This window comes from Armigeres subalbatus, chromosome 1 (genome assembly GCF_024139115.2).
Source record: "Armigeres subalbatus isolate Guangzhou_Male chromosome 1, GZ_Asu_2, whole genome shotgun sequence".
NCBI lineage: Eukaryota > Metazoa > Arthropoda > Insecta > Diptera > Culicidae > Armigeres > Armigeres subalbatus.
In genome coordinates this window covers 219,220,712-219,464,504 of record NC_085139.1, presented here as the reverse complement: position 1 = coordinate 219,464,504, position 243,793 = coordinate 219,220,712, and the positions used below count along the sequence as shown (strand labels likewise).

Below are 243,793 nucleotides of genomic sequence, written 5' to 3'. Positions count from 1 at the left end.
CTACTCCTTCTTGTCATCTTTGATTTAACCCAAACATACTCAAAGTTTTAATATTTTTTGGTAGTTATTATTTTTTGAATCAAAATTTGTAGACATTGCGATTAGAACTCCACCGCCAGACTTTTTTTTAGAGCCATAGGGATGACGTTGGCTTACATTACATAAGAAAGGTAGTGCTACCGCCTAAGAGCAATTTGGAATGAACACTAACGCTAAAAAGAAAAACACGGCAAATTTTCACTGTATTTATCAGCATACTAGCACCGCGCAAAGGGGGATCATATATTTCGTTGTGACCAGTATAAACTTTTACATAAACGCACGAATGAAGATGAACATCTGTTCTCTGTGGTGCCACTACGAACAATAAAGAACACTATTTTTCTTAAGAATTCATACTTGAGCTTAGTTTATTCAAAACTTATTAGGGAAATAACATTTTTATTATTTTATAAATGCACTTCTTGCGATCCTGAAATCCTGTATGTCGCAGTATATAAAATATCAAGATTATGAATTAATTGGCGTATCCTTGGAAATTATTGTTGGAAGATGAAGATACCTAGAAATAAAAATTCAAATATTGTTAAAATAATAAAGTGAACAAAAAACAAACCTAGAACAAAAATTGCAATTCACATTAGAGATTCTTATTTAAAGTCAATTTGCCAAAAGAACCCATAGTTTCTTAAGGTGGTTATACAACAAAGCCACAAATCAGCCATCTTGGAAACCACGTGCTTTTTCTAGTGATTTTTCAAGAGCACGAATTGAAAGAACAACAACGCCCATGGGGATCGCAACATCTGTAGATCGTTTGATTACTCATATTAAGCAATCGACTTTAATTTCAGCATTGTACAACAAATATTACGCTGGTTTTAAACTTTTGACAATAGGATTAGAAAAACGTGTGGTGAATTTGATATTCACCACATGGCTTGATTGTATAATCACCTTAAGCCTCTTGGATTTTAGTCAATTTGTACACTCAGAAATTAATTTATACTATATAGTTTAAAAGTCATTCTAAATGGCTATTCGCCTGGTTGACCCCAAATTCGTATTCCATCCAACAATACCGGGATAGTATAACTTTTAGAAAATGTTTTCTAGTATAAATAAGATTTATTACCATTTAGTTTATTTTGGATTTGGTTATGTTTTCTAGGTTATGTTTGTTGTTTTCATTTTTTCTTCTAATGATTGAAAAACAAAGACAAAAATTTTCAAAACGACTTATCTGCTTTTGTAAACAAGATTCAAACGACGGTTTGACGATCGATAGCTCTCCACGCAAACCAACACCATCAACAGGTAGCGGAAACCTTCACCTACCTTATGATGGTGTTGGTTTGCGGGAGAGCTATTAGATTCGTCAAATCGTCGTTTAAATCTTTTGTTTACAAAAGCAGATAAGTCGTTTTGAAAAATTTTGTCTTGAAACATAAGTAGAAAGGGAACCACAGTTTATATTTTTTTTTTATTAAAAATCATGCGATAATAAATGTTTGTCAATATCATGTGATCAATCTGAGCACCACCTGGAGATACGGAACCGGGCCTTAGTTGACTAGATAATAGATACATGTATGTGACTGGTCATATTCTTGTGTCACCGAAGATGCTTTCTCCTGCACCAGATAGCGTGTCATTTTACTGGGGCGAGACTTTTGTTTTCGGCTCAATGATCTGGAAATATATAAATAATTAGTTGTATATAAACATCCTCCTAAAATATATACTGGCTTACCAAAATAACATTTAACTTCCGATATAACCGGATCATATGACAGCAGGTTCTTTTGGTCCGATGATCCGTGTCGTAGCTGGCAGGTGTTGGATCGTCTTCTCGCGCGTTATGTGAATATGTTCCGCGCGTAAGCACGGATTCAGTACAGGAACCATCAACATGGTGGGAATTCCGTTGATGTTGTAGTTATCGTTCTTGAGGTCCTAGAGCATCAGTTTTGTTTTAAAATCGCCCAAATGGGCCAACGATCGCCCGTAAATCGAATGCTCTATTCTTTATGCAGGACACGGGGAATAATCAGAACACTCGCGACAGAAGTACCGGTATATTCGACTGAAATAAAATCACCGATGATATCCGCGAAATGTCACTCAAATGGACTTTGTTACAGACTTTCCATAATAACTAATTAGTTTTTGTGCATGCGGAATTTCACTGGAAAATAAATTAAAATTCAGCGGTAATCAAAGCGGTGACTTGGCAGGATTAATAAAGTGAATGGAGAAGAAATCCAAAGACATTATGCTAAGGAACAATATTTCCGCGTTATTCCGGCTTAGAATAAATTGAAATGCATCACAGTATACTCTTTATACTATGTAAGGTATAAAAGTCAAAAATAAATAAAATGATTTATTTCAAACCTTTCAAGGGTTTATTTTATTTCTGAGTGTACGATGCATTCTTTTCATTTTGAATATAGAACCAAAACAAGCATCTTTCCAGCAAGTCCGTATACTTTTATAGCACTATTCGAGTACTGTAAGTAAGAGTACCGACAAGTATTACACCCACTGTACCCACTATTTTGTATCCAGTTTTCCGCGAGCGATAATGGCCGCCAGCTTGCCTGGGGGCTAGTCTCTGATTTGACGTAATGAAATGAAAATGAACATGTTTAAAAAATTTCATTGGCCACCACTTTGTGTGGAGCCGTCCCATAGTACATCATTCGATAAATTGATAATTGACGCGTTCTATGCACTGTTTCTTGTATAGTCCAATCGTGTACAGAACAGCCCCCCTGAAACGGCTGTCATCTGCATACAATATGATTGAAGCCGAAAACTTGGTGCTAAATAGAAATACTACAATAAGAGATCGGCGAAGACGCCATCTTGTTTCCAATCGAACCGTCAAAAGCGGTTCCATTTCGACTTGTTTACTTTTTGCATCCATGAGAATCAAGCAAAAAGTTCAAGTGATGCCAGTATTATTTTCACGATTTCATGCATTTTCATACGTTGCCATGTCGACAGTTTTTCAGTCCGCCAGTCTCTGGTTATAGGGTGGCTAGTGCTAAACTTGGTGCTAGCTGTCAAGCTGTGGCTTTAAGCACGGAACACAGTGACGCATGCGACAATATCGCTCGAGGAGAGATTTAATTCGAATAAAAAATAAATAAACAGTATTTTTTTTTATTTTGGGCTCGATTTTAGGCTGTTGTTAAAAGTAAAAGCGCACCATCTAAAATATGTAATTTATTACAATTATCTCTATAGCTGAATCGTTCATTTCAGATACACATGTTTCGCTATAGTGCAAAAGTTATCAGCACTGTATTTGTCACAATAACAAATACCAAATTTGTCAAGCCTGTCTGATACCCATGTCGATATTTAAACAGTTTTGATAGATGTCAAAAGGAATTTGACAAATATTTGGCATTGTGGTAAAGAGTGGGCCTTCACGGATACAAATTTCATCCATTTGCTTCAAAAATATACATGTTTATTTCAAAATGGTAATATGTTTGAATCAAACATATTTATTTTAAAAACCAAATTAAATCCCTGTTTGTTTTATACATGCACTAGTGAGCAGCCCTCGCTCGCTGTTATAAAAGTAAAAAAATCGACTTCGGATCGCATCCGATCGGAAGTCAGCAGAGGATCAGGAGCAAGAGAAACATATGTTTTCTTGCTTCCAAGTTGATAATAAGGATGTTTTTCAGGTACAGAAAGGTAAGTAAATGAAATGTGAACGTTTGAATTGTGAAATCTGGTAGTCAAATGATACCAGAATATGAAAATTGGTAGAATTGATAAGAAAATATAATGAGTGGTCAAACCAAAACAATAATATCCATGTTTGCTTCAAACATTTAGCTAGTTGAAACAACTTGAGAAGCACATTTGATTCAAGTCTTCGATCGCTTCAAATGCAACAATATGTTTGATCCAAACATATTTATTTTTGATGCCAGAACAAACTGAATTTATGTTTGGATTTACCTAGAATATGTTTGTTTTAGCGTAGTTTTTGTCTGCGTGTTTAATTTCTAATGCACCGTTCTGTTAAAAACCCATTTTTTTTTCAAGTAGGAAAAAAAAATAAACCTGCAAACCAATTAACTGATTGATCAGCAGTGATTTATTTTTCCTCCAAATTTTAGAACACTATTCTCGTTGGAATCTCAAGCAAAATGAAACAAAAACGCTAGTATCTCCAGCAGTGTGCTGTTCATGTTTGAATTTTGTTTGAATAAATAAAATAATTATTTATTTTGCTGCTCAGAAATGCGGCGTAGCTGCAAAGTACATTGATCCGAATTCCGTAGTTAAAATAACGCGTTCAATCGCCAAAGCATACAACATTTGAATTTCGTGATTCAATCTGCAGAAAATAGAACAAAGCTGTGCAACAGTTTTGAGCTTTTGAATCTGAACTTAAATTAATCTAGGGCAGCTGCTGGGAGAATGCATGTTTCACATTCATATTAAAATTAAATGCAGCATATAATTTGAATCACTATTAACTTTAAATTAACTATAAATCGACAAAAATTCAAATGTTACACATTTACGACATGAGCAGTATGGTTAGGTTTCTCGTCAGCTAAAATGGTTCAGTTTAAAGCAAAATTTTATCCAATATCCGCTTATATCTTTCAAATGAGACGTGTGATACAAGCCAAAATCACATAATTTCATATATGAAAGTCTTATTTATGGGAAGGAAGTTTGAAATGGGCATCGGATGTCTATAAATAGCTAAGATTTTCAACTATCTGAAATGAAAATATTCTTCGTTTTGGACAGTGCAACATATTTTATACCCCCAAATATACACATTTTGGAAACCCCCTTTTAGTCTGTTCAAAAATGAATTTTCAATTTGCACAGGTCATTTGAGCTGAAAGCAAAGTCTTATCTTTCGATTGACATGCATCAATAAGAAGATTGTAGCAATTTAAATTTGCAATGTCAACATGAACTAATTGTGTTTGTTCTGAGATATTCAATGATGTAGGGTAAATGATATATTTTGGACATGTACATATTTTGGATAAGCCTGAGCTTCTTCGATCAATTTTAGATAATGTGTAGGAAAATTTTTATCGGAAGTATGATCATTGCATACTTTTACCTCAACTCTAGCGGCTCCTGATGAGAATTCACAAATCAACTATTATTTATCTTTAAAATTATCTAAAATGTAAAGCTTTCTACCAAAGTGCCTGCTAGACGCCAGTATGCAGGAGAACATGCATTATAGGACTCTTCGTAACATGCACCTGAAACACGTTTAAATTGGTTCAAACGGCAATCTCGAGGTCCTGCGGCCAAAGTTTAATTGTAATTGAGATACTAACATATTCCAATCGCTTAACATGAACTTGAGACGGATGAAAAAGGAGTGACCAAAATGAAGTACTGTTTTTATGCATCAGACATTTATTGGTCACCCCATGTACAGTACATGGATGAACCATTAATTGCCAACTTTCAGGCTGTTTTCAATGATATCGATTAGATTGCGCAACAATGGTAATTTCTGGTTTAATCTATGTCAGTTAAGCAAATAAATGCATTTAAATGAATGTGGATACGTGTAGGTAAGTCATACCATTGAGATCTGTAGGTGGCCATTTTTAAATTAGGAGATGATAATTGACAAAGTTGAAATATATTTATTTAATTTCTCTCAAAATTTGCTTCACCCAGTTAATGTGGTCATGTACAGCGCTAATAAGCGGCCAGCTCTGTTAGTGGAATGTCTAGAAATAATTTGATTAAAAACGGAAAGCAGTACGGGGTTGGACTTTTCTCATGCTGTGTATCTAGTGTGATATCACAAAATAAAATTTGAAATCAAAAAATTGCGTTTATTATGCAGTAGAAGGAAAGTCTAGCCCCGTACTGCTAACTGTTTTTAATAAAATTGCTCCTAAAGTTTTTGGGAAGAGTTTTAAAAAACTTCCCGTATGTTTCCCCGCGCAATTATTTTCAAATATTATCCTTCGACTTATTTTTCTTCGTGCAACCTTTATTCGCCAATAATGATAAATTCATAAGGATGATGATGATCGCTGCGATGACAAACGACACAAGACAAACGTCAAATAGATTGCACCTTACCAGAACATGTTAAATTGTGGCGGCTATCGAAATTATTTTTTTTGGTGATAATTTCGGCTGATTTTGATGATAATTATATTGTGGCAGCTATTACCGCACGTAGAATGCTGAATAAATGACGAAAACAGACCAATATAACTTAAGTTATTGAAATTTAAAATTTTCAGACCGAAAATCATTTTGCGATATATAAATACCCGCGCGAAATGTACGGTACAATATGAACGGAGCTTTAAATTTCAAGAACAGCACTAGCGCCACACCAACAAACGGTGGCTTCAAGAACTAGTGCTTGTTTCACGGGGTTGGTACAGAAGCCCAAACTCATTCGATGATAAAACTTTTTTCTAGTTGGTGCTCGAAGGGTTTGTAACATACAAACTATATTCAGCCTCCGATAGCTATATTTCCTATTAGGTAAATAAATCATTTAAAATAAAGACCGGAAATACAACAAAAAATGTTCCAGGTCGGCAGTTGTTGGCTCCCTTAATCTTCTTCTTCTTCTTCTTATTGCTTAGTGTTTCTCGCAGTCTCGCAGCTTAGTGTTCATTAAGCACTTCCTCAGTTATTAACTGCAAGGTTTCTAAGCCAGGTTACCATTTTTTGCATTCGTATATCATGAGCAGGGAATCAATATTCGGGCAACGCCTAACAATATACTCTTTGTCATCAACAGAATCATTTGCCTTGCATCATGCTCTTATATTTCCGAGAATACGATGCTAATTTTGTAATCATTGTTCGATTCTCGAATATTTCCATAAAAGCAGAAACTATGATAGCATAAAACCAAAATTTGCTCTAGAAATAATGCAAAATAACGGGTTGAAAAGTTAGCAACAAGATTGTCTTCTTTTTTGTTGCTGACAATTTTTTTCGGATCTTTGTCATTGTTATCTCCGACAAAAACTCGCTTTTGTCGCTTGTTTCGCACGCGCATTCCAGAAAAAATGATTCCCTGATCATGAGGCTAACACGATGATACTTTTATGCCCAGGGAAGTCGAGACAATTTCCGATCCAAAAATTGCCTAGACCGGCACCGGGAATCAAACCCAGCCACCCTCAGCATGGTCTTGCTTGTAGCCGCGCGTCTTACCGCACGGCTAAGGAGGGCCCCTAATACTTCCATGGAACTCTGGCAAAAAATTAAAATCATATTATCCTGTTTAAAAATAATATTGAAACTAAATTACCTAATATGTTTGAATATTTTCATAGAAAACCATTCGAATTGGAAAAAGAAAAACTATTTTATTCAAAATATTACGATATTTAAAATTTAAAAAAAATCTCTTGTTGAATCAACCATATTATTTTCATTGATCAAAGCTTACAAAAAAACATTTTTCTATTATTGGTAAGCTTCCTAAGCTCGTACAAAACTTCTTCTTTCTTATTTCTTCCTTCTTTCTGAGGCTTACCAGATGATTTTTTTCTGAAAGGAGGACATTTGGTTCTACGGGTGGTTAAAAGGAGGACATATGAAATAGTATGATTTTTACTGTATGTACTCAACATTATATTTTCATTTTCCCATTTCTTACAATATTTGTCTGATTTTCTGAAAGCATTCTACAATAGCGGTATACATTACCCAACTTTTTTCATGTCGAATGCTGATTGAAAACAAAACTGAACAAAATATCGATATATTTTTGAGCAACGCAAGGACCATTCTTTGACCCTACTAACTGAAACTCAGTGGAGACGAGCCAGCCTCGGGCTGAAAGTCTCCTAAACAAAGACAAAAAAAAAAAAAAAGAAACTGAAACTCGGGAATGGAAGTGGGGCTAGGTCAGCAACACCTGTATCTGTAAATATATTTTGGATTGTCATCCCCCATACACGCAGTCAAGCATGTCTGTCAAACATTGACTTCGCCCCCATTAAAATAGCCAAGATGGTGCAACATTTGACCATGTTTAGAGCTGTTCCTCCGGAAGTCCGGAAGCTCCTGAACATCAATAAAAGTGTTTTTTTTTTATTTGTCCTAGAAAGCTACCTTTTCTTAACCATTGGTACAGAAATCTAAAAGCTAGATCAGAGCCTGTAAAGTGACTAGAAATTAGCTCCGGAAGGTCACCAAGTGTCCCTCCGAAAGATGTAAATAACCTGGATAAAGACGTAAGTCTCTAGGACGAATTCAAAAGCTTTAATGGACGAAAAAATTAGTCAAAGCATGGTGCTGTACTGGGTTTGCTTTTACAATGCTGCAGAGATCGATTTCAATATAATCTAACTAATGTACAATTGCAATGAATCGCCTGCTTTGAGCGTAATTACAGCGGCACACTAGGAGTTATCTTTCTGAAATCAGTATGGCGAAAGGCATCTAAGGTTCGATTTCTCAAAATTAAGCACCTTCATCGAAAAAATATTTGGTAGGCGTAGTAGCGGACATCTTCCTACATAACCGGTACCAATTAGTTTTTCATGAAAAGTTTCTAATTTTGAGAAAACCCGCGTTAGATGTCTTTCGCCATACAAATTTCTTGCGGTTAACTTACGCTGGCTATTTGCGCATATACGATAGCGCCTGGAAGTGGAAGCGGCGAGTAGCAAATCAGCCACTGCCAATAATTCATTGGAACCATTCAGACGACCAATTGGAGTAACGGCTAAGCTAAAATTTACTTCGAAACTCCGTGGATTGTCGTTTTGTTTCATTTTTAAACTCATCAAAACGAAACAAAATAATAAAAATAATAAACTCTGTGAAATTCTGGCGAATTTCGTTTCAATTCACCTCAATTTTTGCCTTTCTCGTGCAACAAAGTTGTACCGAAAGGCTATCATTTCACTACGAACGAAAACGAACTTTTTACAAAAGCCTCGGAGACCCATAGTATTATATACCAATCAACTCAGCTTGGCGAGCTGAGCAAATGTCTGTCTGTCCGTGCGTATGTATGTGTGTGTGTAAGTGTTTGGTATGTGTGTGTACAGAAGCAAATAAAAATATTAGACAACTTTTTATAGCAATCATCAACCAATTTCTCGCAACAAGTTTCATTCCACAGTGGGCAAAGCTTAGTTGATCACTATTGAATTTGATAACGATCGGCCGTTGCGTTTAAAAGTTTAAGTTGGGTTTTTTTATTCACTTAAATAAAGAAAAAAAACCTCAAGTTTTTAGCAATCTTGCTGTCCTGAAATAAATGTCTCGACAATGCAACTGAGCAATCCATTGACTTGTAGGACATGGTTTTCAGAATGCCTCAAGCATCTAAAGTAGGATAGATGCGTTCACTCTGAAGATTGTTAATGTCTTGCAAAATGTCGTGACCATCACCAGATGATCAGATATGAAAACAAAAACCACCACGCTTTTAAACGATGTTCTTTACTGACAATCACTGCAAGCGCTTCGTGACATGTAGAAGCTGACACGTGAGTACCTTCGGTAAGCGTGACACCCAGATTGACAACCACAAGCTGAGAGCCATAAAGAGCATCAGGTCGGTCAGCTGTCAAAAGTGCAGGTGAGCACCGTTATTGATTGATTTTGTTGTCGTTTGATTGGACTGACGTCGTTTTTAATTGATAAATTGGATAAATCAATAGTTAAATTAAGGGCTCATTCACAAATTACATAACGCTAAAATGGACCTGGGGGCTGAAAGCCCCCACCCACCCTCTCGTAACGTATTTTGTATGGGAGGGTTCTGAAATTTGTATGGGCCGTATTTGTGAATGGCTCTAACTAAGTTTTTACGAATTTGATCCAGAATATCTTTTGAAAAAGGCCAAATTTTTTTTATTGTTTTTTCAAATGGATACAAACAAAAAACGACGCATCCTACAAAAAAATGTTATATGGGTGACTATCGCAAAATCAGTCAAAGTTTCTAATAAAGATATCGGAAACAATTCAAATTGAGCCCTACACTGAAAAAATCAGTTTCAAAAATTAAAACTCGATTTGCGAAAAAACGCTTTTTTTGATTTGTATGAAATTGTGTCTCAAGATAGGTGATTATGTTCCCTACCAACCGTCCATACATCGCAAACTTGGCACTTTGAAGGAAAAAAGTTTTCTAACAAAAAAATTTTCTTGTCGAAATTATTTTCAGTGTATTTTTATCCGTTGCGATTAGTTACGACCTAAATATTGCACTCTGCTTGACTGTACAGGAATATTTTAATATATGTATGTATATGTTAAATCCACTGACACTCCTTGACACTGAAAAAAAATCAATTCCGACAAGAAAAATTTTATGTTAGAAAAACTTTTTCCCTTAAAAGTGTCAAGCTTGCGATGTATGGACGGTTGGTAGGGAACATAATCACCTTTCTTGAGACACAATTTCATACAAATCAAAAAAAGCGTTTTTTCGCAAATCGAGTTTTAATTTTTAAATCTAATTTTTTTCAGTGTAGGGCTCAATTTGAATTGTTTCCGATATCTTTATTAGAAACTTTGACTGATTTTGCGATAGTCACCCATACAACAATTTTTTGTAGGATGCGTCGTTTTTTAATTGTATCCATTTGAAAAAATCAATAAAAAAAAATTGGCCTTTTTCAAAAGATAGTCTGGATCAAATTTGGAAAAACTATGCATGTACTTTTCTTTTAACAGCACCTCTTAAAATATTGCACAAAAAGTCAATATAAACAATAAGAACACTTAAATGTTCCCAAAAGTTCTATTTTGGCTTCATGCATTTTTATCACAGCAAAAATCCATTAATTCCGCTGTCCATTGCTGTCGAGCGTTGATTTCGAACCAAACACCGCATAGGTCAAGTGATCATCACGATAGTCAAGATGACATGGATATGACAACCACAACATCAGGAAAGTTTTCCTATCATTCATGCTGGTGATCACAGGCGCAGAAGAAGTGAAGACATGGTGAGTGACCAAGCGCTAGTTGCTAAAATGTCACTTTCATGGTGATCGTTACACCAAGCATGTGAGATCCACATTGAGCATCACAATTGAGTACTTGACACATGACCTGGATTTTGGTATTGTCACGCTTTGCGTGACTTGTACGGTGATACTTTGCAGCACTGATTGTTATGCGGCAGCCGTTTGTGAAACATAATAAATGAGGTCCTTTCGTCAAAAGGAGGACATTTTTGGCTCAACGGAGGACGGGAGGACATTATCTGAAAATGACATGTCCTCCCAAAGGACACCATCTGGTAAGCCTATACTTATTTCTTCTTATTTTTTTCTTCCTCCTTCTCCCCTCTCCCTTCTTCCTTCAATTTTTCCTTCTTTCTTTGTTCTTCTACCTCTTTCCTTCTTTCTTTGTTCTTCTTTCTCTTTCCTTCTTTCTTCTTTCTTATTTCAAGTTTTTCTTCCTTTCTCCTTTTCGCTGATTTCTTCCTTCTTCTACTCCACAACTCATTTCTCGTTTGTCACTTCTCACTGCTTTCCACTACAAAGATTTCTTACCTCTCATTAATCACTACTTACTTCTCACTTAACACACTTAATAAGGAAACGTATTTCAACTGTTCGGTCAAATGGCATTCGACCAAACGACATTCGGCCAACCGGCATTCGGCCAAATGACCCTAAACCGTTGAAACAACAATCATTCTTATTACCGCCAAAAGCAATGAGAAATTCTGTTTGATTTTATGTTCATGTTTTTTTAAATAGTTTTTTCTGCGTGTAGTAGACCTTTCCAAAGGCATCTAGGGCTGTTCAAAAAGTTTATGTGCGGCATTTCCTTAAGAAATGGTAGTAGCGTCACTATTGAATAAACCGAGTTTTACAATCTTTCGATTGTCAGCGTCCTTACTCACGGCATTCCAGGGGAAAACTGAGCAAGAAACACAAAGCACCTTTTAGATCAATAAAATAATTTTGAAATCGATCAACGGGCTGCTGAGATATAGCGATTAAAATTTTAGGTTTCCTTTTTCTCGAAGAAGTTCATACTTAGGGTTAGAGGCGTTAAAACATGTTTTTTTTTTGAAAAATTGACTTTAAATAAGACAAAGAAAAGATTTAGGGAATAACATTTTATGTCGGAAAAGATCAAATTGCAGATACATGCATAATGCCAAGTTTCGACAGTGCAAGTGAATTGATTATCTCGGTTGAATTCAATTAACTTTCCAAAAGTTGAACGTCATCAGCTTTCTGTTATTGAAGTGTGTTGAACAAATGTGTTTAGACGTCTAATTTGCGTATTAGTCAAGCAACTTACTCAATTCACTTGCCTTATCTAAATTTGGCATGAGAGCGAAAATAGGAATGTCTCCCTTTGGATTCAACACTGCTAAAAAAGTTTACACACAGGACTTTGAAGAATGCTCTTTTGAATATAAAGTACACCCGATTCTGTTTTTACACGGATTTTTTTTACACGGCCGTGTAAAAAAAATCACATACAAAATTTTTGCAAAGTTGCTCCATTTTGCATGATTTGTCGAAAAATCAAAAAACTTTTTTTACACGGATTTTCAAATTTTGAACTTAAAACTTTTTTTACGCGGAACGCATCCCCCGTGTAAAAAAAGAATCGGGTGTATTCAAATATGACTTCATAGTGCGCTCTTTCGTGGGAGAATGCACAATTATGACTAACTTTTATTCACAAATGATTAAGTTTTACCATGGAATGGAGGCACCATATTTGACGCAATTAAGAAAATTTTAACAAGAATCATTATTTCAAAAATAATTGCAAAATGGATTCGTTCAATATTCTGCATAACGAGCTTTCTACTACAGGCATACCTTGATAGAACGTACCCTCGATAGTGCGTACCCTCGATTGTACGTACATTTTACCTCGATAGATACGTAATACTTTCACAACAGATTTAAACACCATCGTGAGCTTATAACGAATTTAGTAACAAAACTTCGAAAAAGCAGCGTTTCATGAATGTTTGCCAGTCTTACGTAACACATATTATACTATCATTTTAAACAATTGAAGGAACATCTTAGGGTGCGGCCAGAGTAGACGCGAAATGCGATGCGAAGCGATTTGACAGCTCCTTATTTTTGATTGTTATTCCCTTGCGTGCAATCTTCGCGCAGCGTCGCGTAGACGCGTCTACTCTGAGAGCAGGGATGCCAGATGATATTATCAAATGTCTTCACAGTCGTTTAAAAATGTCTTCAAATGTCTTCAATATTAAAATTATGATTATTGTCAAAAAGAAACTTCGGGCGAGAGGTGAGCCAGCCAAGGGCTGAAAACCTCTTTAATAAAGACGATAATAATAATAAGAAACTTCCAAATCCAATTGGTTTGTAAATTTAATCATCTCCTTGTTTATGTATATGTGTATAACGAGTTTCCACTGAATTTTCTACTAAGTATTTGGTTAAAACTCCACTGGATTTTTTAACTGAATTTCCAGGTGGGATTCTTCCAAATTTCGTTTTAAAGAATATCCTGTAGAGATTCAAAACTTATTGTGAAATACTTGAAGAAACATCCAGAGAATTTTCTGAATTAACTTACGGATAAAATTGTGGAGCGATTTCTGGATAAATTCCTGATGGAGCTTCTTTCTACTTTTACTAATTTCTTCTTGATGGTGCTCAATGAAGAAATTTCCCGAGGAATTCCTTTTGGAACGGAGAAATTGGAGGATTTTCAGGAAGGACTTTCCGGAGGTTTTTTTTTACTTTATTTGAGTGCTTTTCTTAACTGTTAGAGTCCATCACTGAAAAATTCCGAAGGGATTTTCTGGATAAATTCCTGAAGGATTTTCCTGATGAATTTCTGAAGGATATTACTGAAAGAATTTCCGGTAGTATTCCTGAAGAAACTTCCGGAAGAATTCTTGGAGGTAGTTCTGGATGAATTCTTGGAGAAGCTTCTTGAGGTATTAGTGTATAAGTTTCCGAAAAGAATTCTGGAGAAAATACCAGATAAATTCCATAGCATACTTCCGGAGTCATTCTTGGATAATCTTTCGGCAACATTCTTGGGAACTTTCGGAAGAATTTCTGGAAGACTTGCTGGAGGAATTCGTGAAGGAACTACCGGAGGAGTTCTGGAGGATGTACTTTGGCAGGAATTTCTGGACGAATTTACGGAGGAGCTCCTAGAAAAAATTGCAAAGGAATTCCTGGAGGATTTTTCGGAGAAATCCCTGAAACTTCCGGACAAATTCCTGGAGGAACTACAGAAAGAATAGAAGAACAATTTTTTGGAGAAATTCATAGAGGAATTCTCTGAGAAAATACTGGAAGAATGCCCAAAGATATTTCTAGAAGAATTGCCAAGGAATTTGAGGAAGAATTTAACGAAAGAGTGTAACAAGTTTCTTATGAATTTTATACTGAGTCTTTTATTAAAATTCCACCGCTTTTTTTGTGGAACTTCTCTGAATTTCTTTTAAGAAGATTTTTCTGTCGAAATTTACCATGGAAATTCTGTGAAATATACATTTGACAGAAGAACAATTTAAATTTTTTTTCGACATTCGGAAGAATTTTCTATGGAAATTAATTGAGACAAATTTCTTGTGGAAATTAAAAGAGATTTATTGTGGGAGTTCAGAAAAACTTGTGGAAATTAGGCAGAACTTCCCGTTTAAATTTATAAGGATTTACTTCATTTTTTCACGGAAATTATTAATTAACTATACACACTTAAAATAAATCGCAGATTTCTGTGAAATTTCACTGGATTCTCAACAGCAAAACTGTTCGGCAAATAATTTACAGATTTTTGGTGGGTTTGACAGTTGAACAACGGAAAATACCGCAGAAAATCGGTGAAATAATTACTGAACAAATCTGCTGTTGAGATTTCGGTGAATTGAAGCAAAATTCACCGAAATCTGTGAAATGATTTAAGTGTGTACTGAATTTAGACAAGAAATTTCCCATAATTTTTTTCGGAAATTCTCCTTATTTTGCACGAAAAAATCTTTTTAATTTTCATTGAAAATTCTGTTAAAAAATCCACGGAAAATTCTAAGAGTTTCCCGACGGATATTCAGAGGAATGTCACATGGAAATGCCGAAAAGATCAGATGAATTCAAAAGGAATTTAAAAAAAAAATCTGGTTCTAGCTCAACGGTTGAATAAATTAAAACCGTTTTTGCCGTAAATTAGATCGGTGATTATGTTCCGATATAATGATCGAAATACCTTTTTACAGACACGTCAAAAACGCTGCCACCGCTAAAGAAAATTCAAACTAATGCTACTATTCACAGTTTTTTTATGTGCGTATGAAGTCTAAAATGCATTGCAGCTATTAATCGGCTAGTGTGAATGTTTTTGTACTAGATTTTTTTAAATGTTATTAACATTTTAAGCCCGAGACAAACACTATTATAACTTTTGAAATATTTACATAATTTGCATATTGAAGTCGCAGAATTTATAAGTAAATAATAAAATTGTATTTTCTATTCGCTGGCTTATTGATTGTCTTCAAGTGTCTTCAAATAAGTAGATAAGTCTTCAAATATTTTGAAAAGTCTTCAAAATGTCTTCACGAAATAAATGTCTTCACAGAGATTCAAATGTCTTCAAATTGAAGCCATGTCTTCAAATCTGGCATCCCTGTCTGAGAGGCACCTTAAACAGCTGAGCGATGCGGAGCGCGTCCAAGCCCTCATAAAGCAGAATACATATCAGCAACAGCAAGAGGAATTCTCGCTTAACTTTTCAAAAGGACCTAAGTAACATTTTTTTCATGTAATTTGAATGCAGCAAACAATAGCTTTCATGTTGTTCTGTTGATTGCGTTATTAAAATTAATTCATGAGAAAAATGTTACTTAGGTCCTTTTGAAAAGTTAAGCGAGAATTCTTTTGTCTTGGACGCGTTCGCACACGCACTCGCGTGAGTATGTCCCGGCAGTGGCGCCGGGAGTGGGTGGGACAAGTAGGACATGTCCTACGCATGAAAATATCTGGGTAGGACAGTCGAAGCATTGTCCTGCCCATGATTATGGTAAAAACATACCAATGGATACTTGAAAGATAAAATTCTATCAATACTGTTTCAATTTCTGATTCTAAAAAATATCATTAAAAAGTTTCAAAGTGAATCAGAGGCTTGAAAGCTTATCAGAAGTTAAACTGACAATCGTAGAAGCACAGACAAACAGACGTAACAGTTTGAACATTTTTCAAAAAAATCCATCGTCCAACTTCTCTACCACCATCTTGCGAGCATGTTGCATGAAACAATGTTTCGTATGACATTGTCACCAGAAGGCGCTATATCCCCTATTTATATCCACCCAAAAGTAAATTCCACTATCCGTAAAAATCAGATCACGCACTTAAACATATTTATTTATCATGATCTGATGAGTCAAGACCAACGCACTGCCAGTGCACTGGATGTCCTGGATCATATGTTTCGAATCAAAACAAACACGAATTCGACATTAGAAAGCAGATAGACACTACAAGCACCTACAAGCACAGAGAACAGACATGCAGGCTCGAACAAAATTTCTTGCAAAACATGTGTAAACAAACTATCCGAACCGCAACGCTAAAGGTAGCCTTACACCTCGGGAAAATTGTCCGCCGGAATTTGGTCCCCGTGTATTTTAAAGGGGGCCGGAATTTTTATTTTCCGTGCCCAAATTCCGAAAACATCGCATATGCAAAAATACATGGGGAAAAAATCCGCGGACCAAATTCCCGAGGTGTGAGGCTACCTTTACACCTCGGGAATTTGGTCCGCGGATTTTTTCCCCATGCATTTTTGCATATGCGATGTTTTCGGGATTTGGGCACGGAAAATCAAAATCCCGGCCCCATTTAAAATGCACGGGGACCAAAATCCGGAGGAAAATTTTCCCGAGGTGTAAAGGCTGCCTTAACGACCGTCGACATTGCAACACACAATCTCATTTTGACAACACGATGGCACTGCTATGCTCTTGCATGCATAAGGACACTAGCGCACAGTGGCATTTTTTGATGACGCTAGCGCTGATTATGCGCGGGATAACGGCGACATTCCAAAGTTATTTCAAAATGAACAGTAAAAACACAGACAAACAGACATAACACATTGAACATTCACTCATCAAATTCATCGTCGTTCAAACACTAACGACATCTGTTGATTTTAGTTAGTTGGGCAAACCACGAACCAGATGGCGGTAGTGTGCTAACGACAAACACGAGTAAATCCGATGCGCGCGCCACGAGTGGTCGATTGGCCAACTAGTGATTATTTGAATTGACCAGTAAATCAGTGAACGATGGATATTTGTCGAGTGTTATGTCTGTTTGTCTGTGGTAAAAAGTTATGACAACATAGCGAGTGCAGCTTCAACGTCTGTTCTCTGTGCTACAAGGTGTACCGTGACCTGCCCTAATTCCGCGCATCGCCTAATACCGTGGTTTTCATAAAAAATCAGAACCTGGCCATCATGGGACATCACATTATTTTGTGAAATGTTCCAACATAATATGTTTGCACATTTCACCAAATAATACGATGTCCATGATAGCCAGGTTCTGATTTTTGATGAAAACCACGGTATTAGGCGATGCGCGGAATTAGGGCAGGTCACGGTACTACATGTTATGTAATTATACTGTAAATGCGCCTCCTCAATTACTTTTACGCTTTTTAGTGTAAGACAATCCTTTCTCCGAATATTGATAAGTCAACTCTAGCAGCACAATTTAGGTCAATTTGGTTGCAGCAAGTCTCAATGAATGGAATCAGTCCTATGTGAGTCATATGACAAGTGTGTTCCTCGGGAACTATATATGTTGAGCAAATGTTTGAGATTACATAGCAATGTTGCCCAAGATTTCAGTTAGTAATTTAGTATACTATGTTTCCTCATTCCACTGTATATTTTATGCTCGAAGTATCAATTCTTTTATTAAATTCTTATATTTTAATATTTATTATACCCATTATTATCATTCAATAAATTCATATGAATGTTATCAACAGTTTCCTTTTTGTTCATTTAATCAACAGCATTCAACAATCACTGAAAAGGAAACAATCTTTGCCAACCCACCCCTATTAGCACAGAATGTCTGTCTACAAAGATGATTACATGTGTTTGTTACACTAATAGATATTAATCATTATTTACTTTTTCGAGGCATGAAAAACACTATTATACTAAAAAACCCGAAAGGTTAGTAGATAAATTATTATTATACATGTAAGAAATTTTAATTTCAGCTTATTAATCGAATGTGCGTGCATCATAAATAGATAATACGCAACAAGCAATTACGAAGTATATCTATTAATAATAGATTCCAGTATTATTATTCTTCATTTATCACTAATTCACATTCTACATTATATTTACATGTTCATGATAGAATTGTTAGCATATAGTAGTGACAGCCCCCTGGTATGATGAAGTAACTGTGTTATGAATGTACTTATTAATGTATGCGTGTAGAATAATATCATTTGACTGACGATGTATAATTGTTAATGTATAGTTTTTTGTAAATAGTCCGTACCGTATAGAAAGTTAATAGATGTCGAAAAACGAATTCCGCATTTAAGTATTTTTCTTCGTATCACGCGAATTTCGGAACAGGTCTGTCCGGGCGGTTGTTTGAGTGTGAAACCGGTCCGTTGCGCTATCGTTTCCAACAAGAATTAGAGGCGAAAGTATAATTTTGATAGTTCCGTTACGATACGACAGGCATGAACAATGTTTTATAGAAGTCGATTTGAAAGCGAGCGAAGGGCAACATTTGTGATGGTATAAATCTCACGACCTTCCTTTTGCAAAGCTCCCGTATGAATTCAGTTTAGTGAAAATATAAAATAATAAATAAAAAACTATCTCCGAGCTGAACTATATTCATTATATTAACTATATTAACTATATTCATTGTTTTTATCGTATCCATCGAATTCATCATATTCTTAGCATTAAATTCTTGGAATTATGTATTTACAGTTACACTACGGGTTTGGTTACGTGATACGGTTTTGATATGAAAGATCAAAATTGTCCACATCAATTTATAATAGCTTTACTATGTTTTTTATTCCAGGCACAATTATATGCGACATTTTCAGAATGTCCTTCTTACAGTCGATTTTCAACAAAATCAAACTCATTATCATCACGGATTGGCAAAGGACTTTGCTTGTAAGGCTATTGGAGAGAATTTAGTCATTACATTTTTTAACTATCATATTCTTATGTTCAAAATATTCATAACATTTATCACGATCGATTCTAGTTTCCTGGAGAACAAACCCACATTTTCAGAAAAAAATATCTTTATGTTTGGCCTAGAATGTGTTGAATAGTGGCCATGTTGCCAAAAATTATCCCACGTCGACCTTTTTGCCAGAGATCCACGCTAGTTGCAGTTTGTGAGTAGATCAACATCCAATGATTTAGATTTAAATACTTTATCGAGAGACACCACCTCAGTTCATCAAGCTGATACCGATCAAGTATATAAAAGTCGGCCCTCCAGGCCTCCTATCAAAAAATCATTTTTGGAGTTTATAGCCTTTTCGTTACACATTGTTGTACGAGAAAGGCATAAACGATTCTATAGACGAGAAAATTAAAATAACTTAGAAAGTTAGAAATCTGTTTTTTAACTCATCTTAGTGTAATGTACTTACAGTCACTCTCAAAATTGAGCGTACAGCATGGATAAGATAAATATATTTGAAAATTCCAAAGGAAATTTAATTGTTGGCTCGGTTGTTTTTAATGCATTTCAATATTCATCTTTTCCTTCAATGTATGCGTACATAAAATGGTTGAAAATTTTCCTCTAAAGTTTATTTGTTTGAAAATAATCTCAAAATACACCTGTTACAGGTGACAAAATTGAGCGTACAGCGAATGTTTTTCTAAAAAATTCCTTATTATAAAAGCGATTAATGTAATTTAATGTTATTTTTTCATGGTTATATTTATAATAACGAATATCCGCTACTTTAACATTCAATGTTTTGAGATTAAACTATGTTTTGGTCAAAATGGCAAACAAGTAAGATGTATAAACAATGCTATTTAACAATTATTCAATGCTGCTGGGCAAAATAGATGCCTCAAGATGTGGATTTCACCGGCATCGGGTCTCATATATGATAGATAATCGAAATCGAGCGAGACATACGATAAATTTGATAAAAAGATATCATTAAAAAAGCTGCCGAACTCTTAAAAACTCTTACTCGCCAAATGGAAATCATTCAATTAATCCCTTATGGTAACAGATCGTGGAGTTTAATCCAAATTTAATTATGAAATTACGATTTTGAGCTATCTTTTCAATATTAAATCAAAAGTGCTGTACGGGATTGAAAAGCTGTTATGTTCGGTACCTTTAGATACACCTTGTACTTCTATAATTCGACTGTGAATGATTGGATTCAATAATATTACACCTAATGAAAGACCTGAGACACTACTCGAGCTTCAACACAAATTTAACTTAAAGACATACTTAATTTGAATTAAGGTACAGTGGGGCAAGTGGGTAAAGGAAATCGTATATTTCATGTTCATCAAGTCATAAAAGTTGAAGATAATATTGAAATTGATCATATTTATGACATAACGAATCATCTATCCAATCTTTATATGCTTGCGAACAAGATCTTTGAAAAATACTTTTAGGATACAAAATATTTGGAAAACAAAAAAATCGGTTTCAATTTTTCACTTGCCCCACATGTTCACTACCGCCATCTGGTTCGTGATTTGCCCAACTAACTGAAATCAACAGATGTCGTTAGTGTTTGAATGACGATAAATTTGATGGGTAAATGTTCAATGTGTTATGTCTGTTTGTCTGTGCATATAGTGTTTCATTAACAATCCACTTATGATTTCAGTAGAAAGAGTCTACATTACCAAATAAGTAAATTTTATAAATTTCAACTAAATAAATCATAATTGTTGATATATTTGCAATAGTAGTGATTCTTGTATTTAAGCTATATAAATAATATTTTTTCACGAATTATTTATCAAACATGGATTATTTAAAACACTGACACGCTTGGCAGTTGGGTTCCTGATTTTGTATTACCACGTATCACTGTAATAACCAAAAGTCTTCGAATGAGTTCGAATTGGTATCATTTGTTTATATACGCTTAATAGAAATTATTTGTGCCTGGAAAAATTGAGAAATGCATTCAGTGTCGGAAAATTTTCACTTGCTTATGATGTTCATATCAATATTTTTGTGGCTGGAATTCAAAACTACAAAGAAAACCAATTTATCAATGCACTAATTGAATGTGTTATGGAAACCAACATAAAAAAATATTTGTATTTTTTGACGCGCAAAACAACTTGTGCAAAAGATAAACTTGAAAGGTTAATAAACTTTTACTCTCGCATGTTGAAATGGTTCATTATTTCATGTTTCACTTATTCAACGCATTGATTTGAATGGCCTTGTATGATTGTGAAGTGAAATTGAATAATTCTGTGCTTCATCAGTGAAATACTTGCGTTTTTTTCACTTACCCCATTTACCCACTTACCCCACTGTACCTTATGCCATTTCCAACATTTGTCGTTTTCTCTGTATGTTCACATCTGTTTTCATCATTTACCGACTGAGTTTTCCCAAATGAATCGTATGTCTCGCTCGGTTTCGATTATCTATCATATATAACAGTGATCCCCAAAGTGCGGCTCGAAGCCTTTTGCTGCGGCCCGCGAAGGATTTCAGAATATACACTACATGTGGCCCGTTGATACGCGTTGTCACGAAATGCCCAGTTGTTTGTGATACTCAAGGAATCTGTCAAGTTCACGTCATTATGATGTTTAAGCACCATCATGATTAATTAAATTCATCAATTCATAGATGCTACGCAAGACAACAACAAATAACTGTGATGGTGTTTTCTCGGACTCTGACAATAGAAAATTCGTCCATTTTTTATCCACAGATTCAAACGAACTAAATGTTGAACTTGAGGCTCTGAAATAAGAAATCCATTATGTGTGGCACACATACATTTTGACTATAGCATTTCCCACATAACGGCTTGTGAATTCGCATAGCGTATATGTGGAAACACACATAACCGTTATTAACTAATAACCTTTATGTGGATTCTCCTATAGCGGGGGTGGTTATTAACGCACACATAAAATTTATTTGTAAATTTCTTTAGATTTTTGCCAATAAAAATGTGTGGAATTTTATTAGTGTGACAAGTTCACCTTGTTAAATTCCTCAGGCGCAGCAGACACGGTTCGCTTCAGATCGACCGGACAATATCTTTCCCGGAATCGCGTGATTGCAGAAGAAAGAATAGCCAAACCAACAAATAGTTTTCACAACGGACTCTCTATATTTACGGACTAGTACGGACTGAATGTAAACATAAACAAATACATTACAAATATATATCATCACTTATGATTTGTCAGTTTCAATTACACACACGTTTAACGCTACCCACATTCAATAAAGTTTACACTACTGTGTCATTGTCGTCTTTACCAGGGGGCTGTCACTACCTTATTTCAACACTCCTCCTTAGTGAAGCCACCACTCTTATGTATTATCTGTGCCTCTCATTTTTCTACTCCTCCTATCTCGGAGCTAATCAAATTCTATTGTTTTAGGTAGTACAAACCTCCTTTTTCCCCCACAGCAATCACGTTACTACCATCCATGATCCGACAATCATCAGGTCCAAAAACTACACTATAGCCTTCGTCAGTCATCCGGCTAACCGACAACACACATCCGGATAACCCAGGGACATACAGCAACTCCTCCAGCTTGATTTCGACGAATTCTCCTCTCATTCCACGACCTATAATTCTCCCACGACCATTAGCCGTTGCCATAACTGTTTTTCCGTCTGCTAACAGTATATTCTCTTTCCCCAGTGTTCTGCTCATCAGACTTTCTGCTGAATTCGTCATATGCTCCGTACAACCTGTATCGATGACCCATCTTTTCGTTGCGAACTATTTTCCTTTCAGTTGTTGTCGTGAAACACACTCCACGGCTGCTACTTCCGCTACCTGAATTCTGGTACACTGCAGAGTTCATCGTCACGCCATTGCCTCGCTCTTTTGCTCCACCTTCTTTGTTCCTATGCAAAACAGGGCAATACCACTGGATATGACCTTCCTGATTACAATGGTAACATATTCTCAATTTCCTCCGGTCAGCTATCCGCACAGAAGATTTCATAGCCTTTTCGCTTTCATCCACCCGACTTTCATCCTTCCTTCGCCATTCATCCAGTAGTTTCCCTTTGACGTAGTCCAACTTCAAGTCTTCTTCGGGCCTTCTAAAGCAGTAACAAGCGGGTTGTACGATTCCGGAAGGCTGGACAACAGAATCGCAACAACCAGATGCTCCTTCAACGCCTCTCCCATTCTAGCCAAGCGATGCACTAACTCCGAAGCCTCCACCAAATGATTAGACATGTTTCCACTCTCATTCAGGCGCATTGAGCAAAGTTTCCGCAAAACATGAATTTTGTTAGACAAAGATCCACGCTCGTGATTACTTTTAAGTTTATCCCACATTTCCTTGGCAGTAGCAGTATCCATGATGTGACTCAACTGGCTGTCCTCCAACGACAACCAACTGTCTCCGAAAACATGTTTGACGTTATTTGACAGTCCAAGTTACGATCAGTAGAGTCTCGAAATCTTTATTCAATTACACATAATTAGTAGATTTCAATATTTTGACTGCCCAAATAGGAAATCAAATGATCAGAGGTAAATCAAAGCTTATTAAAATCACTTTATTCCTTACATTTACTCGCACAAATTTAGCATATTTAAAGTCCTTGAACCGAGGTTATGGAATCGATACTTATATTTATTGAACGGCTACGTAGTTTTATAATTTTTACAACGAGTTTGTTATTTACCCGACGTTTTGACACGGGAATGATGTTTTTTTCAAAGAGAAAATATTATTTTTTCCCCTTGAAAAGACACAATCCACGTGTCAAAACGTCGGGTAAATTAATAACTTATTGTAAAAAGTGTAAGACTGAGTAGCCGTTCAATAAACATAATTAAAACTTACAGTCGATCCATAATCAAGAATCGTTACTGTTTTGTAGTGAACAATAATCAACTCAAAAGCACAATGAAGGGAAGTATTAGTCGTTCGCGTCTATCACTTTTATCTCCAACAGTTGTTAACCAGTTGACGCGCCCTTCTAGAAAAAATAAACCATGCCGTGGAAAGCTTGACAAGTATTGCAAATTTCTGCTTACAGTTCCATCACCCCCATTTTTAGCCCTTCATACAGCAGTTTGTTGAATTTAAAATAATATTGAAATTTGAACATATTGTTTAGTGTAACCGCATGCAGAGCACGACTCCAGCTAGGATGGTGGCTAACTACATACATATATACAACAATAATCAACTAGAAATCTTAGAATCGGACGACATTATGATCATTTGGAAAAATAGCGTAATATGTGTTCTGCAAACTATGTATGCTGAAAACATGTTGTTTCTAAAAGATGTTTCTCGTGTCAAGTCCGCTACCCCAAAAGTATCTGTTAGTATCGGCTGAAAGTCAGTTACAGCAATAAAACCTGTAGAATAAAATGTGCTTACAAATATGTTATTTGAAGAAGATTCATCGCAACAAATTTTATTCAAATGTGAAATAGATATGTATTGAAAATAATTTTGATTAAGCTTTAAAATTCTACGTGAAATAAAAACAAATGTTGCAAATGTACTGCGGCCCGCTTCAATAGTTCAAAATTGCTATGCGGCCCTTGATAGTAAGCATGCTGGGGACCACTGATATATAAGATACGATGCCGGTTAAACATACAAATTAAAGCATCTATTTTGCCCAGCAGCAATGAATTGTTAAATAACAATGTTCTTACTTGTTCGCCATTTGGACCAAAACATGGTTTAATTTCAAAACATTGAATGTTTAAGTAGCGGATGTTTATTATTATAAATATAATCATGAAAAAACAATATTAAAATACATTATTCTTGTTTATAATAATGCTGTCCAATGAGAGCTTGAAGTAGCTCGAAGTTTCTCCCTGTCCTGCTCATGCCCATTTGTTGACAAAAAAGAACGAGCAGGACGGGAACAACTTCGAGCTGCTCATTGGACAGCACTAATAAGAAATTTTATAGAAAAAAAAATCGCTGTGCGCTCAATTTTGTCACATCTAATAGACATATTTTGAGATTATTTTCAAATAAATAAACTTTAGAGAAAGAATTTCAACAATTTTATGTACGCATACATTGAAGGAAGGGTTGAATATTGAAATGCATTGAAAACAACCGAGGGTCTGTTCAAATATTACGTAACGCGAAAAACGTCATTTTTGAGAACCCCCCACCCCCTCGTAACAATCTGTAACAATTTTCCGAACTACCCCCACCCCTATGCGTAACGCGTAACAAATTGATTTTGGAAAAAAAAAAGATTTTTGGTAGGATTTAAAACACGTTACAATAAATTATTATATGCATTGTATATTTTATTCTACTTTAAAGAAAATATACATTTTTTAACATTTTTATTATTTTTTTCTATGCAATTAATTTGTTACGTAACAATATTTCGAAGGACACCCACCCCCCATATTTTGTGTAACAAATCGTAACAAAAATCAAACAACCCCCCCCCCCCCCCCTACTGCGTTACGTAATATTTGAACAGACCCCGAGCCAACCATTTGATTTCCTTTCCAACTAATCCATACTGTACGCTCAATTTTGAGAGTGACTGTATGTAAGGTACCCCGGGGCAAGTGAAAATACGGGGTAAGTGTGTACTATGCTGCCGTGAATCGCATATTTGTCCCATATGAATAGGAAACCCAACAAAGATGGGACAGATATGCGATTCACGGCAGTATGGCTGCCGACTAATCGGTAAACGTTTTTAAAGGTAACAATGTTCTAGAAAAATGAAACAGAACTATCAACGAATTCATCTGACACAAAAATATATGGAATCAAAACCATTTGCGGCACCATACTAATGGTATTGCTTAATCATAGCTTTAAATTATCGAGAAAAGCAATTACTTTTATTTTATTTCAACGGATTTCTAACAGAATAGGGTTTCCAATCATGGTTTGAACCAAATGGCAGGTATCAGATGAGCTGTTAAAACAAAATTTATTTATTTCATTATAGAGACAAGTTACAACTGCGAACTCTTGTTTATATGAAAGCTTAGTTCATTATCTTTCAAAAAACACCCTGGGTTCACATATTTATGCTTAGTTTCATTGAAAAAAACTTAACATTTGCATAACTTAGCAGTAGCTCCTGAATATAAGACGAATTACATGCATGAAGATGAAATATAGACCTATAGAAAAGCAAATTTGTTTTAGTATTCATCTTCTTGCATTAGATTGGTAACTCGAAACATGTGGAAATCGTCTAAATTATCGATACAAAATATATGAGTTTTGCCTTTCTCGTACAACAAAGTTGTACCTGAAAGGCTTTCATTTCACTCCCAAAACGTACTTTTTATAGAGCGCTTGTAGACCCATAGTATTATATACCATTCGATTCAGCTCGACAAACTGAGCAAATGTCTGTCTGTCCGTGTGTGTGTCCGTGTGTGTGTGTGTGCGTATGTGTGTGCACATTGAAACATTAGACAATTTTTCTAGTACTAAACCTGAATCGATTTTGCTACAACAAGTTGCATTCGATGGGGAATGTTTTCTTCTTGTTCGCTATTGAATTTCATAATGATGGCACGGCTCAAAAAATAGTAAATATTCAAAGAGTTATGAGACATCATTATTTCGTAACAAATAAGCTATCGATTTTCTAGGTTATGTTCTCCCAAGACACAATTTATTCGAAGCCGGCACACTGACAGCATAGAATACACAGCTTACACGGAAGAAACAAAAACTTCACAAAGAAACATAGAAACCCATTAATGAGTTAAAAAGTACCTATTTTAAGATTTCATGTATACACTGAAAATTCTAGTTTATTTTTTCAAAATGACCTAAGAAACATATTTTCATTAATGAATTTTAATATTGCGATCAGCAGACCAACTTTTGATTGCGGTACACAAATTAATTCATGAAAAAAAGGTGACATATGTTCTTAGTTAAGTTAAGCGTCATTTCTGCCATTTCTTTCCCCTTATGGGCCGATGTGAGCAGTGAGAAGTGAAAAGTGAGACGTGAGAAGTGCGAAGTGAGGAGTGAAAAGTAAGAAGTAAGAAATGAAAAATGAGAAATGAAAAATCACCAGATGATCCGAAATGAAAACAAAAATGTTTTTCCAAATTTAATCTAGACTATCCTTTGAAAAGAGCTGAAATTTGTTTTGCTAATATTTTCAAATGGATATAATAGAAAAACGACGCATCCCACAAAAAGTGTTGTATGGGTGACCATCGCAAAATCAGTCAAAATTTCTAGTGAAAATATCGGAAACAATCCAAATTGAGCCCTACACTGAAAAAAATCAGTTTAAAAATTTTAAAGTCGATTTGCGAAAAAATGTTTTTTTTTATTTAAATGAAATTTTGTCTCAAGAAAGGTGATTATGTTCCCTACCAACCGTCCATACATCGCAAGCTGGGCACTCTTAAGGAAAAAATGTTTTTCTAACAAAAACTTTTTCTTGTCGGAATTATTTTCAGTGTATTTTCATCTGAAACCAAACCAATGAAAGCCATCGTTATAGAACCCCAAGCAAATCTATTTTTATGATACATTGTCTAATTTAGTCACTAAATATAGTTTGTTTTAAATTAAGAGTAATATTAAAAAGGGGTTTATATCTTCAAAAAATATTATATTCCATTATTAGCTTCTTTAGTTGCGACCAGTTACGACCAAAACATTGTACTCTGCCTTACTGTACAGGAATACTTAATATGAGTATATATGTATACATATGTTAAATCCACCCTTAAAGACACTGAAAAATCAATTCCGTCAAGAAAAAGTTTTTGTTAGAAAAACTTTTTCCCTTAAAAGTGGCCGGCTTGCGATGTATGGACGGTTGGTAGGGAATATAATCACCTATCTTGAGACAAAATTTCTTCCAAATCAAAAGAGCGTTTTTTTGCAAATTGACTTTTATTTTTTGAAATTGATTTTTTAGTGTAGGGTTCTATTTAGAGTTTTTCAAAAGTTTTATTAGAAAGTTTGAATGATTTTGCGACAGTCACCCATACAACACTTTTTGTAGGAAGCGTCGTTTATCGATTATATCCATTTGAAAAATCAGTAAAAACAAGTTTGACCCTTTTCAAAAGATAGTCTGCATCAGATTTGGAAAACCTAAGTATGCACTTTTCTTTTTACAGCACCTTTTAAGTATTGACCAATAAATTGACAAAAGTCAACTTAACAATAAGAACACTTGCAAGTTCCCAAAAGTCCTATTTGGCTTCATGCATTTCTATTACATTTCTCGCATAACTTTTCAAAAGGACCTAAGTAACATTTTTTCATGAATTCTCCTTAACTTTTCAAAAGCACCTAAATAATATTTTTTCATGAATTAATTTGAATAGTGCAATCAAGCTTTCATGTTGTTCTATTGATTGCAGTACTCAAATTATTTCATGAAAACAAATTTACTTAGGTCCTTTTGAAAAGTTATGCGAGATTTATAGTACAGCAAAAAGCCATCTAGTAGAAAATCTAGATGGATTATTCCATTGCTGACAAACGTTCATTTCGAACCAAAACCTGGTTGATTTTTTGTCATATACTCTGTCTCGCTCAAACCAACAGCGAATAATCTAACGACTACTTTCACGAACACTTTATTGTCAGATTTTCTGGATATGATACACTGCGCGGCGTTTGTAATGTTCCCAAATGGGTACTTGCACAAAACTTCACGCGGCGAATGACTGTCGAGAGGTACGGCCGCGACAAACGATACACCGCAATGCTATTCATCCATAAGAATCAAGTAAACGGGGTGCAGAAAGCGCGGCGGTACCTTTCATGAAAGGTTCGCCGCGTGCAATTTTGAGAAACCAGCCACTTTAACCGACCGTGTCCATTTAGCAAGTATGGTGTTGAATATAATCTGTAGATTAAAAAACAGTTTAATAAAGTAAAAAAACTCAGCAAGTAACCGCACAATATTGAGTAAAACAAATTAAGTGTGTAGCATTTTCACATTCAATGAATAAATTTCGCACCGTGTATACTGACAGCATTAAAGTTTGTGTTGCTTTTTTCGTGCTTTATTGATGATGCTAACCTCTCAAGCAAAGCTTTCCAAAGCTTCAAATGTGGAACACGAAAACTAACACACGCGCTATAGAGACCGAAGCCGATGACTTTCTCCGCACGCATCAACACAGTTGTAAAAATTTCATCGTTGGAAATAAAATCGCATTCGTACATGCTTTCTCGTGCGCTCGTTACGTTTGCTGCCATTTTTTCCTGCTTTGGAAGGAAAGAAGAGGCGTGTCATTGAGGTTAACTGCTTATTGGGTTGGGTGGTTTGGGTGGAATGATGGTGTAGTTTGGGCATTTGGGTGATTTGAACATAACGTTCGTTTTCATACACCTCATTATTTCCATATTATGCGGCTTTTTTCCATTGATATTTATGTGAATTGTGTTGTTAATTTTCACAAATGTACTTGTACAATTATTACACAAAGGCATGCAAAATCAATGTATGACATACAACTAGTTTTATTGAACTTTAATATTACATTGGTGACTACGTGGGAATCGGCCCTAAAACAATTGTAGACGCGCTGTCTGGACAGTTAATCCATATTGTATTTTATAATGTATTTTTTAAAACGTGCCGCTGCGCTAATTATTGTACTATTTACTCACGATAGCATATTTGTAACATATGCATTTTTTACTTTCTCGTACAACAAAGTTTTACCGAAAGGCTAGATGATTGCTCCAAAAAAGAACTTTTGATAGAAGGCCCGGAGACCCATAGTGTTATATACCGATCTACTCAGCTCGACAAACTGAGGTGACGTCTGTTTTTTTTGTGTATGTATGTGTATGTGTACAAATTTTGTAGACACACGTTTTAGAACTTAGAATTATCCGATTTACTCGCAACAAGGAATTCGACAGGGAATTGTTTGCTATTGAAAATGGGCCCGATCATTGCTTTTCGGAATTATTGAAAAATCATTGTTTTTTCCCACAGGTCCCCCTTGGAAAAAACAATTGTTTTTGAATGGTGGCAAGGCAAAAATATTAAAAATGATCGAAAAAATGTGATCTATTCACCCAAAGAGCTTTTTTGACCTTTTTAAAGTGATTTTTTCAATATATTTTATAATGCATGAGAAAGGCATCATCACTGCTAGGTGGATTAATCTGGGTTTTTCACTTTGGAAATGTGAACAAAATAATCCAGCTAGGCGCATGCAGCGCTCCTAGCGGACAGCAGTAGAACACGACTGCATTTACAAGTTCAAACCACGATCAGGGAATCAATATTCGAGCAATGCCTAACAATTATACCCTTTGTCATCAACAGAGTTCGTTACTGACAAACGCACCTTGCACAGGGAATCAATTTTTTTGAAATACGCTTGCGAAACAAGCGACAAAAGAGAACCGACGACAAAGCTTTGTTTTTGTCGGAGATAATAATGACAAAGATCCGAAAATTTTTGTCAGCAACAAAAAAGACAATCTTGTTGCTAACTTTTCATCCCGTTATTTTGCGTTATTTCGAGAGAAAATTTCGGTTTTATGCTATCATAGTTTCTGCTTTTATGGAAATATTCGAGAATCCAACAATGATTACAATATTAGCATCATATTCTCGGAATTATCAGAGCATGCAAGGCAAATGATTCTTGTCATATTGTGTTCGGGTTCTGATAAAGGTTTGTCGCTAGGTGCGTTTGTCAGTAACAAACACAGTTGACGACAAAGGGTATATTGTTAGGCGTTGCTTGAACATTGATTCCCTGACCTTGCAACAAGCCTTTGTCAGAACCTGAACATAATATGACAAGAATCATTTGCCTTGCATGCTCTGATATTTCCGAGAATACGAGGCTATTTTTTGTAATCGGCGTTAGATTCTCGAATATTTCCATGAAAGTAGAAACTACGATAGCATAAAACCGAAATTTGCTCTAGAGAGATTGCAAAATAACGGAATGAAAAGTTAGCAACAAAATTGTCTTCTTTTTTGTCGTGGACAAAATTTTTCGGATCTTTGTCATTATTTTCTCCGACAAAAACAAAGCCTTGTCGTTGGTTTTCTTTTGTCGCTTGTTTCGTATGCGCATCGAAGAAAAACTGATTCCCTGACCATTTTAGTTCAAACCATGATCAGTTTTAAACTTGTATTAATGTTGGTATTTCAACTATTTAAAACTGTTTCTCAATTGTACGATGATGTCAATCGATTACAGATGAAAATGGCTTTCTTTTGATATATTGATCTCACTCCTGTGTCATGAAATTGTGCCACGGTGGGAGATTTTAACGCAAATTTAGGACGTTTTTAAATCGCTCAATTTTTCTACTTAAACAATATACACTAGAGTGGGGCGCAGTTGTATGGGAAAACGCAAACTTCGTCCGATCAAGTGAGATCAAGGTTTTTCTGAATCGTTTTGGGACCCCAATCAACTGTGCAAAATATGGGCTCAATTGGTTGCGACCTCGCATGCCGCATCGCGTTTTAAATTTACATGGAGATTAGTATGGGAAAATGTACTTTTTTACATTTTTGCTCCTAGCGGCTTCAATTTATCATCAATCACGTGACTGAATACGTTAGCAATACAATAAAGTAATTTACTGTACCGTGCACGCACCATACTTTGCGCAGTTAAGGAAATTCAAAACTTTATCAACTCGTACAACTTACAAAAAGTTGCTATCCGCCTGAAATAGTTTCCATGCTGTAGTATTATTATCATATTATTGTTTGAGAACTAAATTTGGTACAAAAAATTCGAAATAAATAGTAAATTGAATCTCAAAGCAGATCCCTCATTATATGCCTAACTTTGCGCACATAACTTGGAAACTTTCTAACACGAAGCAAGCGCCTATCATACAATTTTTCATCCAAATTTTATTTTTTCAGCTAATACTACTATTACAATTCATGTTCATTCCATTTGTAGGCATATTTGAGCATATTTGAGAATATGAGGATGCCCGGCATTATTTTCTTATGATTCGACATACTTAGTATGTTTTCACGTCTGTTGGTGTATGTACAGCCTCATCTATGTAGGGTTAGGCGGGGCAAGATGGGTCACGGGGTAAGATGGGTCAGGGCCGTTTTTGAGCATCGTGTACATTTTAATGTGGAGATTATGACTTTGTAGGAGGAATAATTTGGTTCTACTTTATTATCACTCGATTTGATGATAAAATTTTGGTAGGGTATGGTAAGGTAAAATATTTTGCAGCATTGTTTCTTATGCGAGACACACTTTCTATAAAACATGTAATCTCGTCGAGCAATGTAAAATTTAAACATTTTTAGTAACTTAGTGAACGTATTATGAGTAATGTAGGTGATGTTATACTAACTGCGTTGAAATAAATAAATTTGATCGAAAATTAGACATTCTAACATGAACTTACAAATGGGGCAAGATGGGTCAGCACATACTGAAGGGCATAGTTCGTATTCAAAACATATTTTCCATTGCTGGTTTAATCATTTGAAGGTTACTTTTGACATAATGATGTTAATTTGTTTATTGAAAATGTCTATTTTTTGTTTTTAAGAAAGCAATACTTAGACGGTTTGTTTTCATAAGAATTTGCAGACATTTTTAAATGTAGAGCCATTTCTTCATCCAAGGCTTAAAAATTATTTTTTATTCAATATAATCATTGGCAATAAAGCTATCTATCTGTGTGTAATTCAATATTGGAAATAAAAACAATATTAATTGCAGTATTTAAAGGTGACCCATCTTGCCCTGCTGTTTGACCCATCTTACCCCACCATTTTTGATTGACAGAAAAATAGACTTCTACTTTAATGACTTGAAATGGAATAAAAAGTGGAGTTTTGTTACTTCATACCCTTGGATTACAGATTATGACCTATTTTTATAGATCCATGTTGAAAAGTTGAATTAAAATGTTTCTGCCTTGTGATATTCAAGGTTCGCCTTAGGCGACCCATCTTGCCCCATCATACCCTACATTGGCCACAGCTAACAAAAGTTCTTTTTGCGTAAACCCTATTCCGACGAGGTATATCATAAATGTTGAAAATATCGAAGAAATACGAGTTGTGCGCAAATTTAGGTACACTGTATCGAAAAATTGTTCCTAACATTGCGCATCATATTTTTTAACGAAAAATGTAAATAACAAACCAAATTCTCATGAGATGGCTTCAACAATATTATAATTATTGGGTCCATGTGTAATCAGTTGTCAGCGAATGTAATAATTTACAAAAAATACAGTTTTTCGGGTAGACCGTCACTTGTCATTCGTGCTAAGAACACGCCATTTTGGTCATTTTCACTGTTTTCAGTACAAGTTTAGGCTATTAAAATGAAAAATGTGTCATTTAACAGCGAAAAAATGCATGCACTGTTATGATAACATGTATATTGTGCTGACAAGTTATAATTATATTTCGAAATTCAATTTAAACGCATTCTATTACAAAAATAACCGCAAAATGCGCAAAGTTAGGAGCTGCGCAAAGTTGGGTGCGTGCACGGTATAGGTAAATAAAGTAGGCAAATAAGATTAGATTAGGTACCTAGCGTAGTATAAATAGTGTAAGTTGCGATTGTTTTCTTCAAGTCGAGTCAAGTACAAGACACTGAAGACGACCACACAGTTGTGGTCGAAATACGTATCTGCAAAGATAACGAAAATTAACTGGTGGAATTAAATGGACAGTACTTAATTCGTCTTAGACGGTTTAATACATTCCACTAAACGAGCTTAATATATTTTTCTGACTCAGTTAAATTATTGCTCCACGTAGTTCGGCAGTGCTGGCAGAATAAATGATTTTTTGCATATGGTTTGAACACTCAATCTTCGAAGCGTTATAACTTTTTTCGTGGACGTTCCAGCAACGTGCCTTCTTTAGCAAAGTTTTTCGGCATCCTTTGGGTTATCCATCCTTTAACGTAATGTGCCACTTGGTTTAAGATGAACTGAAACCTCTAGTAGTAGAAATGCAAAAATATACGTTCTCCCATACTAATTTCCATACAAACTTCAAACGCAATGCGGAAAGCGAGGAAGCAACCAATCGGTCCCAAATTCTGCACAGTTGTTCAGGACCCAGAATGGCTTCGAAAAACCATTGATTTGAAAAAATGACCATGACGCCCCACTCTAATATACACGAAAGTTTAAATGAACTTCATCACTTCCAGTATACCTAAATGTGCCATTCATATTGTTTCAGGCTCATTTCCTGCCAATAAGATGGTAATTTCGACTGATTTCAAAATGGTTCAAACCATGATAGGCTTTTCACTAGTTCAAACCATAAATGAATACCCTTGTCGTTTCTAAATTCATCATTGATGTGGAAAGCACAGACAAACAGACATAACACATTGAACATTCACTCATCAAATTCATCGTCGTTTAAACACTAACGACATCTATTGATTTTAGGAAAAATATATTAATTAGCATTAGCATTGTTACGGTGTAATTCGTAGATTGGACACTAGTGATACTCATGTTTTACTTTTGAGATCCTTATCTAGAATGCTATCAGAAATCAAGAAGGGGAGTGGTCCTTGATTCCAGTCTTAAACAAAAATAACAAAAGCATGAGGATTACTACTCCTGGCCACGCCCATCTTCACCGTAACTAGGGAGAGGAAGGAAGTGTTGATGTAGTACTTACTTAACGAGAGGCCACCGACTTAGCGACACCCTCATAAGTACCACGGAGTTGGATAACCGTGGTAGATCTTACCCCGTAACACACCACGTAGAGGTATCTACCCAGCATTACGGGTAATTGATTTTAGGAAAAATATATTATGCTCTTTTAGTGGAATGTATTAAACCGTCTAAGACGAATTAAGTACTGTCCATTTAATTCCACCAGTTAATTTTCGTTATCTTTGCAGATACATTTCACAAAGATGCAAAGATAACGAAAATTAACTGGTGGAATTAACCCTTAAATGCGCAATGTTGTTTTAAAACAACAAACCGAAAATACGTTTAATGTTAATAATTTCCATGGTTGTTTACGTTAAAAATATTTCCGACGATTTCTAAAAAAGTCGCCTTGCGCCTTTAAGGGTTAAATGGACAGTACTTAATTCGTCTTAGACGGTTTTATTGATTTTAGTTAATCGGGCAAACCACGAACCAGATGGCGGTAATGTGCAAACGTCAAACTGGAGCAAATCCGATGCGCACGCCACGTGTGATTGATTGGCCAACCAATGATTATTTGAATTGACCAGTAAATCAATGAACGATGGAAATTTGTCAAGTGTTATATCTGTTTGTCTGTGTGGAAAGTGAATATTTTGAACAATTAAATAATTGTGTGATATCCGAAAACGATTTCAAAGTTTTGATTAAAGCCAAAATCTGGAATTTTTACTTGCCCTTGAGTTTTAACATACACGGGGCATATTTGAATAACATTTTCGATAGAGCCATTTTTCCTGTTTTTAGATTGTTGTCTAGTGAAAAATAGCTTCGACACTCATATACCGTGACATGCCCTATTACCGTGGGGTTAAGGACGGGTCCACAATAAATTCGCTATAAAAAATTCAATTTGTAACAATCACCCTTGAAAACTATGTCGCTTTAATAAATATTAAATACATTTGAAGGGAAAAATATGTTTTGTACTTCAACTCATAAAAAAATGAAGAAAATAGTGTTCGACATTTGACTTATGAATATGCCTAATACCGCGTACATTTCGAAGAAGATTCCAAATACCGCGCAGAAAATTGCCTAATACCGTGCCCTATTAAACAAGCTCAAATGATGAACTTAAGACCACATTTACAATAAAATATGTAAGTAATCGAATCATGTACAAATTTCAATTAAATTTTTAGGTCACACTAAAAAACGTCATAAAAAAATTACTGTTTTACACAGATACTGGAAAAATAATCATTTCCTTGGGAAGTTAGCAACTTCTCAATATTGACGATTTAAAAGCGTTTATTAATTTTTCAAATAATTTACTTCACATTAATTTAGCTTTTAGATAGGTGATATCCAATCGAGTGTCTAAGTAGATTTGAAGACAATGGGAGGATTTGTATTCAGATGAAAAATACTCTACCTACATTTCTAATGGAAACTGTACAGGAAAAATATTGATGTCTATTGTCTGTGGTAAATATCGCATAAATGATATCGTATTCGCATGTGCTGAATGACACAATAAAGACCATTTGTATGTTCATTAGATGTAGGGGGAAAGACGGCTTTGGCAGGTTTTGTTCTATTATTGGCAGGGGGGTTTTTGTCGACCAAATTTTATGAAATTTGGCCACAATATTCTTTGATATGCGAAGAATGTTTAGGCCAAATTTGAGCCTAGTCAGTCATAAAAAACCCCCTGCCAATAATAGAACAAAACCTGCCAAAGCCGTCATTCCCCCTATATCATCTTCAAGTCTTCCAACAGAAGTTTCTCTTTGGGGAAGTATGTACTGGAATAATACATATCGCAATGTGTAATTCATCTGAATGATGCTCCCCTAGTAATCCTACGCATAAAATGCCGTAGATATCTAACATGAATGTTTCAATACCTATATGATACTGTCTAGTGGTCTATGTATCCAATGTGAGGGTTTTGTTTTATTTTTCTGAGTATCAACTTCACGGTATAGCCTAGTCACGGTATTAGGCACTACTGGCAAAGAAGATGGCCTAATACCGCGACAATGGTTTTGATCAATAAAAATGCAAAAACAAGAATATTAAATACCATTCCAGTATCCAGCTCATATTTTATAGCTGTAAAAATGGGCTCAATGAGATATTGGAAGTAAATATCATTAAAAAATTAGGTTACAAGACTTAGAAATATAACCATAATTTTAAGCGTTTTGCTAAGCGGATGAAAATTTTGACTGGTCGAGCCATACATTTTCCCATTTATTTTTTAGCGCCTAATTTACGTCACAAATACCCACAATAATAATTTGCTAACATTTTCTGATATATATTTGTGCATTTCACCAAATAATGTGATGTGTATGACAGACAGTACCTCTATATTCATCAATTTGGATAAAATCCACGGTATTAGGCAATGCGCGGAATTAGGGCAGGTCACGGTACCATGTGGATCTGACTCAAATGCAGTTAATATCGTTGGTTTCGTTGTTAAGAAGTACTGTACAGTTGATTTCCAAATGTGTATTTTACTATCTGAAAATTATTTCCCGCATAAAAAGAGCAATGGTTATAACTATGCGAAATTTTCCGTTCACAGTGCAAATAATTAGCAACCCTATAACCAGAGACCGGCGGAGTGAAAAACTGTTGAAATGGCAACGTATGAAAATGCATGAAATCGTGAAAATATGACTGGCAGCACTTGAACTTTTTGCTTGCTTCTTATGGATGCAAAATGTAAAGTCGAATTGGAACCGCTTTTGACGGTTCGATTGTAAACAAGATGGCGTCTTCGCCGATCTCTTATTGTAGTAATTCTACAAATAATCTATTTGTTCTACAATGGATCAACAGGTTTTATTTTCAAACTTCGCATCAGGTTTACAGATTTTCAGATAAATGAAGTGCTTAAGAAATAATTGGCCATTTTGTTCTATTACAAATTTACAACACTGCGCATCGCCTGAATAAAGACGTTCCGAAGTTCTAATATATGTAATAATTTGTGTTCTAACAGAGAAACGTGGAGAAACATTCATTCGAAAAGTGAACCAAGATTTGCTTATCCTTTCCATCTGACACATTTAGTATTAAAAAAGTAAGCTAATAGAAATCCAGGCAATAGCTAATTAAACAGTTGTCTTGTTTTTATATCTGCTAACATTGTAATCCCTTTCTTGTCAAAACAAATGTCTGACAAGCAATGAACCTACATCCATGATCTGCAATAGTACGACTCGTATTCGCCGTACTAGGCTTCATGCGCCGGAACGCTGCTGATTTTGATGACGTTTACACCCTGAAAAGCCTGTATTGCTGCCTCGTGCGAAGCATACTCGAATATGCTGTGCAGGTGTGGGCACCCTATCACGAAATCCAGATGACGCGAATCGAAAGGGTCCAACGCAGTTTTGTTCGTTTTGCCCTCAGGCGATTGACGTAGAATAATCCTTTGAGGTTACCGCACCACGAAAAGCAACGCCAACTGATTCGACTCGAAACCCTTCGACAACGACGACATTATAAACAACCACGTGGACTGCCCTGAGCTCTTGCAGCAAGTTAACTTTCATGTCCCAGCCCGTCGCTCCCGCCAACGTCAGCTCTTCCAGTCTGTCCGACACTCCACAATGTTTGGGCAAAACCACCCGCTGGAACGTTGCTTCAACCTCCTCAACGACATTGATTGGTTCGATTTTAATTGTAGCAGAACGATATTCAAAACTAGATTAAGGCAAATTTTAAGTTAGCATATAAGTTTTAAACCAGTCTGTACAGTTAACACTGAAGATGAAGATAATAAATAAATAGACTCGACAAAAGATATTTTAGTTACTAGATAAAGATTGTCGCTGTCGTCGCTGTCCGGAACATCTTTTGCTGGCGAGGATAGGGGAGCTAAATGTCAAAGAAGGAAAATCCATACGATTTGACAGGTATGTACCACACATGTTTCGGACAGCAGAACAAAGGGAACAGTAGCGACAATCTTTATCTAGTAACTAAAATATCTTTTACTCGACAGTATAAAGCAGCATAGGTCCCACGTGCCCCATTTGAGGGGGTAAGCGAGTCCCACAGGTAAATTCATGTCTGTCACTACCAATATGTTTTGTAACTAAAAAATGGCTTGCAACACAACGGAAGCATATAATGATGTATCCGAGGTTATTGTCCTGAAATAACCTGTTTCCTAAGTTACTCGTGACGCTGGGTAGACACCTTTACGTGGTGTGTTACGGGGTAAGATCTACCACGGTTACATTGCCAATTTCAGGCAAATCCTGACCCAACGAATACCTTCTTAATTATCCAACTCCATTGTACTTATGAGGGTGTCGCTAAGTCGGTGGCCTCTTGTGAAGCAAGTACCACATCAACACTTCCTTCCTTTCTCTAGTTACGGTGAAGATGGCCGTGGCCAGGAGTAGTAATCCTCATGCTTTTGTTATTTTTGTTTAAGACTGGAATCAGGAACCACTCCCCTTCTTGATTTCTGATAGCATTCTAGAAAAGGATCTCAAAAGTAAAACATGAGTATCACTCAGAGGCGTCGCGTCCGCATGTGCAACCTGTGCACTGCACAGGTAGCAATTTTGTCCCTAACATTTAAACTCTCTCTAAAATTTCTTGTCATTCTTATACAAATACTTGGATTATGTGCATTTGTCATATGTTTAGTACACATCATTTAACGATTGAGTATAAATACATAATCGTAAAATATGCAAGGAATTTCTACAGGCGACATGTGATATGAGGCAACCGAAATGCTACGATGGGGGCGCGTCATATTTTATTCCACGATACCGAAACGACGACGCACCGCCACATGTTGTCCAACACGTGCACTATCAGCAGAGAACGGTTTGCCATGCATCATACACTAGAGATGGGCAAAACAGTTCATTGCAGTGAGCGGATCTGATCCGTTCAGCTCATTGAAAAGAGTCAGCTCCTTAGATCAGCTCTTCAGTTCTTTAATGCTACATATATTAAAAAATAATTGTTAATATTATTATTTTAATTTTAATTATTGTTCAAAAATTTTAAAAATTTATGTCATTCATTTATTTATTCATTCATTCATCATTCATCTATTTACCTCACTTTGAAATTTTTAAAATGTTGTGCTATAGTGAAGCAATAATTTGTATTGTAAAACCGACAATTTCAAACTAATAACATTCATTACGCTTTTTCTGACCATCTAGTTTTGAAGTCTAGGAGTTTATTTATTTCTATACAAAAACTAATTCAAAATTATTTTCTAATCATAATTCTAAGTTACATTTTGTTGTCAACGTTTCTCAAATCGTTAATTTGAATAATTCAGACCCTAGTCTCTGATATGTATATTCACCAAATCACGTGTCATAAGTTTTCTCTTCATACTGGGTGTAGTGAATCAATGCCTTGTTTGCGCGCGCTTCTAGCCATGCGTATTTTCATACAAGCGAGCCCATTCATCTATTTTAGTTCCCGAAATGCGAGAGAACTAAAAACAAGAGAGTAAAAAATACAAAGCACGGTGCAGCTACAAACAAACAGAGAGCACATGTAGCAGTATGCTGGCGAGAAAACCCGTCGCAAGCAAAAGATCCGCTCCGCGCAAGACACAGCTCCCAGTTCGGTTCGTTTGAACCACACGGTTCCCCAGAATCGGTCGCGACCGATCCGAATCGAGATCCGTGTCGCACGGATCTGAGCTGATAGCACAGCTCTCGCTTCCATGTCACCAGCAATTCCGAGCTGGACGACGACATGAGCGGAACTGAGAGAGGTTCGGATCTTCGGATCTTTTGCTTGGTACGGTTTGTTCGCCACCGCACAACTAGGTATCCTTTGTGTGTCGTTCGTAGCGCCGAGTATGTGGGTATGGGTTTAGAAATAGATGGCAAGATAGATTATTTTTGCTTGTGTGTTTCTTATTCCTGTCTGCAGCAGAAATGATTTCTGTTGCTTTGCTAGATGGTGCTGTCGCTTGGCTTGCGGGTGCTTGAGGTGCAAATAATAAACGATCAGCACGTGCGCAGTACTGGACTGGAATGCTCATACAAGCTCGCTTGTGTTGTGTACTGCGAGCGTGGTATTTTCGATTGTGTTGTACAAAATACAACAGCGCGCGTGCGTACGCGTACGAGTGCGTACGCTCGAGGGAGTTTTTCTAGGCGCGTGTTTGACAATGATTTCATCAATTTAAAGTGAGCTGCTGAGCTGGGGTTCTTTAAAAAAGATCCATGGTTCATCAGCTCAATGTAAGGAAGCGAATGTAAACAGCTCCTGAGCGGAGCGCCCATCTCTATCATACACGCATTATTTTGTATGTGAAGGCAGGGTATTAATTATTCTTCGATGCACATACGAAACAAGCCACAAAAGCGAACCAACGACAGCTTTGTTTTTGTCGGAGATAATAATGACAAAGATCCGAAAATTTTTGTCCGCAACAAAAAACAACCAATTTTGTTGCTAGCTTTTCATTTCGTTATTTTGCATTTCCTCTACAGCAAATTTCGGTTTTATGCTATCGTAGTTTCTGCTTTCATGGAAATATTCGAGAATCTAACTGTGATTACAAAAAAGCGTCGTATTCTCGGAAATATCATAGCATGCAAGGCAAATGATTCTTGTCATATTATGTTCAGTTTCTGACAAAGGCTTGTTACAAGGTGCGTTTGTCAGTAACAAACTCTGTTGATGACAAAGGGTATCGGGTATGTCGTTAGGCGTTGCTCGAATATTGATTCCCTGTGTGTAGGTCATCCGCTTTAACCGCAATCGGCGATGTATAGGTAGGCAAAGCCCTCATCGCGATGTGCTTTACTACAGGTTTGGGCCAAAACCTAAAGTAGTATTTGTTCAACGAAAATTCTCTCTTTTGAGAGAGAAAGTCTCTGGGTTGCCGAAGGTGACCGAATGTGACGTCACGTCTGGCATACTCAGTACAATTTTTATAACAGACGTGAAGTTTCACTCCGCCCGCCCCCTGTGAATGGCAATGTTTACATTATTTTTCCGACTAATACAGACTTACAGGACTTTGGCCCACACCTTTACTGAAGCACATCGCGTTCATCGTTTGCAGTGCGGTTTGGTGCCGATACAGAAAAGCACATCGGTTTGGTGCCTACCGAGTAGTGGGCCGTCCAGAAACCACGTGGTCATATATGGGGGGAGGGGGGGTTTGGAAAATGACCACGATAAGCCACATGGGGGGAGGGGGGTGTTGCTCTCGAACCACGTGGTTTTTTTACACGAAAAACTTTTGGTGAATAACAATAGCGGTGAAAAAAAATACAAATCATTAAAATTTAATGATTTAATTAATAAACGCAAAGCGCATCTTAGGGCCGATGCCCACGTAGCGTCTTTTCAACTCAGCGTTGAAAAGACGTAGGTGTACATCGAGAAAAACCGGTAACGCAGCGTCAGTCGTAACGCCTTAGATCCTTTTCCGATAAAAAAAATTAACGAAAAACCAGGTTGCGATTCAGTCTCAACTCCCACAAAAAAAATTGGAAAGGAAAAATGAAAAAATATTTTTAAAAAATTCCGCCGCGGATGGTTTTTGGCATCACGCCGCCGACACTTTTGCATCAGCGTACGCAGCTACAATTTTGAAAAATGTTCATGTTTTTACAATAATCCAAGAAAAAAACTTTCAAAAGAATTTCTTGTGGATAATCAGTAAAAATCCAGTAAAGAAATTTCATGTAAAAACTTTGACTTAATTCATATAATCCTGATAAAATTCTGACATTCAGAATGATTTTTGAACAATTCTCTCTGAAAAATTTTGCTTGGAAATTTTGCTACTGAGGAAATTCTAATAGAATATACTAAGTTGAAAAGCAGACCAACTTTCGGTTGGAATATGGAGCCGTAGAAGAGAAGAAGACTTTTAAATTTTTCAAGAAAAAATCTTCTGAATTTCCGAAAGATATTAAACAGCAACAACTTTTTCTGTTGATTTTTTGTTTTTGGATTTTTTCAAATTTGAAAAAAATTTGAAATTGAAGTTTGAAATGAAATTTTTTCGGAATACTTGTTTACGCTCATTGTGAATTCTACACATTTTTTTTAATTACTATGTCTGAAACTTGATTATGCATATGTACAACATGTGATAGATTTAGTTCGGAAAAGGTATTGGAGGGTAACCGCCCCTTCGGTGGGGTTTGATCCCACCGATCAAACCCCACCGAAGGGGCGGTTACCCTCCAATACCTTTTCCGAACTAAATCTATCACATGTTGTACATATTGTGGATTTAAATAAAAATTGGCAACGGGTCGCTGGTACACTGGCAACCTTGTTGACTTCCGATGCAAATTTCCAGTAAAATAATTCATTCTCGCAACACTGTACTGATCAAAACAAACAAGATTCATTTTCAAAAACAACAACAAGTGTTCGTACCCAAAGTTTATTTTTGCATAAAAATCAAAGGAACTATGCAGTAAGTATAGTGGTTTTTCTTGCAAAGTGGGGTTAAACTTAAAGTTGAATTTATTTCAGGGTTCAAGACGAGAATCAAGATGAATTTTCATATACCGATTATGAAGAACTCATCAACCCCGACACCGTCGAAGAGGGTGAAGCTGATAACGTCGGGGAAGCCGATCCGCAACAAGCGACGACGTATTTTCATTTACGGGAATCTTTTTTCAACGGTTCTACAAGAGCCAACTGCGTCCCAAGGAATGGACCAGGATGGTTGTGCATGGGGACACCGCCACTGAAATCATCGACTGTATGTGGGACATAGCTTTGGCAAAAATTGAACGACAGGTGCTATTCGACGACGAAACCCCCAGATGGTCGGAAAACGCTCATCCTACGGTGAACGATGCCAACGATTTTATTACACTGCAAGACACTACCAAAAAAAAGTTTTACTCAATTGATGCCATTACTGCCAGAATTTTGAGGGGTTGGAAGGACAAACCTGTGAGAATATATGTGTACGTTTGGTCCACGAATGTGCAAACCAATGCTCAACATCAAGCAATATTGCGTAAGTTGCTTTCCCCTCAACATGCTGATCGTGCTGGTGCACACTCCGTCAGAGATGATGCAGCTTTAGCGGACGAACTAAAAAGCAAACACATACACCTTGAGGGCCATTACAGCTCATGGCTGCTTTGGGCAAATTTCATTCATTCGTCACCGGCGCACAAGCAGGACGAAATGAAACACTCCTCCACGCTCCCAATGCAGCTATCGAAGTACTTCCGATGGGTTCCCACATCCGAGCCGAGTAGGTTGGAGGCAGTTCATAAGGGATTAATTGTTGCACAACATAATAACAGTGGCTGGTTGCGAGAAATGGGAAATGTGAAACGAACATTGATCGAGTGCAGGAAAGCGCTGGATGGAGCAATATCGATGGTTGAGAACTTGGAGCATCGAGGGTTAGTTGGCACCGAACTGTTCACTTCCATGGAGCAGGCTGTTCGTCCAGATGAAATGGAACTGAGCCAACACCTAGCGGGCAGTGTAGCTGATTGCGAAGACCTTGATCACCAGTAAATTCAATCTTCATTCCGTGGTTTAAAATCACAAAATCTTTATAACGAATGTTTATAATGTTGTTTTTAAAAGTCGTTCTTTCGAATTAAAGAATGTGAAATAAAATGCGACTTCCTGTATTTTATATATTCTTTTTATTTTATACTAGCAGACCCGACGAACTTCGTTTCGCCTAAAATTGATTAGTTCTCGAGTTATGCAGAAATTTCGGTTTCATTTGTATGGGAGCCCCCCTTTCTAAAGGAGGGAGGGGTCTCGAACCATCTTAAGAACCTTCCCCGACCCCAAAAACCTCTGAATATAAATTTTCACGCCGATCGGTTCAGTAGTTTCGGAGTCTATAAGGTTCAGACAGACAGAAATTCATTTTTATGTATATAGATTGCTTGAAGGAGAACCCATCGTTTATTATCGGGTTGTAATATTCAAACCAATGTTCTTAACATCTTGCTGAAGACCTTTCTCTGGCAGAAATGTACCACCGGGAAAGTAACCATAATGCTCAAAGATCTTTGCACATGGATAGACTTTGAATCGATTCATAGCATCACAAATATCTGCCAGAATAGGAGCTCCTTCAAGATGTGCTATTTTCAAATTTCGTTTGATCAATCCAAAGATTATCTCAATTGGGTTAAAGAATGGACAATATGGTGGCAGAAAGATAGGGATTATCCCAATAGATCGAAGATATCGTATAATATTAACATCACAGTGGATCCTTGCCCCGTCTAGGATCCAGACTGACAGTAATCCTGGATACTTCCGAACTTCTTTGTTGTTGAGAGCAAACTTTCTACAGCATTCGAAAAACTTTCTCCGGTTAAAAGTACCCTCCGTCCAGAAACTGTCTGCCATTCCCCCTACACCAAGGAAGCATAAAAACGATACTCGAGGTTTTCTGCAAAACTCCCCTCGGTACAGAATTTTCTTCCCAACTATCCCGTAACCTTTCTTACGCAACATTTCACGGTTACCAAAACTAACTTCGTCCAGAAAAACAAGATTGCTGAGATCCCATGGAATGGCCAACATATCACGAACAAACCGGGTTATTTCTGTCCTCCCGAATTTGTATTGCTCTTCGTTCAATACATTTCCATGTCATTCCTGCACCATGCAGTATAATGCATACAGATGAGACGCTTATTGTGACATAAAAATGTTTTTGAAACCGGTCCCTTGCTTCCTCGAGCAGCAGTACAGGTTCACGACGGTAAAGATCGACCAGCCATTCCCTCATGCTAGCGCTAAATTTTTTGTATACCTGAAGTCGCTGTTTTCGTTTGAAAACTCCGTTTTCCTCATATTTAAGAATCCAATAGCCTATGGTGGATGTTGACTTCCCGTAAATCCTGGAGAGCTCCTTCCTGGGAATTCCCAGGAAGTAATAGCCATAGAGCGCATGGTAAACGGTACTTGGAGCCGCGTGTTGATGTCGTACCGTTTGAATAATTATATTGCTCATAACTGCTCGTTACATAAACAGCACTATAATTTACAAAAAGTGGAACAACAAGTGAAGAATTTGCAACTCTGTTTACAAATCCATAAACAAAAAGTTATCCGTCAAACAAGTGACACAAAAAGTTCGGAAGAAAGGTCGGAAGTCGGAAGTCCCGACTTCCGAAGTTCAATTTAGTGCTGGCGACACAATATGCATAATCAAGTTTCAGACATAGTAATTAATTTCCACTCCGGATGGCTTCATACCCGGCATATAGGCAATTAACTTTGAATGTACTTTTTTTTTTAATTTTCCAAGTATTTTTTTTATTCGAGGCATTATTTAGATTTTCCACGGAAGAGTCTATGGATTATCTTCAAACAATTCTTTGGATTTTCAAAGAATAAATCTTTAGAATTCTCAAGGTTAATGTTTTTAATTTGCACCATAAATTTTCCAAAATATCATCGGGAATTCATTCTTCTTCAGAAGTCATTTTGATTTCTTTGTAGGTTCAGCTAAACATTGCTTTAAATCTTTACCATGCAAAGATGCACAGGAAATGATTTAGAAATTTTAAGGAATTTTCACATCAGAAAATCTTTAAAATTTTGATTTTATTTTTTAAGGAATTCCTACTGGAAATGCTTCAAAAGTACAACCTTTACAAGTACTACAAAAGTACAATTTTTTCGTTATTTCCACTTGTAAAAACATCGGAATTTCGTCGGGAAATTCATTATTGGTATTTCAGATGAACTTTTTTCGATTTTCTACTGGAAAATCTTAGGAATTTCCATCGGAAATATTTTGGCATATTCCGAATAATTTCTTTTGGAAATTAAAAAAACTGCTGAAAATGTCTAAGAATTTCTTTTAGAAAACGAAAAAAAATTCCATTGGAAATTTAGAAGAATTTTCTTTGAAGATTCATTAAAGTTGCCCAGGATTTTGAAGGAAATCTTTAGAGATTCTGTATAAAAAGCAGTGGATTAAAATGTACTGTCTTGAACTGTAAATCTGTTGATGGTCACGTGTTGCATGTGTGACGGTCATGTAACACAAATTAATGTAGCATGACAGAAAAAAAAGTCATGAGCTACCGTGACATTTTTCTATGCGACACAATATGTGTCACAAACGAATCGAATGGAATATAATTTTGAAGGTGATGAATGCATCACTAATGGAGCTAAATATTTGTAAATAATACAGTTAATTAAACGCTGAGCTCGCTTTTTGTGCTTTCTTTACGCGGATTTTGGGAGTTATAAGTTTAATTTCCTATTTTCCGGGTATTGGCCACCCAAAATGAACAATAATTACAATATTATGAAAACTCGATTTGCACATACACAGGATGTGAAAGATTTAAGAAAGATGAACGGTTTACGCTAATTTATACAAAATATTTTTTTCTTTCACGCGAGTAAAAACCACTAGAAATCGATTTCGCTGAGCCGTTTCTTACATTTATTTTAAAATTCACGTTCACGGATTATCGATATTGATTTATAAGCTTTTTTCGGTGTGCATCTTTTCAAAATCAATTAGGACCATTTGAAAAAAATTCCAAGAAATATGACCATAACATGTGTCCTTGAAAGTGTTTATGCTGATATTTATTCAAGAAGTATGCTGTTTGTGCTGACGACGTTCGTTCTCACATTAAAAATACTAAGCTAACATCTAGCGTTGACTACGACTTCAGCATATGTGACTACCATATTATCAATAAACGGATCGCTATCCTAAACTGCAATCAGGTTACGAATTATGCCTCTATCAATCATTTCGTTACCACGATCTATAGTGCCGTGAAGCGGGGGAAAATTGATCATTTTTTTAATTGTTTTGTACATATTTCCTCCGTAAGTGGCTTTTCTCATATTTTTAAAACGAGTACTGCTACATGTATAACGTATTAGGCAATTGTTCTTGATTGTTTGATAATTTTAAACTTGTTTTAAAAATTCTTTTGACGTAAACTACGTCTAAGGGGAAGACTCGGATACAGGGTGACAAATGAAAATTTCCAAATTTGAGACCGTCACGAAATCAAGTAAGATTTGTAACATTAATAAGTCTTATAACTTTCAATGGATTTTAAACATTTATATATCAATCGATTCGCAAACTCTCTACCAATTTGCCAGTAGTATTGAAACGTTTGATTATCAATGCTAAACTATTGAAAATTTTAGTTCTTTCATACATCATGCATCCCCTATACAGCATGTTCCAATCCTTGGTAATTGCCTACTGTTAGGGTATTATCAATTATTGAACTGGTGTGTACGAATTTGGTGGCCCAGCTGCTAGTCAGTGGGGTCCCTACTCCCTCACAGAGTGGGAGATGCTGCTAAAGCTGGGTAGTGGTTTTGGTGGAATGTTTCCTTCTCTTCTATATAGAGAGGAATAACTGGTTCAGCATTGTACTATATTTGGTTTTACGTCGAGCGGTCGTGTCTTGTATACAACCCCAACATTTTTGTGGAGTTTTTTGACTCTTCAATTTGGGATAACTTTGATCATCAAAAGTTTCAATCATTTATCTATGTATGAAGCAAGCGTCGGTAAACGCCTTAAGGTAGGCAATTATAGCTGGAATGCATCAATTCGGGACTGATTTGCGATTTGGGCGTAACTTATTTTGTAAACAAACATTGCTTCATGAATTCCGGAGAATGCAAGCGTTTTCATCCTAAACTAATTCCCTTATCTGGTAGAGGAAAGCTTAATCTATCGGATCCATACCGTGGTTTCCTCATGAAATGCTTGTTTTAGCAGAAATTCGCCTTCCAATGTTTGTGTACAAAATAAGTTACGCCCAAATCGCAAAGCGGTCCCGAATTGTTTGGACGCATCATCACCGCTAGTGGAATTAGGGGTAACTGGGGTAATATGCATCCCCGGGGCAAAACGACTTTTTGGCATATTCGGCGATGTTCCAGGAATATTTTCATTAATGTTTACTACTGGATCGCTAGTTATAGATCCGAACTACATGCGCTGTAGTAAATACTCTGGAAAAACTGTTGAAAATGTATTAAAAAATGCAAATAGGTCGTTTTGCCCCGAGGGTGCATATTGCCCCAATTTCCCCAACCTGGGTTTTCAACAATAAAAATCAAAATTTTGAAATGTGGTTCAACCAAGCAAATAAGATTACTTATCATACAATTATAGGTACGAGCCTAATTTTTTGACGTAGAACTACGTCTGTCTTTTCTATATTGGGGTACACTTTACGATTGCAAAAAATCGAAAAACGTCACGAAAATATGATAGACTTTGATCGTTAATATCTCAGCCGTTTCTCGATGGATTTTCAATTTTCTTGGACCATCCGATCAAGGAAGAGTCAACACTTCATTCCCAAAGTACACTGAAGTCGTTTTTTACGCGTTTTATTTTTACACGAATCGCTTTTTATGCAATTTGTTTTTCACTAAAATTTCGGGATTAACGCGATTCATTTAGACATATTTTGGAATTTATGCGGTTTTTTACGTTGTTTTAATTTACGCGACCCATATCCTCCGCGTAAAAGCTGACTCCAGTGTGTTACAATATTTATGTATGATTATTTACTACTGAACACTTGCTAACAGTTTAGCAATCGGTTTTGGTGAATCAGTCAAACTCGTAAGTGCATCGCAAGCTTCTTCTTCCATAGCACTACATTCCAACTGGAACTTTGCCTGCTTTTCAACCTCCTAATCTATTAGTAATAAGGTAATCTATTAGAATAAGGAAAATAAGTTCAAAAGTAGCATTTACCAATGCTTCGAATCGAGCTATACAATTACTCTAGCGAGTTTTTATCAATTGTCAATTTGGGTATGTAATCGCTTGAGAGTGTTGTTCATCCTCGATTATTTGAAAATTTTATTTGTATCATCCTTTTCAAATATTGGTCTAAAAATTATATACATCACCAGTGTTTATAAAGCTCACTCAATCTCAGCAGACAATCACGAAAACTACCAGTACTGCCACGTAGTTCAACGTCACCTTTGCGTACAACCCGATTGGGCTGCACCTTTGAGTTTTGATATTATATTGGTTTTTAGTGCTTTTTTGAAATATACCTATCTAGAAATATCATTTTTATTTAGATTATATAATCAAAAACAGGTTAAAATAAATCTGGTTTGAATAGTTGAAATATTAAATTATTTAAATGATTTTAAGCCTGTAAAAACGTTCTTTAAAATATATAAAGTGTCTCCTCCCCTATGAAAAATAGTTTCATTATAAATTATTTTTTGTTCTTACCCCACCCGCCATAAGCGTTTACGCAATAAGTGTGCGGCCCCAAAGCAGCTAAACGAAACAAATTGTTTATTAATATACTTTTTCTATCAGCATCATAGCTTTTATGACTGCTCAGAACATTCATTTTGCACTACCATCATAATAGATAGCGATACATTCACAGGCGGCACGAATATTGTCACATGATACGAACCACTCGCGGGTAATACATTCATTGCCATGAATGGCATGTGTCTACAACACTATAATTGTCACAAGAGAATGTTGTGCAACATTCTGTCCGGTACAAACAATGTGACATGATAATAGCAACAAAAATGTACTGTACGAATCACTGAAAAAGTAAGCTGGATTTTTTTTCTAATTTATATTGGAAATTCTTCGGAATTTGATGTTTATTGGAATTTTCATCGTAAATATGCATTTCGGATCCTTCTACGGATTCTTATAGTTCTTTAAAATTTCTACCGAACGTTTTCGGAACTCTTCCACAGAATTTCGGAAAAGAATGTCGTTGAAATTCTAAAGATTTTTCCGTGGAGACTCCGAAGAACTTCTTGTCAATATTCCGAAGGGTTTCCCTTGCAACTCCAGAATAATTATTCTTTATAATTGAGTAGATCTTGGAATTTAAAACTAATCCAAGCAATAAATATAGGCAATAGTTTAGGGTTAAGAAGCTCAGTTTTTATTATATTGAATAATTAGGATAATTGATTGAAAAATTTAATAATGCACCTAAATGTTCTAAATGCACAAAATTCTAGTAGTGCGTATGAAAAAGGTTATGACATAGAGAAACTTGCATTTTAAAAATCAACATGATATTCTAAATAAAATGCTTTTTAATAAAAAAATGTTTTCATAAAAGGGTCTTAGAACTTAGGAGATTCCTGCGATATGAAAAAAAGCGGCAGTGTTCCAGAAAAAATCCCTCCAATTCCTTAAACAATCTAGGTTAAAAAATTGTGTTATAATAACGATTGAAATTGAATTCCAAAACAAATCTCAACCCTTTCAGGACGGATGGGTCATATATGCCCAGCGTTTTAGAATGTCTATAAAATCACAAAAGAGAGCTAGGCCACCATTTTCTTCAGTAAAATTGTTCATCAAGATATTGGCTTTACAGAAAAAATATGGGAGCCTAAACCTTGGGAAGATTTCGATTCTAAGAGCATACAATTGAAATTGAAATGTTTGAATCATTCTGAACACTCAGATAAGATGGGTCATCCTGAACGTTAAGCCAGTGATTAATATTCAGGAATACGAGATGCTCAAGGTACTCCAAAATGCTCTCAAGTTCAGCCCACGATACTGGTAGATATTTTGCAATGTCCTCATCATCGGTATATACCCAATCCGATGCAATAAGCATATGATCCTAATTTCCATTAACATGAGATCCAAGAGACAAGGTACCCAAAATTATCTTGAGTCAACATCAAGTTGCAAACATTACGACTTCCAGGACGTTTTGTATAACCTAAAAGGTCTGTAGTAGCTTGTATAAATAATAATTGAAGTCATATCAACCCAATGAACCTACTGGGATATTATATAATACATCATTCATAAGTTGGTTAATTGGATAAATCGAATGATCCGAACTCCAAAATAATAATTGGTCTATAATACATCCATTCCTATATGAGTCGCTTATGAAAGGACCATTGACTGAAGCATATTCGAGATGTGGAATAGAAGTTCCCTGGAAAATTTTTCGAAAGAGCCATCTGAGTGACCGAGAAAATATTTTTAGTAAATTTTTAAAAATTTCTAATATTGATTTATTTATGGAATGTTTGTATTTTTTCCGTGGAAAATTTTGATTTCTTTAAGAAAAATTCTTTTTTTATATTTGCAATTTTTGGTTTTTAAAGTGTTAATAATTGTTTATGGAAATTTTGCATTATTTGTAGAAAATTTGATATTTTTTTATTGCTCATACCATAATTTCTTTATTGGAAATTTCCTAATTGTTATGGAAAACTTTTAAAAATGTTCAGGCTGCTTTTTTACTTCTGTCGATATCGTATCTTAAAACATCGACTCATGGAAGGCCTGTTGTAGCTTGTGAAAGTAATAAATGAAATCGCATCGGCTCAATAGACCTGCTTGGATGCTTAGCGATACACGGATACATCAAAATTTTTGAATTCATGAATATTTATAATTTCCATGCTGGGTTTAGCTTGATTTTGAATCAGTTGAAATTGTCCATCTTCAAAATTGATCGGATTAACCATATGTTTTAGTTACATAAGGTTTTTTTCTTAAATTTTTGTACTTGAAAAAAAAACACGTGGTCATAGGGGGGGAGGCGGGGGTCTGCCAAATGACCACGATAAGCCACATTGGGGGAGGGGAGGTTGGAAATCTTCAAAAATATGACCACGTGGTTTCTGGATGGCCCCTAGGTACCTACCCATACCGCTTCAAACAGCGCATGCGCGTTTGGTTGTAGAGCGCGCAATCGGAACAAAATAGAAAAAGAAAAGAGGCGGTGATTTAATGAATTTTCTGCTCTCTCAAAGCGTTCCATGGCGAAAGTCCGGTTTTGAATAAGCACATTGGATCACAAGCGTTTTAATATTTCATATTGATTGGGATTATGGTTTATGATGATTTTTTTTTGTCAAATCCAATATCCAAAAGCTATTTGTACCATGTGGACAAATTAGCGGGTAGAGGGGTAGGAAAAATGTTCATGGTTATCAAAAAATAATGAAAAATTGCATGATCAGATGTGTACGCTGATGGAGGTACGTACACATCTAAAATTGTTCGACATCTGTCCACGTGGTATGAAAACAGCCCTTCGGAAAAAAAAAAGATTCATCAAAAGAATAAACTAAAATACAGTAATATCCCGATATTATCACCCCTGGTGAATTTTGGGGTGATAAAACAGGAAATATGACTAAATCGGAAATGAAAATATTTTCATTTTTTAAATTTGTTTCGCAAATATGAATCAGTTTATGTCCTGGAAAGGCAAAATCCATGAACAGTAGGTTTACGTTATTTCTTGTCGAAATTGCTTACAGAATATTTCCCAGGTACTCAGAAGCCGTTCGTAATAAACTACAGGCAGTGGAAATTATTTCATGAAAATCAATGTTATTTTTGGTATTATTTACGAAAATAAAAAGAACGACAAATTTTTTTGGGGTGACAAAATCGGGTCGAAAACGTGACAAAATCGGGTCGAAAACGTGATAAAATCGGGGTAGACAAAATCGGGGAGTGACAAAATCGGGTCAACACTGTAGAATAATTAATAATTGAGTAACGTTTAGATTACAGATATGTTCCGATTTTGTCACGCTCCGATTTCGTCAACAAAATTATTCCGTCAACAAAATTCAATCATTGTTTTTAAGAGATTTAGCCTTTAACATAAACTAACTTGGGTTAGTTTTTGATTAAATGTTGTATTTATACCGTCTAAGACGAATTAAGTACTGTCCATTTAATTCCACCAGTTAATTTTCGTTATCTTTGCAGATACGTATTTCGACCACAACTGTGTGGTCGAAATACGTATCTGCAAAGATAACGAAAATTAACTGGTGGAATTAAATGGACAGTACTTAATTCGTCTTAGACGGTTTAATACGTTCCACTAAAAGCTTAATATATTTTTCTGGAAGTTGTATTTATAATATTTCAAGCACTAACGGTAATAATACCGTATATATCCTCGAATGCATCAAGAAATATGTCTTCAAAATAATTGTCCTAAGCTGAGATATATCCCCAAAAATATTGATGTGATCATAATGAATCGCCTGCGTGTTTACAGCGGCACACTAGGAGTTAACTTTCTCAAATCAGTATGGCGGAAGACTTATTCCGATTGTGTCACTGTTCCGATTTTATCAACTGAAACTCACGGACCGTGTTGATAAAAACGGATCATATCTGTATAAGTTTCATTGTAGAGACCTAATTTTTCTGATATGTATGACATGCTAATTACAAATGTATATTACCTGTCTAATCGTTCTTAATATATTTCAATTTTATGAATACATAATTATTAAGACTTGTCTCATTCTACGAAATAACTTGAATTAAAATTAAAAGATACCGTTTTATTGAATAGCTGTCTTATACTGCCGTCATAAGCATATTTGTCCCATGTTTGCTGGGATTCCTTATATACATGGGACAATTATGCGTATAACGGCAGTATATGTCATATTAAAAAGCATTATGATTCCCCAGATCAAGGATGTTAACGATCATTCAGTAATTTGCGTTCGATCATTTAGTAGTTTGTCAATAACACATTCCAGAAGCTGAATTTCAAAATATGTTGTATGGTGGACTTCTAGTGCGAAGGTTTTTCTACAACTCTGCCTAATGGTTCGTTGTTCGAATTCCACTAGTAACGGAGTTATAGCTATAGTTTCAGTAACTTAGACTAAATGATAACAAAATTCCAAGCACTCTAACTCCGTTATTAGTTGAATTCTAATAACGAACCACTAGGCAAAGTTGTAGAAAAACCTTCGCACTAGAAGTCCACCATACAACATATTTTGAAATTCAGCTTCTGGAATGTGTTATTGACAAACTACTAAATGATCGAACGCAAATTACTGAATGATCGTTAACATCCTTGCCCCAGATTAGTTTGTTTTTCAATTAAACCCACTTTCACTTTAAGTTTAGTTTGAGTTTAATTCGATAAATTAGATGTAGCTCAGAAGCAGATAGACGAAACATATGGGACACACGGTTGAAGATAGATCGTTCATATTGGATGTGTCATTTCAGGTCCCTTTTTCAGGTCAGGTTTTTCTCAAAATATTTTACTTTGATACGGGAAGAGTGCGTGATCTCTCTTGTTTCGGACAGCAGAACGATCGCGCGGTCGGCCGAATTATTGTGTTCTGCATTGCGCGCCCGGTAATAAAATAATCAGTTCAGTGCGTGATCTCTCTTGTTTCGAATCGGGCTTGGTAGTCATATGGCTACTGCTTCTGCCTCATACGCAGGAGGTCGTGGGTTCAATCCCAGGTCCGTTCCATTCTCCTACTTTACATCTTTCTCTTTATTTCTCATGTTCTAGCAATCGCTAGAACTGGAAATGGATTTCCATACCGTTTCCATCACTATTCCTATACCTTCAACTTGAGTAGTCTAACAGTAATCTGCTAGAATTGGAAATGAACTACAGAGCTCGTTTCCTACATCCAATTAGAAATTCCATCAGTTACCTTCTCCTATCTATCACATTGGCAGCTCGTTAACCAAGACGGACCTCTGCCTCTCCAAACTAACCCAGAAATTCCAACAAATTCCGCATGAACTCGTGGCAAGTGCAGAGGTATATTCGGCTTGCAGTGGGCGAGTGATTGCATCATCATTTCCTCCCCCTTCCCTACATTGACTCGCATTCTGACGTGGCCGGCGCCAGTATGACCTAACAAATGAGATTACCAGTACTTGTACACTGAAGATGTGTGCTTGTCCCAAGCAAACATCTGTTGGTTCGCTGTGCAAGAACAGCTGATCTGGTCATAATGGAGTAGCAACTACTAGCAGTCAATCAAGCTCAAGCTCAAATATTTTACTTTGATACGGGAAGCACGATTATCAACTCGTCATAATTTACATCATTGAATGCCTAACTTTTTTTCTAAAACAAATATAATTAAAAAAATAACACCGGCGCGTGCTTCACGGCGTGTTCAGTAGAACAATATTATCACAAAAAAATGAGCATCACTAAAACCTTCACCACATGAAAATATAGCTTTCTATTTTTCATTTCCTGGCTGTTTCAAAAATCTACCAAGGGTCCCGAACAACTTTTTTCTTTTTTTTGTCCTCCATACTTCATAATAACACATATTCAGCGCCGTAGCGTGTGGTTGGCCAGGTTGGCCCCCGCCAAGGGCGCCATGCTTCAGGGGGCGCCGAAAACCAGAATTGTACTATGGAAAATGATGACAAATCGCATCAACGTTTTTTACGCGGTTGGATACCACTTGAATTTTATTTGACTCTTTGTTTATTTATGCTGAAGATCTCAACCAGCTAACATCAAACCATGCAAAGAAACTATTTACTCAAAGCTATTCTGAAATTCACCGGTTCAAAGATTTTCAGATTAATTTCCGTTATTAACTGAAATAATAGATATCAGAACGTTGGATCAGGAAGCATCCTCACTGATGGAAAAGGAAGTGAAAAAAAAGGAACAGGAAATAGAGAAAAGAAGAATGGAACAAGCTTCTGGGAAAGAAGCCCTAGATAAGAACTTCAATACGCCAAAGGCGAAACACAGTGCAGACTGTAAAAAACGCGTATATTTTTTGTTGGTGACTAGGAAATCTAAGACGTTTTCAATACTAGATACTACGAAGTAGTGATAGGGAGTTTGAATGAATGTGAGATACATTATCTCATTGTATGCAGGCAAACTATTTGAGGTTCTAACACGGACCTCAACGATGGCATGTGATCCAGTGACATATGCGATACCTTCAAACTATACACAAGAAAAGCCGTTGAAAATTCGATGAAATTTTGAATTTATTTTTTATGTCTATAAAATCCCATGCCGAGCTTCAAACGAGGCACTTATTTAAAAACAAACTGTATATGAGAATCTGCATCAAGGTATTTCAGTAATGATAGCAACTGATCAACTTCAAAGTTGAAATTTATTGACCTTACCACGTCAACCAATGCACCAAGTTACCGATAGCCCAGGAATTAATATATCTTGATCCGAATAAGTCCGGCGTTTTCTTGATAGAACTTGTTCCAATCACGCCTTTCAAACCACCACCGACCAAGTCACTGTAGATTTGGTTTTTTCTTCATTAATAATGACGATTCATGGTCTAATGGTGATTCCAAAGATTATTCAATGCACTCCAAAGTTGGGTTCTTCTTGATACAACTACGTCCGATAGTGACCCATCCACTGACCGGCAACTTAAGCGATGGAGGTTAATTGGCCTAGCTTGATCCACTAATGCATGAATTCACAATAAGTATAAGTAGATTTTTTTGTCGGCGACACACGCACTATTGGATATATTTTTTGTATTTGCGTAGGTTTATTCAATCTTTCACAAAATCGTCAAAATTTTTAGAAAAAGAATTTTTAATAATCCTTACTTCTTTTTTATTGGAATATATGCGTCTTAAGGAATTCATAAAGCAAACATTTAGCAAATGCACCACGCAAAAAAAGTTCAAAAATTTCAAAAATATCCCATGCATAAAAGTAAGGGGCGCTCAATAACGAATTCGCCAAGGGCGCTGGGAGTCCACGCTACAGCTCTGCACATATTACTACTTTGATTTCGGCAAACCGTATGGTAATTTATTTGAAATTAAATGCAAAATGAAACAAAAACGCCTTTACTAGCTTTAATTAGTATTCAGAAATCAGAAGTGAAATTCAATTTATATACTCAAATTGATACTTATTTTATTTTTTTCTTTCTATTTTCTATATAGCTTCCGTTTGAATTCAACAACTGATACCTTATCATTATTACTAGTTACCTCATCATTATTACTAGGCATTCAAATATGTGAGCTATTATATAATACTACAGAGTGCAGTAATGCATTAGAATAATTATTTGATGATTCCGGCACTTTAACTCTATCCCACGTTGCAGAAAAATCGAAATGAACTGTTTCGGTTGCTTGTTCACTGAACTTCTCTAATGCAAGTTTCATAGTTCGGCAAAACTGTGGAACATGAAAGCGCAAAATGTGAAACTTGGAGCTATTAGGAAGTTCAGCTTCTCTCTAGGTTTGCGCAAAACGTTCAATATGATGCTCGTATTGTGGGTGTAGTATATTCTTGAAGCAAGATTCGTAGACCTGGTGAAACTGTTCAACGGCCTGCAAATTCCACACAAATATTTATATATTTTTATATATTTTTATATAAATGCATTTCAACTTAAGGTTTTACCCTTCGAAGCAATCCTAGCGGCCCAGTCTCACTGAGGATCTAACGATGTCCAATCAATTTATGACAATTCCTGCCAGTGAAACCATATTGACTGTGCCTCGTACTTTTTTTTTTCAACTAATTTTATTTGCTAATTATCTAATACATGCATTCATCTCTTAGACTAGGTGTTCCGTGTTTTCTTAACACTATCATCCTTATTTGCTATGTTATATTTTTAGTTATTATTATTACATTTCAATTGCCTCTGGCAGTTAGGATATTTCCTCTGGTTGAATTGAACCATGTAGAAATTACAATGTTTTCAACTTAAACTAAACTTAACCTAATTTATACTAAGAGTACAAGGAGTTAATCGTTGCAATAGAAGAAAATTGGAAATTATTTTGTTGGAAATTGTTTGCAATGTCTCAATATTAGAAATATTAGTCTCAATATTAGAAATTGGTATCTATACCACGGAGGCAACTTCAGAATCATTTTCAAAATTTTATTTTAAATCCTCTGAAGTGCATTTTTATGGTATTACAGCAACTAGTCCACATTGCACAGCATACAGCATGGCTGGTCTAAACATTTGATTGTAAATCAAAAATTTGTTCTTAGGACAAAGGTTTGATTTTCTGTTTATAAGGGGGTATAAACACTTAATATATTTATTACATTTGGCTTGAATGCTTTCAAACTAATTTTTTAAAGGTAATTTGTGATCTAGCAGAAGTCCTCAATATTTAGCTTCGCTAGACCAATTAATTGGAACCCACTCATAGTGACAATATGTCTGCTAGAAAGTTTCAAATAAGAAGCTCTCGGCTTATGTGGGAAAATTATAAGCTGAGTTTTGGAAGCATTCGGGAAAATTTTCAATTTTTTCAAGTAAGTGGAGAAAATATCCAAACTTTTTTGCAATCTACTACAAATGACACGAAGGCTACGCCCTTTGGCTGAGAGACCTGTGATTTTTGACACCCTGGTGGTAAATCAGATAAGTCAGAAGTAAAAATCAGAGTCTATCCAGCTTTTTACGCTAGCCAGCGCTAGCCATAAACTTACTGAGGGGTGATTCGAAAATGACATAAGCTGTGTACAGAAATTTTTATCTGCATCGCAGTAGCCTTGGATTTTAGATTGTTTTGTTATCTGTTAAAAAAAATTCACTAATGGATGAATGTTTACAAATCACGCTAAAGTAATTTGGGTAGGTATATGATTATTTGATAAATATGTTACATTCTAGCAGACTGGCGACACCAGAAAGGACCATTTACAAGGCCGGAAGGCTTCAATTTTCGCAATGAAGTGTTCGGTGCAACAGTAATCCAGGGAAAAAAGAAAGCTTAGCAAGAATCAGCAAGAACTATCTATAACCTTCGCTGTCAACAATTGTGAATTTGGAAACCTTCGAGTAGTGATTTTATGTTGGGCCAAGTTGGACTTTATTCTACATGCGTTAACGCACTGCAAATAGCTACGCGAATCTTCGTCTGTTGGTTCAACCATTGCGTTAAAGGAGACAGTCAAGTTATAGACCTCTGTTTTGCAAGTTTCCTCGAGTAGGGAAAGAGTTTGGCAGGTTTGTTCTATTATTGGCAGGGGGTTTTGTCGACCAAATTTTATGAAATTTGGCCACAATGTTCTTTGATATGCAAAAGAATGTTTAGGCCAAATTTGAGCATAGTCAGACATAAATAGAACCAATAAAACCAGCCAATAATAGAACAAAACCTGCCAAAGCCGTCATTCCCCCTATATGTATAATTGATTTTGAACATCTCGTAGATGCTGTGCCCCATCATAATCATCCGTACTTGTTTACGAACATGTTTTAATTCGACGATAATGCGCAACGACTTTCGTTCGAATGAGCATATGTGTGATTTGCTCTGCTGATATTTCTGAGAAGTAGAAAAACACTAGTTTTTAATGGCAACATTGATTCTGAGTCTGATATGAAGGCAGATTACACTAATATCCTAATATTATCAATCTTCTTGACTCTTTCGATTGGCACCATGAAAATGGTACTAGGTGGAATGGAAAGAAAAACGTTTATCTGCTCAATTTGGTGAGGTTACCAAGGGCCATCCAGAAACCACGTGGTCATATTTTTGATGATTTTCAACCTCCCTCCCCCATGTGGTCTATCGTGGTCATTTGGCAGACCCCCTCTCCCCTTTGACCACGTGGTTTTTTCAAGTACAAAATTTTAGAAAAAACCCTATGTAATTAAAACATATGGTTAATCCGATCAATTTTGAAGATTGATAATTTCAACTGATTCAAAATCAAACTAAGCCCAGCATGGAAATTATAAATTTTCATTAATTCGAAAATGTTGATGATATTATCATGTTGTAATGTGTATCAGGTATTAGGATATCTAGAACTCGCATACCTTCGATGCATCAGGAGGATACAAAAAAATGCGGACTCGCGAATATGTTATAAAAATTTCGAGAAAAATTTGTAATGGTTTAGAAATTTTCCAAAATATCCCTATATTTTTTTTATTTCTTTATTGGTGATTTTTTTAAATACATAATTGCATTTTTTACTTTTACAAGAGCTAATTTATTATTGTTTTGTGGGAAATTTTTAACTGTTTATGGAAATTTTGCATTATTTGTAGTAATTCTATGTTTATTTAATACTCATACCCATACTCATGGCAATTTCCTATTCTATTATGGAAAATTTCTATTTTTCAATCTAGAGCAGGCTCATCTCTCAAAATTTCTAATTCTCCATTGAAATTTTATTTTGATATTGACTCGTGGAATCCAATGATGCCATACTAAAAATATTTTCTCTGTCACTATGATGTCTTTCGAATAATTTCCCAAGGAACTTCTATTCCACATCTCGAATATGCTTCAGTCAATGGTCCTTTCATAAGCGACTCATAGAGGAATGAATGTATTATAGATCAATTATCATTTTGGAGTTCGGATCATTCGATTTATCCAATTAACCAAATTATGAATGATGTATGATATAATATCCCATTAGGTCCATTGGGTTGATATGACAATTATTATTTATACAAGCTACTACAGACTTTTTAGTTAAGAAAATTATTTTGAGCTTTTTAATGGAATGTCTTTACTTGTCATAAGACGAGTTTGTACCTTCCCATTTAATTCCACCACTTGATTGTACCTTGATAGATACGTATTTCGACCTCAACAGTAAGGTCGTCTTCAGTGTTTCGTACTTGACTCGACTTAGGTTATACAAAACTTTTAGGTTTTAAAAAACGTCCTGGAAGTCGTAATGTTTGAACTACTTAATCATTCAAGTCCGTGAACCCAGTGCTTCTAAGGCCCTACAGAAAATAAAATCAAAATTTTAAAGATTTTCTGATGTGAAAATTCCTTTAAATTTCTAAATCATTTCTTGTGCTTCTTTGCATGGTAAAGATTAAAAGCAATGTTTAGCTGAACCTACAAAGAAATCGAAATGAATTTCCGAAGAAGAATGAATTTCCCATGAAATTTTGGAAGAATTTATGGTGCAAATTCAAAAAAAAACATGAACCTTGAGAATTCTAGAGATTTATTCTTTGAAAATCCAAAGTATTTTTTGAAGATAATCCATAGACTCTTCCGTTGAAATTCTAAATAATAGGAAAATAAAATTAAATTAAATAATAGGAAAATAATAGGAAAACGAAATTTTGAAACTTACATTTTTATTTTCTACAATTGGATCAATTAGGAGTAAAATAAGTGATTGAAAAATATTGAGAATAATAAATGAATGGCTTTTGAAAAATTATCAATCATGAACCTACGGCTTCCAAACAGTATAAATCGTTAGTTTTCTGTGCAGTGAGCCGGGAACCGGGTCCATAGGCCCAAGTAGTGATTACCTACCTCGAATAAAAAAATACTTGGAAAATTTAAAAAAAATTGATAGAATTCACAAAGAGCATAAAAATTTTCATTTCAAAATTCCAAATTTGAAAAAAAATCCAAAAACAAAAAATCAACGGTAATATCAAAGTGCTTCTTGTGACATTGGCTATTTAATTTCTCATGAAAATTCAGAAGATTTTTTCTTGAAAAATTTAGAAGACTTCTTCTTCTTCTATGGCTTCATGTTCCAACTGGAAGTCAGTCTGCTTTTCAACTTAGTTTATTCTATCAGCATTTCCTCAGTTATAAATTGAAAGTTTTAAATGCCAGCCATTGCACGATTATATATCTTGTGTAGCAAGTACGATGGATACATTATTCCTAGGGTGTCGACAATGTTTCCCACCTGAAAACATCCTAGACAGGAACGAGAATCGAACTCGTCATCTCCGGATTGGCAATCCTACGCCTTTGCTCGTAAGGCTAACTGGAGACTGAACATTTTGAAGTGCACTCCCTAGAATGTTCGAAAAACTTATTTTGGAAATGAAAAAGAATTTCTGGTGAAGATTTTGAAGAACTTGTCGAATAAATTCATTGGAATGTAAAAAAATATATGAAAATATGAACATTTTTTTCCACCGAAAATTATATGTATCTCCCACGAGACTGTTTTGAATTTTCAGACAGAATTCACATGAATTTTTTTTCGGAATTTACACTGGAGATGTTTTGTTTTTTTTATGATCAATTTGTAGCAAAATTTCCAGGCAAAATTTTCCAGAGAGAATTGTTCAAAAAACATTCTAAATGCTAGCACTTTATCAGGATTGTATGAAGTAAGGTCAAAGTTTTTACAAAGAATTTCTTTACTGGATTTTTCCTGAATATCCACGAGAAATTCTTTTGAAGATTTTACTTGAATTATTGTAAAAACATGAACAGTTTTTAAAATTGTAGCTGCAGTCCGCTGATGCAAAAGTGTCGGCGGCGTGATGCCAAAAACCATCTCCGGCGGAATTTAAAAAATAATTTTTAAATTTTTCTATCCCAAATTTTTTTTTGTGGAAATTGAGACTGAATCGCAACCTGTTTTTTCGTTTATTTTTTATGGAAATAGGATCTAAGACTAAGATGGTCAAATAACGCAGATATGCATCGGCGTTGCGACCGACGCTGCGTTACCGGTTTTTCTCGATGCACACCTACGTCTTTTTAACGCTGAGTTGAAAAGACGCTACGTGGGCATCGGCCCTAAGATGCGCTTTGCGTTTAATGATTAAATCATTAAATTTTAATGATTTGTATTTTTACACCGCTATTGTTATTCACCAAAAGTTTTACGTGTAAAAAAAACCACGTGGTTCGAGAGCAACACCCCCCTCCCCCCATGTGGCTTATCGTGGTCATTTTCCAAACCCCCCTCCCCCCATATATGACCACGTGGTTTCTGGACGGCCCCAACTGTAACCTAAACCTGCTCCAATCTTTGAAAAAATCGAAGACGAAGAGCCGCCCAGGGATAACAAAGCTATACTGCTTTTGCTAACATCCCAACTTTTTGCTCTAGATATCCACTACTCGCCATCCTTTCGTTCCATGTGGACGAACAAAATTTTAATTAGCACGTGCGTTCTGGTTGTGATTCACATACAAACCATTTTTCGAGAGCTTTTTCAACCGAGCATGAAATGATAGAAAATATGATGTAGAAAAAAATATTGGATTGAGAGGTACAAATTGAGAATAAAATATTGGAACTTAAGAAGCGTGGAAAGAAACTTTTGAAGTTTGATAATAAACAAAAGTTTTTCATCATATTACAGCATACTTCGATCTAAACCGAAAAAAATTATAGTGGACAACGCAAGTGTTAATAGGGCACTGCACGGACTGCTTTGTCTCTTTTTCGCTGCAAAGAAATTAGAAAACAACAAGGCCAGTAAACGTCAAAACTCATGAGGAATTAATGAATTAATCTTTCATCTCACTTGTTCGCCATTTTGACCAAAACATGGTTTAATTTCAAAACATTGAATGTTTAATTAGCGGATGTTTATTATTATAAATATAATCATGAAAAAACAATATTAAAATACATTAATCATGTTTATAATAAGAAACTTTATTGAAAAAAAATCGCTGTACGCTCAATTTTGTCACATCTAAAAGGCGTATTTTGTGATTATTTTTAAATAAATAAACTTTAGAGACAAAATTTCAACAATTTTATGTACACATACATTGAAGAAAGGGATGAATATTGAAATGCATTAAAAACAACCGAGCCAACCATTTAATTTCCTTTGAAATTTTCGAATGTAATCAACTAATCTATACTGTACGCTCAATTTTGAGAGTGACTGTATCTTCATTATCCTACTTTGGGACGCCTTGAAAAATCAAAAAGAAAACGCAGTAAATTTCAATTATGCTATTTGTGTAGTTGAACAGCTGGCAACAATGTCGCAAGATGTAAACATAAACAACTAGCATGATGAAAAAATAATACATAAATATCGTCGTAAATCAAAGCAAATCTGTTGATTTTCGGACACATTTCGTTAGTTTATGCCATCTTCTTCTTCTTTATGCCATAGTCAAACAGTATTGAGTATTCCTGTGTTAAACTCGGACTGAAATCGTTCACATTAATGTAATGTTTACGATAATCGGAAGAAGAATTTGTGTACTTGGGCTCACTGGTGACTGCCGAAAATGACACCAGCAGAGAAATTCGGAGACGCATAGTGGTTGGAAATCGTACGTACTTTGGACTCCGCAAGACGCTCCGATCGAATAGAGTTCGCCGCCGTACCAAACTGACAATCTACAAAACGCTAATTAGACCGGTAGTCCTCTATGCACACGAGACCTGGACGATGCTCGTGGAGGACCAACGCGCACTTGGAGTTTTCGAAAGGAAAGTGCTGCGTACCATCTATGGTGGGGTGCAGATGGCGGACAGTACGTGGAGGAGGCGAATGAACCACGAATTGCATCAGCTGTTGGGAGAACCATCCATCGTTCACACCGCGAAAATCGGACGACTGCGATGGGCCGGGCACGTAGCCAGAATGTCGGACAGTAACCCGGTGAAAATGGTTCTCGACAACGATCCGACGGGCACAAGAAGGCGAGGTGCGCAGCGGGCAAGGTGGATCGATCAGGTGGAAGATGACTTGCGGACCCTCCGTAGACTGCGTGGTTGGCGACGTGTAGCCATGGACCGAGCCGAATGGAGAAGACTCTTATATACCGCACAGGCCACTTCGGCCTTAGTCTGATTAAATAATAATAATAATTACGATAATCGGATGTTAACAAAAAAGGGGTTATGCCCTGCCTTGCAGATTGGTATAGTCAAGTTTCTCAAGTTTCATCTTGAGTTGATGATTTTTATGGTACACACACAAAGATATTGGAGTGCCACCGCAAGTCACCTTAATTATCTGCAGCGCTTTTTCGGAAATTGGTCTTAAATTCACCTTTTGAAGACACAATACACACACTTTACTTCTATTTTCTTCATGCGTTTTAGGCTTCATTTTAAAAATTATTTTCAAAGATGCGCACGTCGAGCTGATTACACCTCACGTTCCACGTGTACTCAGGTATGCAACTGATTTTACCACTGAAAGGCTACTACGATGTAAAACCTCTGCGTACGTAATCACACATCGTAGCAACCTATATATTAAATTTGATATTTTATTCAATTCAAATGTAACGGATGCAATGGAATATGAATATGAAAATTACTTCTATGTATATTATAATTGAATAGAATTCGATTATTACGGCTCTGTTTTACTCTATGGTTTTTGAGCCCATACAAAATATTGATAGCATAGCAAAATATTGATAGCACACTTAAAAAGCATTGTTCGTACCAGTATTTCCTAATAATAGATATGTTTTGTTGGTTTGTATCGGTTTGTATAGCTTCCGTTGGTTATGATAGAGAGCTCATTATCAAAAAGTTTCAAATTGGAAGGAAAAAAAAAGTTGTTCGAGGCCCCTCGGTAAATTTTCTTGAAACAGCCAGGAAATGAAAGGTAGAAAGCTATATTTTCATGTGGTGAAGGTTTTAGCCATGCTCATTTTTTTGTCATAAAAGGTTCCCCATACACACGTCGTGGCTTCCTCGTAATTTTAATGCTGATACCCTGACAGCTACATCAAACAACTGAAAGTCGAAACACACCGCTCGGTGCACAGGTTGAAGAATTGACCACGCGACGCCTCTGGTATCACTAGTGTCCAATCTACGAATTACACCGTAACAATGCTAATGCTAATGAAATAACCTGTTTTCTAAGTATGCGTTAACAATTTGGCTGAACTAGCGTTTTTTAGGTCCCACTTGCCCCGGGGTACCTTATATAATTACGAATCATAATGAAGGTTCCTCCAAATCAACGCGATGCGTTTGTTGCTATAGCTGACAGTTTGTCGCTTTGGTAAGCCAATGGAGCCAATATAATCGCAACGCCAGTGACAGTTCAGGACAACCTTAAAGCTTTTCATTTACATAAAATCTATAGGTGGAATCCATAAAATACGTCACGTAAAAATGTTGTGATCCACCCCCAATCGTCACTTTTTGAAGTAACATGCATAATTATGCATGATGTGTAACATATCTTTAAAACGCCACGAATACCACGTAATCTATGGATGTTCCGAAGAATTAACATACAATATTTCTCGGGTACTTATTCAAAAGGACGTATTAGATTTTGTAAACAAAGATTCAAACTTCGATTTGTCCAAACTGATGGTACTCCCACGCAAACCAACTTTACCAACAGGTAGCCAAGGGCTTCCCCTACCTGTCTGTGGTGATGGTTTGCATGGGAGTGCCATCAGATTGGACAAATCGACGTTTTAATATTTGTTTACAAAATCACATACGTCCTTTTGAATAAGTCTCGCATGATTTTTGAAAACGTCGTAAGTCCAAAAGAGAGGCTCTCTTTGTTTACTTTCTCTTTCGATTATTACAAAGCCCTACTAACATTTACATTGGATTTTCCAGTACCGATCTGAAGATAATAGCTTTGTCTAGTGTGCTGAGGTGAAAATATTGCAACAAATTTTAAACTAGCCTAGATATTAGCAAAAGAGAGCGTAATGAAAGAGAGTCTCTCATTTGGACTTACGACGTTTTCAAAAATCACGCGAGAAGTAACCTAGATTTCATAAAAACAATAGCCTCACATTTACAAGGACGATAATTTGCGGAATGCCACATGTAGGCATTTTGGCTTCCGAGCGGTGTTATGAACATTACACCACTCCCAAATAAATGGAAAGGCAAACAATTTTTTTGTTCGGTATTTTTTTTTGCTTCGATAATACGTAGGGTAGGATGGGGCAAGATGGGTCACCTAAGGCGAACCCTCAATGCCTCAAAATAGAAACATTTTAATTTAGCATTTCAACGTTGATCTATAAAAATAGCTCATAATCTGCAAGCTAGGGGTATGAAATAACAAAAACCCAGATTAATCCACCTACAGTGAGATTTTGACCCTTCCTTAAGCCCCAAACGCAATACAACGGAACGCCGACGGAAACGGCAAATTTGACAGAAAATATATGAGCTAACTGTCAAATTTTCCGTTTCCGTCGCCGTTCCGTTGTATTGCGTTTGGGGCTTTAGTTATAAGGATTTTTTCCAGACTCCAGTATTTAAACCGAGATAAAACTACTCAGCTTCCCACGGTGATTTACCGTGAAGCTGACAAAATAATTGCCTACCCAAAGGCGGATGTCATGGGTTGAATGACAACTTAACGAATGATAACGTACTGTCCTTCATGCTGCCTATCTATAAGGCGCTCGTCGGATTGAATAACTATTGTGACATGGTTAGTAACTATCGTAACGGTGGTTTAATATATTGTACTCGTAATTTCCAGAGACCTCGATATTAATTAATCCAGAACTAACTATATCAGTCATTGATCTGAGCGAAACTCAATAGCGTTCAATAATAACATATATTTCGCCTTATGGATGCCTAATTTGGTAAAACTAAACTTGTTCAATACCTTAAAAATGAGCGAGATTTTTATGGTAGTAAATTTCAGAATTTGCACACATACGCACACATACATGCATACAAGTGATCTATTAGTGTCTCAAAACATGCTCACATTTGCTATCTAGCTTCCACTGAAGAAATTTTTGAAATCCCTTTCAATTTTTACGTTTTTTGCTTTTCTGAGAAGATTTTCTTGTACATGCTTCTATATGTTCCTAAATTAAAATCATTTGTTTCTTTGAAACAAATCAGAAAAATAGGCATAATTCCATGTCATATTATTTGTTATAATTATATTTTCAATGTCAAAGTGTATTTCTTTAAAATACCATACATTTTATTTAATAATTCACGAGATTTCTTGATAGATCAATACGTAACACACCTGCGTAACGCATACAAAGTGAAATTATAGACACTTCCGAAGGAAGGGTCAAAAATCTATTATTTATTTTATTTTAAGTCATTTTAGTAGAAGTCTATTTTTCTGTCAATCAAAAAATGCCGGGGCAAGATGGGTAAAACAGCGGGGCAAGATGGGTCACCTTTCAATTCTGCAATTAATATTGTTTTTATTCACAATATTAAATTACACACAAATAGATAAGTTTATTACCAATGATTCTATTGAATAAAAGAGGATTTTAAAGCTTTGGGTTGCTTTTCTAAAGACAAAAAAACATTTTTAGTTAAATAATTAACATCATTATGCAGTAAGTAACCTTAAAATGATTAAATCAGCAATGAAAAATATGTTTTGAATACGAACTATGCTCTTCAGTATCTGCTGACCCATCTTACCCCATTTACAAGTTCATGCTAGAATGTCTAATTTTCAATCAAATTTATTTAGTTCAACGCAGTTAGTACAACGTCGCCTACATTACTTATGATATTTTCACTATATTACTAAAATTGTTTGAATTTTAGATTGCTAGACGAGATTACACGTTTTATAGAAAGTGTGTTTCGCATAAGAAACAATGCTGAAAAATCTTTTTCCTTGCCATACTCTACCGAAATGAAATTTTATCATCAAATCGAGTGACAATAAAGTAGAACCAAATTATTCCTCCTACGAAGTCATAATCTTCACATTAAAATGTATACAATGCCCAAAAAGGGCCCTGACCCATCTTACCCCGTGACCCATCTTGCCCCGCGTAACCCTACACTAAAATTACGGAGGTGTACATACTATCGAGGTATGCCTTATTTTATTCGGGTACGTTGATTCTTCATCAATAATATGCTTTTTATGCCACATAGGGGTGATCGGAGCAATATGGGCCACCTAAGGAAATCGTTCCGAAAAGCGCTGAAAAGCTCAAAAAACATCATTCAAATGTAGTTGATTTATACTAGAGAATGTTACCTTTCATATTACATCGATAAATGACGAAAAATGCGTTTGGAAATTGTATTGATTTCAATGTGTGTTCCCGCCTATACGGGGCAATATGAGCCACCATTTGGGGCAGTATGGGCCACCCATCCAAAACGTTTATTTAGGCCGAAAAATTATCGTAATATGGAAGAATATGATATTTCTACAACAGTTTGGAGTATTCCATACAAAATAAAATGTATAAACCGCACAACAGCAGACTGAACCGATTTGCCACAGGTAGACCGCATCGTGCTTTCGTGCTGTGCGGTTCTTTCTCTCTTTGCGGAAGGAAGTTTTTAATACTACCCGAAGCTATTTTAATTTCAACGGTGCTTCTTAGCGCTATTTGTACCCACTGATCCCGTTACGATCTTTGCAAGGACCCGTGCCTTCGTTTTACGTTGGACCCGTTTGCGGAAGTAAAATTCCGACAAGTGGTGGTAATCCTGCAGGGACACCGTTCTGGGAAAAAACCTCTTAGAAGGTCACGTCTCCACGCTCAGCCATGAGCATTAATAAAAACAAGAGGAAGGAAATTCTCCACTTCCTTCAAAGAAACAAGGTTTCAAGACCGTCCTGCCAAAGCGCGGAAAAAATAGAAGGAAGCTGGAGAATTCAGATATTCCTTCTAACTCTAATATCGGAAATAATTCTTCTCCAATCGAACTGAGCAATCAGTTCGATTTGATTATTGATGAAATTGAGCAAATCGAATATACCTCTAGCCCAGGTGATTCGATTCATGCGAAAAAGCAAAGGATTCCGCCAATTGTGGTATCTGTTGCCGAGTTTACTGGCTTCCGGAATGAGATTTTGAGTAACCTTCAGGGGATCAAGGTTTCATTTCAGATTGCTAGGAAGGGTGACTGCCGCATTTTGCCGGGATCCTTTGACGATCGCAAACGTCTTCTTCAGTATTTAACTGAGAAGCGCCATAAATTCTTCACATACGACGACAAACTGAGCGATTGTTCAAAGTCGTCTTGAAAGGTCTCCCAGTGATGATAAATCACTGGATGAGATTAAATTGAAATTTCTCAATTACTCGGATTTTCACCAGTCCAAGTAATTAAGATGAAAAGAAATCCCACTCTGGTACTTCCCAGAGGGCATTTCGCAAGAATTTTATTTAGTTCATTTTAACAAAAGTGAACTAAATAATATGAAAAGTTGGAAAAGGCCTGTATTATGTCCCATGTCCGTGTTACATGGAACATTTCCGCAGGCCTGGGGAAATTTCAAAACCCCACCCAGTGCCGTAAGTGCCAAAAGTGGGGTCATGGAACCAAACATTGTCACATGGATGCAAAATGCATGATTTGTGGTGGAACCTCTCACGCCAAGGACGCATGTCCTGCGACAGAAGATTCCAATAAATTTAAATGTGCAAATTGTGGGGGCAATCATAAATCCAATTTCTGGGAATGCCCTTCACGCAAAAAAGTTTTGAATTCCCGTGCAAAATTGATGACGGGAAATTCCAATCGGATCCCAGATTCGACGGGTAGAAATTTTTCAAACGCTCAAATTTCGAAACCGGTTACCGGTCGAGCAATTCATACCCACCACAATTCACCAACAAATTTTGCCGCTCGTCAACGGGTAGCAAGCACTTCAGTAAATTCCAATTTTTCCAATGTACCTACGTATGCAAACATCGCTGCTGGTAGACAAAATTTCTCTTCTCAAAATGAGGTTTATACCCATGTCCCAACGGAAAATAACGGTCATGTTGCCGATTCAGGTAGCATGACTGCTTCCGATTTTGATTTTTTAACTAAACAATTGCATCACATGATTGATGCAATGTTCAATGCAAATACCATACCAGAAGCTGTTCAGGTTGGTATAAAGTACACACAAAAAATTGTTATCGGACTCCGTTTTAATGGATCTAAATAATTGTGTGAAAGTTCTAAATTGGAATGCCCGCTCTCTAAAGGGTAAGGAAGATGAATTATTCAACTTCCTTTCAGTTCATAATGTGCATATTGCCATTATAACTGAAACGTATTTAAAACCAGGACTCTCCATTAAAAGAGATCCAAATTATTTTATGTACAGAAATGATCGTCTTGACAGCGCCTGTGGTGGGGTCGCCATCGTCATTAATAGACGTATCAAACATAAATTATTTTCTTCGTTTGAAACCAAAGTTTTTGAAACCTTGGGAGTTTCTGTTGAAACAAATTTTGGTCAATTTTCCTTCATTGCAGCCTATTTGCCTTTTCAATGCAATGGGCAGCAAAAGAATTTGTTGAAAGCTGATCTTCAAATTCTGACTCGCAACAAATCAAAATTCTTCGTAATTGGTGACTTCAATGCCAAACACCGTTCATGGAATAATGCTCAAAGCAATTCCAACGGCAAAATTTTATTTGAAGATTGTTCTGCGGGATATTATACTATTCAATATCCCAATGGCCCTACTTGTTTTTCTTCCAGTCGAAATCCTTCTACAATTGATTTAGTTTTAACGGATTCAAGTCAGCTGTGTGGCCAATTGGTAACTCATGCTGACTTTGACTCTGATCACCTTCCTGTGACATTTGAAATCTCACAAGAAACCATTTACAATCCAATCAGCTCTACTTTTAATTATCATAGAGCTGATTGGGATTTATATAAAACATATATCGATAGGAATTTTGATGTTAATATTCCTTTGGATACCAAAAGTGATATTGACAATGCGCTCGTATCTTTGACAAATTTAATTGTCGAAGCCAGAGGCATTGCAATTCCTAAATGTGAAATTAAATTCAACTCCATTATTATTGACGACGATCTTCAGCTACTGATCAGCTACTGAACTCGCGATCCCGCGTTGAAAGTTATTTGGCGAGATTTGCAAAATGAAATTAAAAAACGTTTCGCTATTCTGAGAAATACCAACTTTGAGAATAATGTCTCGAAGTTGGATCCCAGTTCGAAACCCTTTTGGAAATTAACGAAAATTATTAAAAAACCTCAAAAGCCAATTCCAGCGCTTAAAGAGGGAAATAAAATTTTATTAACAAATGGCGAAAAGGCTCAAAAACTTGCTCAGCAGTTCGAGAGTGCCCATAATTTTAGTCTAGGTCTCACTAGTCCAATTGAGGATCAGGTTACACGAAGCTTCGAAGACATTCTCAACCAAGATAATGTTTTTGACCCTTCGTTGGGAACTAATTTGGATGAAGTGAGATCTATTACTAGAAAATTTAAAAATATGAAAGCCCCAGGTGATGATGGTATTTTCTACATACTTATCAAAAACTTCCTGAGAGCTCTTAATCCTTTTTGGTTAATTTATTTAACAAATGTTTTCAATTGGCATACTTTCCAGATAAATGGAAAAACGCCAAAGTTGTTCCAATTTTGAAGCCGGACAAAAATCCAGCTGAGGCTTCTAGTTATCGCCCAATCAGCTTGCTTTCTTCAATAAGCAAACTGTTTGAAAAGATTATTTTAAATAGAATGATGGTTCATATTAATGACAATTCTATTTTTGCTGATGAGCAATTTGGTTTTCGCCATGGGCATTCAACCACTCATCAGTTATTAAGAGTTACGAACTTAATTCGGCTCAACAAATCTGAAGGATATTCGACTGGAGTTGCTCTTCTTGATATAGAGAAAGCATTTGACAGTGTTTGGCATGAAGGTTTGATTGTAAAATTGATGAATTTTAATTTTCCTCTGTACATTATTAAACTGATCCAAAATTATTTATCAGATCGCTCACTGCAGGTAAACTATCAGAATTCTAAATCTGATAGATTACCTGTAAGAGCTGGTGTTCCCCAAGGCAGTATACTGGGGCCCATTTTGTATAACATTTTTACTTCTGACTTACCTGATTTACCACCAGGGTGTCAAAAATCTTTGTTTGCAGATGACACAGGTCTCTCAGCCAAAGGGCGTAGCCTTCGTGTCATTTGTAGTAGATTGCAAAAAAGTTTGGATATTTTCTCCACTTACTTGCAAAAATGGAAAATTTCCCCGAATGCTTCCAAAACTCAGCTTATAATTTTCCCACATAAGCCGAGAGCTTCTTATTTGAAACCTTCTAGCAGACATATTGTCACTATGAATGGGGTTCCTATTAATTGGTCTAGCGAAGCTAAATATTTAGGACTTCTGCTAGATCAAAAATTAACTTTTAAAAATCACATTGAAGGCCTTCAAGCCAAATGTAACAAATATATTAAGTGTCTATATCCACTTATAAACAGAAAATCAAAACTTTGTCTTAAGAACAAACTTTTGATTTACAAACAAATTTTTAGACCTGCCATGTTGTATGGGGCATTACATCCCCACACTGGGACAGAGCCGCCTCGCAGCTTAGTGTTCATTAAGCACTTCCACAGTTATTAACTGCGAGGTTTCTAAGCCAGGTTACCATTTTTTGCATTCGTATATCATGAGGCTAGCACGATGATACTTTTATGCCCAGGGAAGTCGAGACAATTTCCAATCCGAAAATTGCCTAGACCGGCACCGGGAATCGAACCCAGCCACCCTCAGCATGGTCTTGCTTTGTAGGCGCGCGTCTTACCGCACGGCTAAGGAGGGCCCCATAATATATTTTTTGATTGCTGTGTAATTTTGACCTGTATTTTAATCAGTTTTGTGTCAAAACCTTATTTATAAACTTCAAATCTTATAATAATTTTGCCTATGCAACGAAAATTTACATTTTCAAGTGTATTTTCATGTTTGAATTGAATTTTAATGCGGTTTCCACGTTGAGGCATATGTGGAGCATCCTCTTACAGATCATATAACTTTTACACGATAAAACATGTCAAAAAGCTCAAAATGAGGGTGGCTCATATTGCCCCTACTACCCCTATGCAAGAAGAAGAGCAAATAAAGCCATCTAACTTGATGCATTGATATATTTTTGGTAGAGATAAGTTTTATGAATCATTTGATATGAAAGTGGGCCAAGTTTGGACCTGCGTCAAATGTAGTGCTTCCACGGTATACCGTGCTGTGCCCTTATTCCGTTCACCTAAGACAATGCGCTATGTCTAAAAGCTCTAAAAAATAGCCGTTTAGTATTTTGAAGCTGCAATTTCGCTACATAGTGGCATTTGCTATATACAATTGAAAATAAAATATGTTGGGATGCATTCATAGACTTAGGCTCCACAAGTGAAAAAAACATTGACAAATTATGTGGTCCTAACTCCAATCATCTGAAATGGCATTGTTCCTAATTCCGTTCATTCGTGTTCCTAATTCCAATCACCCGAAAAACATTTGATTTCTTGAAGATGCTGATACCAGGCATCATTTTTCTCACAAATCCATCTTTTCATTTATTATAATATTGCAAATAAAAAGCTTAAAATGTAATTTCCTTCCAAATGTAAAATACAATGAATGATATTTCCTTAGTATAGCCAAGTTGACTGTTTTTTCGTTTCTTTCACTTACCATTCGAGATATATTCAACATGAACATTGATGCTAGCTGCCCAGTTGCATCAGGTACCACAGAGAAGGCCAGATACTATTCCTTATCAAAGTTTTACACCTTATCCTCAACGTAATTTTGACTAGAGCCTGGATACTAGGCCTTTAATTCTGACCTGAACCTTTCAAAACAATGTCTCTGTTTGTTTGGAATTGTTCGTACCACTGTTTCGTTGAAATTGAATATTCTTTAAAGTTCCGGTTCTTTATAGTACCGGATAACCCTACTTCTACGAAGTATTCACGAATTTCGGTAAAACATAACTTTATTTGCAGCTCAGAGAGGGCAGTGTTTTTTTTATAGAAATTCGCCAAGAAATTTCCGGATAAAGCTTTTAAACAAGACCGCCACAATTATGGATTGTGCTGTTTAAAACTGTCCGTATTCTCCGGAAACCCTTTCTTAACATTGTCCAGCATTCACTTTATAAATCATCATTAAATCATTAACTGAAAAAACTGTATTTTCCCGGCACGAGTTGAAAAAGGTCCCATAACCTGTCGTTAACGGAATTCCTTTCGGTCTGCCTGCTTGCGGGATAGAATTTCAAATGTTCACCATTCACCACTCATATGGCTTCATGTACGATGTACCTTTTCTTGCTCATAGATTAGATTCTCAAACACAAAACTTTCGGAATCCATCCTCCAAACCCAATGAACGGAATAAGGAACAAGTAGATTTAGATGTACCCTTATTCCGGTCAAGATATTTTTCACTTTTCAGCATTTTCTATCGGGAAAATACAGGCAACAATTTGGTAATACGCTATAATGTTACCTGTTTTGTCTTGTTATGTTGCTGTGTTTGAAATCCAGGACAAATTTTCACTTAAAAATGCTTAAATATTATGACAGACGTTCTTAGCAAGTGGGTTAATGAAAACAGTCAAAATGGCGCTCGTAGTGACAACCAACAAATTTTGTTTAAATTTTCACTATTAATCGCTAAAAATGACGCTGGTTTTCATTTCATTTCATGCATACATAACCATAGAAAAGTATAAGGATATTTTTCTGCTGTTTGTAGACAAAAACTCTTTATTATTTATCATTTTGTCTTGCGTGAACGGAATTAGGCGCTGATTGGAATAAGGGCACAGCACGGTACATAAACAGGAAAAATGTGTAAAACTTGTACATTTTATGCATAAAATTTTACTCCTTTTGTGGGTAGTCCCATTCTCCCGCAAAAGAGCATACTCTCAGTTTTGCGTGAATAACAAAATATTTTATACCAATACCTGTCATGAATGTTTTTGTTGTCCTGCATGTTTGAACTTCCATTCTGGGGATTACTTAACCTGCAAATTGCCATTGTCTACGAGCCGCTTGATGCACTCCTTCAGCTGGCTTGCGTTATACATTTCCGCCAAGGGTAGCAATTCCTTGGCCTTCTCTGTAGTCAAATTGTCACTAAGTGCTTGTTCGCACATAGCCTTGAGACCATCCATCGCATATTTGTCGGCTACTATCAGCAATCGTTCGGCCATTGATTTCAATTTTGGCACTTTGGTAGTGTACACATAGAGAAGCATTTGCTCTATAACTTCTTCCTCCACATCGACAATTGTGATACGATTCTGCTGCTTTTCTGCCATTTCTGAGTCAAGCATAGCTTCAAAAACTGTGCTTTGCGAAGCCAGCATGAATTTGTGAGCCTTTATCTCACGATTGTTCACGTTAATAACGACATCGGTGTACTTCTCGCTTTGCAGCAAACTCCCGAATCGTTCATCCAGCGAGAAAGTTTTTGTTTGGACTCCTTGTCCCGAAACGTTAAATCTTTTCACCATTTTCTCAAGCTTAACGTGAAGCGTCAATGTATCATTTGCATACAGCTTTCCATCCTTCTTTATTTGAGGCAAACTGAAGTATTTCTCGAATATAAAAGGTTGATGGTGATTGAGCATGGCAATCTTACGACTCGTTTGCCTCTTTCCACCAGATGAGTCGAGTAGCGAAACGCATGTTTTGACTGGAAGTTGTTTGACGTTGGTTCCAACTCGTAAAACAACGTCATAAAAACCACAAGGTAAGTCCGAATGAGGCTGAACCGACAAAAACCACCCCTCCTGTGAAGCGGCATTTTGCAAAAGCTTGGTCGTAATACCACCTAAAGAAGGCGACCCCAACTGAAACGAGACGTGCTCGATGGTCCATAAGTGGTAGGTGATCTCAACGGTAGCCGAACTGGTGCACCACTGTTTGACCACAGAACTCATCCTCACAGCAACTGGAAAATAAAGAAAACAATTATGAAAGAACGCGAGAGAGAGAGAGAGAGAGAGAGAGAGAGAGAGAGAGAGAGAGAGAGAGAGAGAGAGAGAGAGAGAGAGAGAGAGAGAGAGAGAGAGAGAGAGAGAGAGAGAGAGAGAGAGAGAGAGAGAGAGAGAGAGAGGGAGAGAGAGAGAGAGAGAGAGAGAGAGAGAGAGAGAGAGAGAGAGAGAGAGAGAGAGAGAGAGAGAGAGAGAGAGAGAGAGAGAGAGAGAGAGAGAGAGAGAGGGAGAGAGAGAGAGAGAGAGAGAGAGAGAGAGAGAGAGAGAGAGAGAGAGAGAGAGAGAGAGAGAGAGAGAGAGAGAGAGAGAGAGAGAGAGAGAGAGAGAGAGAGAGAGAGAGAGAGAGAGAGAGAGAGAGAGAGAGAGAGAGAGAGAGAGAGAGAGAGAGAGAGAGAGAGAGAGAGAGAGAGAGAGAGAGAGAGAGAGAGAGAGAGAGAGAGAGAGAGAGAGAGAGAAAGAACGAGAGAGAAAGAACGAGAGAGAGAAAGAACGAGAGAGAACCATCATCAAACTTACCGTACAAGTACAACTGCAAACGATTATGGAATAAAAAATAAATATGGCGTCGTCGGTTTCTCCGCACAAATCAGACACACAGGATGGCCACTGAACCGGGAAAACCAGGAGAACCTGGAATTAAACGGGAATCCTTTAGAACCGGGAAATAACCGGGAATTTGATTGATGTTGACAAATTTTCAATTTATTTTTTCGACAGACTAACTTCTAACCAATTTTTTTTCCCAAAAATCAATCTTTCTCAAAGCAAGATTTCCTTAGGAATTTTTTGAATTCCAGAATTACAATCCTAAATGTAAATATTGAAAATCATCAAAAAACAAATTTCGAAAAATAAAAAATAAAAACTATGCTCAAATGTCAGAGATTTAAAGATTTTTCAATGGATTTGTTAATTTGAAGATTTAAGAAACCATAACCGATAACCCTTTTATTTCTAAAATTCGTTCGCGAATCCCAGCTTTCTTCTCGAAATACAACCACATTAGCTCTGGAACCTGCAGAGAAACGTTTAGTTTTATATGTTTTATATGTTTCTTTGTCAAAATTAAATAAAATGGTGCGGTTAGCGACGACAATCGTCTAGCCACATGTGCTATGGAATATGGGTTCGATTCCCATCCCGATAAGAAGGAAACTTGTCGTAATCGAGAAATTCTCTAATGATTCACTATGGGCGTTGTGTAATGTGTAACATTCGCAAAACAGGCAATTTGCGTGTTTTGTTGTTATCCAAAAATGAGATGATAAAACAATTTGCGCACCAATTCTTGTGTTTTCGAATGGTATTGTTTTGAGTATATGGAGTGAATTCAAGGAGCAGTTCCTCTCTCATAAAAAATTCTGAAGTTTAGATATCTGACTGGGATATTGCAGTGTATCTGAGTTGAAGAATGCTTTTCGGAAACATAATGTTTTCAATACTCAATTTCTTAAAAATTTGTTTTTTTTAAACATCAAGCACCCTTAAAAATGTTGGTTCCGATTTCAAGTATGAACATTTAGAAATCGTTAAAAATTTAAAAAATGTTCCATCCTGCCTCAAGTTCCTAAATCATTTCTAAAGTGAAGCCTTTGAAACATGTTGTCAGTTGTTTTATTAAAGCCTTTTTAAATTGACAGAGCTTCATTTTAAACTAGTTCATAACATGTATTATCATTCTATTCAATTAGTTTTAACCAGGCATCGCACAAGCATATGTTTTTCGTTGAATGTTGATAAATAACGCTAATTTTTTTGTTCAACTTCAGGAAGAACATTTAATGCTAGAATGGGTAAGTTGAAAGCATAGGATAAAGATGGAAACGGTCTGGAACTGAACCCATAGCCTCCTGCGTATATAGTAAGAGCGGTAGCCAGTGTTGGTAAAATCACTCATAAATCTCAATCAACGAGCGCTCCCGTGCGATTGAAATCGTCTGCGATTTTAAAGGAATGCATCACGCTTGAATTTTTCATGCTAAAACGCAGCATTTCACTCATTTGCCAAAAATCATTTTGGTTTAAAAATGCATTTGAAATCAAATTGGGGGCAATAATATTTTATGCGACAAACGTCAATTCACCGTTTTTAACGAAGGAGAACAAAAAACCTACGATGATTTAAATGGATGATTCAACTCATCCATGAATTTTTAGGTGCTGAGTTGGGCGCGTTTCAACTCACGCTTGATTTGAATCATCCATGAGTTTGGAGATTTTGAGTTTTTACCAACACTGGCGGTAGCACACAACATATATGTATCATTGCTTTGAAATGTGGTTCATCTTCGATTTTGGAACACTAGCGTACCTACTGGTGGACGTCAAGCTTTACTGAAAAACGAGCATGAGACAGAACAGCAGCGCATGCTTTTCTGTCGTTTTCTTTCACCTTGAGTAATACGGGCCTTCTCGTTCGTCGGTTGTTTGTACTGTTGATGCACAGTGAGTTGATTTTGAAAACGGTAATTTGTTCTATGTTGTCTATCTGTTTTATGGCGGTAGCCTTATGACCCCCAAGCCTGTGTTACTTAAGTCCGCAGTCCACTGTTTGTCATATTGACAAATCTCGGGAACTTTTTCAAATCGGCGTATGTAACATTTTGATCAAGCTGAGAAAATGAAGAAGTTGGAAAATGAGAAGCTTGGAAGTTTTCAGATTTCATTTTTATTCCTATTTAGAAACTAATCATTTTTATTGCAATTGAATACACCTCAACGATACATTATGAAAAGGTTCATCGTCACTGACTCTGAAACCTGCACTGCGTGTGAACATTCCAGTTATTTTGATAAAAATATATGTTACAACGTTCTGCAACAGATAAATCACATACGTCGTTTTGATACGTCAGCATGACCGAGGTCATGCTACTTTCGTCGAAATGTTACGCTGCTCCGTACGCTGCATTGTTGATACGTCGAAATGTTGCGTCAAGTTGAAACGTTTCACGCACATGCGACAAAAAAATTGCAACACTTACAACACGACGTAACAACATTTGCTGCAGAAAAACAACGTAAAATGTTTTTCTTAACGAAAATCAGAATATTCAAGCAACATGCTTAATTTTGAAATCAGTGATGAAAAAGTACAAGCAGACGCACGTTTTAAACTATTCAGTTGTTTGAAAAAACTTTTTAAAGTACATTTTCTGCTAAGCGGTGTTTGTGCAATATTTTCAACAATGATGTTACACCGTTTTGCAAAAAATTGATTTACATTTTTAATAACACATTTTCATGTAGCTTTGAAGATATACACATTTTTAGATGAATTTTATACCATATGCTGTTGAAAACGGGTTTGTTTACAATTTGCGACATACGCCGTTTTGAAAAAGTACCCGAGAAATATTTGTCAACTTTATCCGGACATCTATCAGACTGATTAGACATCGACATGGATTTCAGGCTGACTTGACAAATATTTGTCATCATGACAAACAGTGTACTGAGGGCTTTAGAAAAGTGTCACTACGAAATTTGCTCATTAAGTGTCTTATTAACACATTACCATATTATTTTCCTTTGATTTATTTAGATTATATTGGAATATATTCTATAGATTTTGATAGTAAATTTAAGTCACTAAGCTAAGAGGGAAGCTGATAAGGGATTAAATTATGAATTTAGGTCTAAGGTAGCTGAACATGTATATCAGGAAAATCATTCAATTACGACATCAAACATTTAAATTTTAAGAAATGTCTCTTCTCCGTGGAAACTTGATGTTGCTGAGAGCTTGGAAATCTACCGACAGGTACAAACGCGGTTGTTGAATAAAGATCAAGGAAATGGTAGCTCCTGGCTCTTCAAGTTTATACCTAAGCATTAAGCGCAACAAGCGAGTAGAAGTAAGCACCGTAGTAAATGTAACTAGATAAGTACCTAGATAAATTATTATACCTACGCATAGTATAAATAGTGTAAGCTGCGATCATTTTCTTCAAGTCGAGTCAAGTACGAGACACAGAAGACGGCCTTACTGTTGAGGTCGCAATACGTATCTGTTCAGATACAATTAAGTGGTGGAATTCAATGGGATTGTATAAACTCGTCTTATGACAAGTGAAGACATTCCACTAAAAAGCTCAAAATAATTGTCTTATTTCTTCCGAAGTTTTATCTGTCAAACTAATTGATAGCGCATCTTTAGGCGAATCTAGCGCACTATTTCCGAAGTTGTAAAAGTTGCCTGTATCTGGAGAAAAATCCAACATCGGTATAAAAATCGGTCCAATTTTTGTCCGGATGGACAATACTAAATTAGGTAAATATTGGGTATTTACCTGAAAATCAAAAATAGATCGCGTTTCGGAAAGCCACTCACTCATACGCGACTACTAAATAGAAACATATCAATTCAATGTAAAAGGAAAAATGTGTTGATTTGCGGACCCTCCTATCAGCAGCCTATTAAACCACATTAATCGTTGTTTTGTTTTGTTATTTAACGTAAGTTACATTAGCTCTTTATTTAGGAAGAAGAATCATTTCCTGCATAAAAATGCAAATTTATAATTCTTTTTATTCATTTCAATGGAATGGGTTAATTTTCGGTCAAGTTGATTAACGTCTACGTTGTCGTGTTCGTGTATTGGATTATGTTGATGCCGATGCTAAGATAAAGATTGTCGCCAGGGGTCTGCGAAGCGGCCATGTTTCTGATGCCAGCATCAAAATCATCGATTAATTTAATACGAAGGCGTAATCATAATCGTTGAAACCTGCCATTAAAAATATATTTTAAATATCGTGATATTTTGGCGAAGTAGAGCGCTTAGTGCCGATTGAAATATGTAAACTTTTTAAAGACATCAATATTCTTGTTGAAATCTGGGTGCTGCGGATAGAGCCGTTTTTCTGCGCTCAAGCGAGTAGAGGGATATTTTGAAATCACTACCATAAACAAAATTATATTGCAAGTTCTTGGCTGTCAATCATTTCCCGCTCTTCGAATTTCTCTTTGCATGCTGCATGAGGGCGCACAAATGCTCTAGACTCTACATGACTTTACGATTGTTTACATACATTCCTGCTCCAATCAGCTGCTGAATCTCGTGAAATTTCGTATCGAGTGCTTTTTAGATGCATTCCTACTAATTTTCCACTCGAAATATAATGTGAAAATATTTTTTACTAAAAATACAAAACTCAAACAAAGTTATTTTAACTTTTTCCCCAAATAATAACAGTACTTCTCAATAAAAGATCAGAAACGAACTTAACCACAATCTTCAATGTTTGGCTCCGGCACAATAGAAAAGTTTGGCTTCAGTTTGACAACCAAATCGATTCTATTCGCACCACCCAGGTTGAAATACACCTCTCATTCATACTTTCGCACAATTTCTTGAAAAATGATGAAAAATAATTACGTCTATTTGGAAAAAATCACTTCGGATTAGTGGTTTGTTTACAAAATAGAATTGTCAGTGGGAAACCCAATTTCAATAGAACAATGGGAAACTCAAAGATGTTGGCTATTGTCAAACGTAGTGGGTAGGATTCCCTTTGTTCTGCTGTCCCTTTGTTATGCTGTCCGAAACATGTGTGGTACATACCTGTCAAATCGTATGGATTTTCCTTCTTTGACATTAAGCTCACCTATCCTCGCCAGCAAAAGATGTTCCGGACAGCGACGACAGCGACAATCTTTATCTAGTAACTAAATTATCTTTTTCGATGCTCATCAGAAAATTTCAATTCTCTCAGGAGAGCTGAGTGAATAAATAATTCGTTTTATTCACGAATTCACAAATTTGCCACCTTAAATCGATTTCATCTTGCAGTTTGAACGAGTAATAAATAAGCTTTTTTGAATCAGATGAGTCTTATAATATTGTGAACAGTAATCTCACTATCAAGACTCATCAACAAAACTAATAACGAAAATGTCAACTGTCATTCTGACAAATAATTCGGGTGTCAGCCTCACGTCGCACACGCGCGTTCCGATTTGGTGGACGCGCTACAATATCCTATTTTTTCATTAAACATGCATAAAATATACAACTATCCAACATGCGGGGGAGGAGGGACGCTAAAACTAAACCGAAGCGACAACATGTAGGGCAAATAGTTTAATAAAACAACATTGATAATCAGATTGTGTTAAGGCAGATCAGGGTGTCTACTCATCTGTAAAAATAAAATTCCCTGATTTTTCCAGGTGTTTTACATTAATTTCCAGGCAAAAACAAACGTGCCATATATAGATTTTAGCAGCAAAAGATCAATTTAAAAAAAAATAAATATTGCAAAAAATATGATTTTAAAGAATATTTTGGTGGCTTCACAAAACAATGTTGTAAATTACTTAAGAAATTCCTCCAGGAATTCCTTCGCAAGTTCACCCAGAAATTGCTTAAGCCATTCAATCAAAATTCCTTCAGGAATCACATAGGAAATTCCTCCTGGTATTTCTCCATAGATTCCATCGGAAAATCCTCCGGATTTAATTTGAAAATTTCTTTGCTAAAACTTTAATAATGTTAATGTTTCGGAAATTCCTTTAAAGATGCATTTGGCGATTCCTTTACGATTTTTTTTAAGTTCCTTTAGGTGTTTGTTCGAAAATGTCTTGTGAAAATCCCTCGGAAATACCTGTATAAAATAATTTGCAGATTTCTTCAGATATTGGTTAAGTTTTCTATCGGAAATCTCTTTGAATTTTATTTCAGCTGTTTTTTTAACCCTTATGCGGCCAACAAAAAAAACACACGTCGATGGCCGACAGGGTACCCGTGTTCCACTAAATTGATATTCTCATAACATCAACAATTTTCAACCGATTTGGATAATTTTGACAGTTTTGGAAACAGAAAATCATATACTTTTAGCCTATTGTCAAGGTTTACAGCTTATGCCCATGGTTATACAGTGAAACCTCCATGAGTCGATATTGAAGGGACCATCGACTGATGGAAATATCGAGATGTGGAATATAAACCCCTTGGAAAGCTGTTTGAAGGGACCATCATAGTAGCCCAAAAAATATTTTTGACTATGGAATAATTTGCTTCCATGAGTCGATATCGAGTCATAGAACATCGACACATGGAGGTTTGACTGTACAAGAAATTTTTGAAGTAAGGCTTAAGAGTCTACACGCGTAACCAAAGGCCATTCAGCCAGTTTCAAATATGTTACAAGCTCTTTGCGCTTCTTAGAATTGAAGGTGTTTACAGTATATGCTTCGGGTAATGCAAAAATCCCTGAAATGAAGTCTTAGTCATCCGAGAAATCCCTGGAGTAAAGCTTAAAGATCTACTCGCGTAACCAAAGGCCTATTATGCAAATTCAAACACGGTACATGCTCTTTGTGGTACTTAGCATAGAATGCGTTCACAGTATATGTTCCGAGTCATCCAAGAAATCTCTGGAGTAAGGCCTTAAGGTCTACACTCGTAACCATGGGTCTATGGACTTGTCTCAAAAGTGGTACATGCTCTTTGCGCATCTTGAAATCAAATGTGATCACTACATATGTTCTGCGCTATCGAAGAAATCCCTCGGATAAGTCCTCTGGCGCCTTCATTGCATATGTTCATGGTCATCCAAGAAAACCCCTGGAAAAAGGCCTTCAGGTCTACACGCGTATCCAGAGATCTTTTAGATTGTTTCAAAACTGGTACATGCCCTTTGTGGTGCATAGAATAGAACGCCTTTATTGCATATGTTCATGGTCATCCAAGAAAACCCTGGAAAAGGCCTTAAGATCTATACGCGTAACTAAAGATGTTTCAGATTTTTTCAAAAGTGTTACATGCCCTTTGTGGTACATAGAATAGATTGCGTCCATTGCATAGGTTCATGGTCATCCAAGAAAACCCTGGAATAGGACTTTAAATCTGCATGGGTACCCAGAGATCTTTTGGCTTGTTTCGAAAGTGGTACATACCCTTTGTGGTACATAGAAAAGAATACGTCCATTGCATATGTTTATGGTCTTCCAAGAAAATGCTAAAATAGGCCTCAGGATCTTCACACGTAACCTTTCGGATTGTTTCAAAAGTGGCATATGCCCTTTTTAGTACATTGAATATACCTTTCATTGCATATGTTCATGGGTATCCAAGAGAACACTTGAACAATCAGCAAGAACTTCACGCGTAACCAGAGTTCCTTCGGCCTAGTTAAATAGTTATACATGCCTTTTATAGTACGTAGAATAGAATGCACCCATTTTAAATGTTCATGGTCATCCAAGATACGGAGGCCACCGAGATCTACACCAGAGATATATCAGCCTGTTTTAAATTTGGTACATGCCTTTGGGCCCATGAATAAAATGCGTTCATGGCATATGCTAATGGTCATCTTAGAAATTAATGGAGTAAGACTTCAGGCTTACACGAATATCTAGAGGGTCTTTAAGGTCACTTCTTACGTAATCCAAGTTTCTAAAGTTCTCGCATTCAGGGCACACCACTCGATACGGAAGCAACGCACAACTGTCATTTTTATTGTTCCACGCATGCTGCGACGCAGCAAAGCTAAATCAACAAAAATGACAGTTGTGCGCCACCTCCGTATCAATTGGTGTGCCCCCGAAAACGCGAGCACTTTGAAACTTGGATTCCGTGAGGAGTGCCCTTAATCTAATTTTAATATGGTACATGATCTTTGCGATATTAGCCCGTTTTTTCCCTCACGTTCTCGGCGTGAAGTTGTATCGTCCTAATTTATTTACATTTTGCATTTCCAAAGCATAGACTTCATATTAGTGATATCAATGAAGTTTGTATACTACCTGGAACCAACAACAACAAGACAACAATAACTACTTGGAATGCTAATGTATCAAGATGAGGTTTCACATCTTGTTTATTCTTCAATAACTGCCCAGAGCTAATGACAACAACTTGAACTACTTGAAATGCAAACATATATCAATAGCCTTCCGTTCGTGGGTTGATCTACAGATCATTCCTATATGGAGTTCATAGACTACCTAGTACCATGGCAAAAACAAAAACTACAGCAGACGTTCGATAACTGCAAGTCATTTAACTGCAATTCGATAGTTGCAACAGTTTTACATTTATCGGACCGCTAAACTTCAAACCGATGTCAGACTCACTGACAGCTGCATTGCGCTGCACATTTAGATGCACTTTTCTTGTATTTGACGTTCGATTGACAACCGTTTGACGTCTAGAAGGCGTTGCAGTTATCGAACGGCTACTGTACTAGGAATGCGTATATTTACTCAGATGAGGTTGACCCGATTTTGTCACTCCCAGATTTTGTCTACCCCTGATTTTGCCTAACCCGATTTTATCACGTTTTCGATCCAATTTGCCGCAAACAATAAAGATTTTCATGAAATAACTTTCACTGCCTGTAGCTTATTATAAATCATTTATGAGTACCTGTTGATAAGTTTGTACGTCTCTTCGACAAAAAAATACGGATTCCATTCACGTATTTTGCCTTGCCTTCATTACGGAGCCCACGACAATGAAAATAACTACATAAAATACAAACATATACCAAGAAGGAGTCTCACAACTTGCTTATTTTCAAATAACTGCCTCTATTCAGGAGGTTGATCCATCGACCTTGACTCTATTTCATAGAGTGGAGCTCAAGACAACAACAAGAACAACTTGGAATACAACCATATACCAAGATGGGGTCACAAAACTTGTTTATTCTTCGACAACTGCCTCCATTACGGAGATTGATCTAGAGAACTTCGGTGGGGTTTGATCCAACGAAACCAGTACGCTAGACAGGTGTTTTCCCTACTAAGCTACGAAGGACCTCCGTCGTCCTCCGCAGCTTAGCGGGTACTGTTGAAACCAAATTCACAGCACCGGGCATGTAGCCGAACTCTCGCAATACATTCTCAGAACTAACTCTCTCATATATGTTTTTGTACAATGCCAACCAAGTAGGATGAGTATTTAGTGTTATCTGGCTCCTACACACTTGCTTCATCACCAACGGCGCTCGATGAAGTAGGGTTGTGTGAGATTGGGCCAGTTGGTCGTCAGATCCCAACTCGACCACATAAGCCAAGAAAGATCGCCTTTCGAGTTCAGTACATTCAAAGTTAATTAATTAATGTTCCGGGTATTGAGCCACCCGGAGTGGAAATTAATTACTATGTCTGAAACTCGATTATGCATATGCACAACATGTAATAGATTAAGTTCGGAAAAGGTATTGGAGGAAAATCGCTACCTTCCGTCCCTCCCAGTTGTTCTTCAATAACTGCATCCATTACGGAGGTTGATCTACCGACCTTGACTCTATGGAGTTCGTAGACTACCTGGAGCCCACGACAACAACAAGAGCTACATGGAATACAAACATATACCAAGAAAGGGTCACGCTACTTGTTTATTCTTCGATAACTGCCTCCATTACGGAGATTGATCCGAAGATCTTGACTGTATGGAGTTCGTAGACTACCTGGAACTCACGACAACAACAAGAACTACATGAAATACAAACATATACCAAGAAGGGGTCACACAACTTGTTTTTTCTTCAATAACTGCCTCCATTACGGAGGTTGATCCACCGACCTTGAATCTATGGAGTTCGTAGACTACCTGGAGCCAACGACAACAACAAGAACTACTTGGAATACAAACATATATCAAAAAGGGGTCACAAAACTTTTTTATTCTTCAAACGCTGCCTTCGTTACCGAGGTCGATCCCCAGACCTTGACTCTATGGAGTTCGTAGACTACCTGGAGTCCTCGACAACAACAAGAACAACTTGGAATATACACATATACCAAGAAGGGGTCACGCAACTTGTTTATTCATCGATAACTGCCTCCATTACGGAGATTGATCCGAAGACCTTGACTGTATGGAGTTCGTAGACTACCTGGAACTGACGACAACAACAAGAACTGCATTAAAAACAAACATATGCCAAGAAGGGGTCACAAAACATGTTTATTCTTCAATAACTGCCTCCATTACGGAGGTTGATCCATCGACCTTGAATCTATGAAGTTCGTAGACTACCTAGAGCCCACGACAACAACCAGAACTACTTCGAATACAAAAATATGCCAAGAAGGGGTCACACAACTTGTTTATTCTTCGATAACTGCCTCCATTACGGAGATTGATCCACAGATCTTGACTCTATGGAGTTCGTAGACTACCTGGAGCCCACGACAACAACAAGAACTACTTTGAATACAAACATATACCAAGAAGGGGTCACGCAACTGGTTTATTCTTCGTTAACTGCCTCCATTACGGAGATTGATCCGAAGACCTTGACTGTATGGAGTTCGTAGACTACCTGGAATCAATGACAGCAACAAGAACTACTTGGAATGCAAGCATGTTTTAAGAAAAGGTCATTGGATGACCTGAACATATACTGCTTTCACAGCTAAGCACCATAAAGAGCATGTACCGTTTTTGAATTTACACGATAGACCTTTGGTTACGTTAGCAGACCATAAGATCTTATTCCAGGGATTTTTGGGTGACTTAGGCCTTACTCCAGGGGTTTTTGGAGACCCAGAATGTATACTGTGAACACCGACTATTCTAAGAAGCGCAATGAGCATGATATATATTCGAAACTGGTTGATAGTCCTTCGGTTACGTGTGTAGACTCTTAAGTCTTACTTCAAAGATTTCTTGTATAACCATGGACAAAAGCTGTAAACCTTGAATATGGGCAAAAAGTATATGAGTTTCTGTTTCCAAAACTGTCAAAGTTATCTAAATCGGTTGAAAATTGTTAAAGTTATGAAAATATCAATTTAGTGGAACACGGGTACCCTGTCGGCCATCCACGTGGTAAAAAAAATCAGATGCCCCTCCCCACGTCCCTCCTCACTGTATCAACGTGATTTTCTCACAGATGCTACATTTTATGGAGTTCTTAGATGTCACCGAGTTTCAGCTTTCAGCTATAAAAATTCATTGAAATATCACCACTTGAATTTGAAAAAGGAACACGGGTACCCCGTCGGCCGCATAAGGGTTAAAGAAACTTAAGAAAACTACTTGAGAAAATGTTCTGGAAATTTGTTTGGGAATTTCTTTCAGGAAATGTGTTGATGCAAAAATAAGGTACCCCGGGGCAAGTGAAAATTCGGGGTATTAAGTGGGTACTATAGAGATATATTACCTCTAATTATTTTTTTGGTATAATATCATTCTGAAATGTCATAACATAAATATTAACAGATACTATAGAGGAAAAATCAGTTGGCATCCCTGCCACCAGGAGCGATACAGTGTAACGTCATCTGCACTGTAAAACAAGTTAAGCACTTGCAGTTTCAGTCACTCCGTTTTCACCGGCACAATTGGTTCTCTGTTTGTTTTATCAGTTCCAGGTAACTATTGTGAATGTTTTAGAGATTATATGTGATAATAGTAGTATTACCACTCCGTTTTGCAATAAAACTACCATGTTTTCACTTGCCCCTGTATTTTCTCATATATGGGGTAAGTGGGATATATGAAAACAAATAAAGGAATAATGTTCTATTCAGCGGATTCGCGTGAAAATGGTTCGTCATTATGTCAAAAAAAGACTTCCTGTTACTTACTCCAATGAAGCATTGCTGGAAGCAATAGACGCCGTCAAATCAAACCGTTTAGACGATCCCCACCGATGTGTATCCAAATGAGTGTCTAGTATAGGAAAGAAATGCGTTCATATTTTATTTATGCACTTGTTCTCGCACCGGTTGTTTCTATCAAGGTTGTTGAAGTGCAATCATGCTTCGCACCGGTGGTGAATATCCGGTTGCTATTAAGACAAACACGGAAATAAATAAAATCAGGAAAAAATTATTATTTATTTTCAAATCTTTTAGAGCGCGCTCCAACTTTTGTAATATAAATATGTACGTAATGCATTTTGTGATTATCAGATTAGCTAGACACACATCTGCTAGGTGGCGCTAGCTTATATGCAATAATTTAGTAAGGTGGATATCTCGAGATCTATAAGACTTAGAAAGATTTTGTCTTCTACAAAGTTGTTCGGGTAGCCATAACATTTATGATGGAGACTAGTTTAGTTTGGAATTCATACGCATAGCGGCGCTAGTGTATGAGAAATAACCTGTTAGGTTAAATATTTCTAAATCCGTTAGAGTTAGAAAGTGGCCATCTTCTACAAAGTTATCCAAATTATCTGTTAGGTTGGTTATTATGTAAAATTTAAAAGGGTAGTCAAAACCAGAAGTTTAGTTTGAAACCGCAATACTCGTTGGCGCTCGAGTTGAATCGAATCTAGTCAAGTACGAGATACTGAAGATGGCCTTACTGTAGAAGTCGAAATAAGTATCTGTCAAAGGTACAACCAAGTGGTGGAATTAAATGGAATTGTACGAACTTGTCTTATGCCAAGTAACTTTGTAGAATCCGGCAATATTCTGAAAATTCCAGATTTTGAGATATTTAACCTATCAGTTTATTTCTTATACACTAGCGCCGCTAAGCGATTGTGTTTAAAACTAAACTTGCTTGCATCATGACGGTTTTCACCACCCGAACAACTTTGTGGAAAACGGCAATATTCTAAAAATTTCAGTTTTCGAAATATCTAACCTAGCAGGTTATTTCTTATACACTAGCGCCACCAAGCGGTTATATCCTGCGTTGGTCGTAATGGTTTTGACCACCAGAACAACTTTGTAGAAGGCGGCAATATTCTAAAAATTACATATTTTGAGATACTTGACCTATCAGGTTATTTCCAATACACTAGCGCCGCCAAGCGGTTGTATTATTAACTAAACTTGCTTTCGTCATGATGGTTTTAATCATCCGAACAACTTTGTAGAAAAGGGCAATATTCTTAAGATTTCAACTATCGAAATATCTAACCTTTTAGGTTATTTCCAATTCACTAGCGCCGCCAAGCGGTTGTATTTCAAATTAAACTTATTTTCATCATGATGGTTTTGACCACCCGAACAACTTTGTAGAAGACGCCAATATTCTAAAATTTCCAGATTTCGAGATATCTAACCTATCAGGTTATTTCATATGCACTAGCGCCGCCAATCAGTTGAAATCCAAACTAAACTGACCTCCATCACAATGGTTTTGATGATGAATAACCGAACAATTTTTCAGAAGGCGGCACATTTTTTATTTATGCGTTACTCTATATTTCCGTGTGATGGTTTGGCAACGGTTGGAGCGGGTCGCCAAATTTGCCAACTCGCTAAATATTCACCGAAGGTTGCGTTTACATTTCCCAAACCCGTTTACCAACGACCGGTGCGAGTTCGCGTCATGATAGAGGTTGCTATTTTGGCTTTATTTACGCACTGGTGGGGATCGTCTTATCGCTATACAGTGCGGCAAAATATTACCACATCCCCAAAAGTACGTTGTGTAACAGAATCCACGGGAGACGAGGAGAAAAAAGTGTGACCGGCGGAAGACCTACAGTACTGCTCTATCTCCAGATACGGAAGCAAGGATGGCATCACATATAAAGACAATGGAGAAATGGGGCTTTGGACTATCGCTTTGGAAATGAATGTCCCACCTGAACAGATCTACAACTTGGACGAAACAAGTTTTTGTTTGGAGCCGGATGAAAGTAGTTGGAGAAAAAGGGAAGGCAGCATAGAGTAACAGCCGGCCCAGGGCGGGAAAACTTCACAGTATTGATGGGTGCAAATGCAACTGGCGACAAACTACCGCCGCTCATCATTTTCAAGGCAAAGAATGTGTGGAACTCGTGGTTGGCAAATAAAAATCAAGAATACTGTGGGATGCTGCAACAACTAATGGCTGGATGGACACGGATACCTTCACCAACTACTTCTGTAACACGTTCTTGAAGAGCATTCCGAAACAGCGACCGGTCGTTTTGATTTACGATGGACATAACTCACATACCTCTCTTGCGCTTGTTGAAAAAGCTTCACAGGAAAACGTTGTGATATTGAAGCTTCCTCCTCACACAAGCCATCTCTTGCAACCGATGGATTTGTCCGTTTTCAAGCCTCTCAAGCAGAAATATGATGAAACTGTCATTAAATGGCAAAGGAATAACTACGGGACTAAGTTACCAAAGTCCACTTTCTCCAACATCATTTCCAAAATTTGGTTACAGTTTGATCCTTCAAATATCAAAAGTGGCTTTCGCAAAGCTGGCATCCATCCGTTTTGTGCCAACGTAATTTCTAACGATAAGTATAACCCACTGGCGCTGAAACGTTTTGATATCAGTCGCAAAACCCAAAAAGCACCTATCACGAATGAGCACCAAGATACCAACATTTGCAACGATTCCTCTGACAAGGAGAATCAACCAGCTACAGTTCCAACCATGAGCGAAAATTATGCTCCATATCTGCCGGATGGTGGTTCTGATCAAGGTGTCAACGAGTCCACAAATAAGCCCGGAGATAATTCGTTCGAGCAAATCCTCTTGGAGCACGTCAAGCAGAGTGGATCTTTGCAAAAGATTAAGAAACGAAAAATTTGTGCGGGTGCTGAGGTGATCACTTCGGTCGAAGCTGTTCAGCGATTGAAATCTAAGGAGGGGCAAGTGACAAAAAAAGCGTCATCAAAAGTAAAAAAGGAGGAAATGGAGGAAGCTGGAAAAAATGATTCAGACAAGAAAAAAAGTTTAAACGGTCTGCGGAGAAAACAGGATCAAGTAACCATTGTAAAAGAGCTAGGTTTGAAGACACTTTGCCAACGATCGGTATTTTAGTACAAAAATACCCGAAGGAGCATATCCGTCTTCGATAAGTCCCTTGATAAGCCCAATTGATAATAATAAGGAATTAAATTTGTTCAAATGAATTGATTATTTGCTGAATAAAATTATGATTTATGTTTCAACATTATTGACTTCTTTTACTACCTCCCAATCTACATAATGTTACTACAGACGTAACACGTTTCTTTAGTGTGACTATGAGCTCAACATATCTCGGGTAGCCTACACAGAGTGTACATATGTATTTACAAATACACCACACCCCCTCCCTCACTTTCTGATACCCTATCTCGGTCTGAAAACACTAAGGCTTTGTCTCATTTGGAGAATTAAACTGAAATTAAACTTAAAAGTGAAATTTCAATAATTATCAAATAACCCTGCTCGCAGAGCAAGATTACTTTTGACAGATATCGAATCATTTTGCATCGATGTCTTATTGGAATTGCTGGGTAGCACCAGCTATTCTTATGACTGGGTTATTTGGTTATTTTCGAACTGTCACTTTTAAGTTTAATTCTCCAAATGAGACAGAGCCTAACATTCGATACTATATTGGTATTATATATACCTTCCTCAAATTTGTTCTTTTAATATAAAAAAATCGTAGGTTCCACTTGAGTGGGTTTCTAGGTCCCACTTGCCCCGTTTAATGGGGTAAGTGGGTCCTACAGTAACATTTCTTTCTATCACATTTAAATATTTCTGTGAATCAATCAATGGCTTTTATTGTGTGTACACATCAACAATGAAGGTATACAACGATGTATACGTTGTTAAACCATCGAAATAAATTATTTTTTAAGTATGCGGTACCAGTTTTCCCAAACTTGCATTTTTTTAGGTCCCACTTACCCCGGTGTACCTTATGAGATTGCTGGGTCCAAGACATTAGGCATAAGGACGTTAGGCATAATACCTTCCTTATGTCGAGGGCTGTTTTTGGGGCATGTTATGCTGTTTTGCTATGCTTTATGCCTAACGTACTCATGCCTATGCCTAACGTCCTTATACCTGTTCGGGTGACCAACATCTAGTTTGTTCTAGTGTTTGACCAAAATCTAGTTTGCTTGGACCTAGCAGCCAAGGTACCGGTACTATAAGTGTTAAACGGCCAAGTTATAGCCTATTCAGATTACGCCATTTAGGCTCTGTCTCATTTGGAGAATTAAACTGAAATTAAACTTAAAAGTGATATTTCAATAATTATCAAATAACCCTGCTCGCAGAGCAAGATTACTTTTGACAGATATCGAATCATTTTGCATCGATGTCTTATTGGAATTGCTGGGTAGCACCAGCTATTCTTATGACTGGGTTATTTGGTTATTTTCGAACTGTCACTTTTAAGTTTAATTCTCCAAATGAGACAGAGCCTTAGGATCATAAATATCATGATAAACAACAACCTGATGCCATCTCCATACATTCAATTTTCCGTTTTAACGCGATATTTATTACGATAAATAATAATCTAATCGTAATCTGAATTTTCTGAAATTTTGCCAGAATAATTTCAATGGTTACAGCGCCACTAGCATTCTATTACTGCTTTACTGTAAAAACCTTCGGAAAATGCTGCAGATATTTTTTTGAAATTCCTTGGGATTTTTTAGAAACTCATTCAGAAGTATCTTAGGGAAAACACTTGGAGGAGTTTTCCGGATATTTTGCTTTTAAGAATTCTTTGGAAATATTTCGAGAATACCTTTAGAAACTCCTTTGAAAAATCCATTCGGGAATCCTATTCTTTCGGCTATTTCCTATTCGGCTATTCTTTAAAGAATTCCTTTAGCAAAAATCCTTCACAAATGATCACAAACTTTTTTTTTAAGTCCCTTCAGGTTAGGCACATTTCGGGAATTTCTTAAAGAAACCATACGAAAAATCGTCCGGAAATTTGTTTTGAAATTCCTCCGGGTATTCTTTTTGATTTTATCTTGGAAATTCCTCCAGAAATAATGTAAATAATTGCTAAAAATTCTTATGGACACTCTTTTAGTGTTTTCTTTGAATAATTCCTTGGAAAACTGATCCCGAAATTCCTTCGGGAATTCCTCCAGGAATTGCTTTAAAAAATGCTAACTAATTTAGTTTTCTTAAATATTCCTCAAGAAAATTCCGAGGGGATACTCAAAAGAATTTACAAAGCAATACCTAATTGATTTCCCGAATAAATTCCTAGATTTCACCAAGAATAGCTTCGGAAATTATCCAGGAATTCTTTGAAAAATGGCAAAACGTTTTTTGCGGAACAACGATCCATTAACGTTCACTACATTTTCAGTAGATTTATTCAAATATTTTAAAGGATTTTTTCATCTTTTGAGAGAATTTCACTCATGATCACCGGGTATTGAAATTTCCCTGATTATGTCAGGAATTCCCTGATAATTCCAGGTTTTCTACAGGTGGAGAGAAATTCCCTGATAATTCCAGGTTTTCCAGGTTTTTCCAGGTAGTAGACCATCTGCAGATTATTTCCAGCAGAAAAATAAATAAAAAATATTCTACTGTAAAATCAATGGACTTAACCACGAGCGTCTTCTTTTTTCACGATTCTTCTTCATTTCGCTCGAAAAAATGACATCCGCTGCGGGCCGATGAACATTTGAGGGAATTCGGAGCTTTTAGTTCACTGGATGTTCACGTTGATGTTCATTTTTTGTAAACTTTGCCCTCAGATGCGGTTTTCTTCTTACTGAAAATCGACTCGTGACATCATCGTGGTTTAGTCCATAATGCTATTAGGTTCTGCAGCGTCTATATCTAACCTCAAACTGATGACAGATTAGTAGTACTTCGCGTTGGACTCGGGAGCAGCCAACCAATCACCAATCAATTCATATTGAATGAACTCTATGTATGAAAGAGTGTTCATTTTTAGTAAACAGCGCACCGCTCAAACATCATTGTGTTCATTCGATGCACCTCCCCAAATTAGGTTCTGCAGCATGACGTCACGAATGAATTCGGTCCTCGTCAAATGAACTTTTTTGACAGTTCAGTAGTACTTTCCACTGACTCCGACGAGGACTCCGACAAAGTTCGAGTTCGTGATTGGTTGGCTGCCCCCGAGTCTAACGCGAAGTACTACTAATCTGTCATCAGTTTGAGGTTAGATACAGACCCTGCAGAACCTAATGGGTTTAATTTCAATCCGAATTGTAAGAAGAAGAAGAAATAAACAACACGCTTACCTTAGTTTACCCATAAATATGTAATCCTTTCACCCATATATGCGTAAATGCAAATTTACTGATATTATGAGTAAAATTCACTTATCAAATCGGTGAATTTCACTCATATTATTATAAAGTCTGTATTACCCATATTTGGGTGATCAGGTTTACCAATTTTTGGGTGAAAAAATAATCTTGTTGACAATTCCGCACAACATGAAGGTTCGGATCTCCCGGAAATTTTTTCCTGCTAAATTCAACGTTGCCGCTAAACAATAAATCAAGCATATATGATTTTATACGTTAATATAGATTGGTATTTTTTTTTTCCAGTTTCGTTTATTTGGTAGGCTCAGGCGTCTATAACACTTTACGAAGCCATGGTTCTTTAAGATATGTACAATAAATATCATCTTATGATTATGTTAGTAAGAGAAGGGTTGAAGCAAACGTTCTCGTGGTAAGTCGGAGTTAGGTTTACAATGTTTAAGGATGGACAGGGCTTAGGATTCGGAAATCAGGGAATCATCATAATCAAAGAATGTCAGCTGCTCATCCGGTTATTTGGTGTCAGTTACGATGTGGTGTGTCGTCTTGCTCGAAGAATGGTTCAACTGGGAGCTTCTTCTGTATGGCCAGAACTAAGGAGCTCTACGGATCAGAAAGGCAGAGATATAAAAAAACTTTGAAGAAAGAAAAAAAACAAAGTATTAGATTTTGATGTCAGAAGAACAAAGAAAACCATAAATGGCCTGCATATAGACTACATCAAGACCTCCCAAAACACCTCGAACTTCCCTGAAGGGGTTGTTTATCTCGGGCCACAAGGGTATCCAATAGTTGCTCTCTGGAGGCGTAATTTTCCGAGCATAACCAAACTACGTGATCGATGTCATCATAATCGGCTCCGCACCTACATAAGTTGCTATCGACAAGGTTTATTCTGTACAGATGTGCGTTTAGTGAATAGTGATTGGACATAAGCCTCGACATCGTGCGAATGAAGCCTCGACTTAAGTCCTCACCTCTGAACCACGCTCGCCCAGAAACTTTAGGAACTATATAAAATAGCCACCGTCCAAGTTCGTTGTGTGTCCAATTCCTTTGCCAGCTCTGAAGAGTATTCTGACGGACTAATGGGAAAAACTCGTTGTTCGAGAGTTGTCTATTATAAACCTCACCTTCCTGTGCGCCCACCTTTGCTAGCGAGTCCGCCTTCTCATTGCCGTAGATTGCGCAGTGAGATGGGACCCAAACAAAGGTAATCTTGAATGATCTTTCGACCAAAACACACATCTGCTCTCTTATGTTTGTAAGAAAGTAAGATGCGTACGCTTAACAGGTTTCATCGACCGGAGTGCCTCGATAGAACTAAGACTATCCGAGAAGATGAAATAATGGTCTACGGGCTGATTGGAAATTATCCCCAAAGCGAAGTTAATTGCTGCCAGCTCAGCAACATAAACCGAACACGGTTCCTGAAGTTTTCGGAAGGTGGTTGAAGTCACATTGAAAACACCGAAGCCAGTGGATCCGTTAATGCGAGTTAATCAGTGAAGTATCTGTTGTTGCAATTGACATGTTCATATTTTTCGGAAAAGAGAGGGAATGGATATTTTCGAAGATGATCTGGTATTCCTTGAATGGCATGTTTCATGGATAGATCGAATTCAATGGAGGAACTGTCGTTGGTGAAGTGAACTCGAGGATGGATTATAACACGGAAGACAAAGATCTGTTGATATGTAGTTGAGATAAACTCTAAGGAATCTTGAGCGGCAAGTCAGTTCAAGCATTTTTTTCGAAGTTATCTAGGACAAGTTCCACATTTGATGAGTATTCTTAGTGAGAGCTCCCAGTAACGGTGCTTTAAAGGAGTGACTCCAGCAAGCACCTCCAGGCTCATGTTATGCGTTGAATGCATGCAGCCAAGGGCAATACGCAAACAACGATACTGAATTCGTTCCAATTTGATCAGGTGGCAATCAGCTGCTGAGAGGAAGCAGAAAGAGCCATACTCTAAAACAGAGAGAATAGTCGTTCTATAGAGTTTGATGAGGTCTTCCGGGTGAGCACCCCACCATGTTCCGGAGATAGAACGTAAAAATTTGATCCTTTTCCGGCATTTTTCTATCAAATACTCAAAATGGAGTTTCCAGGTACATTTGGAATCAAACACGACCCCAAGGTATTTAGAAGATAAAGATTGGTTAATGTCATCATTCAACAGTTTTAGTTTCAGTTGAGCTGGGTACCGCTTCCTAGTAAGCACAACAAACTGAGTTTTTTGCGGTGAAAACTGGATCCCTAGATGTCTGGCCCAAACAGTCAGATTATCCAGGGTACTTTGCAATGGTCCTTGCAAGACATCTGCACATGGACCTCTTAGAGAGACCACGGCATCATCTGCAAGTTGTCTCAGCGTGCATTGTTCTTCCATACAATTGTCAATATCTTTAACATAGAAATTATAAAGCAAGGGACTTAAACATGAACCTTGGGGAAGGCCCATGTAACTAGTTCTGGAAGTTGTCAGGAGTGCCGAGTGTGAAGTTCATTTGTTTTATGACAACAAATTGTACAAGAAATTATTCAAAATAACGGGTAATCCATTACTGTGCAGATTGTCTGACAGTACTTCTATGGAAACTGAATCAAAAGCGCCCTTAATATCCAAGAATACTGAAGCCAATTGCTCCTTGTGCGCAAAGGCCAGCTGAATATCTGAAGAGAGCAACGCTAGACAATCGTTTGTTCCTTTCCCTTTTCTAAATCCAAACTGAGTATTTGAAAGCAATGCATTTTGTTCGGCCCAATGGTCGACTCTTGAAAGGATCATTTTTTCCAATAATTTTCTCATGCATGATAGCATGGCAATCGGTCGGTATGTATTGTGATTAGACGCTGGTTTCCCAGGCTTTTGAATAGCTATTACTTTGACCTGTCGCCATTCAGGTGGCACAATGTTGTACTCCATGAAACAGTTGTACAGGTCAAGTAATCGTCTTTTTGCGATATCTGGGAGGTTTTAAGAAGATTGAATTTGATGTTATCGCATCCCGGAGCAGAGTTATTCGATGAAAGAAGAGACATAGAAAGTTCCAGCATTGAGAATGGTCCACCTAAAGAACCGGGATCAGTTACTGATTCTCGAAATAGCGGTTCTGCTGGTACGGAATCTGGGCAGACCTTTTTGCGAAGTTGAATATCCATCGATTGGAGTATTCTTCACTCTCATTGGTGGAAATGCGGTTCCGCATGTTGCGAGCCGTTTTCCAAAGTGTTGTCATTGAGGTTTCTCGTGATAGTCCCTCAACAAAACGTCGCCAGTAGCTACGTTTTTTTGCCTTGAGAAGATTTTTGAGTTTTCTTTCGAGCCTCAAATACTCTTCAAAAAGCTCGGACCTTCATGTTTACGGAAGGCCTTGAAGGCATCAGATTTCTCAGAATACAACTTAGTACATTCATCATCCCATCCAGGAGTGGCTGGTCTTCTGATGACAGATGCACTTGGAACGGGTCGTTTCTGAGCTTCTAGTGCGCTTTTTTGAATCAACTCAATAAGGAATCGATATTCATCCAAAGGAGGATACGGGGCAAATTCTTCAATTACAGCCTAATCAACGTTCACGCACCGACAAACGATAAATCCGACGACGTGAAGGACACGTTTTATGAATGTCTTGATAAAGCCTATGGAGAGTGCCCAAAGCATGACGTGAAAATTGTTATCGGAGGCGCTAAAGCTCAAGTCGGTAGATAGGACTTTTCCATCCTATAATAGGTAGGGAGAGCCTTCACTTCGCTACAAATGACAACGGCCTACGGCTAGTAAATTTTGCTGCTACCAGAGGGATGGCCATCAGTAGCACCTACTTTGCACGAAAGAACATCCGAAAGCACACCTGGAGACACCCAAATGGTGAAACTTGCAACCAGATAGACCATGTTCTGGTGGATGGGCGCTATTTCTCGGATGTTATCGATGTGCGGACATTCAGAGGTCCGAACATTGACTTTGATCACTACCTCGTTGTCAGTAAAATTCGATCACGGTTGTCAACTGTATCGAACGAAAGATCACGATGCGTTCTAATATCCAGCGAATGTCGGTAGAAAGATTATCGGCTGAGTACCGGCAGAAGCTCGACGAACGGATAAGTGCAATCAACGTTAGCGACAACATCAACGATCTATGGGAGTCGATCCATGGAGCGGTGAGCACAACAGCACGAGAAGTGGTAGGCACTGCACAGAGGCGACCCAGGACGGGTTGGTTCGATGTGGAGTGCCAGAGAGTGACAGACGAGAAGAACGTTGCCAGAAGCCGGATGTTGGTGTTAGGTACCCGATCGAATAGAGATCGGTACAAGGAAGCAAGAGCAGCCGAAAAACGAACCCACCGCAGGAAGAAAAAAGAGTACGAAGAACAAGTGATTAGTGAGGCGCAGGAAAAAATGGAGCAGAACGATATGCGGAGGTTTTATGAGTCTGTCAATGGCGTGCGGATATAGATAGTAGAATCTATAGATGAGCGAAAGCATGGCTGAGTCGATTTTTTTGCCCGTGCACACGCGCATATGACGTCACAGCCCTTAACGTTTCCATTGAAATCGTGACGTCATGCTCGTTTGGAGACACGTTTGACAGTTCGTTTGGAGACAGAGGATTTATCTTCGCTCATCTATATATCCCACTATCTATACGTGCGGAGAAAGACAGCGCCATCTCCCGTCAGGTGGAAGCAACACTTCGAGGCTTTGTTGAATGGAGGAAGTGACGGTGCATCGGAGAACAGAATAAATATTAGCGACGATGGACAAGCTGTGGAATCACCTACACTAGATGAGGTTAAAAAAGCTGTCAAAGAGCTGAAAAACAATAAGGCTGCGGGGAAGGACCAGCTCCCGGCTGAACTTCTCAAACATGGCAGTGAGCAGCTTTACGAAGTTCTGACCATATTATGTCGAAAATGGGAAGACGAGGAATGACTGCTAGCTGGTTGGACAGCCTCATTTGCCCTCTCTCTTTAAGAAAGGGCACAGACTGGAGTGCGCCAATTACCGAGGAATAACCCTCCTTAATTCGGCGTACAAAATTATGTCCCGTATTCTGTTCAACAGATTGAGACCGCTTGAAGAGTCCTTCGTCGGCGAATACCAAGCAGGTTTTCGTGAGGGCCGATCAACGACGGATCAAATGTTTACCCTGAGACAAATCCTTGATAAATTCCGGGAGTACAACTTGCAGACACATCATCTGTTTATTGATTTCAAGGCGGCGTACGATTCAGTGAAACGGAATGAATTATGGCAAATTATGCTTGAACATGGTTTTCCGGCGAAACTGATACGGCTGATTCGTATAACGTTGGACGGATCGAAATCAAGTGTAAGGGTTGCGGATGAAATTTCGACGTCATTTGTTACCTTAGATGGATTAAAGCAGGGTGATGCACTCTCGAACCTACTGTTCAATATAGCGCTCGAGGGAGCGATTAGGAGAGCTGGTGTGCAAAGAAGCGGTACCATTATCACGAAATCGCATATGCTCCTGGGATTTGCGGACGATATCGATATTATCGGAATTGATCGCCGTGCCGTGGACGAGGCTTTTGCGCCTTTTAAGAGGAGACAGCGAGGATTGGACTCACGATCAATACCAGCAAAACGAAGCACAGGGTCGCCCGCAATCAACGTGGGTTCATTAGTGGTGGTGGTAGAAATAGTGCTGGATGGTGAAAAATTTGAAGTGGTAGAAGAATTTGTGTATCTTGGAACATTAGTGACGTGCGATAATGATGTTACCCGCGAGGTGAAAAGGCGTATTGCAGCTGCAAATAGGGCTTATTACGGACTTCGTAACCAGCTTAAGTCTCGTAGTCTGCAAACGAAAACAAAACTCGCGCTGTATACTACTCTGATTCTTCCGGTGGCTTTATACGGCCATGAGACATGGACGTTAAAGGAGGCTGATCGGAGAGCTCTCGGAGTGTTTGAGCGTAAGGTGCTGCGGACAATACTCGGCGGTAAACAGGAGAACGGTATCTGGCGGCGTCGCATGAATCACGAATTGTACCAGGTGTATAAAGGGCTGGATATTATTAAGCTTTTACAACACGGCAGACTACGGTGGGCTGGTCACGTTGTTCGTATGCCGGAAGAACGACAAGCGAAGATAATATTTAGTAGAGAACCCGGAAGAGGCCGCAGGCTTCGTGGAAGGCCGCGTACACGATGGCTTTTTGCAGTTGAAGAGGACCTGAGGGCGCTCAATGTTCAGGGCGACTGGAAGCGATTGGCCCAGGATCGAGTCCAGTGGAGAAGGATACTCCATTCGGCGTAGGTTCATCGAAGAGCTGTAGCCCATCAAGTATCAAGTAAGTATTCATCCAAAGGTGGAAGAGTATCAGTTGAGTCAATACCAATTTTTACCGCCGATGCAAATTTTTGCCAGTCAATGTTCTTCGTGAGATCGAAAGGAACATTAACTGGCTCAGATTGTTGATAGCCACTGTTAATTGTGGTGACTATCGGCATATGGTCACTACCATGGGGATCTTGAATTACCTTCCACGTGCAATCTAATGATAGTGAATTTGAACATAAAGACAGATCAATACGGCTTTGTTGACCATTTGGTCCTATTCGAGTTACTTCACCAGTGTTCAAAATATTCAAATTGAAATCGTCACAGAAAATAGGCGCTCTATAATCGTCATACGTTTCGCCCCATCCAATACCATGTGCGTTCATATCACCCAATATCAATACTGGGGATGATAGGAGGAGACTGCGCTCCAAAAATGTCGACGATTAATAGAGGCATTTGGAGGAATGTACACTGAAGCTATGCAAAGATCTTTATTCTTCACATTTACTTGGCATGCGACAATTTCTAAGCCGGGAACAGTCGGAATGGGAATTCTGTAGAAGGAGTAGCATTTTTGATCCCCAAAGAACGCCACCATAGTGGTCATCCCGATCTTGGCGAATAATGTTAAAATCGTGGAAGTTGATTTCATCTTCAGAAGAAAGCCATGTTTCACAGAGTGCAAATATATCGCAATCGGAATTGCGAATCAAAAACTTGAACACGTCTAATTTATTTTTAAGACTATGACAGTTCCACTGCAGCACAGTGATTGTATCTTGTGTAGTAGCCGTATTATCCATCGAAAGATACAATTCCTGCAAGAAGGGGCCATGAAACAGTCAATTGCTTCAGATAACTTTCCACTGTTGGTATAAAGAGGTCAATGATTGGCCTCAATGAAATCGGAATATTGAATAAATTCAAAAAACGGTCCACAAGGTCCTTAAAGGAGATCAACCCTCGCTTGGACGGAATTCTTTTTCTAGAAGTGCGAGTAACATTCTTTTTTTCGTTGATAGTCCTAATCGGATGTTTCTTTGGAACATCCGTTTTTGGCAATGGCGGGAATGTCTTGCTGCAACTAGGATCTAAAGGAGCAGTGAAGACAGGTTGCTTCGGGATTTTAAATAATCCCCCATTGCCTTCAGATTTTGGCAAGCTTTATGGATGACTTTTGATTTCTTACGGCGCGATCCCGGGGAAGACGGTTGCTTCCTCTTTTCGGGCACGTGTACCTCCGCAGAATTATCCATGTCGGCTACATCAGAGTCCAATTCGTCAATGGAAATGGAATCGTAGTAATCACTTACTTGAACGGTAGCTGAAATAGCAGCCTTTGCAGTGGTATCGGCGGATGAGTCTTGCGCTTTAACCATCTCCGCATAAGTCTGCTTGGAGCGCTGTACCAACGAGCGCTTCACTTTTTGGGGTACACCGGGCAATCTTGCAAACCATGGGCTGGAGCCATACCACAATAAGCACATTTTGTGGCTTGTTGCTGACAGGACTCCTCCCGATGACTTTCGAAGCATTTAGCACAACGTGGTTTGTTGTCACAAAACTCGGCAGTGTGACCAAGTTGTTTGCAATTGGTACAATTAAATACCCTTGGCACAAAAAGACGCACCGGAAACAACATATTTTCTATATCGACATATTTTGGGAGCATCGAACCGGCGAATGTCACCCGAAGAGAGCCTGACTTAGAATATACCTTTTTACCATCTACCGTGGTTGCAATTCCTTGCAGTCCAGAATATCCACGGTAGATTGCAGGGCATTCTTTAGGCGACCTTTCCCTGCAAGCACATCCTTACAAGTCAGGCTCGCTGCGTTGATTACACCTTCTATCTCGACCTCCCGCGAGGGCACATAAACTAAATATTCAATATTGTACGCCTTGTCTTTCGCAATTTCATTCGCCACCTGGTATGTAGGTGCGGTGATGCGTAATTTGTTTCTGTTGATTTGACTGAATTCAAGCTTCGTAAAACGACGCGTCAAATCTCGTTTTATGCCCAGGAAATCTAGGCTCTTCACTTTCTGCCGAAAGTAAACAACCCAAGGCCCAGGCGAAGCCGCATGGTACAATCGTGTGCGAGTACTATCTTTTGGAGGCCCAACCCTACTGTCTCTGCCTCCATTCTCACCTCGCAAGGTGGAAGGATGATTATTGCTTATGCTAACTTATAACTTAATAGCTAAATAGAAAAAATATCAAGAATAAAAATTAATTCAATTTATTTCTATTAGTTCCGCTCTGTAACGGGAGAACAAAAAGCAATCTCTTCCACTTATCTGCGCCTGCTGCTGTAGGTAGCAGCAGTAACAATAGCCCGCTTCACCGGCGTCGCCAATATAGATTGGTATTGCTATATTTTTATAAACAATGTAAGTACACAGCACAAAGAAATGTAATATGCATCAACGTAATTGGGGCGACGTACCTAAATACAGATGTAAAGCCGAATTTTGGATGTATTATGATTCCAGTCGAAAACCGCTTTTATTCGGGTTCAACTTATAGCGCATCATTGCGCAACTGGTGCACATTGTTCGCAACCAGATGCGCTATACAGCGCACCAGATGCGCAGTAATGAAACTTGCGACTAATAGGAGAAAAACGAGCAATGGGTAATGTTTTCAACATAACCGCGAGTAGACGTAGAGACTTGTATAAACGTAACGTATTTACATTTAACTTTTAACTTTTGGATCTATAGAGTTTGATTATAGGTATTGATATAGGAAAGACAACTTCCATGCTGTGTAGAATTACAGTAGTCAACAGTGTTTTACTCCCTTCAACCATTCTCAGTGTACTTGAAAGATTTTTCTTCGCTGAATTCAGTCATGTATTCAGATTTTTTGTAACACGTCCAGTTTTTGAGAAAAACGGGTTTAAATTCACAAAACTACGTATTCTTATGGGAATTTGGTTTCTCTGTTCTGTAAAGCTGGTTTTCGGTTTATAACTTTAAGAAAGAGGTTTGAATTATATAGAAGACATCGTACAAGATCTAAGTAAGTTGTTGAATCTTATTTGACACGTTCATTTGTTGTGAAAAACGGAGTTTATTTCACAAAAGTACGTCTTTTCAAAGAAATTTGGTTACTCTCCTCTGCAATGCTGAATTTCGGCTCCTTACTTTTAGAATAAAGTTTGAATTTTGTAAAATGGTTCTTGTAAAATGCATATGGGTTGTTGGATTTCATTTGGCACTTTCAATTGTTGTGAAAAACGGAATTGCATTCACAAAAATACGTATTTTCATAGAAGTTTGTTTTTCTCCTCTGCAAAGCTGAATTTCGGCTCCTCACTTTTAGAATAAAGTTTGAATTTTGTAGAATGGGCCTTGTAGAATGCATGTGGATTTCATTTGGCACGTACATTTGTTGTGAAAAACGAAATTTAATTCCCAACCCAAAAGTACGTATTTTCAAAGAAATTTGATTTCTCTCCCCTGCAAAGCTGAATTTTGGCTCCTCATTTTAAGAATTAAATTTGAATTTTGTAGAATGGGCCTTGTAGAATGCATGTGGGTTGTTGGATTTCATTTGGCACGTACATTTGTTGTGAAAAACGGAATTTCATTCACAAAAGTACGTATTTTCATAGATATTTGTTTTTCTCCTCTGCAAAGCTGAATTTCGGCTCCTCACTTTTAGAATAAAGTTTAAATTTTGTAGAATGGGCCTTGTAGAATGCATATGGGTTGTTGGATTTCATTTGGCACGTTCATTTGTTGTGAAAAACGGAATTGAATTGAATTCAATTCAATTCAAAAGTACGTATTTTCATAGACATTTGTTTTCTCTTCTCTGCAAAGCTGAATTTCGGCTCCTCACTTTTAGAATAAAGTTTAAATTTTGTAGAATGGGCATTGTAGAATGCATGTGGGTTGTTGGATTTCATTTGGCACGTTCATTTGTTGTGAAAAACGGAATTTAATTAACATAAGTACGTATTTTCATAGACATTTGGTTTCTCTCTTCTTTGCAAAGCTGAATTTCGGCTCTTCACTTTTAGAATCAAGTTTGAATTTGGTAAAATGGGTCTTGTAGAATGCATCTATTGATTCCAAAACTAACCAATTCCACCAACTTATTCTAAGGAAGTCAGTCCACATGATTAACATCCTTAAAATCTCTATAATCATCGTCTTGAACAATGACTTTCCATGATTTCAATTATCAATTCGTTCATATTCCCGGAAACGACCATATATCTGAGAATTCCTGGCGGATTATCGACATATAGCCCGCATTGGACTAGTGCTATTTCCTGAGGAAGACAATAACAATATTCAAAGCTCAAATAATGAAAAGCATCAGTGGAAGAAAAACATTTTCCACCAACCTTGGAATTCTGGAATATCTGGAATATCTTCAGACCGATGTGAAATTCAATCTGAGGTAAAACCTAGAAAACATTTAGCATTCAATGGTTTCATGTTTATCAAAAGTGAATTATTTTACGAAAAGTTATGCTAATTTGAATTTCGACAATTTTTCCTATCTCAACCTTTATATCCAACCCCCGCAAAATCTTGAAATCTAATTTTCTTAAATTTTCACCGATAGAATATTTTGATCGCATGCTTTCCTGAAAGGGGATGATTAGTACTAGAACCCTGTGAAAACAGATCGGAGGTTCATCTTAGTTTCATAATATTGTCATTCCTGGTATGCGTGCGCCACTGTCACTAGATGAAAATGATTTATCACGCCTCACCGTCGATAAAATTTCAAACGGCGCGCAGGTCTATATTGAGTTAAATCATGTATAGAATTTTCGACCAAACTACCAAGGTATCCCAGGAAGAACCCTTGGGAGGAACTACTGTTTCAGGATAAACTTCTTCCGAAATCCCAGTAAGACGTCTCAGAGGAAATTTTCGACCAACCTTTTTCCTCATTTAGTAACGCTGCTAATTTGTTTCTCAAGAAGAAAATTTGGAGCTAAAGCTTACTAATAAACTTAATTAAACAGTAAAATATCTTGCCGAAAATTCAATTTTATGAATCACCATTCCCATGATGGAATTAATTTACTCCTCGGGGAAATATTTTCTGGTCTTTCAGCAGATGAACTAATGCTTGGGGTAGGGTTCTAGAACTGGAACTAATTTCCTTGATAGATAAAATAATTCATAAACATAATAATTGAACCGTTTGTTTGAGAAACTGCATATGTAACATTTTTGGCCAAAATGAGATTTTTATATATTCTGAATCCTCGTCCAAAAATACGTATTCTGGCAAAAAATACGAAAAAAAAAATTTTGTTCAGGAATGTATGAAATTTTTTTCGTTTGTTTGAGAAACTACATATGTCCACGTACTTTGAAGAGCAATTGTGGAGTAATGCTTATATTTTTTGCACTAAAAATGCCCCAGGGTGTTGAGTTTTGCCAAAAACTATTGATCTGTATCGAAGAAATCAAAAGATTCGGTGCAAATTTGTTCAAAAACAGTTTTTTGTTGTTTTCGCGATATAGTGTAAAATGGACTTATGCAGTTTCTCAAACAAATGATTTAATTGTTCAATTAAATTAAGTGGATAGCTAATATGCTTTCTAAGAAAATCATACCCATCAAATTTCAATTATTGCTCATAACACTCTTATGCCGGTGACAAATTCACGCGAATGCGTATGCAAACGCGTCCAAGACAAAAGAATTCCTCTTGCTCTTCCTCTTGATATTCTGCTTTATGAGGGCTTGGACGCGCTCGGCATCGCTCAGCTGTTTCAGATGTTCCTTCAATTGTTCAAAATAATAGTATAATATGTGTTACGTAAGACTGGCAAACATTTATGACACGCTGCTTTTTTTTTAATTTTGCTACTAAATTCGTTATAACCTCACGATGGTGTTTAAATCAGTTGTGAAATTATTACGTAAAACATGAAGGACCCCGCATGTGCCATGATCAAAAGCATATTCAAATTTTTACTAAAATCGTACAGAAAATCGAACGAAAAAAAAAATTTTTTTTGTACGTACTATCAAGGTAAAATGTACGTACAATCGAGGGTACGTACTATCGAGGGTACGCACTATCGAGGGTACGTACTATCGAGGTATGCCTGTAATGGGAAATATTAATAAGAACCCACTACCTCTCACTACTCAAGGTACGGGTACCCTATGGAAATTACAAACATCCGTTATCCGATATCCGTTCAGTAATTAAAAAACCCTCTCCTATGCTAAACGTCATACATAACTTTTCTCATGTCTTATTGCTATCATGCGCTAAGAAAAACACAAATACCCTATATCACATACTCATGTAGCAATTTCAAAATGCATCGTGCTTTGTTCAACGCTCTCCCGTACGAATGCGCGTGAAAAAAGGAATGGCAATGTGCCGTCGCACAGTGGCGGGCCCCCATATAAATGTCAGACTAAAAGAATTTTTCGAATTTAATTTGCCCATACACATTTGTTTAGGAGATGCTTTACAGCATCAACTTTTTAACCAAGTCACCAAAAATTGAATTTACAAGCTACACTCAGAAATAGAATAAACCCAAGAAAGATTTCAAATTAAGCTTTTGTATCATTTTTTAATGTTATACTGCTTCAGTTTGAAATGTATACTATCTATAGGATTATAATTTAACCTAAGTCAGAATAACTCAAACATATTTTTCATTAGCATTCTGTCTTGAGAAAAAGTTGATTTTTGCTTCACCACGTGATGTTCTTGTAATCTATGTGAAGTGCCGCGATTTTCAATAGTTTTATTATATAAATAAAGTCTAGAACGCATCGCACTACCAACAAACATAACTAACATAATATATTTAAACCAACAAAGGTAAGGACCTGGGAAGACTAATGTAAAATATTTAGGGTATTTTATTTCGATTGTTTTTTTTTTATGTAGACCTGACCTGACGCTGATATCCTATAACATGCACGCCTGGACACAATCTGAGAGACACAATCAAGTGTACATTCAGATATTTACCGCAAGAAAAAAGGATGGCACACCTTATCGGAGGTGAGTCCACGTTTGCGTTCAAACCACGGAAGGGAATTAGGGTCGTTCGTCAGGTAACTGCCCCGTCGACTCCAATCGTACGACTTAAGCTATACTCGGTGTCATCATCCTGGGCAGTGTTCCATAACCAGAGAAAATGTCTGGGGGCAGTCCCGAGGCAGTCAGTTTATATACGGTACGATAATTCTATCGCTTTTATTAGATGAAACTATTATCAATCTATTTCATTTTTATTTCCAGATGAACTGGAAAAAGTATCCTCAAAATGTTTAGTGTTCAACGATTCTTCTGACTGTTCATCGCTGCCACCGAAAAGCACATCTTTGGCAACGCTCTCGGCGGAAAGTTTGGAAGCTACCATTTTAATTGCATTATTGTAAATATAATTTGGAATAAATTATGTTTATGTAGTTTAAAAAGAATCAGGTTTGTTTATTTCTATTTTTTGACAGGCTGAATAGAAGATAATCAAAGCAATGAATCATTTCTTGCAAAGTATTCTATTTGCATATATTTCAAAGTTATACTAAATACAGTATAAACAAAAGTTATACACTAAATTAATGATTTCGTGTGTGTTACTTCTACGTGAAGTTAAACGATTTACAATGATATGGAAATGCTAATATCATCTTCCAAACTTGGACGTACATGTTCATGATAGCATTAGAGGCGAAAGTATAGAATTGATAGTTCCGTTAGGATACGGCAGGCATGAAGAATGTTTTTATAGAAGTCGATTTGAAAGCGAGCGGAGGGCAATATTTGTGATGGCATATATCGCACGACCTTCCTTCTGCCAAGCTCCCGTATGAAGGGGGAGGGAAGAATATCAGTGTGGAAGCTGATATATCTCCACTGGCAAAAGGAAGGTGGTTTGATTTAACTCATATGCCATCGCGTGCGGAAGGATTTGCTATCGACGAGTACTGTCTCCAAATTTCTAATATGACATCAGCATTTTAGTCGAATAGGATTTTTATTGCACAGTTCTGTTTTCTCATTGCGTCCGTCTCGTCGCAACCAACTTGGCTGCCTCGGAGAGAACAAAGCAGAGAAAGGCACTGCTGCTGTACCGTCGACCAATAACAGCTGAATTGATGGATGCCCCCACCGAGGGTAGTACACTAAATTAATGATTTCGTGTGTGTTACTTCTACGTGAAGTTAAACGATTTACAATGATATGGAAATGCTAATATCATCTTCCAAACTTGGACGTACATGTTCATGATAGCATTAGAGGCGAAAGTATAGAATTGATAGTTCCGTTAGGATACGGCAGGCATGAAGAATGTTTTTATAGAAGTCGATTTGAAAGCGAGCGGAGGGCAATATTTGTGATGGCATATATCGCGACCTTCCTTCTACCAAGCTCCCGTATGAAGGGGAGGAAGAATATCAGTGTGGAAGCTGATATATCTCCACTGGCAAAAGGAAGGTGGTTTGATTTGCTCATATGCCATCGCGTGCGGAAGGAATTGCTATCGACGAGTACTGTCTCCAAATTTCTAATATGACATCAGCATTTAGTCGAATAGGATTTTTATTGCACAGTTCTGTTTTCTCATTGCGTCCGTCTCGTCGCAACCAACTTGGCTGCCTCGGAAGAGAACAAAGCAGAGAAAGGCACTGCTGCTGTACCGTCGACCAATAACAGCTGAATTGATGGATGCCCCCACCGGGTAGTACACTAAATTAATGATTTCGTGTGTGTTACTTCTACGTGAAGTTAAACGATTTACAATGATATGGAAATGCTAATATCATCTTCCAAACTTGGACGTACATGTTCATGATAGCATTAGAGGCGAAAGTATAGAATTGATATATTTTAGCACTTTAAATATGGAACATGAAAAGTTATACATTGGCCGTATTTTTGCGAGTTAAACAAGTATGGGGTCAACCAGGCAAATAGTCATTTAGTATGACTTTTAATCTATTTAGTATAGATTTATTTCAGAGTGTACAATCAACAAATTAAGGAATTAGCTCATTCACAATATGTGTGAGCCTTGCGAAAAAAAACGAATCTTTCTTTGTACGGGTTTCCGCCACTGCGCATCGGTCGGCTTAAGCGTCCATCAGGCATCGCATTGTATTGTCTGATTTTGTCAAAATTGCACGCGGCGAACCCTTCAGGAAAGGTACCGCCGCGCTTTCTGCACCCGTTTACTTGATTCTTGTGGGTGTATCGTTTGGCGCGGCCGTACCTTTCGACAGTGATTCCCCGTGTGAAGTTTTGTGCAAGTCCCGATTTAGGAACATTACAAATGCCGCGCAGTGTATCACATCCAGAGAATCTACTGTCAAAACGTACTGATTTTTCTTTCGTTGACATTTAGCGCCCTATCCTCGCCAGCAAAAGATGTTTCGCCAGTGACGACAGCGACAATCGTCCTCTATAGTTTATTACCTCTATTGACAATACACAGCCCGTACGCGCGTACACGGATAACTTCGTAAACTCATTAATGAGTAAAAAAATAACCATTTTTTGATCTCATATAAAGCTGTCAGAAAATGTGGAAAATTTGACAACTTGAAATGGGTGAAAAACCACTCATTTTGAGAATGTTGACCAACTTCAAAAACGTTTATTTTCAAACCCATAAATGGGTGAAAAAAGTCTTTGGCAGTTTTTGTTTAACATGAAGCTGCCAGTTGCGTATTACGGCCTTGCGGAAATTACAAGGTTTATTGTGACCTGATTCTACGCGTGAACCATGGAGCAACTTGAACGTAAGTAATTGAAAATATATTAAACTGAATGTAAATAACCTAACAGTTAGTTTTTTGAATTAACAGGATCGGAACCGATGGACAAAACCAAGATGCGGGCTGCCTAGATTAAAGAAAAAAATATCAATGTATCAGCTCTAACTTTAATAGAATGTAAAATTCATTAATATATTAAATAAACAAATACATGTGAGCATTTTTTTTGTTGTACTTTTCCTTGAATCTGGAATAAATCCCATTTTTATTATTTTTCATTCTATCTCCATTCCCAAAAATGAGAGTTTTTTACCCATTTTCGCCAAAATTCAATTTCCCTAAATGGGTAAAATGCAACATTTTTGACATATATTACGTTTACTCATTTATGAGTAAAACGTGATTTACTCATTATATGAGTAGATCCACTTATACTTCAAAATGAGTGAAAATTTACCCTTTAATGAGTTTACGAGGTTCTCCGTGTACAGCAAGCCGTGCTTCTGTTCTATTTTTAGCACTGATAGAAGTAAATACCTATGAGGCAAGAAAGCACATAGTAGATCATTTTGACGTCTGGCGGTCGTCACAAGAAGCACGAAAAAGTGCTGTTGGCGCCGAAGTGCTTGAGCAGCATAGGGGGGTGTATGTTTCTTGCGTTGTCTGCTTGTAAATTGAATGAATTTCAGGAAATTCAGGAAACATTCGCAAAGTGAGGGGGCAGTTTGGGGCAGCAGGGACTTTGTCCAAGGGCTTGACGATCCCTCCCCAGGCCATCTGCGAGTTGTGGCGCCTGCCTAGGATGTGGTGGGGTTTGACAGTGGGCCCTGTTAAATCTCTATAAAAAGCTGCATGTATCCGCAAGTAGGCTCCGCCAAAGCGACCGTGTGCCGCTCAAAGCGCACAAGCCCAAGTCCTGGTGTTAGGTGGGACGCTAAACAGCCCTGACACGACGGCCCTCCGGCGAGACAGGAGGTTTGCGCAGGCCCAATAAGCCGCCTGGAAAACCAATAATTACGAACAATATAAGAGATAATGCGACTCGATATAATCGGCAAAGACCTAGGCGACGAATAAAGGATCACGATTGGAAGCTTGGAACATGGAACTGCAAGTCGCTAGGTTTCGCAGGTTGCGACAGGATGATCTACGATGAATTACATCCCCGCAACTTCGACGTCGTGGCGCTGCAGGAGATTTGCTGGACAGGACAGAAAGTGTGGAAAAGCGGGCATCGGGCGGCTACCTTCTACCAAAGCTGTGGCACCACCAACGAGCTGGGAACCGGCTTCATAGTGCTGGGAAAGATGCGCCAAAGCGTGATTGGGTGGCAGCCAATCAACGCAAGGATGTGCAAGCTGAGGATTAAAGGCCGTTTCTTCAACTATAGCATCATCAACGTGCACTGCCCACACGAAGGGAGACCCGACGACGAGAAAGAAGCATTCTACGCACAGCTGGAGCAGACATACGATAGATGCCCACTGCGGGACGTCAAAATCGTCATCGGTGGCATGAACGCACAGGTAGGAAGGGAGGAAATGTATATACCGGTCATCGGACCGGATAGTCTGCACACCGTATCGAATGACAACGGCCAACGATGCATAAACTTCGCAGCCTCCCGCGGATCACATGGAGATCACCCAACCAAGAAACGGAAAACCAAATCGACCACGTTCTAATCGACGGTAAATTCTTCTCCGACATCACGAACGTCCGCACTTACCGCAGTGCGAATATTGAATCCGACCACTACCTCGTTGCAGTATGCCTGCGCTCAAAACTCTCGACGGTGTACAACACGCGTCGAAGTCGGACGCCGCGGCTTAATATTGGGCGGCTACAAGACGGTGAACTATCCCAAGAATACGCGCAGTAGCTGGAAGTGACACTCCCAACGGAAGAGCAGCTAGGCGCAGCGTCTCTTGAAGATGGCTGGAGAGATATTCGATCCGCCATTGGTAGCACCGCAACCGCTGCACTTGGCACGGTGCCCCCGGATCGGAGAAACGACTGGTATGACGGCGAATGTGAGCAGTTAATAGAAGAGAAGAATGCAGCATGGGCGAGATTGCTGCAACACCGCACGAGGGCGAATGAGGCACGATATAAACAGGCGCGGAACAGACAAAACTCGATTTTCCGGAGGAAAAAGCGTCAGCAGGAAGATCGAGACCGTGAAGAGACGGAGCAACTGTACCGCACTAATAACACACGAAAGTTCTATGAGAAGTTGAACCGTTCACGTAAAGGGCCACGTGCCACAGCCTGATATGTGCAAGGACATAAACGGGAACCTTCTTACGAACGACCGTGAGGTGATCCAAAGGCAGCACTACGAAGAACACCTGAATGACGATGTGGCAGACGAAGATTGCGAAATGGTGATGAACCTGGGAGAACGCGCGCAGGACATAATTCTACCGGCTCCTGATCTTCAGGAAATCCAGGAGCAGATTGGCCGGCTGAAGAACAACAAAGCCCCTGGGGTTGACTAACTACCATTAGAGCTATTTAAACACGGTGGTGAAGTACTGGCTAGAGCGCTGCACTGGGTCATTACCAAGATTTGGTAGGAAGAAGTTTTGCCGCTGGAGTGAATGGAAGGTGTCGTGTGTCCCATCTACAAAAAGCAAAAAGGGCGATAAGCTGGATTGTAGCAACTACTGCGCAATCATATTGCTGAACGCCGCCTACAAGGTACACTCCCAAATTTTATGCCGTCGACTAGCACCAATTGCAAGGGAGTTCGTGGGGCAGTACCAGGCGGGTTTTATGGGCGAACGCTCCACCACGGACCAGGTGTTCGCCATTCGCCAAGTACTGCAGAAGTGCCGCGAATACAACGTGCCCACACATCATCTATTCATCGACTTCAAAGCCGCATATGATACAATCGATCGGGACCAGCTATGGCAGCTAATGCACGAAAACGGATTTCCGGATAAACTGACACGGTTGATCAAAGCGACGATGGATCGGGTGTGCGTAGTTCGAGTTTCAGGGGCATTCTCGAGTCCCTTCGAAACCCGCAGAGGGTTACGGCAAGGTGATGGTCTTTCGTGTCTGCTATTCAACATCGCTTTGGAAGGGGTAATACGAAGAGCAGGGATTAACACGAGTGGCACAATTTTCAATAAGTCCGTCCAGCTATTTGGCTTCGCCGACGACATAGATATTATGGCACGTAACTTTGAGAAGATGGAGGAAGCCTACATCAGACTGAAAAGCGAAGCCAAGCGGATCGGACTAGTCATCAACACGTCGAAGACGAAGTACATGATAGGAAGAGGTTCAAGAGAAGACAATGTGAGCCACCCACCGCGAGTTGGCATCGGTGGTGATGAAATCGAGGTGGTAGAAGAATTTGTGTACTTGGGCTCACTGGTGACTGCCGAAAATGATACCAGCAGAGAAATTCGGAGGCGTATAGTGGCTGGAAATCGTGCATACTGTTGAATCCGCAAGACGCTTCGATCGAATAGAGTTCGCCGCCGTACCAAACTGACCATTTACAAAACGCTCATTAGACCGGTAGTCCTCTACGGACACGAGACCTGGACGATGCTCGTGGAGGACCAACGCGCACTCGGAGTTTTCGAAAGGAAAGTGCTGCGTACCATCTATGGTGGGGTGCAGATGGCGGACGGTACATGGAGGAGGCGAATGAACCACGAGTTGCATCAGCTGTTGGGAGAACCATCCATCGTTCACACCGCGAAAATCGGACGACTGCGGTGGGCCGGGCACGTAGCCAGAATGTCGGACAATAACCCGGTGAAAATGGTTCTCGACAACGATCCGACGGGCACAAGAAGGCGAGGTGCGCAGCAGGCAAGGTGGATCGATCAGGTGGAAGATGACTTGCGGACCCTCCGTAGACTGCGTGGCTGGCGACGTGTTGCCATGGACCGAGCCGAATGGAGAAGACTCTTACATACCGCACAGGCCACTTCGGCCTTAGTCTGAATAAATAAATAAATAATTCAGCGCAAAGTGATAGAAAATGTTATGATGGTATAAAATTTGATTTTAAATTTTTTAAATGATTTTGAATTTAAACAATCGATTTAACAACTTTATACTTTTTACAACTATATTGCTTTTTGCAGATTCCAAAATAAGAATTCGAGAACGTTTTTGTGGTAGAGTATGCTGTGGGAAATTTGGAGAAAAATTTCCACAGCCTCTACCTTACCACAAAAACGTTCTCGAATTCGTCTTTTGAAATTAGCAAAAAAGCAAATCATAATAATTATGATATTATATTATATTATATTGAAAATTTCTTTATTGCATTTGTACATAATCGCATATTTGTACCATGTCATTGATTACACAATGGAATTATTTTTATTCATACGCCGTAAGGCAGGGCGAATATTTTTTCTGAGTTTTGTCTACCCCTTGGATGTATCAATTTAAAAAAAAAAAAAAAAAAATTTGAAAGAAATACAGCAAAAAGTATTGGTAATTCAACGACATGTGGTCGGGGCTTAGCCAAATCGCACCAAGCGGCTTTTTGACCGACTTGTGGTACTTCGTTCGCAAAAATAAAACGGACATCATTCAATATCAATTTTTAAGTACATTAAATATGGATCTATTCTTATTTCGATTATTACAAAACTATACATAAGTTTACTTCGAATTTCTCGGCAGATATCCAAAGACAATAGCTTTGTCTATCATGCTGAAGTGGAAATGTAGCAAAACATGCAAAACTGGCCTACATATTAGCGAAAGAGAGCGTGATCAAAGAGAATCTCTCGTTTGCACATAAGACGTATTCTCAAAGCAATCTAGATTTTTTATAGGATATCCACAGTTATCAGGTTGAGAGATATCCATACGATTTGTGATTAATTAAATCTACTAATCGAAAATTTGAGTAGAAAAATGGGTTATTTTTTATTGACGCTCAGTGCGATTTGGCAGAACCCCGGCCATGTGAAAACACAAATATTGCCAACAAATGAATATTAATTATTATCGATTAAATTAAATAAATTCTACAAGCGACAAATTTATTCGCATTATAAATAACAGTTAGTTTGATTGAATGTTGCATTTATTCGCATTCCCCAAATATGTGCATAAAATTTATTTAAAATTACAAAACACCTTTATCTGAGGAATTATTTACGAAAACTTATTTCTCGTAGGGCTTGTAGACCAAAAGTGTCATAATACAAGTTCAAACTGGGCTGCAAGTTTTTATAATAAACGCACAAAATGGAAATATGCACATTCCAACACTCGAACCAATTGTATGATCTTCAGATCCAAAGTTCTTATATTTCTGAACTACACCATCATTGCATATGTACATTAGAGTGATTCAAATTTTGACTTGTTTCCCGCCCGATGCGTAAACTATTGCATTTGCTATTTTAATAATCCTCCTACATTTTCAGTCAATTTGGATGTAATTTGAGGGAGCACGCACGGTTTGAAGTTTGTATGAAAATTACTATGAAAACAGAAAATCGACAACAAAGGAAATTTTACAATGAAACTTTGTCTTTGTCTTAGAAGTCTTTGTTGCGAAACGATTCGATGCTCGCTAGAAAAGTTATTAAGGCAATACTGAATCGTGGGAAATTTAATTTAACACGTAAAAAATATATCAATGTTTTGTTTTCTTCATAACTTTGCTTCCGAACGACAAATCGTTTCGCAACAACAACTGCCTTTCAGCTTGATAATAAGTATTCTGTGTAGTCAATGTGTTGATTATATTTAATTAGTTCATGGGTCACCTCACGGCACGGTCTTTCACATATTATGGTCAGTTTTCACAATAATATCCATAAAATGATGTGTGCACAAACAATCAAATTACATCCAAACTTGTTAAAAATTTAGGAGGATTATTAAAATGGCAAATGCAATCGTTTGAGCATCGGGGGACAGAAAAGTCAAAATTTGAATCACTCTAATGTACATTATACGGTACGACGATATTGAAACTGTGAAATTGATGTTGTATATTAGCGATTTTTTTTCTATAACAGAAAAGGAAAGCAAATTAATAATTTGTTTGAAAAACTGCATATATCCATTAAGCACGATTTCGAGAAAACAAGAAAAACTTTTTTAAACAAATTGGTACCGAATATTTCGATTTCTTCGACACATGTCAACAGTTTTTGGCAAATCTCACAACACTGGGGTACTTCCAGTGCGGAAACTGTAAGCAGTACTCCATAAATGCTGTTCAAAGTGCATGCCCATATGTAGTTTCGCAAACAAACGAATTTTTTAATATATTCCTCAACATTTTTTTTCGTATTTTTTGCCAGATTACGTATTTCTGAACGAAAATTCAGAATATATAAAAATCTCATTTTGGCCAAAAATGTTACATATGCAGTTTTTCAAACAAACGGTTCAAATGGAATCCATAGCCTAGCCATACAAAATATTGAATGAGTACTCGAACTTTCTAGCACAGATGATGAATAAATTGACCTCCGTGTTAAACATCATAAAGTTATAGGTTAATTCAAATTTACACTGTAATTTTCAAGTTCATATTATTGATGGAAAATGAAAAAAAATGGATCTGGAGAAGAATCGAATCTTGGTCTCCAGAGTGCGAGCCCATGCCGTACGCCACTCAGCCATTTTCACTTGTTTTAAGCGAGGCGATTAATGTGTAACAGGTTAGGCATTCTGTTGATTCAATTATTTTCAGTAGGTATTTCTCGTCGAAATGTTTGAAAAGATCAAGTTATTGCAATGACATGGCCACTTTGTTGGAAGTTGGAACATTCGAATATATCTATTTGATTAATGTTTATATGAATAAAATAAGCACCACGGTTTGCATAAAATGGAATGGGATTTGTTTTAGCAGCCACGTGCTCGCAGTTATACTGAATCGAAATATCAATGGTTTTATCGTTGAAAATTATGATCTGGTACACATTCTGTTATCACATTTTCGTGGCTTCATAATATTTTACTGTGAGGTTTTCTGAATCGTTTTAGGACCACAATCTGCAAAAGATGGGCTCGATTGGTTGCGTCTTCGCTTTCCGCATGGCATTTTATATTTACATGATGAATAGTGATAGAAATCTGACTTTTATTTTTTTTGCCTTTCTAATTTCCAAACAAACTAAAAACGCGGTGCGAGAAGCAAGGAAGCAAACAACTTTTTTTTTCTTTTGCATTATAAAATGAAATAAGAATAATACATTCAATGCATTGCAGCATTTTCTGAAAAAAATTGTCTTATGTTTATTTTGTATTGTGATGTGTCTTTCTGTGTACTTATTATAATCAAAAGCTTTGTATCTTTTATTTTTCTTTCTTTTTATTTTGTATTATAGGGGAAATGTTCCGATCTCCATCTCACTGTACATATATCCATCTCATCGCTAAACAAAGAAATACGGCACCAAATTCGTCGCTTCTTTTTGTCAACATGCGTGCTCACTGCTGAAAAAAATCACAAAAATAATAAACAAACCAAATTGAAATAGGAGCTATGAGATGAAGTGGCGAACCGTTCCCCTAATACTCATAATTATACAAATCTACGTAGTAATCTACAAGATCCTCCTCATTTTAATCTCTTCCAGCTTATTACCATTTACCAAATTGAAGCAGGTGAACAATGAGAAACGACTATAGTATACAGTTTTGTATAAAAAGAATCGTGAACCATAAACCAGAGAATTCATATAAATCAAATATTACAAGAAAGACAAGATAACAACCTATAAGAAAAATGCCTTCATTGAAACCAGTTGCAGTAGTTCGGTATAAAGAACAAGATTTTTTGGTTTAAAGAATGAAAACTTCGCTTATTTTGGTTCATTCAAAGTTAATTGCCTATGTTCCGGGTATTAAGCCACCCGGAGTGGAAATTAAATTACTATGTCTGAAACTCGATTTATGCATATGCACAAAATGTGATAGATTTAATTTGGAAAAGGTATTGGAGGTATCGGTGTGGTTTTATCCCACGAAACCAGTACGCTAGACAGGTGCTTTCCTAACTAAGCTACGTAGGAGCTAGACAATACTAAATACTCTTCCTACTTGGTTTGCATTGTAAAAATTACATATAAGAGAGTTAGTTCAGAAAATGGATTGCGAGAGTTCGGCTACGTGCCTGGTGCTGGGAATTTGGTTTCATCAGTACTCTCTAAGCTGCCAAGGACGACGGAGGTCTTTCGTAGCTTAGTTGGGACAGCACCAGTTTGGTTACCCAATACCTTTTCTGAGCTAAATCTATCACATGTTGTGCATATGCATAAATCGAGTTTCAGACATAGTAATTCGCTTTTTTTTGTTTTTTTTTTATAAATATAAAAACGATATGATGGAAATAATGGGATCTATCCCAATTAATTGCTGTTCTGACTATATATATCTTTATTAAAGAGGCTTTCAGCCCTTGGCTGGCTTACCTCTGCGTGTTCTGACTTCTCTAACTGTTCGTGATATATTTTATGATGATCGAGAAAGGCGTCATCACCGCTAGGTGGATTAATCTGGGTTTTTTACCCTTCTTACACCCTAAGAAGGGTATAAAGATCGCTTGAAAAACCGACTTTTTATCCGAGGCTCGGAGACCCAAGTCGTATATACCAATCAACTCAGCTCGACGAACTGAGCACATGTATGTGTGTGTGTGTGTGTGCGTGTGTGCGTGTGTGCGTATGTGTGTGCGTTACAAAAATCTCACATCAAGATCTCAGCCGTCCGTGGACCGATTTGCACGATTTTAACACTAAACGAAAGCTATGACTTTGTCATTGTACGAGTTCAATTTTTTTTGCAATCGGACATTTGGTTCCAGAGATATGTGAGAAATACGAACATGAAGTGCATTTTCAGAAAACTAACAAAATACTGTCACATGAATATCTCAGCCGTCTGTAAACCAATTTGCATGATTTTATCTTTAAACGAAAGCTATGACTTTGCCATTGAACCCATTGTATTTTGTTTTTGCAATTAGACATTGGGTTCCGGAGATATCTCTGAAATACGAACATAAAGCATTAGACGTATCAACTTCACACATTGGTAAAATATGTCCCATCAAGATCTCAGTCGTCCTTTGACCGATTTGTGCGATTTTATCTTTAAACGAAAGCTATGTTTTTGTCATTGGACCCATTCATTTTTTTCTGCAATTGGAAATTCGGTTTCAGAGATATCTGTGAAATACGAATATGAGACATATTTTCAGACTACTAATGAAGAATTGTCACACCAATATCTCAGCCGTCTATGACCCGATTTGAACTCTTTTGGGCTTAAACAGAAGCTGTAATATTGCCATTTAAGGCGGCAAATCAAATCTGCAGTCTTTTTGTATTTTTAAAAATTGTTAAATTTCCAGAAATATCCCTTTTTGCCTTTCTCGTACAACAAAGTTGTACCGAAAGGCTATCATTTCACTCCAAATTCGAACTTTTGATAGAAGTCCCGGAGACCCATAGTGTTATATACCATTCGACTCAGCTCGATGAGCTGAACAAATGTCTGTCTGTCCGTGTGTGCGTGTGTGTGTGTGTATGTGTGTGCGTGTGTGTGTGCACAAAATGCCATAAAAAACATTAGCCAAATTTTCACATAGAAACTCTTAACCAATTTTCTTGCAACAAGTTGCATCCGACAGAGACTAAAACGCTGTTGATCACTATTGAATTTCATAATAATTGCAAATTGCAAAAAATAGATAATATTAAAATAGTGATGAGACATAGTCACATAGAACAATAATGTGTTATGAAAATGCCTTGCATCTATGAATATTTTTACAGTTTATCCGTGGCTTGCTCCCATTAAGCGTTTCATCGTACTATAAAGATGCTCGTGTTGCACGCATTTAGGCGTAAGTATGCTCTTCGTTCAGTTTCATAGTACCATGAAATTGTCCGAAAGTCAAAATTCGAACATAGGAAAATCGAGAAACTTTTGGCAGCGCCATCTGTCGTCTACTAGTGTAAATTTTCTATCATAACATTAGACGGTGTAACTGTTTTGCCTTTCTTGTACATCATCGAGGTGTAAGCGTAAAAGCTACATTTATTACCTTTTTACGCGAGAAAGGCGCCATCACCGCTAGGTTGATTAATCTGGGTTTTATTTTGAAATCGATAAAAGCATGATGATATCAGTTATTTTATACTCAATTGAAGGTCATATGCATAGAAATTGTAATATGCACTGGGCACACACAACCATTCAAAAGTGTAAGAAGGGTTGCGTTCACTGTAGGTGGATTAAGTCGAGTTTTTTTTATATGAAACCAGAACTGTTATAGTATAACCATGTTTTAATGTACATGTCGTTTAGTACCAAGCACAACTTAACATCACCTGAATGAGCAGACCAAATCTCTCTAATTTTATTCTTCTTCATCCACCACCGAACTCCGAGCGATGCGATGGGCGATTGCATCCATCGCAACCGACACCATTGCACGCGACCATCATCAAGCACAGAATGACAAAAAAAAATCGCCCACTTCTTTCATGCATATTCGCAGACCCACCGGCAGTTCTACCGCTGGTGACTGCATGCTGTCGCTGTGAAGGTATTGCTAGAAGATTGAAAAGTTCGAACCGGGGCCCGACGCACTGAGGAGTATTTCAGCCCAAATCCTGGCCAAAAGTCAAAAACAAAAATTTTAGATATTTCCATATTATTTTTCGTTTTAACTCTCAAATAGTAATACTAATTTGCCAAGGGATTTTTGAAACAATATTGTTTACTTGTGAGCAATGCTGACTGTCAAAACTTCACCATAATTTCAATGCTAGTTTAATCGCAATTGTGCGTAAAAACGTTTTTTCTTGTTTTTCTTGGTTATTAGTGATTTTGAAGATGAAAATCAATGTAGGTATCAATAATGAGAGTATGTAAAACGTTTTCAAGCATGATTCGATCTGAAACCGTTTTCAGGTGATCCATAATCATGATATCATTTGCTACCTTTTTCCTACCTTTTTTACAATAATATGTTTTACAAAATAAAACTTTTAATTAGGTTCCAAACTCGTCCAAGCAACAAAATTTTCAGCGTTGGAAAGATTGGAGTTTCCTTAAAAAGCTCCACAAAACACATTTCACGCATCCTCACGCAATCGTGATTTATTTGTAATTTAATAATATGAAGTTTGCTAAAAAGCTAGTCAAAAAGATAAATAATCATGGTTTTGAGCCACAAAGCTCACATAAATTATGTTTTGCTTCCAAAAAATAGTGATACCAAAAATTTTGTAATTAATGATAATCAAAGAATGAAAAATAACATAAGAAAGATCATACTCAATGACGGATCCAGAGGTGGGCACCACTCGTCGCAAGCACGTTGTAGTTCTCAAAGGCTCTCAAGTGAAGCTTTATCAAATAACAATAACTGACGTCGCCAGTGGTCATACTGCACTGCTGCGAATGAAAAAATCATAAAAACTAAAAAATACACTTTGCTGTGTATATTGACTGCATTTACAGACAATAAAATGATTGACATAGTTTTGGCCACGCTTTTACTCTGCGTACTCCTATGTGCGACGGTCGACTGTCGGAAAGCTGTTCCGCAAACGTCAAATCACTTGTTGCACGGTAAAAATTTTTGGATTATTTTTTCGGTGTTAATGTTGATTATTAAAATCAACGGGAATATACAACTTTAAACGAGTGTTACATACCGCTATATTTTTGCCTTTCTCGTATACTAAGTATACGGTAAAGGCTATATGATCGCTCCAAAAACAAACTTTTTATAGAAGGCCCGGAGACCCATAGTGTTATATACCAATCGACTCAGTTCGACGAATCGAGGTGATGTCTGTGTGTGTGTGTGTGTGTGTGTGTGTGTATGTGTGTGTGTGTGTGCGCAAAACTACTCAACAAAATGTCACTCATTTTTCGGGCACTTATCCTCAACCGATTTGCTCGCAACAAGTTGCATTCGACGCAGAATCCTGTCCCATTGTTTCCTATTTGAAATTGGCCAGATCGGACTATGGGATCGAGAGTTATGGCCAAAATACAAATTCATTTGAAAAAATCGCGTAAAAAATGTCACTCATTTTTCGGGCACTTATTCTCAACCGATTTGCTCGCAACAAGTTGCATTCGACGCAGAATCCTGTCCCATTGTTTCCTATTTGAAATTGGCCAGATCGGACTATGGGATCTATGGACTATGGCCAAAACACAAAATCATACAAAAAAATCGTGTAAAAAATGTCACTCATTTTTCGGGCACTTATCCTCAACCGATTTGCTCGCAACAAGTTGCATTCGACGCAGAATCCTGTCCCATTATTTCCTATTTGAAATTGGCCCGATCGGACTATGGGATCAAAAGTTATGGCCAAAACACAAAATCATACGAAAAAATCGTGTAAAAAATGTCACTCATTTTTCGGGCACTTATCCTCAACTGATTTGCTCGCAACAAGTTGCATTCGACGCAGAATCCTGTCCCATTGTTTTCTATTTGAAATTGGCCAGATCGGACTATGGGATCGAAAGTTATGGCCAAAATACAAATTCATACAAAAAAATCGCGTAAAAATGTCACTCATTTTCGGACACTTATCCTCAACCGATTTGCTCGCAACAAGTTGCATTCGACGCAGAATCCTGTCCCATTATTTCCTATTTGAAATTGGCCAGATCGGACTATGGGATCGAGAGTTATGGCCAAAATACAAATTCATACGAAAATATTGCGTAAGAAATGTCACTCATTTTTCAGGCATTTATTCTCAACCGATTTGCTCGCAACAAATTGCATTCGACGCAAAATCCTTTCCCATTGTTTCCTATTGAAAATTGGACAGGTCGGACTATGGGATCGGAAGTTATTACCAAAATACCTTTTTTCATAAAAATCACAAAAATGTCACCTATTTTTCGGACACCTAACCTTAATCGATTCACACGAAACAAGTTGCATTCGACGCAGAATCCTGTCCCATTGTTTCCTATTGAAAATTGGCTAGATCGGACTATGGGATCGGAAGTTATGGCCGAAACACCATTTTAGCCTTTTATACGAAAAGGCTGTATGTTCGCTCAAAAACCAAACTTTTACAGAAGGCCTGGAGACCCATAGTGTTATATACCAATCGATTCAGCTCGACGAACTGAGATGATGTCTCTGTCTCTCCCACTTCATACGGGAGTTTGGCAGAAAGACGGTCATGAGATTTATATCATAACAAATATTGCCCTCCGCTCGCGTGATGGGAATGACATTTTCGTTTTCTTTTTGTGTAGTCGGAACTTCAGTTCAACTAACATCCAAAAGTGATATCCTTAAAATATATGACTGGGTGAAATAAAACAGGGTTATGTACGTCAAAAAGATTGGAAAAGGAAACAAAAATGTCGAAATTCTTATTAGCATATTGTAGATCAAGCTGAAAACCGAACCTAGGTCCCGCGAAATCGCATTTTCTCGCATTTCCGGATGTTGCAACTGCATCGCGAGTAGTGTGCAACAATGCCATAGTCTGGCACCACTCGCGATGCAGTTGCGACATCCGGAAATGGGACAAAATATGATTTTCGGTTTTCAACTGGATCTACAATATCTTTGCCATAAATAATCTGATTTTCATAGAACGGACAAAGAAATTTGTCTTTTTTACTCCTAGCCACTAGCTCATCTTTCTTCAAGCACACACATTTTACGAAGGTCGAGAAAGGCACCATCACCGCTAGGTGGATTAATCTGGGTTTTTAAACAAGTTTTATGATACTTTGGAGGCATTTTGTCATATATTTATGTGATTTAGAAACATTCTAGATTTCTCGAATATTCTTAATATCAAGAAATATCAACACTTTTCGTACAGTGCATGTCATTTTGAAGTTTCCGACACTCAGTCTGCTTCTTCTTCTTTGCTCCGCAAAATTAGAATTTTTATCTTTTCTCGCAACAAACACAGCGAACGAACGAACGAAACGAAAAATGCGCGAGCTAAAAGCACGTCAGTACGCGCTGCTGTCACAAATTGTAAAGACTCGCACGCGGCAGGCACTGCTTCTTTTATACACAAAGAAAATCAGCCGACGGACCCGAAAGCCTGTGACATACCGCATTCTGATGTCCGTGTTAGGAATGCACGGGATTGGTTACATATGAAATTTTTGCTGGCTTTGACAACAATTGAAATTTTCAATAGCTTATCGTTAATAATCTTAAGTTTCAGTGAAATAGGCAAAATGCTGGAGAGTGTCCGAGTCGATTGATATATAAATCTTCAAAATCCATCGCAACATAAAGGCGCTAGTAACGTTCAAAATCTTCCCTCCAGCGTAACGCTCTCGATTTCCAAAAATCTAAATGACACCCAGTATAGTAAAGAAAGACGTAAGTCCAACGTCAAAATTGATTGTCGTGAGTTTATTTAAACCGAACACACATTTGAATCTCGCAACACTGCCCAGTTGTGTCCAGGGTGGCCACTCAAATTCCATTTTCGAATCCCCGGTTTTTCCCGGTTCATATCTTAAATCTCTCCCGATAGGAATGTATCGAGAAAAGAAATGATCAAGAAATGGAGTTTTGCATTCATTCGACAAATCCATCTGTAGAACAACCATGCTTGTTTAACGCGACATTTTTTCGGTCGTATTTCTGATCATGTGACTTAAATTTACTATCAAAATTTATAGAATATATTCCAATATAATCTAAATAAATCAAAGGAAAACAATATGGTAATGTGTTAATGAGGCCCTTAATGAGCCAATTTCGTAGTGACACTTTTCTAAAGCCCTCAATACACTGTTTGTCATGATGACAAATATTTGTCAAGTCAGCCTGAAATTCATGTCGATCGGTCTGATAGATGCCCGGATAAACTTGACAAATATTTGTCAATATGACAAACAGTGGACTTCTGACTTAAGGTGAAGTTACAGCGGCGTCCAAAAATGGCAGCCACAATGGCCGTACTATCCCTCACCTCGCGGTTTTGCTCGCACAAATGTGAATATTTAGGCGGTTAGCACATCTGGAAACCATTTTTCGTGTATGCTGCAAGTGAGCAAAGGTGAAAAACTACTTTCCGTTTATGTCTGTCGTTTACTTTTCGAGTTATGTGCCCTTCAAAGCGCTATGTAGAATTTTAATTGGACTCCAACGCGATTCACCTTAAGTAACACAGGCTTGGGGGTCATAAGGCATAAAACAGATAGACAACATAGAACAAATTACCGTTTTCAAAATCAACTCACTGTGCATCAACAGTACAAACAACCGACGAACGAGAAGGCCCGTATTACTCAAGGTGAAAGAAAACGACAGAAAAGCATGCGCTGCTGTTCTGTCTCATGCTCGTTTTTCAGTAAAGCTTGACGTCCACCAGTAGGTTCGCTAGTGTTCCAAAATCGAAGATGAACCACATTTCAAAGCAATGATGCATATATGTTGTGTGCTACCGTACCGCTCTTACTATATACGCAGGAGGCTATGGGTTCAGTTCCAGACCGTTTCCATCTCTATCCTATACTTTCAACTTGCCCATTCTAGCATTAAATGTTCTTCCTAAAGTTGAACAAAAACATTAGCGTTATTTATCAACATTCAACGGAAAACATATGCCTGTGCGATGCCTGGTTAAAACTAATTGAATAGAATGACGATACATGTTATGAACTAGTTTAAAATGAAGCTCTATCAATTTAAAAAGGCTTTAATAAAACAACTGACAACATGTTTCAAAGGCTTCACTTTAGAAATGATTTAGGAACTTGAGGCAGGATGGAACATTTTTTAAATTTTTAACGATTTCTAAATGTTCATACTTGAAATCGGAACCAACATTTTTAAGGGTGCTTGATGTTTAAAAAAATCGAATTTTTAAGAAATTGAGTATTGAAAACATCATGTTTCCGAAAAGCATTCTTCAACTCAGATACACTGCAAGATTCCAGTCAGATATCTAAACTTCAGAATTTTTTATGAGAGAGGAACTGCTCCTTGAATTCATTCCATATACCCAAAACAATACCATTCGAAAACACAAGAATTGGTGCGCAAATTGTTTTATCATCTCATTTTTGGATAACAACAAAACACGCAAATTGCCTGTTTTGCGAATGTTACACATTACACAACCCGGATAAAAATGTACTATTGGTTCAATAGTTTAAACAATTGAATTACCATACAATGTACGGTATACAATAGGATACACTGTTTCTTGATGGTTGCACAGATTGTATCAATACTGAGGATACAATACATCAACATATTTCTTCAATGTAACAATACTTGCAATTGTTTCTGAAACGTTTTCGTACATAAGATTCATACATAGATAACTTTTGAAACGTTTCTTTACATTGCATATAAACTATATAACAATATTTGCCTCATAGCGCCAAATATGCATTTTTTCCCTTTAAATTGCATTGTTGAACTGTAAAGCTGTCACAACTGAGAAATCAAAAATCGTATAGTTTTGCTATACAAATACAATACAATCCATTGTATTTTGAACAGTTTTGTTCGGATATTTCAACAATATATTAACCATACACTCTATTGTGCGACGAAAAAAATGTATGGAAAAATATCAGATTTTGTATAGTTACGATACTTAACAACCCGTACATTCTATTGTGAAAACTTCATTTACATTTGAGTAAATGGTTCATAACAATGCATTCTAATGTATTTCTATGGTTTCATTTACAATATAATCTATTGCCAATTTAATGTTATTAATAGTAGTGTTACAATAAATTGTATTGTTATTCTACTGTATTTTTTATTCGGGAACGCCCATAGTGAATCATTGGAGAATTTCTAGATTACGACAAGTTTCCTTCTTATCGGAATGGGAGTCGAACCCATATTCCATAGCACATGTGGCTAGATGATTGTCGTCGCTAACCGCACAATTTTATTCAATTTTGACAAAGAAACATATAAAACTAAACGTTTCTCTGCAGGTTTCAAAGCTAATGTGTTTGTATTTCGAGAAGAAAGCTGGGTTTCGCGAGCGAATTTTAGAAATAAAAGGGTTACGGGTTATGGTTTCTTAAATCTTCAAAATTAACAAATCCATTCAAAAAATCTTGAAATCTCTGTCGTTTGAGAATAGTTTTTATTTTTCGAAATATGTTTTTTGAGGATTTTCAATATTTACATTTAGGATTGTAATTAAAAATTCGAACAGTTTCGTCGGGACATTTATAACTGGAATACTGCTCAGTTGTATTTTTGCACGAATTTGCAACAGAATTTACTCGAGTTTTATTTCGTTCAAAACAATAGAAGATGATGTCATCAGCTACAAAAAATACTATTTCATCGACATCATAACAGTTTGACATTTGAATTGGCCTCGGAAGATTATTTTTTCGTTTTCCAGTATAAAACATATGCAGCTTATAACTGCTACTGAAGATGCATTTCTTGTTTTATATCTTTGACAATTATAAAATGTAAAACTCGGGAAATAAATATAACTATAACTGTAATATTACTAAAGATGCCCTTAGAGTAAAATCAGCAGTGATTCAAATCGTTCGGGGCTGTCAGTTTGAATATGAATCTGAAACATTGAATTTCCCAGCAGCTGTTCTAGATTCAGTTTTTATACCAGTCAACTGTCAAAAAAATAAAACTGGTATAACGCTCCGTTCTATTTTCTGCAGATTTGAACCACGATTGAATCACGAGATTCAAATATTTTTCAATTGTTTTGGTGTATGGATGCGTCATTTTAGCTACGGATCAATCCACTTTGCAATTCCGGTGCATTTCTTGGCAGTAACATAATGATTTCAATTAATTGAAAATTTGAAAAACATGAATAGAACACTGCTGGGGAAACCAGCGAGTTTGTTCTATTTTGCTCCAGATGCAAACTAGAATAGTGGTCGAAAATTTAGAATCAAACTGAATCACTCCTGATTTCACCCTTAGTAGTTATAAATTGTATGGGAGTTAGGAAATGAAATTGAAACTGTAAAAATGCCATCTTCAACAGACGTTATAGTTTTAAAAATTCGAACAGTTTCGTCGGGAAATTTATAACTGGAATACTGCACAGTTGTATTTTTGCACGAATTTGCAACAGAATTTACATGAGTTCTATTTCGTTCAAAACAATAGAAGATTACGTCATCAGCTACAAAAAATACTGTTTCATCGACATCATAAGGGTGAAATCAGGAGTGATTCAGTTTGATTCTAAATTTTCGACCACTATTCTAGTTTGCATCTGGAGCAAAATAGAACAAACTCGCTGGTTTCCCCAGCAGTGTTCTATTCATGTTTTTCAAATTTTCAAATTAATTGAAATCATTATGTTACTGCCAAGAAAGGCGTCGGAATTGCAAAGTGGATTGATCCGTCGATAAAATGACGCATCCATACACCAAAACAATTGAAAAATATTTGAATCTCGTGATTCAATCGTGGTTCAAATCTGCAGAAAATAGAACGGAGCGTTATACCAGTTTTATTTTTTTGACAGTTGACTGGTATAAAAACTGAATCTAGAACAGCTGCTGGGAAATTCAATGTTTCAGATTCATATTCAAACTGACAGCCCCGAACGATTTGAATCACTGCTGATTTTACTCTAACAGTTTGATATTTGAATTGGCCCCGGACGATTATTTTTTATTTTCCAGTATAAAACATGTGCAGCTTGTATTGTAGATCCAGTTGAAAACCGAACTGAGCTCTCGCAACAATCGCATTTTCTCACATTTCCAAATGTCGCAACTGCATCGCGAGTGGTGCGCATGATGGCGCACGGCTATGGCATAGATGCGCACTATTCGCAATGCAGTTGCGACATCCGGAAATGGGAGGAAATGCGATTGTCGCGAGAGCTCTGTTCGGTTTTCAACTGGATCTACAATAACTGCTACTGAAGATGCATTTCTTGTTTTATATCTTTGACAGTTATAAAATGTATAACTCGGGCAATAAATATAACTATAACAGTAACATTACTAAAGATGCCCTTATATTTGTATATGTCATCAAATATATATTATATATTAACAAATATATATTGAAGTATGCTCTTTTAAATATAAAGTATGCAAATATGACTTCAAAGTACGCTTTTTCGTGGGAGAATGGGACTACACACAAAAAGAAATAAATATTATGCACAATTATGACTATATTTTATTCACAAATGATTGAATTTTATTCATAAAAACAGGAAAATGTGTATAATATTTCCTTTTATGCATCAAATTTCACTCCTTTTGTGGGTAGTCCCATTCTCCCGCAAAAGAGCATACTTCTCCACAAAAGAGAAGTAAAAGTCCTGTAACGTAACTGGTAGGCTACACGGTTGTTCAAATAGCATTCCTGTCTGTCATAAAATGTGGGAATTTCTCAATAATGCAAAGGGTAAAAAAATACCCATAAGAAGAAACCCTAATACATTAAAAAAGGGGTAAAAATATAACCATTAATGGGTGAAAAAATAGTTTAAAAACAAAGCGCATCGTGGTGGAAGTATAGCTTCTTTCAGTTCTTAAATAATCAAAAATAAAAAATAATATAACTAATAGGAACAGTTTATAATATTGGAACTATTCGACACTATCGGAACGATACAAGTAAGGTAACTGTATACAATTAATTTGTTGTACAACAGTAATTTAATGCGGAAAAAATGCTTTCAGGTCCGGATCGTCGATTTTAAAACTAGTTTTGTGTTCATGGAAAACGTAGCAGCTCCGAAAGAAGTTGAACGCACACGAACGTCATACAAAAAGCTGAGGGGTAAGCATTTCTAAACTTTTAAACTCATTTTTAACATGCCGTTATTGAAGGATTTTTTTTCTTCCAGTAAAGTTTCTTAGTCGGGGACCGACTTCTTCTTATTATGAGGCTAACACGATGATACTTTTATGCCCAGGGAATGTCCAATCCAAAAATTGCCTAGACCGGCGGCACCGGGAATCGAACCCAGCCACCCTCAGAATGGTCTTGCGTCTTACCGCACGGCTAAGGAGGGCTCCTGACCGACTTACGGTGTGGTATATGGCTAGGCCGAAACGAAAATGCACTGGTGACGGGAATGCTGAACGTATATTGACAACGAGATCAACAATTACGTTAATAAAAATATATACCATTATTTCTTTAAATTTTTTTTTTTCATTTATTAATTACCTGGAATACCACAAATACGGTCTACCCAACTGCTACTAAATTTTTACCCATTTTGTGAAGATCCGGTGCTTTTGCAATGGGTGAATAAAAACCCATTTTCTGACATAAACTGCTTCTACCTATAAATAGTAGAATCTATAGATGAGCGAAAGCATGGCTGATTCGATTTTTTTGCCCGTGCACACGCGCATATGACGTCACAGCCCTTAACGTTTCCATTGAAATCGTGACGTCATGCTCGTTTGGAGACAGAGGATTTATCTTCGCTCATCTATATATTCCACTATCTATACTTTTACCCATTAAACGGGGAGAGATACTTCTAGCGAAAATGGGGGTTTTTCACCCATTAATGGGTTTTCGTAAACGATTGTGTATCGTAACAAATAAAACTTAACAGTATACTTTCAGTTTTGCGTGTAGAGCAAATTTAGTCACACTTTGTAATGTTAATTTTAACAAAAAAAAACATGATGTATGTATCGTGAAGAGGATATTTCAAAACTTGATATTAATCTTCCGTAAAAAGTACAACACCTTAAAAGTACAACACAACACCGTAAAAGCACAATAATTATTCTTGGATACTTATTCAAAAGGACGTATGTGATTTTGTAAACAAAGATTCCAACGTCGATTAGTCCAATCTAGGGATCCTATAATGAGAGATATGCAAATACTTTTCCAGACGATTTAGCAACGCTGTTACTTTTGTTAGCAAACGCTTCTACACTGAGCCAAATCATCTTCCTTCCAAGATATGATACGCCATTCCCGTCGATTTATAAAATCATATTCTCGATTTCATGTGCCAAGAGTTGGTGTATGCCACCCTACTTTGATATCGAAGGAAAATCATCTCACTCCCGACCTTCACTGCCCCCAACAATGGTGAGCACTGTCATACGGCTTTCGACGCGCTGAGTAGTAAAAGATTTTCATCCTGAATGCAGATGATATGTGCGATGGCCCCGCCCTTTTCAGATTTTCATTCATTTTCGGGATGCATCATCATTCGCTTTCGTAATGAAAACGGTTTCGCTGCTCCAGCTCCCATGATCTGTCATATTCCATTCGAAGCCAAAACGAGAGCGCCATTTGTAAAAGTGATTTATGAAGCGTACAAGGCAGGAGGAAAATAATATTATTCTCGTCTGTTTCGTCGAATACCTGGACAAATAGTTAAATGTGCGGACAATCCCGGCATTCTTATAACCAGCATAAACTGAAAACGAATGTTTTTTTTCGGCTGAACATGTTTACAACTCAGCTGGTAAATTCTTGATTTTGAATATGATTTCACCATTCTAGAGAAATATGCCAGGAATAATTGTTGTTTATCTATATTTTGATATAATTTTCACCGAAAATCCTACATATTCTGTGTATTTTCCAGAAAACTTCGGTGCAAATTCTGGGAACCACGACAGCAAAACACTCACACAGGCGCCAGGAGTGTGAACCTCCAACCTGTCGGATTTGGAAAATGTCCCTCCCGTTCCCAAGGCGCGCAGCTAAGGCAATTGTGCAAATTTGCCGGCCTCCATAAACCTTAAAATACATAAATATATTTATTTTTCCCAATTATATTTAATGACTTAAAAGGAAATAAAATCGTTGAATGTATTTATTTATTTATTTATAAATAGCGTTTTCCCAATAGTTTATAGTTTTCACAAAATCATATCCTTCATAATTTTGAATGAAAATCAAATAGAAACTACATTGAAGGCATTCGATTCCCATTTCAAAGCCGTTCGAAAAACATCCAGTTTGTTATTCACATTTTGTTCTCAACCTCATTCGGTTGTTGGATTGTGCGCATATGGTGTTTATTAGAGGCCTGAATAAGAGAAACGCGGATAGAAAATATGACTCTGCCAACACTGCATTCAATCTTCTTCATCAAAGAACAACACATGAAAAGGAAGAAATGGTTTATGTAGATAAAACCTCACAATCCGCTATTTTATGTGTCCACATTACATAACAATTGAATCCAATAAACAATGGAATTTAATTTCATAATCTATTAATGACTTGCATATATTATTGCAAACTAATATAAAATACATTCAATTTTGTTTGTTGATAAATGGCCTAAACTCGAATTTGGCAATTTTCTGCATTTGAGCCAACATTTTGGCTGCTTGACAGGTCTCCTGCTCGATTGGCTGCTATTTTCTGACGGTTCGATTGGCGGCACATGGCTATCCGCGTTTCTCTTATTCAGGCCTCTAGTGTTTTATCATCTGGCATCCGCAGCAATCGAATGCGTATCATCCAGAATTGGTATGACGTTCGTTAAGGGGCCGAGGCGAATCAAGAATCAGTCGTTATGAGACTTATGTTTTGGTTCAGTGTAGCACTTACCGCAGCGCAAAATGTTGAAGCTTGTATATGACTTTGCATTTGATAACAATTTGAAATATGTTTGTCCACTAACAGTGTTTAAATAATTATCTTTATCTTTATCGTTAATCTGCATTATCACTAAAATAAAAATGCAATACAAATAGGCGAAACACGATACATAAACTAGACTACTTCTACTCGCGAAAGTAAAACAAATTGTTTATTCGATGAAACTTTTCCTAAAATCTATCTCAATACCTCTCAACCTCATCTCAATCTGCAACAATAACAACGTTCATTTGGCTCACGTTTTGACAGTTCTCAATGCTCGATTGGCTTACAATGGCCGCTTTCGCATATCTCTCATTATAGGATCCCTAGTCCAATCTGATGACTCTCCCACGCAAACCGACACCACTAATAGAGGCCTGAATAAGAGAAACGCGGATAGCCATGTGCCGCCAATCGAACCGTCAGAAAATAGCAGCCAAACGAGCAGCAGACCTGTCAAGCAGCCAAAATGTTGGCTCAAATACAGAACATGGCCAAATTCGATTTTTAGGCCATTTATCAACAAACAAAATTGAATGTATTTTACATTAGTTTGCAATAATATATGCAAGTCATTGATAGATTATGAAATGAAATTCCATTGTTCATTGGATTCAATTGTTATGTAATGTGGACACATAAAATAGCGGATTGTGAGGTTTTATCTACATAAACCATTTCTTCCTTTTCATGTGTTGTTCTTTGATGAAGAAGATTGAATGCAGTGTTGGCAGAGTCATATTTTCTATCCGCGTTTCTCTTATTCAGGCCTCTAACCACTAACAGGTAGCCGAAGGCTTCTCCAACCTGTCTGTGGTGATGGTTTGCGTAGGAGTGCTATCAGATTGGACAAATCGACGTTTGAATCTTTGTTTACAAAATCACATACGTCCTTTTGAATAAGTACTCGAGTATTATTATTATTGTCGTTTACAAAACTGGCGGGACTGTGTAAATAAAAGATATTTTAGTTACTAGATAAAGATTGTCGCTGTCGTCGCTGTCCGGAACATCTTTTGCTGGCGAGGATAGGGGAGCTAAATGTCAAAGAAGGAAAATCCATACGATTTGACAGGTATGTACCACACATGTTTCGGACAGCAGAACAAAGGGAACCGAAGCGACAATCTTTATCTAGTAACTAAAATATCTTTTGTGTAAATGTTCCAGGGCCATGCGAGTCCCGGAAGGTTAAATCATCCAATATTGAATATTTCCACTTTCCATGCCTATTGGGCATTTACCATACTTATCGAATAATATATTAGAAATTTCTATAATTTACCTGTAACAGCGTCAGGTCAATAACTATTAGCACTTCGGCAAACTCTCGGAAACTGAGTGAAAAGTTATTAAATAACGGTTTCGTCGCATCAATCACACCCACTTTCACCACTGACTGACAATGACTGGCGTCGCGTGATTGAACTGAACTCTGATTCGGAAGGGAACGCCGGAAACGGAATTGAAAACTGCGCGAAAACACACACGGAAGAAATAAACTACCCAAAAGTGAGTTTAATCTACACGCTAACCTTAAACAACTCAGTCACTGGGTCGATTTTACCCGGATTTTTCTGAAATTTCACTCCAAATAAATCGACACAGTTGTTTCAGGGCTCATTCACAAATTACATAACACCTTAAGGGGTGGGTGGGTACACAACATTGCGTTACAAATTGCTACGGTTTGTCTAGGGGTGGGTGGTTTTCTTCAGTTCCGTCACTGCCCGCATAATAAAAAACAACATGTTATATGGTCGGAATCATTATTACGATGTAAGATATAGCTTCACAGTTTACGTTGCGGTTATCGAATACTTTTCGATCGATTCAACCATAACTGCCCGACAACATCACTAAATGTCAACATATAACATGCTGTCTCTAAAATGTTCTTGATTTCCTGCATTATATGTCAACATTTTATCATACTGTTGAGCGAAAATTTTGCACGCGAAAGCAGACGATTTTTTATGGTGACATAACTTAACAACCCATTCAACATAGTGTTATTTGTCAAATAACCGTACCACAAACTGTTAAAACTTTATATGAGATTGTTCATTTACAGTTGTCAACAGTAAAGGATACTGTTGTCGACCGCACGGGAAAATATCCATGTACAGTTTGTATTTATGCGGGTGGTAACATCCCGGATAAAAAATATGATTAAAATATCATACATTTTACTGTTACATCACCAATTAAAACATATTAATTACCATTGATTGTAATGGAATTTTAACAACTAAATCACATCAGAGGCAATGGTTTTCCACGATAAAATGAATGGTAAATGGGACTTTTACAATAAAAAAGGGGGGTTGTTATGTATCTTTACAATAAAAAAATCGAAAATTTTTCATACAAAATTCAGAGCAAAACAATTGATTTATCGGTTCTTCAATGGGATGATTTCGAAGGCCAAAACAATAGAAAACAATGTGTTTCAAATGTTTTTTCTCACATTTTTTTATTGTTTTACAGTAGAAATACAATGAGATTTTAAATACATTTTACTTGAATCTCGACTTCAATATTACAATAAAAATACAATTCAATTTAATGTTGTACAATTTATTTTATTGGTACTATTTAAATTAAGTTTTAATTTAGTTTTAAACTTAATTTGTGATCAGTCAATTTAAATTTTGTTTCATTTCTAATACATATGTTTTTAAGACAATTCTTTTTCAATTTTAATTAAATTCAATTTAGCTTCAATTTAATTGCAATTTGATCTTAAATTAATTTCAATGTAAAGTAATTTAAATTTATTTGAAATTTAGTTTTAATTTAATTTTAATACAATTTTGTTTTTGTTTCAAAATGATTTCAATTTGATTTAAGTTCAATTTTTGCAAGAATTTTTGTTCTAATTCAAATTAGATTCCATTTAATTTAAATTTAAATTATAAATGGTATTGTTGAGTTCGTTACCGCTATTAAGACCGGGATGCATAAACGTAGATTTCAGTCGCCGATTATGCAACCGGCAATACCCACTGAAGACGCTGTAACTGATGCTGCTCGCATTTTTTTCTTGTGGAAAACGTAAATTATAAAATCATGTCAGGTTTCTTACAAAAAGTATAAGTCGAGAAGAAAAAGAAAAGTTACCTGTTTAATTTTTTATTGTATCCCGTTGGTGATATAGCTCGATGATAGTGGTGGCAAGCAGCAGTGTTTTATCCGAGGTTTTATCATTAACTCAATTTCTGAAAAGGAACAAGGATGCATATTAACAAAAATTTTGCGAACTGCTTCGGCGGTGTAAATCAAGGGACCCCTTCCTAAAGGTCTTTCACGTAAAAAAAAAATGTTATTAGGATTTTTAATACTTTTTTGCTTAATGATGTGTAACATACAATCCCAATTTTAAAACTTATACTTTTCATTAACTTATGACTGTTAATAACTTTTTAATATGGGATCATTCATAATCAAGGCATAATCAAGTTTATTGATATTTTCGAAGTTGGTTGTTGCTTATGAGGTTTAAATTTATAAGTTTTTTTTCTTTACGTGTTGAAAGATTTCTTCCTCATCACAATGATCCGGTATCACGATGACAGCACTATAGATACTCACCATGGTACAGCGGCTAATGATCGGCCGTCGCTTGCTCGCAAAATCAGTATTGTCGGCGTAGCACCAAGTTTTATCTGTCAAACTAATTGATGCGTTGTTTAGCGCATCTTTAGGTGAGCCCAGCGCACTACTTCCGAAGTTGGGTAAGCTGCCTGTATCTCGAGAAAAATCCAACTTCGGTATAAAAAGTGTACTAACTTTGTTCCGGATGGACAATAATACTTACTTCGTCTTTCCACTAATCACGAACAAAATTGTACACGCTCATCTAAATCCAGTCATTCTCCAAGTAAAATTATAAGTGAAAGATTTTGTTTCTTTGAATTTTCTAAATTCAAATTGATCAGAACATAAATATTTCAAGACCTGCAATTAAAATATATATTTGAAAATCCGTAGAAGGTTTTTTCATGTAATAATAAAAGTTATTGTTATTTTATTGTTTTCAATTGTTATTTTATCAACATAATGAATCAATGAAACATTTTAAAATTGTACTTTTATTTGCTTTAAAACGGATTATCTGATCACCGAGATGGAATACCTTTATAGTTTGTTTAATTTTTGGATAAGCAATATAAAACAAAAGCGAACAACTAAAATATTATAGAATGTATCGGTCACATTAAAATGTATTGTACTTTTAAAGTAAGTACAATAAAGGATTTTCACAACCGTTGAAAATCTACAATAAAAGTACAATAAATTGTATTATTTACCATACAACCAATTATATTCCAATGGATCATACCATACAAGGTACTGTAAATTTTTATCCGGGATATTACGAAAACAATATAAAAATGAAATTACTTATTCATTTATTCAATTCAAAATAAACAGTATCATTATGTACTATGCAGAAAGTTAAAGTAGAATTAACTAAAAAAATCCAATTTATCATTTTTTGTGAAATTCTAGTAAGACGTTATGCGTCACAGATGGTGGTGGGTGGGCGTAACTTATTTTGTAAACAAACATTGGAAGGCGAATTCCAGCTACAGCATGCATTTCCTGAGAAAACCACGGCATGTATCCGATAGAATAGGCTTCCCTCTACCAGTTAAGGGTATTATGCTATATCCGCACTACGATCGAATAACATGTTATTCGCGCTTTGGTGTTATTCGGCCAATAACATGTTATTCAAAGGTAATATTCCCATACATTTCTTTCAGCCGAATAACACCTTTGAATAACATGTTATTGCGAATAACATGATACAACTGATCGAATTTGCAGCTCGACTGAAGGCCGAAGGCCCTGCGCATGTTTTCTTGCATTCAAGTGGTTGGTCATTTCGTGTTTCCAATTGGATTATACGGCAATGTCATTTTTGATTTCCTATTCGTTTTCTATCGGATTCTTCAATCAGCTGTGTAGAACAACGGAGCTGAAAATTGGCAAGGTATACTTCATGATGGACTGTCGCATTTAATATTTATTATTCTAACTTTAATTATTAATATTAATACAGTGAACGTTCGCTAATTGGGGTTTTTCTAGTTGGGGCGCTTTTTAGTTGGGGGTTCGCTAATTGGGGCGAAACCCAATTAAAAAGCAGCTAAACGTCAGAATGTGATGTCAAAAACGCGTTGACGTTTTGTTTCCGTGTTTGGCGGGATCGATATTTTCTGGCGCGTAAAATTTTCTTTTGTTCAATACACACGGAAGAAAAAAAGTACCCAAAATTGAGTACTTTTAAACTTACTTTTGAGTTATTTTTTCTCTTCGCTTTCATCCACTCTTTCTTTTGTTGTCAAAAACAAAAGAGCCAAACATTCCAACGACGCCAGTTCAATACGGGAAGCCAATTTTGAGTTTTATTACCTGAGGTCGAAATTGAGTGAATTAAACTTAAATTTGGGTCAATAAATTTTCCGTTGGGTACTTTTTTAACAAACTACTTCGACCCTACTTACTCAATTTTGGCTTCCCGTACGGATGTTCGAGGTTGGGTGAATTAAACTCACTATTGGGTAGTTTATTTCTTCCGTGCAAAAAGTAAACAACATTGACGCTTGTCAAACCGCCCCAATTCGACATAGTTGTTTCATAAGGGCCGAAGTCGCAAATGTAAACAAATCGAGTTTATGTCATAGATCGAACCTCCTGGAAATGTACTATATGTAGCATATGCAAAATGGTACAAAATGTTGTTTTTTTGCTGTAAAAACAGAGAAATACAGAAGGGCGATATTACATTTCCGTTAAAAAAAAATTCTCGCTGCGATTGCGCCCCGTTTTCTCCATGGCAGTAAAAGGGCTAAACTGTGTTTCATTTTTGCATTATGACACTTCGTTCTTGCATCAAAAACACATGTGAGCAAAAGGGCTAAACGGTACTTTGAAAACACAACGGGGCGATGCAAACAGGCGATACTGACAAACAGGTTGACAGCCGGGCGTGGAATTTGGGCGAGAAGGATGTTGTCAAAAACATTATGGCGCATTTCTGAAGGGCGCAAGTGTACACTGTTAGAAAAAAAGGACGACTAATTCTTTAATCATATTTTCAAATCGAAATAAATCCGAAGTAAATTTTATTTATATGTGGATTCAATGATTAGATATGAATGAATTTCATGCAAACTATTAACATTTAAAATAACATCTACTCTTTGAAATATAATTGAAAACATGTCATGGAACATTCCAACCCATTTTTCTCCATTCGAGCTCATTGCGACATTGGCCCTTATGAAACAACTGTGTCGAATTAGCGAACGGCATTCGCTAGTTGGGGTGAGGTCGTGCCCCAATTAGCGAACGATCACTGTATATTTAATTATTAATATTCAATATTTAATATTTTGTATTTAATATTTAATAATTATTATTTAATACTCAAAATTTAATATTTATAAATATTTAATATAAAATATTGAAAATTAAATATTAAATTTTAAATATTAAATATAAAATATTGAATATTGAATATTAAATATTAAATATTAAATATTAAATATTAAATATTAAATATTAAATATTAAATATTAAATATTAAGTATTAAATATTAAATATTAAAATTAAATATTAAATATTAAATATTAAATACTAAATATTCAATATTAAATATTAAATGTTAAAATGTTAAAGGCTAGATATTAAATAATAATAACTTAATTTTAATTAAAAGAAAACTCATAATAAAAGTTAAATGGAATTAAATTGGGTTCAATCAAGTAACAAAGTTTGTTGAATAAAAGTAAAAAAAAACATCTTTTCAACATATATGAAGTGAGTTTTCAATAACATTCTCTCAACATAATATGATCTGTAAATTTAATACAACAAAAGCTGTTGACAAATGTCTCATTTCAAATAAAATTATTTACAGGATTTGATGAAAAAATACATGCATACATTTTTTAGAATTCCATTTTGATAAAATAAATTAAAATACACATACATGGTATTTGAAATTCATGTGGATCATAACTACATATCTTCTAACTAAACAAATGTCAAAAAATGATCATGTTAATAATTGTAAGTTCAAGAAATCATCCTGGCGACATGTTTTATGTCTAGAGAGTGTAAAACAAAACATTTTGAAAAACCAAACAAATATCAAAAAATTACATGTTATCAGAAAGTCGTGATAATGTAATACAAAACATCTTCTATCAATCAATAAGCTGTATGTTTAAGAGAAACCTTTTCACAACTTACTTCGAACACGTTATACATCAATTTTTAAATTCGGTATTACTTGGGAAACTTTCATAAATAACTTTTAAATTCATAAAAAATAAAGCTAGATTAAAACTGAATTGAACCCATAGTTAATAAAAACAAGAATAGATTTTCAGGTTGCTTACATTTTATTTGAACCGTCTAATTTATATTAACTTGAATATATTTAGCCCTTAAGCTATCTGCCTTTAACTGAATGCGTAGGACTGCGAAACCAGAGTTAACAAGTTTGATTTTCGGTTCAGTCTATAGACTATAGTATATTTTCGGGTGGAAAACAATCTCGATTGCTTGGGCATAATGTATCCATTGTACTTGCCAAACAGGACATACACTTATGCAATGGCGGGCATAGAAAACCTTTCAAATTTTAACTGTGAAAATGGTGAAGGATACCAAGTTGAAAAGCGCGCCAGGTTCCACTTGGAATGTAGACCCATAGAAGAAGAAAAAAAAGAAGAAGTGAATGCGTTTGAATATCTTTATTTCGTTTGAATAATTTTACTCTACACAGCAAATAAAAAAGTAATATCCATCGACGTAATCCAAACAATGTACTAAAAATTCGATGTAACGTCGGAATTTTAATGCATATTAACATCCATTTTGATGTAATATTATATAAGCTGCAAATTACACAGAAATCGGATTCACCAAATTCCATTACGTTGCAGCTATGTAATAGTCGAACATTGAAACGGGAAATATTACACAGAATCAGATGCACATAGGTGATTCTAATTTTTTTGTGTCATATTACACAAATTGAGTGTAATATTGTATTGATGATGTTATAATTTTCATTCTAGCAACACTTCTCACTTTTCGTTTGATACACATCGTGTCATCGATGAGGGCACCATATTTGTTTTTTTGCAAAGCGGAAATTATAGAAATTGTAATTAGACACCATTTATAGTGTCTTTTACTGAAGTATTAATCAAAACATTGTGATATTACCAAGGATATTAGTGCGTTCGTTTTAGTTATTCATAACAAGGCATAAACCTTGTTTTTTATTTCCAAAAATGGGTAAGTAGCTAATTGAAAGTTTAGCATCTTGCTGTTTTCTGTAATTTTGCTTTTCTTTCGTAGATCAAGATCGCACTCGACGTGGTAAGTCCCTACCAAGGTCCCTACTCTGTGAACGATAGTGCAGTAGAAACAACGATCCATCCGAGTTCTTCGTACCGGAAGTTCTCGCCGCTGGAATCTCCCACGGATGTACCGTCATTGGGATTCGAACACATCACTTCGCAATAGTCATGCGGCTGGTCCGACTCCGCTGGTTGTTGGGTCGCCTATCCTGTGATAGGCTGGTGGATTGTACGTGGGATATTGTACTTCCAGTTGAAAACCGAAGTGAGCTCTCGCGACAATCGAGTTTTCTCCTGTTTCCTTTTGTCGCAACTACGTCGCGACTAGTGCGCATCATGGCGCACGGCGGTGGCATAGATGCGCACTAGTCGCGATGCAGTTGCGACATCAGGAAATAAGGAAAAACTCAATCGTCGCGAGAGCTCACTTCGGTTTTCAACTGGAAGCACAATACATCCCATTCGATTGCACCTAGGAGGAGAAGATGGAACTCTCCCATGAGCTTGTTCGGTTTGGAACAAACAATTTCGTTGTTCTGGAGTTTCGTTCGATTGACGAAAATACCCTATAGCAATGACATTCAATATCAATTTCAAGAGACAGTACCCTACACCAGTCCATGCCTGGAATGACCGCTGCCAGCCATACCACGATCTACGTGAATATTTTTTTTATGGAATATGTAATTTCGTAGCAAATAATTAAACGACGTTTTTATCGGTTTGCAGCAAAAAATCTGCGGTGGATCTACATACCCGAGCCCGAGCACCTTGAGCCCCACTTTCCGTACAAGATCATCATTGCTGGCCCGCCGAATTAGTTGAATGAAGATCTGGTGAGTACAGTACAGAGAGGGTCTTTTTGTAGTCTGTAATTTATTTATTCATGTCTCTTTTCTTCAGAACTGGAACTTTGACACCTCGGCAGGGAAATAAAAACGATTGCTGTGATGGTTTATTCACACCTCCAGCGTGATAAACGTGTAAACCGTAAGTTGAGTTTTTCTTTTGTCTTATTATTAGCTTGAAAGGATCGAGATAGCCTGTCTAGTTAGATACAGATTTTTGTCCGGTTGTTTTGGGCGATTTTAAACTTTACAGTATTCCCACAGATGATTTGTGGGAATACTTAAGGACCAGCCAGGACGGACGACGAGAATGCGACGTGACTCACGTAAAAAAATAACAATCATTATCGATAAAATGTCGCGTCGCGTCGCATCGCACATCGCGTTTACTCTAGCCGGTACCTGTTTCTCAGCTCGGTGTATCGCATTAAAAGTAGTTTCTGTTTAATAGATTTATAATATTTCTTCAATTTCAGCATGGAATTTCTGTAGCAGGTTGGTGGAATAAGGAACTTTCCGGATGTTTCGATATTCGTCCACCATGTGCGTTTCTCATCGATTAACAAATGGATTTATTTGGACGATGAAAGGACAAGGTCTTCATGATATCGACACTGAATTCAAACTCTGAATCAGCGGTTATCCTTTGATCACTTTGTCAATGGAACTGAAGGGGGCAAAGGTATGTAAGAAATATTTTATAATATAAATGATAAGTATTATTTACTTGTCTTAAGACGAGTTCGTACTATCCCATTTAATTCCACCACTTGATTGTAACTTGACAGATACGTATTTCGACCTCAACAGTAAGGCCGTCTTCAGTGTCTCGTACTTGACTCGACTCGTCGAAGTACATACATATCTGTAAAGTTACAATCAAGTGGTGAAATTAAATGGGATAGTACAAATTCGTCTTATGACAAAGTGAAGACATTCCACTAAAAAGCTCAAAATCATTTTATTAAAAAGATATTATTTATTTAGCTAGATTTGGTCTATAGAATTGAATTGACTTAATTCAAATTGTGGTTTTTGACACGATAGCCAGTTAGTGAATTCACTTTGTATTCATTATCATCTTTTAGGAATCTGAAAGGGTAAGGAGAGCCCCGAAAGGAATCTTTTTTTGAAAGGAATTCTCTTGAGATTTCAAAAGGAATCTATTTGAAATATCCTAAGGAATTTTAGTAGGAATCGCTTTGCGAGTACAGGTCGTATCGCTTTAGGACTCCAAACGAGTTCTATTTGTCTCACGAAAGGTCTTCCAAAGGAATCGTTTTGGGATTCCGGGTTTTTTGGGATTCGAATAGGAATTCGTTTTGGAATCCACGGAATTCATAAGTAATCTTTTTGGGATTCCGAGGGAAGTCCTTTTGGAATTCCAAATGAAGTGCTTTTGGGATTCCGAAAGGGGCTCATTTTGTATTCCGAAAGGAGTCCGGTTCCGAAAGGAGACCTTTTGGAATTCCTGAAGAAGTCCTTTTAGGATTTCAAAAGGATTTATTTTGGGTTTCCAAAAGGATTGTTGTATTTCTTGTATTCATACCGAGGTGTGACGAAAAGGCTATATAACTATATAAAGTGTGAACGATGGATGGTTTCCCAGCAGCTCATGCAACTCGTGGTTCATTCGCCTCCTCGACGTACCGTCCGCCATTTGCAACCCACCATAGATGGTACGCAGCACTTTCCTTTTGAAAACTCCTAGTGCGCGTTGGTCCTCCACAAGCATCGTCCAGGTCTCTTGTCCGTAGAGGACTAACTGTTTAATGAGCGTTTTGTAGATAGCCAGTTTGGTACGGCGGCGAACTCTATTCGATCGGAGCGTCTAGTGGAGTTCAAAGTACGTACGATTTCCAGCCACTATGCGTCTCCGAATTTCTCTGCTGGTATCATTTTCGGCAGTCACCAGTGAGCCCAAGTATACACAAATTCTTCTACCACCTCGATTTCGTCACCACCGATGCAAACTCGCGGTGAGTGGCTCACATTGTCTTCTCTTGAACCTCTTCCTATCATGTACTTCGTCTTCGACGTGTTGATGACTAGTCCGTTCCGCTTGGCTTCCCTCTTCAGTATGATGTAGGCTTCCTCCATCTTCTCAAAGTTATGTGCCATAATATCTATGTCGTCGGCGAAGCCAAATAGCTGGACGGACGTATTGAAAATTGTACCTCTCATGTTAATCCCTGTTCTTCGTATTATCCCTTCCAAAGCGATGTTTAATAGCAGACACGAAAGACCATCACCTTGTCGCAACCATCTGCGGGTTTCGAAGGGACTCGAGAATGTCCCTGAAACTCGAACTACGCACATCACCCGATCCATTGATCTTGATCATTGATCCGTTTTGATCAACCATGTCAGTATCCGGAAATCCGTGTTCGTGCATTAGCTGCCATAGCTGCCCTAGCAGCACAATTCACGTTGATTTGCTTGAAATAACTCATATATGACCAAATTTAGTCGTATATGAGTATAATAGACTGATCTACAACATGTGTGTTGCTCGGGTGGTCCCGATCGATTGTATCATATGCGGCTTTAAAGTCGATGAATAGATGATGTGTGGGCACGTTGTATTCGCGGCATTTCTGCAGTACTTGGCGACTGGCGAACACCTGGTCCGTGGTGAAGCGTTCGACAATAAAACCCGCCTGATACTGCCCCACGAACTCCTTTACAATTGGTGTTAGTCGACGGCATAAAATTGGGAGAGTACCTTGTAAGCGGCGTTCACCAATGTGATTGCGCAGTAGTTGCTACAATCCAGCTTATCGCCCTTTTTATAGATGGGACACACGTCACCGTCCATCCACTTCTGCGGCAAAACTTCCTCTCCCCAAATCTTGGTAATGACCACCACCGTGTTTAAATAGCTCTCCTGGTAGTTGGTCAACCCCAGGGGCTTTGTTGTTCTTCAGCCGGCCCATCCCCTCCTGGATTTCCTGGAGATCCGGAGTCGGTAAAATCATGTTCAGCGCGCGTTCTCCCAGGTCCATCACCATACCGCCATCTTCGTCTGCCACATCGCCATTCAGGTGTTCTTCGTAGTGCTGCCGCCACCTTTGGATCACCTCACGCTCGTTCGTAAGAAGGTTCCCGTTTATGTCCTTACGCTTACACATATCAGGCTGTAGCACGTGGCCCTTACGTGAACGGATCAACTTCTCATAGAACTTTCATGTGTTATTAGCGTGGTACAGTTGCTCCGTCTCTTCACGGTCTCGATCTTCCTGCTGAAGCTTCTCCAGGAATTCCTTCAGAAGTTCCTCCAGGAATTCCTCCGGAAGTTCCTCCAGGAATTCCTCCGGAAGTTCTTCCAGGAATTCCTCCGGAAGTTCCTCCAGGAATTCCTCCGGAAGTTCCTCCAGGAATTCCTCCGGAAGTTCCTCCAGGAATTCCTCCGGAAGTTCCTCCAGGAATTCCTCCGGAAGTTCCTCCAAGAATTCCTTCGGAAGTTCCTTCAGGAATTCCTTCAAAAGTTTCTCCAGGAATACCACCGGAAGTTCCCCGGAAGTTCCTCGGAAGTTCCCCGGGAATCCCTCTGGAAGTTCCCCCGGGAATTCCTCCAGAAGTTTCTCCGGGAATTCCTCCGGAAGTTCCTCCAGGAATTCCTCCGGAAGTTCCTCCAGGAATTCCTCCGAAGGTTCCTCCAGGAATTCCTCCGGAAGTTCCTCCAGGAATTCCTCCGGAAGTTCCTCCGGAAGTTCCTCCAGGAATTCCTCCGGAAGTTCCTCCAGGAATTCCTCCGGAAGTTCCTCCAAGAATTCCTCCGGAAGTTCCTCCAAGAATTCCTCCAAAAGTTCCGCCAGGAATTCCTCCAAAAGTTCCGCCAGGAATTCCTCCAAAAGTTCCTTCAGGAATTCCTTTGGAAGTCCCTCAGGAATTCCTCCGGAAGTTACTCCAGGAATTCCTCCGGAAGTTATTCCAGGAATTCTTCCGGAAGTTCCTCCAGGAATTCCTCCGGAAGTTCCTTCAGGAATTCCTCCAGAAGTTCCTTCCGAACTTCCTCCAGGAATTCCTCCGGAAGTTCCTCCAGGCATTCCTCCGGAAGTTCCTCCAGGAATTCCTCCGGAAGTTCCTCCAGGAATTCCTCCGGAAGTTCCTCCAGGAATTCCTCCGGAAGTTCCTCCAGGAATTCCTCCGGAAGTTCCTCCAGGAATTCCTCCGGAAGTTCCTCCAGGAATTCCTCCGGAAGTTCCTCCAGGAATTCCTCCTGAAGTTCCTCCAGGAATTCCTCCGGAAGTTCCTCCGGAAGTTCCTCCAGGAATTCCTCCGGAAGTTCCTCCAGGAAGTCCTCCGGAAGTTCCTCCAGGAATTCCTCCGGAAGTTCCTCCAGGAATTCCTCCGGAAGTTCCTCCAGGAATTCCTCCGGAAGTTCCTCCAGGAATTCCTCCGGAAGTTCCTCCAGGAATTCCTCCGGAAGTTCCTCCAGGAATTCCTGCGGAAGTTCCTCCAGGAATTCCTCCGGCACTTACGGAGGAATGTCTAAAGGAATTTCTTGACGATCTTTTAAAAAAACTAGTGGGGGAACTTCTGGAAGAATTCCTTGACGAACTTCTGAAGAAATTTTGGCGCTTGAAACTGGTTCACGCCGATTTACGCCACCGCCAATCACCAACGGCGTGCCGCCGCCGCCGATGCCTGAAAATGGTCTATCACGCCACCGTCGGTAAAATTTCAATCAGCACCTGGAAGTACCCGGAAGAAGGCCAATTCGATCGAAAATCACCGAAATGGACTCCAGTGTACTTGTTTTGCAAAATTATGAAGTTTGCCATGCCACAAGGTGGATTCCAAGATTGAACGAAAATTGGCCACTTCCCCAAGAGAACCAGGCCCTGAAAATTCCAGGAGCGTGGCCAATTCGATCGAAAATCGCAGAAATGTACTCCATTGTACTTGTTTTGCAAAATCATGAAGTTTGACATGTCGCAAGATAGGTTCCAAGATTGAACGGATATTGGCCATTTCCCCAAGAGAACCAGGCCCTGGAAGTACCCGGAGAGTGGTCAATTCGATCTAAAATCGCCGAAATTTACTCCAGTGTACTTGTTTTGCAAAATCATGAAGTTGACTTGTCGCACGATGGATTTCGAAGCCGATCTGCCAGTGACCATTTTTTCCGGGAGGGAGGTAACCCCAGTACTCCCCGGAATATATCCGGAACCATGGCCATTGTACAAAAATTGACCTCGGTTCTTAAAACTATAAGAATTTTGTGATCGACTCCAGAAGATTGCTTAAAAAGCCGTTAGAAATTGGCTGAACTGCGTGGTTTTGAATTTTGAGTTTTGTCGTAAAATGGGAGTTGGGGACGTACGTGTTAACGTAAATTTTTAAATTTAATAATTTCTTCATTCTAGGAAATCCTAGGAGAACTCGGTTTGGAATCTCAAAAGACACGATTCTGAATTCCACCGACATAAGCATTTCGTTGGAAATCTGTTCAAAATCTGAAAACTTTACAGTTTGATATCCGAAAAGGGTTTTATTCGAAGTTTCTGGATAATTCCACAAGGATAATGTATAGACTCCCTGAAGGGTTTCGTTGGAGTCCCAGAAGCATTCCTGTTAGGAATCGCACAAGGATTACGTTCAGAACTCCTGCACGACTCCATTTTGGAATCACAGAAGGTTTCTATATAATTCAGTTGAGTTTTCTACGAGGATTCCATTCGGAACCCGATCGAAATTCCAGGAGGATGCTGTTCAGAATCCAGAAATATTTCCTTAGAAATCCCAGTTGAATTCTGTTCAGTTTCTCTGGAGAATACCGTCCATAAATAATCAAGTTTGCAATGCTTCTGGTAATCCTAAGCGAATCTTTTGGAGATGGCCAACCGAATCTTTCTGGGAACGAAACATGCCATCTAACACTTGTTTCTTATTTTGGCTCTATATAATTATTGCGATTAACTATTGCATTTTATTTATTTTTTCTCGTAAGGTTGATGCATCTCCGTTCTATAGCAGTTCCCCAGAGTCACAGTACCAAGAAAACAGTCGTCGCCCGATGGCGAACAGCCGGCAGGATGGTCGAGCAGTTTCGCGCCGGTAGTATGTCTGGGCGACATTTACGGATGGGCATCGCACTTCGACACAATTAAGGAAACGATGATGGCGGTAACTAAGCTGAGTGGACATTCCAGTATTGACCTGAATAAATCAAAGTGAAGATAACATCTCTCAGTTTTATTGGTTTAATTAAAACAATTTCAATAACGGAAGAATAAATAATGTAACTCGAGCTTTCAATTAATAACTAAGAATAAACAATCTTTTTTTTGTATTTGTAATCCGATAAAACCCTCGAATTAGGTGTGTCAGCATCTCCAAAATTACACTGTATCTCTGTACGTTACCGTCGAATACGCCATCGATCAAAATTACATCATGAAAAAAATTACACCGGCGCTGCTACTCGCAAATTGACGTGTACATCGAACGAGTGTAATATCACAGCTCTGACGGAATAGCCTATGTGCATCTGTTTCGAATGTAATATTCAACAACTGTTTTGCTGTGTAGTATCTATTATAGTTAGTAGTACTTCACGATCCCTTCCTAGCAAAACACAGCAACGTAGTTCCGTGCCTGCCCTCGTTCACCTAAGTTGAGATATAAATGGAATGTGATGAATGGTTTTAGCTGATTTTGGCAACTAATACTATCTCATCTGATGATGATTACGTGCGATATCATTCTGCGTTGTTTAATTGTTATTTTATCATAAAAATTGGAAGTTACTTCGTACATCCTCTTGTGGGTGAAACGACGGTGGGTTTCTTACTCTCAAAACCAATTATAATACTATCACTACCGGCAACTTGTGGTTTTCCGATTGGTAACCTTTTAAGCAAAACTGGATCTATAAAATAAGTCCAGAATAATCCGATCAACGATATAACCGAATAGGGGAGGACAACCAACACTGATGACACTTCCCATTGGGTCCAAGGACTAGACGCATCTAAATAGATAAAATTATTACCGTCAGTAACATTATTTCGAAAATTTCAAAAATATATTGCATAATAAACTGTTTCGCACTTACCACAGTAAAAAGCCGTCGGTCGCTCCAAACGATAACACTGAATATTTTTGGAATTCCCATCGTAGAGTTCTCGAGTTAGTTCGGGTTCCAGGAATCCTGTTTTCTCGCCCTGAAGTTTTTCCGTGAATTCCATTGTCACACTGTTTTGGCGATACAATTTTGTTTAACTTGAATTCACGTTGGCTCGCCTCGCAGCTGCTAACGATTGTATTATTTCTGATCCATCTTGACCTTCCAGGCTCCATCGATGCTTTCTGCGCGAGCCAGCTGTGTAATATTTATGGAATCCTCAACTTCACATCCCATTCACCGGTGACGAAACCTAAGACAAACAATACACACCATTTTATATAGAAAGCAACATCAGTAAACAAGCTAATGAAATTACCTACTTGTAACCACAGTTCCTAGCCGATTTCCGAAGGAAAAATGAGCAAAATAAAATTTAAACGGAGCACACAAATACTTCTGGCTTTTTGGCGCACACTAATCACTATCAGTTTCATCCCATACTGAACTCACGCCTTCGGAGTTTGGTCCGCTTCTTGCAATTACGAAGAGAATAGCAAATTAATAAATCTCATTACTGCTGAACAGTTCTTTAATCCCAAACAGATTAATTGTTTAATAATAATTGAATTCTAATTTGAAGAATCTCGCTGCATATTTGTAAACAAACAACAAACTGCTCGAAAAAATTTGGCGCTTGACACATGCTGTCAGCTGTCAAATAGTATTACCTAAAATGCTAGTGCGAACGGTTTTGTTATTCAGAAGTAACACCTTCGAATAACATGTTATTCAGCTGTAATCTGAACAAGTTTTGGAGAAAAACGCTTGCATTCTACGGAATAAACAAAACAATGTTTGTTTACAAAATAAGTTACGCCCAAATCGCAAATCGGTCCCGAAATGTTACGAACAAGTCACAGAGGGGTGGGTGGGGGTTCAAATCTGTGTTTGCCTTTCTCGTATACGACAACAAAGTTGTACCGAAAAGGCTATCATTTCACCTCGAAAACGACCTTTTTATCTAGGACTCGTAGACCCTAGTGTTATATACCAATCGACTCAGCTCGACGAACAGAGCAAATGTCTGTCTGTCCGTGTGTGTGTCCGTGTGTGTGTGTGTGCGTATGTGTGTGCACACTAAAACATTAGCCAACTTTTCTAGTACTAAACCTTAATCGATTTTACCGCAGCAAGTTGCATTCGATGGAGAATGTTTTCTTTTTGTTCACTATTGAATTTCAAAACGGTTGAACTTCGCAAAAAATAGTAAATATTCAAATAGTTATCACGTATGATTATTTCGGTATGAAATGCTCTCGGATGACAAGGTTATGTTCTCCCAAGACACAATTCGAAACTGACAGCATTCAGTTTTATAACAAGTTCAGTCTCAGCATCATGATGTCATATGAAAAGGCCTTTTCCATCGTACACCGGAAGAAAAAGTAGCTACACAGAAAAACATAAACCCATAATGAGGTAAAAAATACCCATTTTAAGGTTTTATGCGCGGTAAAATTGGAATACTAATTTTGGGAGTACTTTTAAATTATAGATAGTGGAATATATTAGAGCAAGATTACCGGTGGTGAGTTTAAGCCGTTTGGCAGCGCTGTATCATACTTGACACTTTACCGGTCGCTACTAAACGCGCTGCTATAACAGCAGCGCGACTGACATGTGACCAAATTTGGTCTATTTGATGAACTGTCTGTCTGATGAACTGCTATTTGATGAACTGTCAATTGTCAAACGTCACCGGTACGGAATACAGCAACCAAATTGAGTGCCGAAAATAGTGACCAATACGGAAACGAGTGACGAAACTAAAATGAGAGCGCTGCGCGGGTGATTAAAATGCTCGCGACCGATAATGATGCTCTTATAGATAGTGGAATATATAGATGAGCGAAGATAAATCTTCTGTCTCCAAACGAACTGTCAAACGTGTCTCCAAACGAACATGACGTCACGATTTCAATGAAAAGGTTAAGGGCTGTGACGTCATATGCACGTGTGCACGGGCAAAAAAATCGACTCAGCCATGCTTTCGCTCATCTATAGATTCTACTATCTATATTTTAAATCAATTTAAAGAATATTGGGGTCTGTTCAAATATTACGCTTTGTTACGCAAAATATAGCGGTGGGGGTCCTTCGAAATATTGTTACGCGGAAGAAGTTATTTGCAAAGAGAAAAAAAATGTATTCCAAAAATATTCATTATCTTTAAAAAGGCATGAATTATACAATAGATAATAATTTATTGCATCGTCGACGGAACCTTCAAATTCTACAAAAATTAGGATCTTTTTCATAAAATAGCATTTGTTATGCGTTACTCATAGGGGTGGGGGTGGTTCTGAAAATTGTAACGGATTGTTACGAGGGGGTGGGGGGTTCTCAAAAACAACATTTTCCACGTTACGTAATATATGAGCAGGTCCTTGCACTTACCTAAAAAACGCGATCCTTTATATTTATTATTACCGAGGGGTATTTTTCACGTTTTCGAAATTGTATACAGTATCCTCCCGCTGATCCTTAACTAACTTGATAAAAGATATTTTAGTTACTAGATAAAGATTGTCGCTGTCGTCGCTGTCCGGACCATCTTTTGCTGGCGAGGATAGGGGATCTAAATATCAATGAAGGAAAAATACATACGATTTGACAGTTTAGTACCACACATGTTTCGGACAGCAGAACAAAGGGAACCGAAGCGACAATCTTTATCTAGTATTGCGCTTTTTGCACTTTATAAGAGTTTTGCGAGATTTTTTTTCTCACAGTCATCTTTTTCTCACACTCAATACACTCAAAAAAGTTTGATTTTCTGTGTATAATATTTGTGTGTGAGTGCTCAATCTGAAAACAAATAGACGTCAAATCATGGCGGGAATCGATTTAGTGTACACGCTTACAAGTGACTAACGAGTAATGGGTTATAATTGGGTAAATTTCAGTAACAAAATCGATCTACCCGAAATGAGAGTGAGTGTGAGAAAAAGAAGCGGGCAAATCACATTCTACACATAAGTCTTCAAATTGGTGAAATCGGCAATAACTAAAATATCTTTTAACTTGATCCTTCGAGTTTGACATTTCACTCCGGCGCCTTCTGGTGACAATGTCATACGAATCATTGTTTCTTGTAACATTTTCGCAAGATGGTGGTAGAGGAGTTGAACGATGGATTTTTCAGAAAAATGTTCAAGCTCGAGCATTTTAATCACTTGCGCAGCGCTGTCATTTTAGTTTCGTCAGTCGTTTCTGTATAGGTCACTATTTTCGGCTTTCAATTTGGTTGCTGTATTCCGTACTGGTGACGTTTGACAGTTTATCAAATAGCAGTGCTCTTACCGCGCTACCAAATTTGGTCACCTGTCAGTCGCGCTACTGTTTTAGCAGCGCGTTTAGTAGCGACCGTCAAGTAATGATACTGCGCTGCCAAACGGCTAATACTCTCGCCCGGTAATCTTGCTCTAATAGTAGTTATCACAGTCAAATTTGAATTTAATTAGTAATTTCATTTTTCATATTATTTTATTATCATAAATGTTACCCGTAACAGAACTAAGCAAGTCCGCCCACCCCCCAGACAAACCGTACATTTTGGGTCTGTCTCATTTGGAGAATTAAACTTAAAAGTGACAGGTCGCAAATTAAAAAATCACCCGGTCATAAGAATGGCTGGTGCTACCCAGCAATTCCAATAAGACATCGATGGAAAATGATTCGATATCTGTCAAAAGTAATCTTGCTCTGCGAGCAGGGTTATTCGATAATTATTGAAATGTCACTTTTAAGTTGAAATTCAGTTTAATTATCCAAATAAGACAGACCCTTACACGGAGAAATGGGATACCCCAGAAGTGAGTGTTTTTTCACCCACCTAGAAAATAACCCATAAGGTGGGTAAAGTGCCTTTACCCATATGTGGGTAAAAGGTTTGTACGTCAAAACTGATGTTTACTTTTCACCCATCTTCTCGAAAATGAAATTTATCCAATGAAAGTAATTTATGAAAAATACCCATTTCGCCAAAAAATTTAGCGGTTTTGAGAATTTGGTAATTTGGTAATTGAATTGAAAAATTAAAATTACATATAACACAAACACGTCATTAATTTATTGCTGCCTTGTAGTAAAATTTGCATGTTAAAGTTTCCAATAAACTATTTTAACAAGTCTAAAACTAAAATTATTTGGCAATGCCTTGGTCCTTAGGTCCTTGGGTCGTGGTCCGAGTCCATCTGATGGAAGCCGGTAATTTAGTTTGTAGACATCTCAGTTATTGTTTTCACATCCCGCAGAGCCGGTGATAATCTACGGAAATCACGAAATTAATCTCTACATATGGAGTCAGGGATATTTGATAACAGCCATAATATCTGAGATATACACACTCAGTTTTTATTTCTGCAGCTCGGCAAAAATCAGCACAGCCGTGCGCCAGCAAAATAAATAACTGATATTCCGGCAAAAATAGCGTTTGTTAGCTGATTTTCGGCAAATTATTTTCTGATTATCAGCTATTTTGACAGAAATCTCGGCAAAAAACATGTTTGCTGGGGCACGGCTGTGCGATTCTCGGTAAAAGTTCAACATTTTGCTGAGATCCCGGTAAAAAAAATTAATTGTGTAGAAACACTTACTCCCAAGGTAATTAAAAGGTGCACTATCCTGTCTAACATCTTGTAACGAAAATCCTGTGATTACACTCTGTTTATGATAAAATATCTCAATTTTATGCGCGTTAGTTCAAATTGCAGACGACGTATTAATTGTTTTTTCAAAAATAATTATAAGTATTTTTTCATCCATAAAAGAGTAGAAAATACCCATGTTCCGCAGACAGCAGGGCTGTCTGAAGATGGGTTTTTGCATACACACTTAACTCATTTCACAGTATTCGGTAAATTTTACCGAAATCTCAACAGCAGAACTGTTCGGTAATTTTTTTTACAGATTTTTTGTATTTTTTTCCATTGCTCAACTGTCAAAATCACCGAAAATCAGTTAAATTATTTACCGAACAGTTCTGATGTTGAGATTTCGGTAAATAATTTTACCGAATTCGGCGATTTATTTTAAGTGTGTACATTTAGCAAATTTTGGAATCACTCATCTTTTTGACAGCTCCATATTGCTTCCGAAAATAGGTGATTTTAAAACATTAAATCAAGCATAATTTTTCATAACGACGTATGTAACAATTATGAGGATTCGAGAAATCCTTTTCAGAAAGTTGGCAAAACTTTTTCTAAAACTGTTTTAAAACTAAATCTTTTTTCAATACTTTTTCCCCTGGCATGCATCATTACATAACACGTAACAAGTGTGCTTCATATCATAGCTCAGTTCATTCAAGTTCATTGTGAAAAACGATAAAATTATACATACACCGGTATGGTGCACATACGTCGGTGTACATTGGTCGGTTTTCCATACACTGCCAAAAATATCTGAATAAGATATATGTGTCGCCGTTATAAATTTTTGCAATAGCTCCACCTAATATAATCGATATACACTCAGCAAACTGGACTATCGAAATTCATAACTGGCGCCTTATGAACCTTCGACTGATTACTCCACTAACAGTGCTATTTATACGCAGTTACCTCCCCGAGTAATCAAGCGTCGATGGACGTGTGGTCTACGTACCGGCCTCCCGACCCCGACGTCCATGGTTTGAACCCAGTCTGCCGCACTTCACTTTTTTTTAAATGAAAATCATCGTTCATAAGGCAGCATATTGAAATTCATACCGATTCCTTGTGGCAAATTTTCATAAGGCGTATGATTAAAAATCATACGTCCATTTTCCTCAATGAATTAAATAATTGCTAATTCGAGACCATACATAAAATTTATTTGGATATATATTTTGTTAGTAGTTCGCGTGGAGAATGGTTATGTGTGCGCTGATATACATCATAAGTTAAATCTATGGATTTTTGCCAATAAATATGTGTGGATTTTTAGTAGTGTAATGCACAATTGACGCAACTGCAGTTTTGTTTTGATTTGCTTTTTTGTCACATAGGTCGCTCTTAGTTCCCATATGTTACAGTGACGTATGTAACAGTAAGACTTCAAAAATAGAAATTTTGACATACGTCGATTCGTAAAAAGATTGAATTAAAGAATTTTAAGATCTAAAATCAGTAAAATCGATGCGTATTATATAAAGCCGTGTGTGATTGTCATGTTGTATTAAAAACTTTGTTTTGTTTACTTTTGTTACATACGTCCTTATGAAAAATTATGCTTGAAATGTGTATTCCAAATCTCCGTAATTTGTAACGCAATATTGTGTACCCACCCACCCCTTTATGCGTTATGTAATTTGTGAATGAGTCCTTATGTTCTCCCAAGACACACATTCAAAACTGACAGCATAAACAAGTTCAGTCTCAGCATGATGTCACATGAAAAGGCCTTTCCCATCGTATGACACTTGTCAACTATACAATTTGTGTCCGCTCCGCGTCGAAATCGTTCGCGAAAAATTGTTCGGTCGTTGACGAAAAACGTATACGTGTAGTAAAAATCCCAGTTTTAGTCGCGTTCGTGATTATAGGAAGCCACCATCATCGTTAAAAAGTTATCTGTGTACCAGGATTAAGCTAGTCAAGATAGACAAAAACGGAATAAACTTGGACAATATCAAGTCGCGAAAATCTCAATGGGGTGGCGAACACGGCGGTTTAAGCAAATTCGGCGGCGACGATGGTCCCCGCGGTAATTCGATCCTTAACCGAAACGGTAGTGGATTCCTTCCAAACCGCAGTGCTGGTCCTCTCGGTACGGTGTCTTCCAGGAACGCAACCGATGCGGTACTCAACGACCGCCAAAACTCTCACGGGGTGACGTAAACAGCGCTTGGAAGAATGACATCCTTGCACACACGCACAAATCTCCTATATAGATTGTTAACCGGTGGCTACGGATCTTGTCGGCGGTGGAGTGTGGACTCGGCAGAATCAAACTGATGGTTTCGAACCTGGGCTTCGGCGTGTCCCACATGCACCCGCAACGTACTGAGATCTCCACGGTGGCAAGGTGGCGGTGCACATAAGGATTTGACAATCGTGGTGACAGAAAACTCAGCAGCAGCAGATTGGCGAGTGTCTACACAAAAGATATTTTAGTTACTAGATAAAGATTGTCGATTCGGTTCCCTTTGTTCTGCTGTCCGGAACATGTTGTACCAAGCTGTCAAATCGTATGGATTTTCCTTCTTTGACATTTAGCTCCCCTATCCTCGCCAGCAAAAGATGTTCCGGACAGCGACGACAGCGACAATCTTTATCTGGTAACTAAAATATCTTTTGTCTGCACGCTTCAGGCCAGAAACCATAAATATATTTAGAATAATATATACATATATATATATATATATATATATATATATATATATATATAAACATATATTTTTTGTGATAATTAATAATATATATATAATAAATGATAAGAATAATAACATATTGCTTTCACAGTATCGTGTTTTGAATTTGACAGTTCTACAATTTATTTTCAAAAGTTCAAACTTTTAGTTGTAGAGATACGGATAACTAATAAACTCTTGATTCAACCTAAAGTTGATGAACTTTTATTCTGAACATATGCAGCTCTCTACGAAAAAGAACCAATGCTACTTTTTATTTTACCCACGGGTTTTGCCTTTCTCATATACAAAGTATACGTAAAGGCTATATGTTCGCTCCGAAAACAAACTTTTTATAGGGGGCTCGGAGACCCATAGTGTTATATACTGATCGACGACGCCCTTTGAAGAGCAATTATGGAGTACCGTTTACAGTTTTCGCACTGAAAGGGTGTTGAGTTTTGCCAAAAACCATTGATTTGTATCAAAGAAACCAAAAATTTGGTGCCAATTTGTTTAAAACAGTTTTTTTTGTTGTTTTCATGAAATTGTGTAAAAGGAGTATGCAGTTTCTCAAACAAATGTTTCAATTATGATGCTTATAGTCTGTTTAGATTATCAGATCTATAACTTGATGTAATGTTAAACGACAACTTTGACATCAAGATATTCCTTACCGTAGCTTTATCCTGATAAAGCTTGTAGTCGCAATATGCTCTCAAAATAGTGTTAGCTATTGTCAAGTATTGTATTGTAAAGATACTGTGATTTTTTTTAGGGGGAAAGACGGCTTTGTTCTATTATTGGCAGGGGGGTTTTTGTCGACCAAATTTTATGAAATTTGGCCACAATATTGTTTGATATGCAAAGAATGTTTAGGCCAAATTTGAGCCTAGTCAGTCATAAAAACCCCCCTGCCAATAATAGAACAAAACCTGCCAAAGCCGTCATTCCCCCTATATAAAAAGAACTCTTTTTTTTCAAAAATGGATGCATTCAGGCTTCTGATTGATAATGTGTTTAGCATTTAACTTCAAATAAGATTATTTTCAATTCTTTGCAATGAAATTGCCATAGCATCGTTCCGTAAATGAATATGTCTTCTTCTTCTTCTTCTTCAATGGCTCTACATTCCAACTGGAACTTGACCTGCTTTGCATCTTAGTATTCTATTAGCATTTCCTCAGTTATGCCCGCCATTGCATGAGTATGTATCTTGTATGGCAAGTACAATGGATACTTTATGCCCAGGGAGTCGAAAACACCCTAGACCAGACCGAGAATCGAACTCGCCATCTCCGGATTGGCAATCCTACGTCTTTGCTCGCAAGGCTACTGGAGACCCCACTGAATATGTGAAGACCCGATTTTTAACATATCCAAATTTTGTCTACACCCGAATTTATAACAGTTTTGATATGATTTAGGGGCCCTCCTTAGCCGTGCAGTAAGACGCGTGGCTACAAAGCAAGACCATGCTGAGGGTGGCTGAGTTCGATTCCCGGTGCCGGTCTAGGCAATTTTCGGATTGGAAATTGTCTCGACTTCCCTGGGCATAAAAGTATCATCGTGCTAGCCTCATGATATACGAATGCAAAAATGGTAACCTGGCTTAGAAACCTCTCAGTAAATAACTGTGGAAATGCTTGATGAACACTAAGGGATCGTTCAAAATTACGTCCATCGGTTTTCGCCATTTTCAACCACCTCCCCATCCTGTCACAAACTGCCACAAATCATTGACCCCTTCCTCCCTCTGTACGTATGTGTGCCATTTTAAGTTTGGTTTCTTCTTTTTCGTACACTATTTTTACAATACCATAGTGAGTAATGTCCCTTACTATAACAGTTTGAATACGTTTTTAAAATGCAAGTTGTTCCTAAAATGCTTTCAGTATTTTTTCTAGTGGATGGACGTCACATAAGACGAACCCCCCTCCCTCCCCCTGTCACAAACTGTCACAAAACTCTGACCCCCCTCCCCCCCTCAAACCTTGGACGTAATTTTTGAACGGCCCCTAAGCTGCGAGGCGGCTCTGTCCCAGTGTGGGGATGTAATGCCAATAAAAAGAAGAAGAAGAATAGGATATGATTTCTCGCGTAACATATGATTACGGCTTATAAACCCAAACCATGATTTTTGATTTTCTGGCATGAACGATTGCTTAGTAAATTATTCTTCACGCTAGTATAAACTCCGTACTTGATATCTCTTAAGAAACACATTAATTGCTATTTTGAGTGAACGTCTCATGAACCATTTGCACCATAGTGGTTTTTAGGTCCTTTGTTGGCGCCCTTAACTACCACGCGGAATGTTTGCTTTGGTTTTTAGGCCGTTCACTTTATATTGTTTATTTAGAAAAACTAGCTTCAAGTTATTTTAAAATGTATATTCTTACTAGGTTTTCGATATATCGCATAGCAGAACTGCTCTGGCTAACAAATCTAAACAAATCCGATGGTGTTAGTAGCTTTGAGCAAACGGCTTAAAAACCAGACGTGTTGCCGGTGATGCGAGTAAACGGCGCGATTTATGTTTTAGCTGACATTTTGTAGATTTCGAATGGTTTTTCAATTAATCTTGATCTGCTGTTATAATATAACCATTATTTAGGTATAGTATAGACATGATTTTGGAAATGAAATGAATTTCAACTTCAATAAATGAATTAAATTAGTCATAGAAAATTTGAACCTCATTTTTCTCGGTTCAGCTTTTTTGGTTTTTCGGCCCTAATCATATGTTGCTCGAGATTTATTCACGATCCAATTTTGCCACATTCTTTTCTGAGAAGAAATAGTGAAAATAACTAAAGATTTTCATCGCCTGTTGCTTATAATGAATTATTTCAATAATTTGGAGGTCTAAAAAGTATAATAAGAATTATTCAAAATGTTTTGGAAGTCTATATGACAGTCAAAAATCATTAATTGCTTTATATTTGTGCAATGTTGAAACCTCTAAAGTACTTTTTTTCATACATTTTATTAGAGGCCTTGATATCGGCCTTATCAGGGCCTCTACATTTTATAATGAGCGAGAAAGGCATCATCACCGCTAGGTGGATTAATCTGGGTTTTTTTGGTATAATATCATTCTGAAATGTCATAACATAAATATTAACAGATACTATAGAGGAAAAATCAGTTGGCATCCCTGCCACCAGGAGCGATACAGTGTAATTCTTTACAAAACGTCATCTGCACTGTAAAACAAGTTAAGCACTTGCAGTTTCAGTCACTCCGTTTTCACCAGCACAATTGGTTCTCTGTTTGTTTTATCAGTTCCAGGTAACTATTGTGAATGTTTTAGAGATTATATGTGATAATAGTAGTATTACCACTCCGTTTTGCAATAAAACTACCATGTTTTCACTTGCCCCTGTATTTTCTCATATATGGGGTAAGTGGGATATATGAAAACAAATAAAGAAATAATGTTCTATTTCAGCGGATTCGCGTGAAAATGGTTCGTCATTATGTCAAAAAAAGACTTCCTGCTACTTACTCCAATGAAGCATTGCTGGAAGCAATAGACGCCGTCAAAACAAACCGTTTATCGCTATACAGTGCGGCAAAATATTACCACATCCCCAAAAGTACGTTGTGTAACAGAATCCACGGGAGACGAGGAGAAAAAAGTGTGACCGGCGGAAGACCTACTGCTCTATCTCCAGATACGGAAGCAAGGATGGCATCACATATAAAGACAATGGAGAAATGGGGCTTTGGACTATCGCGCCAGGAAGTGATTTCGGCTATAGGACGACACATCAAAGAAACTGGTTTACAAACTATTTTCAAGAATTCAACACCCGGCGCAGACTTCTTTGTGAATTTCATGCGACGAAACGGGCTTTCTCAAAAGAAGCCTCAGGCGGTTGAAGTGGCCAGAAAGAGAAGTGTGGATCCCTTCATCATTTCCGGTTACTTTGACATGCTACAACGTGAGATCCTGAATGTCCCACCTGAACAGATCTACAACTTGGACGAAACAAGTTTTGTTTGGATCCGAGCCGGATGAAAGTAGTTGGAGAAAAAGGGAAGGCAGCTCATAGAGTAACAGTCGGCCCAGGGCGGGAAAACTTCACAGTATTGATGGGTGCAAATGCAACTGGCGACAAACTACCGCCGCTCATTATTTTCAAGGCAAAGAATGTGTGGAACTCGTGGTTAGCAAATAAAAATCAAGAATACTGTGGGATGTCGTACGCTGCAACAACTAATGGCTGGATGGACACGGATACCTTCACCAACTACTTCTGTAACACGTTCTTGAAGAGCATTCCGAAACAGCGACCGGTCGTTTTGATTTACGATGGACATAACTCACATACCTTGTCTTGCGCTTGTTGAAAAAGCTTCACAGGAAAACGTTGTGATATTGAAGCTTCCTCCTCACACAAGCCATCTCTTGCAACCGATGGATTTGTCCGTTTTCCAGCCTCTCAAGCAGAAATATGATGAAACTGTCATTAAATGGCAAAGGAACAACTACGGGACTAAGCTACCAAAGTCCACTTTCTCCAACATCATTTCCAAAATTTGGTTACAGTTTGATCCTTCAAATATCAAAAGTGGCTTTCGCAAAGCTGGCATCCATCCGTTTTGTGCCAACGTAATTTCTAACGATAAGTATAACCCACTGGCGCTGAAACGTTTTGATATCAGTCGCAAAACCCAAAAGCACCTATCACGAATGAGCACCAAGATACCAACATTTGCAACGATTCCTCTGACAAGGAGAATCAACCAGCTACAGTTCCAACCATGAGCGAAAATTATGCTCCATATCTGCCGGATGGTGGTTCTGATCAAGGTGTCAACGAGTCCACAAATAAGCCCGGAGATAATTCGTTCGAGCGAATCCTCTTGGAGCACGTCAAGCAGAGTGGATCTTTGCAAAAGATTAAGAAACCAAAAATTTGTGCGGGTGCTGAGGTTATCACTTCGGTCGAAGCTGTTCAGCGATTGAAATCTAAGGAGGGGCAAGTGACAAAAAAAGCGTCATCAAAAGTAAAAAAGGAGGAAATGGAGGAAGCTGGAAAAAATGATTCAGACAAGAAAAAAAAGTTGAAACGGTCTGCGGAGAAAACAGGATCAAGTAACCATTGTAAAAGAGCTAGGTTTGAAGACACTTTGCCAACGATCGGTATTTTAGTACAAAAATACCCGAAGGAGCATATCCGTCTTCGATAAGTCCCTTGATAAGCCCAATTGATAATAATAAGGAATTAAATTTGTTCAAATGAATTGATTATTTGCTGAATAAAATTATGATTTATGTTTCAACATTATTGACTTCTTTTACTACAGGGTGTCGACTCAAATTTGAAAATAAAATTCCCTGACTTTCCCTGACTTTCCAGTAATTTATCGAAAAATTCCAGGTATGATTTTTTTTTCAAATTCTTAAGCATATGAAAATCCCTGCATGTTTAAATCCTTGAAGACCAAACGAGTTCCTGAGTTATTGGAAGCCTATTAACTTGTAGAAGCAGAACATTAAGGTTTTGTATGAAATGGTAGGTAATTCTGGTCGTTCACAAAGATTCTATAGTAAATGCGCAGAGCTCCCGAAAGGTTATAATTCAGCATTACAAACATCTCTCTACAAGCATTACAAACATCTCTCTCTTGGCGCCAAATAATGTTATAATCTTTCTGGTGCCCTCATCAACCTTCAGGAATTCTCACAGTTTCTTTAGAATCGCAATAGACCTCCACGGCTACTTTTTCAAATCGTTGAAGTTTTCATATTATATTTATCATATTCTTTCTGGAAATTTATGTGAAATCTTGTACCTATCTTATCTTTTGACAAGACTTTGGAACTCTTTTCAAACAATCGTGGGAGCTTCTAGGAATCCTTTAAATTCCGTTAAAAAATGCTTACGGATTTGCTGGTATTATCGGAAACGCCAAAAAACCTTCTCCACGGTGTGTCTATGGGGAAGTATTATTTTCCAAAAATCAGTATCTCTGAAACACCCACCACGTGAAAGTATATGCTCTCATCTTTCATATAGGGGGTAAACTAAAATGTTCTATCGGGGGATCTAGAACAATTTTTATTTTTTTTTCACTATTTTTGGTGCAAACTCCATATAAATCTCAAATAATAGCCGATTTAACGCTCCAAAAAATGTATGGAAAAATGACCCCCGATAGAAAATTTTAAAAATGCACCTACGTGAAAGAGGAAAACCTATACTTTCGTGTAGTGAGTGTTTTAGAGATAATGATTTTTTGAAAATAAGCCTCTTCGAACAAACACACTGTGTTCTCTGAAGTATACTTACGGAATAAGAATGCTTATTCACTTTCTGTGAGGTGTATGGATTTCTGATAATCGTCACTTACTGCTTGCAATCTTACAGTTATTCAAGAATTCAATTCCTACAATCTCACACAAATCCATTCAGCATTTACAATAAGTCCAGGAAAACATTATAACCACTGCGATGCTTTAAATATTTTGGTTTGAATATGCTCCGGTCCTTCGGAGAAGAATAGGCATAACTAGCCTCAAATGCTTGGGAGAGCTACATCTATTCCATTTATTTTATCGACTTTTAGTTATTTGCCAAAACTTCCAAATTTTTGGAATTACAGCATTGTTTTTTTTACAGAAAGTTCAATTACTATCAACTCGATGTTAGACTTTTTCAACAACTACAACAAGCGATGAAACTTCATTAGAAATGTCTAATGGTATTTTTTGAAGAACTCGTGGAAAAATGTTTGAAGATTCCTTGGCATATTTTTTGTCTGAATCCCTCCACAAATACATTCTAATTTGAGTAAATACCATACAGTCTAAGTTTTTTGGAGTAGTTTTTGAAAAAAAAACTACTGAACATTTTTTATTTTTCAGGGAGAATTTTGAAGTAATTAGGAAAATTTTGAGAAAGAAATAATTATAATTATCTTCAGAAGATATTCCAAAGTACACAGAATTCTGTTTTTAAACGATTTTTTTCGCTGGTAATTTTGATCGTGCGAGTGCGACTTCAATTTGCCACCAAAGTCTTTGCAACATGTTTTAAAAAAATTTAAATAATTCAAAGAAAAATCACATGGTTATTATTATGCGTTAAACATTTAGGATTAAATAAAAGTTGAGAAAATGTAAATCGTGTAAAAACAAAATCCAGTGTATCTCACTGAAGTAATTTCTGGACAAAATGCTCAAACATCAACCAGAATATTTCATGATAAAATTGTTTAATAAATATCAAAGGTAACGTTTAGTGATGAACTTATTTTATACATACAAAATCACTCTAATAAATCTACAAAAAATCAAAGCAGCGAATGTAATACTGAAACATTGCCGGTTTTTAATAATGTTTTTGGTTTAAAAAATATAAGTAGGCAATGTCTAGAGATAAACATAGCCATCTGTTAACATGACTACAATTTCGCTTGTAGAGTATGCAAATAGTCGCAGTTTGAAAAGTTTATAACAAATATCTCACGGTTGCAAATATAATTGAACGTAGCATTATCTTTGTCTTCTGTAGATAATACAAACATTGTTGAAAAGTTTTGAATAATTATTTTGAAACCGTCTGATTGATGTGATCTTCTTGATTCTGTTAATTTATATCAAATTACTTTAAATTTTCTAGGTGTGCGTCTATGATTGTGGAGTATGGAGTAGCGTTTTACCATTGCCACCTACTTACATGCGGTAGACCATATTATGCAGTGGCGTCGCGTAACCTCACTTTTTACCTGTGCACTGTCCTAAAAAAATGAAAATTTTGATATTTTGACAGCCCAAATGGAAAATTAAATTATCAGAGTCGTTTAAACTAATCAAATTCTAGTTACCGTGCAAACTCAAACTTCGGACGCTTAAGCACTTTCTGATATACAATCATCCTGTTAACTCGCATTTTAAATCACACCGTTTAAATCATCATTGCAATCACTGAGTACAGTATTCATCTTTGAACTACGTATTTAATACTTGCAGAATATTGCAAAGAATGTTTGAAATTTATGAAAATGTCCGGCTTCTGTTTGATTCAAACCTCGGACACCGGCGGGGTTGGATTCATATTTCGGACACAAAGATTCAAACTTCGGACACCTGATTACACAGTACCGGGAAGAATTATTGAACACAATTCTCACTGCACAGCTCAGACTGTCTTTTAATCATTTCGTCGCATTGTTTTAACATGTCTTATTAAAATGTAACTAGGGGGAAAGACGGCTTTGGCAGGTTTTGTTCTATTATTGGCAGGGGGGTTTTTGTCGACCAAATTTTATGAAATTTGGCCACAATATTCTTTGATATGCAAAGAATGTTTGGCCAAATTTGAGCCTAGTCAGTCATAAAAAACCCCTCTGCCAATAATAGAACAAAACCTGCCAATTCTTTTCATAAATAATTCAAAAATACTCTAAACAAACCTATTAGTCCTTCCGTTCCACCTTGACGAAACATTTCGATGAAATATTTCAGAAAATTTCCCATACGAATCCAAGCGTCCGAGGTTTGAGTGTGTCCGAATTTTGATTATCCACGGTATTCTATGCATTTCTGCATACCAATTCCTTAAATTTAAATTTGTGGCACTTTCAATCGTAGTATTTGACGTTTTCTTGAAATAAGCCTTAAAATATCAAGTTTTTCGTTGTAGGTTGAAATTTGTTGATGATTGTTTGTTGAACGATTCTGAACTATAGCCCATTTAGGCCTTTCGATTCAGTTTCGATTGGTTCCACTATATAATTTTCATACATTTAGGCGATAAATTTACATCAGAAGATAATGGGATATTATTGGTTTTTCAATGAAGTCGATTACTTGCAATATAGTCAGCAATTTAAATTCATTGTGATATATCGTATTTCCTACAATCACATCAACATAATTACATTACGATTAACTCTCTCGATTGATGATTAAATATTTGACCAAACTTTTAGAACTTCTTTTGTTTGATGGGAACATGACTTGCACGCCACTAATGAAAAAACTGCAAAAAATTTAAAAACTACTCTGACACAAAACCACTAAAACTAAATATGTATTCCATGAGGAACATGGAATATGTCCGAAGTAGACTTTTAGTCTAGAGACTGCCAACGGGTCACACGAAAAAATAAAATATGCTTCACAGCTTGATTTTTTTTAAATAAAATTAAATATAAATTTTTATTATTACAGTTTTGTGATTTTTTCCCTGACCTCAATCAAAATTCCATGACTTTCCCTGACATTCCAGGTCCAAATTGAAATTCCCTGACTTTCCCTGACATTCCAGGTTTTTCCAGGTAGTCGACACCCTGTACTACCTCCCAATCTACATAATGTTACTACAGACGTAACACGTTTCTTTAGTGTGATTATGAGCTCAACATATCTCGGGTAGCCTACACAGAGTGTACATATGTATTTACAAATACACCACAACCCCTCCCCCACTTTCTGATACCCTATCTCGGTCTGAAAACACTAAGGCTCTGTCTCATTTGGAGTATTAAACTGAAATTAAACTTAAAAGTGATATTTCAATAATTATCAAATAACCCTGCTCGCAGAGCAAGATTACTTTGACAGATATCGAATCATTTGCATCGATGTCTTATTGGAATTGCTGGGTAGCACCAGCTATTCTTATGACTGGGTTATTTGGTTATTTTCGAACTGTCACTTTTAAGTTTAGTTCTCCAATGAGACAGAGCCTAACGTCGATACTCTATTGGTATTATATATACCTTCCTCAAATTTGTTCTGTTAATATAAAAAAATCGTATGTTCCACTTGAGTTGGTTGCTAGGTCCCACTTGCCCCGTTTAATGGGGTAAAGTGGGTCCTACAATAACATTCTTTCAATCACATTTAAATATTTCTGTGAATCAATCAATGGCTTTTATTGTGTGTACACATCAACAATGAAGGTATACAACGATGTATACGTTGTTAAACCATCGAAATAAATTATTTTTTAAGTATGCGGTACCAGTTTTCCCAAACTTGCATTTTTTTAGGTCCCACTTACCCCGGTGTACCTTATGAGATTGCTGGGTCCAAGACATTAGGCATAAGGACGTTAGGCATAATACCTTCCTTATGTCGAGGGCTGTTTTTGGGGCATGTTATGCTGTTTTGCTATGCTTTATGCCTAACGTACTCATGCCTATGCCTAACGTCCTTATACCTGTTCGGGTGACCAACATCTAGTTTGTTCTAGTGTTTGACCAAAATCTAGTTTGCTTGGACCTAGCAGCCAAGGTACCGGTACTATAAGTGTTAAACGGCCAAGTTATAGCCTATTCAGATTACGCCATTTAGGCTCTGTCTCATTTGGAGAATTAAACTGAAATTAAACTTAAAAGTGATATTTCAATAATTATCAAATAACCCTGCTCGCAGAGCAAGATTACTTTTTACAGATATCGAATCATTTTGCATCGATGTCTTATTGGAATTGCTGGGTAGCACCAGCTATTCTTATGACTGGGTTATTTGGTTATTTTCGAACTGTCACTTTTAAGTTTAATTCTTCAAATGAGACAGAGCCTTAGGATCATAAATATCATGATAAACAACAACCTGATGCCATCTCCATACATTCAATTTTCCGCTTTAACACGATATTTATTACGATAAATAATCCAATCGTAATCTGAATTAAGCTTATCGAAGCAAATTTTGGCAGAATAATTTCAATGGTTACAGCGCCACTAGCGTTGTATTACTACTTTACTGTAAAAACCTTCGGAAAATGCTTCGGATATTTTTTTGAAATTCCTTGGGATTTTTTAGAAACTCATTCAGAAGTATCTTAGGGAAAACACTTGGAGGAGTTTTCAGGATATTTTGCTTTTAAGAATTCTTTGGAAATACTTCGAGAATACCTTCAGAAACTCCTTTGAAAAATCCATTCGGGAATCCCATTCTTTCGGTTATTTCCTATTCTTTAAAGAATTTCCTTCTTTTTTTTTAAGTCCCTTCAGGTTAGGCACATTTCGGGAATTTCTTAAAGAAACCATACGAAAAATCGTCCGGAAATTCGTTGTGAAATTCCTCCGGGAATTCTTTTCGATTTTTATCTTGGAAATTCCTCCAAAAATAATTTAAAAAATTGCCAATCATTCTTATGGACACTCTTTTAGTGATTTCTTTGAATAATTCCTTGGAAAGCTGATCCCGAGATTCCTTCGGAAGTTCCTCCAGGAATTGGTTTGAAAATGCTAACTAATTTAGTATTCTTAAATATTCCTAAAAAAAAAAATCCGAGGGGATACTCAAAAGAATTTACAAAGCAATACCTAATTGATTTCCCGAATAAATTCCTAGATTTCACCAAGAATAGCTTCGAAATTATCCAGGAATTCTTTGAAAAATGGCAAAACGTTTTTTGCGGAACAACGATCCATTAGAGTAGAGTGGGGCAAGAGGGCGCGTGGGGTAAGAGTACGTTTTCGATTTTTTGAAGTAATAAAAAAAGATATACTAGCAGCACTGCATCAGTTTGACAGGTATTCTGGCCAACTATTATCATGTGTAATTGTAAGCGATTTGAATAAACAACAAGGGAGATATGAAGTTAGATAACTTTTTCGTCATTTTGCTAAAAATAATTGGATTTCCGCAACTAGTATTTCATCACCATATATACGTTCAATCAGGTGAACATTATACCATTTCGATAACCTATTGTATAGAGTACTTTATGGTACAGAACACCAATCCGGTTGGTTTTCCAAGAAGTCAAAACCATTACTTGAATAATTTTTGGGACTGTGGGGTAAAAGTACGCAGGAACCGGTGGGGCAAAAGTACGCATATGAATCTTCAAGTTATGATGTCAAACCCGTATCTCCGGCCGAAATAAGACTTCTTCCAAAGCGTAAAGATCCACAACTAAGAAAAAAAGGGACAGAATTTGAAATTATCACAAGTTTTTAGGATATGTTGAAGTAATTCGGTGTTAGAAAGGACTCATCGAACAAAGCACTGAAGCGAAATAATGAAATTGTATTAGGACTTGTTATACACCTAAACATAGTACGAAAACACAATTTCATCTAAATGATAATTTCATTTAATCAAAAGAAGCATTCATAAATTACGCAACTTTTAGCTGGGAGGGGTTGCGAGATGTGTGACGATCCATATAATTTTTAGAGGATTCATACAAATAGTGTAAAATAGGGGGGAGGGGTGATGAAATAGCCAAATCTTACGTTACGTGATTGGTGGACTTTCTCTAAGGAAAATGCCTTTGTATACACCACGCGAAACCCGATATATATTTTTACCTCTGTAGTTTTTCGTATATATAAAAAACAATTTGTTTTTCGTACGAAAGTGCACATTTTAGGACCCCTCCCCTTTAAGAGTTACGTAATCTTTAAACATTTCTAATATATGCTCATTAAACATCAATTAAATGTTATTAGCTCTTATTTGTGTTAATATATACTTAAAGCACATGATTGGATAAATGCGTACTCTTACCCCATCCGATGCGCACTTTTACCCCACCGGTGGGGTAAGAGTGCGTTTTTCACTTGTCTTGCAATAAAGGTTCTACTAAAACGAATCTCAATAATTTCAATATTTTATCCACTGGGTAACATAAAGGAAGAGTATATGAATCATCGACACTGATTTGATATGCAGAAGCATGCTTCATAAGGGCCACATGATCGATTGAAAACTAAGTGCGTACTCTTGCCCCACTCTACTCTAACGTTCACTACATTTTCAGTAGATTTATTCAAATATTTTAAAGGATTTTTTTCATCTTTTGAGAGAACTTCACTCATGATCACCAGGTATTGAAATTTCCCTGATTATGTCAGGAATTCCCTAATAATTTCAAGTATTTTCCAGGTGGGGAGACGGAGAAATTCCCTGATAATTCCAGGTTTTCCAGGTTTTTCCAGGTAGTAGACACCCTGCAGATTATTTCCAGCAGAAAAATAAATAAAAAATATTCTACTGTAAAATCAATGGACTTAACCACGAGCGTCTTCTTTTTTCACGATTCTTCTTCATTTCGCTCGAAAAAATGACATCCGCTGCGGGCCGATGAACATTTGAGGAATTCAGACTTTTAGTTCACTGGATGTTCACGTTGATGTTCATTTTTTGTAAACTTTGCCCTCAGATGCGGTTTTCTTCTTACTGAAAATCGACTCGTGACATCATCGTGGTTTAGTCCATAATGCTATTAGGTTCTGCAGCGACTATATCTAACCTCAAACTGATGACAGATTAGTAGTACTTCGCGTTGGACTCGCGAGCAGCCAACCAATCACCAATCAATTCATTTTGAATGAACTCGATGTATAAAAGAGTGTTCATTTTTAGTAAACAGCGCACCGCTCAAACGTCATTGTGTTCATTCGATGCACCTCCCCATTAGGTTCTGCAGCATGACGTCACGAATGAATTCGGTCCTCGTCAAATGAACTTTTTTGACAGTTCAGTAGTACTTTCCACTGACTCCGACGAGGACTCCGACAAAGTTCGAGTTCGTGATTGGTTGGCTGCCCCCGAGTCTAACGCGAAGTACTACTAATCTGTCATCAGTTTGAGGTTAGATACAGACCCTGCAGAACCTAATGGGTTTAATTTCAATCCGAATTGTAAGAAGAAGAAGAAATAAACAACACGCTTACCTTGGTTTACCCATAAATATGTAATCCTTTCACCCATATATGCGTAAATGCAAATTTACTGATATTATGAGTAAAATTCACTTATCAAATCGGTGAATTTCACTCATATTATTATAAAGTCTGTATTACCCATATTTGGGTGATCAGGTTTACCAATTTTTGGGTGAAAAAATAATCTTGTTGACAATTCCGCACAACATGAAGGTTCGGATCTCCCGGAAATTTTTTCCTGCTAAATTCAACGTTGCCTTGCCGCTAAACAATAAATCAAGCATATATGATTTTATACGTTAATATAGATTGGATTTTTTTTTCCAGTTTCGTTTATTTGGTAGGCTCAGGCGTGTATAACACTTTACGGAGCCATGGTTCTTTGGGATATGTACAATAAATATCATTTTATTATGAAGTTAATAAGAGAGGGGAAGAAGCCAACGTACTCGTGGTGACTCGAGGTTAGGTTTACAATGTTCAGGAATGGAAGGGGATTAGGATTCGGAAATCAGGGAATCATCATAATCAAAGAATGTCAGCTGCTCATCCGGTTATTTGGTGTCAGTTACGATGTGGTGTGTCGTCGTGCTCGAAGAATGGTTCGACTGGGAGCATCTTCCGGATGGCCAGAGCTACGGAGCTCTACGGAACAGACAGGCAGAGACTTAAAAAAAACTTTGAAGAAAGAAAAAAAACAAAGTATTAGATTTTGATGTCAGAAGAACAAAGAAAACCATAAATGGCCTGCATATAGACTACATCACGATCTCCCAAAACACCTCGAACTTCCCTGAAGGGTTGTTTACCTCGGGCCACAAGGGTATAAAAAATTTAAAAACAAGGGTATCCAATAGTCGCTCTCTGGAGGCGTCGTTTTCCGAGCAGAACCAAACTACGTGATCGATGTCATCATAATCGGCTCCGCACCTACATAAGTTGCTATCGACAAGGTTTATTCTGTACAGATGTGCGTTTAGTGAATAGTGATTGGACATAAGTCTCGACATCGTGCGAATGAAGCCTCGACTTAAGTCCTCACCTCTGAACCACGCTCGCCCAGAAACCTTAGGAACTATAGAAAATAGCCACCGTCCAAGTTCGTTGTGTGTCCAATTCCTTTGCCAGCTCTGAAGAGTACTCTGACGGACTAATGGGAAAAACTCGTTGTTCGAGAGTTGTCTATTATAAACCTCACCTTCCTGTGCGCCCACCTTTGCTAGCGAGTCCGCCTTCTCATTGCCGTAGATTGCGCAGTGAGATGGGACCCAAACAAAGGTAATCTTGAATGATCTTTCGACAAAAACACACATCTGCTCTCTTATGTTTGTAAGAAAGTATGATGCGTGCTTAACAGGTTTCATCGACCGGAGTGCCTCGATAGAACTAAGACTAAACGAGAAGATGATATAATGGTCTACGAGATGATTGGAAATTATCCCCAAAGCGAAGTCAATTGCTGCCAGCTCAGCAATATAAATCGAACACGGTTCCTGAAGTTTTCGGAAGGTGGTTGAAGTCACATTGAAAACACCGAAGCCAGTGGATCCGTTAATGCGAGAACCATCAGTGAAGTATCTGTTGTTGCAATTGACATGTTCATATTTTTCGGAAAAAAGAGAGGGAATGGATATTTTTCGAAGATGATCTGGTATTCCTTGAATGGCATGTTTCATGGATAGATCGAATTCAATGGAGGAACTGTCGTTGGTGAAGTGAACTCGAGATGGATTATAACACGGAAGACAAAGATCTGTTGATATGTAGTTGAGATAAACTCTAAGGAATCTTGAGCGGCAAGTCAGTTCAAGCATTTTTTCGAAGTTATCTAGGACAAGTTCCACATTTGATGAGTATTCTTAGTGAGAGCTCCCAGTAACGGTGCTTTAAAGGAGTGACTCCAGCAAGCACCTCCAGGCTCATGTTATGCGTTGAATGCATGCAGCCAAGGGCAATACGCAAACAACGATACTGAATTCGTTCCAATTTGATCAAGTGGCAATCAGCTGCTGAGAGGAAGCAGAAAGAGCCATACTCTAAAACAGAGAGAATAGTCGTTCTATAGAGTTTGATGAGGTCTTCCGGGTGAGCACCCCACCATGTTCCGGAGATAGAACGTAGAAATTTGATCCTTTTCCGGCATTTTTCTATCAAATACTCAAAATGGAGTTTCCAGGTACATTTGGAATCAAACACGACCCCAAGGTATTTAGAAGATAAAGATTGGTTAATGTCATCATTCAACAGTTTTAGTTTCAGTTGAGCTGGGTACCGCTTCCTAGTAAACACAACCAACTGAGTTTTTTGCGGTGAAAACTGGATCCCTAGATGTCTGGCCCAAACAGTCAGATTATCCAGGGTACTTTGCAATGGTCCTTGAAAGACATCTGCACATGGACCTCTTAGAGAGACCACGGCATCATCTGCAAGTTGTCTCAGCGTGCATTGTTCTTCCATACAATTGTCAATATCTTTAACATAGAAATTATAAAGCAAGGGACTTAAACATGAGACCTTGGGGAAGGCCCATGTAACTAGTTCTGGAAGTTGTCAGAGTGCCGAGTGTGAAGTTCATTTGTTTTATGACAACAAATTGTACAAGAAATTATTCAAAATAACGGGTAATCCATTACTGTGCAGATTGTCTGACAGTACTTCTATGGAAACTGAATCAAAAGCGCCCTTAATATCCAAGAATACTGAAGCCAATTGCTCCTTGTGCGCAAAGGCCAGCTGAATATCTGAAGAGAGCAACGCTAGACAATCGTTTGTTCCTTTCCCTTTTCTAAATCCAAACTGAGTATTTGAAAGCAATGCATTTTGTTCGGCCCAATGGTCGACTCTTGAAAGGATCATTTTTTCCAATAATTTTCTCATGCATGATAGCATGGCAATCGGTCGGTATGTATTGTGATTAGACGCTGGTTTCCCAGGCTTTAGAATAGCTATTACTTTGACCTGTCTCCATTCAGGTGGCACAATGTTGTACTCCATGAAACAGTTGTACAGGTCAAGTAATCGTCTTTTTGCGATATCTGGGAGGTTTTTAAGAAGATTGAATTTGATGTTATCGCATCCCGGAGCAGAGTTATTCGATGAAAGAAGAGACATAGAAAGTTCCAGCATTGAGAATGGTCCACCTAAAGAACCGGGATCAGTTACTGATTCTCGAAATAGCGGTTCTGCTGGTACGGAATCTGGGCAGACCTTTTTTGCGAAGTTGAATATCCATCGATTGGAGTATTCTTCACTCTCATTGGTGGAAATGCGGTTCCGCATGTTGCGAGCCGTTTTCCAAAGTGTTGTCATTGAGGTTTCTCGTGATAGTCCCTCGACAAAACGTCGCCAGTAGCTACGTTTTTTTGCCTTGAGAAGATTTTTGAGTTTTCTTTCGAGCCTCAAATACTCTTCAAAAAGCTCTGACCTTCATGTTTACGGAAGGCCTTGAAGGCATCAGATTTCTCAGAATACAACTTAGTACATTCATCATCCCATCCAGGAGTGGCTGGTCTTCTGATGACAGATGCACTTGGAACGGGTCGTTTCTGAGCTTCTAGTGCGCTTTTTTGAATCAACTCAATAAGGAATCGATATTCATCCAAAGGAGGATACGGGGCAAATTCTTCAATTACAGCCTAATCAACGTTCACGCACCGACAAACGATAAATCCGACGACGTAAAGGACACGTTTTATGAATGTCTTGATTTGGAGAGTGCCCAAAGCATAACGCTCAGGTCGGTAGAGAGGACTTTTCCGTCCCATAATCGGTAGGAGAGCCTTCACTCCGCTACAAATGACAACGGCCTACGGCTAGTAAATTTTGCTGCTGCTAGAGGGATGGCCATCAGTAGCACCTACTTTGCACGAAAGAACATCCGAAAGCACACCTGGAGACACCCAAATGGTGAAACTTGCAACCAGATAGACCATGTTCTGGTGGATGGGCGCTATTTCTCGGATGTTATCGATGTGCGGACATTCAGAGGTCCGAACATTGACTCTGATCACTACCTCGTTGTCAGTAAAATTCGATCACGGTTGTCAACTGTATCGAACGAAAGATCACGATGCTTTACAATATCCAGCGATTGTCGGCGGAAGGAGTATCGGCTGAGTACCGCCAGAAGCTCGACGAACGGATAAGTGCAATCAACGTTAGCGACAACATCAACGATCTATGGGAGTCGATCCATGGAGCGGTGAGCACAACAGCACGAGAAGTGGTAGGCACTGCACAGAGGCGACCCAGGACGGGTTGGTTCGATGTGGAGTGCCAGAGAGTGACAGACGAGAAGAACGTTGCCAGAAGCCGGATGTTAGTGTCAGGTACCCGATCGAATAGAGATCGGTACAAGGAAGCAAGAGCAGCCGAAAAACGAACCCACCGCAGGAAGAAAAAAGAGTACGAAGAACAAGTGATTAGTGAGGCGCAGGAAAAAATGGAGCAGAACGATATGCGGAGGTTTTATGAGTCTGTCAATGGCGTGCGGAGAAAGACAGCGCCATCTCCCGTCATGTGCAACGACCAACAAGGGAATTTGCTGACAGATAAAACTGAAGTGGCTGCCAGGTGGAATCAACACTTCGAGGCTTTGTTGAATGGAGGAAGTGACGGTGCATCGGAGAACAGAATAAATATTAGCGACGATGGACAAGCTGTGGAATCACCTACACTAGATGAGGTTAAAAAAGCTGTCAAAGAGCTGAAAAACAATAAGGCTGCGGGGAAGGACCAGCTCCCGGCTGAACTTCTCAAACATGGCAGTGAGCAGCTTTACGAAGTTCTGCACCATATTATGTCGAAAATATGGGAAGACGAGGAAATGCCTGCTAGCTGGTTGGACAGCCTCATTTGCCCTCTCTTTAAGAAAGGGCACAGACTGGAGTGCGCCAATTACCGAGGAATAACCCTCCTTAATTCGGCGTACAAAATTATGTCCCGTATTCTGTTCAACAGATTGAGACCGCTTGAAGAGTCCTTCGTCGGCGAATACCAAGCAGGTTTTCGTGAGGGCCGATCAACGACGGATCAAATGTTTACCCTGAGACAAATCCTTGATAAATTCCGGGAGTACAACTTGCAGACACATCATCTGTTTATTGATTTCAAGGCGGCGTACGATTCAGTGAAACGGAATGAATTATGGCAAATTATGCTTGAACATGGTTTTCCGGCGAAACTGATACGGCTGATTCGTATAACGTTGGACGGATCGAAATCAAGTGTAAGGGTTGCGGATGAAATTTCGACGTCATTTGTTACCTTAGATGGATTAAAGCAGGGTGATGCACTCTCGAACCTACTGTTCAATATAGCGCTCGAGGGAGCGATTAGGAGAGCTGGTGTGCAAAGAAGCGGTACCATTATCACGAAATCGCATATGCTCCTGGGATTTGCGGACGATATCGATATTATCGGAATTGATCGCCGTGCCGTGGAAGAGGCTTTTGCGCCTTTTAAGAGGGAGACAATACCAGCAAAACAAAGTACATGGTCGCTGGCAATCAACGTGGGTTCATTAGTGGTGGTGGTAGAAATAGTGCTGGATGGTGAAAAATTTGAAGTGGTAGAAGAATTTGTGTATCTTGGAACATTAGTGACGTGCGATAATGATGTTACCCGCGAGGTGAAAAGGCGTATTGCAGCTGCAAATAGGGCTTATTACGGACTTCGTAACCAGCTTAAGTCTCGTAGTCTGCAAACGAAAACAAAACTCGCGCTGTATACTACTCTGATTCTTCCGGTGGCTTTATACGGCCATGAGACATGGACGTTAAAGGAGGCTGATCGGAGAGCTCTCGGAGTGTTTGAGCGTAAGGTGCTGCGGACAATACTCGGCGGTAAACAGGAGAACGGTATCTGGCGGCGTCGCATGAATCACGAATTGTACCAGGTGTATAAAGGGCTGGATATTATTAAGCTTTTACAACACGGCAGACTACGGTGGGCTGGTCACGTTGTTCGTATGCCGGAAGAACGACAAGCGAAGATAATATTTAGTAGAGAACCCGGAAGAGGCCGCAGGCTTCGTGGAAGGCCGCGTACACGATGGCTTTTTGCAGTTGAAGAGGACCTGAGGGCGCTCAATGTTCAGGGCGACTGGAAGCGATTGGCCCAGGATCGAGTCCAGTGGAGAAGGATACTCCATTCGGCGTAGGTTCATCGAAGAGCTGTAGCCCATCAAGTATCAAGTAAGTATTCATCCAAAGGTGGAAGAGTATCAGTTGAGTCAATACCAATTTTCACCGCCGATGCAAATTTTTGCCAGTCAATGTTCTTCGTGAGATCGAAAGGAACATTAACTGGCTCAGATTGTTGATAGCCACTGTTAATTGTGGTGACTATCGGCATATGGTCACTACCATGGGGATCTTGAATTACCTTCCACGTGCAATCTAATGATAGTGAATTTGAACATAAAGACAGATCAATACGGCTTTGTTGACCATTTGGTCCTATTCGAGTTACTTCACCAGTGTTCAAAATATTCAAATTGAAATCGTCACACAAATCATAGAAAAAAGGCGCTCTATAATCGTCATACGTTTCGCCCCATCCAATACCATGTGCGTTCATATCACCCAATATCAATACTGGAGATGATAGGAGGGAGACTGCGCTCCAAAAATGTCGACGATTAATAGAGGCATTTGGAGGAATGTACACTGAAGCTATGCAAAGATCTTTATTCTTCACATTTACTTGGCATGCGACGATTTCTAAGCCGGGAACAGTCGGAATGGGAATTCTGTAGAAGGAGTAGCATTTTTTGATCCCCAAAAGAACGCCACCATAGTGGTCATCCCGATCTTGGCGAATAATGTTAAAATCGTGGAAGTTGATTTCATCTTCAGAAGAAAGCCATGTTTCACAGAGTGCAAATATATCGCAATCGGAATTGCGAATCAAAAACTTGAACACGTCTAATTTATTTTTAAGACTATGACAGTTCCACTGCAGCACAGTGATTGTATCTTGTGTAATAGCCGTATTAGCCATCGAAAGATACAATTCCTGCAAGAAGGGGCCATGAAACAGTCAATTGCTTCAGATAACTTTCCACTGTTGGTATAAAGAGGTCAATGATTGGCCTCAATGAAATCGGAATATTGAATAAATTCAAAAAACGGTCCACAAGGTCCTTAAAGGAGATCAACCCTCGCTTGGACGGAATTCTTTTTCTAGAAGTGCGAGTAACATTCTTTTTTTCGTTGATAGTCCTAATCGGATGTTTCTTTGGAACATCCGTTTTTGGCAATGGCGGGAATGTCTTGCTGCAACTAGGATCTAAAGGAGCAGTGAAGACAGGTTGCTTCAGATTTTAAATAATCCCCATTGCCTTCAGATTTTGGCAAGCTTTTATGGATGACTTTTGATTTCTTACGGCGCGATCCCAGGAAGACGGTTGCTTCCTCTTTTCGGGCACGTGTACCTCCGCAGAATTATCCATGTCGGCTACATCAGAGTCCAATTCGTCAATGGAAATGGAATCGTAGTAATCACTTACTTGAACGGTAGCTGAAATAGCAGCCTTTGCAGTGGTATCGGCGGATGAGTCTTGCGCTTTAACCATCTCCGCATAAGTCTGCTTGGAGCGCTGTACCAACGAGCGCTTCACTTTTTGGGTGCGCTTTTTGTACACCGGGCAATCTTGCAAACCATGGGCTGGAGCCATACCACAATAAGCACATTTTGTGGCTTGTTGCTGACAGGACTCCTCCCGATGACTTTCGAAGCATTTAGCACAACGTGGTTTGTTGTCACAAAACTCGGCAGTGTGACCAAGTTGTTTGCAATTGGTACAATTAAATACCCTTGGCACAAAAAGACGCACCGGAAACAACATATTTTCTATATCGACATATTTTGGGAGCATCGAACCGGCGAATGTCACCCGAAGAGAGCCTGACTTAGAATATACCTTTTAACCATCTACCGTGGTTGCTGAATGCAATTCCTTGCAGTCCAGAATATCCACGGTAGATTGCAGGCATTCTTTAGGCGACCTTTCCCTGCAAGCACATCCTTACAAGTCAGGCTCGCTGCGTTGATTACACCTTCTATCTCGACCTCCGCGAGGGCACATAAACTAAATATTCAATATTGTACGCCTTGTCTTTCGCAATTTCATTTCGCCACCTGGTATGTAGGTGCGGTGATGCGTAATTTGTTTCTGTTGATTTGACTGAATTCAAGCTTCGTAAAACGACGCGTCAAATCTCGTTTTATGCCCAGGAAATCTAGGCTCTTCACTTTCTGCCGAAAGTAAACAACCCAAGGCCCAGGCGAAGCCGCATGGTACAATCGTGTGCGAGTACTATCTTTTGGAGGCCCATTGCCACCTACTGTCTCTGCCTCCATTCTCACCTCGCAAGGTGGAAGGATAATTATTGCTTATGCTAACTTACAACTAATAGCTTATTAGAAAAAAAATATCAAGAAAAAAAACTAATTCAATTTGTTTCTATTAGTTCCGCTCTGTGACGGGAGAACAATAAAGCAATCTCTTCCACTTATATGCGCCTGCTGCTGTAGGTAGCAGCAGTAACAATAGCCCGCTTCACCGGCGTCGCCAATATAGATTGGTATTGCTATATTTTTATAAACAATGTAAGTACACAGCACAAAGAAATGTAATATGCATCAACGTAATTGGGGCGACGTACCTAAATACAGATGTAAAGCCGAATTTTGGATGTATTATGATTCCAGTTGAAAATCGGATTTCGAAGTCGCGAAAACCGCTTTTATTCGGGTTCAACTTATAGCGCATCATTGCGCAACTGGTGCACATTGTTCGCAACCAGATGCGCTATACAGCGCACCAGATGCGCAGTAATGAAACTTGCGACTAATAGGAGAAAAACGAGCAATGGGTAATGTTTTCAACATAACCGCGAGTAGACGTAGGACTTGTATAAACGTAACGTATTTACATTTAACTTTTAACTTTTGGATCTATAGAGTTTGATTATAGGTATTGATATAGGAAAGACAACTTCCATGCTGTGTAGAATTACAGTAGTGAACAGTGTTTTTCTCCCATCAACCATTCTCAGTGTACTTGAAAGATTTTTCTTCGCTGAATTCAGTCATGTATTCAGATTTTTTGTAACACGTCCAGTTTTTGAGAAAAACGGGTTTAAATTCACAAAACTACGTATTCTTATGGGAATTTGGTTTCTCTGTTCTGTAAAGCTGGTTTTCGGTTTATAACTTTAAGAAAGAGGTTTGAATTATATAGAAGACATCGTACAAGATCTAAGTAAGTTGTTGAATCTTATTTGACACGTTCATTTGTTGTGAAAAACGGAGTTTATTTCACAAAAGTACGTCTTTTCAAAGAAATTTGGTTACTCTCCTCTGCAATGCTGAATTTCGGCTCCTTACTTTTAGAATAAAGTTTGAATTTTGTAATATGGTTCTTGTAAAATGCATATGGGTTGTTGGATTTCATTTGGCACTTTCAATTGTTGTGAAAAACGGAATTTCATTCACAAAAGTACGTATTTTCATAGAAGTTTGTTTTTCTCCTCTGCAAAGCTGAATTTCGGCTCCTCACTTTTAGAATAAAGTTTGAATTTTGTAGAATGGGCCTTGTAGAATGCATGTGGATTTCATTTGGCACGTACATTTGTTGTGAAAAACGAAATTTAATTCCCAACCCAAAAGTACGTATTTTTATAGACATTTGGTTTCTCTCCTCTGCAAAGCTGAATTTCGGCTCCTCACTTTTAGAATAAAGTTTGAATTTTATAGAATGGGCCTTGTCAAATGCATGTGGGTTGTTGGATTTCATTTGGCACGTACATTTGTTGTGAAAAACGGAATTTCATTCACAAAAGTACGTATTTTCATAGAAATTTGTTTTTCTCCTCTGCAAAGCTGAATTTCGGCTCCTCACTTTTAGAATAAAGTTTGAATTTTGTAGAATGGGCCTTGTAGAATGCATGTGGATTTCATTTGGCACGTACATTTGTTGTGAAAAACGAAATTTAATTCCCAACCCAAAAGTACGTATTTTTATAGACAATTGGTTTCTCTCCTCTGCAAAGCTGAATTTCGGCTCCTCACTTTTAGAATAAAGTTTGAATTTTATAGAATGGGCCTTGTCAAATGCATGTGGGTTGTTGGATTTCATTTGGCACGTACATTTGTTGTGAAAAACGGAATTTCATTCACAAAAGTACGTATTTTCATAGAAATTTGTTTTTCTCCTCTGCAAAGCTGAATTTCGGCTCCTCACTTTTAGAATAAAGTTTAAATTTTGTAGAATGGGCCTTGTAGAATGCATATGGCTTGTTGGATTTCATTTGGCACGTTCATTTGTTGTGAAAAACGGAATTTAATTAACAAAAGTACGTATTTTCATAGAACTTTGGTTTCTCTCCTCTGCAAAGCTGAATTTCGGCTCCTCACTTTTAGAATAAAGTTTGAATTTTATAGAATGGGCCTTGTCAAATGCATGTGGGTTGTTGGATTTCATTTGGCACGTACATTTGTTGTGAAAAACGGAATTTCATTCACAAAAGTACGTATTTTCATAGAAATTTATTTTTCTCCTCTGCAAAGCTGAATTTCGGCTCCTCACTTTTAGAATAAAGTTTAAATTTTGTAGAATATGCCTTGTAGAATGCATATGGCTTGTTGGATTTCATTTGGCACGTTCATTTGTTGTGAAAAACGGAATTTAATTAACAAAAGTACGTCTTTTCATAGAAATTTGGTTTCTCTCCTCTACAAAGCTGAATTTCGGCTCTTCACTTTTAGAATAAAGTTTGAATTTTGTAAAATGGGCCTTGTAGAATGCATCTATTGATTCCAAAACTAACCAATTCCACCAACTTATTCTAAGGAAGTCAGTCCACATGATTAACATCCTTAAAATCTCTATAATCATCGTCTTGAACAATGACTTTCCATGATTTCAATTATCAATTCGTTCATATTCCCTTATTCAATTTCACGGAAACGACCATATATCTGAGAATTCCTGGCGGATTATCGACATATAGCCCGCATTGGACTAGTGCTATTTCCTGAGGAAGACAATAACAATATTCAAAGCTCAAATAATGAAAAGCATCAGTGGAAGAAAAACATTTTCCACCAACCTTGGAATTCTGGAATATCTGGAATATCTTCAGACCGATGTGAAATTCAATCTGAGGTAAAACCTAGAAAACATTTAGCATTCAATGGTTTCATGTTTATCAAAAGTGAATTATTTTACGAAAAGTTATGCTAATTTGAATTTCGACAATTTTTCCTATCTCAACCTTTATATCCAACCCCCGCAAAATCTTGAAATCTAATTTTCTTAAATTTTCACCGATAGAATATTTTGATCGCATGCTTTCCTGAAAGGGGATGATTAGTACTAGAACCCTGTGAAAACAGATCGGAGGTTCATCTTAGTTTCATAATATTGTCATTCCTGGTATGCGTGCGCCACTGTCACTAGATGAAAATGATTTATCACGCCTCACCGTCGATAAAATTTCAAACGGCGCGCAGGTCTATATTGAGTTAAATCATGTATGGAATTTTCGACCAAACTACCAAGGTATCCCAGGAAGAACCCTTGGGAGGAACTACTGTTTCAGGATAAACTTCTTCCGAAATCCCAGTAAGACGTCTCAGAGGAAATTTTCGACCAACCTTTTTCCTCATTTTAGTAACGCTGCTAATTTGTTTCTCAAGAAAAAAATTTGGAGCTAAGCTTACTGTAAACTTAATTAAACAGTAAAATATCTTGCCGAAAATTCAATTTTATGAATCACCATTCCCATGATGGAATTAATTTACTCCTCGGGGAAATATTTTCTGGTCTTTCAGATGAACTAATGCTTGGGGTAGGGTTCTAGAACTGGAACTAATTTCCTTGATAGATAAAATAATTCATAAACATAATAATTGAACCGTTTGTTTGAGAAACTGCATATGTAACATTTTTGGCCAAAATGAGATTTTTTATGTTCTGAATCCTATATATATGTGAATTCGCATAGCATAATCTTGCTCTGCGAGCAGGGTTATTCGATAATTATTGAAATGTCACTTTTAAGTTTAATTTCAGTTTAATTATCCAATTGAGACAGACAAAAGATATTTTAGTTATGTACTAGATAAAGATTGTCGCTTCGGTTCCCTTTGTTCTGCTGTCCGAAACATGTGTGGTACATACCTGTCAAATCGTATGGATTTTTCTTCTTTGACATTTGGCTCCCCTATCCTCGCCAGCAAAAGATGTTCCGGACAGCGACGACAGCGACAATCTTTATCTAGTAACTAAAATATCTTTTAGACAGACCCTATATATTGCCTATACGGGTCATCGCTGGAACGTCGCTGGACCGTCGCGTCGCTCAACCAGCGAGCGCTTTCCAGTTTGGTGCTGTAGCGACGCATTGAATTTGCCTGCGTCGCTGGAGCACTTACTGGAAAGGGTCGCCAGCGACCAGCGACGTTGCAGTCGAGCGACGTAGTTGAGACAAGTTCATACATGTTCTTGATTTTATCTGCATCGACAATAAGAAGCAGGAATGCGTGCACGTAGAAATCAAGACAAAATTTTCAAAACGACTTATCTGCTTTTGTAAACAAAGATTCAAACGACGATTTGACGAATCTGATAGCTTCCCCACGCAAACCAACACCATCAACAGGTAGCGAAAACATTCAGCTACCTATTGATGGTATTGTGGATTTAAATAAAAATTGGCAACGGGTCGCTGGTACACTGGCAACCTTGTTGACTTCCCAGGTAACCATTAAACACTTTCATAAGCCTTATATAAACCATATAATAGCTTTTCAGTGCCTATAAGCTATATAATTGATTTTCAAGTGCTTATTGGCAGTTTAAGCTTCAAGCAGTAAAAGAAGCCGTCTATCGGTATACAACGCTTCGATGCAATGCTGATCAGCCCTGTTGATACAAGCCGAATAAGGGAACTATCTTTTCTAATTTAGAGTTACAGTCTATGACGTTTGAGTGCAATCAATAACAACAACGCATAGAATTTCATCATCTGTCTTTTTTACTCGCATTTCAAACAGAGATTGTTTTTAAACCTGTGATGTATGCCATTCAGTAATAATGGTAATAATTATGATAACGATGATTATCATTTGTATAGAGAAAGAGAACTGCAGCAACTTATGCATGGAATATGCCTGATGAATGATTAATAAGCTGTAGATTTAGTCTAGAGTGATATTTATTATTTATCTCTTGAAGAATGCTTTATAAATACGAGAAAATTTTCATGTAAATTACCCAAGTAACCATTAAGCCGTTAAAAATGACTTTAATTCGGTTCTATAGCCGTATTTAGAACATGGTTAACAGTGCTATTAAACCCTAAACTACGCTGTAGTGCTGCTCAAAAGCCACTTTTGGCGAATTATTTGGCTGATATACTGCTTGCCCCTACCTATTTTTCCACGCCTATGACAAAAATGTCAAAATTTTTAGACGAGTGGGAATGGAACGAAAATAAAAATGAAACGAAAAATATTTATTTACAATTTTGATTCGTTCTTTCTTTTTTCTTCCCATTGGAGACTGGATATTTTTTGTTAATTATATTTTATTTCCGGATTTGAACCGCTTGCTGTGTTTGGTGGAAGGATATGGTTTCGGTTGTTGAGTTTGCCATCTGATCTACCAAAGAATTGAGTAGATGTATGTCTGGGAAGGGTAAATAAACTGAAGGATTCTATTTGCCTCCACATCAAGGGCGAGGTAAAATGAAAACATGATGAATCTGTAACTAATTTACATGAACAACTTGTTTAAAGAAATCTCAGCGTGCAAATTTATGACAAATGTTCAGCTTCTAATTTTTAAGAATTTAACGGTAAATCGCACATGGTCAATTATATTACATAAATTTCCAGGGGAAAAAGAGGAATAATAATATAATAAATTAACAATCATTTGTCATAATCTCAAGAATTTTGTAGAACAACGACTTTTGAGGGAAACAGTATTTTTATGTACTTAAAAGCTTGAAAGTAACTTTAACATGGACAAAACGTGAACGGAACGAATCGCAATGTTCACAAGACTTGTAGATCACACCAAAAGCTTCCGTATAGAGGTTGTTGCGATAGGTTTCGACGTTTATATCTCTTGTTAGATTTTTTTTCCCACAATTGAAAATAGCCCAAAAACACTAAATCGACTTGAGCCACCTTGAAATTTTATCCGAATTAGCTGAAAATTTTACAGGAGACTTATCTTAGCATTAGAATTGTGATGCTGGGCTGACCGGTTGAATTTTTGATACTTTTTGAAAACATGAAGAGGTCTAATGTACATACAGACACCACCTCAATTCGTCGAGCTGAGTCGATTGGTATATAACACTATGGGTCAACGAGCCTTATATCAAAAGTTCTGTTCCGGAGCAATGCTATAGCCTTTACGCATATGTACTTAGTATACGAGGAAAGCAAAAAGAAGAAAAAACAAGGGAAAATGAAGAAGGAGGAAATAACATACCAAAAGGAAAGAATGAAGATGGAAGAAGAAGAAAAATGAAATGAAGAAAAAATGAAACCAGAAAAAAGAAGTAGGAAGAAGAAAAAAGGAACAAAGAAGGCAGAAGAAGGAAATAGGAACAAGTAAAAAGGAATAAAGAGAGAAGAACTATGGAGGAAGAACTATAAAGAAAGAAGGTAGAACCACAGACAAACAGACATAACACTCGTCAAATTTCCATCGTTCACTGATTTACCGGCCAATTCAAATAATCATTAGTTGGCCAATCGATCACTCGTGGTGCACGCATCGTTTTTGCTCTAGTTTGACGTTTGCTCACTACTGCCATCTGGTTCGCGATTTGCCCAACTAACTGAAATCAACAGATGTCGTTGGTGTTCGAACGACGATGTATTTGATGAGTAAATTTTCAATGTGTTATGTCTGTTTGTGGTAGAACGACGAAGGAAGAAAGAAGAAAAAAGAGCGAAGGAAGTAGGAAGAAGGAAGGAAGAAGAATAAAGAATAAAAAAATAAGAAAGTAATCTTGGCAAGAAGCAAAAACCAAATACAACAAAAAGTCTTGATGATTTGAGTGTATTACTTCTACGTGAAGTTAAACGATTCACAATGATATGGAAATGCTAATATCATCTTCCAAACTTAGACGTACATGTTCATGATAGAATTAGAGGCGAAAGTATAGAATTGATAGTTCCGTTAGGATACGGCAGGCATGAAGAATGTTTTTATAAAAGTCGATTTGAAAGCGAGCGGAGGGCAATATTTGTGATGGCACATATCGCACGACCTTCCTTCTGCCAAGCTCCTCCTCCCCCTTCATACGGGAGCTTGGCAGAAGGAAGGTCGTGCGATATGTGCCATCACAAATCAGTCTTCAAAAGTTCCTTTGCAATTCGTTGCATTGATGCAAAATCTAAGGAGCAGGATAATGAATGCTCCCTATTTGTCAAGTGATCATTGCTTTGATACACTTGCATCATTTTGGAAAATACTACACTGACAAAAATCCAATCATATCCATTATGTGTGGCACACATAAATTTTGACTATAGCATTTCCCACATAACGGCTATGTGAATTCGCATAGCATATATGTGGAAACACACATAACCGTTACTAATTAATAACCTTTATGTGGATTCTCCTATAGCGGGTGGTTATTAACGCACACATAACATTTATTTGTAAATTTCTTTAGATTTTTGCCAATAAAAATGTGTGGATTTTTATTAGTGTACATCATTGATTTGAATCCTTTCATTGGATTCTAGGCAAAGGCAAACACGTGGTGCGTATTTTTAGTAACCGGTTTACGATTGTTGTTAGCAACTGGATATTGTGTCATATTTTGCTTCTGTAATAAGAGATTACATTCGAAACAAAGCGAGAGGTTCGAAGACCAAAACTTCAATGAATTGTGTTGAGAAAATAATTGCCCTACTTATTTTTCATTATATGACTCTTCCAAATGTGCTGCTGGTGCTTCCGATGTTATTTTCCCGAATATGAACATATTTAGTACATCGGGTGCCAACTAGCGTTTCAAACCAGTCAAACATAATTTCATTCCATTCCAGGTTTTCCCATACGTTTTATCAATTCCCAACCACAATTCTTACATGATGAAGGTTTCAAAATAAATAGCATTATGTTTCATACAACAGATAGAATCGCCATTACGATGAGTTCTATAGATTTGGTAAGGTTGTAAGGACTCGTAAGGTCAGTTTTCGCTGCTGCTGTCAGCTAGAAGTTTTTTTTTCGTCAAAATAAACAGTTAGTACCCTCATTCGACATCACATCCATATAATAAAATCTGAAAAACGAGAAAATTCGACGAGAGAATCAAACTCTCAAGAGCCCCGCACATAGGATACGTTTGCGTTGCGTTTGACAGTTTTCCCATGGGAAATGTGTCAAACGCAACGCAAACGTATGCTATGTGCGGGACTTTTCACTCAAGAGATTGACACATTTGAATGACACCACTAGCCATATAACCACAGAGCCACCTTTGAATTCCATGCTTTCAAAGGGCAATTTGATGCTTCGACTCACCATTCGGTAGATCATCGCCTGAAATGATTTGAATCAATGATGCGATATTTCCAATCAAGTGTGCAAAGGAGCAATTAAAAGCAAGGATGTAAGTTTATCCCAATAGACCTTTCCCGTGAAAAAATATTATTTGCTTAATCGGTTCTTTTTATTTTTCTGAGACACTTTTCCAAAGAAACCAGTATTTTTGGACGCCTGGAACTATTGAAAAACAATCAAAAACTATTTTTGGATTTTTTCGCCCCTGTTTCCTCTTTTATTTTTTTATCCACAAAACTCATTGAACCCAAGTCTACCCTTTTCCATTCTGTCATTTTGTGTGGTGAATTTAAATTTGTTTTTGTTTTGGTTTTTGCCAGAGACGTTGTTTATATAATACCATCGTCTCTGGTTTTTGCCTTTCTTGCAAAACAAGTTGTACCGGAAAAACAACTGCCTTTTACGGCAAAATTATCCTTGGAATATTCTTGCATTTATAGTTATTGTTATCGAGTGTTCATCTATATCGGTCCGCAGTGAACTGACCACATTTTGCAGTAAGAAAAGGATGCTTGATATCCTAGGGCTTATATAGCTACCCGCAGCTATGTCCAATGTTTGGTTCCGTAGCTGAATGACAGCACTGTGATGCACCAACTTCAGTACTTCCTTCTCCGTTCAGTCGTCCATCCGATTATTCGTCTGCTGACGTCAACAAAATGTGTTATGCCGAGTGATTTCCTCGCTCGATCGGTCCTCATCGCTCATTCCTGCGGTTTCTAAACGAACTCGGTCAGCTGGAAATGTTGCGAACAATTGAAAACATGAAAAACAGGTGCCCAGCTGAACCTCAGTCACGATTACGAGAAGCCGGATTATTCGAGAGAAGACCACGGTAAGTTGAAATCGGACGTTGATTGAGAAGACAAAGAAAGCCAGCTGGAGTCACTCAACTGTTCGAACCTGGTGACGTACCGTTTGGATCAGGTGAACAACGCTCGGAATTTGCAAAGGAATTGATTGGCTTGCAGGGAGCACGAGATCGGTCGTTCGACAAGGACAATCGGTTCAATTTGAAGCAGATCAAGTTTCAAACGTATAGCGAACACCAGGGTCGACACACAAACTCAATCAAGTCAGTGCTGTCGCTGGAAAATGAGAATAGTTTTATCGCCATACCGAAGGACAATACTTTAAGCTATGGTCGCTGCGAAGTAAAGGCGATGGGAATAAAAATTTCATGTTGTCAATTTACCTAAGCTTTGGCCTTCCTGGAATCGATGAGTGAGTACTTTTGAAAATTGTTAATTAGAGTACATACTAAGTTATGAATTTTTATATTGTTGTACAGTTTAATTTTCTCTCACGATTTGGATGTTCATATTCGGGAATCGATCAGCTGGACGTACCTAAGCACGACTGCTGCATCCGTATCACCGATGCCCATACCTTCAGCTACTGCAACGATAGACGAACTGGATTTATCATTTCCTCCAGGAGAGCGAATAACAGTGATTCATTGCAGCTGCTGGCACTGAATGAGATGCTGTGCCGTTTAAAAAAGTAGATCCTTGGCACAGCCACTTGTGAACGAGCCTTGAATTGCGGCATTCACATCTGTGCGAGTTCCAGAGTGGTGCTTGCTTCGGCAAAATCAGCAAAACGGGGGCCCCATTACAGTCAGCAACACTTAATAGAACTCCGACTCCACCATTGCCAGAAACTCGTCTCTCGCTTGAAAGGAATCATCTTCTAGGTCGGCAAAGCGGACGTTCCCAGTGAGAAAGTCATTGCCGGCGAAAAATGCACCACGCATTTCAGTGATTGACATCACGGGAAAATTTGTTTGACATTTCCTAAAATAGAACAAAAAAAATCCAGTAAAAAGGAACTACATGAAGTATACAAATACCGCGGTACAATGGCACTCTACTCAACATCGTTTTTGGCACCCAGTTTATGAGTAGCCTTAAATTGTCTCCCATTGAAGGGTATGTTCTAGAAATTTGAAAATCAAAACCCACTTGTGTTGTCCCATCTTAATATTTATTCTCATAGCAAATTAATACATACATCAATTATCTAACAGAAACGTTTTCATGGTTTTTATTCAAGCGATGCGCAGTGTTTCAATTTTTAATGGAAAAAAATGTCAATTTGTGCGCTAAGTACTTTATTTATCTAAAAATATTTTAATTTGATGCAAAGTTTGAAAATGGCAATACAATATTCCATCGCATTTTACCTTCGATGGGCGGTCTCCTCCTTATTCAACAAATTGAGTGCGCTGGTGCTATTTCTACTTGGCCTGTGGATCGCAGTCATTTTTAAATTGGACACAGCATTTATCCGAAACCAGGCCACTTCCCTATTGGTGCTTCAGGACCAGGTTGTACTTTTCCAGGCGAAGATTTTCTGACGTTCCTAAAACTGGAACTTGGCATGACACAGAGGACCTTATTATGGATTCCACATTAACTTTCACCTTCACTCCACCTAACGATCACTTCACATTTGTTGACCTATTACCGTTTCCACAATGGAAAGTATTATGGTATTATGGCAATTTGTTCGCAACCAGATGCGCAGTAATGAAACTTGCGACTTATAGGAGAAAAATTGATTGTCGTGAGTTAAAAAATTCGGTTTTGAGATGCACACATAATATCTATAGATAATGTACTCTGTGAAGCGAGAATGGAGCTAGAGGTGAAACTGTAATAGCAGTTTTTTTCCCTCAGGAATGTAGAATCCGTAATAATTCTATTATTTAAATGGATCGTTGGATACTCCTAATGACCGCCAGGGCAGCGAGAAGGTCTTCATATATGCTTGCCAATTATGCTTGAGACTATGACTATGCAGTGTATATGCGCACAAAAACGTAAACTCCCGCAAATGTTCCGCCCAACAGAAGAAACAGGTACTTTTCGTTCAAAATTAAGATTCCGTTTTTGTTTGGCAGGAATAATACGCTATAATCGTCCCGTATAATACGTGTATAGAATCAAGCCGTTAAAAAACCACCACCGAAGTTGATCACCCACATGACATATTGTGTGATAATCGGTCAACAAATCTGCTGAAGCCGCGATGGACAGTACTGGATTCCGGACAAATATATTTTAGCCAGCATATGCCGTGCACAATGACTGCACTGATTAACGGCAAAAGCTACGTCTAGGTCGATAAAGAGACCACCAATCGGAATGAGAAAACCTGCAGCAGGAATATTGTGAGCAGCACAAACTGAACCCCGATACTGCACACGATTTCATAGATGAGCCACTCTACGCAGGTTTTGCACCGTTTAACCCCCTGGACCGACGGCGGTGGCCATACTCGACGTGTATATTTTCCGAAAGCAATGTCCAAACCGATTTAAACAAAATATCCACCGGCTTTTCAGGAACTAAAGCAGGAACATCATACCATCAACTTCTGGAGTACGTAATGCTTCGTATGTGCCAGCAGTAGCACCTTCGGAAGCACCTATAGAGATGAGTGACGTTTAACGCTCGCACACTGATGTGCAATTCGGCATGTGTAAATACATGTTTGTTTTCCTTCTACTCATAACCTCAAAATTGATCGAGTCATCACGATGGTTGCGAAGGAGTCAAAAAATATATGGAAATATACTCATTTTTACCCAAACTTTGCTGAGTAGCACCATCTAGGAGTGTTTGTTTTCCTTTTATCGCCACTCACACATTCGGACGTGAGAATCAAAAGATATTTTAGTTACTAGATAAAGATTGTCGCTTCGGTTCCCTTTGTTCTGCTGTCCGAAACATGTATGGTACATACCTGTCAAATCGTATGGATTTTCCTTCTTTGACATTTAGCTCCCCTATCCTCGCCAGCAAAAGATGTTCCGGACAGCGACGACAGCGACAATCTTTATCTAGTAACTAAAATATCTTTTTGAGAATCTCAATAAGTTTTCATCGCGTCCTCAACTTCTGTTGCTGCTCCAGCTTGCTTTTTTTGGTTCCACCAAAACGAACACATTCCATCCGAACTGCGCAAATGGGTATATGCTTGTCGATGACATTTGACATTTCAATTGTAAATAAACATGACACAGAGTTGCCAGAAAAAGTAATTTTACAATGTTCTCACCACTGTTAAGTGTTGCCAAATATGCTAAATCTCATAGGATCACCATCGTCTGACAGGAATATTCACCACATAAAACAGACGATGTTAATTTTTTGAAAAATTTGTAAGAAAATAACCGTTTCATATAAACAGCTTATTTTATGCCCAATGTAATCTAAACCCAAAGACGTTTCAGGGAAAAATAGAAAACATAGGTGTTTGGTCGGACGGGAAAGGTCTAATAGATCATTTTTTTTTTTTTAAATCATTTTTTCAAAGCATGCTTTTGCGAATCATTCTCAAAAGAGGATGCTCTTTGAAGACTGTCACAAATATTGCCCTCCGCTCGCTTTCAAATCGACTTTTATAAAAACATTCTTCATGCCTGCCGTATCCTAACGGAACTATCAATTCTATACTTTCGCCTCTAATTCTATCATGAACATGTACGTCTAAGTTTGGAAGATGATATTAGCATTTCCGTATCATAATAAAGTCTTGTTCCTTTCTATGTTACCTCAAAATTGTTTGAGCTGTATAGACTAAAAATAAGAATACCGTATAAAAACTGAATGATAACAAGAAGTCGCATGAAGGTTTCGGATCATTTTAGTTTGTGCCCCTATTAACCCTTTATAAGGCAGTGGCAACTATATTTGCCACCAACACACAGTTTTTACCCTATGAATCAATATGGTCGAAATTCAGGTGTGGTAAAATTCAAGTTATATCTGAGCTCTGGTCAAATTTTCTGCTAAATTGGTTCACACGCAATCGAGATCTAGATTTCCAAAGTTGACCATTTTGTATGAAAAATGGCAAGTGGTCTTTTTATTATGCAGGTCACTGTACATTTGAGTTTAATACCATGTCAACATTGTATCCTATTGTTGATTTTGTTAATTTATTGTTTAGATTCGTCTGCCCTACCGGGGCCCTCCTTAGCCGTGCGGTAAAACGCGCGGCTACAAAGCAAGACCATGCTGACCATTTTTCGGATTGTAAATTGTCTCGACTTCCCTGGGCATAAAAGTATCATCGTGTTAGCCTCATGATATACGAATGCAAAAATGGTAAACTTGGCTTAGAAACCTCGCAGTTAATAACTGTGGAAGTGCTTAATGAACGCTAAGCTGCGAGGCGGCTCTGTCCCAGTGTGGGGATGTAGTGCCAATAAGAAGAAGAAGAAGAAGTGTGGCCACCAGGCCCGAATTATATACCGCAGGCATCTGTTGATGAACACCTGCAGCCGTTGAGTGTTCTTTACTGATAAACACCATGTTCCGCTAGCGTATAACAGCACCGATTTCACGTTAGAGTTTAAAATTTGTATTTTGGTGCATTCCAGATATATCTTATACTCGCAAAGCCAGCCCTAGCTTTCTTGATCCGTGCGCCTATGTCGAGCTTAGTACCGCCGTCTGACGCCATTTGGCTACCAAGATATTGGAATCTTTCAATATTCTCCACTGGTTGCCCGACTACTGTGAAGCTGGAAGGGGTCACCGTGTTTACATCCAATGATTTGGTTTTGTTGACGTTGATGACTAAACCTGCCGAAGAGGAGCGCTCGGCAAGGTCGTTGAGCTTACTCTGTATGTCAGAGCGCCGTTAAACTATAAGTGCAACGCCATCAGTCAATTTGAAGTCGTTTAGGTGCTCCATGGTTATAGGCTGCCATAACAGACCGCGGTTCGGTTCACGGTCAATCGCACTTACCAGAATCTCGTCAATTACGATGAGGAACAGTAACGGTGGTAGAATACATCCTTGCCTCAAACCAGCTACGACCCGGATAGGGTCGGACAAGACCCCATTGTGCAGTACACTACACGAGAAGGCCTCGTACTGTGCCTCGATGAGGCCGATGATTTTCTAAGGAACCCCCTTGCGTCTCAGGGCGCCCCACATATTCTCGTGATTGAGACGGTCGAAAGATTTTCGTAGTCAATGAATACCAAGTAAAGGGACTCCTGGAATTTTTTGACCTGCTCCAGAATGATGCGGAGCGTGACAATATGGTTCACAGGATTTTCCGGCACGAAATCCGGCCTGCTGCCGCCGGAGAGTCGCATCGATCTTCTCCTGAATCCGGGCTAGGATAACTTTGTTAATATCTAAACAAAGTTAAAAAGAAAAACACTGCAGTCTGTTTTTAAGCGGAGGATACGTTCCGCGTAATTCCCGAAAACCGTATAAAAACGACTTCATCGTGCTTGCTCCAGGCGTTCTTAAAAACCGCGTAAACTCCAAAACAAGAGGAAAAAAATTACCAAAGTGTGGAAGATGATATCAAATCAAAACAAAACTGGTGCTAATTGGAATTGTTGAAAAATTGCTCTGTTTATTGTTTTTTTTTGCTTCACACACATAACATACTGCTGCCGTTAATTATTTACTGTTTCATTATTGTTATTGTTCCTATTTTCTTTTGTGTCCATGTCGGTGTGTGGTTGTGTTTTTTGTTTGTTCAAGAGGGTTCCAGATTGTTAACAATATTTTTCTCGATTTTCCTCCTTTAGTCTATTTCTTGTCAATCATAATAAAGATCACTACATAATTTCACTTACAGATATCTTTTTGATCTCTCCTGCCGTCTCATCATTACTCATATCTGTCATTTTTTGTTTTTCTTTTTTTTTTATTCACTATTTTAATCAGTTAGATTTGTTTTTTTATTTAGATCTAATTGTTTTAACTTCTTAACGTCTCTTGCTTTCGTTTTTTGCTTATTTCAAATATGTACAAAGCGATGTGTCTCGCGAGCATCACTACATCCTTCCACATTTTATTAATAATATATATTTATATATATGATTCGTGTTTATGCTCTCACGCTAACGTCAGCTAACAATCGGCAATCGAAAGCGAAAGGAAAATATAAAATAAAAATCATTTGTTTTTCGATTTGTGAGATATTCGAATAGTATTTCTTAGAGATGGATAAAAAAAATCCTAAATAGATGTTACAAATTTGATTTGATATTTAGCTATTTTAGTTCGATTTTTCGGTAGATCCTTATTTGTTGCGTACATGCAGGAAATAAAAACAATCAAGTCTTCAAACGTGAGTTTAGCCTAGTTTCCATCTACTTATCGATTTATTGCAGTAAAAAAGCTTCCAAATCTTTTCGCTCTTCCTTTCATGGCCGCCTTTGCACCTTGCTGTCTTCCGAGAGAAGATTCTATCGCGTGTCGTTTTACCTTAACAGTGTAACTCCGTTTTGTTCTCCAAATTAGATAAAAAAAAAAATATCTCTATGAAATGTGAGCGGAATCATCCGTCCTGGTTACAATCATCTCTCCGATCTTGGCCGTAACGGTGGCCTCATTGCTAGCTGACGATTCCACTTTCCCGAGGGTGCCGATTTGCCCAGCAAATCGGAACCCGTTTCCGCGCACACCCTCCTCGCGACGTCCATCACCCTCATCACTCCACAGTTGCTCGAATTGTTCATTTCTCGCAATGTGTTTCAATTGTTTAATTACTACTACAACTATGACTACTAACCACTAGTGTAGACTCGTCTCGTTCGCTTGCGCTACACCACGTCGCAACTTGGGTAACCCGTTCCTAACTTCCGTAGCTTCTCCGTTCACTGCTAGTACAAAATGAAACAGGAAACCGAACGTGACGCGAACCGAATTAGCTTCACTAGTCACCCGGATGTTCCGGACAGCTGCGATTCACCTCGAACCATTTGTCGATACATCTACAAATAAATGAAGAGAGTCAATATTTCTGTAGCATACCAAGCTTAAACTAAAATAGCGTGTTCCCAAAAAAATACCGTAATGCTGGAAAAGTCATGGTTGTATTGTAAGGTAAGTTTAAGAAAGGGTTAAGGAAATCAACATCGCAATGAGTTCTATGGGAAAGGCGATTTTCACTCGGACTGAACAATTCATTCGCATTCAGTAGTCTCGTAGTTACGTATCTTACCGCTCGGCTAAGTCCAAAATCCCGGCTTCTGAGCAAATATGTCGATGGGTCCCGAAAAGAATGTTTTACTCTCGCCAAAGAGTAGAGCCGGGCAGCAGGGACTATGTCCAAGGGCTTGACGATCCCTCCCCAGGCCATCTGCGAGTTGTGGGGCTTGCCTAGGATGTGGTGGGGTTTGACAGTGGGCCCTGTTAAACCTCTATAAAAAGCTGCATGTATCCGCAAGTAGGCTCCACCAAAGCGACCGTGTGCCGCTCAAAGCGCACAAGCCCAAGTCCTGGTGTTAGGTGGGACGCTAAACAGCCCTGACACGACGGCCCTCCGACGAGACAGGAGGTTTGCGCAGGCCCAATAAGCCGCCTAGAAAACCAATCATTACGAACAATATAAGAGATAATGCGACTCGATATAATCGGCAAAGGTGACGCCTAGGTGACGAATACAGGATCACGATTGGAAGCTTGGAACATGGAATTGCAAGTCGCTAGGTTTCGCAGGTTGCGACAGGATGATCTACGATGAATTACATCCCCGCAACTTCGACGTCGTGGCGCTGCAGGAGATTTGCTGGACAGGACAGAAAGTGTGGAAAAGCGGGCATCGAGCGGCTACCTTCTACCAAAGCTGTGGCACCACCAACGAGCTGGGAACCGGCTTCATAGTGCTGGGTAAGATGCGCCAACGCGTGATTGGGTGGCAGCCAATCAACGCAAGGATGTGCAAGCTGAGGATTAAAGGCCGTTTCTTCAACTATAGCATCATCAACGTGCACTGCCCACACGAAGGGAGACCCGACGACGAGAAAGAAGCGTTCTACGCACAGCTGGAGCAGACATACGATGGATGCCCACTGCGGGACGTTAAAATCGTCATCGGTGACATGAACGCACAGGTAGGAAGGGAGAAAATGTATAGACCGGTCATCGGACCGGATAGTCTGCACATCGTATCGAATGACAACGGCCAACGATGCATAAACTTCGTAGCCCTCCGCGGAATGGTAGTCCGAAGCACCTTCTTCCCCCGCAAAAATATCCACAAGGCCACATGGAGATCACCTAACCAAGAAACGGAAAACCAAATCGACCACGTTCTAATCGACGGTAAATTCTTCTCCGACATCACGAACGTCCGCACTTACCGCAGTGCGAATATTGAATCCGACCACTACCTCGTTGCAGTATGCCTGCGCTCAAAACTCTCGACGGTGTACAACACGCGTCGAAGTCGGACGCCGCGGCTTAACATTGGGCGGCTACAAGACGGTAGACTAGCCCAAGAATACGCGCAGCAGCTGGAAGTGGCACTTCCAACGGAAGAGCAGCTAGGCGCAGCATCTCTTGAAGATGGCTGGAGAGATATTCGATCCGCCATTGGTAGCACCGCAACCGCTGCACTTGGCACGATGCTCCCGGATCAGAGAAACGACTGGTATGACGGCGAATGTGAGAAGTTAGTGGAAGAGAAGAATGCAGCATGGGCGAGATTGCTGCAACACCGCACTAGGGCGAACGAGGCACGATATAAACGGGCGCGGAACAGACAAAACTCGATCTTCCGGAGGAAAAGCGCCAGCAGGAAGATCGAGACCGTGAAGAAACGGAGCAACTGTACCGCGCTAATAACACACGAAAGTTCTATGAGAAGTTAAACCGATCACGTAAGGGCCACGTGCCACAGCCCGATATGTGTAAGGACATAAACGGGAACCTTCTTACGAACGAGCGTGAGGTGATCCAAAGGTGGCGGCAGCACTACGAAGAACACCTGAATGGCGATGTGGCTGACGAAGATGGCGGTATGGTGATGGACCTGGGAGAACGCGCGCAGGACATAATTCTACCGGCTCCGGATCTCCAGGAAATCCAGGAGGAGATTGGCCGGCTCAAGAACAACAAAGCTTGACCAACTACCAGGAGAGCTTATTTAAACACGGTGGTGAGGCACTGGCTAGAGCGCTGCACTGGGTAATTACCAAGATTTGGGAGGAGGAAGTTTTGCCGCAGGAGTGGATGGAAGGTGTCGTGTCCCATCTACAAAAAGGGCGATAAGCTGGATTGTAGCAACTACCGCGCAATCACATTGCTGAACGCCGCCTACAAGGTACTCTCCCAAATTTTATGCCGTCGACTAGCACCAACTGCAAGGGAGTTCGTGGGGCAGTACCAGGCGGGTTTTATGGGCGAACGCTCCACCACGGACCAGGTGTTCGCCATTCGCCAAGTACTGCAGAAATGCCGCGAATACAACGTGCCCACACATCACCTATTCATCGACTTCAAAGCCGCATATGATACAATCGATCGGGACCAGCTATGGCAGCTAATGCACGAACACGGTTTTCCGGATAAATTGACACGGTTGATCAAAGCGACGATGGATCGGGTGATGTGCGTAGTTCGAGTTTCAGGGGCATTCTCGAGTCCCTTCGAAACCCGCAGAGGGTTACGGCAAGGTGATGGTCTTTCGTGTTTGCTATTCAACATCGCTTTGGAAGGTGTAATACGAAGAGCAGGGATTAACACGAGTGGTACAATTTTCAATAAGTCCGTCCAGCTATTTGGTTTCGCCGACGACATAGATATTATGGCACGTAACTTTGAGAAGATGGAGGAAGCCTACATCAGACTAAAGAGGGAAGCTAAGCGGATCGGACTAGTCATCAACACGTCGAAGACGAAGTACATGATAGGAAGAGGTTCAAGAGAAGACAATGAGCCACCCACCGCGAGTTTGCATCAGTGGTGACGAAATCGAGGTGGTAGAAGAATTTGTGTACTTGGGCTCACTGGTGACTGCCGAAAATGACACCAGCAGAGAAATTCGGAGACGCATAGTGGCTGGAAATCGTACGTACTTTGACTCCGCAAGACGCTCCGATCGAATAGAGTTCGCCGCCGTACCAAACTGACAATCTACAAAACGCTAATTAGACCGGTAGTCCTCTACGGACACGAGACCTGGACGATGCTCGTGGAGGACCAACGCGCACTGGAGTTTTCGAAAGGAAAGTGCTGCGTACCATCTATGGTGGGGTGCAGATGGCGGACGGTACGTGGAGGAGGCGAATGAACCACGAATTGCATCAGCTGTTGGGAGAACCATCCATCGTTCACACCGCGAAAATCGGACGACTGCGATGGGCCGGGCACGTAGCCAGAATGTCGGACAGTAACCCGGTGAAAATGGTTCTCGACAACGATCCGACGGGCACAAGAAGGCGAGGTGCGCAGCGGGCAAGGTGGATCGATCAGGTGGAAGATGACTTGCGGACCCTCCGTAGACTGCGTGGTTGGCGACGTGTAGCCATGGACCGAGCCGAATGGAGAAGACTCTTATATACCGCACAGGCCACTTCGGCCTTAGTCTGAATAAATAATAATAAAGAGTAGAGCCACACGAACATCCGAAAACGGCCGTGCAGACTTCTAGCATTGCTGATGTACAGCGTTACGGACTTTCATGAATCTAATTTCCATTTTGGATTCTAACGAGCTCATAAAACACTTTGTGTATTCCAGAAATACTAACGCATCTGGTTTAAGCACTAAGCGAAGCGGAGGTGAAGAAATCGGCCCTAAGTGTTCAATGAGTATTAAAATGTTTAATAAATAGAGTAGGGGAATTCATCTGAACTCTCTGTAAACATTTATATTTTTTCTTGGAAACCGAACTGGCGTCTTTTTTTGGCAGTGGCATTGGGATCTGTTGAATCTCTACAAAAAGATGCATGTGTCCGCAAGTGATACCAGTGAGATCCTGATTATGGCATTCTGGTCGCGTATTAACGGACCTTGTCTTGGATATCGTAACATTGTGAAAGCGAGGGCTGGCAGTCTGACATTCTACTCTCTTAGTAGAGCCGGGTGACACTGAGAGAAGGCCAACAAAGGTGCCCAAACAGATGCCTTCTCCTTCCTTGGAGGAGCGACTATGGCCCAAGAGGCGATTGATTTCGCCCTGACGTCCAATGAAGAAAATACTTCATTGACTTCAAGGCGGCTCGACAGCAATCCGGCGACGGCGTTCAAAGCAAAGCCAAACAACGTGCGACCATAAAGGCCAAACGTCGTCTGGACGGAGCAGATCAGGGTGCAGAGGAGCCCGAAGGGCGTCGAACCGAGAAGACGACTTCTCGGCCAAAAAAAGGTAAAGCCATCAACCAGACGCAAGAGGGTACCAGCCGGCCGGTGCCATCGACACAAGGGACCGAAAATCTCTGGCAACTGGTCAGTAGCGGAAGTCGAAAGCATCATGACCCGCAAAAAAATTAAGGACTAAGCGAGGCCTTGTTGGTGAAAACTGATAAGGATAGATACGCAGAAGTCGTTAAATCGATGCTGAAGGCCGAAAAGCTTTCGGTGCTGGGTCAGGACGTGCGAAGCGTCAGACGCACCAAGACCGGTGAGATGATCTTGGTTCTGAAACGCGGAGCGCAAACTAGTGGGACGGACTACAGGAAGCTGACCCAAGCGGTTTTGGGTGACAGTGCCGAGGAGAGGTCGTTGGGGGGCGGAAGTGACCCTCCAGTGCAAGCAATTGGACGAAATCACGAACGCGGACGACGTCGTTTCTGCCGTCAGAGACCAGTGCGGTACAGAGATCTAGAAGACCTCTGTAGGCCTAAGAGGCGGTCCCTTTGCACGCAGGTAGCCTACCTTAGGCTACCGGTTGCGGAAGCTAAAAAGGTAATAGAGCGAGGGAAGTTGAAGATCGGCTGGTCAGTATGCCCAGTAAGCAAACTCCAGCCGCCTTCAGTGGACAGGTGCTATCGGTGCTTAGAGTCGGGGCACAAGTCCTACAACTGTAAGGGCCCAGACCGTAGCAACCTGTGTCGTCGTTGTGGTGAGAAAGGGCACAAGGCGCAGGAATGCGATAAGGCACCAAAGTGCCTCATCTGCGCCAGCCTGTAACCACGTTATGGGTGGATCTTTGAGTCCCATCGGAGAGTCAAACAAGAAGAAGCCGTGCAAGTAACCCAGCTGAATCTTAACCACTGTGCGTCTGCTTAGCAGCTGCTGTGGCAGTCGGTCTCGGAGTCAAGAGCGATTTCGCCCTCCTGTTCGTTCCGTATAACGTCCCTGTCGGTAACGGCAATTGGGTGGCGGACGGGTCTAGGATGGCGGCTATTTTCACGACACGGAGCGGTACTCGATCCGCGAGGTGGTACACTCCTCTGTTAAGGGTGTCGCGATAGCCAAGATCAATGGTGTGTTCTATTGTAGCTGCTATGCCTCACCAAGGTGGCCATTATGACAGTTCAACCAGATGATCGATTGGCTATCGTCCGCCCTAGTGGGTCGTAAGCCGGTTGTCATAGCAGGGGATTTTTACGCTTGGCCGAAGTGGCAGCCCACTGTCAACGCTTGGCACTGAAGTGGGACAGCCGCTGCATCAATCGAAGAAGAGCGTTACTATAGGCGCTAGCGAAGCTCGACGCAGTGCTAGCCAATGATCTTCCGCTAGCACGTTCAGAAGGAACGGAGTCAAGTCATGGATTGACGTAACGTTTGTCAATCCTTGTCTGGCACCAGACTTGGACCGGATTGTGGATGAGGGTTACACCCGTCCGAGGTTCGGGGATCCCTGTCATGTCCATGGGTAGATGATGGGACTGGAAGCCAACACTGAAGGACTAAGCGGGGATGCGTTGGTAGCTGCCCTATCACGTGCGTGCGACGCCACCATGCCGAGAAATGGCAGACGCCCGGTATACTGGTGGAGTGCCGGGATTGCGGCCCTTCCATCAACCTGCCTCAAAGCTAGACGAGACATGCAACGTGCCCGCACCGAGGACAAAAGAGCAGACTGCCATGAAGTGTATCGAGCATTCAGCACAAGGCTGGCTCGTCTCCGCAAACTGGCCTTAAACAAGGCCATCAAGAGCAGCAAGAGAGCGTGTTTCGACAACCTATGCGAAGGTGTCAACGCGAATCTGTGGGGTGACGCCTACAGGATAGTGATGGCTAAGACCAAAAGGGGGGTCTTCCCCACCGAACGGTCCACAAGTCTCTGGCCTCCTGCACCGCAAGCCATTATGGGTGCGGCCGAAATGATGGGCTCCGATGACGAACGAAGAGTTACTCGCGGTGGCCAAATCCCTGGTAACGAACTGAGCCCCAGGGCCTGATGGAGTTCCGAACAGCGCTCTCAAGGCAGCAATCATAGCGAACCCGAACATGTTCAGGCTAGTTATGCAGAGATGCCTTGATGAGTGTAGATTCCCCGAAAGATGGAAAAGACAGCTATTGGTGTTGTTGCCGAAGGCCGGGAAGCCACCGGGAGACCCACTGGCGTATAAACCAATCTGTCTTATAGACACGACGGGTAAAAGAGGATCATCCTCAACTGGCTGAGGGTACGGACGGCCTGTCAAGCAATCAGTTCAGTTTTCGCAGGGGTAAGTCCACGTTGGACGCTATTAACTCGATAGACCGACGAGACAGCTATCCAACAGAAAAGGCGAGGTATCCAATACTGTGGGTTAGTGACACTTGATGTGAAGAACGCATTCAACAGCACAAGCTGGGATGCCATCGCGCTCTCGTTACACCGGCTTAGCCTGCCGGTGGGCCTGTAGGTACCGGATTTTGGAAAGCTATTTCCAGAACCGAGTACTATTATACGAGACCGATGCCGGTCAGAGAAGCGTTTCTATTACCGCAGAATTTCCGCAAGGTTCAATACTGGGCTCGGTATTATGGAACCTTATGTATGACGGGGTTCGGAAGCTAAAGTTCCCTCCTGGTGTTAAGATCGTCGGCTTTGCCGATGACGTAATCTTGGAGGTCTGCGGGGAGTCAATTGCCGAGATAGAACCGACCGCAGCACACGGTGGCGGATTGGATGTCCGCGCTAAAGGCCTGGAGCTCGCTCAACATAAGACGGAGGTGGTTATGGTCAACAACCGCAAGTCGGTTCAACATGCAGTGATTCATGTGGGTGAAATCGCGATCGCAGCGGAGTTTGGAGCTCCTTGGGGTCGTAATAGACGACTAGCTTACCATCGGCAGCCATGCCGACTATACGTGCAAGAAGGCTTCGACTGCTGTTGCGGCTTTATCGAAGATGATGTCCAACAGTTCCAAGACGTTCCCGTATCTATTCTTAGGTACAGCGATCCATCCTGGACGAAATCTCTGGCCATCCGGGAAGACGAGGACTGTTTGCAGCTACGTAGTACCAGAGGAGCCTGCGAACGCATCAGAGTGACTTCGGTTGCCAGATGGCAACACGAGTGGGATAACTCTTTAAAGGTAGGTGGACCCACCAGCTGATACCTAACATATCGAACTGGGTGGGAAGACCCCATGGAGAAGTTATAGAAAAAGACAGGGTCACCGTCTTCGACCAGAGGTCGCACAGACTGAACGCTTGACATCTAGCATTAGACAACGGACAGGACATTTACACAACACCCAGTGGACCAGTGGAGAACTTTTCGCTTTACGAAAAGTTTTCTCCTTACCGGGGCGGGAATCGAACCCACACTCCACAGCACATGCGTCTAGACGATTGACGTCGCTAACCGCATGGCCACGAAGCCCACTACACATGTTTCGGACAGCAGAACAAAGGGAACCAAAGCGACAATCTTTATCTGGTAACTAAAATATCTTTTATTCTTCCTCGCAAAAAAATACATTGATGTTCGGGATCATTATTATCTTCCAGACAGTTGGGGCAGCGTATATCACTTTTACACTTCTTTTTGTCGTGTCCCAGACGCCAAAAGGTACCACATTGGCCATTCGAATCTGGTACACGTAAGGCTTCACTGCACAGAGCACATTCTAAAGCCACAACGTTGGGGTCCAGGACCGCACAGTAGTTGTGAGAGTAAGTAGAGAAAAAGAGATGTTATTGATTCAGATCACAACAGACTGAAAAGTGATGCTAAGAGGATCGGACTAGTCATCGTAACACGTTGAAGACGGAGTACATTATAGGAAGAGGCTCAAGAGAGGACAATTTAAGACAGCCACTACGAGTTTGTATCCGGGGTGACAAAATCGAAGAGGTTGAAGAATTATTGTACTTGGGCTCAATGGGGACGTCCAATAATGATACCAGCAGAGAAATTCGGACACGCATCGTTCCTGCTAATCGTACATACTTTGGATTCCGCAAAACGCTGAACTGACTATCTACAAAACGCTCATTAGACCGGTAGTCCTCTACGGACACACGACCTGCACTATGCTTGTGGAGAACCAACGCGCAGTTTAAGTTGTCGAACGGAAAGTGTTTCGTACTATCTATGGCGGGATGCAGATGGATCGATCAGGTGGAAGACCATTTTCGGACCCTCCGCAGACTGCGTGGCTGGCGACATGCAATGCAGTCATGGACCGAGTTGAATGGAGACGTCTGTTATGTACTGCACAGGTGACTGTGACCACAATCACAGAGTAACAACTACGAAGTGTATAGTCATCGTGCTCATACATGACGGCCACGACAGTTACCAATAAGGTATTTTATGAGACGTTTCGCGGCGGCCCGATTATTTACATTTTATGTTTTGTTTTGGTATGATTCTGCGTAAACTTTCCATTAGGTCTAAACACAAAATAAATTTTCTAACGTTTATTTTTTAATCCATGATTTCTTCAGCATTTTATGCTTAGAATGCAATGGTTGGAATAATCTAGCAACACGTATTGGAAATCGTATGGAAAGCTTTATTCTTAAGCTCTAGAAACCGGAAAGTAAAATAGGTAGAATTGATGATCCGACTCATTGGAATGTTCAGCGCGAAATAACCAAACAAACGGGCTCCCACTTATTGTCAAAGTAGATAAACACGAGAAAAAACAGCTGTTTCGATCTGTCTCATAAAATGCCTTATACTATAAACTAGAGCTGATCTGCTTTGTAGCTTGGGGTCCTTAAAAGCAATTCCTTCCTTATTGCTTAAAGAATGGGTATGCTTTCCATTATTTAAATGAATTTTTATCTCGTTCAACAATAGTAAGAGATCAGCATAGCTGTATTCACACAAAAAAAAACAAAACAGAACAATAAATTTATATGGGACCACTTGAGAGACCAGAAACCTTCGTCTTTGCACACCAGGCAGATTTTTACTCGTGCTTTTTTAAATACACATATACTGTAGAAGATGTTTGTGAATTGTCTGCTGGTAAAATTTGCCCGTGTAATGCTTTAAAATAAAGCCCTATTTTTCTTAATAGTTGTCATACATTTTTTTAACGAATTCCTAAAGTTCTTACTTATATAATAGAATATGAGTAATTCTCGCTGAAACCGGGCCACTATTTGAGGTTCTTAAAAATTCTAAATTTATATTCTTTCGAAAGCTTTTGGCGAGTATATTAAGGATCCGAGTGAAATTCATCAGAAATATGAACCCTTTTTAGTTATACACGAAATCATTTTTATGGACCCTCGATTTTTGTCAATTCTTGACTCACCAAAACTGTCATAATTCCAACATTTCTCAACCGATCATAGAGATCAGCATATCGTTGGAAGAGGAAGAGTGTATCGTCAATTTGCAGTAATAAAATACAAGCAGACACATTGAATTTGACTGCCATCTTGGATTTCTTTTAAAACCATTTTTCCGCCAATTTTGCAACCACCGATTTTGAATATTTATGCATCGATGAAAAGCTTTGCTTATATTATGCATTATGTCTGAAAATCTCAGGTGTATGTTTTTTCCATTAAAAGTTATGTACTATTTACCAATACAAAAGTCTTGAATTATTTATTACAATTTAATACTTGAATACGGCTCCGTTATGCTCAAAACTTTTGAGCCCTTCAAATAAAATACTGTTGGAGATATGCTTTTGATTTTTGAAACACATTTAGCTTAGAATAGTCTATGAAATCAAGGAACTGACGTCGTGTTACCATATTAACCATAAAAATAATGTTCGTTGGTCAGATGGCCCTTCAAAAAATAATTTGGGAAATCATACATAACTTTTGATAGAAAAAACATACACCTGAGATTTTCGGACACAATGCACAATATAAGCTAAGCTTTCCATCGATGTATTAATATTCAAAATCGGTGGTTGTAAAATTGGCGGAAAAATGGTTTTTAAAAATGAATCCAAGAAGGCGGCCAAATACAATATGGCTGCTTGTATTTTTATTACTGCAAATTGAGGATACACTCTTCCTCTTTCCAACCATATGCTGACCTCTAAGATCGGTTGAGAAATAACAGTTGAGTTATAACAGTTTTGGTGAGTCAAAAATTTACAAAAATCGAAGAGTCCATAAAAATTATTTCTTGTATAACTAACGAGGGGTTCATATTTCTGATAAATTTAACTCGGATCCTTAATATACTCGCCGAAAGCTTTTGAAAGAATGTAAATTTAGGCATTTTTAAGAACCTCGTGCAAGTAGTGGCCCGGTTTCAGCGAGAATTACTCATATACCAAGCAGATGACTTTTCCATCATTGAGTTTGTTCATAGCACCCTAGTCTCCTTTCTACTCATCTCGCCAGCATTACTTACCCTTTATGATAGATGCATAAGCATGGTAATCTAGCAATGATATCACCGGGACATAAATCTTCTAAACATATAACACATTCACCCTTGGCATCCGTTAAGCAGTCCTCTGTTTGTGGGTGGTTGGAAATGGACACATGAAAAAAAAAAATAAGAAAAATAAGTCAGTCGGTCATCACATCATATCATGTTCGGGCGGTGGTGGCCAGGCCATCACCAACTTACCATTGTAAGACAAACGAGGTTTCGTTAGGCACATTACTAAATGACACTCTATGTCGTCGGGCATGACAAACTTGCTGCACACTGGACATTTGATGCCTGCAAAGGAAGAGAAAGAGAACAAATCGAAAGGATACGATGAGATGGTGCCGGCTGGAATTGAGCTGTGTACTATTGCTATAGGTTGGCTACAGTTGGTAGGTGATAGTAGGTAATCAACAGCAAATATGCCTTCTGGGTGTGTAGTTTTATCGGGTGTAATTGTACATAGTGAATTCAGATGGTAACTTTAATATTGAACGGCATTCGTCAGCAATGATAAGACCTAATGTTTGATGCATTTCTGGTCGTCAATCTCGAAAGATCCGCCAAATCGTTTGATTTCCGCGTAAGGGAACAAATATTTCAGTTGATTCCACTCTAGAAGTCATTATTAATGTAAAACATGGCCAGATGTCAGTCAGTTTTCTTATAACCCGCAGAGGGATTGCGAGCGCTACTTGTATATTAAAATCATTAACCGGCTCGCGGTACGAAGCATTTGCGAAATGCGTAGAACTTCTGATCAAACCTTCGTGTTTCTTGAGAACGGCGATGTGGATGAATTGACAGAAGAAAGCTGCGCGTTCAAACAGGTAGACTGCCCAATAATTCAAAACAGTCTCATGTAGATAGGAAATCAAGCAAACATGGGACTGATATGAATTTATTAGCAGTAAAATAAGAATGTCAGCGGATTCATAGGTGATTATTTAGACAAAATGATACAGCATGGAGAGTTTGAAAGGTAATTCTACAATCGCAAGTTTGGATGAAGTCCCTTCGAAACGCGCAGAGGGTTACGACAAGGTGATGGTCTTTCGTGTTTGCTATTCAACATCACTTTGACACGATCGGTACGATTTTCACGAAGTCCGTCCAGTTATTTGGTTTCGCCGACGACATAGATATTATGGCACTTAACTATGATAAAATGAAGGAAGCCTACATCAGACTGAAAAGCGAAGCTAAGCGGAATGGACTAGTCATCAACACGTCGAAGACGAAGTACATGATAGGAAGAGGCTCAAGAAAGGACAATGTAAGCCACCCACCACAGAGGCTGTATTGGTGGTGTCGAAATCGAGGTGGTTGAAGAAATCGTGTACTTAGGCTCACTGATGATCTCCGATAACGATACCAGCAGAGGAATTCGGATTATGGCAGGAAATTGTACGTACTTTGGACTCCGCAAAACGCTCCGATCGAATAGAGTTCGCCGCCGTGCCAAACTGACTATCCACAAAACGCTGGACGATGCGAGACCTGGAGACGAGACCTGGACGATGCTCGTGGAGGACCAATGCGCACTGTGAGTTTTCGAAAGAAAAATGCTGCGTACCATCTATGGTGGGGTGCAGATGGCGGACGGTACGTGGAGGAATGAACCACGGATTGCATCAGCTGTTGGGAGAGCCATCCATTGTTCACATGTCGGACAGAAATCCGGTGAAAATGGTTCTCGACAACGATCCGACGGGAACAAGAAGGCGAAATGCACAGCGAGCAAGGTGAAACGACTGCGTGGTTGGCGACGTGCAGCCATGGGCCTTTCATGTACTGCACAGGCCACTCCGGCTGAGTCTGAGCAATTTAAATCATAATGAAACTATTAATAATATGAGTGTATTACTTCTACGTGAAGTTAAACGATTTACAATGATAAGGAAATGCTAATATCATCTTCCAAACTTTGACGTACATGTTCATGATAGAATAGATAGTATTAATTTGATAGTTCCGGTAGGATACGGCAGGCATGAAGAATGCTTTATAGAAGTCGATTTGAAAGCCAGCAAGGGAGGGCAATATTTGTGATGGTTTAAATCTCACGACCTTCCTTCTGCCAAACTCCCGTATGAAGGGGGAGGAAAGAATGTCAGTGTGGAAGCTGATATATCTTCACTTCACAAGTGTTGACCTCCGCTCGCTTTCAAATCGACTTCTATAAAATATTCTTCATGCCTGCCGTACCCTAACGGAACTACCAAATTTATAGACCAATGCAAGATCTTGACTTAACCTCAATTATTTGACAGTTCACAGAGCTTGTTTACAGGGTGTTAGAATTAAAATCGATCAGCTGGAAATAAAAATCCGTAATTTTCGTTCAAAATCATTTTGATCCGAATATTCTAGTGATATGCTTTGATTCCTATCTTGTTGCTTGTTCGTTGCTTATGATTTTTAAAGGCTGGCTTGCAGGGCCTGACACCAAACCCCTAAATTTCCGGAGGACCATTCCTCCTTATTTCCGGTGGACCGATGGTGTTCGCTTCCGATCCGGCAGGTACGAGACGGCGTGGAGCGCAGCGAGCGAGATGGGCAGACCAGGTGCAGAACGACTTGGCGAGCGTGGGGCGTATCCGAGGATGGAGAGATGCGGCCTCGAACCGTGCATTGTGGCGTCAAATTGTTGATTCAGTGTTATCTGTTTAGATGTTAACTAAATAAATGAAATGAATGCTTTGATTCCTTCCATAAATCAAGCACAGCAGACATTATTATTCTTAATTAATCGCAAAACAGTTTTTCCGGAAGCTGCTCCAGAGACTAAGTCCCTGTAAACAAGCTCTGTGAACTGTCAACCTACGTCATCATACACTGGTCCCTATAGTCATCCACACGGTTAGAAAAAAGTACCTAATTTTAGGTACTATTTTCTCTTGCATCTCCCTCTTCCCTTTGTTGTCATAAAATGAAGAGCAAAACCACTCAACAAGGGCATTAAAGTGCGGGAACCCAACGTTGGGTAATCTCATGTTTACAAAAGTTGAGTGAACTTTACCTAACTTTTGGATAGTTTCTAATAAAAATTAAATATATTTTACAGGGTGACCACTGAAATTTGATTTTCAAATTCCCGGTTTTTTCCCGCTTTTCCCGATTAATTTTGTCAAATTTTCCCGGTTTTTATTTTACGTGGAAAAAATTGTTTTTAAACTTTGATCCGGTGTTTTATTTTCTAACCAATCAGTTTTTATATCGAAGGTCAGTTTTTATATCGAAGCAACTGTTAATTCGTAGTAAAAACATTAAATTACCAACAATATGTTATGCCAAATACTTTGATCAACAGTCACACTGAAATTGTGCGCTTCGTTGATATGTAATTAGGGCACTTGATCAATGTACTAATATCACATTATCACTAAATAACAATTGATTTTTTCATAGCTTTTTCTTGATTGAAATGCTTTCGTAAGTTTCTGACAGAGCCAATGTACATTGTATGCTAGTCTAGTGTGGTACTGTCTTCCTAGAGCATATTATCACAAAACAGATAGGCATCATAGAACAAACTGCAAATTTCAAAGTAGGCTCTTTGTGTATCAATAATCGATGAACGGCCCTCCCGTATATCCAAGGCGAAAGAAAGAGACAGCAAAGCATGCGATGCTGCTCTGTCTTATGCGCGTTGTTCAGTAAAGCTTGACTTCCACCGCTAGGTTCGCTAGCGTTCCAAAATCCTGGAAGGACCACATTTCAAGGCAATGATGCCTATATGTTATGTGATAATATTCACAGAAAGCAATGAAGTTTGAAATCATGATAGGGGAAAATACCTATTCTTGGCAGTCTAAGACATTCGCCAAATTGAATGATAAAAATAATTAATAATTACACTAAAACACAGGTACAGCTTAACTGGTATACATTTGTATGCTCTTTCTTTGATGATTGGTGTTCACTAAATATAACAGCTTTTACCACAAACTCAGTAAATTTATTATAAAGTAACAGGTCAACGTTTCTTCTATTGGCACAGCAATTTCTATTATCAGCAATGGATTTGCTCCCTTTAGCAAATAGACATGAAAGTGAAAAACTGGTAATTTATTGGTGCCAAATGCTGGTTGTTTATATTCTCTAGTAGTAAAATTCATTCATTTTAATCGGCCGCACGCTCATCTCGCTTCACTCAATTTTTGAACAAACTTTATTGTTTATCAAAACTGGCTTAACACAAAACATGAATTTTAAGCCTTGGCATCAATTTTATGTCATGTAGCCAGATAAGCAAAAGCATTTAAACACATTGTAAAACAAATTTAACCCTTATGCAGCCAACAAAAATCAGACGTGAATGGCAGATAGGGTACCCGTGTACCCAGATATTGACATTTTTATTACTTTTACCATTTTCAACCTATTTGAAAAATGTTTGCCATTTAGGCGAAGGGAACTTATATGCTTTTTGTCCGCTGCCAAGATTTACATCTTTTGTCTTTTGTAATGCCTTAGAGTCTACACGCCTAAGCAAAAGTCTATCAACCAGTTTCAAATATACAACTTGCTCTTTGCGGTCCTTACATGATATGTTTGTTTCATAAAAAAAATCATGGTGGTTGTGTACAAGACACGACCGCTCGATGTAAACTACGTGAAACCAAATCCATACACATAAGAATGAATATTTGTCTGTCTGCCCTTATAGACTAGGAAACGGCATGAACATTTGTATGTAGAGGTTTTAGGGAACGATGAAGATTCTTATGATGATATTAGACCCCTCCTCTTCTCGAAGAGGGACTCTCATACAAAAGAAGTACATATTTCTGCTTTAATCGAAAATTAATCTAAAAAATGGAATCCAAATTTGCAAATTTCGTCTACTTAACGTCTTTTAAATAAACAAATATATATTTAATCAATTTTAGGTAAAACGAATCTCGTCGGTTCTGGTAGTATAGTATATTAACAATATATTCCACCTCGTGAGTCTTCATATGTTGAATAATGGGCAGCACTGTCCTATCCAACCGCTGGAGCCACCCCATTCTTACACTACGTTTCACAGTTGAATAATAGATAATACCCTAAAAGTAGGCAATTATGTATGGTTGAAATGCGCTATGTAGGAACGGGAATGATTAAATTTTTTTTATGAGCTTGGAAAGTATTGATGTTGCAAAAGGAAAACGGCCCTGTCAGCCACATAAGGGTTAAAACACTACGGTGTTGCTATCCCTTTTAATATAATCCATGGTTTGCGTAAAAATCCGAATAGAAACATTTGTATGTTAACACTTTTTTTTAAATAAATGCCATCGCCGGATATTTTGTTCGTATTTTTGCTAAAATAAAATCACATAGAATTGTGCGTGGTATCTTTTTACCGTGTGTTTGATATGCTCACAAACACATTCTCATGCTCTATTCCGAAATGTGCTGCTGCCAAAGAAAACGAACAGTCCCGATTTTATTTGGTGAAACATAGAGCAAATATTGCATAAATTTGCTCTTTGTGGTAATAATCAAGTGGTGATAAAGTGTAAAAAGTAGTGTACGTACTTTATTTGTCGTGTTAAACGCAATAAAGAGGAGAAACAGGCGATCCAAAAAAGTAAGTAACAGTTTGCTATTCGTGCGCTGCTTTCTTTGGCAATGCAATAATGGCAAGGATTTCGAAGGTGCAAATTTGTTTCGGTGATTAACTCATCAAATCTTGCTACTTTTACACAAACAACTTATTCAAATGAAAGCTTAGACTTGAAATTGTGTGAATGAATCAAAATTATGTTCATAAATAGTGTATGTTTGCTGGAAAACGCAAATATTGTTGAGGGTGCCAACAACTGTCGCACCCTGCCAATGCCGTATTCTACCCTAGTTGGATGGTAACTTTTTGTTCCAAATTTGGTATATTTTCGTTTCTTTTTTTTTAGAAAATCAAACATCTAAAGCAGCCCTGGAGTCGAAACAAACGACGGTATCTTAAAGTATAGCCGAAATATTTTTAATGTTCAGCTCTCGGTTTGATCTTATTCAGACTATTTACACAAATATATCTTCTTGGGTAAACTGATAAGGCTTTTCAAATTATCGCAAAATTATATGAGGAAAGACATAATTTACTCTTATAAAATAAATAAAATTAAATCGATGTTTTTAACTTAGAGAACTTAGCAATGAAGAAATAAAGCAGTGTATAATCTCATCAAAGTTATTGATATTGCTTTTCTAAAAAACACAAGATTATAAAACAACTAATTTGAATACAGCTTCCACTCGAAGGCCTGTTTCTGATCAACAAAATTATTTTGTTTTCGGAAATAAATTTAAGCACATTCTGGGCAATCCGAACATACGATTCGTAATTGATTCAATTTTACATGTTAGATTTCTAGGATATTTTTTTTCAGTGTTCTATCCATCAAAATAAAATATTGAATTTATTATTGAAAAATTTGAAAGTTGTTGGAATTTTCAAAGTTTTGGAACATATGTAACAAGTTAAAAAATATCTTAGAGTATGTCTTACACCATCATAAACTTGTATTACATTAGGTTAGTTGTGGAAAAATATTAAAATAAAGGCACTTTCCTCTTTGAAATATTACAATCGAAAGCACGAACTATAAAAATACCATTTACAATGATTTGTAGAATTTTATAATAAAATATGTCTCTCGAAACAGATATTAAAATGATCTAGGGGGCCGTATACATATTACGTAAGCACTTATGGAGAGAGGGGGGTCAATATCTTACGCTCCATATAAATAAAAATTCATTTGTTTGAAAAAAATCTTACATTGGGGGATGAGGGGTCGAAAACCCCAGAAAAATTGCTTACGTAATAAGTGTACGACCCCTAGTGACACACAAATTTTGTGGATTTGGAAAAAGATCTACATAATTTTTGTACCTAACACACACATCATGTACTAAAATCATATAATTCAGCTGGAATGCGACTGAGTAATAAATATTAATAAGTATTTTTTCGCTATATCAACTTAATTGAAAACTTTAAAGAATTTTGAATGTAACTTGACGAAATTTTATTTTTTCCCGGTACATGTCCTAGATTCCCAGTTTTTCCCCAGTGACTTCAATTTCCTGTTTTTCCCGGTTCGGTGGCCACCCTGTTTTACTTAATATTAAGTGTATTTTGCGTAAATCCGAGAAAAAATACTTAATTTTGAGTTCCCACACTAAACCCCTGATTTGAGTGAAAAGTACCTAATATTAGGTACTTTTTTCTAACCGTGTATCATGAACATGTACGTCTAAGTTTGGAAGATGATATTAGCATTTCCTTATCAATAATAATGAAACGTTACGTTCGCACTTGTATAGAGATGAGTGACGTTTAACGCTCACACACTAATGTTCAATTCGTCATGTGTAAAACCAGCCCGGTGGCATCCCTATCTCACACAATAGGTTTGTTTTGCAGCCAACATTGCGCGACTGTATCCCACTGACAGTTCTGTATCCAAATGAGAATCAAATGTGATGTTTGTAAACAAAACACATACTATCATGAATTTTACACTGAGATGTTAGCTGCAAAAAACATGGCGTCGTGCCACCCACCTGGTAAAAACATGTTTGTTTTCCTTCTGCTCATAACCTCAAAAATGATCGGGTCATCACAATGATTTCAAAAGAGTCAAAAAATATATGGAAATATACTCATTTTTACCCAATCTTTGCTGAGTTGCACCCAGGAGGGTGAAACGCCTGTCATCCGCGGTACAATGGCCTTCTAACCAACATCGTTTTTGGTACTTTTGTTTCTGGTACCCAGTTTCTGGGTGGTATACCCGAATTCAGCTGCTCATTTTGGGTGATTGGTTCGTTCGCAGTTAGTGCTAATTGTCGGTAATTAACTTTTCCTGGCGAAAATTTGCAATAGATTGAAGTATATCGAGCTTTTTGTGTTTGTGTGGCTTTTTTATGTCGAAATAAAGCCCGTCGATGCTTCCGACGCTTTGTTATCATGAAATCAACGAAATAAAAATAAAAACATTGTACGCCATACTGAACGAATGCTGGGTAGGCGTATGAGCCTTCCCTTCAGTCCCCTGGTTGCACCATCTAGGAGTGTTTGTTTTCCTTTTCTCGCCACTCACACATTCGTACGTGAGAATCTCAGGCTCTGTCTCATTTCCCGAATCAAATTTAATTTTACTTAAAACTGACAGTTCGAAAATTTTAAATTCAGCCAACCATAAGAATGGCTGCGTGCTACCCAGCAATTCCAATAAGACATCGATCAATAATGATTCGATATCTGTCAAAAGTAATCCTGCTCATCCAGCAGGGTTATTCGATAATTATTGAACTGTCACTTTTAAGTTTAATTTGAGTTTAATTATCCAATTGAGACAGACCCTCAATACAAGTTTGATAAATTCGAGCCTGTGACAAGCGCGGTGTCATCATCATCAATAGACATAGATCGCTGTCATCATTGAAGAGTAGTATGAAAAAAAAACGAGCAATGGGTAATGTTTTGAACATAACCGCGAGTAGACGTAGGACTTATATAAACGTAATGTATTTACATTCAATTTTTGAATTTCTGGGGTTTGATAATAGGTATTGATTTTGGAAACAACAAGCTGTGTAGAATTATTAGCAATTTGTGTATTAAAAACTTCAGGAAATAAAACTAATAAATAAAACATAATCAGATATCAGAATAGCCGTGAACTACGAGCGATGCAATGGGCGATCGCATCAATCGCAACCGACACCACTGCATCCGACCATAATCAAGCATAGAATGACAAAAAAATATGTCCACTTCTTTCATGCATATTCTCCTGTACGTAAACACAGCGAACGAACAAGAAAAAAATGCACGTCAGTACACGCTGCTGTCACAAACCGAAATGACTCACACACGGCAGGCACAGCTTCTTTTATACACAAAGAAAATATTGCGGTGGACCTGAAGGCCCGTGGGATACTGCATTCTGATGTCCGTGTTAGGAATGCACGAGATTGGTTATATATGAAATTGTCATTGGCTTTGACAAGAATTGAACATTTCAATAGCTTATCGTTAATAATATAAAGTTTCGATGAAATTGACAAATTGCTGGAGAGTATACGAGTCGATTGATATATAAATCTTCAAAATCCACCGAAAGATAAAGGCGCTAGTAACGTTCAAAATCTTCCCTTCCAGCGTAACGCTCTCGATTTCCAAAAATCTAAATGACACCCAGTATAGTAAAAAAGACGTAAGTCCTACGTCAAAATTGTGCCCAGGACATCCTGGCTACGATTTGGTGATGGGCTTAACAATAGCATGACAGTAGCCTGGATAAATTTGTTATCATTGCTTGTTATGATTCGGAACAGTTTTTGCCTTTCTTTTATCGTTGTTCGTTATATATTGAGAGTGATTTCTGCAAAACCTGAGCGTGACCCAATTTGTGGATGTTAAGATTCCAAACAGCGGAACAGTACTCTAAAAACCGATCGTACAAGGAAGCAGTAAAAAGATTTTACCGCCTTCTTAAAAATAAATCCCAATGTTAGCAAAGCCTGGTCGACAGTATACGAGATATGTAGCTGGAAAGTTAACTTTGAGTCCAAGATGACGTCCAACTCTTTCATTTGGGTATTGTACGTTCGATCTTTGTATCGAAAAGTTCATAGCCCGAATAATTTTCCTCCTTTTTCCTTGAAAACGAATCGCCGCATGGTGTGCTGGATTGACCACCATACGATTGAGATGGCTGAAATTGCTTAATTATCGTTCCGAGAATTGGCATTCGTTGAATGAATTCACTCGTAGATAAAACTTAAGGTCGTTAGCATATGAAAAACGTGGAACATCGAGAATAAAGTTCACATTTTTGAAGTATAACATGAAAATCAACGATCGGTTGGAGTCCGGTCAAGTATGATCGAAACTATCGAAAAAGAGCACCGTATACCATAAGCCTATGCAGCTGTTCAATAGTTATTGAGTAGCTTATTGAAAGCTACTGTCAAGTATATAACGGCCCTTTTTGCCTACTCTGACATGCTTTTCGTGATAAACGGGGTAAGACGCAACAGATTAGTGGTAGTTGAGCGACCAGTTGTGGACCCGTGTTAATCAACACTGAAGTACTGGTGGTAATGCGATAGCAGAGGCTGCATTAGCACCAGTTCGGAGTTCGGACAGCTTTGCGTCCAGATATGTTCTGCCCCTGTAGTTGTCCTTGCTCGTGAAAGTTGCCTTTCTTGTGAACTGGGAACATGTAAGCAATCTTGCAGCATGCCGGGCAGGGGCCACCAAAGATGGAGAGTCGAAACAGACATAATAGCAAGGCATGCAGTCTGAAAATATGAAATATATATCGGGAAACTGGCTTGAAAGACGACTTACGACGAAACTACGACTGTGATGTTGATGAAGGACTTGTAGCAAGGGTCACTTCATTGTAACTCAACTGCTCGTCTGTAAACGTGTCTGCGAACTTTTTCGAAAATAAATGGCGAATTCGAATTGGCCTTCACTCTTGGCGTGTTCATAATTGAAAAAGACTGCTAGGGTAACAAAACCCTCGAGCTGAAGAATTTTCTGGAGAAGAAGAAGGCGTTCATCACCGAAACGTACCTGAAATCGTAGGTGAGCATCTATATTCCGGACTTTCGCATCGTGAGACTCGACTGGTCGACCAGGGGAGGTGGTGTAGCCATCACTCTTCGCTACAAGATCAACTGTTGCCTGCTACTGAGTGACATTAGAGTCGAAGTTTAAGTTACTACCAGTGTCGGCGATGGTTCATCGGCCGCCCTTCGGAGGGACATCATCAAGCTAACGCGGAGGCAAGGTCAGTACATCATAGCCAGCAACCTGAATGCCAAGCATCAAGTCTGGGGAAACAGTCACTGGAATCGAAACTGAACCATCTGGAACAACGATATGGAGGAAGGCCGGTCTGGAGTCCTTTTAACAATCGACTTGTACATCACAAGCATGAACGACCACATCTCGAAGTCGGCCATCTACCAGGAGCTCAGATCGGATCACCCAATCGGTCGGTTAATCCGCTTCAGCAGTCCCGGCGAAACTCTCATCGAGTCGAGTCGAGTTCCAAAGGTGCATGAACAACAACATCGTCTACCAGTGACAGCCGGTTTCATCTGAAGACGAGCAGCACCACGACATCCAAAAGGCGATCATGATAGTGAATAACATGTGCCGGGTCGTATGAATAAGTAGCAAAACTCAACTCTTGTAGTATCTACTCAAAAATAAAATCCACAGAGAAAACTACATGTTTGATATGAATAAAAATTTGTTCGAACTTATGACATATGCTACATTCGAACATAGCCTTTACTACAGTTTACTACCTTTTACTACATGGAGAAACGTCAAAACAAAACAGACCCCACGATGACGATGATGATTTCATCATTTTGTTGCGGCTAATTAACAAAAGATATGTCTGTTTTGTTTGTTTTCCCTAAATTAGACTTCTATTTTCAAGAACAAAGCCGATTCGCTTCGATTCTGATAAATAATATGCATTGGAAACATGAGTAGCAACGCCTTAAGCAGACTACAAGAAATCAGTAGTAAACTCATGTTTTATTCATACCGAATCAGTTGTTTGTAGTATGTTCGAAATGTGTAGTGTAGTAAAGTCTCTTTTATTCATACGAACATGTTCCACAAGTGACGTTTACTACTGAAAATGTAGTAAAGTTGAACTTACTACTTTTTATTCATACGACCATGACTCGGCAGGTAAGCAACATCCTAACCATTTGATACACTCGCCAAAAATTGGATCAAAACGTCACTCGAAGGCAGTACCAGGGTTGCCTGCCCTTAAGACACGTTGCAATCGTTTGACAAAAATCATATTCTATTCTTCTCCTAAAAATTGACCAAAATTCTAAAATCCAAACCTCGGCCCATTCCACCATTGATCCCATTAGACAACAAAGGCGCTAAGGATCGTTTGATAACTGTCTTTAATCTTGAATCAGCGCCTCCGAAATAGGTCGTCACTTCGTCAACTCGTACAATCTTGGACAGAACCTCGTCAGTCCACACGAAACAGCCGTTAACGAGGATGCTAATAACACCCATTTGACTCCCAACGACTTTACGGGAGAGTTGTAGATTTCAGCTGGTTCGATGTGGAGTGTCAAAGAGTGATAGACGAGAAGAACGTTGCTAGAAGCCGGATGTTGGTGTCGGGTACCCGATCAAATAGAGATCGGTACAAGTAAGAGCAGCCGAAAAACGAACCCACCACAGGAAGAAAAAAGAGTATCAAGAACAAATGATTAGTGAGGCGCAGAAAAGAATGGATCAGAATGATATGCGGAGGTTTTATGAGACTGTCAATGGCGTGCAGAGAAAGACAGCGCCATCTTCCGTCATATGCAACGACCAAGAAGGGAATTTCCTGACAGATAAAACTGAAGTGGCTGCCAGGTGACAGCAACACTTCGAGACTTTGTTGAATAGTGGAAGTGACGGTGCATCGGTGAACAGAATAAATATTAGCGACGATGGACAAGCTGTGGAGTCACATACACTAGATGAGGTTAAAAAAGCTGTTAAAGAGCTGAAAAACAATAAGGCTGCGGGGAAGGACCAGCTCCCGGCTGAACAAACATGACAGTGAACAGCTTTATGAAGTTCTGAACCATATTATGTCGAGAATATAGGAAGACGAGGAAGTGCCTGCTAGCTGGTTGGACGGCCTCATTTGTCCTCTATTTAAGAAAGGGCACAGACCGGAGTGCGCCAATTACCTAGGAATAACCCTCCTTAATTTGGCGTACAAAATTCGTATTCTGTTCAACAGATTGAGATCGCTTGAAGAGTCCTTCGTCGACAGGTTTTCGTAAGGGCCGATGGACGGATCAAATGTTTACCCTGAGACAAATCCTTGATAAATTCCGGGAGTACAACTTGCAGACACATTATCTGTTTATTGATTTCAAGGCTACGTACGATTCAGTGAAACGGAATGAATTATGGCAAATTATGCTTGAACATGGTTTTCCGGTGAAGCTGATTCGTATAACGTTGGAAGGATCGAAATCAAGTGTAAGGGTTGCGGAAATATCGATATCATTTGTTACCTTAGGTGGATTGAAGCAGCGTGATGCACTCTCGAATCTACTGTTCAAATAGCGCTCGAGGGAGCGATTAGATGAGCTGGTTTGCAAAGAAGCGGTACCATTATCACGAGATCGCATATGCTCCTGGGCTTTGCGGACGATATCGATATTATCGGGATTGATCGCCGTGCCGTGGGAGAGGCTTTTGTGTCTATTAAGAGGGAGACAGCGAGGATTGAACTCACGATCAATACCAGCAAAACGAAGTACATGGTCATTGGCAATCAACGTGGGTTCATTAGTGATGGTGGTAGTGAAATGGTGCTGGATGGTGAAAAAATTTGAAGTGGTAGATGAATTTGTGTATCTTGAAACATTAGTGACGTGCGATAATGATGTTACCCGCGAGGTAAAAGGGGTATTGCAGTTGCGAATCGGGCTTATTACGGATTTCGTAACCAGTTTAAGTCCCGTAGTCTGCAAACGAAAACAAAACTCGCGCTGTATACTACTCTGATTCTTCCGGTGGCTTTATACGGCCATGAAACATGGACGTTAAAGGAGGCTGATCGGAGAGCTTTCGGAGTGTATGAGCGTAAGGTGCTGCGGACAATACTCGGCGGTAAACAGGAGAACGGTATCTGTCGGCGCCGCATGAATCACGAATTGTACCATGTGTATAAAGGGCTGGATATTATTAGGCTTATTCAACACGGCAGACTACGATGGGCTGGTCACGTTGTTCGTATGCCGGAAGAACGTCAAGCGAAGATAATATTTAATAGAGAACCCGGAAGAGGCCGCAGGCTTCGTGGCCGCGTACACGATGGCTGTTTGCAGTTGAAGAGGACCTGAGGGCGCTCAATGTTCAGGGCGGCTGGAAGCGATTGGCCCAAGATCGAGTCCAGTGAGGAAAGATACTCCATTCGGCGTAGGTTCATCGAGGAGCTGCAGCCATTCAAGTATCAAGTAAGTACTTGAGTCTGCCGAACATCACATCATCTTGCTCGAGGAACATTTTATCTCCCGACACGGTCTATCCAGCGTGCATCAACTGACCCGAGTTGTCACCAGCTGGAAGTATCAACGCGGCAAAGATACAGATCATCATCTTCCCCCATTCAAATCCTCCAAACATGACCCGCCTGAGGATTGTAAAATCACCCTGAATGGCACGACAGCGGAATACGCCAATGACTATCTTGGCTTAACCCTCGACAACAAACTTATTTTCAACAGATTGGCAAGACTGTGACGAAGTGTAACGTGTGGCATCTACGGGACAAGACAGGGCTGATAAGCTGATTTTGGCAACATGTTCGGAAAATTTATGTTGCCAAAATCGAATGAGTTTTGTTTTCTCATGATCTTCACTTTTTGTGACGCTAGACACACTATGACCCTTTTTTACGCGAATTTTGAAATCTAAATGTTTACATCAAAAAAAAAATTACGCTGTTTTTTTTTAAATTTTTGTTTCGTCGGTTTACGTGATTTATAAGCAATATCAAAAAATTAAATAAAAATTTGCGTTGCCAAAATCGAACGGTTGTTGCCAAAATCGAATGGGGTCTGTAGTAACTACCGCGCAATTGACCTTTCCCGTAAAATTTTTTCCATTCGCTCAATCGATTCTTTAGCTTATTTAAGAACCCATATTTTTTGACGCCGCTAAGCTGTTTTTTAAGATTGGCCCGATTTTGAACGAACATCGGGTGAAATTTTCAGGCCGGTTCACACGTGCAGCAATTTTACGGCAGCAGAAATAGTTAGAGGCTTCAATAAATATGGGTTCGTTGGGAAAGTTGACCTTAAATAAGCCAAAGAATCGACTGAGACAATAAAACGTGATACAATTTTTGACGGGAAAGGCCAATTACATTGCTGAACGCTGCCTACAAGATACTCTCCCAAATGTTATGCCATCGACTAGTACTAATTGCAAGAGTAGGGCAGTACCAGGCGGGATTCATGGGCGAACAGCTCTGCGACATTCTACCACGGATCAGGTGTTCGCCCTGCGCCAGATATTGCAGAAATGTCGCGAATAAAACGTGCAAACGCATTATCTATCCATTCGCATAGCTCAATGTGCATTTTTGTCCTTCTTCTTCTTCTTCTTCAGGTCGGCGTGAATGTGGCAGCAATACAGGAAATACGGTGGCCCAGAACTGGAGAACATGAATTTCGTGCGGTGGATCCCATCGCGAACACTTCATTCAAATACCACATCTACTATAGTGGCGGTCACAGAGCAGAACGAGGAGTTGGCTTCATGGTGATCGGGAAGCAAATGAAGCGTGTTATCCAGTGCAAGCCGATAAGCGACCGCATTTGCGTGTTGAGAATTAGGTTCTGCAGCATCTGTACGTAACCTCAAACTGATGACAGATTAGTAGTACTTTGCGTTGGACTCGGGGGCAGCCAACCAATCACGAAGTCGAGCCTTGTCCGAGCCCTCGTCGGAGTCAGTGGATAGTACTACTGAACTGTCAAAAGTTCATTTGACAAGAACCGAATTCATTCGTGACGTCATGCTGCAGAACCTAATGAAGGGCATATTCTTCATATATATCCTGATCAACATATTTGCCCCAACGAATGATAAGCCTGATGACGTGACCAACACACGATGTAAAGATTGTCATCGGGAATGCAAATGCGCAGATCGGAAGAAAGTTTCTTTCGCATTGGTACGGAAAGCCTTCATTCTGCTACCAACGATAATGGTATGCGACTTGTAACCTTTGCTGCTGCTAGAGGGATGGAAATTTCGCACGTAAGAATATCCGCAAACACACATGACAACATCCGAGTGGAGACACTTGTTCACAGATAGACCACGTGCTGATCGTCGGACGGCATTTCTCGGATGGTATAGATGTAAGGTCCTTCAAAGGCCCGAACATTGTAGTTGTGAAAATTCGGGCTCGACTTTCCAGCGTCACGAATTCACGAAACAACAGAACGATGCGTTTCAATATCCAACGCTTGTCAGTTGAAGGAGTTGCTGAACAGTACCACCAGAAACTGGACGAGCGGATAGGAGATGCCACCGGATCTGGCGACGTCAACAGATTGTGGGAAAATATCCACGAAGCTGTGACTACAACAGCACAGGAAGTGTTAGGCACTGCACAGCGACGCCAACGAAAAGCGACGGCCGAGAAAAATGTTGCTAGGAGTCGAATGCTAGTGGCTCGTACCCGTTCCAACAGAGAGCGGTACAGTGTAGCAAGGGCAGAAGAGAAACGAATCCACCGCAGAAAAAAGGCAGCACGAAGAGTGTGATAGCTGGAGCGCAGGAGAACATGGATAGAAACGATATGCGGAGGTTTTACGCAACTGTCAATAGCGCGCGGCATATAACTGCGCCATGTGCAATGACCCAGAGGGGAATTCGCTGACAGACAAGACTATGGTGGCAGCCAGATGGAAGGAGCCCTTCGGATATTTGTTGAACGGTGAAAATGAAGGTGTTTTAAGGAGCAGGATGGACATAGTCGGCACCGGTCAAGCTGTGGAACCACCAACGCTGGACGAGGTTAAGAAGGCTCTAAACTAGCTGAAAACAGTAAAGCTGCTGGGAAGGATGAGATCCCGATCGAGCTTCTCAAACACGGAAGTGAGCAGCTGCATCAATCAATCCACCACATTATCCAGAAAATATAGGAGGATGAAGAACTGTCTGCCGGCTGGTTGGATGGCCTCATATGCCCAATCTATAAGAAAGGGCACATACTAGAGTGTGCCAATTACAGAGGGATCACCCTTCTGAAATCGACGTACAAAATCCTGTCGCGTATCCTTTTTAACAGACTGAGACCGCTTGACTGCCGTAATCTGAAAAAGTAACGTATACGCCATTTTACAAAAATATGGTGTTACCGAGTACTACTCATCGAGCTCTTTAACAGAAAAATGGAAAACATGCATGTTGTGAAATGGTGTTACGTCACTTTTCCAGAGTACGGCAGTTGAGAAGTCCTTCGTCGGCGAATACCAGGCAGGTTTTCGTGAGAGCCGATCAACGATGGATCAGATGTTTAGCCTGCGGATGATCCTTGATAAATTTCGGGAATACAACTTGCAGACTCACCATCTGTTCATTGATTTTAAAGCAACGTACGATTCAGTGAAGAGAAATGAGCTGTGGCAGATAATGTCCGTACATGGTTTTCCGGCGAAACTGATTAGACTGATACGTGTAACGCTGGATGGCTCGGAATCAAGTATTTGGATTGCAGACGAAGTATCAACCACGTTTCTGGCCTTAGGTGGATTGAAGTAGGGTGATGCACTTTCGAATTTATTGTTCAACATTGCACTCGAAGGCGCTATTAGGAGATCTGGCGTGCAGAGGAACGGCACTATCATCACACGGTCGCTTACGCTCTTGGGCTTTGTGGACGACATTGATCTCGTTGGAATCGATCGCAAAGCAGTAGTGGAGGCTTTGTCCCACTGAAGAGGGAGATGGTGAGGGTAGGCTTAACCATTAACTCTACCAAGACAAAGTACATGGTGGCAGGTAGAGGTAGAGGAAGACCTAGTGGTGTTGGTGCCGAGGAAGTGCTTGATGGGGATGTGTTTGAAATTGTTGAAGAATTTGTTTACCTTGGAACGCTTGTGACATGTGACAATGACGATTCCCGTGTGATAAGACGTATTGCTGCTGCGAACAGGGCCTTTTACGGATTACGTAACCAGCTTAGGTCCCGCAACATGCAGTCGGCAACGAAATTTGCTCTATACAAAACTCTGATTCTACCAGCGGCCCTTTATGGACATGAAACATGGACAAAGAGAGGCGGAACGGAGAGCTTTCGGGGTTTTCGAGCGAAAAGTGCTGCGTACAATACTCGGAGGGAAATTAGAAAATGGTGTGTGGCGCAGACGCATGAATTATGAGCTGAATCAAGTATACAAAGAAGAAAATATTGTGAATAAAATACGGCAGACTTCAGTGAGCTGGCCACTTAGTGCGAATGTCGGAAGAAAGAATAGCGTAAACAATACTCAACAGAATCAGATAGGGGCCGTCGACTTCGTGGAAGTCCACGCGATGGAATCGGACCTGGGGACCCTGAACGCTCGGGGAACTGGAGGAACATCGCCCAAGACTGGCGATTATGGAGCTACGCTAGGCATAGGTGTATCGACGCTGTAGCCAACCAGGTATCCAGGTAGGTATATCATGAGGCTAACACGATGATACTTTTATGCCCAGGGAAGTCGAGACAATTTCCAATCTGTAAATTGTAGAGACCGGCACCGAGAATCGAACCCAGCCACCCTCAGTACGGTCTTGCTTTGTAGCCACGCATCATACCGCACGGCTAAGGAGGGCCCTTGCCCTGTGCATTTTTGTTATAGTATTGAAATATTTACAAATTCTTCCTTTGAATAATATGAGTTTGCATTAACAGATCGTCTTCTACTTGAAAACTTCATCTGTGTTTTGTTATCGGATGATTTTATGATTCGTACCAATCAGTGAGTAAATGTATCAATATTCCTTACAGGCTTTTTCTAATTATATCGAGCAGTTGGATCGATTCCTATATAATAATTTTCTGAGATTCAGTACCTAGTGACCGTTTCACAGCGTGCATTACCAGCAGGGCTTCCTATTTTCCGAACTGCACAACAACACATACCAACAATCATTGGGGGAACGAACAAGTAACAAGTAGTTACAAATCCATTTGCCAAACCACACCGAGGAGAGCATGATGGTAAATGTAAATAAATCCCGGAGCTTGCCTCCGCACAAAAAATGTGGTTAGCACCTTCCACCAGAAACATAGCAACAATGGTGCCGACGTGGCAAAGGAAGTCCCATAAAAAACGACAATTAAATTGCGTCCATAGTTGAAGCTTCTGTTGAAAAGCCTCTCTTCTGCCGTAAGCGAGTTCGCACGCACTCACACCGGGAGTCTATGCTAAGAAGGACCTGCGACGGATGGAAATGGAAAGGTCCATGAACGACTAGGCGCGAGATCTCATATACATAATTGTCCACATTAAAATTGAATAATGGACCGACAGGTGCGAATGGGGGAACCTTCTAGCATGGTACGTTCTGAAGAAAGTTCTCTTTCATCTTTGGCCTAACACGGTGCCTGCACAGCGCACCTGATGCGAGCTATTACTTTGTAACTATATACGGGTCCACCCAGCGACTGAAGGAGCATTCTAATTTGTACACAGGAAAGGAACCAATTTCGGAACATTCACCGACCTGCCAGCTACTGCTTGGATGGCGAGATGTAACGATGCGAGACGGGTGCGTGAGATGGTGGCGTAGGTAACTGCTGAGAATTCCACCAAGCCAATGCCAACAGATGGCCTTGAATTTCATATGGATAAACCCTATCGATTGACCTCCTTCGGTGACCGATTGTTTCCTGCCACCTGCCACTTTTCGATTCGAATTATAGGGGAGTATACCTCCGCGGTGGTTAGGAATCATACGCAAATGAAATTGCCAAGAAGGAAATTTTATTTGATTTGCCTATGCTATTTGATTGACTAGTGCTGCATATAGCCATTACAGATAGGACCTAAACCCGCTATCTGGTTGATGGAAGGAAACCAAGAATGTGAATGTGAGTGAAGGCTTGTTTTACGCATCTGGGCACCGGACCGCATTATCATTGGGGCCGGCTATTTGTTGTTGGGCCATACAGCTGCAAATAGCGTAAAATCACGGGCAGAGTGCGGAACAGGAATCGGTCGTCTGTAACCGACAATGCCGACCGTTGCTGAGTATTTGCCAGTATTTGACTTTTGCTTCCTTGCAGATATATACAGTACTTAGCAATGGAGAGCAGGACGTTGATCTTTTCAGTCATAATGAATGTCGAAAGGTAATATTGCAAATCATCCCACATCGGAGTATGTAATCTGAGCCAATGAAGAACAACGAATGTAGACTTTGATAACACGTCATTAGTCAAGTTCAAGTAGGAAGTAGAGCCCCGCAAAATGACGAATTTTCCAATTAAATAAGGCGCAATTAAAGTATACTCAGCGGCTGAAGTAAATGTCGTCTTTCTTATCGGACATTTTTAGTAATATTTTCTCTATGACAGCGCACAGCAGCTGATCTTATTTACACAAACTAGCAAACTAGGGTAAAACACTCTTTCAAGTGTGTTCTGAATCTGAATATGTGGTACCTTCCAGCGGCAATTCTCGCCTGGTAAACAGCGTAGTAGTACTGCCAACGTGCGTGTGAGACGTTCAACTCGGCCTGAATGACGATGATGATGACGACGTCAAGCGAGTCAAAGCCTTTTGTAGCGCCCGTGGGTTTTGTCTGATACGCCACCAATGTGTTTATTGTTTCGTTACTCATCCCCAAGTCTAGCCAAACCAAACGGACAGCACAAAGTCGCTTCTGTCTGTGTAGCACTTCCACAGATTGCTCCGCAATAAAGTTCATTCTTCCGCTTTTCCATTGGGTTTGTTACTTTTGAAGCGTTAAGTGCGAGAACGATTTACTGAATCGAAACGCGAGAGGTGCCTAGCCTATGCTGAATAAGTTAAAAGTGCCTGCTTGTAATTGTTATTGTTATGTATGTCGAGAAAAGTGATACGTGGAAGGATAAGTGTTGCAGTATTGAATAAGGATTCCTACTAAGGATCAGTTCTTCGTATTTTTCTACGCTTGATTTAAAATTATAATGCCGATTTATAGCCAGTTTTTAACCATTTGAATTTCTAATGTAATAGGGTTAAGGCAGGCATTTTCGTCTTTTCATCATAGTCTCAAAAACCAATAAAACAGACACTTTTTTGCCAAACTCATGCGCACCTAATCGTAAGCTCAGGATACGTTCTGCTATAGTGGAGTTCTAGCATATCTCGGGTACTTATTCAAAAGCACGTATGTGATTTTGTAAACAAAGATTCAATCGTCGATTTGTCCAATCTGATGGCACTCCCACGCAAACCAACACCACCAACAGGTAGCCGATGCCTCTCCCTATCTGTTTATGGTGATGGTTTGCATGGTAGGGCTATCCTACTTACTTACTTATGGATCCTGTACACCTCCGGTGGTGCAAAGGGCCGACTTGAAAGATCTCCATCCTGAGCGTTGCCCGGCTATTGCTTTAACCTGTTGCCAGGTTAGATTTCGGTCGACTTCTTTTGTTTCTTTATTGAGGCTTCGCCGCCATAAGCCTCTGGGTCTGCCTCTGCTGCGATGTCCCGCTAGGTTCCAGTCTAATGCTTGTTTACAGATTTCGTTTCCGCGGCCGACCCAGCCCCACTTCCGATCCCGAATTTCTGTTGCTATCGGCCTCTGGTGACAACGACGATGGAGCTCGTTGTTTGAGATCCAGTTGTGAGGCCACCAGGCCCGAGTTATATACCACAGGCATCTGTTAATGAACACCTGCAGTTATTGAGTGTTCTCCACTGATACACACCATGTTTCGCTAGCGTATAACAGCACAGATTTCACGTTAGAGTTGAAAATTCGTATTTTGGTGCGTTCACTTTTATCTGCCTGTTTTTCCAGATATTTCTTAAACTCGCAAAGGCAGCCCTTGCTTTTTTGATCCGTGCGCCTATGTCGATCTTGGTACAGCCGTCTGACGCCATTTAGTTACCCAGATATTGGAAGCTTTCAACATTCTCCACTGGTTGCCCGACTACTGTGAAACTGGAAGGAGTCACCGTGGTAGGGCTATCAGATTAGACAAATCGACGTTTGGATCCTTGTTTACAAAATCACATACGTCTTTTTGAATAAGTAGGTACCCGAGAAATGGAGGTTGCTTTCGTTGGTTTTAGCCCCTACGACGATGGACGTAAATACCTGCCGTGCCCCTAAACAGTATTTATTCTTACCTTTTTAGAAGCTATAATAAAACAAGAAGGAAGCTGAAGGGAAACAACTCCTGATAAATCCACCCAGCGATAATAATGCCTCTCGTGTGCACTATAAAAAATAGAATTTTGGCTATGACTTTTGACTATAGTCCGATATGACTCATTTTCAATAGGAAACAAGGGGCAAAGAACCGGTTGTGACATTCCCTTTGTGGAGCTGCCAGGGGCCAAGGTGGCCGACGAGAGAAGAGTAACTGTGGCGGAACTTGCGAGGATTGCACAGTCCCTTAGTGTAGGTAAGGCGCCAGGACCGGATGATATTCCGAACTTGGCAGGGCTGGTAGCGACCAATGCCACTCAAAATAGTGACTTTAGTGACCAAAGCTGACGAAAAAAGGGACCAAATAGTGACTTTCAGTTGCAGAAAAAGTGACCAAATAGTGACTTTTAGTTTCAGTTGCAAGTTTAATGAGACGAATTCAAGTGTTTTTGGGTCGAAGGAGAATGTTTTTTTCGTAATTTGTGGCGGAGAATATCTTTCACTCACCACTCTCTCATAACGAATCCAGAAGAGAAACGAAAATCGTACAAGCTAACTTTTATCTACTCAGTTACTAAGTAAAATTGTATTGGCCGCTCTTTTTTTATCCCACGGAAATTTTACTAAATATCAGTCAAAAGCAGGATTACTCAAAATTATGAGTAGTCCTGCTAGCAAATCAAATGTTTATTTATTTATTTATTTACATAATCTCTATAATCGCATAAATAACCGCTTAAGGCTCAAGGCTCCATAACTCTGTTTTGAAAATTAATGACGTTATTGCTTGTTAGTATTGGTGAGGCAACTAGTACGAAAAAGTGACGAACATTTGAGGTGGTGGAAATGGGTGGTAAAAGCTTGTCAGCTGCTACATAATGTTGCCAGATGCAACAAAATGTTTACTTTTAAGCATTTATGAAATATTTTTAATATGGAAACTTATTTTAAAATTCTTCATACACCACTGGGTTTTCAACATACAAGTGTTGGGGAAAGCAGAGTGTATGTAATTAAGAGTGGCGACATGTGCCGCATTTGACAGGTCTCCTACACGTTTGGAACACGATTTTGTATGGGAATAACAGATGAATTTTGTTCCAATTCTGACAGTGTCGCCACTCTTAATTACATACACTCTGGGGAAGTACAGTAAAACACTTTGATTCTCCGAATATTTACATTTTATCCGGTAAAATTTCGTGCACCGAGCACACTCAGACAGTTTCCCAAGTTAATGTATGACGAAATTAAGTCATTTTTTATTCTTCATCCGCAGACTGTTTGTTTGCTACTGCGTGAGTCTCGTGCCATCCATCCACACTTTCTTGTGCGCAGTGCAAATAGAACAGAATCGAGTTGAATTAGGCTGTGGCACACAGCCTTGAAAGAGTGCTAGCCACAGATACTGATTTATTAGTTCTAATCTGTAAAATGAGTAAGGAATAATGAAATGTATATTTGCCACCAAAACCGATTATACGTTGAGAAATTATTCTACGAAAACATTGATTGTGGGGGGAGAAAATAGTAAAAGTATGCGCTGTCGTCTGCTTGGTCGAGGCTGCTCGGCTGCCGTAGTTTTGTTTTTTTTTTTTGACTGCATGGTAGGATGAATGGTACGGTTAAATTAAATGTCAACCATTCTCCACCCTGCCAACAGAAGCTTGCATAATCTTTTCTTTTTTTCTGGTTGATTTGATTAATTCGACAAACTGCAATAATTATTCGATTAAATAAATCTGGCAACGATGAAATGATGATTTTTTCTTGTATATGCATAAAGTTGTTTGCGTGTCGACTAGCATATTCGATGTATTGTTTTGATATTTCTAAGTTGCTTTGCCGAGATTTTGAGCGCACTATTTCACCTAATGCGGTAGTGAATTTGGGTGTTCCGAATTTTACAACATTCACAATACAGCCGTCAAATTTGTCTCTCACTTCAAATTTTTTAAAGCAGTTTTCGTTGGTTTTTCGACATGAAGTGAAGAAATTGGTGTTCAACATCAAAGACAAAAGTGAAAGTTAGGTAGTGAATTATGTTTAGTTGTGATAAAATCAAGAAAACGGCGAGAAAAGAACAAGTGAAAAACTGAGTGCATGTTCAAAACAAGTGTATGGGTGTGTTTCGATCGTTCGGAGTTGGTGTGTGTACAATTAGTATACGAAAATTTGTTTAGGAAAAAAGCAGTTTTAAGCGCTTTTAGTCAAATCTCGGGTACTTATTCAAAAGGACGTATGTGATTTTGTAAACAAAGATTCAAACGTCGATTTGTCTTATCTTATAGCCCTCCCACGCAAGAAATAATTAATAATCAATTTGCTAGGTGAGTGAATAATTCATATAAAATACCATGAATATACGTTGACAGAGGTAAGTTGATGAATAACAGTGAAATATTGAATTTTGGCTAAAATTGCATTAGTATTAGTGCGAATGAGAACAAAATCATCTTCATCATCAAATTGATTACGGTTTATAGAGCCTTAACAGTTTTCAAAGCTTACGCGCCACTGGAAGTGAACGAAACAAGGATCACTTATAAGACCTGTGTTTCTTTCCCGAAAAATAATTTCTCGGCAAAAATCTGCGTGAAAGAATATGCTCTTCTCGTGAGAATGAGTGAAAATTACGATCACTGGATTAGCTGAGCACCTACTTGAGAAAGATGCAGGTTTGTCATATGTTCAGGGAAATTTTTGGAATGGATCAATCAAGGTAACTAATTTTGCACTCACCGCATCAAAACAACGGCGGCACTGTATACGCATATTTCTATTCATGTGTGTTTGACAGAACATGTCTACGGTGGCGCGATCTGTTCATTTCATAGCGGCAGTTTTTGCTTATTGATTGGTCCATTGTTAGTGTGAAAGAAACAACAGTACGGATCGTTTTGGTAGAAATCGAAACTAAAACGAAACAATGAGCCTGGGATTAAACGCTCGACCTCCTGCTTATAATGCAAGACCAACGGGCTTGACTTCAGATTCAAAAATTATCAAAAGCTAACAAATCTAACAAAATCTAAAACAAAATCTTTTACATTTATGCCGTTTAAAATGTATAAATTATCATCATAATATATTTTGGAAAATTCTAAAATATTGATAGAAGTGGATGTTGGGAGGAAAAAACGGCTTTTATTTTCTCATGTTCTTGCCGCAACATTAATTTGGGGATTCCTTACATATTTAATGTACCTCCCCTCAATTCGATTGCAGTAAAATCATAGATGCAAATATCATTATTTCGATTTAAAAATAAATATCTTTATTTTACCAAAATACCACGCGCTGAGAATCATATGGGTATTAATCGTTTTCTCTTAATTAATAACTAAACTGCTTCCAAAGTTACAACCGTGATTGTTGCGTCTGGTGCAAACTATCACAATTCGCTACATTGATAAAAAGATTACATCAACGAAGAGCTCGAGGGGCTCGGAATTCTTCCTTGGAGAAGCTTGGAAGCCTAAGGCTCAGCAACGTCATTTTAAGATGCTCAATGCCTTCTTTCCAGAGACCGAATTCTTCTTTCAGGCAGCCCTTTGAAGTGGTTCGGAAGCCCCCTTCGAAAACGGATAGGAAGCCCTCATTCAAGAGGTTCAGATGCCCTTTTTTAAGAGAGTCACAATCCCCCTTTTCCAGATGGGTTGAAGCCCTCTTTCAAAAGACCCGGAAGCACCCTTTAAAGAGGCTCGGAATCCCACTTTCAAGTGGCTCGGAAACCCAATCGAGGGGCTCGGTTTTCTTCGTCCAAGAAGCTTGGAAGCCTATTTTCAAAAGCTTCAGCAACGGCTGAAAACCAGCTTTCGAAGGGGCTCGGAATTCTTCAAGTAGTTCGAAAGCCTCTTTTTGAAAGGGTCGGAAGCCCCCTAAGCAGCACAAATTGTTTCACTACTGAACATTTCACTGTGTTGCAACTATTCGGAAAGAAACAATCTTCGCGTATGTGCCATCAAATATAACTCTCTTGCAATCTAAAAAGCGCAAGAGGTGGAGCCTACGGAAACATGCTTCGATTGCAGTAAAATTGCAATAATGATACAAAATACTACAGCGAAAAAAATAAAAATATAATATAAAACTGGATTCAGTCTATGGATCTTGTGATTGATAGTCCTTCACTTTACCACAGCACCATTCAACACTTCGAAGGGACTGTATGTTGACTCACAATAAAAACCATACAATTATGAAGTTTTGTACTCGGGTTTCCTGTTACTTGATTGCACCATCACACGAAAAAAAAAACGTTGAACGATGCTCAATTAAACATGAAGACACATTCAACTTATCTGCAACTTAATTTAAACAAACAATTAAATTTTGAAAGACGCATTGAAATTACATGGTGAAAAATATGCAACTTGATGATTGTGTTTCGTGTTTGCAACATAAAGTGCCGTATTCTTTATTTGTTTGTTTCCAAATGTCAAACACGTACTGCATTGCAATGTTAATGAAACATTGATCACAATTCGAACGTTTTCGACATCTTGATGCAACTTTTTCGTGCTTTGATGTTTTTCCAATGCCTTTAATGAAACTGAATAGAAACAAGGTGCTTTTAGGAAGATGTTGCGTGTGCTACTTGGGCCTCCTTTCAAGAGGCTCGGAAGCCTCCTTTCAAGAGGCTCGGAAGCCCCCTTTCAAGTGGCTCGGAAACTTCTTTTGGAGGGGCTCGGAATTCTTCCTTCGAGAAGCTTAGGAGCCTACTTTAAAAAGGCTCAGGAATGTCATTTCAATATGCTTAAAGCCTCATTTCAAAGACCCTTTTTTATGAAGCTCGCAAGCTCACTTTTAAGGGGCTCAAAATCATCCATTCGAGGGGCTCGTAATCCTTTTAGCCAAAAAGAGTCAGAAGCCCAATTTTAAGATGTTCGGAAGCCCCCTTTCAAGTGGCTCGGAATTTTCCTTTCGAGTGGCTCGGAATTCTTCTTTCAAGAAATCACGGCTCAGCAACGTTATTTCAGGATTCTCAAAGCCTCCTTTCAAGAGGCTTGAATCCCTTTCATGTGGCTTGCAAGCCTTCTTTTGAAAGCCTCGGGGAGGGGTTCGGAATTATTCTTTCAAGAGGCTTGGAAGCCTACTTTCAAAAGGTTCAGAAACGTCATTTCAAGATGCTCAAAAGTCTCTTTTCAATAGGTTCGAAAGCACTCTTTCAAGATAATCTTATGAGTTACGCTTATTAAAATAGGGGGTACCTCAATGAATACAAAAACACGAAGGGGTACCTCTCAAGAAAAAGGTTGAGAACCGCTGCTCTATGGGAACTATTGAAAAATCTCGGTTTTCAGCATAACATTCTGTATTTAATTCTACAAGAACTGAATGAGTATCATGGTTCTTGATCGTAAATTTTGTTGTCCAACTGCAAATCATTGTTTTTGGATGTTTCTGCATACATTTTTCCATATAAACTTCCAACGAGTTTAGCACCGCCCAAACGTTAACCGATTTGGCTGAAATTGTGTCCAGAGCATCAGAGCATCAAATAGAACTGAATAAGAAAGCGACCTATCAAAAATGTGAAAAAGTGTTTTTGAGCCACCCTAATGACCATGTACCAATTTATAAATTCTGACGTAAAACACCCTGAATTAGCTACTGGTGAATTGCCAATAAGAAAAGCGAGTGAAATGGCTGGCGAAGTTCAAGAGCTATCATTTTCCCAAGATCCTTAATTTAATTTCTGCCATGAACAAAGCGTCATCCGATGGATACATAAAGCTTCAATCAAAAATGTTAGTCAATAGTTTCAAAATAGTTGAGAATAGTGACTTTTTGCGAGAAAAAGTGACTTTACTGACTTTAAGTCGAAAAAAGAGACTTTTTAGTGACTTGCCCGAAAAAAATGACCAAGTCACTAAAAAGTGACCCGCTACCAGGCCTGACTTGGCCATCAAAGCGGCCATTGCTGAGGCTCCCGAGATGTTCAGATCTGTCATGCAGAGATGCCTGGACGAGGGAGTCTTCTCTGAAGCATGGAAAAGACAGAGCTTGGTCCTATTGCCAAAGGCGGGAAAACTACCGGGGGATCCGTCGGCATATAGACCAATATGCCTGCTTGATACGGCGGGGAAGGTACTCGAGAAGATCATCCTCAACAGGTTGTTGATACGCGCGGAGGGTGCGGATGGTCTATCGAGGCTTCCGAAAGGGTAAGTCGACCGTAGACGCTATATTGTCGGTTACCAAATCCGCGGAGATAGCTATCAAGCGTAAGTGGAGGGGAGTTCGCTATTGTGCAGTAGTGACTCTCGACGTGAGGAATGCATTCAATAGTGCCAGTTGGGCAGCTATTGCAGATGCGCTCCTGCGCCTTGGAATTCCCGAGTACCTGTACAAGATTCTCAGAAGCTACTTCCAGAATCGAGTACTGGTATACGACACGGAGGCGGGGCGGAAGTGCATTGACATAACCTCAGGGGTTCCGCAAGGTTCCATACTGGGTCCGGTGTTATGGAACGTCATGTACGACGGTGTCTTGAGGTTGAAGTTCCCGGTGGGCGTGGTAATCGTCGGCTTCGCTGACGATATTACGCTGGGGGTCTACGGCGAATCGATCAAAGAGGTGGAGCTGACTGCAGCCCACTCGATCGCAATTCTGGAGGAGTGGATGAGTTCCAGGAAGTTAGAACTGGCTCACCATAAGACTGAGGTGGTTGGTGTTAACAACCGAAAGTCGGAGCAACAAGCGGTGATAAAGGCAGGCAACTGCGCGGTCACCTCTGAACGCTCCATCAAACTCTTGGGGGTAATGATGGACGATAAGCTTACCTTTGGTAGCCACGTCAATTACGCTTGCAAGCGTGCCTCCACAGCTATGGTGGCATTGTCCCGTATGATGTCCAATAGCTCTGCAGTTTATGCCAGCAAGCGCAAGCTTCTGGCTAATGTCGCTCTGTCCATACTGAGGTATGGGGGGCCAGCTTGGAGAACGAACTTGGGGCACGAACGAAGTTAAAAAGTACTTATAGGCTCATGTGCCTAAGAGTTGCGAGCGCATACCGTACCGTGTCACACGATGAACTTTGCGTCATCACCGGTAAGGATGCCTATTGACATCGTTATCGGTGAAGACATTAAGTGCTTCGAAACGCGCGGCACGAGAGGCATCCGTAGGACTGTCAGGTTGGCCTCAATGGTCAAATGGTAGCGTGCGTGGGTCAAGAGGCGCCATGGGGAAATCACTTTCCATCTGACCCAGGTCCTTACACGCCATGGTTGCTTCAGATAGTATCTACACCGGTTCAGAAACTCGGCCTCGCCCGAGTGGCGAACGATACCCCATGAGGCTATTGATGGCTGAAACTAAAAAACTCCTCATGAGAAGTCCCCGGAGCTGTTTGCCAGGATAGTGGAGGATTTGTTTCCGACTCACGGCGACCGCATGAGTTCGACGACGTACTACCGATAGTGGCAAACGATGAACACTCATCGCTGGCTAAGCTAAATATTTGGAATTTTGAGAAAGCTGTTATTGAGAATAACATGTAATAGTTACTTAACAATTGTACACAACTGAAGCTATTTGGTTCTATCGGCATGATGAACAGAAACAAAAAAGCCTTGCTAGCATCATCATTGTTAGAAAATAGTATTACGTGTTGAATAACAACTCCGTAGTTCAAACACATGTATTCTGAGCTTTTTAAATATTTCAGTAAATGTACCGTTCAAGAAATGCAATAAAAAGTGTTGTATCAACTTGCACCATTCCCATTACTATCAATTTCTAAACATAACAAAGTGCGAGCAGTAGAAATCAAGCGGATTATGACGCCGATTCGCGTCCGATTGACTGACCGCGCTAAAATATTTTCCCCGAGCCAACACCGCCACCGTTTCACCGCGAGCACTATCGCTCTCCGTTCGCATGACGTCTGTTCCTCAAATATAAAATGTTGTTGTTTTTATCGCACTTCTGCCAAACAAACCGAACGCGAACGAGCAAAGAATAATGTGAATGTGATGATGGCTGGCTCCGGCGCTGTGTGTTTGGATCGAAGCGCGGCGACAACAACAACATCAACCAACGGCAACGACTTGTGTTGACTTCTTTTGGTGGCGGACGGTGCTGCGGCGGCAGCACGCGGCAGCAATGAATGCAAGCCACGAGGACGTTCGCGAGCTTTATTTTTGTTCTCGCCAGCGGCAGCGCTACGCGTCGCGTCGCGCTGCTCAACACCCGCTAAAGGACAAATTAACCACCACTACTAGTACCATGCGCTTATATGATCGGTGTAATTTAATTATAAACGTAATGTTGCTGCTGCTGGTGTTTCTATTCTTGTGGATGGTCGGCGAGATACTTTTACAGGTGGGTTTTGGTTTAATCTAGTTGAACTGAACTATAATGTTCAAATATTTTGAAACTTGATGTTCATTTAAAATCTTATCAACCTGCATCTTTACTACAACTTATTTGATTTTCATTTGAAAACAGCAGAACAAGTTGCATTTGACTGGAAACAAAATTGATCATTATTAAATTCGATTACGTTCGTCCAAAATGTATGACCAAAACAGTATTGTATTAAACCACAAAGAATGTGTCTTGGCTTATCTTTTTCTTCTTATTGGCATCCCCCACTGGGACATTGCCGCCTTGCAGCTTAGTGTTCATTTTGCACTTCCACAGTTATTAACTGCGAGGTTTCTAAGCCAAGTTACCATTTTTGCATTCGTATATCATGATGCTAAAACTCTGATACTTTCATGCCCAGGGAAGTCGAGAAAATTTCCAAAGCCGGGCCGGGAATAGAACCCAGCCACCTCAGCATCTTGCTTTGTAGCCGCTCATCTTACCGCACAGCTAAGGAAGGCCCCTTATTCGCTTATCTCGAAGAAGAATTTCCATTTGAGGTTGATCATGTATTGTATATAGAGCCGCAAAAAGATCAACAACAAACTTAAGTTCGAATGCACTCAAAATTGTATGCATATATGAACATGCCGTTAGATAGATTGAACTTCTTTTCGGTACTACTTTGTTGTGCGAGAAAGGCAGAAACGTCAATAGTTTTGGAAACATATGCGTACTTCGAGAGCAAAGAAAATCTTGGAGAAATTTAAGAATGTCGAAAATTCCTTAAGGAGTTCCTTTGGAAATCCCGTTGAAAATTCGTTCGGAAATTTTTAAGAAAGTTTTTGAAATTGTGTCCTAGACCAGAGAAAAAAACTGGAGAAATTTACGAGGGAATGGATTTTCTGATGATATCTGATGGTTCGCACTAGTTCCAACCCCAAAATTGTCAGTGCGAGTGTTGTTTTACAGTTTCGGACCAGGTTGACCACTGTACAACTGTTAAAATCATATGGGTGGAACGACCGAAATGAACAAGCAGAAGGGTAAATAAAAACCCTGATTAATCCACCTAGCGGTGTTGCTGCCTTTCTCGAGCAAAAATACTAAAAAAATATAAAGTATTTTTAGCGTGTTTTGGGCATAAGAAACAGTATTTTGGCCATAACTTCTGAATCCATAGTCCGATCTGGCCAATTTTCAATAGCAAACAATGGGGCAATATTCCCCGTCGAATGGAACTTGGTGCAAATAATTCGGAAATTGCTAAATTCCAAACAGTCTGTCAACAAAATTTGTTCACATACACACATCACCTCAGTTCGTCGAGCTGAATCGATTGGTATATAACTCTATGGGTCTCCGGGGCTCATCATATAGCCTTTCGGTACAACTTTGTTGTTCAAGAAAGTCAAAACGAAACTGTTCGTTCATTCAATTAAAACGCGCGTCGAAATCCGTTTTTTCGGTAATTTTTTAGGTATGTTGTTTTAGAATAAGTTAAACAGGTACGGTTGTTTGGATAGTTGTCCAGAAGTTCATTCAGGATTTTCTCCACATATTGTATCCTAAATTAGGCCGGTGGATGGAATTAGTCTGGGAATTCTCCATGAAACCAGTACAGAAAATCCGATAAAAATTGTCAGAAAAGTATATGTGAGGAATACCGAATAGATTATATCTAATATTTCTTATGAAATTTGGATTTTTTTTTTAATGTATTCCTTATTGGTTTCTTTCAGTAACCCCTTGGGAGTATTTGCTTTGCACGGCGAAAAAATATGGTAGAATCAATCGGATTCTGCTTAAATTCAACCATATTTTTGCATTGATTTATGAATAACAATATTTGCAACCACAAATAGGATTCAATCAACCATACTCGATAGTTGATTCAATCCTCGTATATATTCGTTTCAACCATCATGCTTTCCAGCTGTCACTGTCAAATAATGCATCAGAAAACAACAATATTCATGGTTGTTTTTACGTTCGAAAATGCTGCGGGACTACTTTATCGACACTACGATGACATCAACAAGATAGAAAAATGCGACAGAAATAGAATCCAACTAGTTACATGGGAAGTGAGAGTCATCCACTTTACCTCTGCACCGTGCTTACTTCATGTAGACAAGATGATCTATGTTGATCACCCAAGTAACCAATAAGCTAAGCACTTCAATCTACCAAACCGGCCATATAGTGCTACTTCAATGATTATAAGTTTTTAAAAAGCCGTATATTGGCAATATATGGCGATTTGATGAATTGGAGTCCTAAATGTGCTTTTAATTACTTGGGCAGTTTATACAGGTTTTCCAAATCATGAAATGGTTGTCAAAGGAAGATATTATTATTATTTCAATCATGCGATGCAAGCTTGAAATAACAATAATGTTCAACTGAATAAAGCATCTGAACATGCTCAAACAACAATATTGAAGATTGAAACAACAATATCCGCATTGTTTGATGCAACAATCGGAATAGTTGTTTCAATTTTGCAATCTTTTCGAGAATTCTTCCCGAAAAACCTTTCATGCGTTCATTCAGGATTTCCTTCGGGAATTCAGCCAGAAATTCCTTTAATTCCTTCCAGGATTTTTTCCTTCTTGTATGTTCTTGTATGCATTCCTTGGCGATATCTTCCAGGAAATCCTCAGTCAAATATTTCAGGCATTCCTGCATAATTTTTTTCAAGGAATTTCTTCGTGATGAATTCTTTTGGTAATTTTTCTCTGAAGTTGCTAAAGGAATTTATCTGGAAACTCCTGCATCAGCTCCTCCAGACAATCCCTCTGGTATACTTCCTGAAGCTCCTTCAGGAATTCCTCCGGAATTTCTTCCAGGCATTCCTTTGGAGTTCCTTCAGAAAATCCTCCGGAAATTCCTTCAGGAATCCATCAGAATTTCCATTCCTCCGGAAGATCATTTAGTAATTCCTCCAGATGTTCCTAAAGGAGCAATTCCTCAAGGAACTTTCGGAAGAATTTTTCAAGGAACTTTCGGAGTAATTCCTAATGAAACTTTCGGAGGAATTCCTCAAGGAACTTCCTGAGTAATTTCTTAAGAAACTTCTGAAGGAACTTCTGGAGAAATTTCTGAACGACCTTCTGGAGGAATTCCTTAACAAATCTCAGGAGAAATTCTTGAACGAACTTCCGAAGAAATTCCTGAGGGAACTTCCAACAGACTCCAGATACTCCAGGAAAAACTTCCAGAGGAATTCATGGAGGAATTTCTGGAGGAGTTCCCCAAGGAATTCCCTGAGAAATTCCTGAAGAAACTTCTTAAAGACTTCCCCAACATCTAGAGAAATTCATGAAAGAACTTCTGAAGGAAATCCTGAACGTGGGAGGATTTCCTGAACGAACTTCAGGAGAACTTTTTGATGAAACTTCCGAAAAACATCCCGAAGGAAATTCCGGAAGAATTCCTGAAGCAACTTCTTAAGGAAATTCTGACCGAATTTAGGGGGATTCCTGAACGAACTTCTGGAGGAGCCCCTGAACGATTTTCCGAGAAATTCCTCATGGAACTGCGGAGGAATACCTAAAAGAATTTCCGGAGGCATTTATATATGGAACTTGCGGAAGAATTTCTGAACAAACTTCCAGATGAATTCCTGAAGGAACTTTTGGAGTAACTACCAAAATAATTTCCGGAGCAATTGCTTAAGGAACATCCGGGTGAAATCTTGTAATGAAAAGAAAAACTCTAGATGAATTTCCAGATGATTTCTTAAAGGAATTTCAGGAAGAATTTCCGAAGGAAAACCGGAAGAATTCCTGGCGGAGTTTCCGGGAAATTATAGGAATTCTGGTTGAAATTCCTGAGAACTACTTGGAGTAATTTCTGTAGGGTTTTCTGAACGAACTTTATGCAGAACCGAGGAAACTTTATATGGAACTCCTGGGAAATTTTAAAGGCAAATTTTTGGAGGATTTTTCTGGTGAATTTGTGGTTTAGACTTTCTTAAGTTTTCCATGTTGTACTCTTGAAGGACTAGGAAGAAACTCCTAAACAATTTCCAGAGCCAATTTCTGGAAGATTTCCAGGAGGACTTTCTTTTATGACTTCATGGACGATCTCCCGGTTGCGGTTGCGAGGATTTTCCGAAAGAAGCCAAAACCCAGATTAATCCACCTAGCGGTGACGATGCGTTTCTCAATTCAATCGTTTGGTTTCGTCTTGATGTGATACACATCATAATTGCCTACATTACGGCTCTTGCAAACGCTGTATAGCGAATCAACCAACCAAGATTATATGGTTCAACACACCATTTCCTTCATAACTTTTGAACGCATTGACCGATCGTGATTAAATTAAACAGTGATAAACTAGGGTTTGTCCCAAGTCGAATGCAATTTGTTGCGAGAAAATCGGATAAGAATTACTATATGAAAAAATGGCTAATGTTTTTCGGTTTTCATGTGCACACACTTACGCACGGACTGACAGACATTTGTTCAGTTCGATGAGCTGAGTCGATTGGTATATAACATCATGGGTCTCCGAAACTTCCATAAAAAGCTCGATTGTGGAGTGAAATGATAGCCTTTCGGTACAACTTTGTTGTACGAGAAAGGCAAAAACATTTAGCAAATCCTGGAGGATTTTTATTACAAGCTGCTAAATGATTTTCATTAAAAAACTCAAAGGTGCAGCCCAATCGGGTTGTACGCAAAGGTGACGTTGAACTACGTAGCAGTACTGGTAGTTTTCGTGATTGTCTGCTGAGATTGAGTGAGCATTACAAACAATGGTGATGTATATAATATTTAAAACAAAATTTTAAAAGGATGATGAAAATAAAATTTTCAAATAATCAAGGATGAACAACACTCTCAAGCGAACACATATCCAAATTATCTATTGATAAAAACTCGCTAGAGAGTAAAAGTCGTTCGATAATTGTATCTCGATTCGAAGCATTGGTAAATGCTACTTTTGAACTTATTTTCCTTATTCTAATAGATTACTAAGTTGAAAAGCAGGCCAAGTTCCAGTTGGAATGTAGTGCTATGGAAGAAGAAGCTTGCGATGCACTTACGAGTTTGACTGATTCACCGAAACCGATTGCTAAACTGTTAGCAAGTGTTCAGTAGTAAATAATCATACATAAATATTGTAACACACTGGAGTCAGATTTTACGCGGAGGATATGGGCCGCGTAAATTAAAACCACGTAAAAAACCGCATAAATTCCAAAATATGTCTAAATGAATCGCGTTAATCCCGAAATTCTAGTGAAAAAATTGCATAAAAAGCGATTCGTGTAAAAATGAAACGCGTAAAAAACGACTTCAGTGTACATCGGGAATGAAGCGTTGACTCTTCCTTGATCGGATGGTCCAAGAAAATTGAAAATCCATCGAGAAACGGCTGAGATATTAACGATCAAAGTCTATCATATTTTCGTGACGTTTTTCGATTTTTTGCAATCGTAAAGTGTACCCCAATATAGAAAAGACAGACGTAGTTCTACGTCAAAAAACACTTTTCCAGGAATATTGATTGGAATTTCAAGAGGAATTCTTAGATGAATTTCTGTAAAATAGAGAATCTTCCGCAGCACCTCAAGCTCAAACACTCCGAAAGCTCTCCGATCAGCCTCCTTTAACGTCCATGTTTCATGGCCGTATAAAGCCACCGGAAGAATCAGAGTAGTATACAGCACGAGTTTTGTTTTCGTTTGCAGACTACGGGACTTAAGCTGGTTACGAAGTCCGTAATAAGCCCTATTTGCAGCTGCAATACGACTTTTCACCTCGCGGGTAACATCATTATCGCACGTCACTAATGTTCCAAGATACACAAATTCTTCCACCACTTCAATTTTTTCTTAGTTCTTAGAATCGGTTCTATTATTAATAACATGCTCCTATTTCAATAACATTCGTGCTCACTGCGGAAAAAATAACAAAAATGAAAAATTAAACAATTTGCTCACCAATTCTTTGTTTTCGAATGGTATTGATTTGGGTACATGGTTTGAATTCAAGAAGCGGTAACCCTGTAAATGAACGCCAAAAAATGCTGGTGCCCCACTATTACCAGAACTCTGGCGCCGCCAGTGTTCGAGAGGCTTACTGCGGAATCACGTACACTTTAATTAATCTGGAGAACTTGATAGTCCCGGATTCGACCGTTTTAGTCAGCTGTAGCTAATTGCCATAAATAACGAGTTTGCGGAAAGCTTAGAAGAGGAAGATGAATGTCCTACCCCACTCGTGCGGACAAATTTATGAAAACATTCTAAGAACGAACCGAGCTAACGTATCAATAAGGTTGTGACCACCTTTTACCGAATGG

General features: G+C 38.5%; 3 protein-coding genes, 4 long non-coding RNA genes and 1 pseudogene across 13 annotated transcripts in view; 4 read left to right on the top strand and 4 right to left on the bottom strand.

The window, feature by feature from the left end:
- Positions 1-379: 379 nt before the first annotated feature.
- Positions 380-136,160, bottom strand: LOC134205779 (speckle-type POZ protein-like). 2 transcript variants are annotated; one of them, XM_062681364.1, is made up of 4 exons: positions 136,002-136,160; positions 77,668-77,781; positions 76,117-77,108; positions 380-562 (listed from the first exon to the last, which is right to left on the bottom strand). In XM_062681364.1, the coding sequence occupies exon 3, from the start codon at positions 77,095-77,097 to the stop codon at positions 76,168-76,170; it is 930 nt and encodes a 309-aa protein (XP_062537348.1). In that variant the 5' UTR covers positions 77,098-77,108; positions 77,668-77,781; positions 136,002-136,160; the 3' UTR covers positions 380-562; positions 76,117-76,167. The 2 variants fall into 2 exon arrangements, with proteins under 2 accessions (XP_062537348.1, XP_062537347.1); XM_062681363.1 differs by lacking the exon at positions 77,668-77,781 and having other exon boundaries at positions 136,002-136,157.
- LOC134207006 (uncharacterized) lies at positions 43,337-44,425 on the top strand. Its single transcript, XM_062682746.1, has 2 exons — positions 43,337-43,341; positions 43,502-44,425. The coding sequence occupies exons 1-2, from the start codon at positions 43,337-43,339 to the stop codon at positions 44,412-44,414; spliced, it is 918 nt and encodes a 305-aa protein (XP_062538730.1). The 3' UTR covers positions 44,415-44,425.
- On the bottom strand, positions 44,823-45,882 carry LOC134207005 (uncharacterized; annotated as a pseudogene).
- LOC134211117 (uncharacterized) lies at positions 89,372-109,795 on the top strand. Of its 2 annotated transcripts, none has more exons than XR_009978929.1 (3): positions 89,372-89,491; positions 109,313-109,604; positions 109,670-109,795. It is a non-coding gene; the product is annotated as an uncharacterized LOC134211117 (long non-coding RNA). The 2 variants fall into 2 exon arrangements; XR_009978928.1 differs by lacking the exon at positions 89,372-89,491 and adding an exon at positions 109,078-109,243.
- LOC134211112 (uncharacterized) lies at positions 111,902-112,372 on the top strand. Its single transcript, XR_009978926.1, has 2 exons — positions 111,902-112,173; positions 112,240-112,372. It is a non-coding gene; the product is annotated as an uncharacterized LOC134211112 (long non-coding RNA).
- A 6,649-nt stretch (positions 136,161-142,809) lies between the features above and the next one.
- On the top strand, positions 142,810-150,207 carry LOC134211106 (uncharacterized). 2 transcript variants are annotated; one of them, XR_009978924.1, is made up of 7 exons: positions 142,810-143,042; positions 143,106-143,126; positions 143,584-143,766; positions 143,837-143,943; positions 144,011-144,097; positions 144,432-144,637; positions 149,912-150,207. It is a non-coding gene; the product is annotated as an uncharacterized LOC134211106 (long non-coding RNA). The 2 variants fall into 2 exon arrangements; XR_009978925.1 differs by lacking the exon at positions 143,584-143,766.
- Positions 150,208-150,495: 288 nt separating this feature from the next.
- LOC134211101 (uncharacterized) lies at positions 150,496-151,830 on the bottom strand. 2 transcript variants are annotated; one of them, XR_009978923.1, is made up of 3 exons: positions 151,407-151,830; positions 151,019-151,340; positions 150,496-150,934 (listed from the first exon to the last, which is right to left on the bottom strand). It is a non-coding gene; the product is annotated as an uncharacterized LOC134211101 (long non-coding RNA). The 2 variants fall into 2 exon arrangements; XR_009978922.1 differs by having other exon boundaries at positions 151,411-151,830.
- A 43,223-nt stretch (positions 151,831-195,053) lies between these two features.
- The window catches only part of LOC134205781 (E3 ubiquitin-protein ligase znrf2-like), a 109,529-nt gene continuing 60,789 nt past the window's right edge, over positions 195,054-243,793 (bottom strand). For all 3 annotated transcript variants that reach the window (XM_062681367.1, XM_062681366.1, XM_062681368.1), the window contains 3 exons: positions 207,405-207,500; positions 207,183-207,288; positions 195,054-196,448 (listed from right to left, as the gene is read on the bottom strand). In XM_062681367.1, the coding sequence (XP_062537351.1) occupies positions 196,391-196,448; positions 207,183-207,288; positions 207,405-207,500 (260 nt within the window). In that variant the 3' untranslated portion in view covers positions 195,054-196,390. The remainder of the gene's footprint in view (positions 196,449-207,182; positions 207,289-207,404; positions 207,501-243,793) is intronic.

Excerpts from the sequence above, each read along its gene's own strand:
- LOC134205779 (XM_062681364.1), bottom strand. The coding sequence starts at position 77,097 with ATGAGTTCTGTGGTCAAACAGTGGTGCACCAGTTCGGCTACCGTTGAG.